Genomic DNA, 269255 nt, shown 5'->3' with positions numbered 1-269255 from the left:
TCGTAGATATTGATTTGAAGGAGGTATCTCTTTGTGCATGAAGCATATAGAAAAGTAGTGATATCATATTTAGGATCCTTCCACGCCCTTTACTTCCTCCACACCTTTCTCACATACACAGCATTTGTAAACTAATATAAATGTTAATTTCTATATGCCGGCTAAAGTAGTATAAAAATAACTCAATGGAGTAGGATGCTCATCCTTATATTTTCTAAGAAGTCTCGGTATGCGTATAGGAGCCTTGTAAGCCACTAAGGTCCCAAGCAACATTGTAAAGAGCTTCGATCACCCTCAATAACTAACTACTTTAGTCTCAACATTTGAATCACATGTTAAATGATTAGATCGTCCTTGCCATTCCTCTTCAAATGAAAATCGGCCCCATCGGACTTTTCTTAATATGCACCCACTTCAAAATAGTGTATGAGATAATAGGTGGATAGTTATGTAATGCCTTTCGAGGGTAACAAGGCCTAGGTTGAAATCCTAAACATATGACCACTTTAAAAAATAAATTGAAGTGGGTCATGATAAGTAGAGCTCATTAATTATGTGGGATGCATACAATGAATATAAATGGTGTTCACCAATCCTTTTTGAGATTTTCTTTGCCATGCACATTATTAAAAATTTACAAAAATATCATGATTTGTAGGTTGAATTATGTGGGATTGTGCAAATGGTACTAACCTAAATATCTGTGTTTGTTTTTTTATTCTAGATGTATGCATGAATACATTTAATTACACAATGTAAAAAATTACATACAAAATTCAATTGTACATCTAAAATAAATAGAAATAATCATATTATTCTTTATCAAGAGAATTAATGCCATTAGCTAGTTCATTGTGAAGAAAACTAGTGTAGGTTGCTATTCCCATTAGCTACACCATGTGAATGATGTCTAGTGGTCAAAATTAAGAAAAAACTATTAATTAGGTTTAGTTTGTTTATTTTTTTGCTTCTTTTTTATTATTTTTTGCAATCCCAAGTGAATAATATTGGGTTTGCGTTGGTATTTCTTGGCATCTTGTCATGGGACTTTGGATTTGGTTTGAGTATATTTGCCAAATCTTTGTTCTTGGAACAAGACCTTGGGTGAACCGATGTAGAATCTTGCAAATTTTTGAAAATGGACAAATACACATGACAAGTTCAATGATGATTTGACGGTCCAATGTGTGATCCACATGTTATGAAGATGACCTTGATATTGACTCTTAAGTGATGGTAGTGTTTAGTCAACTGATATGTAACCTTTTTAGCCTTTTGTTTCATGCTTGCTAGCGTCTTGCTTCAGCACATGCTTTAATGCCCTCCAAAACTTGTGTTTTCCTATAAGTTACATAATAACATTTTTTGAATCAGATCGCCAAGGCAATTTCGAAATTACTAGTAAGCTAGGCGATTCTGTAAATAAATTTTTTGTATGCATATTTGTTTTGGTACTATTTTGGGTGTGTGAAGTTTGAATTCTTGTTTATCTAGTTTTGTAGTGTGTCCAACATTGTTAAATTCTAGTTCTCCATCAATCATGGATATGAATACATCAATAGGGGAGCTTTTGTAATGCCCCTTTTTGGGTACATTCCAACATTCTTGAAGAATGCTAACTTTCTAACACTTGGATGTGCACAAAAAAATTAAATAACTTAAATCGTCTTAAAGTAACTTTATATTATTTTCCTAAATTCAACTTACATTTATTTATATATTTTAAAGAATGGTGGCCAGTATGATGTATGTTGTTGATATTTAAAGCAACAAAATAGGGGTGTTGAGCCTATACAAAGATAGGCCAAAAAGGTCACAAAGAATTGGTCAAGAACAAACCTCTAATAACAAAGGCCAAAACAGACCACTTAGAGTATACTAGCAAAACAACTAGTAGATTACATCAAAGGTGAGTAGAAAAAACATCCACAACTCTGGGAAGAGTTTGGGGAGAGGGGGAAGAACGATCTTTCCTCTATCGATTAACAACAATCCAAGCAATACTATCATCTGGAACACCATCACAAGAGGGATCAAGAGGGGGGATCCACATAGTGAGACCGCTAGCACCAGGAGCAGAAAGCTGACTAGACAACAAAACCTCCATCAAAGGTTGGAATAGAATAGGAGCAACAAATGAAGAAGGACCATTCATGTTTACACCTCATGTTTGTGCTCCAAATTTAGCATGTCCTATCCTCATCCCCTCTCTAGGTCCATTTAGGCTTGATTATCCAACTTTGATATCATGTACACCCTTTTGTGGGTCCCATAGTGAGATACCCACCCACTTAGCTGCTTATATTGGTTCTCTTTGCAGAAGGACCAAGGCACACCAAAATGCCTTGGTTCCTCTCAAAGGGGCCCCAATTTGAAATGGGGTAGGAGCCATATCTCCCTGCCAACATTTGATCACTAACCTAATCGATAAATTACCTAGGGAGCCCTATATAAAGACATCCTATCAATTCATTTTAGATCTAAGTCTCCATACCCAACATTCATGTATCCGCGAAGCATTCATTATCAAGCATCTTCTGAGTTTCAAGGCTGCATATTTATCATCAACCATTGTCGAGCAAAATTACATCAATGTTCAAGCAAGCATGTGTGTGTGATTAGGGTTTGTCATGTCCATGTGTTTGTCATGCCATTACATTCAACATTTGCGATTACATTCAAAGAAAATTGTATCATCATCATCAATTGCAGATCTGAGGTATATTTCCTTCAATATTTATTTATTTTAGTATTTGCATTATTTCATTCATGATTAATTCTAAAATCAGGGTTTGACCTAAGGCAAACCCCTATTCCCAACATCTTTCCCTTTCTTTCTGTGTAAAGGAAATACGTGTAGAGCTGTACTTGAGAAATTTGATAGAGTCAACAATGATGAACAAGTGGGTTTTCGATGATGAAACATTTGGAGGACCATGGCAAATCTGTGCTACCTGGTTCCAAAAAATCTGGCCAAACTTCAGAGAACAAGACTTAAACATCTCATTTTGCTTAGATTCAAGTTGGTGGCTTTGTGGGACATTTGTAGCTTACTGTTTCCATTAGATCATTTCAACAATCCCTCATGTTACCCTAATTTCATAAACTACCTTACAATTCAACTAAGAAAGAAGGAGATTCACACCCTACAAAATTGGTAAATCTAACCTGTATCCTCAACCCCTTCACTATTAAAATTGTGGCTAGATCTATTGGATTTACCCCCTTCTTTCAATGTATGGTTAATTTGGTTAGTTAGTGGTTTTATTTATTGAAACCCTAATTTCAAATTTACATTATTACATTTTGGTGAACTCGACTCCTTGCATGCTTATTTCTGATTTGTGGTCTCAGATTTGATTTTTAGGTATTTAATTTTTTTTTTTGCACTCATGGATCATAATTACATTAGGTTAATTTCATTCAAACCCTAATTTATTTTGCTAATTTTGGCTTGTGGGTTGCATAATTTTTCACTTATATTTTCGAATTTGATTTTAAGCACTCATATTGGAAATTACTAAATCTGTTTGTTTTTGCTATTTCACATATGATTACATTTATTAAAATCATGTGTTGGATAATGGCTTCTTTCATTTCACATTGCTTCTTTTCACTCATGGTAATTTTGCATATTGCATTTTTAGGGTTTCTAAAATGTTTCCTACTTGTATCTCAAAGATTTTATCCATGTTATATGTTATTTTATGATAATGTTTTTAAGTACATGCATTAGATTTTATAGGTAATGATAATCCTAAAGTTAACACTTGTACCTGAATGAGGAAAAGTCAATACTCCTATCAACGGTCTCTCTAATGGAGAGCAAGCATTGAAGGGCAACATGACACCATCCTCCTCAAATAGGCATACCCTAGTGCAAGAGGGGCAAGATCAAAATATTGCTTTACCAATCCCACTAGATCCTCCTCATTCTCCTAGAGCTCATCTTAGTCATCAAAATATTTGCAGGGAAGATGACACTATGCATTTTATTCATGACCTATCTCCTCAAATAACATCATGCAAAGATGAAGCCTTAGATAATAAGGATCTTCACCCTCAACCTATCAAAAAGGATATGAGTAATGATGATAGAAAAGAGAAATTCCCTACAAAGGATATTCCTTCTTCATCTAATTCTCCCTTTGGTCCTTCCATGTGTCCTTACACTAAAATTTTTAAAGAAATTTGTGCTAATGGTCCTTCTTTTGCACAATTAAAAAGCTCTTATAGGAGTGGTTATACCATAATCTCAAAACAAGGTTATAGAGGACAAGGGCTTGGAGAATTTGAACAAGGAATCAAAGTCCCTATAAAATCTCCTTCTTAAGCTAGTATCAAAGGTCTAGGACATCCTAATCATTCACCTATGGATGAAATCATTAGGATACAAATTTTTAAGGAGTATCTTGCAAGACATAGAACTTATCGTCCATTTAAATGTGCTTCTTCTTCAAATAATCCTTCTTCCTCAAATCATCATGATAGTCCTAATTCTCAAAAGAGAATACAAGAACTCATTGATAATGAAACCGTCAAAATCAAAGAAGACAATCCTCCTCCTCCTAACAACCCTTGTCTTACATCTCAAGAGACAAGACCTCCTCTTATTGATGATAAAGATAAATTAGCTAATAGAAGATTGAAGCATGATAAGAATGTTTTTTTCCTTTCATTAGACTTAATCAAAATTATAAGCATAAGGAAGGTGATGAACATTGTCTTTTTCATCGTGGTTATTCTCATTCTCCTAGACATTGTAAATCTTTTAAAGCATTTGTTCAAGACCAATATGATCGAGTTCACATAGCTCTTACAACCCGATCTTGCACTTTTTCTTGGTAAACATGTAGCACCTTAGCACTATGTTCACCCTCCCATGTTGCTGCTCACCCTATGACACTAGTAGTTAACTTCTTGGGGGCTCTTTGTCATGAGTGGTGATGCTATTTCAATTACAAACATATTGGGGTGGCAACATGTCTTTTCCTTGTTTCTTCACTTGGGGGGCAAGGACAATTTACACATCTATTTCTCTCTTGCTCTTTGAAGATTACCTCCTCTTTAGAGTTGCATTTTGCATATTTTGATGTCTTTTCTTGCATTGAATATTCCTTCATGCGCCTACATTTGTGTTCCTTATTTAGGACCTTTCTTTGCTTGAAGTAATGCATTTTCTTATGTATAGTCTCTCCTTATAGGTTGTGCAATCCTTCTCATTGTTCCTACACTTGGGGGGGCATTGATCATTCCTACCCTTTCCAAGGATCCATTTTTCCTTTGTTGAGTGGTCTTTGCTTACAATGTGATGTCATTCCTTGTGTTAAGTTGTTTCCTCAAGGATTCTCTCTTATGCAAGAGGTGTGCATCCTTGACTACAACCTCTTTTACACTTGGCAATGTATATCTATTCTAAATAAACCCTTCACTTTGGGTCAAAAGTGTGTCATCCTTCATCAAGAATCCCTTTCACTTAGCAATAAGGGGAAGCTATGCATTCTTTTTCTCCTTCCTCTCTTTTGACTAATGATGTTATTTTTGTTCAAGGAACTACTCTTGGAGGTAGATGCCTTTTGAGAAAAGATCTCTTCCCCTCCAAGAATTCTCTTTACACTTATTTCAAGATATCTCTTTTTCAACTACTTTATCCTTGCTCATAAGAGTATTGCTTCTTTAGCTTGAATTTATGAACATTGTTGCCTTAAAGGATATCTCCTTGGTGTTGAAGGTGTGTATCCTTGTTCCTAGCTTCCTTAAGACATCAAAATAGGGATATGTTGACATCTTAAGGGGGGCATTACATATTGCCCTCTTTGTACTATATTGTACTATATTCTTGCATGTCTTAAATGGGGTGTTCATTCTTGGAACTAGACAAAACAGTCTTACATGAGACGTTCTCGAAACCAGACATATATTTGTCTTACACAGGGTGTTCATTCTCAAACCAAACAAAACAAAGTCTTACACGAGATGCTTCACACCCAAAACCAGATACATTTGCATTTTCATTTCATGTCTTAATCAAGTTGTTGCCTGCTCCAAACTAGACAAAACAAAGTCTTATACGAGATGCTTAACTCTTGAAACCAGACAATTGCATATGTAGGATGAGTGAAACTAGCAAAACACAACTAGACTATTTCGAATCTCCTCCCCAACATGGATCACCTAGCAAAACTCAGCTAGCCTTTGGTATCCATGTCCTCTCTTTCCCTTCCTCTCATGGATCACCTAGTATAGCACAACTTGCTAGCCCATGCCATCCATGTTTCCCCTTTCTTCTCCCCATGAGCTCATAGCTTTGCTATTGATGGTCCATGGTTTGATGCATCTCTTTCTCTTTTTATGTGATCGCTTGTGTCCTTGTGATGACATTTCAAGAATGATATTAGTGGTTGAGACATTTTGATTATTGAGGTCTATTTGGCTAGTTGATTTGAGGTCTTGTTTTAGTTTAGCTTTTGTGTTGTGTGTCTTTTGGATTTTGTTTTTGTTTGTCTTTGTTTGCCTTTTTGTATTTGTCTTGTTTTGTGTATCCTCGCATGAGATTGTGCGAGTTAAGATCTTAAGATTGGGGGCTTGGTTCCTCGAAATTAGTGACTTCTTATCTCCTTATAGTTTAGCTCCTAATCGCTCCTCTCTCTCTCTCATCTTTCTATTTTACCGCGAATATTTGCATAGGCCAATACACCTATTAAAGTGGGGGCTAAATGTAGTATCGTAATTTTTCACTAGTCCAATATACACCTCATGTTTGTGCTCCCACTTTAGCGTGTGCTATCCTTATCCCCATTCTAGGTCCATTCAAGCCAGATTATCCAAATTTGATGTCATGTATACCCTTTTGTGGGTCTCACGGTGAGATACCCACCCCCTTAGCTAGTTATCTTGGTCCTCTTTGTAGGACCAAGGCGTGGAACGCTCTGGTATAGACAAGGGCACCCCAAAATGCCTTGGTCCTTCTTAAAGGGTACCCAATTTGAAATGGGGTAGGAGCCATATCTCCTCGCCAACATTTGATCCCTGAGGTTACACATGATCATTGGAGATCAACCTAATCAATAAATTACCTATAGATTCCTATATAAATACATCCTATCAATTCATTTTAGATCTAAGTCTCCATACCCAACACTCATGGACTCATGAAGCATTCATTATCAAGCATCTTCTGAGTTTCAAGGCTGCATACTTATCATCAAACATTTTGGAGCAAAGTTATATCAATGTCCATGCAAGCCTGTGTGTGTGATTAGGGTTTGTCATTTCCATGTGTTTTCCATGCCATTACATTAAACATTTGTGATTACATTCAAAGAGCATTGCATCATCATCATCAATTGCAGAAGTATATTTCCTTAAACATTTATTTCAGTATTTTCATTATTTCAATCATGGCTATTTTTCAAAACTGGGGTTTGACCCAAAGTAAACCCTTGTTCCCAACATCTTTCCCTTTATTTCTGTGTGCAAGAAACAAGTGCAAAATTGCACTTGGAAAATACAACAGAGTCAACAATGACGAACATGAGGGCTTTCGACAATAAAAAATTCAGAGGACCAGGGAAAATCTGTGCTACTCGGTCCTGAAAAATTAGGTCGAACTTTGGAGGATAGGTTTTAGACATCTCATTTTGCTTAGATCTAGGTTGGTGGCTTTGTGGGACATCTGTAGCTTACTGTTTCTATCAGATCACTTCAATAATCCCTCATTTTACCCTAATTTCATAAATTACCTTACAATTCAATTAAGAAAGAAGACTTACACCCCGCAAAATTGGTAAATTTGATCAGTATTGTCAGTATTTGCATTATTTCATTCATGGTTATTTTTCAAAACTGGGGTTTGACCCAAGGCAAACCCTTGTTCCCAATATCTTTCCCTTTATTTATGCGTGCAAGAAACACATGCAAAGTTGTACTCGAGAAATCTAGAAGAGTCAACAGTGACGAACATGAGGGCTTTCGACAACGAAAAATTGAGAGGACTAGGGCGAATCTATGGTACTTGGTCCTGAAAAATTAGGTTGAACTTTGGAGGATAGGTTTCATTCATCTCATTTTGCTCAGATCCAAGTTGGTGGCTTTGTGGGACATCTATAGCTTACTGTTTTTGTCAGATCACTTCAATAATCCCTCATTTTACCCTAATTTCATAAATTACTTACAATTCAATTAAGAAAGGACACTTACACCCCACAAAATTGGTAAATTTGATTAGTATTGTCAACCCCTTTACTAATCAAATCCTGGTTAGATCTATTGGATTTACCCCCTTCTTTCAATGTATGGTTAATTTGGTTAGTAAGCGGTTTTATTTATTGAAACCCTAATTCTAAATTTACCCCATTACAACCACTTTGTTCACTTGAACTTGAATATGCATCATGACATTATTACAAATAGTGGATTTAGTACAAAGCGAAACATAAGTATCAATGGAAATGTGAGAAAAAATAACAACATTTATATCATTTTGTAAAGTGAAAAGGATCTCCACCCTAAGAGCATGCCAAATTTAGGTATATTTGAAAGGTATGTGTGTCTAATCCCCCAAAAGAACCATATGCCAAGAAAAGGGTTTTGATGGAAGGGGTAGAAAAAAGCATGAATCCAGCTCCACAATTGTTTGGCACAACAACAAAACCAAGAAAGATGTTTGAACATCTTTGGTTGGCCACATAATGGGCATCGCTGATCCAAAACCCCCATATGTCTAAGACGCAAGACCACAAGCAAGCCTTGGAAAAGAATACACAAAGCAAAATAGGCAAGATTCTATTAAGTGACTATCAACTAGATAGTGTTTAAATGCCTCTAACACAGAAGTTAAGGTGACTACAAATGTCACCACAAATTAAGAGATAGGACCATAAGAAGGTGAGGAGAAAGCTAGTGATACAAAAAGCTATGTTGGGATGCTAGTGCCAATCCTTGCATCAGGGCTTGGCATTAAGGTGAGGAGAAAGCTAGTGATACAAAAAGCTATGTTGGGATGCTAGTGCCAATCCTTGCACTAGGGCTTGACAAAATGAATGCCAAGCTTGTGTAGCATATTTAGAGGTAGAGACAACACAATCATGTCAAATGTCTATTGATTTGGCCATATGAGATGGTACTAGACTCTTAAATATTTCCAAGTGTGAAGATTCATAGTAGCTTTGGAAAACAAGTCCTCGAGAGTGTGGATGCCCTTGTTATGAAAGTGCAGTGCATAGACCCAAGGTAGATGAGCCAAGGGGAGGCCTTGAATACGAATGAGAGGAGACCACCAGAGGTTATGCTGATTGAAAGATAACCCATCTCGAAAGCTAGAGCCAACCCACCAAAGCCAGGGCTTAACAACTTCCTAGACATGCCATATACTTTTGGCAACAAAAGTGCCTTCAATTTGAACAACTTTTGGCATAACAAGATGGGTTTGAAAGCCAATCCCCTTCCAGGCTAACCTGTGAGCCAGGAAATAAAAGGAAATGCAATGTCTAAGAAGAATCTTCTAGGACTTGTTCCCATAAATGACATGAACAATATGTTTAGCACATAGGGCTAAAGCTTGTCTCTGGTTAGAGACAAGACCAAGCCCACCAAAATCTCGTGGGAGACAAAAAAACTCCCAAGCCACTCAATGAAAACCTTTGTGGTCCTTAGAAAAGGCCCATACGAAATCACGAAGAAGCTTCTCAAGTTTCAGATATGAAGCATTGAAAGGAGGCCAACCTGAATAATAATACATATGGGTAGCTACCAAGATTTTGGAACAAAAGTAGAATTTACCAACTAAAGAAATAGGCTTATTAATCCAATATGAGAGCTTCTACTCAATTCTGGCAAGAACAACATTCCAAATGTCAACAAGAGATGCTTAAAAGCTAAAGGGAATGCCTAGGAAGCAAAATATTTCCCTATGGCCAAGCCACTTCCACCCATACTCAAGAAGCCAGGAAGGCATGGGAAGGAAAGACTAGTGATAGCACATAGTTTTATGCCACTAAATAGTAAAACTAGAAGCCAGGCAAAAAGTGTTAACAAATTGAAGATCCTCTTTGATATTTTGATCCTCCTCGATAAGAGTGAGAAAAGAGTCATCCACAAAGTTCCCATCAACCAATTGATTAGATAACTTAGGAAGGGAAATTCCTCGAACTCTCCTAGCTGAGATAACGTTTACCAATAAGTAACCAAAACCTTCTGAAGAAAGAACATACAATGAGGGAACAAGAGGGTAACCTTGGCTGATGGATTGATGGAGCCCTAAAACAAAACAATGGCAACCATTAATGGTGATGCACATAGATGCATCCCCAAAAAGGATTTGTACAAATTGAATGAAGCGATGGCCAAAACTAAGAGCTCCCAACATAGTGATGAAAACATTCTTGACTAACAGAGGACATGAACTTAGGATGACAATACTATTACAGAATAATAATAGGAAGTTCAAAATTTAAATAAGGCTTCCAATTACAAATACATTTGCAATAATATATGATAGGAACTAAAACGGTTTGGGGCAATGCGTGATAGAGAAAACACACATTAATACAATTTATCATAACAATCTAGACTTTCAGAAAGATCAACTCTCAACTCAGAGAAATTGAATAGGAAATCTTACTCATTTTTCTCTAAGTTTGAAATTACAAAAGGAATTCGATCCTTTTAGGATCGGGATTCTATCTTCTAGCAAATCCATTTTCCTACTCTCTGAATTATTTTGCCATGCCCTAGTCTCCAATTCTCCACTGTCAACCCCAAAAGGTTTTGCTTTATTCTACTCTCCAATCCGCTTGCTACACGCTGCTTCCACAAGCCAGACCTTTCCTTTCATGATCGTCGAACCTCATGATACTACATTCCTCCCCCTTTTATTCATCGAGCTCTGTAACTGATCGGTTATGATCGGTCTATAATTGTCGACCAACGAGTTCAGGAACCAATTGCCTGCCTTCGTTCCCGCGTGGAGACAAGAAATTTGTTCCATGCTTAACACCAAGGTTAAAATCACACTCTCATTATGGAAATTAAGTGACAACAAACTAAGATTAACTAATTAACTTCAAACCTAAATTAAAAGCTTGCTTAACGAAAAAAAATAACAAGTTAAACCAATGTTTTAGGAAGAGCAATGCTCCCAAATTAGGGTCTTTTGGCATAAAAGGTTTCATGAGCTCCTACTCACGACTTTGACAATAAAATGGTCCATCTTTATGTGTTCATAGATGAATTTTGATGTATTGACCGCCGAATTGTCGGGTAAGGCCTGTTCCTCCACCCACTTGGTCAAGTATTCTGTTGCCACTACAATGTATCTGCATCATCGAGCTCTACTTGGTTTCAATGGTCCGACGAAATCCAATCCCCATCTCTCAAACAGTTCCTGGGCATTCGATGGGTTGAGGGGCATAAAATCCCTTTTTAATGGTCGTTCGGCCCGTTGGCATGTATCATAGCTTGTTACCCACTCCCTGGCGTCATTATGTAGTGTCAACCACCACAGTCTTGCCAACAGGACTTTCCTCGCCGTGGTGTCGGGCCCCATGTGTCCACTTGCGGGCCCTTCATTTGCTTCCCTTAAGACGCCCGAAATTTCCTCTTCTAGGACGCATCGCCGTAGGATTTGATCGGGCCCCATTTTATACAATAGGCCATTAATGAGTTGGAATGTCCTGCTCCTTAGTACCAGTTTCTTTCTTTCTCTTGGTGGCATCTCCCTCGGGAACTGTGATGTCGACAAATATTCCCCCACGCTTACATACCAGGCGGGGAGAACCGCCATGCGAAATAAGTGAGCGTCTGGAAAATCTTCGTTCACTCCTTCGGCTGGTTCTCCTGACTGGATTCTCGACAGCTGGTCAGCTATCACATGGCTCTTCCCAGGTCTTACTATAATGTTGAATGTAAATTCCTGTACCAATAGCAGCCATCGGCTGATTCGTCCTTAGATAATTGGCTTGTTTACCAGATACATTAAAGCCTGGTGGTCCACGTAAAATGTGAACGGGGTGGCGGGTAAGTAATGTTGAAATTTCTGGATGGAGTACACCATCCCGAGGGCTTCCCTTTCTGTGGTGCTATAATTTTTCTCTACCTTCGACAGGAGTCTGCTTGCAAAGTAGACCAGGTGATCTAGCCCATGGTCGCCAACCTGCGCCAGTGTGGCCCCTATGGCAAAGTTGGATGCGTCAACGTGTACATGGAACTCTTTGTCCCAATCAGGATATGTTAGGATTGGCGCACCCACCAACCGTGACTTCAGTTCTTGGAAGGCCTCCTCTTGAGCCGTCCCCCATATATACCGTTCACCTTTCCTTGTCAGCTTGTCCAAAGGGCAGGATACTCGAGCAAATTTTTTGATAAATCGCTTGTAATACCCTATGTGTCCTAGGAGGGATTTGACTCCCGTGACATCTGTGGGTGCCTCCATTTCCACTATCACTCGAATCTTGTCTGGGTCAATCTTGAGTCCAGCCTTACACACTATGTGTCCTAGCAGCTTCCCTTGAGGCACCATGAATCTGCATTTTTGGGGGTTGAGTGCTAGTTGAGCTCGCCTGCATCTCTCCATGCATTCGCCCAGTGTGGCCAAATGTGTATCTTGGTTACTGTAGATGGACCAGTCATCCAGGAATGCCCTGAAGTTCCCTACTGACATCTTTTCAAATATGTGAAGGATTATCCATTGAAAGGTCGCTGGTGCGTTGCATAATCTGAACGACATTCGATTGTACACGTACACGCCATCCTCCACTATGAAGGTGGTTTTTAATTTGTCTTCTTCGGCGATGGATATCTGGTTATACCCAGAAAATCCATCCATGAATGAATAAATTTCGTGACCAGCCACTTCTTCCAAGATGCTATCTGTAAATGGTATTGGAAACAGGTCTTTTATGGTGACCGCGTTAAGGCATCTGAAATCCACGCAGATTCGTATCTGGTTTGCCTCCTTTTTAAGGGATATCACTATGGGCGACACCCACTCGCTGGTTTGCACTTTAAAAATAATCCCAGCTTCGATCATACGTTCAATTTCATCATTCACTCTTGCCGCATAGTTTTTATTCATTCTGTATGGCCTCTTCCATACAGGTACGGCCCCAGGTACGAGTGAAATTTTGTGTATGCACAATTCTGGCAGCACCCCTTTGAGGTCCTTATATGTCCAAGTGAATACATCCTTGTATTCCATGAATATTTTAAACGTAGCGACTTTCAGGACTGGGTTCCAATCATCGCCAACTAGGATGTTTCTCGGCTCTGCTTCCGTGCCGAGGTTTGTAGGTTTTACGGATTCTTCGTACCAGATTGGTTTTGTCATGTCAAACCTGTGTGCTGGTACTTCGTTGACTGGGGCATCCCCTTCGGTGTATTCCCCATACGCTGGCAGAAATTTGTTCTCGTCCCGATCCTCGTCTACCTGCAACATGTTACACCCATACAGCAACTCGTAGTCCTCCATTTGACAGTGGAAAAGTCCATTAAGGGAATCGGTCTCGTCCTCAGAACATCCTTGGATTCCGAGAACGCCTTCCTCGTTCGGTTCCCTTCCGTACTTTCCTCCGTCAACTCCGCCTTCGCCATCTGATTCCGACTTTGACGCGAGTTCTTCGCTCACAAATTGTGTTTTCAGGTCGATAATAAATTTTCTCCCGACTTTCTCCATTGACAATGTGTTATGCTTCCAATTGTGATTCACCCTAGCTGCCACCAACCACCCTCTGCCCAGAATGGCGTCGTATCCTTTCTTGGCTAGCGGAATCACCACGAAGTCAAGGACAAATGGTTGTGTCCCGATGGTCACTTGTTGTGCCATGAGCGTTCCAAGGGGTTTGATACCATGTTGATCCGCTCCCCGTAAGTTAAAGGTTGACGACCATAGTGCTGGTTTGCCGAGCTGCTTCAGGTTTCTTCTGGAAGCACATTCACTCCGAACCCGCCGTCGACGATAATGTCAGTCAGAATGGTTCCCAATATTCCCATTTCTACCACCGCTGGGTGTTGGCCACTGTATAGTGTCAGGACCAATGGGTCTATAGGTGTTCTACCAGTACCATCTATATTCCGGGTTGCTTGACTGTGCGGGGTTACTTGGACCGTACGTAGGAGTGTCGTACGTAATTGCGGCATTGTTTCCAGGAGGTCCTTCATTTTTACCGGCACTTCAATCTGCAGCATTTGCTTTAGGATAATATCCTCCGCCTCAGATCGGGAGGTACTTATCACTTCCTGGGTGCTCCTTTGTGCCAACATTTCCTTCGCCACTTCTGCCTTGGCCTCCAGCACCCACTGCTTCTCTGTGCGAGGGTCCGGGTATGTGGCCTTCTTTGCCTGCGACCGTGTGATTGCCAATACCCGTTCCTTTGTCCTGTCGATGTTGAGCAGGTTCACTCCAGACTTTGGGCACGTTCCATCATCGTGGTCTCTAGGCCCACACCATTTGCATAATTTTTGTGGAGTTTCTTCTGAGGTGCATTCTCTAGCAAAGTGTCCCCATTGATTGCAGGCTCGACACTGGATCATTGGCCATCCCTTTGCATCATATTGGATTTGGCTCCTATTATTATTATTGGTCCTCCCCCCTCGCCGGTTGTTCCGATATCCGCCAGATGATGCATTATTGTTGGCGGTTTGCAAAGTTCCAACGGCTGGCTGCTCTTGCGCGAAGAGAACTTGTTGGTTCCTGGTTTTCATATTGTAGGGACATTCCTTTGTCAAATGTCCCGCAATCTGGCAAATGTCGCAGAAAGCCTTTTTGGGACAGGACCCCTTGGTGTGTCTGTCACTCCTACAGTCGGTACACCACACTTCATTTTCTTCCGTCTTACTTGTACTCCCTTTCATGGCATTGAATTCTTTCAGCATTCGTTCCATGTCCTTTTGGAGTGCGTGTACCTTTTTACTCGATTCGCCACCGCTATTACTTTCCCCGTCAGAATCTTCATCATCCTCAGATGAATATTTATTACTTTTCTTCTTCCTTGATGTTTTGTATTCACTCTCTAGGTCCATCGCCCTATTATAGGCATCGTCATATGACGTAGGGGGTACAATTTTCATTTTTTTCCGTAGGGAGGATTTCAATCCTTCCACAAACCATTGTTTTTTCAAGCCCTCAGCCAGTTGGCTCTCCATTTTACCCAACAATTCCTTTAGTCTCCTACTGTATGCCCGTACTGTCTCCTTGGTACCTTGTTTGGTACTGTATACCTTTGTTATAATTTTGTTGTCATCACAGAGCAACCAAAACTCCTCCGTGAATTCCTTCTGTAGGTTGGCCCACGTGGCCACTTTTTGCTTATCTACATCGAAGTACCAATCTATGGCGACTCCATGTAACATGGCTGGGAACTGCTGTACCCAGTCATTCTGGTCTGTCACTCCATTGGCAGACCAAATGGTTTCACATGTACGGCAGTGCCGTAAGGGGTCTTCCTTGCCGTCCCCTATGAACTTTGGTAATTTTTGTTTACTCGCCATCCCGGGTCGTCTTCCTGGGGGCGGTTTTGTCTATGTCTGTGGCCCCGTGCTGCTTCCTCTGGTGGCGTTGGTGGTGTGTCTTGCGTAGGCGACTGGAGGTACGGTGTTTTGCCTATCGTGTGTGGCACCTACACCCGTATGGTTACCCTCCCCTTTGCTCTCACATGCGCCCACTCCTAGTTCCCGTTGGTGATCTCTACTTCGTGGTGTAAGGGATAAGTTTCTGAATTGATCCCGGGTCTCTTTGACTAGATTTCACCGTAACCTTGTTTCTTCCAGAAACTCTTCGTGGCTCCGCATCCTACGATGATCTGGCGACGCGTAGAAATTTTCATCGGCCTCTGCACCCTCCGTGACACCTCCTTGGTTCCCCTCGGGCCCCCCTTCGGCAGGTCGTCCTTCGGCAAGTTGCCTTAGCCTCTGTCTACGTTTTACTTGCTGCTCCAGAATCAAGGCCCTTTGCGCGGCCTCCCACTCGTCTATTTTTGCTTTTTTATTTCTATCCTTATTCAGTAGGTTTGGCATTAATTGTCGCACATTTCCATAACTCACAATTCATAAATCAAAACATGTCTTTATTAATTCATCTACTCAAGTACAACTCGTGTCAATGACACTTTTATTTGAAAATAAGAAGTTCAAGGTTCAATTCCCTCCTGGCCTGGCCCCATCTCGTTCCGTTTCTCATCGGCTGTTCTCTTCGTAGCATTGTAGGATTTGTTGTCGTCGCTCTTCCTGGGCAATCTCCTCTAGGCGGGCTTGTTGTGCTAGCGATGCCTGTGCAAGCAACCGGGAGAGGTGGTTCATCAACCAGTTTACTGCTAGGCTAACCTCCAGCGCTATCCACACAACACTTGGTGGGATTTCTGCCTCCCCCGCCTCTCGTCAGACGTAGGTCTGAATGGCTACCTAGAGCAAAATTGAAAATTCTCGCGTTGTCGTGTCTTCTCCTGTGTAAAGTTCTGTTCGCGCGTCGTCGCCCTCTGGGTTTGTTTTACCAACGGGTAGGCCCATTGTGTCTGTGCGCCATCCGGTGCCAAATGTTTGCCCTCTCGGGTGAATACTTAAACCATGAAGTACGTAATGCAGAACAATGCCATAGATATTAGACAAGTATCAACTATGTTATTCCATTCCTAATTCCGTGTCTTTACAAGTTACAATGAGGAGTATATAAAGATACCGAGGGGGTGTAAGAGCCAACCGCCGCATCGCAACTGCCACCCCTCGGGTGCCAACTAACAAACCCAATTACGACTTAATTAACTATTCATATTCCCATATACAATAATGCGGCTAACATCATCCCCCCCAAAAAGAAAAGTCATCTCCAGGCGACTTACAACAAAATGGAGAATACATGGAGCTCGTAAAATCCAAAAGAAGAAAAAAACTAATGGAGTGCAGAAGGTGTCCCTGATGAAGAAGGTGCCGGTGGTGGTGTAGTAGTGGATGCCAAGCACCCACAGAGCTCATACACCTGCTCCGTCCTCCTCTTGAGATCCCGTTCTGTGACCATCTACCGCTCCATAGCAGTCTTTACCATGTAGGCTGCCTCAAGCACCTCCTTATCCTTCTTGTCCACATTTTCCAAGGCACTGACCAACCGAGTCTCCAACAGCTCCCTCGAAGCCCTCTCCTCCTCCAACTGTATCAGCAAGGCAGACTTCTTGGCTACTAAATTGTCCACCACTGCCTAGTTCTGTGCCATGGTAGCCTCTAGCTCGTGAAACCTGGTAGCCAGCTCCTCCCGAGCTATGACTGCTGCCACCCTCAAAGCCTCAACTGTAGTTGCCATCTATTGTGACCTCCGAAGCTCCAGATAACCTTCACGGAAGGCCTGCTCTACCTCTCTCACTAACGACTGCATCTAGGTCTCACCAACCCTCTCAGTGAGGTGCCAAGCCTCCAGCATCGCCAGGCTCTCCGTGTCCAGCCACCCGACACGCTCAAAACACCTCTCAAACTCAACTCGACATCCCGTGAGGGCAAAGGTCAACAACCCTTCCATCAGCTCAACCATGGTCGCATCGGCCTAGAGCGTGGCAGATGACACAAGCCGCTGTGCTCCTAGAGTCATCTCCGTAATAAACTGCTCCAACTCTGCACCCTGCTGACTTCCTACGGGCACCTCCTCTGCTCTATACGAACTGGTTACTACCACCGCAAGGGGTGAAGCAACCCTCTGAACTGCCCTGTTGCTTGGGGAACTCCCTTCCTCGAGATCAATGACATCCAAGGAATACGTGGTCCGCCCTGGGGATAGAGTGGCCTCTCCTGGTGCCACGAGTGCCATCTGGTAATGGCTCAACCAACTAGTGAGGTCATCATGAAGAGTGCCTACTGTCGTCATTGCCTCCTGCATATATCCTGGTAACCCTGACACATTCTGTCCTGTTACATCCAACACCTTGTGCACCATGGAAGCCTCTGCACTCTCCAAGGTCTCCACCCGTGGTGGTGTCATGGCTATCGTCGCCCGAGGTTGCCCGAAACTAGGAACTGGTACTGTGGTAACTACACTCACTGTACCGAAGGACTGCGACACCGCCAACTGACAAGTCTCTGATAAGCGGTCTGGTGTAAAGTGGACCTGCACCTCTGATGCTACCGTAGATCCTACTGTACCTGCAGACTCCATTACCCCTTCTTCAGGAAACTGGTCTCCCCTTCTCCTTGTCAGTCGGAAACTCCCTTCACTTACTTGGGAGGTGTCTAGTGGTTCCTCCCTGCCACTGTCTGCATCCTCAGCCTCAGACTCTTCCGTGTCGGACTCCGTATCGGACATGGTGGCCTTCTTTCGTTTTGTGCCCAAACGTGCCTTCGTGCCATGTGCCAAGACGTCTAAGTGTGACCAATAGAATATGGGCGGCTGGTCTGGTGCAACATGACCCTATGGCTCCAATGGCTGTGAGCCCGGGGTGATCTGTGTGCGGACTGCGTCCAGGAATAATCCAATGGCGTGATGTGGCATGTAGAACTTCTTGTATTGCAGCATCATGAACTCATCCATCCTATCCACCAATAGTGACGCCCAATCGTATACCACTCCATTGTGCAACCCGTTCATCAGTACTATCTGTGCAATGGCTATGTCCAACGCGCGGGTGGCACCTGTGAGGCGAGTCTTCACCATCGACAACAGGCATCGCCATACTCCCTTGGCAAAAAATTGTTTCTTCACTCCCTGACTCTTGCCTGCACTCTTGAGGCTATCTTTCTCGGCTTGGGTAAGGTTATCGCGCAACATCAGCTGGAGCAGTGTAGCACGATTCTCAGGGGATATTTTTTGGGAGGTGTCTATTTTCTTTCCTTTTATCCCTGGTATGCCAAATACTGTAGTGAACTCGTCTACCGTGAATGACATTGTTATCCTCTGATGTTGATAATCAAATACCGACTGGTGGCGATGTTTGTCATAGGTGCCAATCATGGCACGCAAAACCACCTCAAAGTCCTTTATCGAAAAAACTGGCATCTGGACCGCCCAGTGTACTTGTGCTTGGCGAAGGCTTTTCTTTATTAAATCATCCTGAGGTGTTTTTGCCCACCAGTTTCGACAGTCGATTCCATTCAAACCCTCGAACATAACATTGTCTGCCGTTATTTCATCTCTGTCCTTTGTCGCCAAGGGTTTGGGACGATGCTTCTTGCTTTTTTGACTAGTGTGTCGCTTGTCATACGACCGTACAATTTTTTTTTCAATTTTTTGACCGTACGGTCAAAAAAATTATTAAAAAAAGGAACAGACCACTGTACGGTGGGACCACCAGCGGTGGTAACCACCGTCGTGCAGTGGCACCTGCAACTACAAAGCCCGCACAGCCCCGCGTAGCACCACACAACTCGGAACAATCCCGCACCACGCAACCCACGCAAAGGAAGAAAAAGAGGCTAACGGAAAAAAAAAAAGATGCAGCCGCTTCGTCATCAGTGGTCACTGTACAGTTGAACTGCATTGGGCGTGTGGAAGAAGGACTGTACGGTGTGCACAGTTGAGCATGTTGTCCGTACGCTGGAGGTGTGTCCATACGGTAAGGAGGGTGTCGACCACACGGGAAGGTGGCCGCACGATTGGAGGTGTCAGTGTTGTTGTTGACCGTACGGGGAGGTTGTAAAAAAAAAACGATGACGACCTGATTGAAAAATGATTCGATGACATTTAGAGCCTAGACACTGAAAATATTGGAGTGTAGAAGAAGGGTTTTGACCTCATAAAATATCACAGAAATGATGCTTGCCATGGACTTTCGTGGGGTTCTGAAGGTTGTAAATTGGTATTGGCGGCGGGGGCGCTGCCCCTCGACCTCGCCCTGTACTGTGAGCACCTGGGGTGCTGCCCCTCGACCCCGTTGGGGTGCTGCCCCAGACCCCGTTGGGGCGCTGCCCCTCGACCCCCAGTTTATTTTTGAGCTACAGAATACCACGGGAAGTGTTGTGGTTGTCCGTACTGTGAGAAAGAAGCCTGCAGCTAAGCTTTGGCGGGAAGCCATAAGCCATAGAGGGAGACGAATTTGGAGGTTGCGAACAAACAGAGTTTGGGGGAAGACATTGCAGGTCTGCGCGACACCAGGGAGTTATTCAGTTCAGTTATCAGCTCGTAGCCTTTGTGCCAGCGGGTTGTGGCCACCTCCAGGCAGGAATGGTATGCTTTGAGGAACTTGGAGTATGTCTCGGCTGGACGTGCGGTTGCCTTGGTGGATGCACAGAGGGCTTGGGAGGAGCTGACCACCAGGTTGGAGGCAGTACTAGCGTGAGACTTAGTTCAGCGTACCCAGGAGTTGGATGCCGAGAGGGCAACACGAGTGACTATCAAGGACAAATTGGCTAGGGAGACAGTATCATTTGAGTAGCAGTTGGTGGAGGCTAAGACTGAAAAGCATGTCTTGCAGACAAGTTTGGTTTGGGCACAGGAGGATTGTGATGTCAAAGGAAGCACTAATGGTGAAATCCGCACTTGAACATAGGATGGTAGCAGAAAAGGGTTTTTAAGCGAGGACGCAACAGGTGTATAAGTTCTGGGCTCGACTGGCGTCAGCAGTTCTGTTTAATGTCATTTCTATTTTGTATTAAGTCGTCCGGAGATGACTTCTTTTCTTGGGGGGGGGATGATGTTGCCAGGAATAATCATTATGTTATGTTGTCATATTATGTTTATGTTGTCGTCGGTAATAATGAGTTACGACGATCAGTTAGTTAGCCAACGGGTAGGTAGTTGGAGTCGCGACGGTTGTGTCGCACCCCTTCGGTTGTTATATATTGCACTACCTTTCCTTCTTAGAGAATCATCATGATAGTCGTGTGAAATGTAATGTTATAAGCACGTGATGTACATGAACTGTTGAATTAATACAGAGACTGGTTATTTAATGTATTTCCATTATGTTCTGTGCATTTACTTTCTGCATTTAACTGTTTACCCGAGAGGGCAAACAACCATATACCAAAAATATTCTTGCTTGTGGGTCTTCTTCAACAACTGTCTATCAAGCATGCATTCAATATCTAGTGGAGCTATTTGGACCATTTGCGGATCCTCACAAATATTGGATTATACCTCTATTACATCTTCATTTTCAACACCTTTGTAAGGATATAAATCCACAACATTAAAAATAAGAGAAATACCCATGCCTAAAGGAAGGGACACCCCTTACGCATTGGCATAAAACTTCATTTTTCAGTTTATTGTATTCACCCTAAGAAAATCTTTCTTTCCTAAGGTTAGCCAACACAAGATCACCTACCTGAAAATGCATTTCTCTTCGCTTCTTCTCGACATACTATTTGTAGTGTTGATTGTTTTCCTCCATGTTCATCTTAACCTCCTCATGAAGGTCATGAATGACTTTAGCAAAGTTTTCTCCATCTGCACTTCTCTTCTATATATCACCAAGATTTCTAAGTTCAAAGACACCCCTTGGATGCATGCCATATACAATATAAAAAGGATTGAAACTAGTATTCCTATTTGAGGAATCATTATAGGCAAAATCAACTTGTGCTAATACAAATCCCAATTTTTGAGTGTATTCCCAACAAGGCACCTCAACATATTTCCCAAAATCTTGTTAACAACCTCAGTTTGGCCATTTGATTGGGGGTGATAGGCTAAACTAAAACTAAGTTGAGTTCCCAACTTCTTCCAAAGAGCCCTCAAAAAATGTCCCACAAACTTGGCGTCTCTGTCAGATATGATACTACTTATTTAATAACATGCAATCTTACCACTTCCTTGAAAATTAAGTTAGCAATATTGGTAGCATCACTAGTCATCTTACATGGAATGAAATGAACCATTTTAAATAACCTATACAAAACTATGGATATAAAATAATTTCCCCTTCGAGTTTGAAGTAAACCCAAAACAAAATTCATACTTATAGAATCCCACGGTCTAGATGGAATTGGTAATGGTTGATACAAACCAATATTTTGGCTCCTTCCTTTTGCATGTTGACAAACTCTACATATTTTGACATACTGACATTTGTTTGCATCTTTGGCCAATAGTAATGGGTGCTCAACTGCTAATAAGTTTTATCTTGCCCAAAATGTCTGACTAGGCTACCACAATGCTTCTCCTTCAATAGAATGTCTCTCATGGATCCTTTAGGTATACATAATTTGGTTCCTTTGAATAACAACCCTTCCTATCGTGTAAAATCAGTCCAAGGGCCTCTATCTCGGGTGATAGGACTATTGCACACTTCATATGCACCTTTAAATTTGTATCATCTACATACAACTCTTTCAAATTATCAAATCCCACACTATTAGCCCGATTTTCATGAAACAACAAGTTCCTTCTACTTAAAACATTAAAAACCTTATTTGTTTGTCCACTCTTATGCTTCAATACAAGACTAAAGGTTTGAAGATACTTTACCAATTTAGCATGCCTCTGATTTAACTTATGTTGGTTGTTTATAAACTGCAAAGCATGATTATCTGTATAAACAATGCATTCCTCAAGAAGCAAGTAATGCCTCCATTTCTTCAATGATTGAACTAATGCATAAAACTCAAGATCATAGGCAAAATATTTCTTCTTAGTATGATTCAATTTTTCACTAAAATATGCCATTGGCTTACCTTCTAAACTAAGAACAACCCCTATTGACAATCTACTAGCATCACACTCAACTTGAAATACTTTATTGAAATTGAGCAACGTAAGAATAGGCTGCTCACTCACCTTTTTGTTTGAGAAACTGGAAATTCTTTCAACCTCTAATGTCTATTCAAATTTCTTCTTAGACCCCTTAATTGTTTCAAGCATGGGTGTAACTGCATGAATGAAATTTTTAAGAAACTTTATGTAGAGACTAGCAAGACCATAAAAAACTTCATACCTCCAATGCACTTTTTGGTGTTGGCCAATCAATAATGGCCTAAACATTTTCCTCATCCATCTTCAATCCATCCTTGGACACTACAAAGCCCAAATAGATCAACTCGGTTTGCAAAAACATGAATTTCTTTAAATTAATCTACAACTTCTCCTCATGCAACCTTGTCATCACCATCCTCAAATGCTCTTTATTTGACTTGCTAAACACCAAAATATCATCAAGATGTACAATGACAAACTTTCCTAAGAATGGTTTTGAAACCTCATTCATAAGCCTCATGAATGTACTAGGGGCATTAGAAAGTCCAAAGGGAACACCATTAGTTTTAAATGTTGTTTTCCACTCATCTCCGAGTCTAATCCTAATATGATAATAACCAGTTGTCAAATCTATCTCCGAAAAATACATTGAACCACTTAAACAATAAATCTTCAATTCTTGGAATTGGAAATCTATATCTAACAATTATCTTATTGATGGCTCTAGAATCCATACACATTCTCCATTCACCACCTTTCTTAGGAACTAGAACTGTAGGCATAAAACAAGGGCTAAGACTCTCCCTTATCAACCCCTTCTTGATCAATTCTTGTACTTGCTATCTAATCTCCCCATTCTCTTTCAGAGTCAATCTAAATGCAGCCTTGTTTGGAAGGCTAGCACCTGAAATTAAATCCATATGATGGACAATGCTCCTCATAGGAGGCAACTCATCAAATAACTCTACTGTAACAATGTCTTTATGCTCCTCTAAGATCACTTGTAACTCCTTAAGTATTTCATTCAACTTTGTTAATGTAAGAACAACTTTGGGCTTGAATACCAAAACAAATCTAATTCCTTCTCTTCATCCTTGATGGTGTGTAAAAACTCCTTCCCACTCACCAAAATTATTGTATTGTTGTTTCTACTGCTACTGTCCCCTTCTTTTTCTTGCACAGGCAACAAGGAATGCTCAAAGTAATTGAGGAATAAAAACCAACAAGAATTTTTTTTCTCTTCTGCCTTGATGGAAAATTGGTACAAGCCTCTTCAAGAGCTCTAGGGGATACAAGACTCAACTTATCCTGCAAACTATACTTCAAACCATTCATATACCTTGGTACTTTCTCCATGTCGCCTTCACTATGCACTGATCGAAACACCAACTTGTAAAACTCTTTGGTATAACCTTTTATCGTCATATTCTTTTGCTTTAGGTTCTACAATCTTTTGGAAAAATTGTTGAACACACCACATGATTGAGAGATGGGTGAATTAGTTTGAATCAATCCTTTTCATATCTATATAACAATCAATCTTACACTACAATTGCAAAACATGAAAGCACAAGGCACATTCAACACATGAACACCATATTTACGTGGAAAACCCTATAAGGAAAAAACACAATGAGAATCACAATCACAATATAATAAAACTGAATACAAGGTTTTAGCCTCACTACCAAGAAGCAATATGCACTCGATGGATTTGCAATTCTAAGACACACAACCTTAGGGAAAGATACAAAGAGACTAGTAGCACTAAGATGCATTATCAAGGCAAGATATAGAAGTCTACCAACACACTCACTGTCTACCGACAGACCAAAGTCATAGCTGAAATTAAAATGAGTAGAATCTCTTGATCATGAAATTGACCTTGAATCTTGGTGTCAACTGACCAATATCATGGGAAGCACATCTGATCACAAATATTGTCGCTGATCACTATCGCTTTGAATATATTACTATCCAAGCACTTCTCAACTGACTTTCACACATCACCAACGCCAAATCTACTTGAATATTATCCTCATCCACTTCAAAATGATTCACACTCATTCATACCTCAACATATACAACCATACATTCTTATACAAATTTTACCTCAATTAGGTCGTCCAAAGAAGAAATAAGTAATATTACATAAATTAGGCCATTTGAACCTAAAAAAATTACTTCGGTCCTTTGTAGGAGATAAAGGGAATTCAAACACATCATAATATATTCATTAAAGTAGATTCCAATGAACCACACATGCTACAACTCCAAGATCAACAACAAATGAAGCGTGTAGAAAGATAATGAAACACATCAACTAGTCAGCCCAAAAATGTAAATTACTAAGTGTGGACCACCACATGCCATGGTGAGATCCATACCAACACTCTAACTCATCCTACAAATATTATCTAGACCAAAAGAGGATAATCCAAACAAGATAGATCAACTAGAACAACTAAGACTCAACACAATTGAGCATGTAAAGCACATACCAACATAACTAACTTGTGGAACAAAAATAACACTTGAAAGTTGAACTGGAATGCTGCACAAACCAAATGAACATGTCCTCCAAACCACAACCCTTCAATCCTCATATTTGAAAGCCTCCAAGTAATTTTCAAACTAGTCTAACATACAATCTCACTATGAGAAAACACTAGCAACTAACTTTAACATCTGAGCAATCAAAGGACCTGCACACTTGATAGTACATCATTCACAAAATATAAAAATTATATCCAAATCCACACATCATGATCTTCACAATCTGGAAGGATGCAAAACATTCTTCCACTAGAACATTAAATACTCTTTCCTACATATTGAGACTTCCTATATTGTATCTTCTGAAACCAACTTATGTATGCAAAACATCAGTACTAGGCAGCCTGAAAACATCCACCAAGAATGACAACTTTGACAAAAGTCTAGAAATCTTTCTAAAAGATATTCCCAAACTTTTCCATGTTGAGGACATCTCAACACCCCAAAAATGAGGGGGACACACAAGATTTACACTCAACTCCCCCCTCAAATAATGCACCTCCAATTGGTTTCCAGAAGAAGAATCAACTCCAACAAAGGGTATAGATCTGACTTTAATATTTCCTTCAACAATCTCATGTGCTTTCTTTACCCAAGTCATCTCCATCTTATGTCTTTCTTTATTCAAGTCAATCTTCCTAATTGGACTGGTTTATTCATTCTTTCCTCTGCAAAATTTGGCAATGTATGATGATTTGTTGCAATTATAGCATGTTGGAGCTTGTTGTTGTCCATTTTTGCTCATCCCATTGCCTCTAATGCTTCCATTCCTTCTTGTGTTAATCTTGCACTTAGTAGCCTTATGCCCAAATATGTTGCATGCATGACAATATCCATTGAAAGACCAAACATTTCTACTATGAATTTTGTTTTCATATTTATTTCTTTTCATCCTACTACAACATTTGTGTTGTGTCCAAACTTATTAAAATTGTAGCACTATCCATTAAAGAATTTTGATATGATTTGACTTCTGCAATCACTAGCTTTATGTTCAAACTTATTGTAGCAAAAACAGTTCTCATTGAAAGTTGAATACCGATTTGAGTAGTGGAAGAACTTCTAATATTCTTTTTGTTCTAGACTAGAGTGAAGACTTGCTAATCTTTACTGGAGTCACTCAATTCAACCTTCACCTTTTTATTCTCTTCATTCAACTAGATTTCTATTAGGGTGGACATTAGTTCCATTGTCCTACTATCTTCTGATTGATTCATCTCTTCTTCCATTATGCTTATCCAACTATTATCTTTTTGGGTAACCATTTCTTCAGTTTTAGGTTCACATACAATTTTAGTTTGGTACTGTTCTTCAAAACTTGCGGTAGTAGGCAATTGCCATCAATGTTTTCCTTCACACAATAGACATTTCCCTCAACTCTTATTCAATTTGCAACAAGTTTTTCAAAACTTCCTTTTTTTATTTCACATTTGGTCTCTTTAAATGTAACCTCATACCCTTTATTTCATATCTGACTCACACTTAGTAAATTATGTCTTAGACCTTTAACATAATAGACATCATCTATCTTATGCATACCATCAATTGTAATGCTTCTTTTTCCACAAATAGGAGCTACCTCTTCTCCTACAAATTTAACTAATCTACCATCATACTTCTCAAAGTTAATAAACTTCCATCTATCACTTGTCATATGATTTGAGCATTCAAAGTCAATAATCCAAGCCTTTGGCTTAATTTGAGCACACAAAGCAGTTCTTTCTTTTACTAGGTTTCCACCATTCAATCTTTTGGATCTTCCTTTATCCTTATCCTTTATAGTCAAAAATAAAAACTCTTAATTTGCATCATCACCATCTTCATCCTCAAATGAATATGCATCCATTGAGAAAAAACCCCTTTTGTCTTTATCTCTATCATCTAGCTTCTTGACTTTGTCATTTTTTTTGTATCTATCATTCTTCTCACCATCATCTAATCTCTTGTAGTATTCCTTATATATACATCTAAAATTATAATGACCAATTCTTCCACAATTAAGCATTTCAAGGGTAACCTACCTTTTGTACCTTTTGGTTCCTCTCTTCAATCTCTTCACAAAGTTTGCTTCAATCTCATCCACATCTTCACTTACTTCTAGTTGATCTTTAAGCTTATTTGACACATTCAATACAATCTCATTCTTTTCCCTTTTGATATCATTTATTTTAGCAATCTCATAGGCAAAAAGTGAACTAAGGAGCTAGTCCATTGTTTGTATATCCAAATTATGACTTTCTTTCCTAACACATCTCTTACGTTTGTAGGGTTACATAGAGTTAACAACACTTTTCTCACAACATCACTTTCTTCCATTTTTCCATTGACACCCTTAATAGCATTTACTATTTCATTTACTCCGTGTATATAGTCTTCAATGTTCTCATCATCAAATATTATCATGCTCTCAAACTTGTGATTTAGGTTCATTAGCTTGGCTTGCTCTGTGTTTGGATCTCCTTCATATGCATAGCATAGTTTCTCCCAAATATCTTTGGCAATTTTATATCCTATAACTTTAGCAAATATTGTATCACTTATACAATTGATATTTGCAATCCTAGCCTTCACATTGTTCTCATGATTCTTAACCTCATCCTAGAGCATGGGGACCATTCACTGGAATGGTACAACCATCTTAAAAAAATTCCAGATACCATTTGGAAAAGTTTCCAAATAACATTCTATCCTCTCCTTCCAATAAGAGTAGTTTGTGCCATCAAACTTTGGTGTTTTGTAGTTGGGCTCCTACGTCATTTTAAATCTACCTCAAGTGGTTAATCTTCTCTAAGAGGACCTTGCTCTGATACCAATTGTTGATCACACCACAAGATTGATAGGGGAGTAAATCAATTCAGATGAATTCTTTTCATATCTATAAAATAATTAATCTTATACTACAATTGAAAAACATGAAAGCAAAAAGCACATTCAACGCATGAACACCACATTTACATGGAAAACCCTATAAGGGAAAAACCCTGGTGAGAATCACACAATATAACAAAACTGATTACAAGGCTTTAGGCCTGCTACTAAGGAACAATATGCACCCAATGGAATTGCAATGCTAAGGCACATAACCTTAAGGAAAGATACAAAGAGACTTGCAAAACTGAGATGCACTATCTTAGAGCAAGATACATAAATAAGTCTGCCAACAGACTCACTATCTACTGATAGACCAGAGGAATAAGGTGAACTAGAATGAGTAGGATCCCCTGATCATGAAATTGATCTTGAATCTTAAATTCAAGTAACCAATATCATGGCAAGCACATCTTATCACGAAATATTGTCTCTGATCACTGTCGCTTTGAAGATATTACTATCAAAACACTTCTCAATTGACTTTCACACATCACCAACAACAAAGATGCTTGAATATTATTCTCTTCCACTTCACAATGATTCACACTCAATCCATATCTCAACACATATGACCAACACTCAATCCATATCTCAACACATATAACCATATAGTTTTATATAGAAAGTTTTTCATCTAAACTCTCAATTAGGTCGATCGAAGGTAAAATAAGCAATATTACATAAATTAGGCCATTCAGACTTAAAACAATCACTCTGGTTCTCTCCAGGAGAAAAAGGGGACCCATACACACCATAGTACATTCATTCAAGTAGGTTTCAATGAACCACACATGCTACTAGAATCTCCAAAATCAACACCAAATGAAGTGTGTAGAAAGATCAACTCATCAACTGAAACTCATCAACTGAACATTAGACAAATTATCAACTAGATCTAAAACTTGACAACCACCAGACATGTAAACCATATTCAACATCTATGAAATTGGTAATCTACATCAACTGATTTGACAAATACCAGACAAGTTTGACATCAATGAAAACACAATAGAGAATTATTGAAGTTTCCAACAAAGATTAGTTTGATAGTCTCCTGGAAGGAACTTAACTTTCAACTTCGCAACCATTCGATCGGAAGAAGTAATTTGGTCTTTATTCTTCTTCTTCCTTTCTGATTGAACATAATCCCATCACATAGTAGTGTGGCCTTTCATTTTGGTACATGCAAACCTGACCTTCCTTTCTTCTACAACTCCATATTCAAAATATGTCTTAAAATCATTGACCTAATCAATGAGTTCTTCACCATCCAAACTCCCCGAATATGTAGGGACCTCAAATTTTGGCTTGGATCCCACTCCCATTATTGTTCTCAATAATATTTCTTCAAATCCCTCTAGTTCTACTGTAATTTCTTCACCAGTAGCCTAAGGTTCATCTTCATCTTTAACCTCACTAACATCATTAACTGCTACTCCTCTTTTTTGGGCTTGTTACATGGCATCCATCCTTGATGCCAAGTTTTACAATATCTCTAGAATTCCTTCTTCATGCTCTCTTCAGCCTCTTCTAACACCTCCTCGTCTCATTCTTTTCGATGGCATTCTGCCCACACCTCAATCACCAATCACTTACTTCTTTGATACCAATATGATGGTAGCCATTCTGACTAACAAAGGACAATAACTTGGGATGACAATACTGTGACAAAGTAATGATAGGAAGTTTATAATTAAATCAAGGCTTTCAATTACAAACACATTTACAATAATATATAATATGATCTAGAATGGTTTGGGGAAATGTGTGACAAAAAAAATACAAATAAATATGATTTATCATAAATACAATTTAATATGATCACAGGCCTTGGCAAAATCAATCTTTAAAAATAAGGCTTTTTCTTTGGAATGTTGATCTCATTCCATACCTTCCCAAGCAACAATAATATTATCTAGAATAAACTTGGATTTGATGAAACCCGTTTGTTTAGGGCAACCAATTTGACAGAGTAAATGATGGATTTTCAAAGCCAAGGCCTTGGCTATGATCTTGTTAGAGACATTGAGAAGAGTGATCGACCGCTAATTGCAAATATCTTTTGCATTGACAAGTTTAGGTATGCCTTTGATATTGCCTTTATTGATTAGCTTACCTAAATAGTAGTTATAAAAAGCCTCCAAGTAAACCATGTGGAGATCAAAACCAACACAGGGACAAAGGGATTTATAAAACTCACATGGGAAATCATCATAACTAAGAGCTTTGTCATTTGTCATGGAGCTAACAACCTCTTTTAGGTCCTCCAGAGTGGGCAATTTCTCACAAAAGTTAAACTTGGCCTTAAAGAGTAGACATGTCCCTCCTTGGCTTGACTTGACTTGAATTTTATTTCATGCATGATAGACTTATCTAGACTCTTTATGATGTTTTAGATTATGATTATACATGTGTTTCACTTACTTATTATGATACTAGACATTATTTGGACATATGTTATTTTCATGATTTATATGGATGATGACACTATCATGTGATTTGATGGATATATGTGTTTGATGGATCATATATGCTTGGTGGATTCTATATGCATTACTATGTTGATGGATTATTGATAGTTCATATTGATCATGGATTTGATGCTATTATGATTACACTAACCCTATTTCACGATTACATATGATGAGTTGATTATGCGATGTGTTTGATTATTCTATGATTGTCTTTGTGAGAGAGACGATGTCACATCACTCATTGCGAGCGGGATGTGCCATTGCGATTCCCTATCACTTTCCTATTATGATATATATGCATATGCATATCGTTGTTTTGTGGTTGTACGATTTGCAGGTACCAGACACCGATTCCACCTCGCTCCATAGGTCTAAGTGTGTCTTTAAATCTCAATGGTATATGTGGTTCGGAGTTGACACAAGTTCTCCTCACATACTCTAGGTCTAAGATGTTCACTGTGAGTCGTCGGCGTCTTGACGTAATTCGCCATGTCAGTCAGTGAGTTGGTCTCTCAGTGTTGTGAGTATGTTAGTAGTTGTCGATTTAATTAATTATGCGATTATTTATGATGAGATTAATTATTTGGTTAATTGATGAGTGATTTAATAGTTGATAATGTTTATTTTAATTATTTGATTAGTGGCGATTTGATTATTTGGCTATTTGATTAATGGCATTTTGATTATTGGATATTTAATATTTGTTTGATTATTATTTATTTATTTATTTTTACTATAGTTTAATAATTTATTTAGTGTTTAATATTTTATTTGGGTATTTAATTATTTTATGAGCTTAGATTTATTTAATTATTAATTCCCCTTTTGATTTTTTAAATTAAATGATTATCGTCTATGGTTTGGTTATTTATATAGCTCGTTTAATAATAATTTGGGGTGTATAAAATACTTTAGCTTATAAAAATGATATGCCCCCACTCATGTAATTGTAATATGTTTATATTTCTTTATACCTACCTTTTATTCCCATTGGTGGAATTCGAATGGGAAATAATATTTTAAACTATGTTGGGTAGGTCAAATATTTTCCAAGATAAAATATTTTGATCGGTCAAGAATGTGGCTAGGGTTTTTGGTTTTTCATGACTTTTTATTTTCAAGCCTATGATTGTTCACAGGTTACTCTCTTTGGCTTTCTCTGCAAAATTTGGTTTTGGCATTTTGGATTTGGGGAATTTTGTTGTTGGAGCTTGTTGGAGCGTGTGGGCTCTTCTTCAGCTTCCTTCCATCACACAGGGTGCAGGTTGGAGCTTCTTTTCCCTTTATTTTTTATTTATCATGGTTGTATGCTCCATGTCTACAATTGTTTGGGAAGCTTGGGGATGAAATCTATTTCCATTTCATATAGTTTATGGGAGAAAATTTATGGGTGATATTTCTGGGTATTGACGTGAATGCATGGCCTCTATATTCATTCCTTCTTTTGGGTTTGGTTGTTCTGCAAATGTTTATGAATTGTGTCTTACAGTTTTTGAGATTGAATCTCTTTGTTTGAGGTTACATTGTGCATTTTAGGATCTGGGTGAGTTTGAGCTTCCTATGTGCATGCCAGTCTAACATTGTCGTAAGGGAGACTCACAAAACCTCTCCTCCCCATGATTGTTTAATGTAATGCTTATCGAATGAAGTTTTGAGCTTGTATGGTAGTCTAGTAGCTTATGTGAAGATTTAATGCAAACTATTTGAGTGGTATTGATCTTTTGAGAGTTCTGAGAGTAGTCTTGACTCCATGGTTGTGTAAGGTTTTTTGGTAAGTTCTTTTGCCTTGATTTATATTGTTTCGAATTGTTTTCACCTCTTGAATGGTATTTTCTGGGTGTCATTTCCTTGTTTGGTTTCGATATTTAGTTATTTTTTTGTGATTTTTATTCTGAAATCGTATTTCTGGCTTTTTTGTGCTTTTTTCTGAGTTTTTTGTATTTGCGACAGGAGCTTGGGAACTTCTTGTCGCAAATTTGAGTTTTCTATATTTGCGACAGGAGCTTGGGAACTTCTTGTCGCAAATCTGGGTCTTTTGTATGTGCGACAGGAGCTTGGGAACTTTCTGTCGCTATTTTGTGTTCTGCTCAATTTGCTTGCTTGTGATGTACTTTCTAGATCTATTCTTGTACCAGAGGCATTTTTGAGGACTTACTGATGATTTTTAGTGTTGGATGGAATATTTTTGATGTCCTCTTATAGTTTCCTTTATGTTTTGATATCATTTACACTTATTGCTATTGAATAAACTCTCTTTCATGTTGACGTGCCATGCTAGGAGGTGCTAGTATTATTGTTCTTAAACCAACAAGTGAGTAGGCCTTGTTGTGGTTTTATTTATTGTTTCATACAGATTTGATGGCTGTATGGTGGGCCTTGATGTATTGCTATGCCAAGAGGCTCATTTTGCTTTAATTCTTGTTGTGGCCATTTGTATGTTCTTGCACATGAGTAAAGGTTATTGGCGGCATGACAATTGATTATGATTTTAGATTTGAATATGGATTTAGAGCCTCTTGTTGCTATTTATTGTTGGGTCCATGTTAGGGTAAGTGGGCTTCCTTGTGATGGTCGGGGTCATGAGAGATAGACTTGCATGAGGTTCTTGTAAGGATGCATGAAGTCTAGATCGTCAAGGGCATATTGGAGGTTTACCATGTTTTGTAAACAAGTGATAAGATAATAATGAAATCATGGGATGGGTAGTTAGTTTCATTAATCAAGATAATTAATTGATGTGAGCCTCATGGCTTGATCCTAGGGAGGATGTTTTAGGATAAGCACGAGAAGGTCATTGTGATGACAAGTCAATCTCCCTTGATCTCTCACAGGTTGAGATGGCTCTTCATGCCCATCAGGCTAGTTCCTTGTGTTATTGTATATGTTATGAGGATGGCATGTGATGACACTCCACCCCTACATGTGTCCCCTTGTTGATTTTTAATTAGATATTGTTGTTTTTATAAGCCAAGCTGAGAGTTTCTTATTGTGATTTCTTATGATTGGTTCATGCTTGAGAGTCCTTGTAATGTTTTGTCTCTTTGATTGTTAAGTGTCAACTTAGGTCTAGAGTGTGTGTTGGGACCTTGTGTCATCTCCTAGCATGAGGGGTGGTTCCTTTGGTTCCACATGGTCGGGTGGTTGGTGCTTTTCAACCATTGGGATATTCTCTTGGATTATTCAAGCATGGATGTGGATTCTTCTCTTTGTAGCACCTTATGGATGTTTCTTGTAGTAGATTTATGTAATGGATATCTTGGCTTCATGTAATGCATTATCATGTAAAGATGTAGATGTATTAGGAAGAGCCATGCTCATGATGTATTATTCATATGATTGTAATTGTAATTGTATTGTAGTTGGTATCTTAGGATTAAGACATGATTTGCAATAATGAGACTATGAGATGTATGGTGATGATCTTGCATAATGAAAGTAAACAATTTCATGTACTTAGATGTTTGTAATGGAATTATGCTTGAAATAGAATGGATTCATGTGATGGATTATTTGTATTAGTTTAGATTCCATGGTTATCATCTAGGATTTAGATTACTATATGATAGAACCTAAAGTGAATGGAAAGAAGGCAATATAAGAAGTGTGGTTCTTAATTAATACCATATTAGGTAAAGACGTCATTCATGTGATTACACTGGAAGGATAGGAAATTATGCATGATATGTATATAAGGAAAGCATTGAGATTCTTGCATTATGCACTTAGGATTAATGTTAAAGGAAATGATCATGCTAGGAATATAGATGCATGAGTGGCATGGATAAGATGATTACGTTTATGCATTAAGTATTGCATTATCAATAGAGATGGATAGAGAGCATGAAGATAGGAAATGGTTAAGGGTTTAAGCATATTTGGATTTGGTTTATATAATGAACTTAAGAAAAATGGATTCGTCTTGCATTGAAAGAGTAAGCATATCATGTTAGTTAGATGATAGAGTAGAGTGCATCTCATAATGGTTAAATAAACAAGTAGATTGCATATTGTAACAAAAGGAAGTATATAAGTTGCATTTGTTTAAGATTAAGGATTAATTGATGACAAGTGTGGTAATCAAGAGAGCAGAATGTTATCGCTTATGTTAGTTATAATAAGTAATGACGTTAAGGTACCCTAGAGAGATAGTAGTTATGATTGTGATGTTTTTCCGCTTGCGTAGTTAGTTATTATGTTTATAATTCATGTTCATAATAATCAATGTTAATGGATGCAAGTGTAGATGATGTTAACCGTTGCATTTGTTGTAAATAATTTTTTTTCCTCCATTTAGTATGTTAGAAGCTCAATTTCTCTAGGGTATTTTGGTGGGCATTATGTGGCACAACTTTGAGACAATCCTAGATATCTCGATCTTGCTCTAGAGAAGCATCCTGAGCAGTGAAAGCTTTCTCGTAATGGAAAACAAATGCCTAAAGAATGTATGGTAGCTTAGAGAGAACAATCTATCCTTCTCTACATCTTTAAATACTCGGTGATGAGAGACAAGCTTGAAGAGCCAATAAAAACTCTTTAGAAGCTCGGTCACCAACTTTTAACCAGTGGATTCTAGCCTTTATTAGGGCACCTTTGGTGGAATGGGCATAAAACATTTGCTCCTACTAATGCAAATGGGCCACCTATACTTGTAGAGTAGGCAAGAAGGGATTGACAAAAAAAGCTTTGGTGGAATGTTGGAGATCCGAGGTAGTAGCCTCGTAGGAACACTGACAAAAACTAACAAGTTGATGCCAATAAATGTGAAGGAAGCATTATGTGCATTGAATAGGATGGTTCCATTATGAAATCCACCTAGATTGTTGAGTTGGATGACATTGAAGATTCCAAACCCACTATATTAGGGCCAATGTGGTCTTGTAACTTAACAAAGAAGTATTTAAGAAAAACTATGTCTTAGAAGGATGTGTTGAGCCCACACACCATTCAATCCTAAACTTAATGGGATAGTGGTCTAACAAAGTAACCTTAGGGTGAGGTAAAAGAAGCAAAGCTTGATAGGGCACAAATGAAAAGAAAGATTGAGTTGTAATCATGGCACGATCAAGCCATTTAAGGACTGTCATTTCCCACCTAAAAATTGCTCCACTTATGCCATATAATGTGAGGATGCTTGCAATAAGAATTGGGATCATAAAACCCCAATTTATTATGGATATAAAACCACACCTCCCTCTCTCCAACTGTCCAACAAAAAGGCACTAAGCCTTCTTTGTCAATTGCCACCTCAACCATATTAAAATCCCTAAACAAAATCCTAGTGGCAGAGGGCATTGAATCTACAATCCACCACCAAACGGTAGATCTTTCAACATAATTGGGAGCATAAACATGAATGATCTTAAAAGAATGGTTTTCTATTGATACGAGGATCCACACTACCCGATGAGTAGGATTAGACTCATCGTCAACAATGTATGAATACCACCATGGTGCAAGGAGAGTAACAACCCCTCAATGACCAACATTGTGATTGGAAGCAAAAAATAGGCCAACTGGCCAAATAATTTGACATGCACTAGAAAGTGTGAAGGAAGCAATCTTGATTTCCTAAAGACAACACATTAGTACTAAGATATTTTTGCAACGTATCTTGCACAAAATAATTTCTAATGAGGTCACTGAGATCTCTTACATTCTTGGTAGGTTATATGACAGGTATAGGGAGACACCGATCATAGCAAAACGTTCATTTTCCTCTCATGCGAGCCAGTTGTCATTGTTTCAACCTCGGTCTCTGACTAAGGGAGTAAAGCAGGAACACACAAACATATCCCCCTAAAATTATATGGACCTGGAGGATACTACATATAGTTATGAGCCACCCTTTACGTATTAATGAGCACAACCAATGAAATTATTAAGTGAGTTTATTCCCCATCTCTACCGGTCGTAGAGGAAATGGAGGTGTACAAATGAATATGGGTTGTTTTCTCCCCATTCCCCTGTGACACCTGATAAATGAGGGTGTTCATCATAATTGCTTGACCGAGGCATCCGTCGCTTCTTGAGTGTCTACCTCTTCCTGCCGAAACCATGATACCGCTAGGTCCTACATCTGATTATTCCAGTATTTTAGTGTTCCTATCAAGGGCTATAAACACTTAGAATGCTTAAATTCTCTATTTTGAACCCATTATTTATTACTTACACTAATATAAACCACATGCCTTAAGTGATAGAGATGCGATAAGTTGGACCAATGCCCTACACTGGGAACCATACTAAAGCAATAGAAGTGAAACTAGGAAGAGGATTGGGAAAGTACCAGGAGAAAATTCATGTAATATATTCTTGCATGTCACTATTGTCCTCAAGTGAGGAGAACTGGTTGTGCAAGAAGATTGAGGATAACTAGTGTAGCATCCTAAATTGTACTCGCCTACACTTTTGTCCTCACTTTGGTGTTCATCTTCTAGGACCTAACTGAAGCACTTATTCTTCTCACACTAACTATCAAACACAACTTTTCACTGTCTACACTATCTCCCCTTGATCCAAGAGTCTTGATTTCCAGGACTATGGTGCTGGGTGCCATGGTCCTCTCAAAAAAGAGCTCATTTTGGGGCCTCATAATGGTTACCTAATTTTGGCGGGGACCTAGATCCCATGTTGGCTTGTGTCAGAAATTCAATTTATTTTTCGACGAACAAGTATAAAAGGAGGTCTACCCCTGTCATTTTAATCGTAATCAATCACCTAGCAAATTCAAGTGAGCAAGCAATCAGTCTTCTATCAAGCATTGGAGAAAAAGTGAAGTCAAGATTCAAGCATTGAAGATGACATTCATAATCTATGTTTTATGAAGACTATCTACATGAAACCCTAATTCCTCGTGAGGACAAACAGAACTTCATTAAAGGAACAAGTATAAAGTTGCCTTCGGGATGCTCAATAGGATTTGCAGAGATGAACAAATTCATCTTTCGACGATGATAAATTTGAAGGACCAGGGTGAGGAGAAGCATAGTCCCGAAAAAATCAAGCCAAACTTTTGGGAACAAATCCGAATCATCCTCTTCTGCTTAGATCTAAGTTGGTGGCTTCGTACGACACTTGTAGCTCACCGTTTCTATCAAATTGCTTCAATAATTCACTATTTTTCCCTAATCTTTAATAATTCAAAATTTAATTCAATTTAGGGAAGAAAGAGTCCCATTTACGAGGCCTCAAATCTGATCACAATTTTGGTCTATCAAGCCTAGATCTATCAAATTCCATCTCCTCTAATGTAATGGTAAATTAGGTCATTTAGTAGTTTTATTATCTTAATTCAACCCTAACCCTAATTTTCTCACCATTACAATTGGAACCTAGGAAACCACTTCTCTATTTTTCTGGAACAATCTCACCTTCCTCCATATGCCCATAAGGGCTACGAGAGCAACATAACTAGTTAGATTGAGCTGAAAGCACCAAGGATGGTTGAGGAGTTCGTACCAGAGGCTGATGAACTAAGGCATCAACATTATTAGAAATAATACTTTCTTTCCCCTTCTCTGAAGGATTTGAAATCAGAGGTGGCAAATGAGAAATTGTGGGTTATTGAAGCTTGGTAGATGTAGTTTTGAATGAGGTGGCCTTGCCCTTATGCATCACCGTCATCCATTTTTCTTTAGATTTGGTCATCTCCTAAGAGGTGTGTAGAGGCTTTGCAACCCTAAGGGGGATTTGAGCTCTCAGAGGTGCCAAAGGGAAATCCTTGATATTGTGCTCAACAAATTGGCAATGAAAACATGTGTTGGGTATATTCAGATAGACCACATGCTAGGTGTGACAAATACCTTCTTTCTGAATATCAATCATGTCCTTAAGGTCACAAGACAAGTCAACTTTGACACAAAACTTTTTTTGGGGTTGACATGATAGAATCGGTTTGACACAAACAACCTTCCCATCGTGGCTATAAAAAACCTAGAAAGCCCCATAGTAAATAAGGTATGATGCAATACAAACACAAAAAAATTGGTAAGAGAAAAAAACAAGGAACCCTAGTACAATGGAAAACCATCACAAAGCCTTCTTGTACCTATAAAATGATTTTTATTATCGAGGAAAAAAGTGAAATAAAAGAGACTATTTTAGTTTCCCTAAAAGTGCCTATTAAAGGAGGAGTTTTTTTACAAGAGAGCATTCTTGGCATTTTTTCACACCTCAAGAATGAGATGGAGTAATTGTTCATTCTTTTTCTACCCTGGGACAAAAAACCTTTGAACAAAGAATGGTTTTGAGGACAAAAACTATCTTATCCATTAGAGAGAGTTCATCCAGAATTCACCTATGTTGAATGCTATAAGTGTTTGCAAAGATTTTGAAGACTTCTAATTTTTGGAGTTGGCGATAATAATTCATACTATTGCTATATTATTTCATATGGTTTCTACAATGTCATTCTACAATTCTATGCTAATTTCGGTTGGGCTGGAAGGTTATTAAGAAGGTTTTAGTATTCAAGGTTTAACATTCTTACTCATAGTTATTATGTGCATATTTTGTCTTACTTCTTTGAGGTTATATAGTCTAGCATCCCTGATTTTGATGGTTTATGCCCTCATTTCCAAACTATACCTCCTTATATACATAGGTTGAGAATATCAAGGAAGTGTGTAGGGTTTCAAAGGGAGTCACTACTAAAAGAAACTCCTTATCTACAACTTTCTCCACTCCCAATTCAACCACTTTAAGTTGTGACAAATCTGCAAAAAGCATTTTGTTTTGGGTTATAAGGAATGAATCTTTGTGATTTTGGGTGTCTGAAATGTTCTAAACAACTTCTTAATGTTTTCCATCATAACCTTAGTGTTATAAACTTAGTCTTCACACCAAAGCAAGGGTTTCATGGCCGCCTAACTTTAGAGGCAAGTTTAGAAGACATATGGATAGTTTGTAACCTTGGCATAGTCACTAAATAGACATCACATCCACCATATCAATCCATTATCAGGGTTTGTAACAACAAAGTTCTAATGTTATACCCATATACACTGTAAGGAAGATCTTCTGAATAAGGGTATCAAGGTGTGAAGAGGTGATGTAGGAGTCGATTGGGATTATGGGAGTTGTTTCTTCAATCAAATAGTCTACATAAATTAAAGAAAGTGTCACAACCTTGGGAAACTGTTTTATTCCCAAATAAAGTCACAATAGGTATTGAAAGATGTTGACAAATGAAATAATTAATAGTCCTATGTCAAAATTCACGAAGCCTCAATATCACCAAGTCGCTAAATTTTAATGAGGGTTTGACAGACACTAAAGTAAGGACAATCATAAGTTGGAATTTCATAGAGGTTGTTGTGATATAGAGCCATAATAAATAATCTAAAATTTTGGAGATGATTAGCATCTATATTGGTGAAGACTTGAAGTTGAAATTTTCCCCATATATTGTCATGAATTCAAAGATTAGAAATTTATATTTCGCCCTAATTCAACAAAACTATGTTGCCAAACATTTAGAGTTGATTAATAGTAATTTTGCCATAAATCTATAATTTTTATCGTAATCTTATTTACTTTTGCAATAGACATTTTTCTCTTACAACGTTCTTGCAAATGTAAGTTCTATATACAATGATATACCAAATAGTTATTCAGTCAAATACTTTGTTAAAATTTCAAAAAAAAATTACTTGGGACTTTATAGTGGTATCAAAGTTGGTTTTCTTGCTATCATGTGGGGTTAGCAATGATCATTTTTCATATTTCTTCCCATACAAACACTTATATATATTTAGTTTATAGTAGTTTAGGTTAGTAATCAACAATTATGGTTTATTGTTTCGTGATTTTAATTCAAATTCAATAGAGATTTGGTCGACATTTATCATTGGAATCATGCAAGATAGAAAAAGAGCATATGATTTGCTTGAATCTCTTGGAAAAGGTTGGAATGAATTGGAAATAACATTTCAAAAGGTGTTTGGGGTAAGTTTAAATGAGAACAAGATTCTTGGAAAAATGAATTTGTGAACCACTCTTTGAAAACTAAATCAGAAATACTGAGAGGGGGGAGGGACTGAATAAATGTCTATGCAAGAAACACAAAATTTATCTCGTGGAAAACCCTTTTGGGTAAAAAACCATGATATTCTAAGATTTAATTATATCAAATGAGCACCAACCCAAATACAAAAGTGAGCAACAAATCACATAAATAGCATCAACTCTGAACAAAAGAGGCACCAACCTCAAGAAGAGCACCAACTCTTACCATAGCACAGAGTCTTCAACCTCTCCATTGAAGAAGAAACACTAAACAAACAATCTCTTAAGACTTCTTACATCAAATTTCAAATTTTACATTAGAATATAAAAACTTCTTTGTATTGAAATCATCCCCTTTTATACCCTTCATTATCTTTATCACTATGTATGACTTTTAGCAACCCCTAAAAGAAAGTTAAACTCTCAATACACTTCAGATGGACAAAAAGACTATCCTTTTCATCTTTTAAAGAAAAATCTTCATTATAGCATTTGTTTTAAAAACAATATTCATCTTTCAGATCTTCCTAAAAATTTGTTCTTCAAAACAATAAAAGTCAACTCCAACTGAGTAAAAAGAAACTTTTCTTGTACATTCTGCGATTCTAAAACTCAACAATCATGCTTTCTAATCGTATCATTAAAACCACAGTCCTTTTTCAAACAAAACAACTTCACGCCTCGTCACATTTTAAAAAATCAAATATATGAGTACCATACATGAACTTTAATCCTTCATTGAATTCACCACTCAAAAAAAAAAAGAATCATCCCACTCAAGTCTTTTACATTGACACTTTGAAAGAAAATATCTAGCACTGCATCACAACTCTTTTAGATTCTCCGCCACAAATCTATAGAAGACGCACAACAACAAAGTCGTAGTTCTGACAAAAACATATCTATTGACAGTGAACCAACACCCAAAGAAAAACATGAGTGTTGTTTTTTGATTTGGAATATTATAAAAATATTTCTATTGCAACTCATCATACAAAATAAAAAGAAACACCCCCTGTCATACAAAAAATGACACATACCAATAATCATCCAAAAAAGCATTTTAAAGACTTCAAAATTTTTTAAAACTCTCGAAACAACCTGATAATCTCCACTCACCAAAACAAGGCAAAAAATTGTTTGCAAACTTCAAATTTTTTTAAAAACTCTCGAAACAACCTGATAATCTCCACTCACCAAAACAAGGCAAAAAACTGCTTGATTAAACATCAACCTTCATGAATAGTCGAATAAAAATAATGACACCAATACTTAACATATTAGGAAGCAAAACACTCCAAAGAGAACAAACCTGCTTTCAATCCAGCACATGCATGTATCGGGCACCAAATACCTCCATAAATCATAGAGAGACAACTTGCAAGAATGCCATCACCTTATTTAAAACTGTCCAGACAAGACAAAGGGGAAAATGTAGATAAACAATATTGACACTTGCCGCCAATAATTAAGAAGTTGATTCCGAACACAATATCAACAAAGCAGACAAATAAACATTCCACAAAACACATGGCAAAAACCTTGCATAAGCAACTATGCAAATAAAAATCTCCAAAGTTCAATAGTTGGCCAAAACTTTTTAGAGCATCTAGAAAGAAAACTTACACATGTAGCCATCCAAACTTAGAAGAACAACTTACACCTATAGCCGTCCAAACTTAGTTTCAAACAAATATCTGTTGAACTTCTGTAGCCTTCAATATATGATATGACTAAAAAAAGTGACAGCAATGACAATATATAGAACAATCTCCCCTTTTGTATTGATGGCAACCAAATTGAAACAATGTTGCGCCCCCCTGTCTCACTACTCCCCTTTTGACATCAATGATTGAACCAAAATTGAATAGATGAAACTAAATGATGTACCTGATCTAGGGCATGAAGTGTATCATTATGAACTCCCCCTAAATCTATCCCGTGAATCAATGTTGGAGTGAAATCACTGTTGGCATTTGGCATAACTAATGCAGATCAGGTCATATAGTTGAAGTTGGATGACTGCACCGATAAAGGATAGAAGTCTATTTGTGATAAAGAGATTGTGATTCTATGAATAGATGACATGATCGATTATTTGTGTTGTCGTTGCTGGCAATTGATGTTCCCAATGTTCTTGAAGTGATTTGGTTTACCGGATGACAGGGTTCACCGACAGTGATTTAAAGTCTGTGAATTAGGGCTTTAACTGCTAAAGCTGAATTGTTTTGATTGGATCGGTTGATGGGAAATGATTGGTGATTTGTGGTTTGGATGGTGAACTTGTATGATGAAAAGATGTATGTGACCGGAACTGGAACTTGTGACGATTATCGAAAGGCGTGTTTCAATTTATGATAAAGTTTTGCTACGATTTTAGTAGGGTTTAAGGACCGGTGATGAAATCTTCAAACCGCATATGATTTTGATAACTCAATGATGAACCACTAGTACCAAACTGGTACTGGGAGGGGGGGGTGAATCAATATAAACACAAATACAGTCCAAGACCGGTTTGAAAGCAAACACTCCAAACGACTGGCAAACAGGAATACCTATTCAACACAAACTGCAACCGGTAAAGCCAAGTGTCTGAAACAAGCATTGACTGGTTGAACACTTAGCTTTTCATTTAACTCAAAACAACACTACCATTTCACCCTCATGCATGAACAGGTAAACTATTCTCTGATCATCACAACAATTAGTTCAGTATGCTTTATAGACAGGCATAAAACACAGAACCATTATATGCTCAATAGGTAATAACAAAGCATCACAAGATAAAAGCATCACACATGACACACATATTTTTCACGTGGAAACCCAACTGGGAAAAACCACGGTGGGAATGAATACCCACAAGTTGCTTTTGAACTCTTTTGAAGTCCGCTCTGTTAGGAGCCTTGTCCGGTTAAAGACATTACAATAGGTTCTGCTAGGAACCGATCCTATTAGGGATCACCCGATTAAGGGATAGCTATAATGCCTGGTTAAGGGTTAAACCCGGTAGGGTCACCTTGTTAGAGGATTTCAAGAACTCAATAGCTAAAGGATCTCCAGAGCTCTATAGCTTCTCAGAACTCATTAACCTTGAGTTACCCAGTTAAAGGATTTGAATCAAGCCTGTTAAGACCATCCTATTAGGGGATTTTGCATCAAGCCAGTTAAGGCTACCCTGTTAGGGGATTTTACAACTGTTGAAGTGGTTAGAGATCAACAGGAATTACAATGATTTGTTAACAACACTCAATGCTAATGCAGATCCATTTAGGCTCCTCTTCTCCTTCTGCACATTCACTTTGCAGGTATCTCTTCTCTCCTTTGGTCTAGCAAGAATCACATATCACTTCCCTTGGATACACATTCACAACTTTTGCCAACAACCCTAGAAAGAAACACAACATCGACCTTATAGGAAACAGACAGGTCGATAGCAAAAACCCTAAACCCTAAACTTGTAAGGTTAAGCAATTCAAGCGGTTCAATCCTGACTGTTGAGACATACTGCATTAAATGCAACAGCCTTGAATCGATCTCAAGACATTCTCCATCGTCCATTTTCCACCGATTTCATGGCGGCTGATAACCCATCACGCGTTATCATCGTTTGATAGACTTCGCACATTCCCGAGGTAGATAGGAATAGTCTTCTTCATGCTAGATCCTTCATGCACACAGAGATTACGTGGCAACATGATTTGTTTTTCATTATACTACTAACTCATCACACGAAGATCACCGATTGAGTCACACAGGCTTGAGGTGCTCCAACCGGAAATTCTGAAGTGTAAACTACCTACCAACCAATAGTAACACAATGCTTCCATGTACCAGTTCCCGTAACTGCATGTCGGTTCATCTTGAACAAATATGCCGCTTCACTTTGGCATATAAACCGGTTCATACATATGCCGGTTCCTCTCTCTTTTCACCTATCACATGTGCCGGTTCACACCATGTCTCATATTGGCATCAATGACAACATACAATATCATTATGTCTTCATGCCAGTTCACATAATGCCAACAGATTTACGTTACGATGGTGATCGACAACGAGTCTACTTAAAGTTGGTAATGCGACACAACCCGTGTGAAAGATTTAATAGATGTTTTAATGCGATTCAAGGAAGATTTTCTTGGAAACCAGTGAAATGCTTTGGAGAGTGTTTTGAGGGTACAGATCGGATTTTTGTGATGAGTTATGATCAATCAACGATTGATATTGCATTGTAATTTGTTGTTATGATCTCGATAGCGATCTACGATGATCTTTTGAGATCTTATTGTAAAATCTTGATGTAATTAGGTTGTGTGGGTGACCTAGTTAAGATGGGTATTTATGTAGACACAATTGATGTTTATTGAGTCGGTGGTCTTAGAGAATTTGTTAAGCTATCCAAGTGAAGTGTGTAATCTTCCTGAGAGTTGCAGAGTGATGTGTATAACTGGATCTGATCAAGCAAGCAAAGAAGTGCAAGAAAACATATCATTTTCCTACTGTTGTTCCCTAACAGTTGCAGCAGATTAAATCCCTTGATCGGGAAGGTTCTAACATGCCTTAATCATTTAAGTCCCCTAACATGACAACTTTGAAAAGAGTGATAAATCCTCTCATGAAGTTGATCCTAACAGATCATCAAGCTCCTAATCAAGTTGAAAGGCAAATTCCCTAACCAAGTAACTCTTGACAGGGTTTTCTCTTAACTGAGCGTATTGTAAGCTTCTAACAAGGCTAAGCTCCTAACAAGGCATACTTCAAAAGAGTACAAATATTTGTGGGTGCCAACTCCCACCGTGGTTTTTTACCTATTTGGGTTTCCACGTCAAAAACTTATGGTGTTCATGTGATATTCTTGTTTATATATCATTTCATGCATTAAGTCTGAGAAACCGATTATGATGTTTTATTAGAAGTTTATCAGAGGTTACCGATACTGATAAGAAGTTGTTTGAGAAAGTTTTTGATCTTATTGATAAGGTTAATTAATTGGTAATTGATCAAGTTTATGTGATTACTTTGGTGGTGAAAGTATTGGTAAATGATTTGATTAATGAGTTAAGAAAATCTGGTAAAGAGGTTATTAGATTTGATTACAAAAGTTGAGATATTTTTAGATCTGAGATAAGCTGAAATAAGTTTGATTTCGAGTTTAAAATTGGTCTTAATACTGATTCACCTCCCCCCCCTCTCAGTATTAACCGGATCCTCATAGGATTAACAATCACTTCTAGTTTCCACATTAGAAATTCAAATGTCTCTTTTGGTAGTGGCTCGGTAAACACATCAGCAACCTGTTCTTTAGAAGGCACATATTCCAACTTAACAACCTGATTAGTAACCTGCTCTCTTAAAAATGATATTTAATTGGAATATGTTTAGTTCTAGAGTGCAAAACTTGATTTTTCAAAACATTAATCACACTCGTATTGTCACAGAAAATAGAAATAGGATGAACATACTCATCATTAAAGTCCTACAAGGTGTGTTTCATCCAAATAACCTGTGTACAACATGACACAACTGCAATGTATTTTGCTTCAGTTGTAGACAAAGAGATAGCTTGTTTTTTTCTAAGCTAAGAAACAAGACAACCACCAAGAAAGAATGCACCACCACTTGTGCTCTTTCTATCATCTACTGAACCTCCCCAATCTGCACTACTATAGGTTGTTAGTGTAAAATCTTGATATTTAGGATACCATAAGCAAAAATTCAATGTATCCTTGATATTTAAAAATCCTCTTTACTACTTGCACATGGGTGTTTTTAGGTGTAGCCTGAAACCTTGCAACATATCCAATTGTTTGCATAATGTAAAGTCAAGTAGTTGCAACATAAAGCAAACTGCCTACCATAGACCCGTAATATGTTTGATTTACATTAGGAGACTCATCATTTTTACTAAGTTTACATCCTGTCACCATAGGTGTACTTACAAGATGACAATCTTCCATTTTGAATCTTTTTAGCATCTCTCTAATGTACTTAGTTTGAGAGATAAAGATACTTTCTTGAGATTGCTGAATTTGTAGTCCTAAAAAATAGGATAGCTCTCCCAGCATAGACATTTCAAACTCATTCTTCATATTAGTAGCAAAATTTTCACACATACCTACATAATCACTACCAAAGATTAGATCATCTACATACACCACTAAACCAAAATATTTTTACCTTCCCCTTTCACATAAAGATTGTTGTTCGCTACTCTTTTTTTGAAGCCTTGTTGTTGTAAGTATTTATCCAACCTGTCATACCAAGCACGTGGGGCTTGCTTAAGGCCATAAAATGTCTTTTTCAACTTATAAACATATTCAAGCTTCTCTTACAAGACAAATCCATCAGGTTGTTCAACATATACATCTTCATTTAAATTTTCATTAAGAAAGACATATATTACATCCTTTAGAAATACTTTAAAGCCTTTAAAGGAAGCAAAAGCAATAAATAATCTAATTGCTTCAAGACGTGCTACAGGAGCAAAAGTCTCATCATAATCTATACCTTCCACCTACGCATACCCTTTGCACACTAATCATGCTTTATTTCTCACAACTTGACCACCTTCATTTAAATTATTCCTGAAAACTCATTCTGTGCCTATTGCATTCTTGTCCTTGGGTCTAGGCACAAGTTCCCATGCCTCTTTTAAATTTGATCGAGCTCTTCTTTCATGGCTGTTATCCAATGCTTATCTTTAGCTGCTTCTTCAACACACTTAGGTTCAAACATAAACAACAAGGAAACATCTTCATCTTCAAAATAATTAACATTACTTCTAGTAGCTCTAGTTCTATTTTCAAGTAAGATTTGATTAGCAGGGTGATTTCTTTGCACAAACTTAGGAGTCTTAAAAGAGTTTTACCATGATCATTTTCTGATTCATTTTCAAAATGTATATCTACTATCCCAAACTGCAAACTAGAAGGAGAAGTGCTTGTTACCTCTGATTGAACATTTTTAGAGTTGTTCTGAACATTATTACTTGTTGTTCCATCTTGTTTATTTGAAGAAGAATGTTGGGCAACATCTTTTGCTTCTTCCTTTTGAGCACTATTTTCACCATTTCCATCCTCAATACAAGTGTTAGTAATCTTATGAACTTTAATAGTAACACTTCTTACAATTTTATGCAATCTTTTATTAAAGAATTTGTAAGCTTTACTTTTAGAAGAGTAGCCCAAAAAGATACCTTCACCAGATCTAGGATCAAACCTACCTAGATTATCATAATCTCTTTATATAAAACAGGGACTACCAAAAATTCTGAAATACTTAATTGTAGTTAGCTTACCTTTCGAAAGCTCATAAGGAGTTTTGTTATGCTTTGCTCTCAATAAACCTCTGTTCTGAATATAAATTGTTGTATGAACAACCTCTCTCCAGAAAGTGTCACTAACTTTAGCCTCATTCATCATGCTTCTGGTCATTTCTTGAACAATTCTATTTTTCCTCTCAACAACTCCATTCTGTTGAGGTGTTCTGGGTGCTGAAACCTGTCTCTTAATCCCATTTTTTCTCACAAAAACTAACAAACTCATTAGACATAAATTCACCTCCATTATATGAATGTAAACACTTAATTTTCAGTTTTATTTTATTCTCAACTAAAGCTTTGAATGCTTTTTCAGAGCTTCAAATTTTTCTTTCAAAAAGGTCTCTAGAGTCATGCGAGAAAAATCATCTAACAACTTGCTCTAGTTTGCTGTCAATCGTTACATACAATATCTCCTAGTTTCACAAGCCGTGGCAAGTCTCTAACAACTTTTTTCTTCTTGATTTGAACCAAACTATCAAAATTCATATGCCCAAGTCTCCTATGCCACAACTGGGTTTTATCAAGCCGACTCAAGCAACACTTCTCACCATTAGTATCATCAAGAATATATAAATTGTTTGTTGCTCTACTTGCATCAACAACATGTTTTCCACATTTACTAATGATACAACAGTTCGAATTGAAAACTAGATCATACCCTTGATCACATAACTGACTAACACTCAAAAGATTGTGTTTCAAACTTTTAACATATAAGACATTTTCAACCTTTTCTCCATCATTTAAAACAAAAGTACCTTTACCTGCAACTCTTGTTGAACAATTACCTCCAAATCTGACTTTGCCTCCATCCATTCTTTTAAGAGTAAAAAATTTGCTCTTATCACCAGTCATATGCCTGAAACAACCATTGTCAACATACCATATATCTTTCTCGTTTTGTGCAAGAAATGCAGTTTGCACAACTAAGGACATTTATGTACTTAGCTTCTAGTTCTTCCTACATACTTTAGTGTTCTATTTCACTTTTCTTTTTGTTTCATCTGTACCAATATCTATCAAGCCACTTTTACACACTCTTGTCGTATGGCCAAAGTTATTGCATTTATAACAAATAACATTATAGTTATTCAGAGGTGCAAATTAATTTTTATTCATAAAATTAAAACCTCTATCAAACATTCTGCAATTTATGGCATTATGACCAGAATAGTTACATGTAAACCAATAGCCATCAAAGTAGGAATGATTAAACTTGCCCATATGAGTGTGTCCAACAATAGGGATTTTTTCAAGGTATAACTAATGCTTTTAGAGTTTGAATTTCTCATATTACCTGCATCTAGCTTCTACTGTTTTGAGCATTCACCTTCTTCATCGCCAACACCGCTTTTATCAAGAGATTGTTTCTGAGAGTTTAGCAAACCATCCAATGACATAGTACTCTCTTCATATGTGTTTTCTTGATTTAGCAGCCTTGAAGATTTATCCATCTTTCTCAAAGAAACAACCTCGGCTTCGACCTTTTCACAATTTTGTTCTTTATCTTTAAGTTGTCTTCTAAGATCTTCAATTTTCATAGCTTCAACAATTTGAATTTTCAAATCCGAAACAATTTATTTAGCAGCTTCTAGTGCAAGAGATTTCTTAGCTATTTTATTACTTTCTTCCTGGATTTTTCTTTCTAAACTTTTTGAGCTCATTAAGAGCACTAATAAGCTCTTGTTCTAGATCAACTTCAACCTCTTCTTCATCAAAATAATGTTCTTCTTGATTTTCAGTCACAGTCTCTTCCAATGCCATGAATACAATTTCATCATTCAAAAATTCTTCTCTACTTTCAACTAAAGAACAACTCTCCTCTTTGGAATATAATCTTTTCTTGAAATTACCAGACTTCGTTCCTCTCTTTACAAACTTTTTATTCTTGTATTTAAACTCCTTCTCACTGTTGTTGTCTTCTTCTTTCTCATATAAAAATTTTGGTGCAAAGTGTCCTATTTTTCCAAAGTTGAAGCATTTTAAGGGTAGATTACCCTTATATTTACCAGTGTCTCTTTTTTGCTTTCTCACAAAGTGAGTTGCTTCACAATCTAATTCCTCTTTTGTTCTATCACTAGATACATGCCCCCTGTCTTTGTTCAAGAAGCTTTGAATGCAGTTTCTTTCTTTGATGAAGATTCACCATTTGTCTGTATTTCATATGCTGTAAGGATACCATGCAGTTTATCAACTGTCACCTTATCCAGATCAACCATCTCTTCTATAGCTAAAACTTTAGCATCAAACCTCCAAAGAAGAGATCTAAGTATTTTTGGAATAATTGTATGGTCATCAATATTTTCTCCTAAGCCCTTTAGAGAGTTTACAGCTTCATTAACTCCTAGCTGCAATACTTTCCTCCTCACACATTTTAAGACTTTCAAACAACATTTTGTGAGTTAGAAGCTTTGCATTCTTAACTTTTTCATCTCCTTCGTATGCATTTTGAAATTTCTCCCACATAGCTTGTGCTGATTCACACTGCATGACTTTGACAAACTTAGATTCAGATAAGCCACACAATATAGCATTCATGGCTTTGGCATTACTTTCGAAGGCTCTCTTTCCATCAGCATATGTAGGTGGATTAGAAGGTGTGTAGCCATTAACTACACTCATCCAGACATCAAACCCAAGAGACATTATATAAGTCTTCATACGAACACACCAAAAAACAAAATTAGACCCATCAAACATAGGAGCTCTATTGGTTGCAAGACCTTCAAGGGCACTCATCTTAGACTACTAGGATTTTACCTTCATGCTTTAAAGCTTAAAAAGGTGTCTGGCTCTGATACCAATTGAAAACTAAATCAGAAATACTGAGAGTGGTGGGGGGGAGGTGGGTGAATTAGTATTTCAAATAAAAATTAGACACATTGTCCCAAATAAAAAGAGCTGAATAAATGACTATGCAAGAAACATAAAAATTAAATTATCTCGTGGAAAACCCTTTCGAGTAAAAAAACGCAGCATTCTAAGATTTCATTATATCAAATGAGCACTAACCCAAACACAACTGTGAGTTGCAACTCACGTAAAGAGCATCAAATCTGAACAAAAGAGGCACCAACTCTTACAGTAGCATAGAGGCTTCAACCACTTAACTGAAGAAGAAACACTGAACAAACAATCTCTTAGACTTTTTACATCAAATTTGAAAGTTTACATCAGAATATACAAACTTCTTTGTATTGAAATCATCCTCTTTTATACCCTTCATTATCTTTGTCACCGTATATGACTTTTAGCAACCCCTGAAAGAAAGTTAAACTCTCGATACACTTCAGATGAACAAAAAGACTCTATCTTTTTCACCTTTTAAAGAAAAATCTTCATTATAGCATTTGTTTTAAAAACAATATTCATCTTTTAGACCTCCATATAAATTTGTTATTCGAAGCAGTAAAAGTTAACTCCAACTAAGTAAAAAGAAACTTTTCTTGTACATTCAGCGATTCTAAAACTCAACAATCATACTTCCTAGTCGTATCATTACACAGTCCTTTTTAAAACAGAATAGCTTCACACCTCGTCACATATTTAAAAAACAAATATATATGAGTACCATACATGAACTCTAATCCTTCATTGAATTCACTACTAAAAAAAAAACCGAATCATCCCACTCAAGTCTTTTACATTGACACTTAGAAAGAAAACATCCAATGCTACATCACGACTCTTTTAGATTCTCTGCCACAAATTTGTAGAACCCGCACAACAACAAAGTCCTAGTTCTAACAAAAATGTCTCTACACACAATGAACCAATACCCAAAGAAAAACATGAGTGTTGTTTTTATATTTGCAATAGTATACAAACATTTTTGTTGCAACTCATCATACAAAATAAAAAGAAACGCTTGTCATACAAAAATTGATGCATACCAATAATCATTCAAAAAAGCATTTTAAAGACTTCGAAATTTTTTTAAAACTCTCGAAACAACCTGATAATCTCCACTCACCAAAACAAGGCAAAAAATTGTACTCTTTATCATTAAATGTCGATCTTCAAGAATAATCAAATAAAAAAAATTACAATAATACTTTACATATTAGGAATTAAAATAGTCCAAAAAGAATAACCCTGCCTTTAATCCAACACATGCATGCATCGAGCACCAAATACCTCCATCAATCGTAGAGAGACAACTAGCAAGAATGACATTACCTTGTTTAGAACCGTTCAAACAAGTCAAAAAAGAAAACACGAATACAAAATATTAACACTTGCCACCAATAATTAAGAAGTTGATTTTAAACATGATATCCACAGAGCAGACAAATAAATGTTTCACAAAACACATGACAAAAACCTTGCATAAACAACCATGCAAATAAAAATCTCCAAAGTTCAATAGCTGACCAAAAAATTTCAGCGCATCCAAAAAAAAACACTTATACTTGTAGCCATCCAAACTTAGAAGAACAACTTACACCTATAGCCATCCAAACTTAGTTGCAAACAAATATCCATTGAACACCTATAGCCTTCAATATACGATATGATTGAAAAAGTGACACCAATGACAATATATACAACACTCTTATCAATCGTATTGGCTAACATGTAGACTTTATCAATTGTGTAGGTTATAGTTGAGATTGTTTTTGATATTAAAATCAACAGGACAAGGGTGTTAACCCTTAATACAACGCCAAACATGAAAGCCTGTCAAATAAAAAACAACCCCGAACCAACTCAAGGAGAGTTACAGACACCCAAGCCTTGACAAGGAGGGGTTTGAACAAGGGGGGGGTTATAATCGAGATTGTTATTAAACAACGTAAACAAAAATTTAAGCCATACATGACACTTAACTGCTAGTGATCCATAGATTATAGGCACTTTTAATATAAGTAGAATCTTTGTTTCACTTGCAAATAATTGCAAGCATCAAGCCACAAATGTGCGAGCAATGAAGATAAGACACCATCATAAATTGTTGAAGTTACTAAAGACGAGTTTGAGTTTGTTGCAAATTCTAGATTAACATATAATATTGAGAGCTTAGATTAATCCAATAAAACTAATGTAGAAAAGTCGTGGTATATGCAACAAACCTATCAGAGTGATTTCTAGAGTGATCCCATTGAAGGGTATTGTTGACGTGTTTTTTATGACTACGTCAAACACAAAATAAAGTTACCAATGGTTACCTTAATCTCTCTTGATCAAAGTGTGATTGCATGCTAAGATTGCAGGAAGTTCAAACAATCGACTCCAAGGCTCCTTCATGCTACGAACGTGACTCAGTTGGTTGATGTGATTAATGGTAATCCAAGGGGCCTTATGTTTGGATTGTTCTTTCACTTCATTGCTATGGCGTGGAACTTCATCATCAGATATGGAAATTTTGCGATGCTTCTGCTTCAAACGGATTGAATTGGAATGGATTGAAATTAAAGGGGAAAGGGTTTAGGAAAGCTAAATCTACTCCTAAAGGCAGTGGTATCAATAGACAGTGCTTTAGTGGACAAATTCCAAATAAACCAATGCTTTGCTTCGCCAAGTTTAACTACAACTCTGCAAGAACCAATGCAATCTTCTGAGGATGTTGAAGGATTTTCACATTGAGAAAATGCACTTGAATACCCAACACGGCACAATCCAAGTGACTATCACAATTGAACTTAGCACAAATTTGGGGGTTTAGGCTAACTTTACACTGCAACTTACAATCAGTAAGATGCAAAAGCATGAACCATGGAAATTCATCAAACACCATTACATTCTCTATTGAAATCAAAGCACTTTGTCTAACAACCGAGGAAACAAAATTCTACTCTAAGTGAGGAAGGTGAAACCATACAAGTCTTGAAAAAATAACTTAAGTGGACACCATCAGAGTACAATGTTTCATTGTTATTATCTCAAAAACTTATTGCAACAATTTCATACAAGTCTCCCTCTTTTACAAATGAGGGGGTCACCCCTTTATATAGGCTTCATGCCTTGAGGACACATGCAAGCCCTAATTAGGGTTTTCCCAAAAAAATTCCCCCAATATGATGCAACAAGGTAGGAATCAGCAATTAATGACCCATCATGCCCATATACAATTAATTTTACATGCCCAAAATGGCATCCATTGTGCATTAAATGTGTTTGCGTGAAATCTAGAATCTGCATCTGCAACACAAACACTCAATAGATCATTACATGCATGGTTAGTTGATCAAAATCAATAAATGTAAAACCATGACAAATCGACCTATTGCCTCCTAAAATATGCGTGTATAGATTTGCTTTCAAATTTGTCTAAGCAATAGCAGTGACTTTACTACACCAAGACGAAAGATTTAATCTATAAGAATGCAAACAAGATGAATGCAAGATTAACAAATTAAGCTAGATTAATCCAAAATGACATGAGATACATGATTGTATGCATGATTAATCTAAGATGCTAATTATGCTAGATGATTGAAATAAAAAATGACTATAGTAATGATGCTAAAATCTAGGATGCAAGGGATCTTTATTGCTCCAAAATGAGGGGTATTTATAGGAATTTCAGGGCCAAAGCTGAGGTGGCAGGAATCGATGGTCCAGATTTGATTTGAAGATATCAAGGGCTAAGATTGGAGAAGTTGGAGAAGAGGTTGGAGGAAGGGACACTTGTCATCTCTGTGGTGACAAGTGTCAAGGAACCTTGCTCATGAGAGGGCAAGTGTCCAAGGGAGGAGACATGTGGCAAAAGTGCCATGTGTCTCAAGGGGAGAATATCCAACCCATAAGAGGTTAGGATGTGCAAGATAGGATAGGGTTAGTTAAACCCAAGATTAGATAGAATGAGTTAGGTTAGAGTGTGGTTAGGAGTTAGGAGCCATGTGCTCATATTTGAATTTAGAAATTCAAATATTAGGAAAAGATAATTAATTTCAACAAATCATGATTTGATTTGTTTTAACTAATTATGAAATTAAAAGAATGAATTTAAAATGGGGGGAGGATTAATTAATTAATCAAAGGAGAATTATTGAAATGAACTTAATGAATAAATCCTTAGATTTATTTATAAGTAGACTAAATGGGGAAATTAATCAAATTATATGCAAATTCAATTAATTGGGACGAATTATTAATTAAATAACTACGTATTTAATTAATTATCTTCATACCATTTTTAGGTGTATACAAAATGCACCATTTCTTTCAAATTCGCCCAATGTGTACTAAATGCTCCATCATCTCCTAAATGTGATAGTTACATGCGGAAGATGCTCCACCATTGCAGTAAGTACGATGGTTGCCATGCAATGAATTGGCCGCCACCATGGTCAAATATTCCAGCAATGAATGTGCCACCATGCCTTCATGTGATGACTGCATGCAAAAAGATGCTCCATTGACTTAACATGCATTGATCTGACTCCCACTTGGCAGGAAACCTTTGGAGAGAGAAAACTTTAGGAAATAAAAAAATGATCTATGAAGATTTTTCTTGAAGTTTCTCGAACTTTCCTTGCTTTGGAGGACATTTTTAATGATTTTCCACCATCTCCTATTTTTTAGGAACTTTCTAAAAATAGGGTTCCACGTCCAGTATAAAGAAAATTCTCTCACGAATCCAAATCCATCAACATTTTAAAATTCAGATGATTTTTTATGCCCGAAAATGGATTTTAATTTTTTTTTTCTGTTCGGTTCATCCTTGACCTTCAATTTCCATGCCTTAGAATTTTTTCTTCAACCTTGGGCACATTTCTTCCCCGAGGAAGAAATTTTTTCAATCCTTAGCCAAATTTCACATTTTCCAAGAATTCGGTCTCGAAGGAAGGAATTTCCAACACTTAGTCATTTTTTCACACTTTCTTAGAATTTTGTCATGAAGGAAGGAATTTCCAACACTGAGTCAATTTTTCTCTTCCTAGAATTCTGTCCTGAAGGAAGGAATTTCCTTGAGAGCATTTCTTCCTCGAGGAAGGATTTTTTTTGAATTCTTGAAGGTTCCTTTTTTAACCTTGATTTTCACGTTCTGCTTCCAACCTTAGGCACATTTCAGAATTGGAGAAGAAATTTTGAAAATTTGTTCCTCAAGGAAGGATTTTTTGTGCTTTTTTGAGTTCATCTTGTCCCGAGGAGACTTTTTCATCAATTTGCCACATTTCCTATATTTCAGGAATTTTCCAAAAATTTATGACTTGGGTCCAAGAGAGAGAATTCTCTCATGAGTCCAAATCTGCAAAAATTTTCATATTCTGATGAGATTTAGTGCCTAAAAATGGAAATTTTAAAAATTTTCCCGAGGGGATTTCTTGCTTTTTCTTTCTAGTCCTAACCCTCATTTTCTCTTTTGCCTTGGAGAGTTCCATCTTTGGGTGTGGAATCCACTGAGTGGTGGAATTTCAACATTTTGCAATCTTCCTTTAGTCATGGAATTCACAACTTTTCATCTTTCCATGACCCTGTCATTTCAACACCCTCCTTGGCTGTTTGAGTGTGATTTTGCCTAAGTCATGCAATTAACTTTTTGAAGTTTTCCTTAGCTCTCTCCATTTGGCACCCCTCCAAGACTTTGGGTGGATTTTTACCTTGGCCAAGGAGAGATGAATTTTGGACCTTTTCCATGCATCATCCATTTCAGCGCCCCATCCAAGACTAGGGCACTATTTGCTTGTGGTGAAGGAATTAGTTGAATTTGGAACTTTCCATGACCTTTCTCTTTTAGTGCCCTTCCAACTCCTAGGGTGGAATTTTGTAGTTGTCAAGGATTTTGAACATCTTCAATTTTTCTATGCTACTCCCTATTTGGCGCCCTATGGCTCTCTTGGGCGAAATTTTGCATAAGGCATGTAATTTCATGTTTTGGAGTTTTCCTTGATACCTCCACCGTGGCACCCATTTGACTCTTAGGGTGCTATTCTTTGTTAGAGTAAAAGGTATTAGTTTACTTAATTAATATAATCATATTGATTTAATAATTAAGTCACCTTTTCCCTATTTCACTTAAGCTAAATTTAGGAAGCTAAACTTAAGAATATTAATAATTAATTCATTATTAATTATTAATTATTAATTGCTTTTTAGGGTTTATGTTTTTAGGTTTTGATCTCCTTTTATAAGGATTGATCCCTTTGTAATCCTTACCAATCTAATTATTATTATTGCATATTCTTGCTCTAGGTTTTCAAAGCAATCTTTGTGTTTTGTGTGAATCTTGCATTGTTGTGACAGGTTATTCACATACAAGTGTTCACTGGGTTTTGTGAGATTGTATTCCTCAACTTTAACATGGTATCAAAGCTTCAGACCTAAGGCTTTCATGTTCTTCAAATTGGGAGATTCTACCTATAACAGGTGTTTTGTGCGATTTGGGTTGATTTGGACCTCACAATTGAATCCGACACGTGTCAAATAGTCAAGATTGACCTTTTGTTTGTCAATTTTTGATTCACGGGGCCAGATCAATGAGGCTTTGAAAATTCAGTTTTTTTTGTGATCCAAGGGGGCACCTATTTCTTGGAGCAATGTGGACCCAAAAGGACCTCAATAATTTGGCTTCAGGACGTTGATCCCACGAATTTTGATATATAATTCAACTACTTTGGGCATCGTTGACCTCTGAGGTAAAAAAAAAATTGCTTGTACGGTCGTACGACCATACCACCTGCACGCACTTCGAAAAAACCTTTAGGTATTTTAAAATTTCTCTTTCTAGTTTTCAATTTTTTTTAAAAAATCATAAAACAAAAAAAAAGTTCATGAAAAAGTTTTTGTTTTTTTCAAAACACCTTTTGAGAGAGGAGGCGGGACCTTGCAGGTCCGTACAGACTGCAAGCCCACACCACCTCCCTTTCCGGCGACGCCCAGGGCCCCGCCACTTTTTTGTGGCCCGCCATCTTTCTGACAACCCTCGTGTAGCCTCAACCGGCCCCTGCCACATGTTGTCGTCCAACACTTTTCCGACCCTTTTTTTTTTTTTCCCAGTAGATAGATTATTTTTTCGGTAGCTATGTTTATTTTCCCAACAAGGAGGATATTTTTTTCAGGTGCAGGGGGATATTATCATAATATTTTGTTGATGTCAGCATGATGTCATGTTGACATCAGTAGTACGGACTGCTATATGGCCCCTTTTGACCCTCTTCGTGCCCTAAAAGAGGTGTTTTTTTTTTTCTTTTGGCCATAACTTGGGCATACAATATCATTTTTTGGCGAACGAGATATTGTCGGAAAGTTGGTTTCGTCTACTTTCAAGATTTGTGGGTTTCATCACTTGATTTTGCTGCTGGTACATTCTACAACCATTCGAAGTCAAAGGTGTTGTTTTCAATCCCGAGCTCATAACTTTTCACCAATTTCTCTGTTTTTCACGATTCTAAAGACGTTGGGACGGTCTTTCAGAGCTCTTCACAACCATCCATGCATTTTTTCATGATTTTACTCCAAGTACATTTTATTTATTTTGTTGTGTTTTTACACTGGTGAATTACTTGGACATATGAGATCGTGGAAACTTCTCGTTTGCGTGGGATGGCTTGTTTTTTGTTGTTCTTCATGTATTTCCAGTCTTATGTCTTTTTTTTTTGACATTTTGAGCTTTCATTGTAAGCACTTATGATTTTGTAAATGCACTGAGGTGCCTTTGTATCGCACATGTATTATGGGATCTTGCACATCAGTTTTGTGCCTTATTATACTTGCACTATGATATAAAGTGCCTTGGAAGTTTGATGTTTGACTTTGTTTGCCTTCATACCTTTCTCATGCGTGTGTGTCTTGGTTTGCAGACCCTTTGTATTTGCTTGTACTTTCATGTCTACATGGTCAGATGTTCTTGGTTCTTCTTCATGCACTACATTATGGCTTTCAGTGTACCTATCATACCTCTCCCTTGTCAGCATTATGGGGGGGTTTCTACTGTTGGTACTAATGCTTCCTTGGATTCGCATTGGAGGGAGCTATGTATTCAATATTTGTTCCTATGTACTAGGCAAATGCAACGGCTAGTTACCCATGCATTTCTATGAGATGGATTGCATACCATATGGACACTCTTGCATTCCTATTTTTTGGAGGCGACCTTCCATTTTTCATTTGATCAATTCTTTAGACTATTGGTACTTGTGCCATCTGTATCTTCAGGTTCCAGATGTTTTGCCTATGTTTCCCATTTGTTTCAGATTCGAGTAGTGTCATTGAGGGCACTCATGCAGATTCATGTCTTCTTGATCCTGATTATCTTTTGTTTCAGAGGAGGTTCTTATTTTCAGCATCTTAGCAATCTTTCTACGAGAGTTTGCAGCTTCATCATGCTTCAGTGATTCTTCATGCTCATCTTTTGTTCCTATCTTTTGAAACATTCTTGTTTGGAGGCTTCTTAGTCCTTCACTTGAGCTTTCATCTCTTTTTGGAGAGAAGTTTTGTTCCCACAAGGTTTTCTCTTTTTTCTCCACTTTACAAAGATTTCATTGTACTTGGGTACCTCATCAGGCCTTGTTGTTGGGACCCATTTTTAGCTTTCTAGCATCTAATCCTTAGTTTTTTTAGCTTCTCCCTAACTTCATCTTAAGGGGGGGGGGGGTGTTAGAGTAAAAGGAATTAGTTTACTTAATTAATTAAATCATATTGATTTAATAATTAAGTCACCTTTTCTCTATTTCACTTAAGCTAAAATTAGGAAGCTAAACTTATGAATATTAATAATTAATTATTAATTGCTTTTTAGGGTTTATGTTTTTATGTTTTTATCTCCTTTTATAAGGATTGATCCCTTTGTAATCTTTACCAATCTTATTATTATTATTATTGCATATTCTTGCTCTGGGTTTTCAAAGCAATCTTTGTGTTTTGTGTGAATCTTCCATTGTTGTGACAGGTTATTTGCATATAGGTGTTCACTGGGTTCTGTGAGGTTGTATTTCTCAACTTTAACATTCTTCACAAGGCATAGAATTGAATTTTTCAAACTTTCCATGAGGTAGTCACTTTAATACCTAACCTCCTGCTTGGTCGCATTTTGCATGTAGGGAAGGATTTTGACATTTTTGATGAGTTCCATGATGACCTTGATTTGGCGCCCATATTGATCTTGGGCGCCAAAATCACTTTGCCTTGGAATTTGATCCTTTTTCATTGAGACTTAGTCGATTCTTGCCATTTCCATATCAAGATGCCATTTGTGAATTTAAAGTGATTTCCCGGACTTAAATGATTTCTCGAGCTTTTCATTTCTGGACTGATTACCCACACTTAGCTAAATTTTTGCTCACTCTGTCTACTTTTCAAATCTTCTAGATTTAGAAATGATCATGCATATATGGTCTTCATTGTTTGTCTACGGGGACTTGTCACAAATGGACTTTCCAAAAATAGAAACTATTTTAAAATGTTAGGGTTAGAGCAAAATAGGATGCAAGGACACTTACTAAAAATAGAAACTAAGTTTGATTTTCGGTGAAATGAAGACATTCCAGGAGGCAGTGAAATCCCTAAAAAATAGGAACTTTCTAAAAATTAAAAAGTTACTCAAAATTCGCTCAAATTTCACGTGTTGGATCCTTAGAAGATCTTCACTCCATTACAACTTTCAGTTTTCAAAAAACCTAAAATCTAGGATTGAAGAAAAACCCTAAAACTGACAAAATGAGCCCTAGACTTAAGCCAAAATTGCTCAAACGAAAAGCATACTTGATCAAATTGGACCCACTTACTTGCAAAGCAAGGAGATTGACGAGACTATCGCGAACAGACATGACAAACCAAAGCGAAAAGACCAAGAAGACCTAAAAAGTAGGGGGTCCCCATTTGCAATGGGGCGATGTGTGAAAACATCACAATAGGTATGATGAGAACGTTGTTTCTTACATTGATTCTAATTATAGCTTATCATCATTGCATGACTCTCGATTTCATGATGAATATTGGAAGAAACACTTATTGGTGACAAATGAGAATGAAGGGCAAGTCTTGACAAGGACAGATAACATGAAATAATTTCTTGAAGCTTTAATGCAAAATGTGAAGAGAGAACAACTTGAGCATACCATCACTTTTGCAAATTTACAAGCAAGCAAGAGTGGAATACAAAAAATGAAATCTAATTATTTGTATCTAATTAAGGTTAACATTGTTGTAGCATGTACAACAAAACTCATAAATCTACATACATAAGTGCTTTCTAAGGTCTCATGATCTCATACAATAGTACAAGCATTCACAAGAGTACCTTAGATCATTATCATTTGTAAACCTTTGTAGTTATAGTCTAAGGTCAAAGATTAAATTATTATTCTTTCTATTGAGTCATCATCATCCTAGGAGCAATCATTAGAAGAAGACCCAAAAGCTTAGACAGTCAAGTGATAACCATTAGCGTCCTTCCATGGAGTAACAATGCCTTTACCGCATGAGAGAGCACAATCTGCGGCCAAATGACCAGTTGAGAAGTAATGACGACATCAAAAAGGGAGGCCCTCACAATCTAGTGACTAAGTCCACAACTTATCCCCCACCATTAGAACCACATCCCCGTGAAGGGGTTTGGAGGTGTCAATATCAACCAAAATCAAAGCAAAAGTAGAATGCCCCATGAGCAAAGTGGAATCATCAACCTTAAAGAAGCAGCTAATAGAGTTGTCAATGGCTTCATAATAAGACCACAACTTGTTCATCACCAAATGACAACGCTAGTAGAAATTCTTATCGTCCACCACATCTTGGCCACACACCACAATAGGGGAGGTTTTGGCACAAGGAAAAAGGTGAGGTTTTCCCCTGGGAGGGTAAACAACAACAACATTGGTAACAAAAGAAAACCTTCTTTCACCAGTAGCAAAGATATGCTTCCTAGGGGCGCACCACCACTAGCAACCCTCACAAGACCAAGAGCAAAACACACTTCAAGGCCCATAAGGCTAGGAGCAAAATGCATTTCAAGGACCACAAGACCAAACCCATGCATGACTGGGGAGATGTGAGCACCCACCCGCAACATCATAAGCCCCAACAACGTAGTAGAGTTAGCCTCCAAAGGCATGACAAGAGGAGGAGTGCCTCACAAATCATTGGTGATGGCATGGGTTTGAAGTAGAAGTGTGCATGAGAGTTGTTGCACGAAACATCTTCTTGTCGACGTGTGGATTATAAATAATTGACAAGGACAAAATTTTCTCCTGGGAGAGTGAATAGTAGCAGCACTAGCAACAAGAAAAGCTTCTTTCACTAGTAGCAAAGAAAAGCTTCTTATGAGTGGCACCACTACTAGCAATCCCCACAAGACTAGGAGTAGAACACACTTCAAGGCCCACAAGACAAGGAGCAAAATGCACTTTAGGGCCCACAAGACCAAAGCCATCCATGACCAAGTGGAGGTCAACACCCACCCCCAATAGGGAAGGTCTTAATGGCATAAACAGAGGCCCCAACGTTGCAGCAGAGTTGGCCACCAAAGGCACGGTAGGAGTAGTGCCCAACAGATCATTGGCAACAGAAAGGTTTGAAGTAGTAGAGCACGGGAGAGCCATTGCATGAGACATCTTCTTGTTGGTGAGTGTAAGGAGATATTTTGTTGTGTTAGAGGTTGGTGCCTCATATTAATGAGATTGATGTCTCTTATTGAGTTGCCATTCAATTGTGGGGATTGGTCTCTTGCTGGGTTTGTGCTTAGTTGTGGGGATTGTTGTCTCTCGTGGGGTGGTGTCTTTAAATCATTGAGAGGAAATTGGTGTCTCCTATGGGTTTATGCCTACAAAGTGTATAAGAAAAGTATTTATATAAACAATATTTTCCCATGGTTTTCTACTAAAAGGGTTTCCAAATAAATCTTGTGTTCTTGTGTTGCATAATTGTTAGATCTTGTGTGATTGATATTTATTGTTAAGTTATGAAAAAGAATAGTAACATTGCACTAACAAATAGGAAGGCCTAATTAACCTCAAGATTAAGATGAAAGCTAGTATAGCACATTTTATACGTGGAGATTTTTCCTACTTCTTTGGAATCATGTATGTGTGAAGTTGGTGTCTTAGTAGGATAGCTCACCTTTTATTAGAGAAGGTCAATATCAATTTAGGATTTTGGCCTTGCTTCTTGTTGCATTGTAATCGTTGTTACTTGTAATGTGCTAATAATTTGGAATATAAATTAAGTATTACCATCCAATTTGTTCGTTCACTTCCACATCATTGTGTCATATTATTTGCTACTTGGTTAGAAATCCCTTGGGTTTTCCAACCTTGTTACTATATTCACATTAGAGATGAGAATTTAGGATAATAAGATCAAAAGGGATGATTGACCAAAGAACCTTTTTAATTTTAAGATAAATATTGATACAATTTGGATTAAAACCATTATATTTGGCAGGGGCTCCTCAATATTATTTGATTACATTTAAATTGGGTAACAATAAAGAAGAAAAGCATGATTGCCAAATTGTTTGTTACCTTTTTGAGGGTACATGGGATATGCGTGGCTGAGCATTCATCAAAAACTTGAAAATGGTGCCAAATGCTAACCATATAGTTCCCAATTTCCGGTGGAATTGCCATGCATTTTGTTGTCCTATTATATTGATCAATCCAGAATCAGTATCATTTTCAAGCCTGGAAAAATAAAAGTTCCGTACAATTCAGAGCCCCACCTTTATCACATGAAGTTCTACCAATCTGTCTAGTTGTTCCCAATGTATTTGTTGTAGGAGTGCTTATGAATTCCACAATGATCACAGATGACCCCACCAATATAGGCTTCCCCATGACTGCATCAGGAAACACCATCTAAGTTCAATTTTATAAAACCATGTTTGGGAGCCCTCTCAATTTGTTTCAGCAATCTAGTGAGCAATCTAGTGAGTTTATGGTATATGAAGCAGACGCCAGCACACCAATCCTTGGCAATTACGAAATCCAGCGTACTACTGCAAAAGGTAGGAGATTTGAATATTTTATCAAACATGATTGTTTCTCAAATGTTCTAACCAACCTAGTTTAAAATGTGGCCTAGAGAACGGTGTACATTCTCAAAGACCCTAGCATTTCCCTTCTTCCAATTATTTCAGAAGACAAGGAACTGTGTCACAGCAATGTGGCCATGAAAGTGGTGCAAATCAAGATATTTAGCCAGCTTAATAGAATTTTTTACTACTTGACTTGCTATGGTTTCTATCTTGATTTGCTGCTTGACGAATTTGACAGTATGCAACAAATTTGAGAGTAGTGAATGTGCAAGGAAAAGACGGTGTGTGTTTTGTTGATTTTGAAGGCATAAGGTAACACACAGCATCCTATTCAACCTCATCTTTTCAGTGTTGTGGTTGTGAGAGTTTACCATTAAGTAAAATGTCACAGAAACAGAGGAGCCTTTGGATGAAGTGCAATTCTAAATGTTGCCCCATTTTGGATCACAGCTGGAGGAGAGATCTGTTAATGGCCTATATAACGAAGCTACGCAAAGTCCACCCTTCGATGTTAATAGGATTAGTATCTACTTGTTCAATGGATTCTGTAGGCTTCTATAGGTTGAATTTTGCCATATGTCACCTTCAATAATATGTCATTGGCTTTGGCCATATTTAATTTGGCTGAAACAAAAAAGTTGCTCATGTAAATGTTAAATCATTCGCAAGAATAAATTTTGAAGCCCCAACTTTTATCTATGACTAAGAGTAAAGTTTTAAGTCACATTTATGTGTATAACCTATGGAGTAAAATTTGAAGCCCCATTTATGTGCAGCTAAAAGAGTAAATTTTGAAGCCCCAAATCATCCAAGTAATGCATAATCCAAATATCAAACAACCAAAAAAATCATTAATACATAATTATCATTTAAGCTTTCAACCGCACAGCTTAAGTTTTCAAAATCTTGCTACTCCAAAAGCAGAAACCCTATTATAGCATGAATTCAGTATTGTCCTCCAATAATTTTGACAGTTAAATGCAAGAAACTGCCTATTGTATGTCTGTTAAACCAGTAAACCTTCAGCATGACCTTGCCTACATATTCAGGGATCATGTTCAGCACAAAGATGATGAAATGAAGGTTGCAAAACTAAAAGTAGAAAAAAATCCGTAGTTTAGATGATCCAGATACCATCACAAAACACATGGCATTTTAAATTCCTTCAAAATATGCCTACACCATGCATGGAGGAGCTAATACAAGGTTTGACTGTTGCCCTTGGATTAATGGGTTAAGTTTCCTTGCTTAATTTATGACCAACAAAATGTAGGGCTCACTTCAATCATTCTCTTGGAGAAATGTAGTTGCACTTACAAATAAATTGCATATTGATAGGTTTCCCAAGTCTTTGTAAGAGAAGATTGAGTTAACATTCAATATCATAATTCAATCATTAACTTTGCAAATATTAGAGAATTGCTGAATCGCATTGTGGTATTGAGTGCCCTGAAAATCCACACATTTTTATCAAATCAGTTCACAATTCAGGAAATTTGATCCCAATTTATCTATAAAAACAAGTGGGAATATCCTCTTGTCAATCATAAATGATGTTTGTGTATCTCCAATAAACATTAGTATAAAACATCACTAGCTAATTAACAAAGACAAACTTCAACACAAAGAACCATGCTGTTTGTTTTCATGATTACTTACATGAATAATTACAAGTTATATGTTTTCCACGGACTAAAATACATAATAAGTGCATTTGGATTTGTTAGGATAACTATACAATGCATAGGACATTTGATTCCGCATTCAAGATGAGTTTTCTTCACTAAATTAGCAGACATGGCCTCGGGCCTTGGCCAATAGCTAGCTGATAGCCATGGTTTTCCAAAGCATACACACATACCCCTCAACTAACATATATTGTCTAGAAAGTGGATGGACCATAATAAAATTTGCAATGGCGTAAATAATCATAGCCAGGAATTCTTCTGTGGTGATATTCTCATGTCATGAACAAAATGATGTAAAAAAAGTCTCTTAAAAAATAGGCAATCAAGAAAACCTCTTTTAGAGGACAAGAAGAAGATTGCCCCAATTAACAAAACCAAGAATGGAGTGTGTTTCTAGTTAATGAATTATTTATGAATGAAGCCATCTCTCTCCTACACATGCCCATCATTATCATTTCCAAGTCTATCTTCTTGAGAAGTGTTTGTGCAAACTACTGGAAGGGACACTAAACCAATACATATTTGAAAATTTTGTGCTATCTAGGCTCTTTTAAAGTTATGAACAGTGATTCCTTTCAGCAAAGAGTTTCTATTTGAAAATATTTATGTGTGCACCAAAACTATCTATATTCAGAACCTGTCCTCCTGCTGAAGCATTATATAATAAATTTTGAGTAAGCTATCTTCTTAGCAGCATAATGGAATAACTCTTGCCATTACTTATATGCAAAGCACATATGAATCTCATATCCTATTTTCAAACCCTAAATAACGATTAAAGGAGTAACTAATACCACCACAGATAAATTTAAGCATCTGAGAATCTTATATCCTATTTAATCCCTGACAATTGATTTTCTATCAAGGAGTTATCTAAAAAAACTCTAGTTCAAGGATTATGTTCAAATCCTCTTCAATCTTGAGTATACCTAGAATGTATAGGAAATAATTGCAACCTTTAGATATAGTCACTTAAAGGGTTTCATTATTACCCTTACTAGATCTAACACCATTAGGCTTTTTGCAACCAAGGCCCTAGATCTAGTCTTCTTGAGGGCTTCTACCCCTTACCCTCCACTAGATCTACTTTTTTCATTACTTCAGAGTTGGGTAGTTATTTCAATGTGTCCGTCAAATCAGCATCGCAATCACTTATTAGGTAGTAGTTTTTACTGAAATGTGTTATTTTATGCCACATCCCTTATTGTCATAGCATTGTTGAAAAACTTCAACAAGTGACTGAAGCATTCTTCAATGAACTTTGAACTCAACTCCAAGGGTCAAAGACAACATCAAAGCCAATAACCAACAAAAAGCATAGTGATCCTTAAGAAACCTAGAATTAAAACATTACACATTGATATCCAAATAAACGATTTAATATTTGACTATGAAAATCTTAAATCTTTAAAAACTTTCAACTATGAAGGTGTAGGATCTTCAAATGATGTGGACACCATCAAGCATGCAGTTTACAAATTAGTGCTTGTGGAGGCCAAAGTGTTGATAGTGAAATTTGCAATGTTTTTCTCATGAGGTGTGAAAAGTGTAGGCTGGGAACTTAGAGGAATATTCCCTTGCATGATTCACAATGGACGATGTGAGAACTGCAAATTAGGCTCTAAGAATTGTGAATTTGCCTTGGAGAGACTTGAACCAAACCTGAAGGTGCTTATGTTTGAATTATCATTATAATAAGAAGAAATGTTCCATGAGAACATGCCCTCCCTGCCTACCACCAAACACCAAGCTTCAGGGACAGGGACATCCCTAAAACGAGAGTATAGGAACAAAACATCTGCCCACCACCACAGAAGCCGGGCTGTCCCTGAGACTACCTACAGAAGTTAGGGGCATTCTAGAGGCATCTCCTATTTGGGGCACTAGGGGATGCCTTGATGTCCCCAGAATAGTCATGGGATGCATCCCTAAAATACCCCTGCAAAAGAAAGGGAATCTATTGGGGACATTGTAGGCCACTAATAAGTTCCCATGTCTTGCCAACATATAAAAAGTTCCCATGATGATAGATAAGAACCATTCTAAGATTAATATTATGAGAGGATGATGCCACTAAGTTAGTAGGTGGTGTGTCATGTTCATCGCTGCTACCAAATAAATTTTGTATCTCTCCCCTCTTTTTCAATGATATTTTTTAATGTCTCATCACCCTTGCTACAGATCAAAAGATGTGACGGAGATGCATAAATTGCTAGATTTGTTTGTTTGTATCTTGCTCACAAACTGTTTTAGAGGGGCTTTCTTATTGAAGGGGCTCTTTGCAAAGCCTTCCTACACTTGGAAGGGCAACTGAAAGAAGAAGCACTCCCCATTGAACTAGCTTCGTCATCTCCCATTCATGTATGTTCTTAGTTTGACTTTGCATTTCAATGTTAGGGTTCTCAGCCTACTCTCTAATGCTATTAAACTCATAGTGACATTGCAAGAAATAACTAACTTCATTGTGTAAACTTAATTGCAAATGCAAGGACCCAAGACAAAAGGATTCTCCTTTTATTTTTCTTAATTTAGGTCACACAAAGCATAGAAGTAGATGATATACAGAAATTGGAATCCTTGTTCATTAATTAAACCTTTATCAAACAAGGATTTCATTTTAGCTTTTCTTACTTTAGGTCCAACAAAATCTAGAAGCAAAGAATGCATAAAAGATGCAATCCTAATTTGACAATTACTCTATCCGAGTAACAAAACTCAACGAGCTATCAACCATTCATAGACATGGAGATAGATATACACAAGTGGCCCTTACCTCCTTAAAGCTATCAACCATTCAAGACACGACAAGGATGTGAAGTTCCAATTCCACAACCTCAAAGATGGTATTGAGGAGGTTGGCCCTCAAAATGTGTTATATGTCATGATAGATGCTGCCCATGTGTACGATGCAATGAAAAAGTTGGTTGAAGCAGCCTACAAACATATATATTGGATCCATTGTGTGCATGACATGAAAAATGCACTCAAATACAAGGGTAAAATCGAATGGATAAAATTAGTAATTGATACAAGAGATATGAAGATGTTTAGCTAAAATTACTACACAACATGCAATATCCCAAACCTTCTCAAAGAGAATTTTTCTCAAACCTATTGAAATTGAATATGCCTCCTACTTCATTCTCTTGGAGAAGATGGTTCAGCATGGAAGGCATGTCTGCTCTAGAAGCGTTGGGACTTGTAGGTTGGGTTTCGTATGAAGCAAGGTGATCAATCCCGATTACAATTAGCCATCCCTTTGAGCTCTACGATGACACTCTTTGCCCCCTCTCTAGCATCTTATCCTTGTGCCTTGGTGTGTGGCCTATGATTGTGTATTATTTGTGCCATTGGTGATTGAGCCCAATGAGGATTTTATGTTTGTGCCCAATGATGATTTCTTATTTGTGCCTTTGTGATTCAGCCCAATGAGGATATTATATTTGTGCCCAATGAACATTGTATTTTGTGATCCATCTTGTGATGTCGATTGAGTGATTTTGCAAGATGTGTTGCATGTATGCTTTGCATATGGTGTGTGTAGTGCTTGGTGTGAGTGTGCTTGGTGTGCGTGTTACTATCTCCTAGCACGACAAGAGTAGACCTAAGGGTTCCATGTGGTTGGGTGGCATGTAAACCACTATTGGGATTTGGGGACCTTGAGAAGAGCTCTAGGATCGTGATTCAATTGGTAAAAAATTCTATTTCGTTTATTCCATTATTGCAAGCTGTAAAAAGTATTTGAGGGAAATTTGAGTCCACTTTTGTGATTGTAATATGGTATTGGACCTCCTTAAGTTGATAGATTGTATCAGCATGATGTATGCTTTTACATATTCAACATTGGAGTTGAACATACATGTCGTTTTGTATGTTCTTCCAATTTATTGCAATGTGGGTAAATGAACTTAGAGAACATATGGATTTAAATTTGAAATGAACTTAATGTGTTTGAAAACATTCTATCTTTGGCTTGGTTCTTATGTTAGTTGTCTCCCATGTTTGCAATAGTGTGTCATTGAGAAACGCCTCGTTGCAGGGTTTTTTAAGGTTCTTCGAGTGGTCTTGGCGAGGTCGGGAGGTGTGACACCTTTCCCTTTCACCCCTAGTGTTGTTGACCTTGTTTAAAAGCCTCTTATAGTCTCCCCTGCCCTTGGGAGTGATCTCCTTAGTGGGATAGTGTGAAGCTAGATTGGATATTTAGGACCTTCTTGGTTCCACAATCATTTTCATCATTTTGGAGTTTGTTTATCGTCAGGGATCCTTCCTTTTATTCTTGAGTGTTTGGTAGGTCTTGGGGACAAAACCCTAGCTCGTATTTGCTCGTTGGCTAAGATTCCAACACTAGAACAAGACTACAATGCCTAGGAAGGACTATAGTGCCTAGCAAGGACTCCGGAGGCACACATGGACTCCAATGTTGGACCAAACTCCAACACTAGATCTAGACACCTAGACATTCACACTAGTGTCCTCTCTGGGCATTAGTGTCCTCTAGTGCCTTGTTTCATCATTTCATTGTCTATTTTCTTAGGGAAACTTTGTTTACAAAATTTGATCCCTTTGGTCTAGAGAGTCTTCCCATGTTTTATTGACAAGTGTCATGCCTTAAATTTTAAGGCACCTCATTGCTTTAGGAAGTGTCATTAGCTAGAAGCAACCTGTCATCATTTCGATTGGTGGAGAGTTTGTACTTCTTAGTAAGGCAACCTGTAGTGAAGGTTTGCCCTTATGTTCTTGTGTCATTTAAGGTTGTTGAGTGGATTGGAGGTGAATGTGCCCTCATCCTACTCCTTGTTTCAAAAAATCAATAGTTGTATCATCTAATGGAGGTATATTAGCTCCTAGTCATTTTCGTCATTTAAGAGTTCGTTTATCATCGAGGATCCTTCCTTATAGTTCTTGAGTGTTTGACAGGTCTTGGGGACCAAACTGTAGCTTGGATTTGCTTGTTAGCTAGGATTCCAACACTAGAACAAGACTACAACTCCTAGGAAGGACCATAGTGCTTGGCAAGGACACTAGCGCTAGAACGAGACTCTAATGCTAGACCAAAACTCCAGCGCTAGACCTAGTCACCCAAGCATTCACGCTAGCATCCTCTCTGGCCATTGGTGTCCTCTAGTGCCTTGTTTCGTCATTTCATCTAGTTGTGTCTTCTAACCATTTCTCAGGGAAACTTTGTTTACAAAGTTGATCCCCTTGGCCTAGAGAGTTTTCCCATGTTTTATCGACAAGTATCATACCTTAAGTTTTATGGCACCTCGTTGCTTTGGGAAGCATGTCATTGCCTAGAAGCAACTTGCCATCATTCCAATTGGTTGAGAGTTTGTACCTCTTAGTAAGGTAACTCCTAGTGAAGGTTTGCCCTTATGTTTTTGTGTCATTTAAGGTTGTTGTTGAGAAGATTGGAGATGAATGTGCCCCTCATCCTACTCCTTCTTTCAGAAATTGATGGTTGCATCATCTAATGGAGGTATGTTAGCTCCTAGTCATTCCACCATCTAGGTGGGTTTCCATGTGTTGTAAGAGTTCCTAAGTGTGTCTTGGAGTAGATTCAAGGTTGATGATTCTCTCATCCTACCCTTGTGTGGCGTTGCGAGAGAACGTCATCGTGGACTAGTACCCAATTGTCATTTGGTGTAGTTCTCCCTTCTCACGAGTTCATCAAGGTAGATTTTCCCTGTGATTGGTAAGTCTTCCATTGGTTCCATCCTGCTTGTAGCAATGGTGAGATCGTTTGTGTTGTTGTCCTTGTTTCATTGTGTTTCACATGACACTTGTGTTGACTTGTTGTGTTGTGCAGCATGTTGCATCTTGGTTGTTTTCCAAAAAAAAATGCTTGATCAGTTTTGATGAAGCCAGGTCAAAAGCGTGCACGAGAACAAGGAAAGAGATGTATCAAATGAAATGAGGAGATGCCAAAGAAACTACAAATGATGCACAAGAGTTCATAAGCACTTGAAAGAGATTGCAATCACGCATCATAGGGGACTTTAAGAAAAGAAAGTGATGAATTAAGATCAAAAGCATGCACATGAGTTTAGCAACCACACAAAAACAAGGAAAGAGACGCATCAAATGAAATGAACGCATGCCAAAGCAACTATGGATGATGAACAAGAGTTCATAAGCACTTGAAAGAGATCACAGACGTGCATCATAAAGGAGAAATTGATTTTGAAAACAAATACATCCAAACCAATCGTGTGTGCCAAAGGCTATTGATGCATGAATAGAAAGGTATAATTTTTTCTTAATATTTGTCTTGTGAAGAAGTACATGCTAAGAAGCTACCATGCACCAATACAAAAGATCAATCTACAAAGAGCTAAACATTTGAGGAAAGGCTTTTTTGGAAATGCACATGAATAGACTAAAAGCTCATTTTTAAGATGAAAAGGGTCAAAAAATTCACAATGTATAAATGTGACAATACAAAGAGGGCCAAATTTTAAAAATCTGAAAATCTGGTGTAATGGTGCATGCCTAAGTAGTGGTGCACACTTGAACAAGCTTCACTATTTATGTGTGCTTGAAAGCAAATAAATGTGCCGGATCAAAGGGGCTGCTTGCATCTTTGTGAGTGCATTCTCCAAACTCGTCTAAGATGGTGCACAAACTTACCAACATTAAAAGCTCATTTTAATCAAATTTTCTATTCAAGGGAAAATAAGATGATGCATCAAGTTGAGAACTTGAATTCAGTATATAGGTGTGCGACAAGGATTAATTGTGCGATTCAAAAAAGAATATCATTTTGTGTACCACCAAAGGAATATTCGTCAACGCAAGAAGGAATAAAATGCAATTTCACAATGGAGTCAAATATTGAAATAATTGCCTCCAATATATTGGCACACAGCAATACAAAGAAAATCTCACTCAAAAAGTTAAAAACATTTTTAAAGTGTATTGACCCATGCCAATAGACAAAGGTGGTGCATTTTTTAAAATTTCAAATGTAATCTATGTTACCCCGAGTTTCCAGGACGGGGACAGTAGGGGACGACGGAACGAGTTTCCAGGATGGCAAATTTTTTTGCCAATTTTGGGGAAGGCAGGGGGACGGCAAAGGGGACGACTATATAAAATATGGGGAAAATTTAAAATATATAGGGAAATTTGAATTTTCATATGAAAAATAGATAAAGCATGTATATATACATTATATTCATATGAAAACATGGATAAAGCAGCTATATGTACATTATAGAACCTTAAAATGCCACATTTGTGTTCAGAATTCATTGTCAATACTCTATATACATTCATAATTCATAATTCATTGTCAATACTCAATATGCATTCATAATTGAAAATTCATTGTCAATATGCCAGCACTTGTTTGATTTGCTGAAAATTTGATTGCTTTGCTTAAACAATTATCGCCGGAAATATTTATTTTTATCGCCCATATCGCATATCCTTCCCTTTTAAATATATGAATATCATATGGTAAGAGATGAAATATTTATATCGTTCCCTTTTAAAGTTTTAAATATATCATATAGTCAAACATGAAATATGGCAACGATATTATGAGTTATCACATAGTCAAGACTTATATTCATAATTTAATATTGTTGCCTTCTAAATTTTTAATAATGTTGGTATATGGAGCCTAATCAGACTTGGAAGTTAAATTTTCCCCCCTTTTATTGGCGCAATTTCCCCCCAAATTATTCAACGGGGGTTTGCGGGCAGCACCCCTAGCATGCATTAGGAAAAATAAATAATTTAGGGCCCACATTAGGAAAAAAAATAATTTAAAAATATGACATTTTTTTAATGTTTTTAACTAACCCCAACCGTGGGGGACGTCCAGCCGTCCCCGAGATGGATTGGGGACGTCCCAACCATCCCCCTCCGTCCCTGGGACGTTATGTACGTCCCCCATGGCTGGGGCAAACGGCCCCCCATTTCCAGGACGTCCCCAGCAAATTCCCACATTTTGGGGACGGAGGGGAAACGTCCCCTGGACTGGGACGGGGGTTTTCAAGCCGGGGGATGCATCCCTGGGTTACGTAGAATGTAATGTAATATAGGCATGCACCTATAGAATGGTGTGCACCAGCACAAAGGAGGAAATTTTAATGTCATTTTGCCTAGAAGCATGTATCTAAGCTCAAGCATGCACCAAGGCAAAATATTTTTTATCTCAGCCCATATTCAAGCACGCCTAATAGAAATATGGTATACCTATACAAAGGAGACATGAATGAGTAGATTTTCAAGTTTTTTCAAAGGTTAGCCATGATCAGAGGAAAACTAGCAAGATCATCAAAGTCATCTAAAGCCACCTAATAAAAATTGTGATATTTTTAGGTATCATCATTTTCAAAGAGGAGCACATCTCAGGATTTGTTATTTTTAGCAATCTCTATTTCTATTGCAAGGAGCCCATGCTATGTTTAGCGTTCATTATTTATATTTTTAGCAATCTCTATTTTTATCACAAGGAACCCATGCTATGTTAATGTTCACTATTTGAGCTCAAAGTAAGCTATTTTTAGATCTACCTCATCATGATGCAGGAGATGAAAGCCTTTGAGGGCTGATAAAAATATTTTTGACCAGCAACAGAGCTAACTATAAAAGTATAACTTTGTGATCAATCACAATTAATCGCGAATAATCGTGGATCGTTGTGGATGGGAATTTTTTCCCTACGAAAATTGTGAATCAGGTCATTGACCATCAGCCACAATCTTTTGCTAATTAACTGCAATTGTAACCTCCCAAGAAATGTTAAGCAAAAATTGCAATAAAAATAGACGAAAACCTTAAAAAAGAACTACAAAAAAGACAAATTCTATAAGCAGCGCCATTCATAGAAGAAACATAGGGTTTGTGGTTCACGTGAGGTAGAGGATCCGCCATGTGAACCCAGAGGTCTATGTGTCATCTGCATGCGGAAGAACTGTAGGAAGCTACACTTGGTAATTATTTAAATTTGTTAACTTCTATATGTACTAGATTAAAATCATAAAAATAAAATAATATTATATTGACTTTAAATAAATTATAATAAGTTAAAAAACATATTTATACTATTTAATTTGTAAAATTGTATATATTAAATTAAATTTATTAAAAATAAAACAATATTATAGTAAATTTAGATAATTTATAATAAATTTAGAAACTAATTTCATAAGTTAAAAATTCAATATAAATAATTTTTTTTTTTAATATATTATACCTTTATAATTTAAAATCTAATTAAACTATTTTAAAATATTAAACTGTTTTAATTTATTAAATATTAACATTAAAAAATAACTTTAAGTAAAACAATAAAATAATATAATATTAAACTTAAATATATTTAATATTAATATTTTTATAAAAATTCAATTTAACTAAAATAATACTTAATATTAAAAAAAGTTTATTATTAAAAAATATAAAATTAATCATACTACATTTTATAAAAAGACAATAAATTTTAAAAAATCATAAATACAAAAAGAACCTAAATTTTAAAGGAAAAAAAAGTTAAAAGCCCTAATATCTGTAAATGTTGTTCAATTTGCAATTCAATATGCAAGATGTATTCTAATTTATATTCTCTATATTTATGTATTATCTATCTCTATTATAAATCTGACTATCTTCTTTGTTTGGCAGGTGAGAGGAGTATTTATCGATTTCAAATATCCTCTTCACAAATATCAATTGATATATCTATGCAAGAGGGGAGGATCAAGGAGTGCCTTGACCGATCATGTCTTATGGACATGACCGATCAACACACTAATTGATTGCACCCTTTGATATATACTATCAATCGGTGTTTATTTAATTACCAGCCTGATACTAATTGGGGTCCACATAACTTAGTGTACATGCCAATCGATATTCACGATGTATGCCAAACGGTGTTTGCGTGGCATATTAACCGATGTAAATCGGTGTCTATGTTAATCGACTAACTAGTGGTTATATATGTTAAGCGGTGCATACTTTGCCACCCGATAGCAACTCGATAATCATTATTAGTTTATTGCTGGGAACACATCCGATATAAATTGGGATACATGGTTAACTCGATAACCATAGGTGATCACCGATATGCCATACTATAATATGATTATCGATATTGATCGACTGAGTAGATTTGATATATGAATGCGGAATAATTATCAAATGAAATAGCTTGAAGTTTTCTGAATGGTTTATCGATAGGATAAATGATTGAATGAGAGACTTCATTTATCTCTCATTCAATCATTTATCTTACCGAAGCTACCATGCATTAACACTCCCTCTTAGCTAGGTAAGATAAATGAGAGCAGTGTATCAAGCATCACAATTCAAATGATAGTTAACATTCTTTACATAATCTAACTTTCTAGGAAATCATATCACCTAATCACATGATATGAAGTATCACCTAAACACGTGATACAAAATGTTCATCACATTAATCTTGTGATGACAAGATATCACCTTAGCATGTGATATCAGTATTGCCTAAGCACGCAATACTTGAGGATAATCATATGAGAAAATATTCAATTCTCATCTTTATCCAAGTTGTGTTAGGTGCACTAACATCTCATATAAATGTTTTACCACAACACAATCATGGCTCATCCATGACACACCAGAGATACAACATGATAACTGGTTTGGACATTATAAGATCGTCACCTTATAATGTCTCCATACAAGTGTTCATTATCTTGAGAGATCGTCACCTCTTAGATATGAACCTAGGGGATAAAATCCAAAATGTCCTATCATGACAAAGAAGTTTACAAATTAAACATCTTATTGATATGTAAATACAAATTACAAAGCAAATTACCTTTCTATCATACCTAAACCTTTTCTGAAGTGATCAACCTTCACTCTGGAAAGAGGTTTGGTCAGAATATCTGCCGTTTGATCTCCTGTACAAACATATTCTAATTGAATCACATTTATGTCTACCATATCTCGCACATAGTGGTATGGGATCTCAATATGCTTGGATCTGTCAAGGAACATTGGATTAACTGAAAATTTTATGCAGCTCTGATTGTCACAATGTATAATAGTGGGTTTCATAGGTTCTCCAAACAACCCCACAAGCAACTTCCTAAGCCATACTGCCTCTCAAACAGCCATAGAAGCTGCAATGTATTCTGCCTGGGTGGAGCTTTGAGCTACAGAGGACTGCTTCCTACTGATCCAAGATATCATGGCTGAACCTAGACTGAAGCAACATCCTGAAGTGCTTTTTCTGTCAGTTACACTTCCAGCCCAATCTGAATCTGTAAATCCATGTAGGTCTATATCAACTTTCTCATATTTGAGACCAAGGTTTAGGGTACCTTGTAGGTATCTCATGATGTGCTTTACTGCAACCAGGTGTATCTCCTTAGGTTCACACACGAACTGACTTAAAGCATTAACTGCATAACAGATATCTGGCCTTGTATTCACCAAGTACATCAGGGACCCAATCATCTGTCTGTATTGAGTAGAGTCAGTGGGTTGTGACTCTCTTGCTGCTTCTTTAAGTTTATGTAAATTGGTTTCCATAGGAGAGGTCATGGGCCTACGGTTTAGCATTCTGAATATCTTCAGAATATCCAAGGTATACTTTCCTTGGTTTAGTATAATGTTGTCAGAATTCTGCCATACTTCCAATCCTAGGAAGTAATGAAGGAGTCCTAAGTCCTTCATATCAAATTCTTTGGATAGATCTTTCTTGCATTGATCTATAAGATGATCATTTCCTGTGATTAATAAGTCATCAACATATAAAATCAAACATTAGCATATCACCTTTATTTCTTTTGTAGTAGAGATTAGGATTTGCATCATTTTTAGAGAAGCCTAGTCCTGAGAGATAGGTGTCAATTCTTTCATACCAGGCCCTGGGAGCCTGTTTAAGCCCATAGAGAGCTTTCTTGAGTCTACACACATGAGACTCTGCATTATAAATTTCAAACCCTTCAGGTTGCTCTAGGTAGACTTCTTCTAAGATCTCACCATTTAGAAATGTTGTCTTAACATCCATCTAGTGTACCTTCCATCCCTTAGCTGCTGCAATAGCTAATACAGCTCTTACTGATGTATATCTGGCAACGGGTGCAAAAGTTTCTTCATAATCTATTCCTTCCCTTTGTGAGAAACCTCTAGCAACAAATCTAGCCTTGTGTTTTTAAATACTACCGTCTGCAGCATGTTTGATCTTTAAAAACCATTTAGATGAAACAACAAATTTCTTAGTTGGCCTAGGAACAAACTCCCAAACATCATTTTTCATAATAGACTAATACTCTTCAGACATGGCATCATTCCATACTTGATGTTCAAGAGCCTCTGATACATTTTTTGGTTCGGCTTTAGAGAAATCATTCATAAGGGCAACATAGCTAGTGAATTTGTTAGGCCTTTTGCTTTCCCTGAAGGAGCAACAAACTTCTGAGCTTCTGCTATAGTCTTGGTGGCCCATAGTGGTCTTTTCTTGAGGTTTTCTCTAGGTGGACTTTGAGTTTCACTTATAGTTTCCTCAGGATTCTCCCTCTGAAACTCAAGAGTAGGATCTCTATCTATGCTAGGGGTGGGGATATAGACTTCAGGGTCTAGAGAGCTTTGGGCTCTTTTGAATGCTAAGTCTTCTTCAAAGATCACATCCCTGCTTAGTTCAATATTCTTTTGACCAGGTATATAGATCCTGTAAGCTTTGGAGGTTTCACTATATCCTACAAAGATTCCCCTTTTTCGAGAAGGCTCTAATTTTAATCTTTTCTCCTTAGGTACATGAATATAGACAGGACATCCATGTTGTTTGTAATTAGGGATGGCAGATTCCAATTGCCTTGGGCAACATTGGAATCCGCCTAAGGGGGCCAGCCCCTTCTCCAAAGTGTAGGGCTAGGCCCTATACCTCTCGGCTTCTCCTAAAAGGTTTCCACGCTACACTCAAACCCAACACACCATCTTGATAGGGCCAACCCTATCCATTTCGCATTAAATAAATTAATTAAATTAAAAGGTTCAATCTACAAGGCAAGCCAACATGTTAGAGGTATTGCTCCTCATATAAATAAGCACATACCTCTCATAACAATTCAATTCATTCAGTTTTCAAAGGCATGCGAAATATATACATTGAGGTAGTGATTGCTTCTATCATCTTCATGTTCAACGAAATACACATAGAAGGCAACAGATCATCATTAGAAGATAGCGCACTCCATTGAAGGCTCAACAAACCCCATAGAAGAATTGCGAACCAGTTGAAGGTGTTGTGAACCCTTGTTTATGCACAGCAAATCAGTTTGGAAGGACTACAAATCATGATCTCTGTCAATGAGCTAATCTTGTAGACTGTTATGCCATCTTTCTTGTGACAGCAACATCTGTACTCCAGATAAGTGTGTAATCATCATATGAATCCAAACCATAATCAGATCTGAGGATCTTTTCTGGCTGGGTTTTTCCTCCTAGGAGGTTTTCCCAAGGTAACTGTGTCTTGTCTTTATTTCATTCTCTTTCTTTACTATGCTTAAATCTGAAAACTATAAATTTCTAATCTAATTAATCTAATTAGTAAACAAATTCTGATTTTCTGAGTTTTAGTTAATTTGAAAGTGTTAAAATCAACAATCCAAATATCCTAAGGTGGCTAATATCAGGTTTTGATTTAGTAAAGACTTCCTCTTGATGCCTTGTACGAACAAGACATCACTCAAATGAAGAGGGATGCCAGAATCTAGATGAAGAGAGGTGGCTCCAGCACCTTTCACTGAATAGCAAGCATCATCTCCAATTATCACTTTCAAGTTGGTTTCTCTTTCTACCAAGTCAAAAAGATGCCCTCGATATCTTGTAATATGACATGAAGCACCACTATCAATCAACCAAGTGTTACTGTCGGTTGGGACATTGCTTGAAAGAGCAGAAATGAATAGAAATCCTTCTGAGTTGTCTCTAGGTTCCCTTTGAGGTGACACTTCATCTATGTCAGCCAAAGAAGCATGTTGTTTTGGTCTTGTTGGACAATCTCGAGCATAGTGACCATACTTGTCATATCTAAAGCATTGGATGTGAGAGAGATCCTTCTTCTTTGGTTCAGGAGCAAAATCTGATTTTCTATCTCTATTCCTCTTGAAATTTCCTTTTCTTCTGGAAGTTTGAGCAGCAAGTAAATGAGCATCTTCATTGTGAGAGCTTCGTCCAATCCCTCTTGCAGCCAATCTGGATTCCTCTTGAATACAATCAACTCTACGGCGATCAAACTTTAGTAGCTTAGATCTTCCATTGATACCTTGGATAAAAGGTTCCCAAGATTGAGGAAGACCGTTAAGTGCCAACATGAATAAGTCTTTGTCTTCAACTATATCTCCAATGGCATATAGTTGATCCTTTAATTCAATAATCTTCATGGAGAAGGAGATGATTGAATCTCCTTTAGCCATCTTGATGTGGTGAAGTTGTTGCCTTAAAGCAAGGGCTCTACTAGTGTTATTGATCTCATACAATCCCTCCAAGGTCTTGAAGATAATAGGCACAAGGTGATCCTTCACAGAATCAATCTTCATCTTGGAGATAATAGGCACAAGGTGATCCTTCACGGAATCAATCAAGATCTTCTTGGCCTTTGTGCCATTCTTCCTCCATTGAGTTTTCTCAGTCTCATCATCAGGCTGGGGCACCTCCCTTTCCACGAATTCGAGAATATCATTCTCTTCTAGTGTAATTAGAACTCTAAACTTCCAAGAGGTGAAGTTAGAGGCACCATCAAGTCTATCTTCAACCTTGAGTCTGTTCACCATTTTTTATGCTAAGATAGACACTCTAAAAAGAGAAGAATGTTTCGCAGCTTAAACAAATCTGATCACAATCTTGCTTAAACCCGATCTGATACCATGTTATTTTTATGATCAGAATTCAGTTAAGCAGAAAATACAGAAATAATGAATGATATATTCCTTAATCACAATCTGCCTTATGAAGAGATGTCGATCTGCTGCTCAATATCGATCTCCTTATAATAGTATGCAATTGTGATGTCCCTTACTAAGTATAAAATTACATTGGAGTTTAGCTTGAATCGTCCTTGCTGTGTTAATTCCAGCGTATTGGTGTTACCTGCTTTTCTTTCTTCGTATCACCCCCTGTGAGAAGATCCAACGCTAGATATATGTGTTCTGGGTGATCGGTTGATGGTCACATCTCTTTAGATGAGACGTGACTTATTTTCTCACTCACGTCATTCTGCTCGGGTCGTGTCTACTCGAAGGAATGCATACCGAGTGCAACGGTTCTTGAAGTTAACCAATTAAATTCAATAGTTATTAACTATTGTTCATTTAATAATATTTAACTTCAATTAAAATTAATAGAATACTAGCTACTTAGCACATCATTGATTCATATTAATATTCAATAATTAAGGATGATGCCCAAAGCTATATCATCAACATATTCTACAATGTTTTACATTTTTTTTTAATCCAATTTTTTCCCGATTTTCTCAAAAAATAATACTTTTGGTTTGCCGATTTTTTCCCCAAACAATTTTTGCTGCTATGGAACCAACAATCGCATGATTGTAATTATAGAATAAGTGGATTAGATAATTTGTAACAAAACTTGCACATCTTGCAAGCAATTGTAAATAGTGTAGAAGTGTAGTTTAATTTATTTATTTTCAAGCAATTGTTTGTAAATAATATAAATAAAGAACTTCTTGCACTTAGAAAAGGAAAGTGATGAATGGTCACCCTCATTTCTATATATTGATGAAATTGATATTCAATGTTATTGTCAATCCAAAATTTGTTACTTGTTCAACAGAATTTATTAAGCCTCTCTTTTTAAAATTACTATTGAATGAATTTGTCATGTGTTGAAATATATTAAATTTCTTCTACCAAATTTGCAAGCTTTGTATTGAAGACCTATTCGAAACTACAAATTGTGGCTTTGTACCAAGCAAAAATCTCCATCAACTTAAGCAAGGCATAAAACACCACTTAGGCATCCTTAAGGCCTCAAGCAAACCTTTGCCACTGTTTAGATCTGGAGTGGATCTTTTCAGTGGTTGCAGCATGCCGAGTGCATGCCTCAAGGCCCTCCCTCTTCCTCTCCATCCCATCCTCCCTCCATCAATCTAGCTACCTTGCTTATTTTTTAAGGATTTCCCTAGTGAAGATGTGTATATTATTGAATAGCATGCTTTACTTGAAACATACTCAAACTAGACTATAACAATAAAAAATTATGATCCTTGGATGTTATTGCTAATTGTATATAAGATTTTTTCCACATCAACGAAGAATCAAAACAAAAATCAAGAATGGAGAAAATACAATCTAGGAATGATCTGGAAAGTGGGGAAAACAAGCATTGCAGATTAGTGATTACAAGGAAAAGGTGAAAAGGCAAGTAATTTATTAAAAAAACATTTTTCAAAGAGTTGCATACCTCCCAATATATTTGTTGGCAGTCTGCACATTGCCAAAACTCTAAATCAAGATCTATCAAACACTCTGGAATCACTTGTTCAGATGTGGCAGCTTCTATAGCTTCATTTCTTGTGAGTGACTTTTCAATGAACTTTCCATTGCATTTGATACATCTAGACATAAGTTGGTACTCAGTTATTTGCAGATTGAATATTTCAATGACCTGTGTACAAAATGAAACAAATAAAAATGCTGCATAAGTTATCAATCTGAACCTAATACGTATAGAAGCAAACGGAAACAATCATACCAAACATTCCCAAGCTATTCCCAAGCTAGTAGCCAAATAAGGTAATTTTCAGTATGTCCTTTATCCATTTGCACAAGTATTGATTTGAAAAGTTAAAAGAAAAATATTTCTCCTTCTATCATGTTGATTATCTGAAAAGTTGCTAACTATTTGATCAAGATACATAGTAGAAGATCCAAGATACAGAAAGAAAAAGAAATTGGGCAGACAGGGATTGCTGGTCTCTTCTTCGTGGTCCCTTTGTGCTTATCCGATTTGCTGGTTATCCGTGGGTCCCATAGGCTGTTTGGCCTCATGGATGTCTTTAAACCCTTCAAGTTGCTCTAGGTATACTTCTTCAGATATCTCTCCATTAAGAAAAGTTGTCTTTACATCCATTTGATGTACCTTCCATCCCTTTGTTGCTGCAATGGCTAGTACAGCCCTTACTGAGGTATATCTAGCTACAGGAGCAAATGTTTCTTCATAGCCTATTCCTTCCTTTTGAGAAAATCCTCTGGCTACAAATCTTGCCTTATATTTTTCAATGCTGCCATCTGCTGCATGTTTGATCTTGAAGAGCCATTTAGAAGAAACAACGGACTTCTTAGTTGGCCTAGGAACAATTTCCCATACATCATTTTTCATTATGGATTGATACTCTTCAGACATAGCATCCTTCCATACTTGATGTTTAAGGGCATCTGTTACATTGTCAGGTTCGTTTTTAGATAGATCATTCATAAGAGCAACATAGCTAGTAAATTTATTAGGTCTTTTGCTTTCTCTGAAGGTTCCAGAAGGAGCAGCAACCCTCTGAGCTTCTTCTACTGTTTTGGTGGCCCATAGTGGTATTTTCTTGAGATTTCTAGGTGAGTTTTCATTTTCATTTTCAGTTTCATCTAGATTCTCCCTCTGAAACTCAGGGGCAGGATTTTCATCTAAGTTACAAGTAGGTACATAGATTTCAGGTTCTATGAAGTTTTGAGTTCTTTTGAAAGCCAGGTCCTCTTCAAATATTACATCCCTACTTAGTTCAATATTTCTTTGACCAGGTACATAGATTTTGTAGGCTTTGGAGGTTTCACTATATCCTACAAGCAATCCTCTTTTTCCAGAAGGCTCTAGTTTTAGACTCTTTTCTTTAGGTATATGGATATAGACAGGACATCCAAATATCCTAAGGTGGCTAATATCAGGCTTAATCTTAGTGAATACTTCCTCAGGAGTTTTGTTCTCAAGATAGGAGTGAGGGCACCTGTTCTGTATATATACAGCGGTGCTAGATGCTTCAGCACAGAGATTTGTGTTAAGGTTTTGATCTAGGATCATGGCCTTGGCAACTTCAACTATAGTCCTATTTTTCCTTTCCGCTACCCCATTTTGTTGGGGGTTATAAGGTATAGTAAGCTCCCTCTTAATCCCATTATCTCTACAAAATTCTTTAAATGAATCTGATGTGTATTCCCCCCCATTGTCGGTTCTCAAGGTTTTAACTTTGTTTCCTGAGTGGTTTTCGGTTAGTGATTTAAATTCTTTAAACATAGAGAGGATCTCTTCTGATTCTTTACTTTTCATAAAGTAGATCCAAGTCTTCCTAGAGTAGTCATCAACAAATATTACATAATACAGGAATCCCCCTAGAGAGGATACAGACATAGGTCCGCATACATTAGAATGAACTAATTCTAGAATTTTGCTAGTTTTCCTAGTACTATTTTGGAATGCACCTTTGGTATTCTTACCTAGGGCACATCTGTAATGTCCCCTACTAGGAATTGGCCTATTTTAACCATAATTAACGCATCTCAACAAGCTTATGACCTAACTAGATTGATAAAATAATAATTCTATCTTGACATGAATCAAATCACTGGTATTCCATAGTTCAATTGATTTATCAATTATTAAATTGTTCATTCACTATACTAGGTAATTAGTGTAATCATTCATAATGCTAAATGTGAATGTCCTTTTATCACTGCTTTAGCTTTAAAGACAAAGAGGATTGTCTTTGTTATTAACGAGCTTGGATACCAATCAAATAGGTTCCCTCACGATTTACAGGTTGCTGATTCTCACCCTATCTTGGGACTTAACTTCTTAAACACTGACAGTATTAACAAGAATTAAATATAAACATATTCTTCTTACTGTTTATTATCTTATGAACTCTTTTTTTTATTTACAATAATATATGATTCTTATTCTGATTTAATCATATAAATCAATAAATAAATAAGTTAAACAATTTTATCAATTATTTATATATTTGCTAATAACCTATTATTAATACTACCAGTGCTTAGTACATTATTAGTTATGAGTATATTTAGTGGCTGTAATGGCAGACAGATCTGACGCATGTCAGATCTGGTCTGCCACTGTCATGAAATTATATATTACTATAATACATATTTTCAGACTATGTTAATACTATTATTGAAATTCTTCATTAAGACATTATCGGGTTTCATATACCAAGCAAACAAATTAAGCACATCACCATGCATACCATTAGGAACAAGGATGTTCCACCTGTAATTTAATAATAGTTCTGATCTGATCCAATCCTCCCTCCTATTCTCTGCCGTACATCTCCTTATCTGAGCTTTTTCCCTATTTCCATTACTACGTCTGACTAATAAGGTTCCCCCCGATGCTTCCTGGGATGATTGTGAATGATTTCTTATATCTTCGTGGGACTGATAAGTTATGCTGCCAAGAGACATGTCTTATGTTAACACACCACTTCATTACTAATTTGGTTATCGATTGCCTTTGACCAATCTTAATCTTATGATAGGCACATGGGTTATCTTATTCAATCTAACTTGGTAGTGGTTGCTTGTGATTATGGTCACTACCTTTAGCCACCCCGATTCTTGTGTCTTCCAGTAGATATTGATTAGTGTATTATTTTGACTTGCTTATGATAATGTGATCGGTGTCATTATTACAAGTCATTGATGCTTGGCTTCAATTTATCTATAATGTAATATTATCCTTCATGATATCCTTACTCCTTTTGATCTATATCGCATATGATAACTCGTCTCTTCAAGGTAATTGTTATGTCTTAGATATTATTTTCTTCTGGTTTGTATAGTTCCGATACTAACGTTATTAACATTGATGCTCATGAACGTCTTCATGGGAAGACTAACCCTTATTCAATGCTTCACTATTGACTCTCCATATGTAACATTAACCTCCACTTAATAACACTTAGGAATTTATCCTAATCATTCTTGCTTCCTCTATACTCGTCCCTTGGTTGGATGCTGTTTGTCGATATGAGGATAATCGCTGATATACAACGGTGACCCCTCACAATTCATTCATAATTCCAATCATTAATAACATAATCATTGTTATCGACCAATGTTTGGTCAATGTCGTGTTCTTCATGTGTTATCGACTGGTTTTGTGATATTGGTTAATAGCATGTTGGCTATCCCTTGCAGTTGTTGACCAATCGGTTTACCAATGGCGATCTATAAGATTTATGCCTATTTATATTTTTTAAGGGCATCTTCAGCCGTTGTTTACTTCTTGATAGTATCAATAATTGTAAAATTTATATTATTATTAATTTAAATATTCCAAGAATATTATTATTAATTAATATTAATTAAATAATAATATTTAATAAATAAATAATTATTTGTTGGTAATTAATATAATAATAGTTGGTTCATTTTGGATATATATATAACGATCAAGGAGGGGATATGACATAATTAATAGTCAAACACTTCCGATAATTGATTTATCGGTATTTATAATGATTCCCGTGTTTACCTGTTCTCATCACGGTAAACATTAAAGTTTGGCTTCAAGAGATATTTTCGATTTTGCTAATGGGTTCTCAATCTATTCCAACGCTTATTGCATTATAATTGTTTGATAGTTACTATATAAATAATAATCATATATAACAATAACAATAATTAATAATCATACCAAATAATAATAAACATTAATAATTATATATTAGAGGAAAATCGTGAAGTCTCATAAATGAGACGATTTCCCAATATCATTAAATGTTAATTAATAAATGTTTAATTATCGTATTTATTTAATCCAATGTCCAAAGAGGGGTTATGACAACATCCTTTGCATGCCCCTGAATGATCTTGCTTTAACTTGGGTAGACCTGTGACAAGGTTTCCCAATGAAGATAAAGCCCTGAAATTCAGATGGCCTAATCTTCTATGCCAAACTTCATTTGCATTAGTGGCTTCATGGATTAGGGCTAGATTGGGTTCCGTGCACAGCTCATACAAATAGCCCTGTCTCTGTCCAATGGTCTTTGCCTTCTTGATGGAGGAGTTCCTTGGCAAAGCCAATACTTCGTTGTCCATGAATGTCACTCTGTATCCGTTATCTTCCAATGTCGATATAGAGACTAGATTTCTTTTGATGCCGAGGACATATAGTACTCCTTCAAGCCGCAAGGTTATGCCTGTCTTCAATTTGATGGTGCAGGTTCCTACTCCTTTGACTGGATGTGTGGAGTCATCTCCGATGGTTATGTCCTCATCACTCTCCTCTGTCATGGAATCAAGTACTTCTCTAAATCCAGTGATGTGCCTCGATGAACCACTGTCAATCACCCATGAGTTGATTTTGTTAGAAGCTTGACTTGTGAGTGCTGAGTAGAATACGTATTTCCCGAAGTCATCTTCCCCTTTAGTCTTTCCTGCTTTGACAAATGTAGCATGTTTCTTGGTTCTTTCCGGACATTTTGCAACGAAGTGTCCGAACTAATCACATCTGTAACATTGAATGTGAGATAAGTCCTCCTTTGAAGTATTCTTGCCTTGACAACCTTTTCTCTTTCTAAACTGCCTTTTCTTGTTTTGTTTGGTGGAGTTGGTGTTTAGAACTTGCAGGTCTTCATCTATATTCTTGTGTTTCATTCCCATCTTGTTCAATCTTGATTCTTCTTGGAGACAATCATCCCTTAATCTTTCAAACTTGGGATATTTGGACCTTGCACTGATGCCTTGGACGAATGTGCTCCATCCACTAGGCAACCCATCTAAAGCAATGAGTGTTAACTCTTTGCTTTGGATCTCGTAGTCCAGAGTTGCAAGTTCATCTTTTAGAACTGATATCCACATAAAGTAGGCGTTGATTGTCTCCCCTTTGCTCATGGTGATATGATTTATTTCTCGTTTTAATGCTAGAGTTCGACTTGCATTTGATATCTCAAATGTGCTTTCAAGAGCTTTGAACATTTTATAGGCTGTCTAATGTTTTCTTATGATGGGCATTATGTTGTTTCTCACCCCATCAACTATTATTTTTATTGCCTTTTCATTTCCCTCAATCCATGTTGTTTTGTCAGGTTCATTTTCGGGTTGAGCATTTTTAGTTTGAACAAACGAATCCACTTTGTTCTCCTTTAAAATCATTTGAATTCTGAATTTCCAGGCTGAAAAATCATCGCCACCTCCAAGTCTGTCTTCGAATCTGATAGCACTGGCCATTTGAAGAAATGTGATGTAGTATATAAACTTGTTCTTAAATTTGTTTCACGAAATTAAATAGCCTCAAGTTCAATCAACTTGGTTCTGATATCATGTAAATGTATTGTAATTTCCAATTTAATGGACAAGTTATATGCAGGATGGTGTATTTTAATTTTGATATTATGCCTATGACACTAATATTGCTATCTTTCTTTTACAGCAGGTAAGGAGGATGAACATGTATCGATTTCAATGTCATCTCCTTTGATTGGAATGATGTATAAATAGTAGGATGGCCATGATCAAGTGGCACCTTGATCGGACATGCCTTTTAGACATGTCCGACCAAGATGTCACTTGGTCGTGACCCTTACTAACATCAACCAATCCATAACTAATCGGTGCTATAAACATAACCAATAATGAATCGGTATCATTTAATGATAACAGTGCTTATAAACATGCCCGATAATGAATCGATATCATTGTTAATGGTAACGGTGCTTTATAAACATATCCGATCATGAATCGGTATCATTTGTTAATTGTTACAGATATAAAGCATACCCGATAATGAATCGGTATCAAAGCATATAATAATGGATTAATATAACGTAAACAATAACAATAGCTGTTAGCATTATATGCTATCGAGTTAATACCCGATAGCATTTAGATTGACACTTAACATAGTTAAGCAGGTCGTCAATCTAATCTATCATTATCCAATATCAATATCATAATTATGACCAATGTTATAGTCTGATAAACATAAAGCATGAATGACTAAACTAATAACAGAATAGAGGAGATTAATGAGTTAGGAGAGTCTAATCTTGCAGAAGCTACTAATGCATTAACATGTACAACCTGCTTAAAGAAATATGACTGCAAAAAATAGTTTTTGTGGTCAGTTATCTGTTTTGAGTCACATGCCAATTTTATTACATTGTTCAATTCCATCTCTTTGCCTCATGCTCCCCATAGCAGCAGCTGCTACAGAAATATTAAGGCTTTTGAGGAGGAATGAAACTACTGTCATATACAACTAATGGTTTCTCTTTAGAAAAGAAGCAATAGGAGATTTTTTGCAAATAGTTTCTGTTATCAGCAATTGTCTTTCCCATAAAAAAATAAGGGGAGACTAAAAAAATACGAGAAGATAGACATGAAGACTCCTGCAATCAACAGACTCGAACCAGAGTTGTAGCAAACTTAGAGCATATAGGAAGAAACCTGATATACACAATCTCAGACATCAAGGAAGACAAAGTCTCCTCACCTCCAATTTTCCCAGAAGTTAATAAGAGAAAACAAGCCAACATCCTACATGACAAATAGAACGGTTTACCAAGGCTTAGTTTATATGAAGCTTTACTTACGAATAAATTCACAGAAAAAATCCATCAAATATCAGCCCTAAGCCTTGAAGCATGTTGTAACCATGTGAATTTTCCATACTAAAAATTCTAATAATAAAACTCGTTTATCATTTGTCACTTGTAAGCTGTTTTTGTTTCTGTATCCTTGTTGCCAGCAATTGCCAATGTTATCATTGTCAATTCTATTCAGCACCTACGCAGCACCCACAAGAGAAGGTTTTCAAACAAGCCAAGCAAGGTGGACATTTCAGCTCGGGTACAAGGAAAAGCAGTGAAGTGCAAAAGTAGGCAAATTAACAGCAGAACTTCTGAGGCATGTTTTGATGAAGTAAAGGTACCTAGGGGTTATTTTATACTAAGGAAAAGAATACGACAATCCTGAGTGTGCCCCCTAGCAAATCTAGTATCATATTGCACGGCAAAAAATGATGGAGACGACTCTCACACATATCCACACAACTTGCACATTGTGGCTCACACCCACAAAGCAATGCTATGGTTTAAGACAATAACCAATTTCTACAGACTTTCTGTCAAAACAGTGATAGGAACTTGTCCAGCGAAATGACAGTTTCAGATAACACATTTTCAGATGTATGCAACAAGAACTATAGTGAATCAATAGATCAACAATAACTAGGAAAAAACATCGACGACCAATGAACAACAATCATTTATTTGTTTATTCAATCTTCCACAAATATGTTTACAAGTTTATAATCAACTACTTACACTACAGCGTCAACCTTCAACCCATTCGCCCAATCTACTCCTGTCATTTCTGTCACACTTCCACCTGTATTCATCATACCTCCTCACTCTTTCCACTCACCATTTCTATCTTCGAGCCACATCATCTCTCATTCTACGCGCTCCTTCCTTCTATCATTCAACGGCCTATCATGCAACGACCTTCCACTACCTCTTCTTCTCGCCTTCATGTTACAACCATTCTATAATGGTTTTCACTATTCTCAAACTGGTCCGTTTTCTCCATATTCGAATCAATCTTTCTTTCCCATCCAAGACCTTTCCCCATTGTTTGGCCTCTCGAACTCACCCTACTCCCTTTGTTATTCCATTCTCCTCTGTTTTACCGATACTGGCCTCTTTTGTTCTGCACCGGTTATCTTTACCAACCGCCAACTATCATTCTGCCCACCTTTTTCTTCAACCCTGCTAACCATCTTCCATTCATAACCGTTCCAAACTGGCCCAAACTAATTTCAAAGTGAATGTTAACCAAAAAATAAACAACTAAGACAAAATATGGTTTCGTGACGATGCTCCTACATCAGACTCCCCAGGAGACAAAAGAAAGCATGTGCTCCTGCACATGAGAGTAACAATCAACTCCTCATTCGCTTCATTCTTTCTTCCTCTTCTTCCAGCATCGCTCTAACTCATCTTCCACATTAATCTAATATTGCTGTCCACTTCTCCACTTTTCTCTTATGGAATTATCTCTAGTGTCTACCAACCTTCTCCAATCTCCTCGTATCCTTTCATCCACACACAAAACATCAAAAATGAATAAATGGAAATTATAGATTTCCATGTCGCTAAGACCACTCACCACATACCTTTGCATTACAATTTTAGAAATATTGTCTACCACTGCACTTACCATTTCATTTTCATACTCAACCTCCTCATCCAATATCTTTTCTAGCCACTCGGCCACCATGGCTAACTGCTGCAACAAAAAAATATTTCCAACTTCATGTTCCTTCTCATGAGTCTCAACATCCAAATGAAAATCTTCAAATACTATTCCACATCCTACCTTTATTGCTGCTACAACTTCATTATTTTCTATTTCAACCTTCTTTTACATATCCTTTTTTGGACTCTTGGACTGCATACCTTCCAGTTTGCCTATCCACTCTTCCTCTACAGCTGCAAATTGTTCCCACAAATCATCCATATTGTTATAGTTTACTGATCCTTCCACTTCTATCTTTGTCATGTCTTTCTCAAAAATTTGATTGCCTTCATTATTTATAATATCTGTTGCACTAACTTCTGCTGCTGCATTGTCATTTGCATCTTCTCCTCCAAGCATTCTTTTGACTTCTAATGCTACCCATATGGCTGCTCCATAAGGATCTGCTTCAATTACTATTACCTGCTTATCTGAATTTGTACTTTCATTCTGTGCATTACCTACTTCTGTTGTCTTCTTTTTCTGTTCAATCCTCAGTTCCGAATTCTTTTCTGCATGTTCCTCTTCATTTTTCATTTTGTTGTTAAACTCTTTGACAAACTTGCATCGGTGCTTTCTGAACTCTTCAATCTGCCTTTCTTTTCTTTTTTTCTTTTCCTTGTATCTTCCTCTTCTCATTTCTTTTTCATCTACAAGTCTCCACAACTTCATTTCATGTTCATACATGTCATCATCTTAAGTCACTTCTGCATCAATTCTGAAAGATCCCTAATGGATCCCCTTGCTGATCTGCTGTAATTTTTAAAATAATAAACTATATTTTCTTGTGATTTTTGTTGATGGTCTTACAGAATAGAGAGAAGTTGCAGAATGTTTGGTTTCTTTTTGTATTTTTTTTAATATATAAGCAAGTAATGAATAAAGAACAGCAAATAAGGAAGGAAACTGAAACAAGTAAGAACATTCAATTAAATCAGAATTGATACAAATCGTACCAGGCAGATTTCTGATTTATAATATCTAGATTATTCCCTGCGCAATGGGGATGTGCTTACATCCAATAATGGCGCCAACTGAAGGGTAGATGATGAACACAAACCAAGAACACTAGCTATGGCTGAATGAAAGTCTTCACCACTTCTAGCGTATAGTGTACCTACTGTAATGGAGGCATCAAGCTGAAACAATCACACCCCAGCTGGAAATTCAACCACCCTACTGAAACCCTCACCAAGCAATCTGAATCTCCACAAGGAATAGGGCATACACTCTGACCAATAATGCCAATGCCAAAAGAATCCACTGCCAATCAATAGCTAAGGGCTACGTCCCAGCCAATACCAATCATGGGGTTTGCGTCCTAGATTGAAGAATTGCTCTACCAGAGCAATATCACACCAAACAAGTTTTCAATATGTAAAAGATAATGAGAAATTAGGTTTCCTTCTCCTTACATCTCTTTCCTTCCAAATCGATCCCTAAAGATATATGAAAGTGTGCTTTAATATAAAGTCATATTTCCCAATATTGGGCGCCCAAGTATAGAGAAAACACCACTTTTTCAATATAAAATAACTTAAAGCGCCAAAAGGACCTTGGCAAGTGAAAATCATTTAGAGAAGTTCAAGACCTTTCCAACGAGCTATAATACATGGGCATACGAATCCAGATGAAGCCAAAAACCCCTTATTACTCTGAAATGGCTATAGACATAGCCTTATTTAAAATATTAAAACACTAACTTAAGAAATATTTAAATATATTAAAAATATAACCCAAATAGCTACAGAAAGCTCGAAACACACCAAAACCCTGAAACTGAACCTGTCACCTGTCTGTGACTGATGTCGGAAATCATGGATCAACTAGCGGTCTCATCCCTAAAATCTAGGGATGCTCCTAGAAACTAGGAAACACACCCAAATCTCCTGAAACTGAATCCAAGGAATGGTGTCATGGAACCCCAACCCTGGACGCTGTCACAACCTCCTAAAAGTAGGAATTGCCTCCTAAAATGTAGGAACTGCCTCCTAAAATCAAGAAACTGCTCCAAACTAGTTTACTACTACCAGAAACACCAAATCCAAACACTGAATATCCTGACTGAGTCTCTATCCACCATTGCTAGCCTACAAGACTCCATAATAGGCTAACTCACAGGTCTCTACTAGACAGAGCTAAAGAGGGGACATGACAAATTCCATCTTCATCAACAATTCTATTCAAAATTACAAAAGAATCATTATTGAAATCTTTTACTTTTACTTGCGTACTACTCACCTTGTACATGTTCTCCTCAAGCTTCTGCCAACCTGATGTTGCAGCTATCTCCATCTTCTCCTTCATTATTTCATCTGGCAGTACTCCGGTTGTTCCATCTTCATCTACATCTTCAATTTCAGTCACTATTACCCTTGTCTTCTCCTCTTCATTTGTTCCTTTCTTTCCCTTTGTAAGACATGTTCTGGTTGCAAATCCTTTCTCTTCTTCACCCACAAACTCAATCTTCTCTTCACATCTTCCATTCACTTGAAGTGTTTTTCAACAATCATATCCTACAACACCATTTTCAACTATCACACACTTGGCCACTAAAAGATGTCGAGTGTTGATTGAAGCAATCTGATATAATTTTCTAATTCTGATTTCTTTGGCCAGTGTTGTCGACATAAATTGCCTATTGTTATGTTTGATAATATTGGTTATCAGACAAGGTATTAATTAATTGTATTGAGTGGGTTGTCAGTCTCGGGTGGTTATGTGTCGGTTGGTTGATGGTTGTGTACCTCTCGGCAACCGTCAGGTCCTTTAAATATGTCGTGCACTGTCAAGGAAGGGGGATGGTATTGTCGGATCTATTGTAATCCTTGGCCGACCATCTTTGGTCTCTTCTCTGTAATAATTGAATGTGCGAAAAGAGATATATTTTACTAGCGTGTCTAGTATGCATTGTCATATACATTATTATTTCTTGTATTTAATTTACCAGTTGTAGTGGTAAACAACCAACGGTAGGAAGTTTGGTTTTTATATGCGTTTTTGGGTTTTATGCTTTTTTTGTGTTTTTTTGAGATATATGCTTTGGGAAATTGACAATGCAAATCAATAACAATGATAATACATAAACAATTGACTGGAAACTAAGTTTCAGATTTCTGATTTTTTTTTATCAGCAATAATAAATGAATGTAAATGATTTCCTTCAACAATCTAAGCCAACAATGGCCTACTAGGAGTCCAGTGCTGGGAATAGAGGGGGTCTTATTGGCATGAACTAGTGAACTGATGGAATGAAGCCACTTGTAATGTCCTGTTGATGTGTTTTTTATGCACATGACAATACAGAATAAATTACCAAAGTAATTTACCCTCTCTTGAACAAAATCACCTCAGATGCTAAGAATGAGATCAACTAAAATGATTCCAAGGTTTCTACATGTCAGGTCTTGATGAGTGGGTAAGTTCAGTGGTTGATGTGAATTGTTGTGTTTCACTTTGGGGACTTACGCAAATGTTTGGATTATCATGAATGATGCGGAATAGGTGTGCTGACAACTTAAGATTTATCAATAAGGCTCTGGATTTACTTCTTGCTAAAAAAGGGGGAAAAAGAATAGGGTTCAGAAAATCTATTCTAATCCTAGGAATGTAGGAAATGATGAATGGATCTAGTGGAATCAAACCAAGCAAGGTCTCACAATCAGGTATTGACACAAGCTTAGTGCAATCATCTAAGGTATACTTAATGATTTTCAGACTATTACCATCAAACGTAGACACCATCCAAGTTGATGCTTGTCAACGGACACATAATAGTTGAAGTTATGATTACTCAAATTCCAGTTGACCACACAAGGCACACTTATCAACGGCAAGAGGCTAGTGGGTATGGATTAAGGATTCCACACAAATAAATTCAACAAATCTTCCACTCAATCTAACATACATGGAAATAAATTCTAATCTAAATTCTAATCTAACTTGGAGGAATTGAGAACCATGAATGCAAACACAACATTTGAAGAGCAAAATCACCAACAATTGAACAATGATTAGGATTCAAATAGCTGCAGCATATACCAAAAATTCTACAAAAACTCTCTTACAAATGAGAGAAAAAGTGGCATATATAGAGTCTCTTACAAAATGGATGGCCAAGATTGATCTAAGATCAACGGTCGAGATCATGCCAACAAAACCCTAGAATTGCCCTAATTAGGGTTACATCAAAAATGGCGCCACCAACATATGGCCCAATGAAAAAATACTTAGTCATCAAATAGAGAATCTTCTAGAAGATTCCTTCTTGCATCTCTCTCTCTCCTAGCATACTCCAAGAATCTAGCCAATACTGAATCTAACTCCTCCATGGAAATGCTAGGCAAGGTATCCTGCTGTAAATCAATCACATCCAATGAATCCGAGCAAGCATTCAAAGTGTTCTCCCATTCAGGCATGAGCTTCTGCGAATTATGAACATGAATCAACAAAGAGACCAAGTCATCAATCTGACTCTTCTGCAAAGAGTCCAACTGGCAAAAATACATAAATTTCATCTTGTCTCTTAATTCGGCTAAGTGTAAACCACTAGCATCACTAACATCAACACCCAATAATTCCTCAATCGAGGCAAGGATTTTTATCTGAATGTCCTGAATTAATCCTTCCATCTCCATACAACTCGATTGGGTGTTCTCATAAGCTGATTTCTTCAAGGCTAGTGCACAATACCAGCCATGGAAATTATATATGTCTCCACTGTGCACAATGTTCTCGCTGACCAAGGTGGAATTAGGAACCTTCTTCAATGCCAAGAGGCGTGGAATAGTCTTCTCTTGGATAGGCCGGAATTCTTCCCAAACTCCCTCCAAATACTGGATTCTGAATACGAGCGTTGTTGTCTTATCATATGCTTGGGCAAATTGAGTAAGGAAATCATCTGCCTGCTTCCTTGTGCTTTCAATCCACTTTTCCACCTCTAAGTGTGTACCTCTCGCTACCTCGCAGTGTGAATGTATTCCACGGTCAACTGCAATAGGGGAAATAAGGGTGGGATCTCCACGCCTTGTCCCTGCAATATACTCTCTGAGTCTAATATTTTCTTCTCTGTACCTTTCATTCTCTGCAATCGTTGTGTCTAACTTTGCATTGATTGCTTGGAGGTTGTCACCAATCTCCTGGAATTCTTGCCTTGGGGTTGTATGACCAAGGACAACTGAAGTGATCTGGAAATCCATAGGAGTAGTAGTGTCCGCTGTCACGCCGGCTCTAGGAACAGCAATCTGCGCAATCCACATTCCTGTCTCATCTCTAGCTATGTGTGACAAAATCTCTGCTCTCTTGGGCTCCTTCTTCTTAGCACTCCTAGCTAGGTAGTCATCAATATCATCAATAAGCTATACTTCTATTATTTGTTTACTTTTTTCCATGCTTCTCCTCAGCCATTCAAGAATAGCGGCTATTTCCATACCATCATCAAGACATACTTCTCGATCCAGTCCTTTCAATGCCGAGATAACATCCTCATTATCATCAGGATTATCCTTAGTCCAATCATATACTTCATTTCCCAAGCTAACTTCCAAAAGGACAGTGGGGGATCTCGGCTAGTCATCATTCTCATCAAGAGGTGTAGATGTCGCTGTGGCATGGAACTCCTGAATATTCTCTGGTAGTATCACTGTGTTGGAACACTGCTGAGTCTCCTTATTCTGTTTTGTTACTTCAATCAATTCGATTGATGAGACACTGGGAGGGGGTGAAGGAATGATAGTCTTTTGTTTCTTCTTCACATCCTCAATCTTCTTCCCTCTAGCCTTGACCTCTCCAGGCATGTTCTTCCTTCTCTTGGGAGCTTGACTCTCTTCATCTGCATGAATCCTGACATCACTGACAGTCCTCTGATCATCCTCGGAAGCAGATTCTTCCGGCTTCATCCTTTCATAAGTGAAGGGAACACCCATGTCAACTAATCTGTTCATCTGCATATCTACCCATGTGCGGGAGAGATTCAAGACTTCTCTCATCAATACATTCAGGTCAGTCTCTTCTGACTCTGACCAATTTGGCAATAGGATTGCCTTCTTCATTTCATTCTCATAATGTGGGTGTGTATGATCTCTATCATCTAATACCTGATCAGGGATGAGGAAAAGTCCACACTTCCTCATGAAATCCACCGACATTCTGGACCACATTCTTCTCTTCACTACTTGTTCGTCCATTAAGTTAGCCCAATAATCCTCTATGTCAATTTTATGAGTGAACTTCTCTCCTCTGATCCTTCCGACCTTCTTGTCTGGATCGAATCTTTCTCTTTTCTTGTATGTTGCAAATCTGTAGAATGCAATCTCCTCACCTGCAGTGCTGGCAGCTATGGCGGATTGGCAGACCTCTGACGTCTTCCCAACTGAAATAGGGAATGTCATTCCTGTCCTGTGCTTCTCTCTCTGGATAACATCAAACTCTAGAAGTTGTCTTACCACTTCCAACAATATCATTCTGTCAGTTGGATACCTAGGAAGTCTGTAGGGTTCAGATTGAAACCCATGAATCCTGAGGTATGTGAAAGTGGGAAACTGTATATACCACAATCCATATTTCTCTATTAACTCTGTTGCCTCCTTGGACAATCTTCTGTGGATTCCGCCCTACAGCATCCATGTGATGTACATAGTGAATGCATCATTCACTCTCTTGTAGTCTTCAATTGTGTGCATACTCAGCTGGGGGTAGCATTCATAACTCTTAAATTGTCCTTGCCCATTCCCGACTTCACCTTTGCATATTAATCCTCTGTATGAAACAAATCGTGCAAGCAGGTACACCAGGTAGGAAGTCATACCAAATGACTTGGATCGCTCTACATTCCTCTACTAGAAATCCAGATTGTCACTTATGATCTTGGACCAATTCACTAGTGTTCCTCTAAGACAATCCTGGATGAAGTAGAACATCCATCCATGAAATATTGCTCCCTGTGGCATTCTCATCACTCTATTGAGTAGGAATATCAAATCACTATATTCCTCCTTAAAATCTATGCACATAAGTGTCTTGGGAGCCTTGGAATGATGATTCCTAGGTTCAATCATCCACTCTTTATTAATTAAATTCTTGCATACACCCATCTTCTTCGTGTATTTGTCTGCATAATCCTCCTTGGTCACATCCTTCATGTCTGTTCCGCGTGGAATTCCGAACACCTCAGCAATGGCATCCTCAGCAAGGTAGGCGATGACAACGCCCTTAGGACTCTTGATCATTCTTGTGAGCGGATCATAACATCGTGCACATTCCAGGATCAAGTCACTGGACTGTATGGATTGTGGAAACCCAACGGCATGGAAAATGCCACTCTTCATAATATTCGCATATTCTGGGGAAGGAACCTGATCTCTGGATTCGAACATCCGATGCTGCATCTGGTCGAAGTCCAGGAAATGCATGTTTGTATCAACGATCTCCTTCCATCTGGATGAAATCTTAAACTCTGGATAAAATCTAGTCTTTAGCAATGCTTTCCTTTCCTTGTATCCTGACTTTGACATCGCACCTGTACAAAGCTCGAAGTTAGACTTAGGAAAATATCCGTAATAAAATTCGTGACTTTCTAAAGATTCAGTTAATTCAGAGCATGGAGTCAGGAAAATAATCCATACACTTGGTAAATTTTAACAATTAAGTTCAATGTGTGACAACACTAAGGCATGGAAGCCTTCAATAAAAATTCATTTATACTTCCTTATGCTTAGAAAATATGCAAGCAAAGAATGCAAAGGAGTATACCGGATAAGTGGTGACTAAGGAAAAGGTGTGAAAGGTTGTGTTTTCACACAATGAATGTCTTAAGACACCTTCCGTAGTCAACAATGGAGGTCAAAATTCTGAAGACAACCTAAGAAATCAGACTTTCAAAAACATGTTGTAATCTTCAAAATGTGCACAAAATCAATAAAAATCAGTTTTATTGATGAAAACAATCATTTTCTAGAATGTAAGTATGGCTGATAAAATTTAGTTTTCTGAGGACAAGTCTGAAAATCGAACACTTCAGACTTACCAGCACCTTGCAAAGTGGCTTAAATCCCTGAAAATGATGAAAAATTGCTAAGGAAATAGCCCCAAGCAAATTCGCCAAAATTGGTTAGGTGGCTGGAAATGAAAATTTTTTAGGACAACCGCCTAACAATGGAGTTTCAGACCTGCAACAGCGATAAAATGGTCTAAAAAGTGCACAAAAAACTCCATAAAACACCTCCGAATGCTAAATGTTTAAGTTGGAATTGGTTGGGCAATAAAAACTTAAGTCTGAAAATTAATGGCAGCCATTAATGGAGGTCAAAATCTTAAACAAACCTCAGATCTGAAGCGAATCAGCAGGCTGGAAGTGATGGCAGCTACCAAACATGCATGAAAATCATCAAAATATGGCACCAAAACACCTTCCAAGCAAAATCGAATTTACCCCAAGTCTAGCGCCAAAATGGAATTCTGAAAATTTGATGTCAATGGCAACCTTGATCTGCAACAATGGTGGTCGGCAGCAATCTGGAAAAATCGCCCAAGTTGGGGTTGGATACCCCAAACACAAAAAAAAATTGCCTTCCTTAGTAAAAATCGAAAATTTCAAAATTTGGAAATTGTTGTTAATGGCAGCAATCTGCAGCAATGAATGTCTGAACAGCAACAAAAATGGTGGAGGAAAAATCGCCCAAGTCTCCAATCATGAATTTGCCAACTTTCACCAAAAAATGCTAAATTTGGAAAAAATCGACAAACTTAGCAAAATCGAAAATCTAAAACTGGTCTTTAATGGCAGCCAAGGAGGAATAGATCAGCAAGCGGGAAAAAATGGAGGAAAACAAATCCTCAATCCCACACTTCACAAAAACGCCTTGCTAAAAAATTCGCCCAACTTGGAGAAAAATCGCTTTCATGGAGACACCTGGCAGAAATAATAATAAAATAATGCTGAAGTTCCTCTCATATACTTGCTTTCACCTCCAACTTTCACCACACAAGCAATGTGAGATAAAAAAACACTTGTATAAATACTTGCTCGGTGAAACCCTAACTTGCTTCTAGAAGGTTCAAACATTTAATAATTATTGCAAGTTATTAAATTTGCTTTTAAATTTTAAATAATCATTCAATAATTATTTAAAAGCAATCAAAATGGGGCTTATTTATTAAAATATTGCAATTTAAATCCAAAATAAAGCCTCTAGGGGAAAATCGCTATCAATTGGGATTGAAAAATCCCTTCAAAAATCACTTAAGTGTCAAAATTTACCCCATACGGGAAATTCGACCCATGCTTGGACAAAAATCCATGCTCAATTTCATCAAAATACACATAAAAACCCCCCCAGGGGAAAATCGATGAGTTTGGACAAAAATCCAGACAAAAAACTCACTTAGCTTGGAAAAATACCTCCCTGGTGAGAAATCGACCTCAGTCTGGACAAAAATCCGGACTCAAAACTCTTCATAATGTTCCTAGTGGAAAATCGATCCCTGTCTAGATAAAAATCCAAACAAAAATGCTCAAGGGAAAATCGATCCCTGTTTGGATAAAAAAATCCGAACAAAAATCCTCAGTTGTCACAAAAATCCTGGTGGAAAATCGACCCAGGCATGGAATTATCCTTGCACTCCAGTCCACACTTCAGTCTGCACTCCCAAGGGAAATTCGATGGCAGTCTGGATAAATCCTGACACTTAGCCAAATTTTAGCATTTCCAGGGGAAAATCGCTCCAGGTGTGGATAAACAGTAGGGGAAATTAGTAGCCAGTATGGATTCCAGGGGAAACCCATGTGTATTATGGATTTTGAGTGGGGGAATGGGTTGGGTAATCTGGAATGTGAGGGGAAAATCACCTCTAGCATGGATTTTGACCCTTTGACCCTTGGAATAAGGATTTCCCTTAGGATTTTATCATTTTAACCACTCAAAATCACTTAGCGACTTTAAATTTGACTGGACTTATACTAATTTTCCAAAAATATGAGCGAGATGCTAGGAAAATATTGGAATAAAGTGTGAAACCAACTTAAATATAACCTTAGGAGTGAGAAAACAACTCCAAAAAGTCTGTGACTACCTTGGCACTTTAAAATCACTTGATGCGCGTGTTTAAAAACACGCTAACGTTCAATATGTCTACACTTAGCAAAACTTAGGATCATTAAAAATATCATCTTTTGCAACTTGATCCTAACACTTCAAAAACCCTAGATGGCACTAGGCATGATCAAAACTCCGAGAATCGAGCACGGGAAACGCAAAATTGCCCACTAAGCAACCAAAACCCTAACCTAACAATGCAGAAAATCGGCAAAGAGGGGGTCCCTGTTAGCAATGGGGCGATGTGTGAAAAGGTCACAACATGTCCCCAACTTGGTTCAAGATAGTTTTGACCGTAATTAATTGATTTCCAATATATTTATAACTTAACTAAATATATTTGGAGACAATTCCACCTTAACGTGCATCGAATCAGTGACATTCCGCAGCTCGATCAATTAACTATTAATAGATAAATTGTTAATCAATCATACATCCATAATAAATTTACAGATCCAAGCCCTTACCTATCTCAGGACCATGCCCTCAAGGTTTATGGGTTGTCGATCCCTACTTTGTCTTGGGATCAATCCTGTTAATTGGATTTAGACCGCCCCTCTTTGGAACATCTCAATTCCCAACCTTGTGAATATTGACAACAGTAGCAAGGATTATATCCAAACAATATTCTTCTTACTGTTTATTATCTTATGAGTTCTTTCTTATTTACAATCTAATATTTTTATGTCTGATTACGGCATTATATTACAAATTGATATTACATCTAATATTCTTCTTACTGTTTATTATCTTATGAGTTCTTTCTTATGTGTATATGTTTATGTATATATATATGCATACTTATTGATATTACATCATTCATATAGTATTATTACATCATATATATAAACAAATAAATACATTATATCGTATTATAAATCATTTATATATTTATGAATTACCAATTATTAATACATTTACTAATTACCTTTTTGTATAAATCACTAATACCACCACTGCCTAAAACATATATTGTTAGTATAAGGGTGGCTGTAAAAACAGACAGATCTGACATGCCTCAGATCTGGTCTGCCACTAAATATCTAATATGAGTGTCATACTTATTGCACTCTATATTAATATTACTATAAAATACTTATTGCACTCTATATTAATATTACTATAAATCACTAATACCACCACTGCCTAAAACATAAATTGTTAGTATAAGGGTGGCTGTAAAAACAGACAGATCTGACATGCGTCAGATCTGGTCTGCCACTAAATATCTAATATGAGTGTCATAGTTATTGCACTCTATATTAATATTACTATAAAATTCTGCATAGAGGCATTATAATATTAGGCAAATGTATTAAGCACATCCCCTATGCTTACCACCGAGAACAAAGATGCTACTGCCTGTAACTAAATAACAGTCCTGTTCTGATCCAATCCCCTCTTCATCTCAACTATATAAATCTTAAAGCCCAATTACTTTACGTAAACTGATCAATGTATATGATTTCACTCTTGAATATCATAGTGTTCGTTCTGCAACGTATGGGACATCCTAAGTAAATCGAATGTATTGTGCTGACAATGTGCAAGACAATTGCTAATGTAAGAAGATTGATCTGAATAAGCTGATACATTTTATCCAAACTTGCGGAAGTTATGAACTTGCATTGGCCAAATATCGAACAATATAAGCTTGATATAGTATATTGATTGAATATAGGAATGCACTGTTCCAAATATAAATATAAATATATATATATATATACGTTGTTGTTCCTAATATCTTCACCGACATGAGTGTGATATGAATTCCAATAATTCGAATTACATATTCTCATTATGCGTCGGACTCTACTTTATGTATATTCAAATGATATTGATACTGTTCTATATGTGTCTTCAGATTTTGTGCCTCCATACTTCACTATTTCAATTCTATTCTCTTAGGTGCTTCCCCCTTCGTGAATGATTGTAAATGTCTTCTTATATCATATCATTGGAATGATAAGTCATGATGCCAAAAGACATGTCTTAATGGCATCTTCTTTCCTTAATGCTAATTTCACCACTAATCGTTGCATTAGATCCTTTACGTTAATCACCTCCTTTCATTATGTTATCGATTAGCCTTCTTGCTAATCATGGTCTTCTTAAACAGATCGCTAACCAGAATATTGATATTATTACGTACTTTCTAATTATTGATTAGATAATATAGTTAAAGAATGTGGAATTGTAAACATCTAATGGTAATTGGTATTGTAAGTGTGTGGCAGCCATTAGAAGAGGTTGTCGTTGTTGATCTCATTAATATTCCCTTAATTCTGTATAGACAATCACTCTTTCCTTAAATTGATAGTCTTTATGACTAGTCAACGATATTCAATGCTAATCTTAACCACTCCTTAGTGATGCTCGAATCACTATAAGTGTCTTTCGTACCAATAATATTAATTTAGTGTTGCTTAATTCGAATTACTAATTTATTAATCTTAATTAATATCATTAATGATTATTTCCTCCTTAACATATCTTTGATGACTGTTGCCTTATTGCATTATAATTGTTTGATAGTTATTATATAAATAATAATAAATAATAATCATATATAACTATAATAATAACTAATAATCATAACAAGTAATAATAAACATTAATAATCATATATTAGAGGAAAATCGTGAAGTCTCATAAATGAGACGATTTTCCAATATTATTAAATGTTAATTAATAAATGTTTTAATTATTGTATTTATTTAATCCAACATCCAAGGAGGGGTTATGACACCCCTCCAGCAGCAGCCAATGACTCTTGAAAGCTTTATTCATCTACTAGATAATTATCAAAAACAATTTAGAGGAGAAATCCTTATCTCAGTGCAGTTTCTGAACTTTCCCCAAGAGAAATCCCAATTTGGTGTGTCTTCTACCCACTGTTTTACTCCTATAGCTCTAGTATGGATTGTTTTCACCAAATAACTATGGGGAATCTTCTAATTTGCTGCTAACAATGAATTTTGTATGAAAACCCTGCTGCAAAACCCCTTGCTTTTATTTTATGGCAATGGTACGGCTAGCTGGGAACAGTAAGGCTAGCTCCAAAATGTTAATGTAGATTAGATTTCTTAGTAGATAAAATAGAGGTATATTTTAATTTTATTGTCTCACCAATGATGATCTCGCTAACCTATGAATCTTGTAGGTTGCTGCAAGTATAAGGGAAGATAGTATGTCCACAAAGTATGTTGATTTCCTAAGTTTTGATAATGGTTCAAGTGCTGCTGATTATATCACAAATATCGTTGTGTTGAGGATGAGATCGATCTTCCAAGGCTTGCACTAATAGATTGCGGTACTACCTTCATCGATTTGTTTGTGAATTATATATATCTATATGGGCAGGCACATTGATGGATAGACATGTCTCCACACGTGTGGAGACATGTCTCTCCATCAATATGTTTGTCCATTTAAGATTGCAAATACCGATTCATAATCAGTGGCATTAACAAACCGTTTGTTATTACAAACAAATACCGATTCATAATCGATGGCATTAACAAACCATTTATTATTATAAACAAATACCGATTCACAATTGATAGTTAACTATTCAGTTAACACAACCGATTCACAATCGATATGTTAAACTGAATAATCAGTTAATTGATGTACATTATCGATTAAGGTAAATCGATACACATTATCGATTTATGGTAAATCGAAGAAGATAGTCGATACACTCTATCGACAAGGTATGGATCATGCATGATCACAGATTTACACTTGGAAGATGATGATCGATATATGATCAGCCATTAGATCATTTAATCAGATTTAATTTATTCATGGAAAGAATATGTATGTATATTAATAGTACTAATAAACTCAATGATTATTACTATGTATATTAGTAGACATATATGAATTATTCTAATGATGTTAGTCTCATTCGTGATCATATTTATCTGACTGAAGCTATCATCTTTAACACTCCCTCTTAGCTAGGGAGGATGAAATCTATCCAAGAGTATAACACAATAGATCCATTAATTGTGAAGGAAGATATGGTATAACCAAGAATATCAAGTCACATGATATTCATCATATCTCACAAATATCCATATTTATGGTGTGTGCACTTGACATCACCTCTCATGATACCTACCATAATGGATATCAGATCATGGCATATCCACGGATATTAAGACTCATAATATCCACCACGATGATCTCTTGTAGAGTTATTATGGTTTATTTAATGACATCAAGTCTCATGATATCTACCATGATGTCTAAGAGATATTAACTATCATGATATGTCCACGGATATCAAGTCACATGATATCCATCATGATAGTGAAATTGATCATTGTAAAGTCGTCACCTTACAATATCATTTAGATACAAGTGTTCATTATTGAAAAGTCGTCACCTTTCAACAATGTCCACAGGGGGCCCATGAAGTCATGGAGTCACACACATGACGATAAAAGAGTTTACACATTAAACATCTTTAAATAGTACTACAAATAAAAATAATTAGAGACTCAATCTCAAATTTAATTTACATTTTCAACCATACCAAGGTTATCTCGAAAATGTTCAACCTTTATCTTGGAGAGTGGCTTGGTGAGGATGTTTGTTGTCTAATCACTTGTACTAATATACTCCAACTGAATCACATTCCTTCCTACCATGTTTCTAACATAGTGATAAGGAATCTCAATGTGTTTTGATCTATCATGAAACACTAAATTCACTGAAAGTTTGATGCAACTTTGGTTGTCACAATGGATGACAATAGGATTCAAGGGTTGTCCAAACAGTCCTACAAGCAGTTTCCTAAGCCACACTGCTTCTCTTGCTCCCATGGAGGCTGCAATGTACTCAACTTCTGTAGAACTCTAAGCAATTGAGGATTGTTTTCTACCAATCCATGAGATCATTGTTGATCCTAAACTGAAGCAACATCCTGATGTGCTCTTTCTGTCAACCACACTTCCAGCCCAATCTGAGTCAGTGTATCCATGTAGATCTAGGTCTACATGTTTGTATGTAAGACCATATCCAATTGAGCCTTGAAGGTATCTCAGAATGTGTTTTGTTGCAGCAAGATGTATCTCCTTTGGTTCACACATAAACTGGTTAAGTGCATTCACTGCATAACAAATATCAGGTCTAGTGTTGACCAAATACATCAAGGATCCAATTATCTGTCTGTAGAGAGTGGGATTTGTAAATTCTAAGTCTATTGCTGCTTCCTTCAATTTGTGCAAATTTGTTTCCATGGGTGTAGACATGGGTCTGCACTCCATCATTCCAAACCTCTTCAGAATGTCAATAGTATACTTTCCTTGATTTAGAGTGATGCCATCTGCCTGTTGCCAAACTTATAATCCAAGGAAATAATGTAGGATACCCAAATCCTTCATATCAAATCCTGAAGCTAAGTCCTTATTACACTGTGTAATTAGGTGATCTTCTCCTGTGATTAACAGGTCATCAACATATAAAATAAGAATTAACATAACACCATCAATTACCTTAAAGTAGAGATTTGGATCTAAATCAATCTTGGAAAACCCTAATCCCAAGAGGTAGTGATCAATCCTTTCATACCAGGCTCTAGGGGCTTGTTTGAGTCCATACAAGGCCTTCTTCAATCTACAAACATGTGATTCAGCCTTATGTATAAAAAATCCTTCAAGTTGTTCTAGATAGACTTCCTCCTCAATTGTGCCATTGAGGAATGCAGTCTTCACATCCATTTGATGGATCTTCCATCCCTTTGATGTTGCAATAGCAATTACAGCTCTGACTGAAGTGTATCGGGAAACAAGGGCAAAAGTCTCTTCATAATCAATTCCTTCTTTCTAAGAAAAACCTCTGGCAACAAACCGAGCTTTGTGTTTTTCAATGCTACCTTCTGCAGCATGTTTGATCTTGAAGAGCCATTTTGATGATACAACAAATTTTTCTTTAGGCCTTGGTACGATGTCCCAGACATCATTTTTTACAATGGACTGATACTCTTCTAACATAGCATCTTTCCACACTTGATGATTGAGAGCTTCTTTAACACAAGATGGTTCTGAATTTATGATCTCACTCATCAAGGCAACATAACTAGAGAATTTGTGAGGTCTCTTGCTTTCCTTGAAGGTTCCCTTTGGTGCTGTATAATTCTTGGCTTCCTGAATCATCTCAAGAGCATGATCCTCTTCCATATTGTTAGGAGGATCTTGATCTTCTATCTCAAGAGAGCTTTTGGATTTCCTGAAAGCAATGTCTTCCTCAAAGATGACATCTCTGCTAAGTTCAATTAATCTTTGGCCAGGTATGTATATCATATAGGCTTTAGATGCTTCACTATAGCCTACAAACATTCATTTTCTGCCTGAGGGTTCTAACTTAGACCTCTTTTCTTTAGGTATATGTAAGTAGACCGGACAACCAAAGATTCTTAGATGACTTATATCATGTTTGATGCCAGTGAATGCTTCTTCAGGTGTTTTGTTATCTAGAAGAGAATGAGGGCATCTATTTTGGATGTAGACAGTTGTTCTAGAGGCTTTAGCCCAAAATGAAGTTTCTATGTTTTGATCATACATCATATAGCTCTAGCAGCTTCTACTATGGTCCTATTCTTTCTTTCTGCTACCCCAATTTCTTGGGAATTATAAGGTATAGTAAACTCCCTCCTAATCCCAGTATTTACACAAAACTCCTTTAAAATGTCTGAAGTATATTCCCCCCCATTGTTTGTCCTTAATGTTTTGATTTTCTTCCCTGACATGTTTTCTACAAGAGCTTTGAATTCCTTGAACCTCATAAGGATTTCTTCACACTCTTTACATTTAAGAAAATATATCCAAGCTTTCCTAGAGAAGTCATCTACAAATATTACATAGTACAAGAATCCTTCTATAGAGGTTACAGACATGGGTCCACATAAGTCAAAATGAATTAGTTCTAATACATTTTTAGATTTGCTATCACTATTGTGGAAAGTTCTTTTTGTATTCTTTTCTAGGGCACAACCCTTGCATGTTCCTTCATGATTTTGATTTAGCTTAGGCAAACCAATCACCATTTTCTCTATGGAGGGTAGAGCACAAAAATCAAGATGCCCTAATCTTTTGTGCCAAATCTCGTTTGAATTTGAAGTCTCATGAGTTAGGGCTTCAGTGGGAGTAGTGCATAGTTTGTAAAGGCATCCATGTCTTACTCCTATAGTATGAGCCTTATTGATTGTGGAGTTCTTTGGCCATGCTAGAACTTTGCCTTCCATATAGGTTATCCTATACCCTTTGTCTTCAAGTGCAGAAATCGAGACTAGATTTCTCTTTATCCCTGGCACAAATAATACTCCTGTGAGCTGAAGAGATATGCCTGATTTCAGATTTATGGTACAGGTTCCAATCCCTTTGACTGGGTAGTTAGAATCGTCCCCAATGGTTACATACTCATCAGAATTCTCCACCATAATGTCTAGGTGTTCTCTGAATCTAGTGATATGACGCGAGGCTCCACTATCAATTACCCAAGTGTTGAGGCTGGTTGAGACTTGGCTTGATAAGGCTGAATAGAAGACCAACTTCCCGGGTTCATTCTCCACGCTAGGCTTTTCAACTTCAACAATGGAGGCTTGTTGTTTTGGCCTATCCGAACACTTCATGGCATAATGTCCATACTTATCACATCTAAAACACTGCACTTGAGATATGTCCCTCATCTTCTTGGAAGAGCCTTTTCTATTGGTGCCCCTGTCCTTCTTCCTCTTGAAGTTCCTTTTCTTCCCTTTCTTGTGAGAGTGAGAGTTCAACACATGAATATCTTCATTAGTGGCATTTTGGTCAATCCCCCTGGTGATCAATCTGGATTCTTCTTGAATGCAATCCGTCTTCAAACGATCGAACTTGGGGAGCTTTGAATGTGCACTTATTCCTTGAATAAATGATTCCCATGATGTTGGGAGTCCACTTAGAGCCATCAACGTTAGCTCCTTGTTGTCAATTACATGACCTATTGTGGAAAGTTGGTCCCTCAATTCGGTGATCCTCGTAAAATATGATGTGACGGTTTCTCCCTTATTCATCTTCACATGATGGAGTTGTCTTTTCAATGTGAGAGCTCTGTTGGTATTGTTTATTTCATACATGTCTTCAAGTGATTTGAACATGTGGTATGTTGTGTCATACTTTGAAATAACTGGAACTATATGGTCTCTAACTGCATCCACGATCGCTTTCATGGCTTTTCCATTGTTCTTGTTCCATTGAATTTTCTCAACATCATCGTCTGGTTCAGGTATGTTTCCCTTTATAAATGAATCTAGTTCATTCTCCTTCAAGGTAAGCATGATCCTAAACTTCCATGATACAAAGTTGGACGCTCCTTCAAGACGATCTTCGAAACCAACTCCGCTTGCCATTATGAAGAAAGGAATGTGATTTTTCCTAAGAGCAAAATTCTAGTCTAGATAATCTACTATCTCAAATCTAATCGGATCTTCCTTGACCTTGCTCTGATACCATGTTAATGTAGATTAGATTTCTTAGTAGATAAAATAGAGGTATCTTTTAATTTTATTGTCTCACAAATGATGATCTCACTAACCTATGAATCTTGCAAGTTGTTGCAAGTATAAGGGAAGATAGTATGTCCACAAAGTATGTTGATTTACTAAGTTTTGATAATGCTTCAATTGTTGTTGATTATATTACAAATATCGCTGTGTTGAGGATGAGATCGATTTTCCAAGGCTTGCACTGATAGATTGTGGTACTACCTTCATCAATCTGTTTGTGAATTATATATATCTAAATGGGGAGGCACATCGATGGATAGACATGTCTCCACACGTGTCAATACATGTCTCTCCACCGATATGTCTGTCCATAAACCATTTGTTATTCCAAACAAATACCGATTCATAATTGGTGGCACTAACAAACCGTTTATTATTACAAACAAATACCGATTCACAATTGATAGTTAACTATTCAGTTAACACAACCGATTCACAATCGGTATGTTAAACTAAAGAATCAGTTAATCGATATACACTATCGATTAAGGTAAATCGATACACATTATCGATTTATGGTAAATCGAAGAAGATAGTCGATACACTCTATCAACAAAGTTGTTTACCTCACTGGGTAAACAAGAAGAATGCAGAAATCGAACAGCAATGTACAATGCAAATATAAAAGAAGTACCAGAATAAGCTTTCCATTAATGTCAAAGGATGTTCATATTATCTCCGTCGTCAACATTACATGTCCTCCAACATCTGGAGGTGGTACAATATATGACTGCCGAAGGGGTGCGACACAACCGTCGCGACTCCAACTACCTACCCGTCGGCTAACTAACTGACCGCCGTAACACATTATTACCGACGACAACATAAACATAACAACATAACATAATGATTATTCCCGACAACAAAAGTATGGATCATGCATGATCACAGATTTACACTTGGAAGATGATGATCGATATATGATCAGCCATTAGATCATTTAATCAGATTTAACTTATTCATGAAAAGAATATGTATGTATATTAATATACATAATGATAATAAACTCAATGATTATTACTATGTATATTGGTATACATGTATGAATTATTCTAATGATGTAAGTCTCATTCATGATCATATTTATTTCAACCTATCATCTTTAACACAAAATGGCACAATTATCAATGAAACCTTCCTTAATTCTGCCCAGATCTGAAAATCGGATTGAATTAATGTTGTTGCTGTCAAAATATCTCTGATTATGACCCTTATTGGCCAAATCAATGCATTCCAAGCACTCCAAATTGATTGGAAGTGAGAGGAGTTACGTCCTTTCACCAAGAAATGAAGGTTTTTGTCTCCAATTTCACTCTAGAACCCTGCAATATATGTTGCAGACCTACTAATGAAGAAAAGCTGCCAAAAGAATGAATAATAATAATGCCCAAAACTTCCAATGTATCTCCTTTTTAACTTCTCAACCCCACATCCAACTTAGGGCTTCAAAAATACTAAATTCCATTGGAATACTCCTCTAACTTGGGTGTCCATTTTGAGGGTCCAATTTGTCATGAATGGAACCATTTTTAATTTAAAGTTTATTTCTCACTTTTTACTAGAGAGGGGCACCCAAGGGGGTAACGTATAATTTATTATTAACTTTTCATTAATCCCCTTTTTATAAAGTTACTTTATAAAATTTTCTAATTATAGAAAAAGTAATTTCATAATGAATAATTATAAAGTCTATATAATTTAAGCTCACCAAGACCAAAAAGTGACTAAGTATAAGTCCCCCTTGGTTAGCCAATCATCTCCTAACCACTGAACTTGCCTGAGGAGATGGCATAAAGTGACATTTCATAATATTATTTTACCCCTTTTTGTTTTAGAATAATTAAATTAATTAATAATAAGTCATCCTTTAAAATAATATTTATTTTGGACAACTTAATAAGAATTAATTTAATTAATTGTCAATTTTAAAAATTGGGGACGAAAACTTCCATTGCTTGGTGAAAGGACGTAACCCCTTTCACTTCCAATCAATTTGGAGTGCTTGGAATGCATTTATTTGACCAATAAGGGTCATAATCAGAGATATTTTCACAGCAACAGCATTAATTCAATCTGATTTTCCGATCTGGGCAGAATTAAGGAAGGTTTCATTGATAATTGTGCCATTTTGGAGCCAGTCCTACAGTTCCCAGCTAGCCGTACCATTGCCATAAAATAAAAGTAAGGGGTTTTGTTGATGTGTCTTTTGTAAACATGTGAACACAGAACAAAATACCTAAAGGTACCTTATCCTCTCTTGAACAAAGTTCCCGACTACTAAAGATCTCGTTGAAGGATCAATCAAGGCAACTCCAAGGTTCTTGTATGTAGGTTCTCTACATGTGGATAAGCTCTTTGCAATACGATGTGATTTTGCTGGAATCACAAGGGGACTTACTTTCGATGACCTGAACGTCTGATTCGCTTTGGATATTACTAGAACGTGGAATTTCGCTCCTGACACTTCCAAAGGGTCCAAGGCGAAATCCATTATAGGTCCTGTCCCTGGCCATGATTTCTAGCGAAATTCTCTTTTCTGGTCATTTTGAAGTCAAACAAAGTGTTGCAAACATGGGAGAAGGATCCAAGGATAAGAGTCCAAGTATAGAAAGTGAAAAAGATAAACCTTGGTGAAAGAAAACAAGCAAATCATGAATTTCGCTCCTGACCCTTCCAAAGGGTCCAGGGCGAAATTCACCAAATGTCCTTTTTCTTCCAAATTTGTGCTAGACCAAGACAGTGATCAAGGTAGATTGGGCTTAAAGATTGCCACAAGCATGTCTTAGAGGGGGTTGTGAGTGAAAGAAGTGAGTGTTTTGTCCATGATCAAGAAATTCGCTCCTGACCCTTCCAAAGGGTCAAGGGAGAAATCCTCAATTTCACCTAACTTGCTCAGGATAAAGGTCAAAGCATGGATCCCTAGGCTTTGGAGGAAGGAAAGCTATCATATGTTTGCCTTGGGAGGAATTTTGGAGTAAACAAGTAATAGAATTATCCTAGAATGCAAAATTCGCTCGTGACCCTTCCAAAGGGTCCAGGGCGAAATCTTTTGAAACTCCTATTTTTCACCTTGTTTGGGCCAAGCGAAGAGCTAATTGTGAGATAATGTTGAAAAGAGGTCTAAATTGGGCAAAATAGAAAATTTTGCTCCTGATCCTTCCAAAGGGTCCAGGGCGAAATTCTTATAGGGCCTGTCCCTGGGAAGGATTTTGAGCGAACTTTATTTTGAAATCTTCTTGTTGATGATTTAAGGTGGAAAATGCTTTGTTGAAATGAACATGTCATATTTACTTAATCACCTTTTGGATTATTTTGCAGATGGAGAAAACCAGGGCAAGGACGACCTCTTCCAGTCCAACATCATCAAGGACGACCTCTTCCACTCTAGCATCATCAAGGACGACCAATTCCAATCCATCATCGTCAAGGACGTTCCACAGGCAAAAGGGAAGACTCAAGGTGATCAAGGAATTGCCAGCTACCTCCAGAATCTTCACTTTGCCACACTAAGGAACCACAAGATGACAATGAAAAGCATTGCCAGCATTTCAAGGAAAGGTACACCACCCATCCATCACGTCAAAGACAAAGGAGAATCAAATAAGGTCAGTGCAAGGATCCGTTGAAGAAGCAGATAGTCTTAGAGGAGTTAATCAAAGTTAGCTTCTCAACCTCATCAAATTGAACATCAACCAAGTTACAAGTGTCAGACAAGGTGGCATCCCAGTCATCATTCATCCAGTCGGATTGGTCCACCTAAGCGTGTCCAGATTCAATGTATCTGACTCATCGAGGATGGCACAAACTTCGAGGCACCTACCCTTGCTTCCTATTGGTCCTCACTCCTGGAATGTAATTTTCTAATTGGCTAAGGAAGTTTGTTGTAACAAACCCTAATTAGGGTTTCTATCTTGTAATCCTAGCCATTGATTCTAAATCAATCAGAGTCGTCTATTTGTACAGGGTTTCTCTATATAAGCCCTGGCTCCTCATTTGTAAAGGTTAATAGTTGGTTAGTAGTTAGTTGATAGAGAATAGATAATAGTGAATAGTCATAGAATAGGAAATAGTTAGAGTAGAGTAGAAAGAGAAGGCAAAGATTGTTGCCAAGATGTTGTTGTAGAGGACTTGTAAACTTCATTCAAGAAATGGTAAATTCTATGGGTCGATTCAACAATTTGCATGGTCTCTATACTTCTCAAATTTGATTTCATGTTATTAGATGAGTGGAAGAAATGTGTATGATTGATGGCGAAATTTGTATATCCATACTACTAGCAATTTGTTGATTGCAGATTTGCCTTGTGTAGTCAACTGGAATCATTCAGCTTAAGCTTAACTTCAATTGTCGCTTCTTCATTGATATGCATCAGCCTAATGTTGTCCATGCCTGTAGCGGTGATCTGAACATCATAAAGCTTTCCTCAAAAGATCGCACTAACCTTGTGGAGATGGTCCTGGGATGTCAAAGCAAGACTTAGTTAGAATTTCATCAAAGGTCGATCCCGTTCCAACCCTTATCCTTTTTTCTCTTTTTCAAAATCAAGGGCCGGTGAATTCCACGTTCCAGTAATATCCAAAGCAAATCAGACGTTCAGGTCGTTGAAATTAAGTCCCCTTGTGATTCCAGCAAAATCACATCGTACTGCAAAGAGCTTATCCACACGTAGAGAAACTACATACAAGAACCTTGGAGTTGCCTCGATTGATCCTTCGGCGAGATCTTCAGTAATCGGGAACTTTGTTCAAGAGAGGATAAGGTACCTTTAGGTATTTTATTCTGTGTTCGCATGTGTACAAAAGACACATCAACAGGTTTTCATACAAAATTCATTGTTAGTAGCAAATTAGAAGATTCCCCATAGTTATTTGGTGAAAACAATCCGTATTGGAGCTATAGGAGTAAAACAATGGGTAGAAGACACACCAAATTGGGATTTCTCCTGGGAAAGTTCAGAAAATGCACTGAAATAAGGATTTCTCCTCTAAATTGTTTTTGATAATTATCTAGTAGATGAATAAAGCTTTCAGAAGTCATTGGTTGCAACTGGAGGGGCTTCATTCAGTCATTTCACCAGTTCAGGCCAATAAGACCCCCTCTATTCCCAGCACTGGGCTCTTGGTAGGGCATTGTTGGCTTAGATTGTTGAAGGAAATCATTTACATTCATTTATTATTGCTGATAAATAAAAATCAGAAATCTGAAAATTAGTTTCCAGTCAATTGTTTATGTATTATCATTGTTATTCATTTGCATTGTCAATTTCCCAAAACATATATCTCAAAAAAACACAAAAAAAGCATAAAACTTCAAAAAACGCATATAAAAACCAAACTCCCTACCGCTGGCCAAAGAAATCAGAATCGGAAAATTATATCAAATTGCTTCAATTAGCACTCGGCATCTTTCAATGGTATCAGAGCATGATTCTGCCAACCTGAGGGTAGAAATCAGTGCTTCAGTTGCCAATTACGTCAATGGCCAGAATTGAAGGTGGAAGATTATTACCTACCTTGCTTCCTGTTTCACCAATGAAGCAAAAGGTACCTAGCCGTGAATTGCAGCATTTAGATATTGCACATTCAAGGAAAACAAAGGTTTCATCTCCATCAACAAGTACAAGTAAGAGGCCTCATGCCAGGGCATTGAATGATGCAGTTATGAGTAACTACCATAAGTATCATTCTCTTCCTAAGGAGATACAAGACATGCTCTCATACACACAATTTATGGGTATATCAGATGATTTGGTATCCACAAGTTCATATCAGCAGAAAGAAAAATAAGAAGATAGCAAGGAAAACATTGGGAGAGTAGAAGATATGAAGGCTACAATTGAGGTTTGCAAAAATCTATATGAAAAAATTGATAAACAGGCAGATTCAGGTTATGAGGTTGATATGGACAGTGAAAGTTTGGATTCATTTGTCACACTACCTCCTCTTCTCAACTCGGAAGACCATGAGGAAAATTGAAATTTAATGGTGTGCAGTGAATCCGAAGATAGTAGGGGAGAAAAGTCCCAAGTTCTGAATTTGGACAGCAGAGGTTCCTTTCCTCATTTCCATGAATCTAAAGATTTGTCACCAAGGTATGACCATAATTCTGAAGTTCAAAACAGCAGTGACTTAACTTCTCTTCCTCAAGATATGGCAGCCTTTGGTCAAGAAGAGAATAATGATTTGCATTCTAGACTTGAGGGTACACATGGTGCAATCATGGGTTATGATAATGTGAATAATACAATCCATCATAAATCAGATTTTGTGCATTTTGGGACAGCTGATATAGAGCAATCTCAGAGGATGAATGAAGGATGGTTGTGTTGAGCGTATAGCACACACACCCCATCATTGACAGGACCCCGTTTTGAGTCTGGTCTGCCTGTGTAGTAGGAGAGAAATGAAGGAAGCGTTCAATGCTTTGAAGTAAACCTCGCGTGAGTTGCCTTAGAAACCCAATTTCGCTTATAGCAAAATGAGCAAAAGGATAAAGTTTGAAAGTTTCATGCCCTCTGAAAATCTCGCAAAATAGTTAAATCCCTTGAAAATGACAAATGAACAAACTCGGAGAAAAGCCATTCAGGCCGAAAACCACTTCAAGCTCATAAATATGCTTTGGGGCCGGAAATGACCTTCTAACCTGAAAACGCAAAAATGAGAAGTAAAGGCGTTTTAACTAAAAGTTTGCAAAAAGGCCTTTTAGGTCAAAATCACTTAAAAGCAAGGTTGCATGGGTACGAGTACCCAACCCCTAGGTACGAGTACCGTAGACTCGAACGCGTATCCCACACCAGAAACTTGGTTGGAAACGTCTCCATAGAGAGGAGACTTCCTGCTAACGTATCCGCCCGTCTCCCACCATCTCCAAGCCAAACAAAAAAAAGGAATCCTTAAAATTTAAAAACAAAACAAAACACAGGCAACAAAATAATCAAAATGTAGTACAAACAGAAGAAAAAAAACAATGCTCAAAACAAATGTAGGTCACAAGGATTTCTTAAAACGTTGCAACAAGCATTACTAAATTATTATATTATATTTAATGTTCAATGTCATATTTTCAGAATTTCTATAAATTATTAAATTATATTTAAAAGAAATTGGCATCTCCAAGTACCCACGTCTCCTATTTTGAAAAAATAGTCGTACCAGTACCAGCACCAATCTCCAAAGTCTCCAAGTACCCCCGTACTCGTGCAACCTTGCTTAAAAGTTTGCAAAAAGGCCTTTTAGGCCGAAATCACTTTAAAGTTTGCAAAAAGGCCTTATAGGCCGAAATCACTTACAGTTTGCAAAAAGGCCTTTTAGGCTGAAATCACTTAAAAGTTAGAAAAAAAGGCCTTTTAGGCCGAAATCACTTAAAGTTTGCAAAAAGGCCTTTTAGGCTGAAATCACTTGAAAGCTGGAAAAAAAAGGCCTTTTAGGCCGAAATCACTTAAAGTTTGCAAAAAGGCCTTCTAGGCCAAAATCACTTCAAGTTTGCAAAAAGGCCTTCTAGGCCGAAATCACTTCAAGTTTGCAAAAAGGCCTTTTAGGCCGAAATCACTTATGAGTTTGCAAAAAGACCTTTTAGGCTGAAATCACTTAAAGTTTGCAAAAAGACCTTTTAGGCCGAAATCACTTAAAATTTGGGAAAAAGGCCTTTTAGGCCGAAATCACATAAAATTTGGCAAAAAGGCCTTTTAGGCCAAAATCACTTAAATTTGGCAAGAAGGCCTTTTAGGCTGAAATCACTTAAAATTTGGCAAAATGGCCTTTTAGGCCGAAATCGTGAAGATGTTAGAAGAGAGGCGTTTTAATAACTTTGCAAAAGGCCTTTTTGGTCGAAAATCTAATAAGTCGAAATCCTCATAGCCCAAAATTCAAAAAATGCTTAGGCATTTCAAATTGCCTAATATGCACAAAATTCCAAAGAGAGAGGCAAATGAGCATTTAAAATAAAATCTCACATTTCAGCTCTATCAAGCGAAAAACATTTAAAGATTCATCTCACAAAGAGCTTCTTGAGCCAAACGTTAAAATTTAACGTTTGTCAAATTAATTTTAATTTTTCAAATTGATTTATTAAAGTGAGATTGATTGTTTGCAGGTCGAAGGCATCGTCCCGAAGAACCAGGAGAAGGTCTGAAACGTCAAAGAGCCAAGCGCTGAAAGCTGAAGAAGAAGATGCAGGAGCGCGAGATCTGAACCGAGCATTGGGAAGCATGTTGAGATGCCACAGATGTGCCACCAGACCACAAAGCTGAAGTCCACCACCTTGACCAAAGACCGAAGAACACTTCAAATGCGGCAAGCCTATGCATTCTTGAGAAATACACAGCTGGATTTAATTTCAAAAGTTCAGTTTCTGAAAAACTGAAACTGTTTTATTGTAAAACTGCCTGTGGGCCCCACTCAAGATATTTTGAAACAAAGGGGAAACAGGGCAGTTGTGGATAGTTATGTCCAACTACTAGATAGACTCAAATTGAATCCAGACAATTGCAGGTAGTTGAGATAGTGGTTGGATAGATGATTGAGAGTTTAATGGGCATGGGTTAAGGCTGCCAACTTCTGGATGGCAGGTTGCAGCCCTTGGATGCAATCAATCCTGCCCTTCGATTCAAAATTGTAAATTCTATAAAGGCAAAGGCCTTTCTTTTGTAAAGGGTTAGAATTTTGTAGTTAGATATTAGAGTTAGAATAGGTTAGATTTTAGGCATAGCATAGAGATGTTGCAAAAAATGTTGTAATGGCAGCTGAAGCAAATATATGAACATTGAAATATGGTGTTTGTTGTCTTTGTTTTAGTCTGTTTGCATGGTTTCTTTCAACTGGTTAATTTTAGAGTGCAGGGATTTTAATGGTGAAGTGTGGAAGTGCATTTGATGCATTTCTGGTCATACCATTGGGGGTCTGTTGATTGTAGGTTACTGTGCATGGTTAGTCTGAACCCAAAATTGTGCTTAGCTCAACTGCAGGTGTTCGTCTTAAGGCTGCGCCAAAATTGGGTGCCTAAAACGAGTATCTCCGGTCTGAAAATCCTTCATCCCTTAGAGCTTGCACCGTTTTTGTCTTGTTGTGAGGGTATCTCTGGCGAAACAAGAACTGGTTTATCGAAATTTGTCTACCCGCTACATCAGTTGTTATCATCCTTGTCCTTAGGCTTCCTGAACCCTTCCCTTTCGATTTTATTTCGTAGTCTGAGAATCACAGCAGACCACCTTGTTGCAAAACGTAAGTCCCCTTGTGCCCCCAGCAAAACACATCAACTGCTAAGCTATCCCGCAGACAAGACCTGACAACCGAAACCTTGAGGTCATCCCCATTGATCAATTTAAAACAGAATTAGGGATTTCCTTATCTCAAGAGAGGATATGATACTTAGCATTCTATTCTGCGTTGGCCAGATGGAAGTCGCAGTTCCGCGATTTTAGCCACGTCAACAGGTTGTACTTTTGGCATCATAAAAAATGTTAAAATGTTTCTTTTTATTAAAAAATAACTTCCCCTAAGTGGTTTAACCCATTGAGGGTCTAATTCCTCATTAAAATTGACCATATTATTTGTTAAGTATATAGCCTCATTCGGATTAAATCAAACATATATATATATATATATTGATTAATAGTAACCGATTGCTTACGGTGGAATAAATCGAGGACTATCAAAGTCGATCTATATACATATAGTGACTATCGAAGTTGAAGTCAAAGCATCGTTAAACCCCGAGCATCGTTAAATGTTTTAAGGCATAACTAAAACGGTGACTCTTGCATACGAAGAGTCATGTTCACGTAGGGTCATGACTCTACATGGCATAACCCACGTAAAAGTCATGCCTCTACGTGGACATGACTTTTCACATTCATACATATACTCCAGCTTCGATACTTTCTGGTGATTGATATCAATTACAGTGGAAATTTCTTGACCCAGTAAGCAGTCAACAATACAAAAGATTAATTGACAGAATATATTCATATCGGTAATCTAGTGAGAGGCATGTAACAACAAAAAAAATTAACTACATCAAAACAAAAACAGAAAAACCATGCTTTGGTACCAATCTCCGTAGTCAACGTAGATATTCCACAACTTGATTTACCAATGTAGATCTTATTTATTGTGATCACAATTTGATTAATTATGATGTTGATTCCAATGTAAAATGTGCAAACAATAGTCCTAATTGTCTTCAAATTGCAGTTAAGTGCAAACATGCATAAGGAAGATTATATCAGCACAAAAAGGGAGCAAGAAAAGCACAACAATGGAGCATACACAATATTTGACTTGCAGAAATTCAGTTTGGAGGAAAATCTCTAGAAGAGTGAGGAATTTCCCTATCATGCAACTATCTCCACGCTGGTTTACAGATGTTTACTGCCTTCAGGGGCCTATGACACTTTCAAGAAAATGCCTACACACCTATACAGCAATGCAACTTCACCTTCCCAATTACATTCCAACATGCATGAAGCAACTTGCCTGATGTAACCAAGTACAATTACAATTAATTGCAGCTGCAAGGCATTCCTTTCCAATGTCATACAAAAATAATATTTCCCAAGAGTAACATGAGAAGCTTGGAAAGGCCAAACATATCAAAACATCAAAAGACAGAATTCCAAACACTCCAGCTCATTTGTGTAGAGGATCTGCCATATCGTCTCATCTGGGATGGTTTCTGCTGTGAATGAAACCACCCTGTCTACTACATCATCATCAAGGGCAATTTCTGTCACAGGTGAAACTGTAAGATGTTCTTGACTAGATTTGAAACTATCACCAGTGGTTATTTCTCATCATCTCTTCAATCTCCTAAGGGTCTAGATCACTCAGTTGACGTACTGTACTTGCTTTTACCCTCTGAGTTCTCAGTAACTCTACTTTTTATATCTTAGGATAATGAACCTTGTTTGTCTTGTCATTGAGATGTACTCAAGAAAGCATGCTAATGGTGATGTTAGCAAATAATTAATGACATGTTTGCTGCATTTTGGATCACAAAAGGCCTCTACTATCACCTAAATGAACTTTAAAACCTCATGAGTAAACACTATATTTTCTTATTGTAATGCTCGCAATGTACAATTAGATTCTAATTAACAATTTCACTTGCAGAAGAAAAGATTAAAATGATTCCTATTGAAGTGAATTAAATTAAATTAGTTAATTGCTCATCTAAAACTTGTTATAAATCCATGGAACTAAAATTCATTTATACAAATCTTTATCACTTCTCTCTTAATCTGTTGTGTTTTCTCTTTCAATATCAATTTCTAAAATACGAGAATCTTTGTTTGTTAAGTAGTTGAAATTCCCATAGTAACTTTCAATTAGAAATTTTAAATTTATGATTTTGTGGACCGTAATTAAAATTTAAGTATCTCAAATATATTTTATACCAGTTGATTAAATAGAAACAAAGTATTTTTGTATACCTCAAGTAGCTGTTCTTGCTTGGCAAGATTCTTCACTCTATATGCTTGGTTATTGGGTATAAGATTACGTCTCAAAAGTTTAGTGTCACGGGTCAAGAGCACCCTTTTCTCTGTGTGCGCTTGCTCTAGCAGTTGCCTGAAAGTACAAATGTCAGTCAAAAACAGTTCAAGAACAGCTAATCACCAAGAAGAATAAAGAAAATCCTCATCTTTTTTTTTCTCAGTATAAAAATAATTAGAGGCATGAAATATATGAAGGAAAGGTAGATAAGGATCCAATAGTTGATTCAATTTCTTTAACAAAATAATATTACTCGGCCATCAATGACAATGTTTTCACTCCTATTCTACCATATTTTCATGATTTCATCTGTAAAGCTTACCTTGGATCAGCCTTCTTGAAAGATGGAGTGGCAGCATCAATACCAACACAGCGAAGTTGCTTTGCCAGACCTTCAACCTGCATAACATTTACATGACCTCTTCCAAATTTTATATCACGTTCTCTAGAAAACAATTGAGATAATAAAGCTTCAAGACTGCCACCTATTGATGCATTTAACTGAAACCTAAGATCTCAAAGTAGTTAATTTAAATTGTATAAATTCCATGTTCAGCTAATCTAGTTGGACATGTTTTCTGAAGTAGGATTTAGCTCTCCTAGGGCAAACAGTTCTCAAAATTATGTTTGAATTGAAAATTATGATACAATTAATAACTCACCATAACATCACAAAGAAATCTAGGAATTCCATCACCACCAAGTGCTGGGTCCCATGGTGGAGGTCCTTTCCATTCACTATATCTCTCTATTGTTTCTGCATTGGTACTCTCACTTGTTCGAAATCTCCGACTTCTCCTCTTCCGGGTACTGAATCTTGCTTTGCTCTCACATTCACTCAACAATATTCTTTCCCCAATAATTTGTGCAATTTTTGAAATGGGCTTATAGAAAGGAATGATCTTTATTCTTTTATAATTCAAATAAGAAAGTGAAGCCATTGATAAGGATCCTTTCATAGTTTCCTTAACTATATCAGCTGCAAGTCCAAACTTTGCTCTCAAAATATGTTTATTTCCATTATGGCATGGAAAGGAAAGTAATTCTCTTAATCCAATAATTGTAGTGGAGACGCTTGAATCAGTGATCTCATCTTGAGCTGTACCTGCAAATTGAAGAAATGGGGTCATTATGCTCTTTCCTTCAATATGTTTATATTTAATCAGGTAGACCCTAATTTAAAATTATGAAAAACATAGAAATAACGATGTAGAATGCTTACTATATTTTATTTAAGTCATAAGTGTAACCCAGCATAAGTATAGTAAATATCATCGTAAGAGTGTTTAGACATAAAATTACCACTGCAATGTATCTGTTGTGCCAATAATCGTAACATACTTCTTTCAGTCTGTATCTGTTGTGCCAATATGAAAGTAGATTCATATTGGGGTGAGATAGTGCAGATGTAGTGCGAGGGGGCATTTTTTTAACCATTCCACAATGACCTTTTCATCCACAAATATAGTATTAGCAACCACTGCCCATAAACAGATGCACTTTTGCCCATGACCAGGAAATTTGAATCATAAAAAACAAAGCAGAAAAATTGTTCATTCCAAAAAATCCCAAATTGTGTTTCTTCTATTCCTAGCTTCTCACCAAGTACTACTATTGCTATTTTAAAAATAATATCTCATTAGCACATGCAATTCTTAACATTGTTTTCCAGCAAATAGAAATTTCCCTATTGAGGTCCTTACCCCATTTCCAAAAAAAAATGTTAAAGCTCATATCTTTATAGTATTGCACCCCATGAACCTCAATGTTTGTATTTAACCCGTTTGTTGTCACAATTGATCATTAGTAAGAGTAAAATACTAAAGGGTTGTAATGTCCCTACTAGTTAGGGATCACTGTCCTGCAAAAGAGATTGTTAGAATGCAACAAATATATATATAACTAATCTAATTTGCAATTAAACTTCAATTACTTAATTAAAAGTAGTCTCAATTCTTATTTAATAAAAAGGATACGAATGCAGTACTGGGACATGTCCTTAAGCGGTTGTAATGCCCGCCTTCTTGGAACCCATCATGGTTCCAAGCCTTACCAGGAAATCGATGGATAATTCAATTCCTGTCTTGGATGTAATATCTTACATCCAAGCCTACCAAGGAAGATCATCATATATGATCAATTCCTTGCCTTATTTGATACATCTTATCATCCAAGTCTACTAGAGAGGACCGGCCAGATCCGTCTCTTCTTGGGTGAGCTTTTGACACCCAAGCCTTAAAATATATGCATATGAATACTCAGTATATACTGCCTACCAGGGATTATCATAATCCCTGAATTAGGCTAAGGGAATTTCCTCCCAATAGCCTCTATCATATAGCCACATTATTGTTATTCATATAACATTCTATATTTCATTATCATTTTTCAATCTATAATTTATGCCTACATTTACATATTCCTTAATTCCTATTATTGATCCTATATACATATAAATATTCAGCATACATACATATATCTATTGCTACATATGAGACAATACTATTGTAAAACTATAACTCTGTCAAAGAGACAGATCCATTATAAACATATATGTGTGTGTGTGGCACACACATCCACACACATATATATTCCTTAGCGTAAGACTTAACCACTTACCTCCTCGCAGACTGTTGGCGCATCTTCTCTACCTCCACTCCTTATTCCTTGTGTCCTGCTCCTTGCTCTGCGGGTTGTCTTTGTTATATACCCGTGGAGGGGAAAGGTTGCGTCCCTCCACGGGGTCCCTTCTATGGGAAGGAGTGTGACAGTGGTCTCAGCCCAGGCTGCGACTACCGTCCCACCACTTCCCATGGGGGGGGGAGTACTCGTGGTGTTAACTCCTCCCCCTTTAAAATGCACGTAACTTATATTAACACTAAATTCCATTTAATATTTAAATATATTTAATTATTTAATAATTCATCTCTCCATCATTTAATATATTAACATCATTTTAATAATTGATTTTATCATTATTGGTGTATTTTATAAGATTTACATCAGGTGATACAGTAGAGGGTTATCACAAGCGTTTGAATTTGATACCACCCATACGGCATGCTCTACCTCTTATCATTGTAAGCCTCGGTCAGTCATTGATTGGCTTTGAAACTGGTGCTGCTATATCTCCAGCTGGAAGCTATACAACTGTCAGATCTGCTACTAGCTATCCTCACGGAGACGCTAGAACTAGCTCAAATGTTGTCTCTTACTATGGTTCTTGATCAACTTAATGACTTGCATAATCAACTTGCCAAACTAAACACCTCGCAAGTTTTTCAACCATTTACTCGCCGAGCTTGTGGCAATTCCTTACCGAATTTTCCATGAGAAATCACCAAAAACTTGGCAAATCTAATTTAAAAACTGACCCACGTTTACAAAAAAGGCCGCCAGGTCAAAAACAAGCATAAAACATCAAAATGCCTCTCCTTTCTTCTCTAAAAGGCAAGAAAACCCTCCCCAACAACAAACACACTATTTACAACATTTTTCCATCGAGGAGAAAAGATCGAATCAGAATGGCATTTTTGGTGAATTTTGAAGGCAGATTTGAAGCACAGGTCAGTACTTTGTTGTAATGACCTTGGTCAGACAAGGTTGGCGAGGTCCTCTATTTGCTTGTTTTAATTACATAAATAAATAAAATTATTAATGTGTAACTATCAAATAATTTTAAGGCCGACTTAACTTTTAGTTTATATTAGATAAATTATAATTTTATTAAGGCCAACTTGGATAGTGATATTAAATAATTTTCCTTTTTTGTGACGGTTTATTTCATGAGCCAACTTTGTAAAGATCAATATTTATAGGGCTCATTGAGATAGCTAGGGCAGCACAATTGGAAGAAATTTGCCTTTAGGAATGACTGTTCACTAGGGCAACAACTCCAAGGGATAATTTGCAGGTGGGACGAAACCCTCATCTGCACTCTCTAGTATTCATTACTATTGAAGCTTCAGGTTGCACTAAGAAGCCTCAGACCCAGCGCTAACTGTGGCAAGAGGAATCACGTCATTCAGCATCGGCTATCTCTATCAATAGACTATGTTTGGTATTGGCTTGGGCACATAAGGGTGGGAAAGTCTATATCATAATCAGCATTCATATTTGTTGTGGTATGCTTGCAAACAAATCGCCCCCACTGCTGATTCACAGTATCATATGTGAGAAGTAAGGGATCGGATGATATATCATAATAAGCATTCATATTTGTTCATGTTTGAATGTGGAATGATATATAAGACTGGTTGTACCTGCGTGTATAGGGCTTGTTTATTAATATATAAGAAACTAATTAAAGGATGAAGAAAGGACTATTATTAAGTATTTGCAATAATATTCTGAGTTGGTTATTTTAATTTATGGGAGTATTATTGTAAGTCTTTTGTTGTTGAGATTTGCAATATTGCTATTGTGAGTTTTCTTATTATTTTTTGCGCTGGTATATTTCATTTGTTTTTTGTTTTTTTGTTTTTTTAGAACATTTTACTTCATTTTGGCTCCAAAATGTTGCATCTAGGTTAAAAAATGCATCGTATGCTAAAACTTAGTATTTTTGCATTTACATTCCAACAAATAAGATTCACCACCATTTCTTGTTAAGATGCACAAAATTATATCATGGAAGCATAAATCGCTCAAATACCATCTTGCAAGCATTACTCATGTTTGATGCCAAGCTTTGTCCCAAAACCACCTAAGAGATAAAAAGAGAGATGAATGCCCTACTTTCAACCACAAAAGAGAAAAATTTACAAAAGAAGAGGACATGGGCAGCCATAATAGCATCCATAGTTGGTGGTCATGGTGCTCAAGTCCAACCAAAATCAGATGAACATATGGAATGACAGGGCATAGTGGGCTCTCTTCATGGTCCATGCATCCGACGCAAATCTACCTCCAATTCATCTACTTCAAATAGAGTGCCATTAGAAGCGCCTACAAATACATGCACGCCACATAGGTTTTCTATGCCCATAAACACGCCTAGAGCACAACCATCATTGGAAGCTACTAGGTGGAACAAGGAGGTGCATGAACATGCAGATATGGTATATGCTGATTTTTGGTACTTCCACAACATTCCTTTCAATGTGGCGAGAGATCCTTATTGGGACAATTTGGTAACTACATTGACAAATGCAAGAAAAGGATACAAGACACCTTCTCGCAAAGACTTGAGTGGGAAGTTAGTATAAATTTTATGCTAATTCATACTCATGGCAATTTATGTTGAATTTTAGGCTAAATTTATGTTCTTCAATTTATAGTAGTTTATGTTGAATTTAGGCATTTTTTTGTTTAGAAGTTTAAAAAAAATTATTTTCACTCTGTACTTGTAGGTTGCTCTTGAATGCAACTAAAAGGGCAAGGTTAGTAGTGGAAGCACAAAACAAGGAAAAAAAAAATATGGCTGCACTACTTTTTCCGATGGGTGGACGGATGAGAAAAATTGCACCATTATTAATTTTTTGATAGCTTCAAAAGGTGAGGTTATTTTTTTGAAATCGATGGATACATCCAACAGAATCGAAAATGCACAAAAAATTGTCTCTAATGTTGGAGGAAGTTGACATGGACGTGAGCATAGAAAATGTGGTGCAAATCATAACTGATAATGTAGTAGCATGTGTGGCAGCTAGGAGATTGCTCCAAAACAAACATAAGACTTTTTTTGTCACCTTGTGCTGTACATTGCCTTTAATGTTTTTGTATTTGTAACTTGTAAGAGTACAGCCGTTGCTTAGAGTTCTCCATTCGATAGACGGGGGTCAAAACCCAATGGGGTATATTTGTGAGTGTTTGAGGTCAATAACACATGTTAGTTTATAGTTGGTTTGGGTGTTTATGTTTTGTTGTGTATGAGTTGCCGAGAGGTTCCCGTGGGGTAGTTGGTAGTTAGTGACAGTTGGCAACTTGGCCAACCATCGAGTCTATATATGGTATGGATGGAACCTCGGCAGATTATGATTGTACTGGCATAATTGAGAATCCAATAAAGATATTATTATTCTGCCATAGCGGTTCTGTAATTGTTATTTATGCTTTAATATATGGTAATGTTATCGTGATATGAGTTGTTGGTACGTGTGGAATATCTCTGTTTATCCGTGAGTTTACCGACCTCACTCTAAGGACTAAACATTTTTGCGTCGTTGCCTGTACGAACCTAGAGATAACTATGGCTGCAAGCGGAAGGAATTAATGGGTCGGCCATTTAACCAGCAATTAACTGTCGTAGACAGTGACACACGAAGAAAGTACCGCGGAAGAGGCACGAGAGGATCAGTTGATGGCAGACTTGGTAGAGTTGTGGGACGTGTCGGTCACGGAGTATGTGCAGAGGGAGGCTCAAGAGAGAGCCATCCCTAAAGGCACGGTACGTGGTGAACTCACTATCAACACTCCCGTCTTTGATCTGCTCGGAGAGCCATCCCTGAAGGCACGGTACGTGGTGAACTCACTATCAACACTCCCGTCTTTGATCTGCTCGGAAGTATTCCAAGGTTTGCCAGAAATCTTATTGCACTCCACAACCGAAGAGAGGAAACTACACAGGAACTCTGTCGGCAACAAGTACTCCAAAGGTACGAAGAGCAGAACCGTAGGGAGGAAGAGGAAAGGGATACAAGTCAACGTCGTACCCCTGACACTTAATGCCCCTAGGGCCAAACAAAGACAGACGTACCACTACCACCAAGGGAGTAGACGAGGAAACCGTATAGAGATCCCTCAGCATAAAAGAACAGGCCAAGAGGAGACGACGGCTAAGGGAAGTTGCTGACTCAAGAAGCCCTGAGGAACGTAGCAGAAGTCGGAGTGTGAGTCGGAGTCGTAGTCGGGAGAGCCAAAGACCGTGTACGTGGAAGGAGTTGGAGGAGGTCGCCAGGAACCTACCACTTCCAAACGTAGCGGAGGAGGATCTCGCCGACCAGGCACCACACTCAACGTTGAGTGAAAAAGGCTCCGGAGCCGAGTCGCAGCGCAACCCGTCAGAGTATTCTGAACAAGGGGAGGAGGCGGTACGAGATCTGCACGAAGAGATCGCCAATAATTTTGAAACAACATTATCCCACATCAGGAATTTGTCCTTGACGGAGGAAACCAAAATAGGAGGGTCAGATCTAGAAACCCCAAGAAGGAGGGACTATAGGAGCGAGGGTGACCAAAGCCCAGCAAACAGGGGTCCAACCAGGTCAAACGCGTACAGTACCTTCCAGACACATAACACCTTCCGAGCATATAATAACTTCTAGCCGTTGCATAAAACCCTCTAGACAAAAACAATGGCACACACTCCAGAGAAACAGATGCTTCCGAAATTCATGGGCGACGAGTCGAAGGACCCCGTACGACATTGTAAGACATGCGTGACCATTTGGGAGGCAAATGGCCAAGACGACCAGGATTACTGGTTGAAGGCATTTCCGGCCACCCTACGAGGAATAGCAATTGACTGGTATATGGACCTGGATGCCCAGTATAAAACATCATGGAACAACCTGAAGAAGACTTTCCAAGAGGAGTTTAAACTCCTACGGGATGACAATGAAATCGTGGCGGAAATTTACAATACCAAGTAGGGAAAAAGTGAAACTGTGCAAGCCTGTAACAGAAGGCTGAGGGAACTGCTCAACAAAATGGACAACTAGTTGGCCGATGGCTTGAAGAGGAGATGGTTTGTTGAAGGACTGGTACCGTCCCTTAGACAGAAGATGAAGGTGGTCCCTCCGCCCTCGTATGACGAAGAATACAACCACGCGATGGATATTAAGAGTGAAAATAAGACATCCCGAGGGAAGCGTCGAGTGAGTGATGGTGATAGTACGGATGAAGACAGGGACGGGGAATCCAAGACCGTACAAGCACTCCGAAGGGATATGATGAGGATGATGAAAGAACTAAAGGCTTACAAAGAAAATGGCAAGGAAAGGAACTATGGTGCACGAACTGTAAGACAGAAGAGCACACTAAGGGGAGTTGCCCTCAAAAAGCCTTCTATGACATCTGCCAAGTAATGGGACACTCCATTAAGGAATGCACGTACAACTTGAAAGCACAGAGCACCCAAGTGCTCTACGCCCAACCCGAGCAAGTCACACCGCTAGCGACACCTCTGAAGCCGGCAGCAAACTCGGATTCCTCTCCTAGAGGGTATTGAAACAACCGACGAGGTAACAATAGATCCAACAATAACATGCCGAGGAGTAGAATTCAGTACAATGCAAAAGGACGACCCATGATCCAATGTCGGAAATGCAACGAATGGGGTCACTTTGCACAATAATGTCAAAATGGAGATAACGCAGGGAGTTTGCTGTGCAAATGGTGAGGTCTGAGAAATCACGACGACACAGACTGTCCAAAGCAAAAAGGGGTGAATATGCTGGAGGTAAAAGAACCGGAGGAAGGTGTACCGGCAATCACAACCTTACTTCGTAATCTTCGCCCTTGCTTCTCGTACTCATTCCATTTCTATGCGGGGTTCTGGGTAGAAGGCCATCTTTGCCTACGCCATCATAACCCCCAATACCTCTGCCTGAGTGGGTTAAAATGTTCAACAGATTGACTCTGGGTTTCGGGCAATTTGTATCCTCATGGCCCCTCGGTCCACACCATCGGCAGAGATACTGCTGGTTAGCCTCCTTTGTGCAATCTCGGGCGAAGTGCCCCCACTAACTGTAGGCCCTACACTGGATCATAGGTCAGCCCTTGGCATCATACTGGATACAACTTCGGTCATTGTTATTATTATAATTATTATTCCTTCTGCTGCGTCTATTGTCCCGGTACCCTCCAGAGGTTGCCGTTGTGTTGTTCTGTTGGGTCGTACCTGCTAGTGCGGATGTTGTGGCCTGCTCAGTGAATAGCACTTGTGCATTCCGTGTCTTCATGTTGTATGGGCACTCCTTGATGGAGTGTCCCGTCACTTGGCAAATCTCACAAAAGGCCTTCTTCGGACAGGTACCCTTCATATGTCCTTCCTCTTGGCACTCTGTGCACCATACATCCCCTTCGGTCTGACCCATGCTTCTCATTGCTTTAAATTCTCTCCTCATTCGCTCCATGTCTTTCTGTAGCGCTTGCACCTTTTTACTTGACTCCTTGCTGCTACCGCTCCCTTCGGAAGAGTCATCGTCCTTGTCTGATGAAGATTTATTAGTTTTCTTCTTTTTTGATGTTTTATGTTCACTTTCCAAGTCCATCGTCCTATTATAAGTGTCCTCATATGACGTTGGCGGAACAATTTTCATTTTTCTACGCAAGGAGGATCTCAATCCTTCCACAAACCACCATTTCTTCAATCCATCCGCTAGTTGGCTTTCAATCTTGCCCAACAATTCCTTTAGCCTTCGGCTACATGCGCGGACGATCTCCTTAGTACCTTGCTTGGTACCGTAGATTTCGGCTATTTCGTTATCATCTCTTAGCAACTGAAATTTTGTTTTAAATGCCTTCTCCAATTTATCCCATGTGTCAATCCTAGTTTTCTCCATATCAGAGTACCAATCAATGGCAACTCCTCTTAGCATGGTTGGGAACTGCTGCACCCAGTCATCATGATCGGTCACCCCATTGGCCGACCAAATTGTTTCACATGTACGGCAATGCCGTACGGCATCTTCCTTGCCATCGCCTATGAACTTTGGCAATTTTTGCTTACTTGCCATCCCACCACTGGGTCTCGCTCCTCCGATGCCTTGTGTGCTTGTACTTGGTGATCCTTCGCCTTCGCCTCCTGCACCTGATCCTCCACTCATGGGTCCTCCGGAGAAGGTTGCTGACCCCGAACCAAATAAATTGCCTCCCGTACGGTACCCTTGTGCTTCCCCGGCACCTTCAGCCGTACCATTACCTTCAGTCGTCTCCCTCAAGTTGGTTGTCTCCCTCCGATTGTCCTCTGAAATGGACAAGTTCTTTAGTAGGTCTCTGGTAGCGTTGATCAGGTTTAGACTTCGCCTTGTTTGTTCCACCAACTCTTCGCGACTTCTTCCCCTACGGTGGTATTCTGGGGAACTATAGAATTCTCCTTCGACACCCTCCGTGACTTCTTCTAGGTTCCCTTCGGGCAACCCTACGACAGTGTAGAGAGTGTAATTCTCTTGGTCTATCTCTGCCTCCGCAACCTTTGTGACACCTCTTGGGTTCCCTTCGAGCAACCCCTTGGTCGGTCATCTGTCGACAAGCTGCCTTGGCCTACGCCTTTGTTCTATCTGTTGTCTGAGATTCAACACTCTTTGTGCCACTTCCCATTCGTCACTTTGTATCTTTTTATTTTTGTCCTTGTTTAGTATATTGGGCATAAATCACTTCCGTACATAGCAAGCACACACCATGTACACAAAACCAAAAAAAAAAACTTTTATTATTTTCCCTTTCGGCCACAATTTATGTCAACATTGTGTCGGGATGATTATAGTATTGCTTTATTCCTCCCGGAGGTTCAGGGTTCAATTTCCCCTTCGCCTCTTGCCATCACGCTCTGCTTCCCAACGACGATTGTTTTCTTCATACGTCGGAGGACCTGTTGGCATCGCTCCTCACGGGCAATCTCCTCCAGGCAGGTTCGTTGTGCCAGTGACGCCTGAGCAAGCAACTGAGGGAGGTGGTTCATCAACCGATTCGTTGTGTGGCTAACTTCCAATGCGGTCCACACAGCACTTGTTGGGACTTCAGCCTCCGTGGCCTCTCTTCGGACGTAGGTCTCGATGGCCGCTTGAAGCGGGATTGAGAATTCCCTCGCTGCAGTGTCCTCTCTGTCGTAGAGTTCCGTTTGTGTGTCGTCGGCCTCTAGGTTAATCTCACCAATGGGTAGGCCCATCGTGTCCGTACGCCATCCGCTCCTTCCTTTCCCGATTATGTCTAGGCAACAACGCCAAATGTTTACCCAGTGGGATGTGTTATTAATATTGCATATCAACGATCAGATGATAACCATAGGATAGAATAGTAACCAAAAACACGGAGCATTGCTTTCATTAATGCCAAAATGTCTAGTACAATAATCATTCTCTGCATCAGTATATCCAACAAGTACAAGAGCATATATAAAGACACGGTCGAGGGTTGTGGTTACCACCCATGGGGAACCGTCGTGCAATGGACAACTACCCTTGACGACACTAACATACTTAACCAAGGTAGCTTAACAAGTAGTACAAAGCCCATTTTACGACCAACAGTGACATCACCGCCAACCAGGAACACTGAACGACGACAAAACCATCTAGTACGGCTCCAGTGACGAAACCTGGTACGGATGCCATAGATCCTATGCTGCTCACCGTAAGCATTGGACCGAAACTTGTCGTGGTAGAGATGGAGATAATGGGGCAGAAGCTCACAAACACCATTGTGGATGGCGGGTCTGGAGTCAACGTGCTACCGGAAGAAACTTGGAGGGGTCTTGGCAAGCCTACCCTCTGGCCACCAACATTCCACCTCATCAGTGCGGATCACCACGGCATCAAACCCCTTGAGACTCTCATGGCACAAAAGGTAGTGATCGGGACACAACGATTCCTTCTGGACTTCGTAGTCATTCCACTGGAGAGAAAAGCGTACGATGCCCTCCTCGGAAGGGGATGGCTGATCATGGCTAGAGCCAATCATAACTGGAAGAAGAATACACTCTCAATCGAGAGTGAAGGTCATAAGTATGTGATTGACTTGAGGAACCAGGCCATCAGTGAAGAGCCTGCGTCATCTGACTCTGACTCGGAGGACTCAAACAGATGGGAGTGGGGTTCCGAAGGAGACAGAAGAGGGAGGGTACCCAACGAGGAAGGAGTGGTGGAAATGGACGAATGCTCTGAAGATGGAACTAGTTCATCGGCTGGACTCTTCCATTGGCAGATGGAGGACTACGAGGTCTTCCACCCAGAGTGCCACATGCTGCAAATATGCGAGATTGGGGAATCAAGTGGCGGTATGGAAGAGCAGTCATTTCCACCGGAGTTCGGTAGGTACCTGGAAGGGATGGCACAGGTGGATGAAACACCAGCTCACCGGTTTGAACGAGACAAACCTATGATAGGGATCAACATGTTGGGGTACGCTACAAAAGGAAACTGGACCATCCGCCAGAGTAGGGAAGTGGAAGAAGACCCGGTGGTGAAAGCAGAGCCCTATCGAAGGGATGAAGATTGGGCTAAGCCACTTACATGCATGGAAGAACGGCTTATGCCGAAGCGAGTGGATGGTGTTTTGGTTCCCAGGATCCATAAACACCTGACAAATGCATATTTTGGGGACTCGGTTGTGTGGGTACGGATTTCAGGTCCTTGGAAGAAGCAGGCCCCATATGAGGGTCTTTGAGAGGGGTATGTCACTGTTGACGTGTATTTTGTACACAATCATACACAGAATAAAATACCGACAGGCATCTTATCCTCTCTTGAGAAAATAGTCTCTAACTGCTGAAGATCTGCAAAAAGGATCAGTTAGATGGACTCCAAGGTTCTTTTAGTGGGGTCTCCACGTGTGGACAAGCTTTTTTAGTGGTATGATGTGATTTGCTGTTTCCTTCAAGGCGTCTTACGGATTCAAAAGCTCGAAGATTTTACTAATCTAAAGGAACTTTCAAAAAAAACGAAAAAGATAGGGTTTAAGGAAGTCTAGTCTAACCCTATGAACGACTTAGCATGAATGAGATTTGGCAAGACTCAACTAACTTCAATTTTGCCATAAAGTAACAACTCAATTGAAATTAGTGCGATCTTCTAAGGTAATAATGGTATTCAATGCATCAAAGACCGAGGACACTACTATGAAAGTACATCTCCTAGATGCAAAATGCTTGCCGATGTAAGGGACCTCTCGGAACTTCTTCGTACTAAAGTTCCCCAAGTTTGTATCTCCAATGTTGCTCCACTTGGACACGATCTTGGTCTCCACTTCTTCAGTCTTCTGATCTTCTTTCATGAGAGCCGAGCGACTGGTGGATGCTCCCGCCTTTGGGGTCGCCATGCCTACACAACATTTCATTATGAGAAATAGATTTTTGCAATAAATAACGTAGATAAAAGAGATAAATTTTAGGAAACCTTATGATAAGTCTCTAGAGTTATCCTTTCCTAAAATACAACGACTGAGCCAAGAGAAATTCAAGATTCAAAATTTCAAAATTTGAAATATGACGATAAAGGAATAAAACAATAACAATTAAATCGCCATACCTCGATAGAGAGCTAACTCTAGAATGCAAAAAACAAAATTTGCCTAGGCAAAATTGAGGTATAAAGATAGTCTTCAATATGATCTCCTCAAAATTGACTTCGCCACCTCTGGATAGAATGTGATCTTCACTTATCGCCTTGGACGTGGTCTCAAACGGATCTTCAAGTTCGCACAAATAAATCTCCAAGTCTTTAGCAAATTCGCCTTAGGCGTGGTCTTGGATGGATCTTCAAATTCGCACCACCTTGGGAATGTCTACGCCACCTTTGGTTTGCAATCGCACCACCTTTGAATGTCTAAGCGCGCCACCCTTGGATGAATGAAACTCGCACCACCCTTGAACACACTTCGCACTATATTCGCCTCCCTTAATTCGCATGTAGAGAAGGTAAAATAATAATGTAGAAATGATAACTTTTACCCCCCTTATATAGCGCTTGCATCCTTTACCCCTTAGGCCGACTTAACAAAAATAAAACCATTTTAAACGATTTTTAAATGATTTGCAATGAAATAACAAGGCCGACCTCCACATATGAGCGCTCAAATCGATTTTTTATTAATTAATTAATTAATTATTTAATGCCTTGCGTTTTTTTAATTGAGGATTTCGATCTTAAATAAAGGCAAAATAATTAATAAGTGTCTAACGCCATATTAAATGCCAATTTAAATAAGATTTTCAATTTTTAAATCGATTTAGCATTTAAGGAAATTCGAATTGTTTAAATTTGGCGCCAAAGATATGAAAATAAAAGGACGTACCTCATCGCTTCTGGTCCCTTGGAGAGGGACAGGAGCGATCCATGATTTTGGTCTAGATTCTTGCGTTTTTAACGTTCAACTCCTTCATTTTCACCTCCCAAATCGATCATCTGGTGGTCCTTCGAATTTGAATGCCTCTCTTGTGCGAGCAAATGCATCTTATGATCATTATCGCCCTGGTCCCTTGGAGAGGGACAGGAGCGATCCTAAGTTTTTTGCTTGATCTTGGCGACTTTTAAACTTCGATCTCCTTTGCAATGTCTCCCCGACGATGTCCTTCGCATTTCCTATCCTCATTTCGCCTTGATCTTTGAAGGAACGTGAGTGTTTTGATAGGATCGCCTTGGTCCTTGTCCAAAGGACAGGAGCGATCTTGATTTTTTTACGTTCAATATGCATTTTTGACCTTCGATCCTTCATTGTGATGTTTTCCAAACGCCGTCCCTTGTCTTGCTTAACCTCGCCTTGGTTCGATTTTGGAGGAATATGAGCGCTTTTGATAGGATCGCCCTGGTCCTTGTCCAAAGGACAGGAGCGATATGAGCTTTTACCTTGATTAGCAATGTTTGGACGTTTAAAACTCTTGTATGTTATCATCAAATGATGGCTTGAACCTTGTTTATCCTTATGGAGTCTTGACTTAGCACGTACTTGAAGCAAAACGAAGGATCCAAAGCAAATCGCCCTGGTCCCTTGGAGAGGGACAGGAGCGATCTGGTCCCTAAGTCAATTTTGGTGATTATTTAACGTTTGAAATCTTCATGCATCACCCTTCTACCTTTCCGTGGACCCTCTAAGACCTTGCGAAATCTTGTCCTTACGTAAATCTTGCTCAAAATGATCAATACATCTAATATCGCTCTGGTCCCTTCCTGAAGGACAGGAGCGAAGTTCATTATTAGGTGCTTGTTCTTGTTTTTACCAACTTGCAATTATCTTCATTGCGTGGAATGATGTCCTTTCGACCCTCTTGGTAACTCGAAACTTTTTTGTCTTTTGAAATCTACGCCATTATGTAGGTATCGCTCTGGTCCCTTCCCAAAGGACAGGAGCGATCTGGGTTATAGAGTGCAAATCCTTCCATGTGATGACCTTTGCAACGTTGCGCTTGATGGAAATGCCTTGAGATGTCTTTGCCACCCTTCGTCTTGACTTGGATCGGCCTTGAACTTTGGAGGGACGTATCATCACCATTGTATCGCCCTGGTCCCTTGGAGAGGGACAGGAGCGATCCTCCCTTTGTGGCCTTCATCTTACTTTGCCAGGTTCCAAGTTTATATTCAACGGAGTCGTCCTTCTTCACTCTATCCGCCCATGCCTTTACATTGTTTGTAACTTTGCAAGAAAAGCAATTATATCAAAAATCGCTCTGGTCCCTTCCTGAGGGACAGGAGCGAACTAGGCATTTAACACTGTTATGGACGTCCCAAAAATCTTCAATTTATATTCAACGCATTCATCTCATGTTCTCCTTCGTTTTTGAACGTAAACTTGCCTTGACCCTTGTCTGGATTTTGCAAAATGGAGGAAATCGCTCTAGTCCCTGGGAGAGGGACGAGAGCTACAAGGTACCTCGCCCTGGTCCCTTGGAGAGGGACAGGAGCGATTTAGTCAATATAGGTCATTTTCCTTCGTTTTTGCATCTCAAATTATATTCATTTGGCAAAGCATCTTCCTTCGGGCGTCCTCAAATTGTTAAGTTATCAAAATCTTGCAAGGACAAAACGAAATTTGAATCGTAGCTCCGGTCCTTTACTGAGGGACAGGAGCGATTTTCTTCCTGGAGGCCTTTCTGTGCTCATGAAAATCTTCAATTTATATTCAATGGAAAGATCTTGTCGTTCTCTATCACTTCAAACGTAAAATTTGTCTGGACTCTGCAAGGATGATGAGATATTTGAAATTGAGCTCCCGTCCTTCACTGAGGGACAGGAGCGATTTTGCTCCTACAGGCCAAAATAACAAGATTTTTTCACATTTTAACACTTCACGAGGTGAAAACAAATCAATTCCAATGCCCAGGATCAAACTTCAAAAAAGTCAAAATTTGGTCAAAATATTCAGTCAGACAAAAATTCATATTGACGGTCATCATTTAGACAAGTTTAAGCTCTGCATGAACATTCCAATTGAAAATTAGACCATTTTGGCGAATTCATTGCATTCAAAAATTTGCATTCTCAAAAGCTCTCAAAAATGACTGGATTTTGGCTTGAAAAGGCAAAATTTAAAACCCTAAGGCTTGGCCCTAAATCCAGACAACCAACTAACTAACAAAACCCTAAAAACGAAAGCGAAAACGAACAAAAAAACAAGCAAAAAGAGGGGGTCCCCATTTGCGATGGGGCGATGTGTGAAATGATCACAACAGTCACATATAATATCAACGAAGAAGCCGAAGCCAAAAGGAAAGCCGAGAATGCAAATACAAAGGAGAAACCTGCAGACCTGGAGGAAGAACTTGACCTAGAAGAGTACGGGGCAACTCTAGGTCCCTGTTTAAAGATGGTGCTGAAAACAAAGGACTTGTTCATCATTGCCTCCCTGCCAGGTGAATTGGAAGCCGAACCAAACTCATTATACCAAGTGATCCCTAACCCCACAGGGCCCCCAAAGGTTAACGGAGAAAAAGTAACACAGTACCAACAATACGGAGGCCGCTACATTGACGGGCGATATAAGGGGATGGGACCTGCTCCCTTAGTTGACAAGATATGGGACCTGGAGTACGTTGGGACGTGTTGTACACAGGAATACTACAGGAGGATGCCGCACGTATGTATGTGGTTACACGATTCGGAGATAAAGTTAAGGTCTCAGGATGACCCCTCAGGAGTGAAGAGGAACATAGAAGATGAGGACACTGACCAAGGACCAAATAAAAGGTGGAAGGAAATCAAAACGAGTGGCAAGGGAAGCACAAGGAAGAAATCAAGTACCCATACAGCAAAGAGGAAACTAAGGGGGCGAAAAGATCATTCAAAAGTGTCCGCAAAGGCGATAAGCTACCCTGTAGATCACAAAGGGCGAATCGAACGACATACATTGATCCCGAGGCACCTTAGTAAATTGAAGGTACGAAAAGTTGCATTTATAAAATAATGTCAAGTGAAGATTTTAAAACAATTGTTAAGAAAGAGGGTATTAAAGTTGGAAAAGAGAAGTATATGGAAGAGAGAAAAAGGCCAGGGTTAACAAATATTAAAAACTTAAAGTGTAAAGCAAAAGTGATGGAAGTAAGTAGGGAAGAAACGCATTTAATAAAAAGGCACTTATTTTATACAAAATTAAAGAAGCATTTATGCCTAACCCTAACCCTGACAAAAGCAAGTGATTATAAAGACCCCCAAGAAGCCCATTTGTATACATCTCACAGAAGAAATCGAAGCAAAAGAAGCAGACTTGGCAGCAGGACGAAATCGAGAAGAAGACAAGGATCCGCACGGCCAGGCATAGAGGAGAGATTAAATTCGTATGACGTACGGACTGACCATACGGACGAGCGTGGGGAGGCGTGGAAGGAACCAATTATTAATCTGTACGGCGTATGGATTGCCCGAACAGAGGCGCGTGAAGACCAAGCATCTAATTCGTACGGTGTACGTAATGTGCGTAAGGACATGGCAGAAATTGAGGCGAGCAAGGCACAACGAAACACCCCGTACGGTGTACGACGACAATAGAACAATACATCGTGCGATGTACGGCGATCACACCTAACCCGTACGGTTTGTGCCGATCACAGCGAATCAGTTCGTACAACATACGGAATTCACAGCACAGCGTACGACAATCACAGTGAACCAGTTCGTACGACATACGGAATTCACAACGCAACGTACGACAATCACAGTGAACCAGTTCGTACGGGTACATTGCAAACTGTACGGCGAGTTGAGAAGTTTGTACAGCAGCGTATGGCTGCCGACACAGAGAAGGAGAAGACCGTACGGACATGAAGAAGAAGATTGTACGGTACCATAGGAGGGTCGACACAGGGAAGTACGTACACACAGGGAACAGGTACATATAAAAATTGAAAGCATTTGTTGGAAAATTTGTGCCATTCGTACAGAGTTATCTACAGAGTTTGCGAAAGTTGAAGAGTTTGTACGGTCATGAGAGGGAAGTGCACAGACCAATCCGTACAGTGGAGAGGCAGCAGCTAGTACAATGGTCCGTACAAATTGGCATGACAAAATTTCCAATAGTTATAATAATGGTCAAGGGCTTTACAAGAAAACAGACAGGAGTGCGAGGCAAAGAAATTACAGCACAATCATGACTGCTACAGACCCAACCAGCAACAGTAAGAAGGCGAAAATCAAACCAAAGGTATAGGACTCGAAAGGAGTTACTGCAGAAAATGTGGCCTGCGAGAGTGTGACCAATGGTGAATGTCGTACTTGGTGGGAGGAAACCCCTCCCGACCATGTGATAAAAGATTCTCTCAGAAAAGCACAAGTGGACCATGCCATTCAGATGCCAACATTCAATATCAAGGATTTTGAACCGGTGCTACGAACCATGGTGTCTAGATGCAACCACCAGGAAAGGACCTCCATCATTTAGTTCCAGGGCTGCACAGTACGGGTTTCCTTCAAGGCTGAGGACTTCAGAAGGGTATTTGGTATACCCGAGAAGGGAGCATCTGCAGCAAAACCGGCCAAGAAGCTCACCAAAGAGAAAAAGAAGTGGTTGTTGGACTTGGTGTACAAAGATGACCTGACAGAAGAACAATGGAAGAGCACCTGGTCTGACGGTAGGGGATTGAAGCGTGCCTTAATTGCACCAAGAGAGTGGAGGATGTTGATGGACTTGGTGAAAAGTCGACTCACAGGGGCTAGCCGTGCATCCGATATAGCCATCTGGATGATAGGGTTGATGAATGCATCAAGTGTGGCAAAGTGTACAACTGAGGACAGCTTTTAGCTGAAAGGATTCATGATTTCCTCAAACTGGAGCACAAAACATTTTATATGTGCCACCACACCATCAGTCTATTCCTGGATGCAGTACGCTTATAGGTACCTCCAGAGATGTGGGGTACTTTTGAACCACATGGTAGGGTGGAACCCAACAAACCATGCATGTACTATTATGCCCACCTGGACACTCTTGGTGATACCATGCAGCCAACAAAGAGGAGAAAGTTGGACGTAGCAGTCGCGGCTGAAGAGGATAGCAGCATGGAAGATTCCGATGAGGCCGAAGAAACTGAACAGGAGAGTGGAGATGAAGGATTCTGAATGGCACCACACTCGACCGGAGAAGAAGAAGAGGAAGCAGAATCACAACAACAAGAAGGGGAGGAAGAGGAAGAGCAGCATGGAGGACTGCGAGCACAGTGGAAAAGCACGTAGCTGAAATTTACACACCCCAAATTACCTCCTTCAGTGCACTTGGTACCTGTTGTGATGTATTCACACATCGCCCCATTGCAAATGGGGACCCCTACTTTTTTTGCTTTCTAGGGTTTGCTTTCTAGGTTTTTAGGGTTTGTCTATTAGCTTTTGCATGTTGAGTGTTACCAGAGGGATCACTAGGATGGCAGGCTCTGTTTGAGCCAGGGTGAATCCACGAGGCCCCAGAATTAGGGTTTCTTTGAGAGTCTTCCTTAGGGCCTGGTTTTGCTCTTGTTGCTAATTGTGTCTTGCTTGGTGAGTTAGTATCATCCTTGAAGGTCTGAGCTAGGTCAAGTTGGTGAGTGATGAACTCTGGAATGTCATCTTGATCTTCAAATGCCCTGCAATTTAGCTGTCTGGAATGTCTTCCTGATCCTGAAATTTGACCAAGTCTGGAAAACTGAAGAATCCTCCAAAAACTAGATTTTGCATTATAACTCCTAGAGGTCCGAAACCACTCTCAAACATACTGACAGTATATATGGAATATAACTTAAAGTATAAGTCTTATACTTAAATGTTATATTCCATACATGAATCCTGACGGGGAGACCAAAATGTAGAATTTCGCTCCTGACCCTTCCAAAGGGTCCAGAGCGAAAATTCACCAAGGACTCGGGATCTCGCCTAAGTCAAAGAGTGGTCGACCAAATTTGCAAGGATATGGAAGGAAATAGATCTAGGATCAAGTCTAAGACAAAGTCAAGTCAGTTTGAAGGTGAATTGAGCCTAGAATAGGAATTTCGCTCCTGACCCTTCAAAAGGATCCAGAGCGAATTCCTCTACAAGACACTCCACCTTGACCCAAACTATGAGCTAACCCATTCCTAGCCTTGAATGAAGGTAAAAGCACTTATTGGAATGAAGAAATGCGAAAAAATGAAGTCAGGATCATAGCCTAAGGTGAATTTCGCTCCTGACCCTTCCAAAGGGTCCAGAGCAAAATTCATATAAAACCTTATTTTCTTTCACAAAGTCTCTAAATGGATGCCAAGGTGAGCTTGATAGAGATCAAAGGAGGCCTAACAATTTATGTCCAAGCCAAGGAAAGGAGAAGGGAATCAAGAAATGAGCCTAAAATGAGAATTTCGCTCCTGACCCTTCCAAAGGGTTCAGAGCGAAATTCATATTTCTTCTATTTTGCTCTTTAGCATGACCAAATTTGTAACTTCTAAGACATGGTTTGGAGGCCTTGGACACATGTTTGCCTTGAAGAGGAGGTTTAAGGCTTTGAAATGATGAAAATCAACCTAGGAGGAGAATTTCGGTCCTGACCCTTCCAAAGGGTCCAGAGTGAAATCCTCCATTTAGCCTTCTTTTTGGCCTTAAGACCTAGTTTAACCTTGCCTGGTGCTAGTTGGATGGAGGATTGTCTTGATTGTGATGGGGGGAAGTTGATTTGATCAAGTTTGAAAGGGAATGAGATGAAAGAAAGTGAGAAACTAGCCAAGAGTGAGGATTTTGCTCCTGACCCTTCCAAAGGGTCCAGAGCGAAAATCCTTATGCACCTCAATTTCTTCTTTGTCCAAACCAATTTCCTAGTTTCTAAGGCATGTTTGGAGGTGTTTTTGAATGTTCTAGCCTTAGGGAGTGAGTAAAGGTGGAAAAGATGAAGGATTCTAGCGTAAAAGGTGAATTTCGCTCCTGACCCTTCCAAAGGGTCCAAAGCGAAATTCTTGAAAGCACTCATTTTTCCCTTAGCCAAAGTTAGGATCTTGGTGGAGATGCAAGAAGAATGATCTATGTTTGCCTCCCAAAGAGGATTCGAGTTGGAGAAATGAAGAATCAAGCCTAAAACATGATTTTCGCTCCCGACCCTTCCAAAGGGTCCAGAGCGAAAATCTTCATGGATCTCATTGTCTTCCTTGTTAGGCCAAGTTCTTAGTGTCCAAGGCATGTTGCAGGAAGGATAGACATATTCTTGCCTTGAGGAATGATGGAAAGCAATAAAAGATGAAATATCAAGCCTAGAATGAGATTTTCACTCCTGACCCTTCCAAAGGGTCCAGAACGAATTTTCTCAAAACCTCTCTTTTCTCTCAACTTTGAGCTAGATCAAGTGTGAGCTAAGGTAAATTCAAGAAGGAGATATCCCTAAGAATGACTTTGAGTTGCTAGTGATCTAGGAATTTGAAGGAATTGAGCAAAGTATGAATTTCGCTCCTGACCCTTCCAAAGGGTCCAGAGCGAAATTTCTAAAATCACCTATTTTCTCTGCAGGTCAAGTCAAACTTTGAGTTTTTATAGCTTGGATGGGTGTGAGGAGACATGTTCTTGCCCTTTTGAAGTAGATTGAGGTTGAAAGATGGAGGAATAAGCTCAAAACAAGATTTTCGCTCCTGACCCTTCCAAAGGGTCCAGAGCGAAAACCCTAGAACCCATCTTATCCTTCAAATTTTGTTCTAAGTCAGGACTAGACCAAGGTAAGAAAAGCCCTCTGGATTGCCTTTGAATGATTTTTGATCACCAAAAATGCAAGTTTGGAGCTAAAACATGAATTTCGCTCTTGACCCTTCCAAAGGGTCCAGAGCAAAATTCTTCAAACTACCTATTTCCTCCTTGTGTGAAGCAAAAAACTATGATTCCTATGGCATGGTTGAAGGTGGAGTGAGATATTCTTGCCTTGTAAGGTGAATTAGAATGAAGAAAATGAAGGATCAAGTCAAAATCAAGAATTTCGCTCATGACCCTTTCAGAGGGTCCAGGGCGAAATCCTCAATTTCAACTGACTTGCTCATGATAAAGATCAAAGCATGGATCCCTAGGCTTTGGAGGAAGGAAAACTATCATATGTTTGCCTTGGGAAGAGTTTTGGAGTAAACAAGTGATAGAATTATCCTGGAACGCAAAATTCGCTCCTGACCCTTCCAGAGGGTCCAGGGCGAAATCTTTTGAAACTCCTATTTTTCACCTTGTTTGGGCTAGGTGAAGAGCTAGTTGTGAGATAATGTTGAAAAGAGGTCTAAATTGGGCAAAATAGCAAAATTCGCTCCTGACCCTTCCAAAGGGTCCAGGGCGAAATTCTTATAGGGCCTGTCCCAGGGAAGGATTTTGAGCGAACTTTCTTTTAAAGTCTTCTTGTTGATGATTTAAGGTGGAAAATGCTTTGTTTAAATGAACATGTCATATGTACTTAATCACCTTTTGGTTTATTTTGCAGATGAAGAAAACTAGGCCAGGGCAAGGACGACCTCTTCCAGTCCAGCATCATCAAGGACGACCAATTCCAGTCAATCATTGTCAAGGACGTTCCACAAGCAAAAGGGAAGACTCAAGATGTTTAAAGAATTGCCATCTACCTCCAGAACCTTCACTTTGCCACACTAGGGAACCACAAGATGACAATGAAAGGCGTTGCTAGCATTTCAAGGAAAGGTACACCACCCATCCATCACGTCAAAGACAGAGGAGAATCAAATAAGGTCAGTGCAAGGGTCCCTTGAAGAAGCAGATAGTCTCAGAAGAGTTAATTAAAGTTAGCTTCTCAGCATCATCAAATTCAACATCAACCAAGTTACAAGTGTCAAACAAGGTGGCATCCCAGTCATCATTCCTCCAGTCAGATTGGTCCACTTCAGCGTGTCTAGATTCAATGTACCTAACTCATTGGGGACAACACAAACTTCAAGGCACCTACCCCTACTTCCTATTCGTTCTCACTCCTGGAATGTAATTTTCTAATTGGCTAAGGAAGTTTGTTGTAACAAACCCTAATTAGGGTTTCTATCTTGCAATCCTAGCCATTGATTCTAAATCAATCAGAGCCATCTGTTTGTAAAGGGTTCTCTATATAAAGCCCTGGCTCCTCATTTGTAAAGGATAATAGCTAGCTAATAGTTAATAGTTGGTTGATAGAGAATAGATAATAGTGAATAGTCAAAGAATAGGAAATAGTTAGAGTAGAGTAGAAAGAGAAGGCAAAGATTGTTGCCAAGATGTTGTTGTAAAGGACTTGTAAACTTCATTGAAGAAATGGTGAATTCTATGGGTCGATTCAACAATTTGCATGGTCTCTATACTTCTAAAATTTGGTTTCATGTTATTAGATGAGTGGAAGAAATGTGTATGATCGATGGTGAAATATGTATATCCATACTACTAGCAGTTTGTTGATTGCAGACTTGCCTTGTGTAGTCAACTGGAATCATTCAGCTTAAGCTTAATTTCAATTGTCGCTTCTTCATTGATATGCATCAGCCTGATGGTGTCCATGCCTGTAGCACAAAGCTTTCCTCAGAAGATAGCACAAACCTTGTGGAGATGGTCTTGGGATGTCAAAGCAAGACTTAGTTAGAATTTCATCAAAGATTATTCATTGCTCTTACATTCTTAGTATTAGAAATAGATCCCGTTTCAACCTTTCTCCTTTTTCCTTTTTTTTCAAAATCAACGGCCAATAAATTCTCACGTTCCAGCAATATCCAAAGCAAATCAGATGTTCAGGCAGTCAAACGTAATTCCCCTTGTGATTCCAGCAAAATCACATTGTACCGCAAAGAGCTTATCTAGACGTAGAGAACCTACATATCAGAACCTTGGAGTTACTCCGACTGATCCTTCCGCGAGATCTTCAGCAGTTGGGAAACTTTGTTCAAGAGAGGATAAGGTACCTTTAGGTATTTTATTCTGTGTTTGGTCGTGTACAAAAGACACATCAACAGTACTACAGGATGCACGCACGGTGGATAGCTCGGTAGGCGTCATAAGACCAATAGGAGTGTTGTTCAAGAGAGTTGATGAAGGGGAATCGCCAGCACAATGATGAGTGTCGCTGCCGCAAATCAACCTGGCCGTACTCGAATCACAAGTCGTACCAACAGCAAAGCGTACCATTAAGCCTGCAGACCGTAGCGTAGGAATGATGGACAGTACGGTGGCAGAGGAGGCCGTACAGCATAGTCTAGAGGTAGCAATACAAAAGGCAGTTGTACCAGAGGAAGCTGCGAAGACAGTCGTGCAGGAAGTAGCTGTACAAGAGATAGGTACTGGTACGACATGTACTAGCATGGAGGGGACCATAGCAATTGAGGGCAGTACGGTACTGTTGACGTGTATTTTGTACACAATCAAACACAGAATAAAATACCCAAGGGTAGCTTATCCTCTCTTGAATAAAGCCTCTGATTGCTGAAGATATCGCAAAAAAGGATCAATCAGGATGACTCCAAGGTTCTTTGATGTAGGGTCTCTACGTGTGGATAAGCACCAGTGGTCGTTGTGAATGCTGTTTCATCAAGGGGCCTTACGTTTTCCGAGTTGCAGGAACAAGATTTCCTAAAGCTAACAAGTTCTAAAAAAGATCAAAAGGTAGGGTTTGCAAGGGATGAATTCTAATCTAATCCTAAGAATGACTCAATGCAGGCTAGACTTGGCAAAATTCTACCAATTTCAATATTGCCAAAACATAACAACTCAACTGAAATTGATGCGATCTTCTAAGGTGACTAATGATTTTTCAATTCATCAAGAATCATGGACACTACCATGAAGGTACATATCAATAGTTCAATGATGATTGAAGGTTTAAGTAATCCAAATATCTCCAGTTGACCACACAAGGCGTTCTTACAATCAGCAAGCAGCTAGTGGTTTGGAACGTGAATCTCACCAAAGATCAAGCCCAACACTTAGTCCTTCAAATTTAAATACTACTTCGACCAAGAATGATTCAAGAAAGTAAGCAACCATGAAAGTAGCCACAAGAATTGCAATAAAACACCATAACTTCAATATTTTATTGATCTCAAAGCCAAAATAGACAACAATTGCTTGAAATTCTCTCTTCAAAACTCAATCTTGCTACAAAATAACTTTCTTCTCTCCAAAAGGTCTAATTCTAATTCTAATATCTCATTTCTAATTTCTCATTTTCTAAATACAAAATGAAAATGAATGAGGGTATATATAGCATCCTCAATTACAATGAACGGCCCAGATCAAAAGATCAACGGCTGAGATTCTGACACCTAAACCCTAATTAGGGTTTATTACAAAAAGTTCCCCTTTTATTGAACAATATTAAATGCATAGCCAAATATTTAATTGGCACAAAAATCTAGGAAACATAGACCAATGATAATTAAGGTGCCACATCATCTATAACAACCTCTCTTCTAGAACCTTGTTCCCTTTCCAATGCTCCTTTTTAGCGTATGCAGTGAATCTGGACACAATTCCTTCAATCTCAGCAATAGGAATCTCAGGAAGATTCCTCATTCGTTCCTCCAAGTGGATGACCTGATTGAAAGCTTTGAGAAGAGCTACATCCCATCCAGGCTCGAGTTCTTTGACTTTCTCAATCAGGGGCATAGTAGCGAACATTTGATCCCTTTGCTCATCTGTGATAACATTCTCATCTTTGCAAAAGATGACCTTGACCTTCTCCTCCAACTCTTGAAGATTCACATCTGTCTCATCTTCAATCCTTTTGCCAAGAATAGAACATAACACCTCAAACACCTTGTCCTGAATTGGATGGATGACCTCCTCAACTTGATTGCATTTGGTACTAATGTCTTCGAAAAAAAATTCCTTCATCTGAAGTAGAGTTGACCACTGGAGTAAATTATGAGCTCCTCCATCCATTATCTTTTCTTGTGCTAAGATCTTCCTTGGTGTTTGCCTGATTACTTGCAGAACAGGAATGATAACATCTCTAGTGTGGGCAAAGGCGGCTACTGTTATCATTAGGTTGTGAATGATCTCAAGGACCTGGATAGCTTGATGGGTAGTCTGCATCATTCTTGTTGCGAACTCAATGGCAATGGTATGGGATTTGTCAATCCAAGAGCTCATAAGCTGGACCAAGCTCTTAACTCTTTCTGCCTCACCAACTGATTCAAGGGGAAGTGCTTGCACAAGAGATACTGCTGGATCCTGACGTCCCAAAGGCTGATTGAGATGGCTAAGTAGCCTCTCCAAGCACCGACCTCTCGCTCAAGCTTTCTATTCTTTTCCATTTCTTCTCTAAGCTTGTCTTTAAGTGCCTCAAATGAATCAGTTGCCTCATCCAGTGTCTGCTCGGCTGTGAGTGGACCAAGCTCAAATGTTTCTACATCATACTCTTCTGCAAGGATTTCACCTTCGTACTTGTCCACTGCCGGTGTAGCTATCTGCAACTTCCTGGTCCCTGTCTCATCTCTGATCATCTTGGACATCTTGGTGGCCTTCTTCCTTTCTGTTACTCCCTGAGAATTTCCTACAAGGCTCTCTAAGTCAATTACATTATCTTCATCTTCGATCACAATCACCCTTGTTAGCCTCTCCTTCAACCAATCTAGAATGGGGGATCTTGTCTCTCTAACTTGTATCTCTTTAGGCAATGGCTCTTCTTCTCGGAGAGGAGATGTCACTTCATCATTATTCTTGTCTTCATGTAGCTCATTAACTTGAGGAGATTGACTTGATGAACGTTGAGACGCCTGCCCTTCTTCGTGTGTATCATTCTGTACCATTGATTCCATAGATTCCTCAACTTCAGGTACCCTCTTCTCTTGTCCTACATTCTGACTTGTCTTTTTTTCATGTCGAGAAGATGTACCGGATGAGCGATCTCGATTGGCCTCTTGTTTCTTCTTAGAGGGCTCTCTTTTCTCAGGTCTTTCTTTCCTCTTCGCACCTCTAGGATGGGGATTGCCTTCACTTACGCTTCGAAGATTACCTTCACTTGTGCTTCTAGGATGAGGATTGCCTTCACTTACGCTTGCTCCTCCTTCCCCTGGTCTTTCCTCCAAAGTAAAAGTCATAGGTATGTTCTGTTCTCTCAACTTTTGATGTTGCACATCAACCCATCTGCGAGTACAAGACAAAACTGGAGCCATCAAAGCTTTTAAGTCAAAAACCTCAGGTTCATTCCAATCTATCTTCACTGCTTTGTCTTCTCGGTCATAAGATGATTGGAGATGTCTGCCACTGTCCTAAGCTTGATCAGCCACTCTGTAAACTTTGCATTTCCTGATGAAATCTAAAGGTAACCTGGAATGCATCTTTCTTTTCACCTCTAAATCATCTGAGAGATTCATCCAAAAGTCCTCTACCTGAAATTCGTGTTTGTACTTTCTACCAACTGTTTCTTCTATATATCCATAAGGATCAAAATTCTCTCTCAAGGCAAAGAATGAAAATGAATATAAGGCCAACTCTTTCTCCACATCATCCATGGCTAGAGCATTAGGACATACCTCAACTGAATTCCCTAGTATGATAGGCACAGGAATTCCATTTCCATGCCTGTGTCTGAAAGCCTTTGCATAAGCTGCCAACTGCCTAGTGACCGCAAGTAACACTATCCTGTCTGTCGGATATCTTGGCAACATATATGGAGGTGAAGGACACCCATGAACTCTAATATATGTAAACTTCTGGAATTGGATAAACCAAGCACCATACCTCTTCACAAGCTCCTGCGCATCTTGAGATAGCCGATTGTGAATCCCGCCTTGCAATGTCCTGGTGATGTTCATCGTGAAGGTATCATTAACTAACTTGTAGTTACTTCCAGGTGGATGATGCAAATGGACATAAGAATCACAAACTCTGACTTCTCCGGGCCCTCTTCCGATCACTCCTTTGTGAGGTAGTCCTGCATATTCAAAACTCCTGATCAAGGCATATATGATGTACGAGCTCATGTGGAATGATTTGGTAGCCTTCAGTCTTCTTAACTGCACATCCAAGCAATGGCTAATAATTCTAGCCCAATGAATTGTCCCTTTTCCTTGAACTATCACTTGGATGAAGTAGAACATCCACTTCTCAAAATAGAAGGCTTGAGGAGCTCCCGTAACTCGATTGAGTAAGGTTATCAAATCTCTGTACTCCTCCTGGAAGTCGATCCTATGTGGTGTGTTGGGAATCTTGCTCAGGCGAGGATGACTTTTGAGTAACCAATTCTTATTGATGATGCTCAAGCAAGTGTCTGGATCATCTTCGTACATGGACCTAGCTCCTTCTAAGCTTTTGTAAATCATATCTTTATGTTCTGGAAGATGGAGAGCTTCACTGATAGCCTCTTCTGAAAGGTAAGCCAAAGTGTTTCCTTCCTTGGACACGATCGATCTTGATTGTGGGTTATAATGGCGGGCGCACTCGATCATTAGCTCATGGCACTGGACTGCTGGAGGGAAACCGGCCGCCTTGATAATGCCACTTTCAATTATTCTCCTTGCGACAGGTGATGGCTTTCCAATGTAAGGGACCTCTCGAAACTTCTTCACACTGAAGTTTCCCAAGTTGGTATCTCCAATGTTGCTCCACTTTGGCCCAATCTTGGTCTCCAATTCTTCATTCCTTTGATCTTCCTTCATGAGAGCTAGACGACTAGTGGATGCTCCTGCCTTTGGGGTCGCCATCTTGACACCTACACAACATTTCATAATATATTTTGCAATTTAAACATTTAGGAAACTTCATGATAAATCGTTGAATTGTCATTTCCTAAATATAACTACGCAGTTTGAAATTCAAAATTTCAACATTTGAACAAGGGAGATCTCGCCATACCTCTTCTTGAGAACTAATTCTAAGAAATGATGCAAAATTAGGCAAGTTCGCTAGGCAAAATGTGGGTCGAAGTCTTCAAAATGCGCTTCCTTTATCAACTTCACCACCTCTAGCCTTCAATAAAATTCGCTCCTCTTAAATCAAATTTCGCACTCCTTCTTGTTCTTCCAAATCGCACTTTGAATGAATGGATGAATGATGGATTAACATCACTCAAAATACCCCTACTATATAGGCGCTCACCACCTCATTCCTTATAGGCCGACTTGGTGAAAAATAGACCAAAAATAAACAAAAATTTAATAAAAGAAGAGGCCGACTTTATAAAAAGTATTAAAATGATACCCCAAGCGCTCTATCTTTTATTTTAAATTAATAATAATTAATTTCAAAAGGCCTTAATAATAATAAAAAAATGATTTTCTAAGGCTTAAATTAATTATTAAATATCAACGCACCCTTATTAAATGCCAATTTAATTAAAATATTTCAAGGTTTTAGCAAATTTGGCATTTAATGCGAGTTGTTTGAAGTAAGTGCTCAAGCATGGGAAAATAATGGACTTCAATAACATCGCTCTGGTCCCTTGGAGAGGGACAGGAGCGATCATGCACTTTAGACCTTGCATTTCTCGTTTTTACGTTCAAAACCTCACCTTTGGCGTCCAAAATGGCATTTTCGTTTGGAATTTTGAGTTTAATCCATGTGATCTTTGGAAGGAGCTTGCCTTAAAGCATTTTCGCCCTGGTCCGTTGGAGAGGGACAGGAGCGATTTTTTGTCTTTTGTCCTTGATCTTTATCTTCCAAATTGCCAATTCATGTTGCGGGGCAATCAATGATCTTCATTGTTCGTTCTATGCATGTTCAACTCGCTTTCTCAAGACAAAATGAGCTCTTCCAAGGATTTTCGCCTTGGTCCTCCAGTGAAGGACAGGAGCGATTTTTGTTTTTGAGCCTAGGATTGTTGATTCTTGGGGGCAATTCCTTGTTCATCATCTTTCGAAAGGCATTTCCCATCTTGTATCACCTTGTCTTGGTGTGGCTTTGGAGGAAAATTGTTGGTTTTATAGAAATCGCCCTGGTCCTCCAATGAAGGACAGGAGCGCCTTTTAGTTTATTGCAAATCTCCTAACCACATCAATATCTAATCACCTTCAAGGCGTAAAACATCATTCCTTATTCCATCTTGAGTCTTGGAAACGAAAGTAGCATTCCAAAATGTTAGGCTATTAGGCAAATTTGAAGATTTCGCTCTGGTCCCTTGGTGAGGGACAGGAGCGCCCTAGCCATTTTTCATCGAATTTCGTGGTCTTTGCAACTTTATTCTTCCTTGAAGCACTTTAAATATCATTCCAACCTTGTGCCTTGGCCTGGATTCGTCCAAATTTGGAGGGGGAGGCTAGGTAATGTGTTTTTCGCCCTGGTCCCTTGGTGAGGGACAGGAGCGCCTTGGCAATTATGAGCTTACTTATGCTTTGCTAACTTTCAAAATTATCTTCAATGGATTGATTACGTCCTCCTTCATTCATCTCAAACATGAAACTTGCTTTTCCTTTGCCAGAAGTTTGCCTTGTGAGAAAATCGCTCTGGTCCCTTGGAGAGGGACAGGAGCGCCTATTGCAACTTGGGTTGATTCTCTCCTTTGTAGGCCACTCAAGTTATATTCAACGAATAAAACATACTTCTCTTGACCTCTTCAAATCACGAAATCACTTAAATCTTGTGAGGATAATGCAAATTCGGAATTCAAGCTCCGGTCCTTCAGTGAGGGACAGGAGCGATTTTTGTCCTCAAGGCCAAATCTTTTCACTTTTCATTTCAAATTTCCTTTGCTGGGGAAGATATCATCTTTTTACAATCCGTGAACGAGAGCCCAAATCAAAAAAGGGTCCAAGAAGGTGTGTACAAAGAAAATCGCTCTGGTCCCTTGGTGAGGGACAGGAGCACCTTCATCTTGCTAGACAAAAAGTTCAACCTTTCAATGCTTTTAACTAAGTCTGGATACTCCATTATGCTCATTTCATCTTTCATTGTGTCTTTAATGCTCCAATTTGATCAACCAAGGCCAAAAATGACCAAAACAAATCATTTCGCCCTAGTCCTTCAGTGGAGAACAGGAGCGATTTGTCTTAATCCTTCAAATTTCATCATTTTCAAATCTTCAAAATCCTTAAAATCTTCAATTCACGTCTGATCATCTCCCCTGAAGACCCTGCACAAAACAATTAAAGGAAGTTAATAACCAATATGCACCAAATAACATTTTCGCCTTGGTCCCTGGGAGAGGGACAGGAGCGATTTCACCTTTACAAGCCAAAATAACCACAATTTAGGTCTTCAATCACTTCACCAAGCAGGGTTAGGTCATCTTCAAGGCCAGGAACCAGTTACCAAGCCTTCAAAAATTTGGTCAAAATTTACCCAGACAAAAATGCACAATTCCATCATTAAAATGCTAACACTTAGACATAACTTGAATTTGCCCTCAAAATCCTGACTGGACCCATCCTGAGACATACCTGACTTTCTGACAGGCTCATCCTATTTCAAAATTTGCAATCTTCGGGAGGATGCTTAATAATCTTCAAAAATTTGATTGGACTCGGCTTGAAAATATCCAAAAGAAACCCCTAAGGCTTAACCCTAGTCCAGACAACTCATTCACTTACTCAAAAAACCCTAAAAGGAGAGAGAAGAACAGGCAAAACAAAAGCAAAAAGAGGGGGTCCCCATTTTAATGGGGCGATGTGTGAAATGGTCACAACAGGTACCAACAAGGGGAAATGAGTCTGGGGATGTATCGATGGCAAGAGGAGATGGTTTGGAGGAGTTGGCGATACTGGACACACTGGCTGACGAGGATATAGATGCATCTCTGGACTGGTGGCTGAGACAGTTTGCACTCACACCTCACCTTCCCACTTCGCCCTCACCGCACGCCATGGTAGTTGGACAAAGCTAGACACAGCATAGGACCACTCTTATCACAAATCAGGATGAGATGATGTCTACAGAGGAGCAGCATAGAGCAACTGGAGGTGATGGACATGGCTCGAAAATCATTGATGTCGAGGAGAGCGGGTCCGAAGGACCACCAACAAGTCTTCACCTCACCTCGCTAGACCCTAGCGATCCATCAGGCTCGCTCCAGCAGTTACTTGGGGACCTACAGGGGATCTCAGATATAGCACGAAGAATGGCATAGCTGGCTGGACGAATGGATGCCAGCAACTCAGCTAACGCTGAGAAATTGTTCTACTTCATGGCTTCAGGATGTACGAAGGAGTTTGCACGCCACTTTGAGCAGCAGGAGTGGCCAGACAGTAGTACGTCGGAGATGGTACAGGAGTGGACGCACATGCGACTGGTGGAGGGAGTGGGCACCTTGGGAGCCACCTTGCGCAGTATGGAGGGATTGTTCTGGAATGTCTACCTACAGATGCGACAGAGTCAAATAGAGCAACATACCCGGCGGTTGTACGTAGCAAAATTGGAGAAGGAAGGGGAGAAGCATGTGAAGTTAGCTGCAGTAGAGAAGAACCTAAGGATTGAGATGGAGACAAAGGTGACCACTTGTGAGTCCCATTGCAACATGCGGGAGGAGGCACGTGCGCTGGCAGCACAGGTGGCTGACCTTACAATGCAGATGGAGCAAAAGGACAAAAAACTATTGGACGTTGCACACATGGTCAAGAAGGCACAGGAGCGGCAGTTGATTGCAAAGAAGAACCTCAGACTCCACACAGGGTGACAACCTCCTTCTTCGACCATGACAGTGACGCCTCCTCCCCCTCCTCAGTCTTAGTCTTTTGTTTTGTTATTCCAGCTCCTATTGTCTTAGTCGTCTGGAAGACGACTACTTTTTGGGGGGGGGTGATGTTAGGGGTCAATAACACATGCTAGCTTATAATTGGTTTGGGTGTTTACGTTTTGTTATGTATGAGTTGCCGAGAGGTTCCCATGGGGTAGTTGGTAGTTAGTGACGGTTGGCAACTTGGCCAACCATCAAGTCTATATATGGTGTGGATGGAACCTCGGCAAATTATGATTGTACTGGCATAATTGAGAATCCAATAAAGATATTATTATTCTGCCATAGCTGTTCTGTAATTGTTATTTATGCTTTAATATATGTTAATGTTATTGTGATATGAATTGTTGGTACGTGTGGAATATCTTTGTTTATCCGTGAGTTTACCAACCTCACTGTAAGGACTAAACAGTGAGGCCATGCATAGATACAAAGAGACCATCAGAAATTATTACAAGGCGGCAGCCTCAAATTTGATCCCATATGGGAGATTAGTGATAGGAGGTGGAACAATCAACTCCAGTCCATCCATGCAACAAAGTACTTCCTCAACCCCCATTTTTTGTATTTGAATACCTTCTCAAATCCTAATGGAGAGGTTATAATGGGCCTCACAACATAGATTTAGAGGATGACACCTCAAATTGGGGTGAGAAACCTCATTGTCCATTAATTAGAAAGTTACAAGGAAGGGGTAGGCTATTGTCCTCAAAAATAGCTACCCAAGGAAAAACCACTCAAACAACAGGGAAGCTATAAACTATTGATAATTCGATAAAATATGTTTTGACTTTCCATTCTAACTCTTCAATATTTTATTTTGTAGAGTCTTGGTAGACAAATTGGGGTGCAAATACCCCAAACTTCTAAAAGTTTACCCTCCACATTTTATGTCAACCTTGTAGTGCATCCAGTTGTGTACACAATTGGAGCTTGTTTGAGGCCATCCAGGCGAAGAAGAGGAACAAATTAGCTCAAAAACGCCTCAATGACCTTGTCTTCCTACAGTACTGTGTAGGGGAAAAAGCGAGACTAGGCCAACATGCCCTAACCTCACTTTCAATCACACACTTGTGGAATACGAAAGACCCTAGAGGTATCACACAATTGGCTACTTCTTTTTGTGGAAGAGAGAGCCACGGGCTACCTATTAGGATTTCTATTCCTTTGTTGTAATTGAAAGATAAAATGATGCCAGTTCAATCCCTAACCCCAAAGTGCAAGTATGAACTAATAACAAGATTGCAGAATTGAACGTAAACAATGGAAAGCTGTAAACACAAGGACAAGACAAGAATGTAAATGCGTACCTGGTGTTAAAATCTGAGTGAAAATGTTCGGGACGGGGGCGTGAGCGCCACTGTCCTGATTCTGCCCCTGAAACTGCTTCTGAAACTGCTGTTTTGCAACCTGAAAAGCTGTCAAAAATGCTGAAACTTGCTGTCTGACAGAGGGACCAGGGCGCCCAGCGCCCCTGTCCTGGCAGGACCAGGGCGCCCCACGCCCCTGTCCTAGTCTTTTGCTCTGAAATTTGGTGTGTTGTTCAGTCTCCGTCTGCCTCTTCCGGATCTGCAACTTGCGACGTCGTCCGAATCCTGAAATCTGCACTTATATCTGAAAAGGTGTTTTGGGCGGCTATATAGGGTTTTGCCTTAGTCAAACCCCCGCTTTGGTGATTTCCACCTCCACGAATAGCCAAGTTGTATTGTAAAAGTGATGTGTGTGCAGACCTTGTGTGTGTGCAAGATCCTAAAATGCAAGTAAGCAAACTAGAGCAACCTAGAAAGTAAACCCTAATTGCTTGTAAATGATAATGTAAATGCTCCAAATCAAGATGTAAAGAGATCTAAAGCATGAATACAAGTGATATAATGAGGCTTATGCAAAGACATGAAAACAACATGAAATCATACCCAACCCCAAGGGAGGGGTACAAGCCAATCTTCAGTTGGTGATCCCTTATTGCTCTTCAATGTCTTCAAAGCCCTAAATGGATGAATGAAATTGATGAATGCTTGATGGATGGATGTTGAATGTTGTTGAAGTCTTCAAAGATCTGCTCTTTCGCTGCATAGAAGGTCCTTGAAACCAAAGTTCCGATCCCTTCAAATGAAGAAAGAGAGCTCTTATATATGAAACCCTAGGTCTTAATTTCAACTCTAGGCCGACTTAGAGATTGAATCTCCCGCCAATTTCTTGGGGTTAAGCTTTATTTTATGATTGGATCGCGCTCCTAAAATTTCGGGAAAAATGTCCGGGACCGTGTGCACTCCGGGCGCCATGGTCCCGACAACTTTTCACCAAATTTTCAGGACCGTCGGATATGATGATTTTAGAGAGAATCCCGAAGTTACAGGTGATTTCGAGATGTTTTGACCCCCGAAATCAAGCCCCCAAGTTCAAAATAGGACCTAATTAGGGTTTTTGATTAAATGATGTATTGGAAGAATAAAATGAAATGGGCACACTTTAATGAAAGGGCCCAACTTTATGATGTGGACGATGATGAAATAGAACCTTAGACCTAATTAATTTAATTAATTAAGTGCTAAAGGGGAAATGCAATGCAAAATGCAAAATGTGCCAAGGCGGGTGCTAAACTAGGTGTGAAATTGTACCACCCTAGCAAGTGCGTACAATTTACGACGCTACAAGTACAACCTTCATTGCGCACACAAAGGGTAGAGGAAAAATCAAATGATTACATTGATTTAGATGAGATAGATCTCGTCGGATGAGCAGCCTCCATTGTTTACTAAAGATGAGATTCTTGATTTTCAGAGGTAGGCATTGAAGGAGGTGGGTACAGTAGGAGATGTAGGGTTTGATGAAATTGAGGAAGTTGAGAAGTCATTGCCATTAACATCTACTACTAGGATGGAGGTTGAGCAACTGCCTTTCATGCCAAGTGTGGAACCACAGTAGACTCCAAGGACTAGACCCTTTACCTTTCCCCTAGTTTTTAGTAGATCATGGAAGAGGAAGATGTAAAATGTTGTGTTTAATTTTAGTTTTACTATTTTCATTTTGACAACTATCTATTGTATCAGACTATCAGCCATTAGGATTCCACATGAGGATGCGATTTTGTACTCAATTTCCATTCAAATCAATCAAATTTAATAGAGAACATTTTTGTACTCATTTATGGACTCATTGGATACATCTTGTCACTAATTTTTGCAAAAAAATGTGTTTCTAATGAAATTTAAGCTATTTAAGTTGCCAAGTTTCTACCAAGTCAAAAAATTTGGTTCTAGCAAGTTTTTGCCGAATCTGGGTTGATAAAATCACAAGCAAATCAAAATACAATGCATCAAGATGTAAACAAAGAAAAAGAAACATAATACTTGCAAGATATCATATAACTCAATGAATTGGTAGGTTGATATGATCAAGCTAATACCTCCTTGGTCCAAATCAAGAAGCTTTTGATGTACAACATCGAAAATCCTAATTAGGCAATATGCATCTGCAGCAGCATATGCTATTTGTTCATCCATTAGAGGCCTTTTCTCCCAATCACTGCATTGAAGATCCTGACAAACAAGTAGCCATAAGGAATACATATAAGAAGAATCCAAAATAGGTTTCAAAATCAAAAAATATATAGAAACTGAAAGTAAATAACTTAAATTCCTTTATACAATTGGATACTACTTGGCATATCATTAATTTAGAAAAAAAAATACATCTAAAGTCCCTTGCATAGAAGGAACTTTATATGTATCAATCATCTTTCACAGAATTCGTTTCTCTTACAACATCTCCAAGGGCATCAGTATCCCTGCCCTTGCTAGCCTTAATCCTCCATACATTTGTCTTCAAAAAGATTGCAAGGCAATAAAAAATACTACCCCACTCTCCTCCAAGCTGATCATGAGGTCGGACCCAGCACTTAACACCTCAATCAAGCAGATCCTCCTTAGCTATATCTCACCCGGTAGTCCCCTCCAAAAAATAATTTAGTAACCAGCCTCTGCTTATCCCCATCTAAAGAATGACCATCATTGTGATAAGTTGGATGCTCAAACTCAAGAAAACAGCCTACAACAACAACTCTTCATTCAGAACAGCCAGGATTGGTCGAAATTAACTGTAACCTTGAATAAAGACAAGGTGCCTCCCAGCCAAAAGATAGTTTGGGATGGTGGATGCCGAGCTGACTGCATTCGCCCTGGTCTTCAACCAACCAAGCATTCAGTGACAACATACAGTGAATCATACAGCTGCAGAAACGTTGACCTACATGTCACTAACCAAGAACAAGTGGACCCCACAAACATGTTTCAACAGTTCTGGCAGTCCAAATTGAAAAGAACTTCCTAAATCTCTTTCGCCTCTGACTAAGATAGTTTACTTCCATCCGCTCATGCGTTGTTACCATTATGACTAAGACAGTTTGTTTCCTCAAGTTCTTTAGTCATCGTATTGCATAGACCTTGCCTATCCATAGTTACAAATATTGTCAAAATATCATAATAAATTGGAAATCGCCCAGAAAAACAGTTTTGTGGACAGTTAATTCAAGGCTTTTAATAAATGGGGTTAACAGTTTTAACTGTAAGAATCACAATAAACTCAGAAAAAAAAATCAGCTCATGATTTTGGCAATTTTTTTACTATATATTGGCATTTTTTTCTTTATTTTGAAAACCCTAACCAAATTTTTTCCCAATTAAATTGCAATTTTTTGAAAAATTCAATTATCTTTTGGTTTGCCAATTTATTTTCTAAAAATACTTTTGCTACTATGATCCTATCTATCCTCTAGGGTTTCGTGACACTATGGCCACTTGTTTATTTCTCTGGTGGTTGGTGGTTAAATCCCTCTCTTTGGTCCAGATTCTTACAATCCATATTTTGTAGGGCATTATGACCATCTTTTTTTTTCCCTGCTCATAGATTTTGTTCCACTATTTGTCTTAGTTTTGACTTTATGGCAGGAATAGCTTCAGTACAGAAACAAATTTCAGCGGCACATATGATGCCTGGTTTTTGTAATTTTTCTTTGTAACTATTAATATAATTACTATTTTGTTCTGATATTCATAAAAAATATATGACACAATAGGTTTTTAATTCTGTCTTCTTAGAAATTAAACTATAAAGCTAAAAAAATAGGACAAAGGAAACAAAAATTTTCATAAAAGTTTTCTCTGAACTACACTAACTCGGTAAAAATCTTGAGAACGTGTTGTAAGTTCTACTTTTCAAATTCTTTTGAATTTTGCATTTGTAAAGGTTGGCCAAAAGATTCACATGGGAAAATATTGAAGTGGTGTATAATAGTTTCCCTAGAGAACCAATGACAATTGAATGGAAAAAATCAGAATCAAGCTATTCTCAGATTGACCTCAAGATTGTGTAAGCCCGCCCTGGAAAAATCTATGGACTTCTCTTCCAATGTAGACAGCAGCATCATTGTTAGGACTGGTTACGACATACAAACACCTTTCCTTGTTGAGATTAGCATCATTGTATCACATGTTGGGAGGTGTATCACAAAGATTAGCAACATTATGTTGGGAGGCTGCATTGGGATTTGTGTCGAATATTTCTCTAATCAGATTTTCAATCTAAAGCTGTCTCGTTGTTCATGCCTTCACAAGGTTAACTTGCTTTGACCTCGATGTACATGATGGCATTTTTGACCAACATAATGTTGGAACATAGTCAAAAGTTCAACGGCCGCAATTATAACATCTGGAATCAGCGCATGATGACAATTTTTGAGTATCAATGCCTTGGCAAGATTGTTTTGGGCAAGTCTACTTGTATTACAAACAATCAACTGCCTCAAGTACCCTCAGGCAAGATAGCTACCAAAATATGGGATCATTGAAGGACCTACATGAAACATCCAACAGGAGTTGCACGTTCTTTCTCAAGAACATGCTTTTCTCGATCATGATGAATGAAAAGATGTCTCTGCAGAAGCATCTCATAAAAATCAACGACATCTGTGATTAGTTCAAGGCAATTGGTCAAAATATTGAGGAAGAAGACATGGTAGTCATCACTCTGAAAAGTCTACCAAAATCTTATGAGCACTTTATTGAGACGCTTAACATTACCTCGACTAACGTAGACTTAAAGTTTCAAGATCTTTGCAACAAACTTTTGCAGCATGATGGTTGGAGCAAACAGTTTGGCAGTGAAGCTAGTTCGTCCTCCACTAAACAGGCCTTCACAGCAAAATCCTCTCAACAAAAAGGCACTGGTCAATCCCAGGACAGCTCTAAAGAGAAGAACATTCAGTGCAATTATTGCCAAGAGTATGGTCACATGAAGAAAGACTGTCAGCAATGCTTGGCTTCTGAACAAAAGAAGCAGGGAAGGTCTCAATCGAAGGCTATTGTTGCAGAGCACACTGAGCAAAAGGAATCTGCCTTTTATGCCTTTATGGCTAAAAGATCTGCAAATCATGTTAAGTCCTCTACCCAGTACATTGATTCAGGTGCTTCTCAACACTTCACTCATCGGAGGGATTGGTTCACAAAATACATGCCTTTTACCGAATTATAGATCTTTGGAGGAGGGGAAGAGCATACTATTGTCGGCAAGGGCAGCGTGTAGATTCAATCCGGTGGGAGGAATTTAATTTTCCTCAATGTATACTATGTTCCAGGCATGGAACTCAACCTTCTCTCAGTTAGTCAAATTATGAGACACTCTCCTCGGCTGGATGTGGTATTCAATTTGCCCAAATGCGATATTGTTGATTGGTAGAATGGCACTACAATTGTTGTGAGCATGGAGTATCATGGTCTTTATAGACTTGTTGACACTGGAGATTCTCAAGAGCATGTTATGGCTGCCAAAAGTTCTTCCATCAGTAATCTTTGGCATCAGCAGTATGGGCATCTAAACATTCGCTATCTCTCTCAACTAGTTCGGGAGGGTTTGGTTGTTAGCATACTAAAGATTCAGACTTCGAATCATGGAGTTTTGCAGAGCTTGTCAGGCTGGAAAGCAGCATGGGACTCCATTTTCAGATGGTGATACATGGCAAGATTCCAAGGTATTACAATTGGTTCATGATGATATTTGTGGACCAATGAAAACTCCTTCAATTACTGGGTCCATGTATTTTTTGTTATTTATTGATGATTTTAGTCACAAAGTGTGGGTGTATTTTCTTAAACAAAAATCAGACGTGTTTCACGTGTTTCAAAAGTTTAAGGCCTTAGTAGAAAAAGACTTTGGTCAGCAAATAATAACTCTTAGGTCAAACAAAGGGGGAAATTTTGTTCTTCTGATTTCTCCAACTTTTGTGCACATCAAGGCATCAAGCATTAGCTTACCACACCTTACACCCCTTAGCATAACGGTATTGTTGAGTGAAGAAACAGCACAATCAGCTAAATGGCACGGTCTATGTTGGAACATAGAAGTGTTCCAAAGAAATTTTGGGCGGAAGCAGTCTACACTGATGTCTATCTTCTGAACCGGTCTCCCACACAAGCCGTTAAGAAGACCCTAGAGGAAGCCTAGTCTGGCAGGAAGGCTAAAATCAGTCACCTAAAAGTCTTTGGATCTACAGCTTATGTTTGGATTCCAGATGCCAAGCGCTCAAAACTAGATTCCAAGAGCCAGAAACTCATGTTCACATGATATAGTGAAAACCACAAAGCATATCGGTTGATTGATGTAGACACCGATCGTCTCATATTCAATCAGGATGTTGTCTTTGATGAAGAACGGGGGCCTTTTCAACTCTCTTCTCTTGTTTTGATCACTGAGGATCAGCCTCTCAAGGCTAAGGATTTGGGCATTCGTCTTCCCTTAGATCCACCTGATGAGAGGGATTCAGCAGACTCTGACTTTAAAGTTGTGGAGTCTCTCGGGCATGTTATTGCACCACTTGACTTTCCTCAGGAAAATGTTGATCTACATCCTAATGAACTTGTTCCAGCCATCCCAAGTCCAATTGCTCCTCTTGAATCAGATGTTGGTACTTCTACTCTCCAGCCTAAATGGTGGGCCAAAACCATAGGTGATCTTCATGATGATGAGCTCATTGGGGGTACATCGTCCAGAAACAAGAGCAACCAACAGAATACAATAATTTTTGCTCTTATGGCCAACATTCAAAGTGTTTATGAGACTTAACCATATACAGAGGCTAAAGATATACCTGAGTGGGAACAAGCTATGGAAGTTGAACACCATAGTCTTCTGAAGAACAACACTCGGGTCCTATCTGATCTTCCTCCAGGGAAAAAGCCCATTGGTTGCAAACGGGTGTATGAAGTTGATGGAACTCTTGATAAGTACAAGGCTTGCTAGGGAGTTTTCACATAAACAGGGCATTGACTATGAGGAGACTTTTGCTCCCACAGCCAAAATGAGTACCATTCGGCTTGTCCTCGCCATTTCAGCCCAATTTGGATGGAAAGTCCATCAAATGGATGTCAAGAATGCATTCCTCTATGGTGAGTTGCAGGAAGAAGTCTATATGACACAGCCTCCTAGTTTCAAGGTTGCCAGTAAAGAACACCTGGTATGCAAACTAGTGAAAGCACTCTGTGGCCTGAAATAGGCCCCTCGAGCTTGGTATATAAAGATTAATAGGTACCTCAATGATCAAGGCTTTCGGAGGATTCCTTCTGATTCCAGTTTGTATGTCAAAACCATTGGTGGTGATATTCTTCAACTAGTCATCTATGTTGATGATCTGATTATTACTATTAGTTCGGCACTTTTGATTGAGCAAATCAAACAAAGTTTGTGCCAATCCTTTCACATGACAAACTCAGGATTTTTGCACTACTACTTACGTGTTGAGGTTTGGCAGAGAGATGGCAGTATCTTTATCACTTAGTCGAAGTATGCTAGGAGTCTACTAGATAAGTTTTGGATGCATGATTGCAAACCTGCATCTACACCTATCGAGAAAGGGCTGAAGCTGTCAGCCAAATCAGATTCACCTATGGTGGATGAATCAACGTTCAGGCAGCTAGTGGGTCGTCTCATCTATCTCACTACCACTAGACCTGACCTCAATTATGTTGTGAGCTACATCTCTCACTTCATGGCAGTCCCTAAAGTTGAATATTGGGTTGTCGCGAAGCGTGTGCTGAGATATGTTAAGGGCACTTTTGACTTTGGCATTCTGTATGGCAAAAGTAAAGATCCTAGACTCATTGGTTTCACAAACTCAGATTGAACAAGTTTTGTTGATGACAAGAAGTCTACATTTGGGTATGTCTTCAATCTGGGAACAAGTACAGTCACATTGACCAATAAGAAGCAACAGGCGGTAACTCTTTCCTCGATCAAAGCAGAATATCGGGGAATTGTTAAAGCAGTTTGTGAGGCAGTTTGGCTTCGAAGGATGCTTTCCAACATGCAAATGTCTCAAGTAGGTCTTTCACCCCTCTTTTGTAACAATCAAGGGGTGCTCAAATTGCCAAAAATCCAATCTTCCATGAACGAACCACAAATGTTGAGCTTCATTGTCATTTCATCCAACAACTTGTTGAAGACGAATGAGTTCAATTGTAGTATGTTCCAATTGAGGATCAGACTGCAAACATCCTCACCAAGTCTCTAAGCTTGGACAAGTTTGTAAAATTTAGAGGGCAACTTGGTGTAGTTGACAGATTGGCCATTCAGTGAAAGTATTAGTTAATATTTGCATATCTTATCATCAATGGTCAATAATGTATTTTTAGTTAGATTAGATTCTTTATAATTTAGTCTTCTGTTATCGATTGTTTCTTTAGGAAACATCGTCAATGTAATTGTCTATGTGTACATTCTCATTCATTAAATAAATCAAGCAATAACCATTGAAACAAATTATAGGTCTTGGTTTGTATATATTTTTGTATATCGTAAATTATTACATCAACTTATAATTATTTATTAGCGATTATGTGTCTATGTTACTTTTATTTTAAAGTAAAGAAAATCTCCTCTAACAACTTTAAAAAATGTGTTACATGAGTGTATGTTTTTATATGAATATCATATCCAGCCATATCCATATTAGAGATCTTCAAAAATGGTCATATCCATCTCCAATACCATATCCGTATTGTACTTGTATTTGTGTCCATGCAACTTTGGTGTATGGCAAATGCCTAGTGCAATATAAAGGTTATTAACCAATACAATGTTCTATAGAAACTACATAAGTCACTAATGTTTATGTCGAAGTGCTTAACAATGGAATTACATCATCTCATCAAAGCCTTGGTGTAGACAGGTTTAGCTCATCCCACTAGACACACAATTTGATTGAACATAAAAATACCACCAAAATATCAGTTGACCATACATACAAAGTATCACATAGTTTCATCCTCAAATACAAAAGCACAAACTTGACTTAACTAATTTTGGTTTATGTAACAAATTTTCTTAAGGTTTACAAAACTTTATTCTCCGCTACATCAACAAGAAACACACAAAATAAAGGAATTTCAAAGAATTGACGATTATAATTGACCCTAGAGAGTCTTATCCAAGTCTTAAAGATGTCACACCTCAATAAAGAAGAAAAATGAAGGAGCATGGTCTTACCTTTGAAAGTTTGAAACCAAGCACTTCCTCACATATTGACGATAAGCCTTTGCTTTGTTGAATCAGCATTTTATTCCTCCCTTTGTTTAGTGACCACAAATCATGATTTTGTAAATAATTGTAAATTTTCCCAATATCTATATAAGGATCTACCTGAAACATTAAAAACGTGAGTTTATTGGCACCCCAAATACAAAATTATTTCTTAAGAGACATGATATCACAACTCATACCTTTTAATTTTTGATAAAAAACTATAATTGTGCATAAGATGGAATGGCATTAAGGAATTTGCTGTTGAGCCAAGATCTACAAAAATGAATAAAGGTAAGTTTAAACTTCAGAACAAAATATATATTCTTTCTGCAAATTAGGTGTATGTTGCACTCAAACGAAAATTCCAGGGTCAAGAGTTATCCAAATGTTTTGTCTTGTTCGTTTATTAAAGTGTTGCATAGAGAAGCATCATGTCAAACTCCATGCATAGTCTTTTCACAGAAAGTTTCATTCTAAGAAATAGTTGCCGATCCCTAAGCTGTTTCATTTGTCTCTGAGACACAGATGAGCAGAAAAATAGTAGGGCAGACCTACTAGGATAAATGTGTAGGTACAACTTGCTTTAAGCTACTATCGTCGCTATATAAGTGTGATCTACGCACCATCTCCACATTTATCAGCTGATCAATATACCAGAGCTGATCAGTCTTCAAGTAGCAGCAGATTGAATAGGCACTTGGGGCAGTGTTCAGAGGCTGTTAAGTGGTGATTGGATTAGGCAAAATGGGCAACAAAGAATTGCCAAATTGCATAATTGTTAGGCTACTATTAATGCATGAATGGAAGGTTGTTGCCAACAAAGGTCATCAAGGTATGCAATAGAGGAAACAGAATATGGCAAAGAACAAAGAAATGCACAACTTGAACAGCTAAGGTGGTACAAAAGGGTGCAATTGGAGACTTCATGTTGGCAAAGAGCCAGCAAATCCACAATTAAAATTAAAATCCCATTAATCTTAAAGTCCCAGACACATTAAAATCCCAAAACAAATCCACAATTATAGTCTGAATGACAACCAATTTGAAGGATTGATCATTTGCAAACAAATGTTTAGGGTTCAAAACATCAAGTTTGTTTTGTTTCACGATAGTTAGAATCAGTCAAGTCACCAGATGGATTAGTGAAGTCTCATGGTGCTTCAGTATTCCAGTTTATTCAAATTCTTCAAATGTTGGGGGATTTTCAGATTACCTGTTTCTTGTTAAGTCTATTTTTTTATTGCATTCTAGTTTTGGGGGAAAATGAGAGCATATTTTGGGCTGTATATTTTATTAGTTATTTAGAATAGTTTTGTTTTAAGTTTATTTCTTTCCTATTTCTTTGTAGCTTGAAGCATTTGCACTTTAAAACAATGATTTTCTAGGATAAATAATTATTATTCTAAAATCCCAAAATGGATATATTCTTTGTAAACCTATAAATAAGTGTTTTGAGCACAAAAATTCCTAATGATGGTTCATGTTACAATTATGTTGCCAAAATTGTTATTCAAGTTGGTTAACATTGTATGTAATTTCATTAATTAAATTGTAATTGAATAACATTTTCAAGTTTTTTAATTGATGCCATGTGTTCATCTAAGTAGTAAACTTGCATAGGTGTTTTGGATTTACGAATTATGTGTTGTCTTGTGTTGCAGTTGTCTTTCCCTGTAAAATTCTGTTTGCATCAACCACTGATCTTTGTTTTAGCCAGCAAAAGTTTGCCTTGTTCATGCTTAGATTAATTGCTTTCATTCACAAGTCCACGAATCTCACTTGTCAAATGAGCTACTATCAATCTGATGCTCTTATCTTAGGCAAAAACAAGGTCAAGTAATCATTTCATTCATACAATATGCCCAAGAAGATATTTTATAATGTTGATATCAGTGTAGATTGGCTCTAGTTTGGTGTATAGAATCAATCTAGCTAAATCTCCAGGTTTAGTTTGGATATATTGCGGCTTCCCACACTATATGAAGAGAGGTTTATTCTCACACACTTTTTTTTCTGTTCTCTTGCGAAGGACAGATCAAATGCTGCTTCTATTATTCATTTTGACATATTTACCTAAGAATTTAGCATTGAATTATTTTTTCTTATCTTCTCCCTTCTCTCATATTATGAGATAAATTGGGCCATTTTCATAATGTCTACCAACTATTTGATCAGGTTGCTCGCCTTTTCTAGGTGAATACATGTTATAAAGTACAGAGTAAACACTTTCCCATTTGTTTTCTACAGTGATTCCTTACTGCTTTAGTGACATCAATGACAGCATGTTTCATGCACACCAATACACCCAAGTGTTTGCCACATACAGGTAAACGATTAAATGCAGAAAGTAAATGCACAGAACATAATGGAAATATATTAAAAAACCAGTCTCTGTATTAATTCAACAGTCCATGTACATCAAGTTCTTATAACATTAAACCCCAAATACCACTATCATGATGCCACCTCGAAGGAAAGGTACGCAATATATAATACCCGAAGGGGTGCGACCAACCGTCGCATCCAATTGCCCTTCGACGACTAACTAACTGACCGCCGTAACTCATTATTACCGACAACAACATAAACATAATATGACACCATAACATAATGATTATTCCCGGCAACACCAAGTACATAAATCTTCTTATTTATCCAAGAAACATATCCCTTTGAGGTTTCATAAATGATAAATCTTATTCCTAGCTGCTGTTGTGCATTTTGGTGTTGTTTTGTTTGTCTGTGCCTTTCTTATGCACTTTCTTATTGCTTGTATGGGGGGTTTGCACTTTGCAGACATTTGCATCTTCAATAACTACATTCCCCTTTATAACCTTGGAAAGAATAAGGATTCACCTTCTGCTCTGCATTTTCAAAGATTTCTGTGCACATACTTGGAGGTAGTCAGGTTAGAAAGACCTGTTTATCTGGTTGTTATAGCAGGAATGCAGAGATTTTCTCTGACCTTCATGCTGATGTCATTACTTGCTGCAAATTCATAAGCTGGTGGATTAATAAATTGAACGGGCTGAATCAAACAGTCATGTGGCTTGTTTTTGTGTCACTCCTTGAACATGTGGCTTTCTAAGTTGATAATCTAAAGATCAAAAAATCATATTTTCCATCAAGAGCTTCCCACCTACTTGTGAAAATCTGATTTATTCATTCCTGAAACTGAATGCTCATAACTGCTGTGATTTCCAATCCGGTGTGAATAACTGTGCTACACAAATCAGCTTGAGGGAAGGATTTGAGCCATATACTGAATATAGAGAGCGCATTTAATTTTAATGTTCTTCATTGTGTTGAAGATTGTTTTTATGGCCCTTGTTCTTCTCTGATGGAGGTATTAAAATATGTAACAAACTTTAATTCTATTAAAGCTGAACTAAACTCATGAAATACAATGTTCATTATAGGTTCTAAACTTCTAAGGAAATAATCTTCACTCCCTTAGGCTTCATATACCCTCTATATCTTTACATGAACCAAACTCATGAAAAACAATGTACATTATAGGTTCTAAGAACAGAATCTTCACTCCCCTAGCCTTCCTATACGCTCTACATCATGCACTTTAGTTAGTACTACATAAATATATTTTGTGAACATTTAATGTCCAAAAGAACGTTAAATTATTTCATTACTTCTCACATAATCCCTAATAGCATATAGTATGCATGTAACAAAATGATATTGATTTCCATATCCAATGCTTATTTATGTCTGCTTCTATAATAATTTGGTTTTTTAGATGTGTTCTTTATTTCACTCATATTCATTCATTTTTATAAGTTTCATATAAAAACACTCTAGCATATAAGGATTGTTCGAAAATCTGATGTCAAAAGGCACAGCCTAAGCAACTGAAGCGGAACACCAAAGCAGAATACCAATTTTGAAAATAAAATCAGAAAAGCAAAATACCGATTTCGAAAGTAAAATCGAAAGACTATAGCACAAGGACCAGCAGAACACAAAAAAGCAGGATGTAAAAGGAAGTAGAAAAGTGCTTATTAAGATAGGAATAGCAGACAAGTGGCGAAAATGAGAGCATAAAAATAATAAGATAAAAAAAATTGTGTTTCTAAAGCAAGGCTATGTTTAGAGTATTATTTCATTGTCACAAGGATGATTAAATCGTTGTTATAAGAAGGATGATTAGATTATTGCTATATGAAGGATGATTACATCATTGTTAGGATATATAAAGAAAAGATTTCAGGAGAAAGTAGATGATGGAGAAAGTTCAGTTTTTGTAAGCTCCGTATGGTGCTCAAGCAAAATAGGAGATAGAATATTATTTTAATTTAATAACAAAAGGATAAAACTGATTTAAAAAGTTTTTGAAAGGCTTTAATATCTAGTGGATAAAATTTATTATTTTATGGTTATGATTTCTGAAGGATTTAATACTCCCCCTATTCCATATGAAATTTACCAATAGTAGTAATAGAGCCATGTTTGTCAAACACAAGTGTTTATCAATGTAGATTGTTTGCTGTTATAGCTGATAAATTAAGTACAGGAAATAATAATACAAATGATAATGCATACCAAACACGGCAGTAAAATATATATTTATTCGCACATGCAATTATTACAGAGAAGAAGACCAGAGATGGTCGGCCAAGGATTACAATTCACCCGACTATATTGTACTACTTTCCTTGGCTGTACACAACACATTTAAAGAACCCAACGGTTGCCAAGAGGATCACAACCGTCAACCAACTGACACATTAACTATACGAGAGTGACAGCCCACTTATTACAAATAATTAATACATTGGCAGATAACAAATATTATCAAACATAATAGGCATTTTTTGTCGACTACATCATCCCCCCCCCCAAAAGAAAAAGTCGTCTTGAAAACGACAAGTAAACATCAAGTAATAATCGAGAAGACTAATGACAGACAATGACTTGGACTGGACAACCCCAACTTGTAGTGTACCTGCCAAATCAAAAGGGGGTGTGCCCCCAACGAGGGTCTGGGGGCAACGTCCCCGACAGGGTCAAGGGGCAACGACAATTTGATGAGTATGTGATGTCCCCAATATAATTAAATTATAAATTTAATTAATTTATTGTAAGGCCCCAAATTTAATAACAAATCTTTCAGGCCCTTTTATTTAATTTGATTAGGCAAGTCTTGGTTGGTCATGTAGCCCTGTTTGTAACCCTTCCCGAAGCCCATATATATGACCGAGTTAGTTTTTGTCAGAGGTAGGCGAATTTTGGTATTTTCTCTTGTTTGTGCGAATTCCAGTTGGAGTTCAGCTTGTCTGTCATTTCGGAGGTGAGAGATCCTCCCTACTTGGCATCCGCAGTTTCGGTGGGGTCCTCCTCACCCTAGTCTGCTTCTGTTCCGAGTATGTGTAATCTGTTGTGCGATCATTATCAATATCATTTCCTATGCATGTGCAAATATTCATTATCTACACCTAAGTCTCTTGTGCCTGTGATAATAATAATTCATTCCACTACAACTTCGAACTGACTAAGTACCTGAAGGGCTCGAGGGCGAAACTTGGCGAGCATACACCCACCGTACGGCCCACTACCGTACACCTCCATCCAACACCCATCGTACAGCCCACTACCGTACCCCCATCCAACTCCAACCGCACCTCTGCACCTTCACAGTACAGTCACACCATACTGCCATCCCTCCTCACACCACCGTACATCCTCTGCGTCATACAGTCTCCCTCACTCCACCATACGACATTCACACCATATTGCCACCCCTCACACCACCGTACAGTCTTCACTCCATCGCACAGCATTTGCACCGTACGACCCTCTCCTCATCCCACCGTACAGCCACTCCTCTCACCACCATACGGCCTTTTCCCTTGCCTCGCCAGCCACACTGTATAGTCAAGGAACATTACAGTGGTATCAGAGCTGGTGATCTTGCCAGCCTGTCGTGTAGTGGATGCAAGTGTACGCCAGAAGGAGGTACTGTTCGGCCAATCGAATGGGGGAACCACAGGATCCCGCAAGAAAAGTCATGGCACTATTAAGGGAGCTAACCAAAAGCCAAGCTCAGCTCAACGACACCATAATCAAAGGGGAGCAACGACAACAAATCATGGAGGAAACCTTACGACAATTAGCCTTGGGAAAAACGAATGAAGAACAGAATGGGCAGGGCGATGATTCGATCACGGGAAGGTCAAACGTCCAACGCTCACATTCATGGCCGTTGATGCCGACTTTTCCTCAAAAATCAAAAGCACCACGCGGGGAGCAAGAACCCACCTTTCAGGAGATGCAAGCACACTTGAACCAAGATTGGAGGGATGCAAATCTTGAGGGGGACATATCCTTCAAGGATTATGTTGAGCTCCAGATGAAATACTCGAGCGGCAGAAGTCGAGGCTATTATGGACACTATAACAATGACATCAGGCGAAAGGTTGGCAAGATCAACCTGTCATCCTTTGATGGGACCAGAGCAACCTCGGCATGAGCCTGGGTTCAAAAAGTGGATACCTACTTCCAACTCAACCCGATGCCTGAAAATGAAGCTATTAAGTCTGCAGCACTCCACTTGGAAGGGGTCGCGCATGAATGGTGGCATCATGGAATGGTCACTCTCAGCCATGACCAGATAACCTCCTATGTGGAGTTCAAAGAGAAGCTCATAGATCGATTTGACGGGAAGGATCCAGAACTCAATTTCAAGGAGCTGGCGCAACTAAAGCAGTTGGGACCTGTGGACAATTACATCACAGAATTCCAGAGACTATATGTGTTGGTAATAGATATCTCAGAGCGGAGATTGGTGGTCTTGTTTATGGACGGATTGATGGAACCACTGAAAGGTTGGGTGAAAGGGTTCAACCCCAGCACGCTCACAGAAGCAATCAAAAAGGCCCGTAACATGGCAACATCTTCCTCTTCCAGAAATTTTGCACATACCAAACCACCTTTCATTCCGAAGGAGAAGGATAATAAACCCTTTCCGAAGGGGTCATCACTCGATGAAGCCACAAGACAGGAACTCAAAAGCAAGAAGCTTTGTTTCACCTGCAAGGAGCCATGGGAACTAGGACACCGATGTTTGGGCAAAGGAAAGATTCACTATATTGAAGTGATGTCCAATGGAGAAGAGGAGCATGAGGAAGTGAACCACCAAAGGAAGAATCTGCCGAAGAAACCAGCCTGGCGGAGAGAATCTCCACATTGGTACGGAGGGGAGGCGTCATTGCAACACTAGCGGGTACCCCAAGGTGTAGTGTATTTAGAGTATGTGGTACACTCCAAGGGCAACGAGTCCTTGTTATGCTCAACAGTGGGGCCTCGCTCAACTTCATAAACTCATCACTCATCACCCAAAGGGGTTTGTGTACAAAGGAGCACGAAGGGTTCGATGTCAAGGTGGCAGGAGGCAATCTCCTATCATGCACTCACCTGGTCCCGCAACTAAGCATCACCATGGGAAATTACACGGTGACCGACAATTTCTTTGTAGTAGATCTGGATGACAGGATGGAGACCCTCGACCACAACACGCAGAGCTTCAAAAGGATGGAGTTCTCATTCGAGGTGGATGGCAAGAAGGTGGTTCTCAGGGGAATGTCGAATGGCAGCCCGAAGGAGATTTCCGCCAAACGGATGGAAGCCATCTTCAGACATGATGAAGTAGTCTGGGCAGCACATTGTCGACAAAACCTGTGGAAGAGCAACCGACTTACTACCAGGATGAGGAACTTCAGTCGGTTTTGGATAAGCATAGTTTGGTCTCCGCTGATATTCCACCTGGTATACCCCCACACCGAGGGTTTGAGCACACCATCAAGTTGGAGGAAGGAGCAAAACCCGTTATCACCACACCCTATCGCCAACCAAAGAAGTTCAAAGATGAGATAGAGAAAACAATCTAGGAACTCCTCGATAAAGGATGGATCCGGCCAGCTCTAGCCCCTTTGCGTCCTCAATGATACTAGTGAAGAAGAAGGACGGAACTCTTAGAATGTGTGTTGACTACCGTGCACTGAACAAAAAGACTATCAAGAATAGATACCCCATTCCCAGGATCGATGAGCTACTGGACGAACTACATGGCGTAGTCTATTTCTCCAAGATTGATCTCCGCTCCGACTACCATCTGATCCGTATGAGGGAGCAAGATGTGGAAAAGATAGCGTTTCGTTGCCATTACGGACACTATGAGTTCTTGGTCATGCCGTTTGGATTAACCAATGCTCCAGCCACTTTTCAGTCCTGCATGAACCACATCTTCAACAAGCAATTGTGTAAGTTCCTATTGGTATTCTTCCATGACATACTCATCTACAGCGAGACTTGGGAGGAACATGTGGGGCATTTGGATGAAGTATTGGGGATTATGGAATCACAATCACTGTATGCCAAAAGGTCCAAATGTGAATTTGGAATGACCAAGGTCCTGTACTTGGGTCACGTCATTAGCACCCAAGGGGTGCAAGTTCACCAGGAGAAAATTCAAGCAATTTTGGATTGGCCCCCACCCAAGACTCTCGGAGCTGCGTGGATTTTTCGAGTTGTGCAGTTATTATAGAAGGTTTGTGAAACGATTTTCACAGCTTGGTGCACCATTGACAAATTTGACAAAGAAATAAACCTTCCATTGGATTGCGCAGGCGCAACACACCTTCGATAAATTAAAAGAAGTTATGAGTACATGTCTGGTTTTGGCACTACCAGACTTCACTCTCCCTTTCATCCTGGAGTGCGATGCCTCGGGTGAAGGCATTGGAGCGATGTTGATGCAAGACCACCACCCCATTGCGTTCGAGAGTCGGAAGCTTTCGAGAGCTGAGCAGTTGTCCTCATGCACGCACTGACGAAGTTTCGACAGTACCTCGTCGGGGCAAAGTTTGTCGTACAGACATACCACAATAGCTTGCGATATTTCTTGGAGCAGAGGGATCTGAATGACAGCAACAGCAGTGGGTGAGCAAAGTCCAGGCATTTGATTTCGACATTGAATATGTGAAGGGCAAGAATAACGTGGTAGTTGATGCCCTATCAAGAAAGCCTGCCATATGTTCTTTATCACAGATTTCGGCGAACTAGAAGGAACACCTGTTGGTTGAATACTCCAAGAACACTTTTTCCTGCGAACTGATGGATGGTCAAGTACAGGATGACCGATACAAAGTGGTTGACGACATCATTTACTACAAGGACAGAATTTATCTGGTACCCGAGTCCAAGATGAAGGAAAAGATTCTGAAGGAAATGCACGACTCTCCCTTGGCTAGACACCCGGGATACTTGAAAACCTACAGACGAATTCGAGAAAGGTTTTCCTGGAAGGAGCTTAAGAACGACGTCCTGCAGTATGTACGAGAATGCTCCACCTGTCAGCAGAACAAATCTAAGCATACCCTACCGGCAGGACTGCTGCAACCACTACCAATCCCCGACCAGAAATGGGATAGCATCTTGATGGATTTCATTACTGGGCTCCCCAGAGTGCAAGGAAAGGATTGCATTTTCGTCATAGTTGACCACTTCACCAAGTATGCACATTTCTTTGCCATCCCCAAAGGATATCAAGCAATTCAAGTGGCCAAGTTGTTCTTCCGTGAGGTATTCCGCTTACATGGTTTACCGCGAAGCATAGTCAATGACAGGGATAGTCGTTTCCTGAGTACCTTCTGGATGGAGTTATTTCGGTCGGCAGGAACCGAGTTATCGCCCAGCACGAGCTACCATCCGCAGACAGGGACAGACCGAGATTGTGAACAAATGGTTGGAGGGTTATCTCAGGAACTACGTCTCAACTCAACAGAAGGCTTGGGTTCGCTGGTTACATTTGGCTGAACATTGTTACAACACCACTTATCACATGTCGATAGGCATGCCACCTTTCAAAGCACTGCACGATTATGAACCTTCTTCGTTTGTTGTTGACCTGGCATTGCGGGGCAGTCATGCACCAAGGGCCAAAGATTGGCTTCAGGAGAGTCTAGACATTCTATCATCTCTCAAAGATAACCTGCAGAGGGCTCAAAACCAGCAAAAGATGTATGTTGACCGACACCAGATTGAGCAAAATTTTGAGGTTGGCAATCTAGTATACTTCCGACTTCAACCGCACAAACAATCCTCCTTGAAGACAAGTGGTAAGGAGAAGCTACAGTCGCGTTTCTATGGAACCTACAGGGTGGTTTGAAGAGTGGGTGGAGTTGCCTACGAGTTGGAGCTTCCTGAGGGGAGTCGGATTCACAATGTTTTTCACGTCATGTCTGAAGAAGGCCGTCAGGCAACGCGTCACAGTATCCAAGGATCTGCCACCGATCGACGAAGAAGGGAAACTAATTCTGGAGCTAGTGGAGATCATCGATGTCAGAGAAAAGAGGTTGAGATCACGCACAGTCAAGGAGTTCCTTGTGCGCTGGAAGAATCTACTCATCGAGGATGCCACCTGGGAAGGTGGGCAAATTCTAGAGCATCCAAGCCTACAATTGCTTGAGGGCAAGAAATTTTTGGCCTGGAAGGACTGTGATGTCCCCGATATAATTAAATAATAAATTTAATTACTTTATTGTAAGGCCCCAAATTTAATAACAAATCTTTTGGGCCCTTCTATTTAATTTGATTAGGCAAGTCTTGGTTGGTCGTGTCGGCCCGTTTGTAACCCTTCCTGAAGCCCATATATATGACCGAGTTAGTTTTTGTCAGAGGTAGGCGAATTTTGGTATTTTCTCTTGTTTGTGCGAATTCCAGTTGGAGTTCAGCTTGTCTGTCATTTCGGAGGTGAGAGATCCTCCCTACTTGGCATCCGCAGTTTCGGTGGGGTCCTCCTCACCCTAGTCTGCTTCTGTTCCGAGTGTGTAATCTGTTGTGCGATCATTATCAATATCATTTCCTGTGCATGTACGAATATTCATTATCTACACCTAAGTCTCTTGTGCCTGTGATAATAATAATTCATTCCACTACAACTTTGAACTGACTAAGTATCTGAATGGCTCGAGGGCGGAACTTGGCGAGCATAAACCCACCATACAGCCCACTACCGTACACCTCCATCCAACACCCATCGTACGGCCCACTACCATACCCCCCATCCAACTCCAACCGCACCTCTATACCTTCACCATACGATCAGACCGTACTGCCATCCCTCCTCGCACCACTGTACATCCTCTACGTCGTACAGTCTCCCTCACTCCACCATACGACATTCACACCATACTGCCACCCCTCACACCACCGTATAGTCTTCACTCCAACGCATGACATTTGCACCATACGACCCTCTCCTCATCCCACCATACGGCCACTCCTCTCACCACCGTACGACCTTTTCCCTTGCCTTGCCAGCCACACCATACAGTCAAGGATCATTACAGAGCATCACAGCTTGTTGATTCCGCTCATCAAATTTGTCCTAATCTTTACCCGCTATTGTAAGACAAGTAGACTTGCCCCGAACAATCTGGTCAAAACACCGATAATCAAAAATTGTCATCATGTGCTACTTCCAAATGTTATAATTGCGGCCGTTGAACTTTTGATTGTGTTCCAACATTATGTTGGTCAAAGATGCCATCATGTGCATTGAGGTCAAAGCAAGTTAACCTTGTGAAGGCATGAACAACGAGACAGAGCTTCAGATTGAAAATCTAATTAGAGAAATATTTGAGACAAATCCCAAGGCAAAAAAACAGACTAAAAAATTGGCAGAGATTTCGAAGCACGAATCCTAATGTAGAGATGATTGCAAAAAAACCTCAGAAATAAAGATCTACAAACCCTAGCCGCAAAAAATTGTTTAGAAACCAAACAATTTTGTCAAAAATTGTGAAAACAATCTATAGAAAAGAACTTGAAACCTTGGTCGTGAAAAATTCTTGTTGTGCAAAAAAAAACACACAAGTCAAGAAGAGAGAATTGCAGCACAACCCTAGCCGTTGTACACATAGAAAACGTGGACAAACACGAGCAAAAACTTTGAACTGCAGAAAAAACTTTGTACTGAGAAAATTCACATCGCAACAAATCGGAGCAAATACAAACCCACGAACAACACAAGTTCGCAAAAAAAAATCCACAGGTTTCGCAAAGAATCAGACTCCCATTATAGGAGAAAATAGAGATTCTCATCGTAAAAGATAGAACCTTCAACCAGGAAAACCCATCATGGCAGGAGACAAAAAAATGGGTTACATAGGTGGCATGAAGGGCAGAGAAAACCCAGATGTGAGCTGCGAACATAGACGTGAAAACGAACACCATTCACACACGAACTCTCAAAAACACAAATAGAAAAATGTCGACGAGTCTCTGTAAAACCTTTGACAAAAATTGCAAGAGAACCAACAAATTAAGACCTTCAAAACCACACAAAACTCCATGGCACAAATGATTTTCATGATTTTTTAAGGCACCAAAAACATTGTTGATGAAGCCAAAAAATAGATATTTTGCAGTATTTAACCACAGCCCAACTAGCATTTCGACGTATGGCTTGCAACTTTAACTCACTTGCGGCCCTAACTCATTCTTCACGTACGAGCTTGACTAGTTTTCTTTGTACGGTTTAGTGTTTCCGTACGATATCTTTGAATTCGAGAATGGCTCCTCTGTATCGTACGACTTCTCCTCTGCCCCATACAGATGTGTCTTCTCTACTATCACATGCAGCTCCATGTACAGCCTCAACCCATGCATCCTCTTCTCCTCTCTATACGGTATATGAGTTGGTCCCACGTACAGTCTTTCATGTTCGTACGGCTTATTGTCTCCCCTTTTGTATGACATGTGGGTTTTCCTTATGTACGGCTTGTGTATGCTTTCCAAGGCTATAAAGGGGAATGTAATTATTGTGCATGAAACGTGTTGTCATCCATGTCACTAAAGCAGTAAGGAATCACTATAGAAAAGAAATGGGAATGTTTACTCTGTACTTTATAACATGTATTCACCTAGAAAAGGCGAGCAACCTGATCAAAAGGGGAGAACATAAACAAGCCATACAGAAGGAAAATCGTACAGCTGTCATTATAGTGACCAAACCAAGCTGAGATTTTCTCTTAAAGTATCGAGACCTAGAAATTTCCAAGGCTATAAAGGGAAATGTAGTTATTGAAGATGCAAATGTCTGCAAAGTGCAAACCCCCACATAAGCAATAAGAAAGGCACATACAAACAAAACAACACCAAAATACACAGCAGCAACTAGGAATAAGATTTATCATTTATGAAACTACAAAGGGATGTGTTTCTTGGATAAATAAGAAGATTTAAGTACTTGGGTGCATTGGTGTGCATGAAACATGCTATCATCCATGTCACTAAAGCAGTAACGAATCATCGTAGAAAAGAAATGGGAGAGTGTTTACTCTGTACTTTATAAAATGCATTCACCTATAAAAGGCTTGTTTATGTTCTCTCTGTGCAGGTTTTCCTTCCGTACAGCTTGTTTATTGTCTCCCCTTTATCTTCAATAACTGCATTACCCTTCACCAAAGTTATAGGTCTCGATACTTTAAGAGAAAATCTCAGCTTGGTTTGGTTGCTATAATGACAGCTAACAATGGCATTGTGTTAGCTCCATCATTTAAAGTTGAGAATATTGATTATTGGAGAAATTAATTCAAAAGAAAATTAATTTGGAAAGGAATATGAAGCATAGTAACAAATGGGTATGCTGAACCTCAAGAATCAAAACATTCAATGCAAACAATAAGATAGAAGAAAAAAGATGAGAAATACGGTGCTCGAGAATTTTTCTACATTCGAACTGCAATAAATTGATGCAAGAACATCTCAGGGTGTAAGAGGAATCTTGCATCACCCAATAATATATTCTTTTACTAAGTTTGTTTGTTTACAAGTTTTCAACAACATTCCAAACATTACAATCACCACAAATTATGTTGCAGTTCACCAAACTTGCATGATTCACCTCACGGTTGGAACACATGTTCTACATTGGGCCTACAATGTCACATCCAATTTTTAGAAGCTTGTGATCACCACAACGGCATAATTTAGTTCCTAACCAACTACCAGACATAACAAAACTAATATCCAATTTCACTAATTAAGACTTGCAATAACTTTCCAAACTGCATGGCAACAAAGAAAATGTTTCTAGATTCTTCGAACCTTGGAGAGCTTATAATGTGAATCACATTAGAAATCATTGATCTGTAATCACCACATTCACCCAAAAGATTCTCTCACACGTTTGGCATAGAGTTTGTCACCTCCTTGCGGCAGACTAAGATCACTCCTAGTGCTTGAAGATTTTACATAAACATTTCTCAAGATCATTCAAAGGCAAACAATTAAGGGGAAGCTTGGAATTTGCATTGTATTGCAATACCGTTCAAATTTTGTAATTCAAACATAGTTTTGCCAATATGTAATCAAATGGTTGTGACCAAGCATGTTGAAAGTCCATTGTAGCAAATTGTAATTCATTCATGACCGTAAATCATATAGATCACATTGTCGTTCTGCTTCATTCAAGTTATGCTATGTAATTGTTTATTGGTTGCATGGTTGGATTATCCTTCACTAGATGCTCCTCCGATGACTGCACCAAGTGGTATCAAAGTGTGGTTTTGAATATATTAGCAATTTGGGGAGAGTTAATGGAAGCTGCAAAAGATTATATATAGGCTAATATGTGTTTTCATTCTTAATTTTGTTCAACAAGAAATTACATATTTACAGGAGTTTTATCTCCTATATTATAGGAAAACTCCTATAATAACTCCCTTACATAAATAATCACGAGATAACAAATAATTATGGTTATGACCAAACTGTAATAAAAACTCTACAAAACCTAAACAAAATAACCAAGGTTGCCAGGAGACAATACTGATACTGGTACAGGTACTTGGTGATGCCAATTTCATTTTAATATAATTTAATAATTTATAGAAAATATCATGACATTGAACTTTCAAAACAAGAACAATAGTAAAATTTAATAAAGTTTAAATACACAAATGACAAAGAAATTATTGAATCAAGGCTTCCCTTGGTAGATTGGCCCATATTCCAAAAGGTCCTTTTCAAAACTATGTTTTGCATATCAGGGTTCTTAATTCTAAAAAAAGAACAAAAATCCTTAATTTTTCATCCAACATAGAGGCCACCCAATCATCAAAGAATTTCTTACAGGGGAGAGACTCATTTTTTTAAGTAAAAAATAAGCACTTCAACATTTTTAAGCCTTTCCTCTTCCTTTTAACCACATCAATCATTTCAAAATTAGGTGAATAGTTAGCAAGTTCTCAAGGCAAGGATGTCACTTACTATGTTCCTCTCTTCCTTTGGCAAATACTTCACGCTCATACAAGCCATAGATCTCTCCTCCATTGTAGCTTCTTGTAGAGAAATGTGTAGATTCCTATACCATTGTATAATCCACTACTCACAAAATTTACAGATTTCTTGAACCCTGACCTTTACCACCAATCTCTCTTTCCAAAGTCAAACCAGAAAATACTTAATACCATTCTTTCATCTCTTCCATTTAAAATTGCATTTACTATCAGTTCGTGTGCTTTGACTTTATACCATTCTTTCATCTCTTCCATTTATAATTGCATTTACTAATAGTTCATGTGCCAAGAGATTAAATAGGAGAATTGAAAGAATTACTAAGATATAAATCACAAAAAACACCAATTCCAAACAAGGATTGAGTCACATTCTCGAGGACAAGAAAGAACAAAGGAAATTCAAAACCTCACCTAACCAAAAGCCACCAAACAGGACATAAACATAGACTTTAAAAGTTCAAATTAAAATCATTATTACCTATCACTAAGACAAATTTGGAGAGACTACAACTAGGAGTTACCAAGATAACGAAAGTTGTCATATCCATTTCCTTTAAGCGGCAGGAGACATCTTGTTTATGACAGGAGATGTGAGGAGGCGTTGGGAGACTCCGGCTGAAAGTCCACAACAACCAGAGACATCTCAAGCAAGGTCTCCACTACCAGAGATGCATCCCGATCTCCAAGACATGTCCCAAGAGGTCGAAGACACATCTCCCAACTCGCAAAAAATAACAACCATAACTAAAACACCTAATGATGTAATATACTTAACAATCCCCATATTACATCATTCTCCAAATGGGAATAGGTGGACTAACAATACTTAATGACCAAATTTAGTGGTTCATCAAAAAACATGAGGTCAGAGCAAGGACATACACATTTACTCATGACAAGCAATAGTGGACCTTGCCTCACTACACTTCTTCAATAGGATTGACCTTATTGGACTTTTATCTCAAGGTAGGGACAAATACTTCTACCCATGGAACAAAGGATAGGGACAAACACTTCCACCCAAGGTCATACAACAAATTTGGATAGGGGATAGGAACAAAAACATCTATCCAGCAACAAATTTATGAACAAGGACACACACTTACAACTCACAACAGTTATGATTGAACACAAATGTAATGTCCCCTTCTCAGCAGTGATCAATTAAGTTGCCCGTTAGCCTATTCTGGAGGCCCGTAGGCTAGTCAGGAGCAATAATTAGGGTTTCCTATTGTCTTGGAGGATGCTTTGACAGTTTTGGTGTCTAGCATGTTGGAGTTTTACAGTTCTGAATCTAGATTCCTTGTGGGTTTCCACAGAGCTTTGCAATGGTGTGACATGCAAATGAATCTGAAGACTTTTCCGAACTTACTATTTTTAGTAAGTTGCAACGGCTACTCAAAATGTGGTTAAAATGCATTTGGATACACTTACTATTTTTTGCAATATGCTATTTTTAGCAAGTGCTATTTTTAGAAGTGCTATTTTAAGCAGTGCTATTTTTAGCACGGCTTCAGCAAGCCAGTTCATATGGCTATTTTTAGCAGGTCAGTTTGAGCAAATGGTCTTCGAGTATTCTTGGACTTATGTTGGTAGTTCAGAGCTTATGTTGGGCACTTCATTGTTAAGGTAAAATGTTTTATAAAGTGAAATATTATTTAAGGCATGATGGATGCCTAAGGAGGAATAAGTTGATTTTATAATATAATGCACTTTATTACCCTTTGGAAGCCACATTATATTTTATTGATATTTTTATAAAGTATATTTGACTCTTTCTGAAGGTCAATTTGGGGAAAAGGAGAAATGAAATGTAAATTTCAAAATAATGTGAAGTGAATGTGCATTTGGGTTTGGCGTCCATTTATAAAGTATATTTGACTCTTTCTGAAGGTCAATTTGGGGAAAAGGAGAAATGAAATGTAAATTTCAAAATAATGTGAAGTGAATGTGCATTTGGGTTTGGCGTCCATTTGGAGGGAATGTGAATTTGAATTAGGAGACACAAAGGCTATAAATAAGAGTGTTGGGCTCTTGTTTTGGACATCCATGAATATTTTGTAACGAAGTGCTACCGAAATTGAGATTGAGTCACTTCGAGGAATGCATACCTCCTAACTTGTTCTTGGCTTCTTGCTTGAGAGATAGCAAATAGTTGAGATTGTGAGGTTGTTCTTTACTCCGAAGAACAGATGGAGATCATTGTAAAGGTGTCTTTTGATGTTTTTTGATGTTTTGTGGGGTGTTTGTGAGTTTTTAGGTTGTTGGTTTACTGTGGAGTTGAAGCTAAAGGTGATTTTCAATCATAAGTCCAAGAGGGGATTTTTGTTGCTTCTAGGTAATCTCTCATTGATTTCCTATGGTCTAGGTGCCCCTTCCTGCTGATTTTCAGGTTCTAATTCGCAGATTTGAATTTTATATTGAAAATTGCCCCTTCCTCCCAGGCCATACCATGCCTATGGCTGTCTTGGGAAGCTTGCATTAATTGTTAGATCAGATTTGCAGCTAGGTTTGGGTCTTGTCTTGGTTGCCTCATCTCTAGGCTTCATTAGCATTTTCTTCCAAGTCAATCTGTTGCGTTTTGGAGGAGATAGGAGCATTTTGGTGTGACTTGTGCTGCTGATCTGTATTTCAGTTTGCTGGTTAAGTGTATCAGACTTTAGCATTGGAGTTTTGGGGTTGTTTCCTTAGTTGTGAGCCTCTTGAAATCTAGGAAAAAACATTGGATATCATTTGCAGCTGTTGGACAGCAATTATTACTTGATTTGCAATTCATGTTTCATATTGTAATGTTGGTTAGTAGTACTACCAGCAAACATCGTTCTAATTAGTTCCTTATTACCCACTTTATTACCCACTGCATAAGTGGAAGAGGTCGGTTTACCGCCAAACATCGTTCTAATTAGTTCCTTATTACCCACTTTATTACCCACTGCATAAGTGGAAGAGGTCGGTTTACCGCCTAGCTTAGTTATCTTATCTTTCCAGCATTTTGGTTATCAGCTAATAATGTATTGCTCCCACTACATAAGTGGTTGAGCCTTCCTTTTGAGTTGTAATTCTCCCACTGAATAAGTGGAAGTGGCAAGTTATACCGCCAAGTGGTTGTTTAATTTTCAATATTTTCTTATCTCGCTGTAAATGTGGAAGTAGCTGGTCTAACCGCCAATATGTAATGCTTTTCAATGATTCATCTTTGCTAACGCTAATGGGTGAAATTGTTGTGTTGAACTGGGGAAAAAACTAAGGGGGACATTTCAATGGTATCAAAGCTGGTTTCCCTGCCAGCCTCTGAGTTCAGTTGGCGAATCTCTCCATGACTGAAAGAGAAATCAGATATTACAACAAAGAGCAGAAGAGACAGCACTATCAGATTCCAGTAGTGTTCGTTAAAAAGACTTTTTCAAAGGTTCTTAGAAATAGAGAGGCGGCAGTTGAAACTATGGCAGAAAGAACTGCTGAACAAAACAACACTCCTAAAGCAAGACCGGAGAGAAAGTTTGACACCATGATGGACATGATGTCCCAATTGCTAGCCAAGCTTAATCAAAATCATAGTGGGACTCTTAATAATTCCACTAATGGACCCGAAGCTAGCACTTCCAACAACCGTGGTGGAAATGGAAACAACCATGGAGGAAATGGAAGCAACCATGGGAGTAACAATGGAAGTCCTAATGGAGGAACACCTAGAGGGACAGTCTCTAGACCCTTGCAACCTACCTTCCTGCCTAAGGAAGCACCACAAGCTAAAATTGAAATACCAATGGCTGATGAGGTGAGAAATAGTTACATTAAGTATTCTTCTCTTCCTATAGAGATTCGAGATATCCTCACCCTGGATAAGTATATGAATCAGAAGAAAAAGAGAGGTGGTGGAAGATATGAGAATTGCCCTTTTGCTCCAAGAGATTATCAACAAGCCCTTGGAAAAGTCACCTTAGCCCACTTTGATGGAAGTGACAAGTGCTCTGCTAGATCGTGGGTCCAGAAGTTGGACAACTACTTGTTCTTGAGGCCGATGCCTAAAGAAGATGCAATCAAATTCGCCACTTTGCATTTGGATGGGGTTTTTCATGAATGGTGGTATCATGGTTTGATCGCTCTTGGCCATAGTTCAATTGTCTCTTATAATGAGTTTACCAATAAACTCATTGAAAGATTTGACACCAAAGATCCGGAGGTGAAATTCCATGAATTGGCTCAACTCAAACAGCAAGGTTCCTTGGATTCCTACATTGCTGATTTTCAAAGACTCTCCGTGATGGTTTCCAGCATCTCTGAAAAAGGTTAGTGGTCCTTTTCACTGAAGGACTTGAAGAGCCCTTGAAAGGATGGGTTAAGGCCTTTGATCCACCCACCTTGACTAAAGCTATCAAAAAATCAAGAAGCATGGAGTTAGCTGCCCCTAAGTCGAAATTTCAGTCCAAGCCTTTTCCTTATAAGAAGGACAAGAAGAAGTTTTCAAATCAGACCAAGAAGTTCCCTTCTAAGATGGATGATGAGCTCCCAAGAAAGAATTTGTGCTACAGTTGCAAGGAACCTTGGGCCCCAGGTCATAAGTGCTATGGAAAAGGCAATGCACACTACATGGAAGATTATTCTGTTGATCAGTCAGAATCTGAAAATGTTGAACAGCAGACTGATATGGGGGAAAGTGAGTATGAAGAGGTTCCGAAAGAGGCTGAAGAAAACCAAGAAGGTGGGGGTGCAGTTGCCCAACTTTTCAATCTCCATAAAAATGAATCATTTAGAGTGAGTGGAGTGCTTGGAGAGCACCAAGTCATTGCTCTCATTGACACTAGAGCAACTCATAACTTCATAGACGAGAGAATTGTTGCAAAGAGAGGCCTTACAACCAATGAAGTTGAAGATTTCAGAGTAATGGTGGCTGACCGTTCTACTATCTCTTGCAACCGGATGGTCTCCAATATGTCTATGCGGTTGGAAAATTACAAAGTCAAGGATGACTTCTACGTTGTTAGCATCGGAGGCACTGATGATGCAGTACTTGGCATACAATGGCTACGATCTCTTAGAGAGATCACTCATAATCTGCAAACTATGGAATTGAAGTTCATGTCAGAAGCAAAGAAAGTAATGTTGAGAAGGATGTCTAATGGAGGCCCTCGTATTGTGGGGCCCAACAGGAGAGTCCTTGAAAGGATTTATTTAATTCTCCATTTTAGAGCGTGTGGAGCCCAAGATGAGAGTCCTTGAAAGAATTTATTTAATTCTCCATTTTAGAGTGTGTCGGGCCCAAGATGTGATGAGGCAGGGATGGATGAAGAAATGTGAGGTGTTGTGGGGGAAGGGATGAGTGGTAAGGGAAATGCCACGTGAGGAAGGGAAGGAGAAGATGTTGGGGAAAGGGAGACATAAGGGGTAATTGAAAGTGGATATGAGGTTATAAGAAGTGTTGCGGTGGGAGGTAGGAATTAGGATATGGGGAGTAAAGTGGAACAGGAGGTATAAGGGGTAGTGAAAAGGGTAAGAGGTGTGAGATGTAAGGGGGTTGGGATAGGGATAGGATAGGGGTAGGCTAGAATGAGGGTAGATGGTAAAGTGGAAAGGTGTGGGTAGGAAGACGGTAATTAGGAATAAAGGTGGGAAATAGGAATAATTAAGTAGGTAGGGAGGTTAGGATGTGGTAGGCTAAGGGGTATAGAGATAGGAGGGTGGAAAATGTAGGTGTGGGCAAGGTAGGTGTAAATGTAGATGAAGGGTAGTGGATAAGTATACTAGGATGGGGAGAGGGTTAGGTAGGTAAAGGTATAGGTTAGAAGATGGGATGTAAGGTAAGGGACATGGAAGTGGTAGGTTAGGATAGGGATAGGAAGGAGGTTAAGGCATGGGGTATGAAAGGTGGATGGAAGATAGAGGTTAGGAAGGTGAGGGTGTAAGATGGAAGGGTAGGTTTAAGTTAAGTGAAGGGAGGTTTAGGATGGGATGGAGGTTAAGGGGTGTAGTGGTAGGAGTAAATGTAGGTGAAGGGTAGGAAAGGGGAAGTGGAAAGCCGTCAAGATGGATGGTTATGGAATGAAGAGAGACGAAAAGGATGGAAGGGTGGAATGGTGATGGCGAAGGTGAGGAATGGAAATGAGAGTGATCGGGCCTGGGCACTCACGGACAGTGTTTAGAGAAGTGGAAGTGATAAAATCTTAGCTGGGCAAAGGAAGTGTCGCACCTCAGTACATCTTAGAGAGACAAACTTGATCAACTTTTGACCTCTTGACCCACTATACCTTTTCAATGCAAAGGTTCATAGCGAAAGACTCAACACTAATCAGAACTAAGCTAAGAGGACTAATCCTAGAAAGTGAAAAGTACGGGTCCCCATTTGCAATGGGGCGATGTATGAATACGTCACAACATCTAGCACCACCTCGAATAAATGTTCCTAACATTTCAGAGATAAAGACTCAATTGACACTTATAACCTCCGCAAAATTCAACCCAACTTATCAAGAGACTAGAAAATGTACTCAAAGTGGAAGGAGGATCCTGACTCGGATCAAGATATTGAGTCTTTGATTACCTACATGTGTGCAAGTGTATTAATTCGTCTCAACAAGACAACTATGATCTTCAAGTTCCCCTATGATTGGCTACGTAGTGTATCTAAACTTGATAAGCATCCTGGATAGAGCCTCATTGTCAGTCGGACGTCTATAGCCCCGACGAGGTTATCACCACAATCTCACGAATATTGCTCCGTTGCCAGTCGGGCGTCTATAGCCCCGATGGAGTTACTCGCATGTTCCCATTAGCCAATTTTTTGATATCTTTTTTCGTTCATTTTCTTTTCAAATTTTTCTCTTTCATTTTTTTATTTTTCTCTTTTGATATTGCTTTTTTGTTATGTCAATTCCTTTGGCTCGTAAGAAGCGAAGCTTACTAGAGTTTGAGGATTGCGGTGGCACTGAAGCCAGATTTTAGATTTTTCACTAATCACAGTTTCGCCTGAAAGCCATGTTGACTCAGAGTTTATTAATGTGTAAAGATATAGTAATCAAAAGATGTCGACATCAAGACACAGAAAGTGATTCCCTTCCAAGCCAAATACAAGTCCAGATTCGATGATAAAGCTGGAGAGGAATATCCTCGTATTCAAAAGTACTTCATGAATAGATATCTAAGAAATGAGTCTAACATAAGATCCAAGATGTTGCCAGTGTATGAGCAAACAACACAGACGCCTTCCTCACAAATGGAGGCTCCTACTCAGGACACCTAAACTAAACAAACCAACTGACAGACTAACTCAAAGCAAACTAAAATAAAGCAAACCAAAAGCCAACGAACTAAACCACCTGAGCCACTAAAGAATCACGAGTCAAATGACTCAAGGCAAATTAAGAACAAGGCTCAAAAGAACTCTAAGCTAAAACACACGAAAGGAAAACCTACTCTAAAACTATATACAAGACTCCCAGACTTGACACGACTCACAGAAACGAAGTATGTACATGTCTTTAAATGACTTCTTAGGTTGTGCAACAGAAGCATGGCAAAGGTGATGGTTCTCAATTGAGCAAATTCATCTTTGAATGCGGAAAAGCAAGCTCTCACCATGCATCTCTCATATTCAAGCAAGGTTTCATGTAAGATAATCAGTTGAGGTAACTCATTAGGACCATGATCTATCCAAATGCAAGTTGTTTTCCCAAAACCCCCATAATCAAAATCGTAATAACTTTGAAAACTAGGATTAAGGAAAGAGGCAACCTGGCATATTTCAGGCTCCGACGGAAGTGCTTGCTTGAATGGAAGCATTTGCTCATAATTCAATGCATTGTCAGAAGTGAGGTCGTCAGCTGCTTCAGGAGGTCGCCATTGGTGATATACTATTCCACAAGCATTCACAGCATGTTGATCCTGACTTACAAGCTCCCCTTGAAACAAGCTTAGCGCCCCTTCGAATAGCCCAACATTCTTTTCTTTCATAGTGACATCTTGCATAAACCATGCATCTTCATGAAATTTTGTAAGCATATCTTCAAAAACCAGGGATCCCTTCATAAATTGATCTTCAAACATCTCTAGATAATCGAATTCAATCTCTGGTGGCCTTTTATCTTCAAGCATAGTCTCGGGAGGCCGAAGTTGATGATGAATCACATCACTCACCATAACTTGTTTGTCTTGAAAAAATTTTGGCAGTGATTCCATTTGTGTTTCCTCTATAAGATCCTTCAACGCCCCCTCAAATAACATGAGAGTGAGGACGTCTCTGAGCGCCCCCTCAAATTGTTCTTCATACCTGGCCTCACTTATGATGATTTGTAGCTCTTCGTTCAACATCTCAACTTGATTGTCCTTTTCAAGGATGCTACTTGAAACTTCCTGCAATTCATTCTCAATAATCTCTTTTTGTAGCATGAATAAAAATTCATCAAGGAATGATTCATCTTCTCCTTTGATTGTTTGCTTGACATTTTGATCTTCCCTTACTATTGCTTGAGCATTCTCAATTGCTTCTTCATCTTGCATTTCACAGCATTCTTCTTTAGGTGCTAGGCATAGTGAGCTATCCATTGTAATATATTGACCATCAGGTGCATTTGTATCATCGATGTGCAACTAGCTTCCTTCACAATCAGGTGGTGTAGTATTATCTTGTTCATATGTTCTTTTGAATTCAACTGCAAGATGTGCGCTCCACAATCTGTTCACAATGCAATCTTCTTCGGATAAGGCTGGCATTCTATTGACGTGTATTTTGTACACTATCAAACACAGAATAAAATACCCAAGGGTACCTTATCCTCTCTTGAGTAAAGCCTCTGAATGCTGAAGATATCGTGAAAAGGATCAATCAGGGTGACTTCAAGGTTCTTCGTTGTAGGATCTCTACATGTGGATAAGCACCAGTGGTCGTTGTAAATGTTGTTTCTTCAAGGGGTCTTACGCACTTTGAAAGCTGGTCCGTGTTGCTCTCACTCGACTGCAGGAACAGGATTTTTCCTAATACTAACAAATTCCAAAAAAGATCAAAAGATAGGGTTTTCAAGAGATGAATTCTAATCTAATCCTAAGAATGACTCAATGTAGGCTAGACTTGGTAAGATTCTACCAATTTCAATATTGCCAAGGGATTACAACTTTACTGGAATTGATGCGATCTTCTAAGGTGATTAGTGATTTTCAAATCATCAAAGACTATAGATAATATCATAAAGATACATATCAATATTTCAATAATGATTGAATGTTCAAGCAATCTCAATATCTCCAATTGACCACACAAGGCGTCCTTACAATCAGTAAGAAGCTAGTGGTTTGGATACGAATCTCACCAAAGATCAAGCACAACACTTAGTCCTTCAAACTTAAATACTACTTCAACTGAGAATGATTCAAGAAGATAAACAACCATGAAGATAGCCAAAAGTATTGCAATAAAACACCATAACTTCAATATTTTATTGATCTCAAAGCCAAATGGACAACAATTGTTCAAAATTCTTTCTTCACTACTCAATCTTGCTACACCATAACTTTCTCTCTAAGCTCTTCTAATCTCTCTCTAATATCTAGTATCTTCTTCTAATTTCTAATGACAAAATGAAAATGAGTAAGGGTATATATAGCATCCTCAATTACAATGAACGGCCCAGATCGAAAGAAGATCAATGGCTGAGATTTTGACACCTAAACCCTAATTAGGGTTTGTTACAAAAAGTTCCCTTTTTAGATGAACATTATTAAATGCATAGCCAAATATTTAATTGGCACAACAGTCGAGGAAACATAGACCAATGAGAATTAAGATGCCACATCATCCTATAACAACCTTTCTTCTAGAACCTTGTTCCCTTTCCTATGCTCTTTCTTAGCATATCCAACGAATCTAGACACAATTCCTTCAATCTCAGCAATAGGAATCTCCGGAAGATTCTTCATTCGTTCTTCCAAGTGAATGACCTGATCAAAAGCAGTGAGAAGAGTTGTTTCCCATCCAGGTTCAAGTTCTTTGATCTTCTCAATCAGGAGCATGGTAGTGAACATCAGGTCTCGTTGCTCATCTGCGATGACATTTTCCTCTTTGCAAAAGATGACCTTGACTCTATCCTCCAACTCTTGGATGTCCACATCTGTCTCAATCTCGATCCGTTGGCCAAGGATGGTACATAATACTTCAAACACTTTATCCTAAATTGGATGGATGACACCTTCAACTTGACTGCATTTGGCGCTGATGTCTTCAAAAAGGACCTCTTTCATCTAGAGCAGAACTGACCACTGTAGGAGGTTATGAGTTCCTCCATCCATTATCTTTTCTTGTGCCAGGATCCGTCTTGGTGTTTGTCTTATTACTTGCAAGACAGGAATGATAACATCTCTAGTGTGAGCAAAAGCGGCTACAGTTATCATTAGATTATGAATAATCTCAAGGACCTAGATAGCTCGATGAATTGTCTTCATCATTCTTGTTGCAAATTCAACGGCTACCGTGTGGGATTTATCAATCCAAGAATTCATAAGTTGAACCAAGCTTTTGACCCTTTCTGCTTCGCCAACCTATTCAAGAGGAAGTGCTTGTAAAGGAGATACCGCTGGATCCTGACATCCCAAGGGCTGATTGAGATGACTAAAGTAGCCTCTCCAAGCACCAACCTCTCTCTCAAGCTTCCTATTCTTTTCCACTTCTTCCTTGAGTTTGTCCTTAAGTGCTTCAAATGAATCGGTTGCCTCATCCATTGCCTGTTCAGTAGTGAGTGGACCAAGCTCAAATGTTTCTACGTCATACTCATCTGCAAGAATTTCACCTTCATATTTGTCCACCACTGGTGTAGCTATTTGCAATTTCCTAGATCCTGCTTCATCTCTTATCACCTTGGACATTTTGGTGGCCTTCTTCTTTTCCGTTATTTCTTGAGAATTTCCTATAAGGCTCTCCAAATCAATTACATTTTCTTCTTCTTCAATCACAATCACCGTTGTCAGTCTCTCTTTCAACCAATCCGGGATGGCGGATCTTGTTTCTCTAACTTGTATTTCCTTCGGCAGTGGTTCATCCTCTCGGAGGGGAGATGTCACTTCATCATCATTTCCCTGATCTTCCTGTAGCTCATTAATTCGGGGAGATTGACTTGATGAATGCTGAGGTGTCTGTCCCTTGTCTGGCTTATCATTTTGCACCATGGATTCTATAGATTCATCAACCTCAGGTACCATCTTCTCTTGACCTTCAGCTTGACTTGCCTTCTTTCCATGTCGAGAAGATGCGCTTGATGGGTGATCTCGATTGGCCTCTTGCTTCTTCTTGGAAGATTCTCTTTTCTCAGGTCTTTCTTTCCTCTTTGCCCCTCTAGGATGAGAAGTGTCCTCACTTACGCTTGCTTCTCCTTCTTCTGGTCTTGCCTCCAAAGTAAAAGTCATTGGTACGTTCTGATCTCTCAACTTCTGATGTTGTACATCCACCCATCTGCGAGTACATGATAAAACCGGAGCCATCAAAGCTCTCAAGTCAAAAATCTCAGGCTCGCTCCAATCTATCTTCACTCTTTTATCTTCTTTGTCATAGGACGACTGGAGGTATCTGCCATTGTCCTGGGCTTGATCAGCTACTCTGTAAACTTTGCATTTCCTGATGAAATCTAAAGGTAATCTGGAATGCATCTTTCTTTTAACTTCTAAATCACTTGAGAGATTCATCCAAAAGTCTTCTACCCGAAACTCATGTTCGTACTTCCTAGCAACTGTCTCCTCCATATAACCATAAGGATCAAAATTCTCCCGCGGGGCAAAGAAGATGAATGAATACAAGGCTAATTCCTTCTCTACATCCTCCGAAGCTTGAGTATTAGGACATACCTCAACTGAATTCCCCAATATGATAGGTACGGGAACTCCATTTCCATGCTTGTGTCTGGATACCTTTGCACAAGCTGCCAACTGCCCGATTACCTCAAGTAGCACTATCCTGTCTGTCAAATATCTCGGCAACATGTAGGGAGGTGAAGGACACCCATGAACTCTAATGTATGTAAACTTCTAAAACTGGATGAACCACGCACCACACTTCTTCACAAGTTCTTGTGCATCCAGAGATAGTCGATTGTGAATCCCGCCTTGCAATATCCTAGTGATGTTCATCGTGAAGGTGTCATTGACTAACTTGTAGTCACTTCTAGGCAGATGATGTAGATGAACATAGGAGTCACAAACTCTCACTTCTCCGGGTCCTCTTCCGATCACTCCTCTGTGAGGTAGCCCTGCATACTCGAAACTCCTGATCAAGGCATATATAACATATGAGCTCATATAGAATGATTTGGTAGGCCTTAGTCTTCTCAACTGCACATCCAGACTATTGCTAATAATTTTGGCCCAATGAAGCGTTCCTTTTCCTTGGACTATCACTTGAATGAAAAAGAACATCCACTTTTCGAAGTAGAAGGCTTGAGGAGCCCCTGTGACTCGATTGAGTAAAGTTATCAAATCTCTGTACTCTTCCTGGAAGTCGATCCTATGTGGTGTGTTGGGAATCTTGTTCAGGCGAGGATGACTTTTGAGCAACCAATTCTTGTTGATGAGGTTCAGACAGGTGTCAGGATCATCTTCATACATTGACTTGGCTCCTTCTAGACTTTTGTAAATCATATCTTTATGCTCTGGAAGATGAAGAGCCTCACTTATAGCCTCCTCTGAAAGGTAAGCTAAGGTGTTCCCTTCCTTGGATACGATCGATCTTGATTGTGAGTCATAGTGGCGAGCACACTCGATCATCAGCTCATGACACTTGACTGCTGGAGGGAAACCTGCCGCCTTGATGATGCCACTTTCAGTTATCTTCTTCGCAACAAGCGATGGCTTGCCAATGTAGGGGACCTCTCGAAACTTCTTCATATTGAAGTTTCCCAGGTTGGTATCTCCGATATTGCTCCATTTGAACACGATCCTGGTCTCCAATTCGTCGTTCTTTTGATCTTCTTTGATGAGAGCCAGGCGACTAGTAGATGCTCCTGCCTTTGGAGTCACCATCTTGACACCTACACAACATTTCACAATTAGTAATATATCTTGAAGTGTAGAAATCTAGACTTAAAAGGAAGATTTAAGATTATAATTTAGGAAACTTCATGATAAATCTTGAGTTATCATTTCCTAATTAACCATGCAATACTTAGATTTTTCAAAACAAATGTCCAAAAATAAAATCTTCAACAAAGATGTTAAGATGATTTCGCCATACCTCCTCTTGAGTATTAAACTCTAAGAAATGATGTAAAAATAGATTTCGCTAGGCAAAGTGTAGATCAAAGCCTTCTCTTGAATGAATTGCGCCACCTCTAGCTTGGAAAAGAATAAACTCCACTTGCTTCTAGCCTTCAACACTTGAAAGAAATTCGCTTCAAACCAGCTCTATTTCGCACCTCCAATTAGCTCTCCAATTTCGCACTTAAGGCAATGATTGAATGATTTGAAATGTGAAAAAACTCCTCCAATATATAGAGCGCTCACCCCTTTGCTTCCTCTAGGTCGACTTGGCAAAATAAAATCAAAATAGTGCCTTGAGCGCTTTATATTCAATTTTAATTTAATAAAAATTAATTTTAAATGCCTCCAAAATAAAAGTTCGATTTTCTAAGGCTTAAAATCAATTTATTAAATGCCAACATGCCTTTAATTTAATGCTAATTTAATTTTAATTTTCCAAATGCCTCAAAATTAGCAATTTTGGCGATCTAATGCAAATTGGAGAGTTTTAATTTTTAAAACAAGGCTTGATTGAACTCCATGATGATTTCACCCTGGACCCTCTCTGAGGGTTAGGAGTGATTTTGCAATTTTAGCCTTGAATACTTCACATCTTGACTTGAAAATCTCTTGGAGGGTAAATTGATATCCAATTAAAGCGTTGCACTTCAAATTTTGACATTTTTCATGAGGAAAATAGGTGGAAATGTCAATTTCGCCCTGGACCCTCTCTGAGGGTCAGGAGTGATTTTTCAATTTTAAGCTGGAATCCACCTTAACTTGATTGTTGACCCTTCAATGTCACTCTGAAAATCCATTTCCTCATACTACCAAGTTAATTCATCAACAATTTTGGAGGAAATAATGTCCTTAAAGGCAATTTCGCCTTGGACCCTCAGCAAGGGTCAGGAGCGATTTTCCATTTTTTGCTCAAAATTAGCATTTCTCAACGTTCAAAATCTCTTCAAGACATTTCAAATAGGCTCCCTCATTGACTTCCAGACTTTGCTCCATCCAATTTGAGAGAAAAAGTGCAAGTTTGATGTTTTTCGCCTTGGACCCTCAACAAGGGTCAGGAGCGATTTTTTAATTTTGACTACAAATCTTCACTTCCTCACCAAAACACTTTCTCACCAAGCTAGACCACGCTTAGGCCTCCAAAATAAGCAAGAAAATCATCCTTCCAAATTTTTCGCCCTGGACCCTCAGCAAGGGTCTGGCGCGATTTTTGCAAATTAAGCTTAATTCTCCATCATTTTTCATTAAACCTTATTCACCACTAGGCAATGATCTTGCTTTAACCACTCCATCCAAATTTTCTTCGTTGTTGTAAGGAAAAATGAGAATTTTCAACATTTTCACTTTGGACCCTCTCTGAGGGTCAGGAGCGATTTTTCATTTTGTGACCAAAATCATCAATTTTCAAAGGCAAAACATCATTCATCATGCACTTGGAGGTCTCTTCACCCTAGCCTAACCTTGCCTTAGCACAATTTTGAAGAAAACATGCAGTTTTTGTGATTCTCGCCCTGGGCCCTCAGCAAGGGTCAGGAGCGATTTTTTGGTTTTAAGCATACTTCTTCACTCTTTGGATTTTAAATCACCTCTAAGGCACAAAACATCACATCCTCTTCCTATCCACACAAGATCTTGTCTCAATTCCACAAACAAAGGAGAGAATCATGAAAATTCGCTCTGGATCCTTGGCAAGGATCAGGAGCGATTTTTTGGTTTTAAGCATACTTCTTCATTCTTTGGATTTCAAATCACTTCAAGGCAAATTAAACATCATTTCGAGCTCATGCCTAGCCATGGCTTTTCTCAAACTTGGATGAAAAGATCCTATATTAGGTTTTTCGCCCTGGGCCCTCTCTGAGGGTCAGGAGCGATTTTCCAATTTTGGCTTGATTGCCTCTTCTATTGATCATCCAAATTATATTCAACGGGTAAAACATGCTTTCCTTCATCCATTCCAATCATCAAAATTACTTTGACCTTGTAAGAAAAATGCACATTTGAAAATTTCGCTCTAGACCCTCTTTGAGGGTCAGGAGTGATTTTTCATTTTCTGGGCAAAACTCCTTCAATTCATCATCTTCAATCAAGTCTGGATACTTTATCATGCTCACTTCATCCTCCACCATGCCGTTGACATCTCAAATCGATCAAATAAGGCTAAAAATGACCTCTATAAGATTTTTCGCCCTGGGCCCTCTCTAAGGGTCAGGAGCAATTTTTCAATTTTCAACAAGGTCCTCCATCATTTCAAGTCAAAACTTCTTCAGGTGGGTGGAGAAAGTCATTCCTTTTCCATTCATGCTCAAAGCTTGGTCTCTTTCCACTGCAAAATGAAGGAAATCAAAATTTCGCCCTGGGCCCTCTCTGAGGGTCAGGAGCGATTTTTCCTTTAGTCTCCAAAAATCATCACTTTTCCTGTCTTCAACCTTCAAAAAGCATCAAGTCACGTCCAATCATCCTCCCGAGAGACCCTGCACAAAATAAATTAGAAAAGTCAGTGACAAATATGACTTAAACAATATTTTCACCCTGGACCCTCTCTGAGGGTCAGGAGCGAAATTACCCTTTTAGGCCAGACTGCTTCAAACTTAAGTCTCACACCACTTCACTAGGCAAAGTTAGGTCACTTTCAAGGCGAGGAACCAGTTAGCAAGTCCATCAAAAACAAGAAATTGCACTCAGGATAAAATTCGCCCTGGACCCTCAGCAAGGGTCAAGAGCGATTTCTCTGCTTCAGGCATCATCTCACTTTCCAAAAATTGATCAAAACTTTCCCAAGCAAGAACACACAATTCCCCTTCAAAATGCTAACAGTTAGTCAAAATTGGATTTTACCCTAAAAACCCTTATTAGACCTAACCTAAGACCTATTTGACTCCCCTGAAAGGCTTACCTCATTTCAATCATCTCAATTCTTCAGGGGGACACTTAACAATTCTTCAAAATTTAGCTGGACTCAGCCTGAATGATATCAAAAGAAACCCCTAAGGTTTAGCCCTATCCCAGACAGACAACTCACTCACTCAAAACCCTAAAACAGAGAGAAGAACAAGCAGAGAGAAAGCAAAAACAAAAGCGAAAAGAGGGGGGTCCCCATTCTAATGGGGCGATGTGTGAAATGGTCACAACACATTCCAAATTGATACTTAACTTGGTTGATGGCCATTTCACACAATGAGCAAGTAAATTCAGAGTGAGGTGCATTGTGAATCCTACACCATAATGGTAGCAATATGCCTTCTAAACGCATTTCACCCTTCAAAATAAGTTGACTCTCAATCATCCATAAGAAGCTTGAAAGAGGATCTTTGTTTTCTGGAACGCTGAAACTGCCTTCTTCTGCTTCTGGCCTAGGAACATCCCAAAAGAAGATTTTTCCCTGCGCTACCGATTCCATCCTTGATAAGTATTTCAAGCAATGCATTTCATCATGTTCATCTGTCTCATGGATTCGACACTGCCCTGACCTTGCAAACTCGAACAATCTCCGCGGTAATAGTTGTGTTCAACCTCCACCAAAGCTGAGGAATATCAACTTGTTGTTCATAATGATACTGTTGTTGCTCCATTGAGAAATCTTTCTTCTTTTTTTTTTTTTTTTTTGGATTTTCTGCTTTTCACTTTTTTGGGATTTTTACTTCTTTTTTTTTTTTTTGGAATAAGAGAGATCTTGAATATCTCAGATTCAACTTGATAGATCAACTGGTTCCAGCTTGCTTCCTTAATAAGATCCTTCGCAAGTCCAACCGATGACCCAGCGATCACCTCCTTTCTTTGTACCACTTCTGTTGAGCGTTGAGAAAAGGCTCTCCACTGATCTTCCTTGGATTCAAGAGTTCGCATTCGCCTTCATGTCATTCTAATCCTATTGAGCGTGAAGGAGAGGGTATAAGTTTTGGATAACTCCTCCAAATATGACTTGATAAAATCTAGATTTCAGTTGCTCAAGTGTTCATCGCAATCATGCCCTCCTTCTAGCGCCAATTTTGTTGATGTGTTTTTCATGCACATGAGAACACAGAATAAAATACCAAGGTATCTTATCCTCTCTTGAACAAAGTTATTTCGATTTGCCTAAGGATCAATCGAAATAACTCCAAGGTTCTGGTATGTAGGGTCTCTACGTGTGGATAAGCTCTTGTGGTATGATGTGATTATGCTGGAATCACAAGGGGACTTACAATTGAATGCCTGAATGTTTGATTGTTGGAACTTGATCATCTGATATTTCTATTGGGCGATGCTCTTTGTCCTAGACTAACTTGAATTGAAAAAATGTCAAAGGACGAAGGGTTGAGAGATTCTATTCTAATCCTAAGAATGTAGGAAGATAAGTGAATGATTAGATGGAATCCTACTGAGCGAGGTCTCACCATAAAAATGAACAATTTGACACAAGCTCAGTGCAATCTTCTAAAGACGTTTCAAAGATGTTCGAACCATTACCACCGAATATTGATCACCATTCAAGTTAATGCATAAACAATGAGTGTAGGATGATTCGAGGTTAGGCTCATATCAATCCAGTTGACCACACAAGGCACGCTCACAATCAGTAAGAGGCTAGTGGTTTGGACTAGGCGGATTCCATGCGAGTGCATTCAGTAACTTCATTCAATCTAATCATTTACCATCTAAAATGAAGATTCAACAAGAAACCATGCATATTGCAAAGAAACAACACACTTCACCATAACTTCAATGAAAATGAAGTTCATTTACAATCAAGGCAACAATTTCTTGCCTTCTCTTCCTATTCTACTCTAATTGCTATCTAAGCTTCTATTCTAGCTACTAACTCTTGACTATTAGCTATTCTCTTATTATTCACTATTAACTAACTATTAACCTTTACAAATGAAGAACTAGAACTTTATATAGAGAGCTCTTTACATTTCAATGGCTCTGATTGATTTACAATCAATGGCTAGGATTACAAGATGAAAACCTAATTAGGTTTTGTTACAACAAACTCCTTTAGCCAATGAGAAAATTACATTTCATAAGTGTGGACCAATAGGAAATAGGGGTAGGTGCCTCGAAGTTTGTGCCATCATTGGTGAGTCAGGTACATTGAATCTGGACATGCTGATGTGGACCTATCTGACTGGAAGAACAATGACTGGGATGCCACCTTGTTTGGTACTTGCTCTGTGATGACCTTGGTGACCTTGGTACATGCCTCCATCGTCCTTGATATACTTGATGAACAATGTACCCTTCCTCTTGAAGAGGTCTTCCTTTGACCTTGATGTCGAAATATCCTTCTTGAGATCCTCATTCCGATCTTCCCTCCAACCTGGTCCTTCTGATTTCTTTCTTTTCCTTGATGAACTTCAGCTTGTGGAGATTGTTGTCTTGTAATTGACAAATCTGGAATTCACTCCTTTAACTGTTGATGGATCTTGTCTTTAAGTTCACTTTTTTGAAACAGGTCTAAGCTAGAGACATGTTGATCCTTTCTTGAGGATTCGCCTCTTGACTGCTGAAGTTCACTCTTCAAATCTGATCTTGAATTCGCCTTTTAGGAAGATAAGATGTCTTGAAATGAATGATGGATAAATAAAAATCGACCTCCTTTAAATAGGCGCCTTCACCTCTTTCTCTAAAAGCCGGCTTTGCTTTGTATAAATAAATTTAATTGCATCTCCCTTAAACTAGCCGACTTTCACATTGTAAATTCAAATTAGTCTTTGGCACCAAAAGGTGAAATTGGTTTTGTTATTGCATTAATGCTCATAGGCCGACTTGCTTGCTTTTAGTCTTCTCTCCAGCCGGTCTTCCAATGCAAAGCACTTGCTCTTCACCTGATTTCGCTCTTGTACCTTCAAGAGGTACAGGTCCCTAATAAAATTTCGCCTTGGTACCTTAGAAGGGGACGTGAGCGAATTGAGAAAATGATGAAGTTTTTACCATTATTTGATTGAGGCATGTTTAATTCTTATGATTTTTAGGACGTTTGGCCACTTGAAATTACCTTGAAGAAATCCTTTAACACGCCTTTATTAGCAAATCATTCACCATTAATGCATTTCGCTTTGGTACCTGAGAGAGGGACACAAGTGAATTTTGTTCCAGCTGAATTCACACTCAATTCCTCCTTTATCTTGCCTTAGACTTGATTTCTTAATTCCTTCTCGCCATCATCGAGTCAATTCACCTCCATCTTAGCTTAAAACAAGATCTTCTTAGTGCATTAAGTGAGATAGGGGGTCCTTCTAAGAAGTTCGCTCCTGTACCATTGGAAGGGTCAGGAGCGAACTTCTTCTTTTTATTCAAACACTTCATATTCCTTCAATTTTGCTCTTAAACTTAGTTTTTGAGTCCTTCTTCCACCTTGATCAAGTCCATCTGCCCTCAACCTAGCTCATAATAGGATCCATTTAATTGTTTGAGTGAGCAATTAAGACCATTTTTGAGTCCTTCTTCCACCTTGATCAAGTCCATCTGCCCTCAACCTAGCTCATAATAGGATCCATTTAATTGTTTGAGTGAGCAATTAAGACCATTTGAGGATTTCGCTCCTGTACCCTTAGAAGGGTCAGGAGCGAATTTGAGGTATTAGGCTCAATTCATGCTTCAACTTGTTCTCATTGCCTTGATCTTTGATTTTCAATTCCTCTCCTATGAAAGCATCATCAATTAAAACATCATCAATTAATCCTCAAAAGGCTCAAAGATAAGAATTCGCTCAAGACCATGGGCAAGGTACAGGGCTCATGGAGAATTCCCTTGATCTTTGATTTTCAATTCCTCCCCTATGAAAACATCATCAATTAATCCTCAAAAGGCTCAAAGATAAGAATTCGCTCAAGACCATGGGCAAGGTACAGGGCTCATGCAGAATTCGCTCATGTCCCTCTGAGAGGTACATGGGCAAGGTACAGGGCTCATGGAGAATTCGCTCATGTCCCTCTGAGAGGTACATTCACTTATTGCCTTCTTTTCATCATTTTAGGCTTAGATTCCAATTCTTCCATATGAAAATATCATCATTTTGACCCCAGGAAGGCCTAGAATAGATTTCGCTTGGGTACCTTTGGAAGGTACATGACCTCAAAGAAAATTCGCTCCTATACCTTTGGAAGGGTCGGGAGCGAATTTGTCAAGTTTGCACAAATTCTTTGCTTTTTCATCGCTCAATTTTGAATTCACTTACTTCAAGGGAATGTATAAGTCAATTCCTTCTCTTTGTCCATTCTTTCTCCAATCCTGTCTTCTTGATCTTAGCAAAGTAAATGAGCTTGAATAACTTCGCTCATGTCCCTTTGGAAGGTACAGGAGCAAATCAGGAAATTCACTCAAGTGTTCAAATGAAGTTGAAATCCAAACTTGAAATTTAATACATCCTTTGCCCACTCCTTTCATTTCATCCATTCAAGAGCCTACATCGCTCCCGACTATGAGCAATGGAAGAAGATTTTACTCCAATCAGGAAGCACTTCCTTTCAACCTGCTTCTCAATGTAAGTGTGATCAGATCTCTTGAATGGTGGAGGAAGTTATTTCTGAATAATTATCTTCCAGATTGATGTTGTCGTGACTTGTCCTCCATGCTTCCTTGGGTGCTCATCTCTCTCTTTTCTTCTATCTTCATATCAAACATCAAATCAGAACCTTGGAAAATGATCTGGAATTCCTTTGAAATCTGCCCCTTTGCCTTTGTATCAAACTCAAATTCTGTTTAAGGTGTTGAATATCCTGGATTCAGCTCTGTAGGTGCATAGTAATGGTCTGATCCATCTTCTTCAAGTGATTGAATTTTGATATTGTCTCTTTTCAAATGTGAATATTGATGTGCGAGTCCTTGAATTCAATTTGCCTGAGTGTAGTCTGAAACAATCTCTTTATCAGCTTCCGATCCTCCTATCAAAACCTGAAAGACATATAATGAATCAAGAAACATGCAAACAAAACAATTCTCCACACCCTTAATGCATCATTAATTCAAATCTGGGATATACCAATCAGAAATTTGGGAAATAACAATCAGTTCTGATCTGAATTTTGATCAATTCTGATCTGAATTTTGATCCTCAAATTTGTAGCTCTGCCTTTCTGTCTGCTGCAACTTGCCTTAAACTCAAATTTGTTCCAATTCTCCTTGTCAACGTATGTTTGATCAATGAAATGATCAATCATTTTATCCAGAGCAGATTGTATAAATTGCTTTGATCGATGCCTTAGAATGAGGATGAGTGTCTTATATAGCCGGTGGATGTTAAAGGGTCTGTTTTCTTCTATCTTCACTAAAGTGACACATCTTCATTAAGGGCCACCTCCTTATTTTGTGTTACCACACCTTGCAAAGACTGATGAGGTGGATACTTTTTTTTTTAGAATTCTTTTATTTCAAAATTTTGGTGGGACCAAATCAAAGCTACGTGGTAAAGGAAATCAAAGGAAATATTATGTCTTGAAACAAGCTTTCCAAATCTCCATTTCAGATTATGTGGGGCCCAGCAGGAGAGTCCTTGAAAGAATTTATTTAATTCTCCATTTTAGAGTGTGTGGGGCCCAAGATGAGAGTCCTTGAAAGAATTTATTTAATTCTCCATTTTACAGTGTGTGGGGCCCAAGATGTGATGAGGCAGGGATTGATGAAGAAATGTGAGGTGTTGTGGGGGAAGGGAGGAGTGGTAAGGGAAATGCCACGTGAGGAAGGGAAGGAGAAGATGCTGGGGAAAGGGAGACATAAGGGGTAATTGAAAGTGGATACGGGGTTATAAGAAGTGCTGCGGTGGGAGGTAGGAGTTAGGATATGGGGAGTAAAGTGGAACGGGAGGTATAAGGGGTAGTGAAAAGGGTAAGGGGTGTGAGATGAAAGGGGGTTGGGATAGGGATAGGATAAGGGTAGGCTAGGATGAAGGTAGATGGTAAAATGGAAAGGTGTGGGTAGGAAGAAGGTAATTAGGAATAAAAGTTGGAAATGGGAATAATTAAGTAGGTAGGGAGGTTAGGATGTGGTAGGCTAAGGGGTATAGAGATAGGAGGGTGGAAGATGTAGGTGTGGGCAAGGTAGGTGTAAATGTAGATGAAGGGTAGTGGATGAGTATACTAGGATGGGGAGAGGGTTAGGTAGGTAAAGGTATAGGTTAGAAGATGGGATGTAAGGTAAGGGACATGGAAGTGGTAGGTTAGGATGGGGAGAGGGTTAGGTAGGTAAAGGTATAGGTTAGAAGATGGGATGTAAGGTAAGGGACGTGGAAGTGGTAGGTTAGGATAGGGATAGGAAGAAGGTTAAGGCATGGGGTATGAAAGGTGGATGGAGGATAGAGGATAGGAAGGTGAGAGTGTAAGATGGAAGGGTAGGTTTAAGTTAAGTGAAGGGAGGTTTAGGATGGGATGGAAGTTAAGGGGTGTAGTGGTAGGAGTAAATGTAGGTGAAGGGTAGGAAAGGGGAAGTCGAAAGCCGTCAAGATGGATGGTTATGGAATGAAGAGAGAGACGAAAAGGATGGAAGGGTGGAATGGTGATGGCAAAGGTGAGGAATGGAAATGAGAGTGATCGGACCTGGGCACCCACGAGCAGTGTTGGGAGAAGTGGAAGTGATAAAATCTTGGCTGGGCAAAGGAAGTGTCGAGCCTCGGTACATCTTAGAGAGACAAACTTCATCAACTTCTGACCTCTTGACCCACTATACCTTTTCAATGCAAAGGTTCATAGCGAAAGACTTGATCAACACTAACCAGAACTAAGCTAAGAGGACCAATCCTAGAAAGCGAAAAGTAGGGGTCCCCATTTGCAATGGGGCGATGTGTGAATACGTCACAACAGTCATCAAGGATATTTCAAGACCTATAAGCAGATTCGTGAAAGGTTCTCTTGGAAGGGGTTGAAAAATGATGTTTTGAGCTATATTAAGGAGTGTCACACTTGTCAAATGAACAAAAATGAGCATACTCTTCCAGCTGGTTTGTTGCAGCCTCTACCAATTCCCAATAAAAAATGGGAAGTAAATCGATGGACTTCATCACGAGGTTGACAAGAGCTCAAGGCAAGGATTGTATCTATGTTGTGGTGGATAGATTGATCAAGTTTGCTCACTTTTTTGCAATCACTAGCTCATTTACAACAACTCAAGTTGCAAATGTATTCTTTCATGAGGTGCTTAGACTACATGGGTTGCCAAAAAACATTGTGGGTGATAGGGATAGCAAGTTCCTAAGCAACTTTTGGCAAGAGGTTTTCAGATTGTGTGGTACAATGCTCACTCCAAGCACAAGTTATTACCCACAAACTAATGGGCAAACGGAGATTGTAAACAAGTGGTTGGAGGGCTATCTCAAGAATTATTTCTCGGAGCAACAAAGAGCTTGGGTGAGATGGCTTCTTTTAGGGGAGTATTGCTACAATTCATCCTACCACGTCCATTAGGAATGTCTCCCTTCGTGGCACTCTACGGATATGAGGCCCCTAGCTTTGATGATTTGATGTTTAGTGATAGCAAAGCCCCACAAGCAAAGGATATGGTGCAGCAGTGTCAAGATATTCTGAAGTCTTTGAAGAATAATCTCCAGTTTGCACAGAATCAGTAGAAGTTGTACGCTGACCAGCAGCATATAGAGGGCACATTTGAGGTGGGAGACATGGTCTATCTTAGACTTCAGCCTTTCAGATAGTCTACTCTCAAGAGGAGTGGAGCGAAAAAACTAAAGCCACATTTCTATGGGTCGTTTAGAGTCATCGGGAGAGTTGGTGCAATGGCTTATGAGTTGGAGTTACCTGCGAGTAGCAAAGTTCACAATGTCTTCCACGTGTCTCGCCTCAAGAAGCCACTTGGACACAATGTAGTTGTCTCTCCTGATTTGCCTCCTTTGGAAGAGGAAGGACAGTCGGTGTTGGTTCCTAAAGAGATCATCGATTTCAGAGAGCGCTCTTTGAGAAGGACAATCAAGGAGTATTTGGTGAAGTGGAAGAATTTGCCTATGGAGGATGCTACTTGGGAGAGTGAGGAGATTTTGAAGCATCCAGGCTTGAGATTGGGAGGGCGGACTGTAATGTACTCTTCTCAGCAGTGATCAATTCAGTTGGTCGTTAGCCTATTCCGGAGGCCCGTATGCTAGTCGAGAGCAATAATTAGAGTTTCCTATTTTCTTGGAGGATGCTTTGGTAGTTTTGGTGGCTAGCATGTTGGAGTTTTACAGTTCTGAATTTGAATTCCTTATGGGTTTTCAGAGAGCTTCGTGATGGTGTGACATACAAATGAATCTAAAGACTTTTCGGACTTACCATTTTTAGTAAGTTGTAACGGTTGCTCAAAATGTGGTTAAAATGCATTTGGACACACTATTTTTAGCAGTATGCTATTTTTAGTAAATGCTACTTTTAGCAAGGTTTCAGCAAGCCAGTTCAAATGGCTATTTCTAGCAAGTTAGTTTGAGCATATGGTCTTCCAACATTCTTGTAGTTATTTTTGGCAGTTCAAAGCTTACGTTGGGCGCTTCATTGTTGAGGTAAAATGTTTTATAAAGTGATAATATTTAAGGCATGATGGACGCCTAAGGAGGAGTACGTTGATTTTATAATATAATGCATTTTATTACCTTTGGACACCACATTATACTTTATTGATATTTTTATAAAGTATATTTGACTCTTTGTCAAGGTCGATTTGGGGAAAAGGAGAAATGAAATGTAAATTTCAAATAATTTGAGTGAATGTGCATTTGGGTTTGGTGTCCATTTGGAGGGAATGTGAATTTGAATTTGGAGACACAAAGGCTATAAATAAGAGTGTTTGGCTCTTGTTTTGGACATCCATGAATATTTTGTGATTAAGTACTGCTGAAATTGAGATTGAGTTGCTTCGAGGAATGCATACCTCCTAGCTTGTTCTTGTGGCTTTTTGCTTGAGAGATAGCAACTAGTTGAGATTGTGAGGTTGTTCTTTACTCTGAAGAACAGATGGAGATCATTGTAAAGGTGTCTTTTGATGTTTTCCGATGTTTTGTGGGATGTTTGTGAGTTTCCAGGTTGCTGGTTTAATGTGGAGTTGAAGATGATTTTCAATCATAAGTCCAAGAGGGTTTTTTTGTTGCTTCTGGGTAATCTCTCATTGTTTTCCTATGGTCTAGGCGCCCCTTTCTTCTGATTTTCAGGTTCTAATTTGCAGATTTGAATTTTATATTGAAAATCGCCCCTTCCTCCAAGGTCGTACCATGCCTGTGGCTGTCTTGGGAAGCATGCATTAATTGTTAGATCAGATTTGCAACTGGGTTTGGGTCTTGTCTTGGTCGCCTCATCTCTAGGCTTCATTAGCATTTTATTCCAAGTCAATCAGTTGTGTTTTGGAGGTGAGAGGAGCATTTTGGTGTGACTTGTGTTGCTGGTCTGTATTTTCAATTTGCTGGTTAAGTGTATCAGACTTTAGCGTTGGAGTTTTGGGGTTGTTTCCTTGGTTGTGAGCCTCTTGAAATCTGGGTTGGAGTTTTGGGGTTGTTTCCTTGGTTGTGAGCCTCTTGAAATCTGGGAAAAAACATTGGGTATCATTTGCAGCTGTTGGACAGCAATTATTACTTGATTTGCAATTCATGTTTCATATTGTAATGTTGGTTAGTACTACTAACAACAAACATCATTCTGATTAGTTCCTTATTACCCACTGCAAAAGTGGAAGAGGTTGGTTTATTGCCTAGCTTAGTTATCTTATCTTTCCAGCATTTTGGTTATCGGCTAATAATGTATTGCTCCCACTCATAAGAGGTTGAGTGTAATGTCCCCTATTGGAGAATGCCCTATTTAGCCCTAAATTGTAATGTCCCCTTTTGGGATTTACCTAATTTAATCTTGAAATAACAATTCTAACTTAAAGTGAGAGTTATAATGTATTAATAAATATAATTTTATCAAAACAGAATACTATTCATTATAATATTTAACTTAAGATTCTAAGACTAGTTTGGAAGATAGAGCTTATGTTAATAACTTCCTCTGATTTGTATACTTGACATATATGCCTCAATATTATAAATTGTTGCTACATATGATCTTCTTATAGATTAGTCTTCAGTCTAGTGTATAGATTTTATATATATATTATCTGATTTATTCCACTGTCTTCATATAATTCTCTTCTTATATCATATTCAGTTCTATTATATAAATTATTAAAAACCATCCATTATATTCATAATAATATGTATATTTATAATTCATAATTTTCTAAATATATAAATATAATCTTATTGATATTATGTCAAATATGTATATCAAGCCAATATAAATCTTGCTAACATCAATATCATATATAAATCTATTATCCTATTCTAATTTGAATATAAATAAATAAATGAATTATATTATATTATCAAATATTTATGTATTTCCTAATTACCTATTATATAAATTATTAATACCCCATTGCCTAAAAGCATTAATTATATTTAGTGGCTGTAAGGGCAGACAGATCTGACATATGTATTGCCACTGCATATGATATTAAGAATGACTGTCATATGTATTGCAGTCTATACTAATATTACTATTAAATTCTGCATTAAGACATTATCAGACTTCATATATTAAGCATACGTATTAAGCCATCCCCATGCATACCACCAAGAACAAGGATGTTACTGCCTGTAACCTAATAACAGTTCTGATATGATCTGATCGATTTCCTTCTTTCCCTTTACTATCTTCCTTATCCCCCCATGTTCGATGTCCTCCCAAAATGATTGGGAGCCTTCTTATACTAGTATTTGCAAAGGACGTATTCCTTCCTATCCAACCAATGTCTCCTTTCATTGGTATGTTGCATGACTTAAACAGATTTGGGTTATTACAGATCGTCTTTTGCTAAGATCAGATTATTAATACGTAATTAATGTTAGTTGCTAATCAGATAATAATATTGTTGAATTAATATTACAATTATATAATCATAATGGATAAATAGTCATAACAGAAATCATCATAATAATCGTAATGGTAATGAGTGATTATAATCATAAATAATATTGCTTAATACAAATATGTATACTGTCATACAATGATTGAAGTGCATAGGAATTGATATTCATAGTATAAAGGAATTAATACGTCTGATTAAAGGATCGTGGCATGACAAATGGACAGTATCATATGGATATCATTAATAAACAAGAATATTAACAAGGATATTAATAATGAATATTGATAAACAAGGATATTAATAATAATAAAAAATGTATAATCTTATTAATTGCAAGTAATATTTAGATAATTGTAAATTGTGGATAATTTTTTATAGTAATTTGGGAATACTAATAATCCTTTTAATAATAAGAATATACTGAAATGATTAAAGTAATAATGAGCATATATATAAATATATGAATGAAATAGTATAAGGGTCATTACACTTAGTTAAATCCTATTTAAAAATGGGGACATTACATTGAGCCTTCCTTTTGAGTTGTAATTCTCCCACTGAATAAGTGGAAGTGGCAGGTTATACCGTCAAGTTGTTGTTTAATTTTCAATATTTTCTTATCCCGCTGTAAAAGTGGAAGTGGCTGGTCTAACCGCCAACATGTAATGCTTTTCAATGATTCATCTTTGCTTTTGCTAATAGGTGAAATTGTTGTGTTGAACTTGGGAAAAAACTAAGAGGGACATTTCAACAAACACACCCAAACATACTCACCAACTTTGAATGGAAGCAAACAAATCCAATCATTATCACTCAACAAATATGACTAGGGACAAACACATCCAATCACAAACAACTAAAAATTGTGATTAGAGACAAACACATTTAATCACAACATCAAAAAATTGAGAACTAATGTCTTGTTGCCACTAATGTAGCCATCGTTATAGATTTCTACCACTTTGATAACAATGACATGAGATTGTCATTGCTGACACCTGGAAACCAATCTTTGCTTTAGTCATTTTGGCACAAATAGTTTTCCCTCTAATACAATTCCACGGCTTAATCACTAGTGTTTGACAAGAGGACGCTACTTACCCTCCAACCTCCTATGCCTCCAACCTATACTTAGAAAATTTGGCTATTAGGCTTAGTTCAAGAATGGCTCCCCTTGATGTGAACTTCATCTTGTTTCTAGTTACAAACCATGGTTTCTATCTCTTAACAAATCCATCACTAGTCCAATACTTGTAAAATGCTAATCCTTTTTTGAGTTGGAGGCCAAGGAATCGGTGAACTGGTTGATAAGCAATTGTATTAAGGAGGAATGGTGCAGGGGTTTTGAGAGACTTGCGGGGATGGCAATGCCTGATGAAGGGTTTGTTTGCTCGGGCAAAAGCTGGCTTCATGTGAGTGAGTTCACTCCCCCTCTGAGGCCTTTCCTCCTTTGGAGTGCCAATTGCAACAAGGAGGTGTGCAGGGCGTCAGCTCAAATTGGAATGAATGGAATAAAGGACTTCTTGAGAACAAGAAACGCACAGGCCATCAAGGCTGAGCTTGCAAAATGGGGGCCATATGTCGAACAACCACCATCAGTGGCTGAAGTCTCTCCAAAACATAGGCGTGAAAGACGGAAGGGGTCAACCAAGACAAAGTCGATTCAAGCCTTGGTGAAGGGCGAGTCTTCATGCCACAATATTGTTGCAAAAAGGATCGATTCGTTGGATATTCGAGCGGATCTATTTGATGTCAAAGGGAAATCCGTTAGGGAGGCAAGTTAATATGTGTTAGTCGTTTAAGAAGAAATGTGTAGTCATGTGCTCTGTTTTTTGCAAGTTTTTTGGGTGGTGTAGGATGGTTCGATTACTGTGAATGATATAGTAGAATTGGGTAATATGTTTTTTGGTATTGGTGGACATTTTACTGATATTTGCAGACAATGTAATACCTTTTCATAATTTCTACAAAGAAATATTTACTGATCAAAAAAAAATGCTAATCCTTTTTTAATGGCATTCCTCTGTCTGATTGTTTCTTGTTGACATTGCACCAAAATTGTATGAGCTGTGAAGAAACCAAAAGATGCCCGCCGAAAATCTTCAAATGATGAAAAAATCATGCTTACCCATAAAATATTTTAGTGCATCAACTCCAATTTCTTCTACTCATTCTACAAGCTCCTACCAAGCAACTTTGTTATACTCCATAATTGAAGCAATGAGAATCCTATTGAGATATTCTTTCTTCGACTGTTTAAACTCTTTCAACATGATTTCTAATGGGTAGCCACTACTAAGCTCAATATTTTTCCATCAATGACTTATCCTTTGGATAATCCATTAGAAATTACTCGTAGACGAGCATACTGTAGTGTCACATTGATGACTTCACTTGAAACTAAAGACATTATTTCATGATGCTGTAATTTGTATCAGATGACCCAGAGCCACTAACGAAGGGATTTGGCAAGCATAGGACATTGACATTATGACTCAGATCGAACTCGTTATTACCTTGTCCCCCTATTCCACTCAATCCGCTTACACAAACCCACAAACAAGCTACATCTATATAGAACAAAAAATAGCCACAAGCACTACATCTTTGAAACAACTACACACCACATAAAGCATTGGTTATTTAGGGGAAGGGCCATCCATAGACAATGTTATCATACTACAAGGGGAAGGTCAAGCATTGATTCACCATTATATATTCCCATCTAACTCCGCCATAGGGGACAACAAATAGCTGATCCTTTGGTTGAAGAGGAAGAAGAAAAAGGCAAAATGGAATCCGTGACAACCAAAGATGTATTGAAATACTCATGAACTTCCATAGTCATCCCATTCTCCACACTCTAGACGTGTAGAGAGATTCACTCAAATGACCTTCTACAATCACCTTGTTGCCAATTGTGGTTTACATTTGAAAACAAAATGAGAGGCGGTTGTGGCGGTTCAATGAGCAAGCGAATCAAATACTCACACTCAAGAGGACCATGAAACTACCACTCCAAATTAGAGGCCAAAATACTTTGCACTACTCATGCATTGCTTGAGCTTAGCGCATTGTATAGTTGACTTATCGCCTCCTTGTTCTAGCTCTCCAAGGATGAGTCTGAACTCGTTGGATCTTAAATGGACTTCAAACCAAAAACCAAACCATAGTGGAGTGACTTTCTGATGCAGATGAAGATGCCTCGTTCTATAGAAAATATTTAGCTACATTCATATCCACTCTGATAAAATATTAGCAGTTTAGGGAGAGTTTAAAGAAGTTGCAAAAGATGGAAGAGATGTTTCAAATGACGGAAATGAAGATCCGAATGGATGCTTTTGAAGAAGACCACAAAAAAAGCCCTGACCATAGAGTTGATGAGCAATGAAAAACAAGAAGCTAGCCCTATCAAGCAAAGAAGACAAGGAAGAAAGTATGTTGAAACTTGAAAGTTATATCAAGCACTAGTAAAAAGACTAGAGAAGATATCCCCAATTATTCTGGTAGATAATTTTTTGATGCGTCTAGGCCTTTTTTTACACAGCCGAATTTTTGCCACAGACTCCCTAAGTTTTTGTAAAAAACTTTCAAAAACTAAGCGATTTTTTCTGTGAGTTTTTAGCTGGAAAGCTTGGCGCCCAAAAAAACCGTGCAAGATTTTCATGACTTACCTAGTTTTTGCCAAGTCTACCAACTATAGTTCTATCATCTATTCCAAACTGTTGTTAGATGTTTGATGCAGTAGCATCCTAGGATAAAAAGCAATCCTGCATCACAAAAAAAAATGTGATAGATAGGTTGTTACGTTTCTTAATGTTTTAGTTTGTTAAATACTCATTTTCATATAAATAAGCTTTGAATCAGGAGGTTCAAAACTTTAGAAAAATGGGAGAATGATGCAAACCGACTCCTGAGAATCAAGAGGTTGACCACCAACTAATTCCTCAGAAGTAAGAGGCGATTGTCACTAAATATAGAGAGTTAGAGTTAGAGTTCTGTTAGGAACTTAGTGACTTAGTCTTTTAGGAACTGTTGCAACATGGTCACTGAATATAGAGAGTTAGAGTTCTGTTAGGAGTGAGGGGCCTTATGTGCAAAGAGAGGATATATTAAACTGAATATTTGTAATGATTTAGAGGGAATAGATAGGCAAATTTGTTAAAATATTTTCTGAGTTAATGGAAGGTTGTAAACATATCTTCTGTATTCTCTTTGCTGTTTCTAAACACTATTATCTGTGCTCCGTTATCCCTTTGCGAATAACTTTGTTGATAAAGTGAAGCCCAACCGTTTTCCCTCCAACGGTGGCTTTTGGCTTTCTGTTTGAAGGCTTTTTCTTTGTGTATATATTTCCAGCTACGGCTGCTCGTTGTATATTTTTTTTACAGAGAATAATTAAAGATTCCCCTGCTCTTGAATGTGGATGTAGGCAATTTGCCGAACCACTATAAATATCGTGTCATTCTTCTGTGTGTGTGTTTTTCTTTCTGCATTTGTCTTCTGTTTTAATCTTCCGCAATTCTCTTCAATTGATATCAGAGCTCCGGTGAAGCTGATTGGAATTCGTTAAAGAATTTCCGGATCAATGGAGGAAGCGAAGATAGAGAAATTTGCAGGGCAGAATTTCAGTCTGTGGAAAGTGCAGATGGAGTCGCTGTTAATTAAACAAGATCTTTCCCTTGCACTGGAAGGGAAAGCCAAGAAACCGAATTCGATGACGGATGAAGAGTGGGAAAAGATGGACAAGAAAGCAAGGGCGACAATTTTTCTTGCGCTCTCCAGTAATGTTCTCTTCAAACTTTACCTGTCAACCATGTATGTTTTCTAATGTAACTGTTTGCTGCGAGTGAGTCAAAAGAATCTTGAATGTTCCTATATGGAATTGGCGCTGCATTAGATTTTGTGAGTATGCAACTATCTATCTACAGCTAATTTTTGGTTTATCTCTTAAAAAACACTCCTCTAGTATAGCGAGGAAAACGCTATGCCTTTTAGTGAGCTGAAGATAGACAGGGATCAAACTATGACCCGTGCTTATTAAAAATAAGAGTACAAGCTCAATTTTGTGCTTAATTGCAGGGAGAATTGCCCCCATTTTACAAACAGTAAACTCCCAAGTGTACTTAGCCAACACGAGTCTTTGCCCACCCAATCGTGTATTGTTCAAACAGCAAAAAACGGGCGTGAAAGAAAAATTCAAAAAACAAACAAAAGCAAATTACCATGGAAAAGAAAGAATAAGCCTCTTCTGAGGAGAAAGTCCCAGCCAAATACATCAAATCTTGTTTAAACTTGAAACCCAACTTGAGTGTGTCCACTGAAATAAGAACAGATCTTAACGTCTTCCCAAATGACGAAAGTGGGAGCACCAGCAAGTCCAACAAAAAAATCAATTCCTGTACTCTGCGATCGTCGCCATTGCCGAATTCTCCGAACAACTTTCTTCTCCATTTGGCCTCTTCAATTGTTGGCACGAAATTTTGCACATCTCTCGAGACATCAAAGCCCTCAGTAAACCCATCAAAGCGCTCTTCCACTGAAACCCTAACCTCTTTACTCTGACCATCGGCTTCTGAAATGTGCTCATCATAATCATATATTCGACAAGCAATTTGGAAAATAGAGACTCTAGGCGTCCTGCTTGACTTCGAAAGAAAGGATGCCTTCCACTCGCTGTCCATTCCAACAATAAAGGCTCGTTCCATCGCCCAACAAAAGAGACGAAATTCTTCTGAATCCACTGAGTCAATGAAAAATATTCTCTCTTTACTCACCGGATTTTTCCAGAAGCTCTCCACATCGTGCCCTGCGTCGTCTGACATTGTCTGGATTCGAAGTAGTTGTGTTTTGAGAATAGAACAATATTCAATTCAGCTTAGCTGTTTTGCCCTTTCTTTTAAAGATTGAAACTATTCCATGTATTGATTTGATTTGTATTTGCGAAAAAATTCTCCTGTTACTCGTCGTAGACATCTGAATTTGATGCATTCGCTCCTTTGGAGATTGCAGAGATCAGAATTCCAATCGCCTTGGTGGAGCTGCTTGTCGATCAAGATTATTTGCTTCGGGAGGAATGCGACAAACAAATTTTCAAAATGAATTGCCCAACGTCATTATTTAAGTTTGACCGATAATGAAATCTCTTGAATGTCGGCGCCATTTTTTATGTTTTCCTGTACGTCTTTGACGAGTGGCGCGTTTAAGTTTTGTTTTTGGTAGTAGTTTGATTTTTATTTTGAATATTAAAATATTATATATAATATTCTTTTAAGAAGAAAATTAAATACATATTTTTAAGATGTTTTTATTGTTGTATAAAAATAATGTTCGACTTCTGTTTATATTGATATCAACCCAAAAAAAATTCAGGAGGACTAAATTTAATATAAATTAGAAAAGTTAAAGAACAAAAGCATATTTTAATTGAGAAATATAAAAAAATTCAATTATAGATTTTGGACATAGATCAAGGAAAGATTAAATTTTTTCAAAGTTTCAATCAATCTTTTCATACAACTTTGATTCAAGTGATTTATTTGAAGAAAGAGAATGTCTTTCTAATTGGTTTCTTATCCATATTTTTCTATTATTGATTTGGTGAACTATGAATGGAATCTATGGCCATATCACAAAGTTGTTTCCAATCATCCATTGTGCACTTTCATTCGAGAAGTCTCTCCTAATTACTACATTGTTCATAATAAATCTAATCCTTCAAGAATTTATATTTTAACCAAAGCATCTATCATCCTGCAAGTCTCTTTTTTTCTCAATGCTTGAATTTGAGAGAACCCTAACCAAGATGAATAAGATATATGCATTTACCATGTATGTGTGCTCTACCTAAAGGAATTCCACTTCCAATGGTTATTAGACAATAAAAATAGTAATGTTTTTTCAATTATACCACCATCCTTTAATGCTCCGCATTCACCCAACCATCAAAGGGTATTTGCCTCTCCTTAAAGAGGAGACAAATATTGGCATTCATCCTACAGATGTGAACTACTAGAAAAGTTGAGGATTCAATCCTAAAAGATGGTCTTAACGTGTACTCAAGACAACATGTGCATTGTACCCGTGTTTTTGGAATTAATTGAATTACACTTGCTCTTATGGAAAAAGCTAGAGATGCAAGGGAGAATCTAATGGGCTACTCTCCTCGCAGAGAACCTACGGTTCTTATGAGTGACGATAGTATTATTCTATTGAATGGGAGTTGCACCAATTGGTTCACTTGCTTCACAAGGAGTACACGATGTTAGACTGCAATCTTTATCCATGGAATTGAAGTTGGAACAATAAAAGTGTACAAGTGGTTTCTTGTGAACCTCTAAAGAAGAGTGGTTGTTATGATTCTATTTGGCCAAGCAAATTATTGACACTAATTTGATTTGGTTTGTTTTGGGTGAAAGGCAAAATATATTAAGCCTTCATTTCTTTAATTCGATGAGTTTTTCCAAGAGGATTGTTGGCAAGAGAAGGAGCATAAACCAAATATATATGTGCATGCTTTTCAAACTATAATTTAACCTAAAGGTAAAGGTGTGAGAAGAAGACTAGAACCCATGTGATGGATTACAATAAAGTGTGGTGGAATACAAAATAAATAAATCAAAATATGCACAAAACTATTCATTGCATTCATATAACAACTAGTATAAATCTTCATATACTCAAATTGTTATTTATACTTGTGGTACATTAACATCAATATCTCAACCTGTGTTTTCCTCTCATCTATATCATTCTCACTTTATCTTATTTATACATGTTATTACATATGGGGATGTGTCTCTTTTATTTGTTATGTCTTGGTCTTTGCACAAGTTAGTTGTAAGTAGCATATTTGACTTGTGATGAATTTGTCCTCGGTACTCTTTTTCAAAAAGTGTTCCTTCTCATTGCTAGCCTCAAGTGCCCTTCAAATTTCACCCTTGGGCTCCACTAGGCTGCACAAGTTAGTTGTAAGTGACATATTTGACTTGTGATGGATTTATTCTTGGTAATCTTGTTTAGGAAGTGTTCCTTTTTGTTGCTAACCTCAAGTGCCCTTCAAATTTCACCTTGGCCTCCACTAGGATGCCCTTTTAAGTTTTGTGATTTGGGCTTTCTTATTTGTATCTATTATCTATTATAGTTCATATGTATTCATTGTTATCATTTGTATTTGTTGTGTATTGTAGTATTTCTTATCGGTTTTAATTTCTTTAATTTTCTCTTGCCCCCACCTCACTCTTGTTCCTCGTGTTACGTGCCAATCCTAACTAACCTCTTCCCTTTTTGTAGTCTTTGTCTACTATCCGTTTCTTCATTTTTCCTCACCCTGATGATGGATTGTTGAGTGCAATCCAAAAGGTCAATTCAAAAGCATACATAATATTTTCATGGAAATCTAGAAATGTGGAATGCTTACCAATGCTAAGGAAATAAAATAAATCATCAAGGACACTTAAACACAAGGATTAAACCTTCACAAGAGGCTACACCACTAGGAAGTACTAGCCTTTCAACCATTGAATTAACAACACTTCATATTGATGTAAAATATAATAGTTTTTTCATAAAAGGGTCATCTAGGAAGACTTTTCAAACCAAAGGAAAATTTTTGTATATAAAGTTTCCAAAAAAAATGTCGAAAATATTCATTGTTTAATGATACAACTACAACACGCAAGAATGACACTAGTGCATAAAAAAAATATTAGTGCACCAACACTAAAAATGCATTGAAGTTCTCACAAATCATAGAAGTCTACAAATTATGTTAAAATTCAAAAACTACACTATAATCCTAAGAAAGTATTGTAGACTTGACTAGAGGCTTAATAGATAACTATTATAATTCTCACACAAAGAACTCAAAAAAATAATATATCAACTTAGAAAAACTCCAAGATAGTGAAAAACAATTAGGAGACCTAGGAGAATGACCACATCTAATCTCGAACACATAAAAAAAGGCGATGCTTCGAGCACATACTTAGAGGTCTAGAAGGCACTCTAAAAAAATGACAACTTATGAGGAGACCAAGGCAAATGACCACATTTGTTCTCAAACACACGATGAAATAAAGGATACACTTACCACATAATAGGAGGCTACAGGGGACTCCAAAACAAGTCCAAGGACATGAGAGATGAGGAGGAATGTTCTCAACATACTTGGGCACTTATTCGCCAACCATGAGGAGGACCAAAACAACATCTTTCCATGGTGATTCTTACACTCAAAGCAAGACTAAGAAATATAAATATAATATACATCCCTACATGATAATTATATGTTCTCTACCATATTACATGCATTTTAAGTCAAAAACTAAAGGTTTTCTAGAGTTCATTTTTACCAACATGGAGATAATGATAAAATCATATAAAATGGCATGTACATTTGACACCAACATCAAAATGTGGTAAAAATAATAATTGAACTTGTCACCACTTATGTGGGTGGACTATGATCCATCTAATAAGGAGCTTTTAAAGTAGTATTACGAATACATAAAAGGACATGAAGGTCCCAAATAGTACATACAACATATAAAATCATGAGAAAAATATAGCACTATAGAAATCCCACCAGCACACCGTCCAAAGCTATTCCAAGATTTTTCAAGTCCCCAATGGCATTTTTGTGACACCCAACCACAAGGTACCTAAAACTCCACCTCGTCGTGCTAAGTGTTAGTCACTTGATCACAAGCACACACAAACTTAAACAAAACAAGGAAGTGTGGCTCACACACACTCCAATCAGTGTGAATAGCCAACATATCATCTATATGATTAAAATTAAGGTAAGACACAATAGATTACATGTCAACAAGTATGATCAACCAAACACAACACAACATGATCGAGGAGAAAACATCAACCATAATAAGCATACAAAATAGACATAAACATGAATATAATCAAGGTTTGATCCAATCACGTGCATGGTCGGAGGCACGTCTTGAGTCTAATGTAAAATCTAATGACAACAAGGATGAAAATCGTAGAAGAAAGCAAGGAAATACACCATAATAGCTTGAAGGGACGACTTTGTGGACCTAAGTATGAATCATTGTCACAAAGCAAGGGGAGCATCCAAATGACATCCACCATTATACCTCGAGTGTGGCATGTCCTTGATGTATGCATATCAAGCTTATGCAAGAAATCTAATTACGACACTAACTTAAAATTTATTTATTTTCTAATGAATTTCCTTAATTATCACATAATTAAATATTTATCAATCATTGTAGCCATCAACGTCACTTCTAAACTCGAGCAACATCGAAAACCACTCCTTCCTAACTTTATACCCCAATCTTAGGTTCCTTATGCACCAAATTGCTAATTGGGTGTGGTATGAAAATAAATACACATACAAGTGATAATAATATGGACATGGTCCCAAAAGATTCTAGATAAAAAATAAGATGGATTATTGTTTCCTCGCAGTCTAATTCATCTAAGATCAACCCTAATTTTAATTATAAATTATTTTTCAATACAAAATTATGAAATTTCCAATCCAATGTTGATGAATGCTCAAAAATTTATAACTTTTTAACTACCATTTTTTTCTTAAACAAAACAAACCCTTTTGATTCAAGTGTGAACAAAACACTCATAATTAAATTCTTGTTTTCTAATTTCTTGTAAATTTTTTCATAAACATGACAAAAAAATATATTTCAAAATAAAAATATATAATGTAAGTAAATGCTAATGCAATTAAATAAATCTACAATGAAAATCATATGCTACCGAAGTTAAGCATTTGAAACATGAATTAAGTGAACATAAACACAAGCAAAATGGAGTAGAATACATTAATTTTGAAGCTCACAAGTAAATCATTTTTCTTCAATTCACTCAAAATTCACACAAATCCATCACCCTTGCAATTCAAATGCAAGCCCAAGTAATGCACAAGAATGAATAATAATAATGTTTCCCTTTTGCAAATATTTCTCTCCTTTTTATATATTATATGTTTCTTTAGTTTACTTTTCACAAAATACATCTAGCAATCAACTTAAAATGCTTGAGACATTTTTTCCTTTCCAAATGCAAATAGAGTAATTTGAATTAATTATTTGGGCAATTTAAATAATTTAATTGATTTTTTCAAATGATGAATATTTTCCAATCAAAAAAAACAAACAAATAAATATATTCCAATCACAATTAAATTAATTATAATAATTATACTTTATAATACATTTAATTTAGTATTTTTATTTTTCTAATTTTTCCACTTTATAATGCATGTCATATCATTAAAATATAAGAATTTAATATTTGAATTGTAATTGAATGTAAATGTGAAGTTAAACAAACACAACCATGATAACGTACTTGCAAGTTTTCTACAACATGAAAATTCTTAAATTGTCATTGATTCGAATCTAAATTCATAGGAGAAAGCATGGCTTGAGTATGATAGAGGTTACCAAGCACACTGAACCAAAGTGACATCTTCAGTAGAACCATCATTGAAGAAGTAACCTGAATGTACATATTCAATGGAGAAATAACCCTATGTTTGTACACTTAATTCACACATCAAGTGTACCTACACCATATATACTATAACCAAACCAATTTAAAATCAACTGTTAGGTTTCAACATCACATAAATCATATAATTATCCCATCTAAAAAGCTTGATACCAATGTGCAACACCCAACACATTAAAATATGACAATCAACTAAATGCAAGATATTAAGATTAGTTAATAATCATGTTCATAATCTCAATTGAACAATTGAATGAAGCATCGTGATAATCCAATCATGAAAGCATGATATATACATCTCAAGGTATACAACATTATCTTATTACCAAACACGACATAAATCTAACACCCAACATATAATCAAATATGTATTTAAAGTCTTCACAAAGAACTTCTCACGACACCATACATGCATCCCAATGCAAGTAATACGACAACAATTGATATGTGGAGGAGAATCATATCTAAAAATGTGGGTGGTCTAACACGTAGCATAAAACATGTAGTGTCATAAAATTGCGACCCTAGCAATTTTCGACAGCATTAGGGTCCTCACGCATGCGAATTCGAATCCTCTAGCCTGATCAAAGACCGGAGATTGCTCAGCTTGCGGAAACAACTTCTTCATTGGCCTCTCCATCACCTCATTCGCACTTTGCCTTGGAGAAAGGGGTTGGACATGGGCATGGTGCCACTGCCCCCCCCTTGGACAGGGGTGTGGCGCCCTTGTCCTCCCAGGACAAGGGCATGGCACCCTTGTCCTCCCAGGATAGGGGCATGGCACCCCTATCCTCCAAGGATAGGGGTGTGGTGCCCTTGTCCCTGTCCTATTTTGGGGCATGACCCTTCCTAGGGTTGCATTGTTGGTTGTGCATCAGGCGGAAAACTCCCCTAATGTTGACCCGTGATGAAAATCAAATCCACTAACATTTATTTAAGGGGCATTCGTCCTCTCGTTTGCATAAGTTGGATAGGTCGAAGTTGGATATGTTCAAGTTGCACAAGTGATCAAGCATTCAAGAATTCTTTTCCAGCATTGAGCATTCTCAAGTCTCCCTTCAAGGCTAGGTGTTGCATTCAAGTCAAGGATTCAACCATTGAAGAGGAGATTGATTTCAACATTCAATTCTACACGAGCATTTCTATCAACATTGCTACTACAACCTTCCTTGAGGTGATTTACAATTCAGTCTTTCATTTACATATACTTGCAAGTACTTTCTTTCATTACTTGGTTAATTCCAAAACTGGGGTTCGACCTAAAGGCAAACCCCCAATCCCAACCCATTTTCTTGTCTTTTATGTGTGTAGATTGCAGATGCACAGCTATACTTTCAGATTCGGGTTTCATTTGCAGAGGCGGAAAAACCCTTTTCGTTTCATGGATTTTTCGGAGGACCATGTACATTCCCCCCATGGTCCGAACAACTTTTTCCTCAAATTTGCAAAACGACTTCGTCACGACATTTTACTGTCAAATCCAGGTGCACAACTTCATCCCATATTCCAATCTAAAGTTATAATCAATTCTTTGTCACTTTAGCACTACATAATTCAATTGATTTCCTTTCCAAACCAAACAAGGAAGAGGGGATCAACTTATCATTCCCAATTCATTCATAATTGAATCTACCATCTTCATGTGGAGAGATTGAATCTAGTGAATTGTCCTCTCCTCTTTCTAATGTAACATGGTGAAAAGTGCTTGAATGGTAATCAATAGCGAAACTCTCATCTCTCTTTGAGGGAAAGGGTAGCTTGAGTTTCCTTCTTGATCTATCATTCACCATTTTACCACCATTGCAAATACACAGAGTAATTCATTTGGCAAACACACCCACCAAAGCATGAAATACAACAACATGATATCAAACCATCACATCTCTTGCAAATCATTTATGACTTGTTTGATGCAAGACATAAAAAGCATAATCAACAATCATAACCATAGACTTTTCTACAATAGTTGGTCCCTTGACTTTTAAAACCAGAAGTTTGTGACAATTGCTATTCATCGGTCTCAATATATGGTAGGACTCGCCTCTACCTGAAGACTAGCTTTAGCAACTTCGTTGTTTGACACGTATCACCGTCATGGAAGATTAAAATATCTTCACAAAGTTCTTTCGAAGAAGCTCCACAATCTCTCCATGTGTCCTACCTATGGACAGGCTTCGTCAAAGACTCGAAAGTATCACCCCAAACTCTAGTTATAAGACACGTGTGCTGACAACATCTCCACCACAAGCAAAAATGATGCTTGGCTATTAGGATACAATTGCCATGTAGGCTGAATGGAGAAAACAAACGAGGAGAAGATCATGTGTGCATGAATCGAAAAATTTTAGGCAAGTTTTGATAACAAAAATCATGAGGATATTGACGAGCAATTATCCCCTCAATTATGACCAAAGAACATATGCTTTCCATATTGAAGATCAAGGAAGGATTGATGATTCAAAATTTTCCAACACGAAAGTGGTTAGCAGCACCACTTTGGCCTCACCATCATAGGTTCTTGTCAACAGGCAATGATATCTTTTGGGAAAGGTTGTAATTGTGGAAAAAATAAAATGTAAAGGCGATCTTGATTTTGGAAGCATTAGATGCTATTATGAGATTTGTCTTTAGACCTCTGAAAGAGTCCAAGCTTCCAAGAATACAAAGTTTTTAGACACTTTAAGTCTTCTTTGAAAATGGTTATTCATCTTTGTTTTTTTGTGCATTTTGTGATCTATATTTGAAGCCTTCGTGTTATTGAATACATGACAAACTATGTCTATGTTACTTTTGTGTTATTATGAATAATATGTTGTGTATGTGGTGAATGCATGATCACTTTTTTTATGCTTTTCTCTAGTTCCCTTTTTATGAAGTTTTAATCATGTATTTCATCTACTCTTTCATGTTTCATAAATATAGGTTTTAGGTTATACCATTTTCACAGGAAATAAAGCGAGAAATAATTTCAGAGTTGTTATTTTTATTCAGCCTTTATGCACACCCCATATCTAGGATTTGAATATTATGCCTTACGCTTCTATCACTTTGAGTGCCTCGTTCTCTTTCTAAATGATAGATTAGTGGTAAACCGTGCCTAATCTGCAAAATGAATGGACTCCCAAGCATGCCATTTTGTGGAATATTTGAAGTGTTTTAAAAGCTCTGCATTTATTGAAGTTTCCATTTCAATCTTCCTCAAATCCTTTGGTTCTAATTATGATTGTTTCCTTCCCTTTTCCCTCCTTCTCAAAAATTGAAGAGTTGACTTCTAAAATCTTGGAGGTCGTTTCAAAGGTCGCACCCAGTCCCACACCTGTGGAACTTCCCAACTACCCTGTTCTTAAGGAAAAAGGTCTTATTGGGGATCAATAATAACAATATCTTTTAAATGAAATGGTAAAGTTGAAACATTGGTAAACACTCAAAGTAACATTTTAAAATATGACCCGTACATCCCATGACATATAGTCAAAAACACAATTACAATTACAAACATCTCAAGAAAATAAACATACAAGTATTACAACCATCACTTCCTTAGTCATTTTCATGTTTTACTTTGAGGCTAATGGGTTCATCTACATTGTCTTCAAAGACATGCCTTATGTAAGCGAGGATCTTTACAATAATTCAACAGTCATTATTGCTTCATTTTATTCTTTTTTATTCTAGGGGTTGATACCTAATGTTTCTCATATTATTTTCTTTTTGACGATTTTAAATTTTTCTCTTGTGTTACTTTTTATGTTTGGGGCTTGTGTTTTGAGTTTTTATTCTTCTTTATCTTCTTCCTCGGCCACATGTTAAGTATGTTTTCATTTACATTTTTATTTTGGTTTTTTTATTTGATGTGAAGACTCTAACTCCCCTTTCTTTTTTACGCATTTGTCTATAGTAGTATCATCGTTACTTGTCTAGCAAGTGATTTCTCTACACCTACTCTTTATTTTTCCTTTTGTACCCATATATTTGGCTAATTTTTGTTTGCTATTTCTAGTTCATTTAAGTCCTCTTTTAAAATTATCAACTCTTGTTGCCTTTTTTATGACATTTTATAAGTTTTTTTTTTACTTGCTACGCAAGCAATCTATTATGTCTCATTGGCTTCTGTAGACACCTAAAAGTTGCACAACAAATTAAGTAAATTTTATTCATTTAATCATCCCTATTCCTTCCAATGAATTAAATTATTATTTGATTAATATCTCTATTTTTCTAATTGGCCATTAATCAAATTTTTTAATTTGATTAATATTCCCCTTTTTCTATCTAGGCCATTTAATTAAATTCACATTTAATCAAATCCCCCTTTCTAAGCTATTTAATTAAATTTACATTTAATTAAAATCTCCCTCATAGTCGTTTAATTAAATTTACATTTAATGAAAATTCCCCTTCTAGCCATTTTTAATTAAATTCACATTTAATTAAAACCACCCACTTGCAAAATTAAAAATCACATTTAAATAAAACAATATTTATTTAAATCCTACAAATGCAAGTTGCAACCAAAATTAATTTTATTTTAATTAAATCCTTTTTTCTTCACCCGCTTGCAAAATCCTACATCTCCCACTTGCCTCCTAAACCTCTTCTAGAGCCTTCTAGATTCTTCTAAACCCTTTTAATTAGCCTAGTCCCTCTAATCATGTCCTTTCCCTGAATTTGAGGAGGTCACTTCTCAAATTTGGAGGAAAGTCTTCTAAAAGCAATAAAGGCTTTATCCATTAAACAAGCTAACTTGTTGATTTCCCCCAAATTTGGAAGGACTCTTACAAATTTGTCCCCAAAGTCTTCTTAACCATCAATGGTTAACTCAACCTTCCCCTCGTGGTTATAGACTTTCTCTCTAACTTAACCCTCATCTAACCCAAGGGTCTCATCACGCACTCATGGCTTTGACCCTAGTTATCCTATTAACCCTTGCACAAGAGTTTACCCCTTGGGTAAAAGCTTTATCCAATGGATAACTCTAACCTAACCTTAACCCTTACCTCCTAAGGTAACCTTCATGTCTTCTCAGGCATTTAATGCCTCTTACATCTCCTCTCAAGCCCTCTCAAGGTGACATTTGTCAACTTGAGATTGAATTGGATCCCTTGCATGGATTGATAACTTTCAATCCTAGCCCTTGTTGAGTTTATTCAATCTCAACCCTTCGTTGCCCTATTTTCCCTATACACAGAGCTCTCATTCTTCATTCTCAGATCAAGTCTTTTGGCATTTTAGTTTCATTTAGCTTAGATGCACATCTTTTCTTAGTTAATTAACACATCTAGTATCATCTTAGCTTTCAATTTGGAACTCATCTAAATCTTAATCATCTAGTTTTTCTTTTTATCTTCATTATCTCATATTAGCATTTCACTAAGATCTTAGTTGCATTTCCATTTAGATCTTAGAATCATCACGTATCCCTCGTTCTTTTGGTAGTCATCCTATAGATCAAGTGTTGTTCCAAGCTGAGAGCCACCTTGATTTGAAGGATCCTTGGAGATAGAGAACAATGAGACGTGCTTAAGATCTTTATGTCATTTGTTTATTCTAATAATTTTTCATCTCTAACATAATGTCCCATTGGTGTGTTTGTGTTGTTTGCCTCTCTCATGTAGGTACCACAATCTGAGCATACAGTTTCTGGTTGAATTCTATCTCTTCTCACCTTATTTTCCTCACATCACATTTTTGCTTCTAAAATCTTATCTCTCCATTTCATGATCCTTAGCTCGTTGACATATACATCTATTGACCACATCAGTGATGTTGGCTTGGAGCTATATGGTTCTTTTTTTTTTCTTGGTCCTCTTCATCCCTTTCTCCTTTTCTTACTAAGTGTGTTTCAACCTTTGTTTGTTTTGGTTCTATTTTTTTGGCTCAGTAATAATATTATTTTTATTATTCAAAGAGATAGAGAAAAGTCTAAAGTCCAATTTTCATCTTTCCAAAACAACTATAACTATCAACGGGATACATCCTCATCCAATACAACAAACCTATAAAGAACATGTTCTACATCAAAAACTACAAAATTCATGCCAAAATCTACCCCCCGACAAAACAATATAACGACCATAATAGAAATACTAAAACGGACAAAGACACCATCAACAAAACTCATTGGAAGTCAAAACAACTACATACTCCAGACTCAATGGAACTTACATTGTCCTCGTGACCATCTCACGAAAGGGATTATTGTGCCTCAATCCCTTGCCCTTCATACTCCACACCTTCACCAATATAAAATCCCTTCCTAGGTACCACCCATTCTAGAAAGGACTCTATTTCGCCCAAGTACTCATTTGGAACCAGAGCCTCCATTACCCATCTCACTGTTCCAGTGCCTTTGCCAACCTCCAAACCCCACGCCATAATCAAGGAATAAACATCTATCATCATCTCGTATCGATGCTTTATCCTATCAAAATCATTACCCACGATGGGATAAATACACGGCACAAGATGTTCATCCCAAAACTTGAAAAAACTCCACACTCTCTTCATTGTTAAATCCCCTTAAAAGGGGCATAATTGCTTTTGAATTTGAAGGGTGAAATTTGCTTCCATTTCACCACCCTGCGCACCACAACCACCTCCAAACCTTCACAGAACCTCCACTTCTGCAGAGCATTTCAACCACTCTTCTCCACCACCATTTCAAACTGAACATCGAACAATGAAAAGAGAAAGTGATCAGCAATTAAATTCAACTCCTCTCAACTCTCTCTCTTTTATTAATGAACCTACCCAACATTATTACCCACTGCCAAAAAAACAACACATCTTTGTTATTTGTACTCAAAGTGTACCAAACCGATACTAATCAATCTTCATTAGTTTCCAAAAAAAATTAAAACTCCTCAATGCTAATTTGTCAAAGGTCCTCGAATCTCAATTCACCTATCTCATTAGAGTTTAAAGCCCATTTAGAAAGAATGTCCACCTCCACATTTCTCAACCTTCCGACATGACTCACTTTGAAGTTTTCAAAGTTATTTAACTCTTCCACAATACTAAGAATTAAATTATGTAGATGTCATGCGTCAGTTTTACCCTTCATTATTGCCTCAACGATGATAAAAGAATATCCCTCTAGGTGCAACCTTCTAACACCTATCTTCCTACAAAATTTGACTGCAATCAATGCAGTTGAAGCTTCAACAACATTATTAGTTCCTAGGTCAAGTTTTTGAGCTCCCAAAGCCACCACATCCCTTTTCCAATCTCGGACAATGGATACCACACTAGATGGTCCAAGATTACCTTTAGAAGCACCATCAAAGTTAATCTTCCACCACCCCTTCGTAGGTCACTTCCAAATCTCCTTAGATTGAGAAGAAGTGTTAGATTGAAAACAACCACACTCATTAATGGACCTAAGCCAAATGTCCAACCATCGGACTTGAATGTTTTTATCTTCTAGAGTAAACGGGACCTTCGAGTTGAAATACTGAGATGCTACAGCTCCAACTGTTTTCTCTATGACGTGATTTATTATGTATTTCAATCTATCATGGGGGGCTCCATCTTATCCAAAAAGATGCATCGATTTCTCTCTTTCCATATTTTACAGATGACAAGAGACAAACTTATTTTCCATATACAAGATAGAGTCGATTTTTTAAACCCCTTCGACCAACTTTCCAGTTCCTACTTCAAAGTTACTTGAATTGGACTTTGCCACTCCAACAAATTTCTAACCATCTCCCAACATGAAGAAGCAACTTTGCAGTTTAGAAGTAAATGGTTTGTAGTTTCTTCTGCCTCTTCACATATTACACATTTAAAAGGCTCACAAAAACCCAACCTCTTTCTTCTCTCCCCTGTGAGAATACGTCCTCTATAGGCCAACCATGTAAAGGCTCCCGCTTTCGGCAACACTTCCTTCCCCCAAAACAAATCAATAGGCCAATATTCTCCCCTCACTCTGGCCTCCAAGAAATCGTACCCCAGTTTAACCGAATACTTACCTTCCATTGCCCCACACCAAACAACTCTGTCCTCCCAATTAACTTGTTGTATGTGCCTTGAACTGAAAATACCTTACACCAAACTTTTTTATTGATATAGTAATTCAATATCTTGTATAGATTTCCATGTCCAAGAGCCACCAAACCCCCCCCCCCCCCCCCCTTGATAAGAAAGGTAGTCACTAATCTTGTCACCCAAATGCTGAAGAAACCAAAGCCTTAAATTCTGCAACTTAGGATTGTCTTTAAGGGTCAGGAGACTGTTCCACGAGTCATCCCAAAATTTATCTTTCATTCCATTACCAACTTGCCAAGTGGTATGCTCCACAATTACTTTATGACAGGAGAATAAAATTCTAGATAGCAGACTCACGTGGAGTATTACGAATAGTAAAAATCCTGCTATCATCCTGCCAATCAAAATACTTAGCTTTTAAAATTCTAACCCAAAGTTGAGAGGGCTATGAAAAAATATTCCATACCAGTTATACTCTATTATACTCTGTTCTTTAGTGCTTTATTCACGATAATCCAATCCCTCAATCCTCCTCCCCTTCATCTTTTGCTAAACAAATCTTATCCTAAGAGAGCAAAGGAATATTATCATGCTAACTTGCACCATTCCAAAAAACCTTCCTCATACATTGACCAATCACCCTAATAATTTTTTTGGGGATCTTAAGGCATGTCATAGAAAAAATCAAAATAGCCGAAACAACTGATTTAACATAAGAATCCTCCCAGTCGAAGTTAACCATTTAGTTTTCCAACCATCAAATCTTTTTAAACAACTCTCCACTAAACCCTTCCATATAGCGGCTCTACAAGCACCACCAAAGAGTGGAATACCCAGATATTTCCCTGGAAGAATACCCCGTTTCATACCTAAAATTGAACAAATTTCCCTTTGCTTCTGAGAGCTAGTATTAAAGAAAAAAACCTCTAATTTTCTCCAATCGATACATTGACAAAAAATACAACTGTATCTATCCAATATCTCTTTCACAACCCTTGCTTCCCTAAAGGAAGCCTCCCCTAATAGGAGTGTGTAATTGACAAATTGTAAATGAGAAATATTATCAACACCATCTTTCACCTTCACTCCCTTCCACACCCCATCCTACCTCATATTCGAGATCAGTCTCCCTAGAGCCTCTGCCATGATGATGAAAAGAAAAGGGGAGATGGGATCACCTTGTATAAACCTTTTCTAGACTCAAAAAACCTTGGGGACTTCCATTTATTAGGATCGAGAAGCGTGGAGTTTTAATACAACTTTCCACCCAGTTCACCCAACCACTGCAAAAGCCAAAAATTTTTAGAACATCAAGAATAAAGTCTATATTTACTTCATCATATGCTTTTTTGATGTCAAGCTTTACCAACATTCTATCAGTTCGAGAGGTCCAAATATTATGAATAACCTTATGTGCAACTATTACACCCTAAAAAATAGAACAATTAGGGGAGAATCCACTATGCTCTATGGAGATAACCGAGTCCAATATCACCTTTAACTTGTTCGCCATGACATTAGATACAATTTTGTAAATAGTTTTACAAAGTGAGATTGGTCTAAAGTCACCGAAGGTTATAACTTCCTCCTTTTTGGGAATCGGGGCAATAAAGGTATTGTTAAAGTCCTTTAACATAAAACCCCTTGCCCTCGACTCTTCCACCACATCTAAAAGCTCATTTGCAAGCACTTCCCACATACATTGGAAGAAGAGAGTCGAGAAACCGTCTGGACCAAGTGCTTTATCAACACCCAAACTAAAGAGAGCAACTTTGACTTCCTCCAACAAAACTTTCCTTGTGAGAAATACACTATGTTCATCAGACACCAAGCCATGGATCACATTTAAAAGGTTCTCCCTTTGAGAATCATGCAAAGTATTATTAAAAGAGCCTGAGAAGAACCAAACAACCTCATTGTATATTTCTACCTTGTCAGTAAGAACATCACCATTTTTCATCTAAATGACAAATATTTTGTTGCTGGCTCTCCTCACCTTGACTGAATTGTGAAAAAAATTGTGTTTCAATCCCCTTCTTTCAGCCATGTTTCTCTAAATTTTTATCTCCAAAACACTTGTTCTCTTGCTAAAACCTCCGAGTACTCCTTATTCATGTCTTTTTCCTTCTAAAACTCCTTAGATCCTATTTCATTATCAATAACTTTTTGGTTTAGTTTCCCTAACACCTTTTCCAACCACAACTTCTCGGTAAATATATTTTTAAATACTTCCTCGTTCCACTATTTTAGCTTCTCCTTAATAAATTATAATTTTTTAAAGAAAATGAACGCTCTGTTTCCATACCTTTGAGGTGCATCGACCCACCATTCTTCTACATGATCCAAGAATCCGTCCTCAACCATATTTTTTCGAATTTAAATGGGCATTGTTTTGGAGTCGCATCCTCGTGAATCCTTACACATATTGAGTAATGATCTAAACCTGTGATGGGAAGGATTTCCACCTGCATAATCCACAGATTGTCCTCCCAATTCCCTCCAAGCAAAAATATATCCAATCTCTCAGCAATGTAAGAGAAGCCACATCGTCTATTTGTCCAAGTGAATTCACCACTTTTAAAGGCTGCATCAAACAAGCCATTAGAATTGACAAAGTCGCTAAATCTTTATGTTTTTTATTATTTCATCTTGTTCCTCCTCTTTTATTGGAGGGATTCAAAATAGAATTGAAGTCCCCCCCCAACAATTTTTTTTTTTCACCATTCCTTGATAGGACCTTTGAGATATCATCCCACACCCACTTTAGCTCAGCTACATTATTAGGACCATAAACATTGATAATTTTTTGGGGGATTGAAGTTGCTTTGACCAGACCTCAACCCATTGCTAGGATCTTTCTTCTCTAATTATTTGAACCTCCACAACCTCTTCTTTTCATAAAATACCTAGTCCACTCGAGGCTCCAACCAAATCCACTATTTTACTTTGCCAACCTTTAAAACTCCTGCAAAATTTATCAACCTCTTCCTTACTCAATTTCATCTCCTGTATAAGTACCATTTCAATTCTCATTTGATCAAAACAACACTTGATAAAAAAAAAATTGTCAGAGGCATTGCAACCCCTGACATTACACGATAGGACCCTCATGGCTCTCGAGAAAAGGCATAGATCTCAATTTTTTTGACCCGCTGCACTACTTGCCATCTCCAGCTTAACTCTTACAATCTTGGACCCCTCTTCTTTTTCTCACCTACTAAGGCCTTCATTTTTTTGGGTTCAAGTTTGATCCAATGATCTCCTTTCCATGATGCCTATGTCTGCATTCAGACCTAATTCATCTTTGTCTTTGACTTCTCCATCCGAGTGCATGTCTAAATCCATCTCCTCGGAATAATTATCATTCTCCTTAACTTCTTCCAGATAAATCTCTAAATTCCTTATCAGTGAGATTGTTATATCCTTAAAAAATATTTATGAATCCTCACCTCTTCCAGTTACCTAGTCATTAAACTCTAGTAGTTCCTGGTCTCGATCCATCCAACTTTCTGAATAATCCTCCTTAGGTTTCTGCCCCTAGTGGTAATATCTTGGGATTTGTTTATCAGGGGTAGGTTGCTTGACATGTTCCCTACTCCTTCACAACAGGTTTCCTAACTATTGCTTCCCAAAAAAACTTTCTCTGATTCCAATACTTAATCCTTTGAGATGAGGTTTACATAATTTACCATTGTTCTCCTTTGACCCATATCCAGGTTATCAGCATATTGAGGACCAGAATCTTCATAAAAAACCTTCTTCTCCCTCTCTACCTCCTAAGTTGAGCTTCCTTCCAAGGAGGTTGCTTTCATTGTTGGTGTACTTTCCTCAATCCCTATTGTCTGTTGGCAGTTAACCCCCATCATTGGATCCCATCTATGACCATAGACCTCATCTTTTTCCAACGACCATGAATCCAAGAAAGACGTGCATCAACCATAACATCCCTATCCATCTCAAAAGGCTTGTCAATTCTCCGTATCATAGTTTCCAAAAAACTTGAATCCTTGGTAGAAAAAGAGTCCTTGTTCGGTAGTAGATCTGTAAGAACTTCCTGTGCCAATCCCTTTCCTTTCTCCAGTTTCAAGAAAATTCCTTTTTTGGGTGTCCAATCCCTTTACAAATCTTACACATTTCAACGTGTTCCTCAACTTCTATCGATTGTTTCCAGACACCTTCTCCTAATCTTAGTTCCACCGTTTTAGGAAGCGGGTGTGTTGCATGCCAGAAAATACAAACACGAGCATACATGCTGTAGTCATTGCTTGTGATAGCCTCATCTTCTATACTAAAGGTGCCCAACTTATTTCCAATTTGAGCTAGGGTTTCACAATCCCAATACTCACGTGATAAGTTGTACAATCTAATCCACATTGGAACCTTTGTAATAGTTTCTTCCTTGGGATTGAAATTTAGAGTCCAATCCTTAATATAGAAACCCTCCCCCCCCCATCAGAAAGGAGCCACTATTAAAGAACCATTCCTTGTCCTTGGAGCTCAAACTTATCACTGATTAAAAGCCATTTGGTAACATTTTTAGCATAGTTGAAGTCCCCTAGTGTTCATTAACTCATCCTCTCACTCTTCTAAAAGTCAGCCAAGGACCACTCCATTTCATAAAGAAATCTTTCTCCTTGAGGTTTCTAACTGATTCATTCTAGGCTTGTCCTTCTATCAGTAAAGAAACGATTGCAGTGTGTTCTCGATTAGGGCTTAACTTTTCTTGCCGCTGTGAATCGGTGAGCGATTTCAACTTTCAAAATTTCTTCTATATTTTGCAGAAATCAAAGGGTCCATTCAGCCTCCAGTCAGCAAAACCCCATTTGTTTCTCTCTACTAACACCCATTTGAAGGTTTTCTTAGAGTCATTTCCTTCCAAATGCTCATGAAACATTCTTGGAGCCTTCCATGCTTTCTAAGGAGCCCGTCATGCCCTATTTTGATTTTGAGGATGGCTACCAAACCTCCCGTTTAAAGGCCAAGATCTTTGTCCACGACTCATCCAACGGTCCTGTGGTCTGTGAAACTCTAGCAGCTTCCTTCGCTCTGCCATTTCAATTTTTTTGGAATTTTTTTGGTTGTATTTTATCTCAAAGCAATGTGCTTAATTTCGCCCTCCCTTTATTCTATCCCTATATTTCTTACAAGTATGCCCTTCCCAAAATTGTTTTCCCAAGCAATACAAGTTTAAACGCTCCAAGATCTCTGGTCCTTGCCATGTATCATCTTTTGTAGGTAGATTAATGCAACATAAATACTATTTAATGTGTTTGTTTCTCAAAATTTTCACCCCCAATATTAATAATAGTAAGTATTGAAACAAGCTTCCTCTCATCATCCAACGATGGAAATTCCAATGATATTGTGATGTCTTGTCCAAATATATCTTAAAGAGTGCTTGAGAGATTTTAATTTTGGAAGGTAAAGGAAACATAAGAGTCACTTTTTTTTTCTTTTCTATCCATGCCTTAAGGTCTATGTGATTGAACTGCTAGTGTCTAGCCCTCACCTTGTTTGCTAAAATCAAACTTGAAATCTTTGTTATTTGTTTAACCAGCCATTGTTCTCCAAGTCGCCCAATCTCCATTCATTTTGAAATCTCCATCTTGATTGATATTTGTTGTTTTCTTGTTGTGCAATAATCTATATCTTCAGAACACTCAATATATCCACTTTCAAAATACATACTACCTCTTAATCATAGACAATATTACCACTTAAAAAACATGTGGATAGATGATGAGGATGGGCCTAAGACCTAGAACACACCTTCAAAAAGCAAATGAAGGCCACAAATCTCATTCGAACTACAATACTATCTTTTCCCATAATTAGAAAAACTTTTATTATCATGCAAATAGCTCATCAAATCCACAAGTGTTGGGAAAAATAGGTTGCACACCAAAGATTCTAAAGATATTTCTGTATCCAATAAACTAATCATAGGACGAGATACATGGCTTGGATAGCTACACCATGAAACCATAAAACTCATTTGCAAATATAAAAATTAAGTTGCCTTAATGTGGAAAACCAAAATTAGATCCTTCTCTTTATGATGCAAAAAATCAACCTATATATCGTGCTTAATCAACCTATCTCATGTGACTTGTACAACAACAATAAATAATGATTAGCATCAACATAAGGTGGCAACAATAAGGCATAATTCAACAACATAAGATCCACACATAACACAACATTTATGTGGAGAAACCCTTGTAGTAACAAACTCCACTAAGAAGACAGGGAAAACTTGCATTAACAACAAAAACGTGCTTACAATACAATCACTTCCATTATCCTCTTTGCCTCCACCATAACATCACCTACGTACATGTGAACAACCTCCTTATACGTCCCATCTGTCCTTTGTTCCTGCAAAGAAATCTGTATTCAACTATTTCCACATATATATACACCTAAAAGGCCGAATTCATAGAATTGCAAGAGCTCCAAAACCATCAATAAAGATGTACAAAGAAGCCTCTTCATTCCTCACAACCAAAACCCTCAGAATGCCTCCACAGAACTCCAAAAGACATCAATTTTGGCTCCAATACTTTCCCTCCAACTTAGGTGCACATTCTTGCAAGATAAAACATTACATTAAACGTAATAAACGATGAAACACCAATAGACACTTGTTGCTTCTTCCATGCTCCCACTTGGAGAAGCCCAAAGGTCACTCTTTTGCCCACTTCCTAAGTCATTAAATATTTTATTACAAACGTCCATAAGTGGGGAGAACAATATTAAATAATTGTGTTCACAACCCACTTTTATTGTTGGTGAGAATTAAATATTACAAATTATTTTTCTCAACACATCCTAAGTGGCTCAGGACACTTTCCAAGAATGTTGGAACCACGTCATAGGATTTACAAGCTAGATGACACCTTAACTAGTGGATAATTAGGCTTGATAATTACAAAATTATAAAAAAGACAACTCTAATAAGGTTCAAATTGTATTAACTAATTAATAATGACATATGTTTCAACCCAACATAGGGTAATCTAGAATTTGAACTTTATCAATTAATTAACAACAATCTAGTTGGACTCGAGTGATGCCAAATTACAAAAGAAGACTTAATTATGTCCAAGTTTCAATTCTCAAAATTGATTGAAAATGATGTATACCCCAACCCACTTAGGGTAACCTAAGGATAGCAAGTAATTGTTAAAGCAATTATTAAAATAAAATTTAATACCTAAATTTCACAATTAACTCTATATATATCAAGCAAATTTTTTATGACGATTATCCATCCAAAATTGGACTTCAAATGTTAAGATATATTATAATTTTAAAATTCATCATAAATTAGATATAAATATAATTACAATCCTATATATTTCACGGAAAAAACTGCTAGATACGGACATCAAATTTAGGCCTCTGTTCTAATATATTGTTCGAGGGCTTTTCAGAAAGCATTTTTTCCCGCGAAGGAAATAGCGCGCGAAACCTGAAAAATAGTTCAAAATTTTTGTGAGCTACATTTAAAGCATTTGCTGTGTTTTCTCTCGTTCTGTGTTTGTTAATGCCCGAATGCCTTGATTTTGATTTCACCCAGACATTAACAATGATGGCAGTGGCATCACTGGAAGAAAGTATCAACAAGAGGGTGAGAAAGCGTACACAGGCTCCCAGGCCTCACTCTCTCGATGATACTTTATGTCAAGAATGTGGGCGTGGTGATTGTGAATCTGAAATGCTTTTATGCGATAAATGTGACAAAGGGTATCACATGTACTGCCTTCGCCCTGTCGTGGTTCGGATCCCTGCAGATTCTTGGTTCTGCCCGTCTTGTAAGAGGTCTCCAATCAAAGGTATGGGGATCTTATTCAATACCCATTTCAATTTTTTTTTCATTACTGCTTCCCCACCTCTTCACTGTTTTCTCATCGGCAACCATGAAGAACTTGTTGGATTCTATTTTGCAGAGTTTCCTCTAGTGCAAACTAAAATCATCGATTTCTTTCGTATCAGAAGATCTTCCCAGGACCTTCATCCATTACATCAGGGTACGAGACATTTGACCTAAAGTTTGGATATATGAATGGAGTTTTCTTCTTTCGATTTGGGTATTTTAATGGTGCAATTAGTGGCCCAAATGGATATATCAATGCTCTGTTTTTTGTTTTTATTTGGTGTATTTTTGGTAGGCTAAGTGCTTTTAATTTTGGGTTTGAACAGAGTCGAGGAAGCGGAGACGGCGCTCTACGGCTGTGATTGTGTCCAAGAAGAAGAGAAGATTGCTGCCATTTGTCCCAACTAAAGACCTAAAAAGAAGATTGCAACAAATGGGATCGTTAGCTACTGCCCTTACTAGCTCAGGGGTGGAGTTCAGTAATGAGCTCACATATATGCCTGGCATGGCTCCCAGATCTGCCAATCAAGCTGCTTTGGAGAAAGGTGGCATGCAGGTATTGCCCTAAAAAATTCTGTTGCTTATTACAGAGGATAGTTTCTTTACAACCTTATCAAAAGCACAGCAATGCTTATGGATAAACTGAATCTTTATTTTTACCTGGGGCTTAGATCTGAAATGTTATTTTCGGATAAATTCATTTGTTCAGTTTAATGCCCTTTTGTTTCTTTCCATGAAATTGCTATTGTGTTTCATCACCACTCTCAAATCACGAGCAATGGGATTTCACATCCTCAGTCTCGTTTTAAAGATTATCAATATTATTCGTCTTTTCAAACTAATAGCTTCTATCAGTATTGTCACCTGCCACACAGTACCATGTTTAAAATTGCAAAATGCAGGGCAAACGATCCCTTTCATATCCAGGGTTCACTCGAGATTACCAAAACCAATATATTTTTCATTACGCTTTTTATCTCAATAAAGAGAATGCATTCATTTCTTTTCTCTAAATGCCAGATAAGTTGTATTTGTCACATTTTTTGTCCAAACTACTGCCACTGATGGATTTGCTGCCTGCTAAAAGAGATTATGTTAGCAAGCTAGATTTTTGTGTTAAAGGTCATTTGTACTTTTGAAGACTTGTGCCATTTCCTATTTATCTTATTTACAGATTATGCCTAGGGAAGACAAAGCTGCTCTGGAATTTTGCCAGGCTATGTATAAAAGGGGGGAATGGCCTCCATTAATGGTTGTTTATGATTCACTTGAAGGGTAACTACTAAAGCTTTCTCCCAGCTCTTACTCATATTTAAGCTGTTGTAAAGTAAGTGTACTATAAGAAAATCATGTCCCATTTCTGAATTTGCTTTGGTTTATGCCAGTTTTACAGTCGAGGCTGATCACTTCATAAAGGATTTGACCATAATCACTGAATATGTGGGTGACGTGGATCATTTAAGAAACAGAGAGAAGGATGAAGGAGATAGTATGATGACCCTGCTTTATACAAAAGACCAATCTGAAACCCTGGTTATTTGCCCTGATAAGCGCAGCAATATAGCTAGGTTCATCAATGGCATAAACAACTACACACCTGAGGGTAGAAAAAAGCAAAATCTGAAATGTGTGAGATTTAATGTGGATGGGGAGGCCAGAGTTCTCCTAATTGCAATTAGAGATATTTCCAAGGGAGAGAGATTGTATTATGATTACAACGGTTATGAGCAGGAGTATCCAACACACCATTTTGTTTGAATAACTGTCTTATGATTCCCAGGCAAAATAAGGCATAGGATGAAAGTGCTTCTATGCCAGAGGCGTAGTCCATTTTTTTTCTTCAGTTCTTTGGTATTTATAAAATTGATTGATGGGCTAAATTTGCTCATTATAGCGGCCTTTATGATCAAAAGAAGTCCGAAGTTCATTTGTTTGTCTGGGTAAATATCTTGAAATGTAACTCTTGAATTTATTAACACAGCAATTATTTCAAAGCTTGCTCAAATTTTGGAAATGCTGGCAAGTTCGGTTGAGCATGTTTTATGAGTTTTTAAGGGGCTTATTGTTTTTTTGACAGTTTGTTTACATTGGAAACCCTGCCGATTAATGGATGACAAGGGATGATTAAATTACTATTTTTTTATAAATAAATATATATATATATATATATATATATATTTTATAATAATATTGATAAAGTATTTATCATAGATGTTATAAAATTTTAATGCATAACATTAAACTCGAATTAAGGTGTCATATGGGAATTGACAAACAAATTAACTAAATAAAAATACTTTCATTGTTAATGTGTATATATATCATATAAGAATTATAACAAAATATCCAAATATTGTAAGTTTCTACTACAAAATCATATAAACATCGAAAATATAATTCTTTTTAATTAGCATATGTATTTGAATTGTATATCAAAATTGGAGTTTGAGTTTGTGAGGGGTTGCTCCAAGCAATGGAATCCTAGCCAATCCTTTCGTGTTTTCTCTTCATTTTATATAATATTGTCAAGATCAACAACTAAGCATGAGATTGGAGTTTGACAATGTTTAGCTATTTGTTGATCTTATAGTTGAAATACTATATATGACCACTATTAATAGAGGTAATGTTGTTTGTCTTGATTGATTAGATGAAGTTATAGTGGATCAATTCTTTTTTTATGATAAAAAATTTAAAACTTGTAAAAGGAGGCGAGTGACATTATTTTCAACTTACGTGCATCTTTGCCATACCACATCCATTGTTTCATAAGGTTGGTTTGAGTTCATGTGGTGTTATTTTGTTCTTGTCTTTAATTTGTTGAAGGTTGGGATTATGAAAATTGATAAATATAAAACATTGTTTGAATTAAAAAAGATTTAAGGGCCTTCATGAGTTTTTTTCATGTTTCAATGATGAGATGGAGAGAATATTTAAAGTTTAGCTACATACTATTTGAGATTTATAACATAGGTTGTCATATAAATTAGGGTGCCCATGGTGTTCCATTGTCACATCACAATGAATTTAAAGTATTCTTCATAAGTCTCAAGTGTGAGTTTTTTCTTCTTATAAATGACTTGCTTCATTTGTTCAAGCATGTTATCAAAGGTCTTGTAAATCTCTTCAATATTAGGAGAGTGTATTAGCATATTTTATGACTTGTACAATAGATTCAATGAAAGAAAATATATTTAAAATTGCAAACAAGTTAAAACAAGAATAAAAATATAAAGTTCAAAAGATAGAGTGAATGCTATTATGAAGAATTTTTTTTACGAGTGGAAATATTAATTTTTCTTTTTAAAATTTAATAATAAAACCAACAATTTTTTACCTCATTGTGGACCACTAATCATCATCAAAGATATATATATTTTTTACACTTGTGTTTCTATGTGTACTTGTTTATGGTCGTCTTTCACACTCTAACATAATCACCAATAATTGTAAAGCTTTTTGGACTTTAAGCAATTTTTCTAACTTTAGTATCTATACGTTTAAGGAATTTTTTTTATCAATTTTTTTTAGAAAACACAAATGAAATGTGATGGTTGCAATGAACTTTTGCACATCTCCCCTCTAATAGCACTGCCTCACCCAATATATATTCTTAATGTCCTCTAATGCATGAACACATGGGATCTAAAAAATGTGCATGTAAGCACCATCCATCATCAAATAGTTAATTTACACATCTAGTTGAATCGATCACCAAATTCAACCAGGTAAAAGAAGACATAAAAAAAGGATTTCCAAACTTTTAGGCATGACAATTATGCCAAGATGAAAAAACGACATGGAATAAGGCAATCCTTATGATAGTAAAGACAACTTAGATGCAGTAAAAAGGCAATGGTAAAATTATCAAGAAAATTTACCTTAAAGTTGTTGTTTAAGGACCTTGTGACAAAACATAAAACTCATAGTCATTAGATAGTAAGGACAACTATGAAGTTAAAGGATGACAATGCTATCAAGATATTCCATGATAGTGGTTGAAAAATAAAGATGACAGTAGTATCAAGAGCGAAATGGAGCAAGAGCCTTAGTTGACCTAGATGTAACTCTCAAGGAGGATAGTTTGGATATTATAAAAAGGACTGTCATGTAGAAGAGTGTTGATAACAATGGATAGGATGTAGAACACACCACATGACTAAGAGGGCAGGTGAATTAGTCTAGGCCTTTAGTAAAAACTTAGTTATAATCTTTTAAACTTCAAGATTCAATTAATTTAGATCTGCAACTATGAAACATGAAAGCATAAAGCACAATACACACAAGAAGACCAAATTTACATAAAAAAACATGAGGGAAAAACCACGGTGAGAATCGCACTCACAATATGAATAATTGATTGCAAATTTTTAGGCTCAAGGGCAAGGGGTTCACTGCACTTGATTGATGGGCGAGGTCGTTGTTGTCACAACTCGCATCATTTAGTCTCTTAATTATTGAACTGTGTGTGTCTTAGAGCTGTATGCGATAAGGATGTATTCAAGTTGGGGGATTTTGCATTGAAAATAATGATTCACACTTCGGTCATGCTCTGTTAGGAGCTCTTGAGAACCACTTCTTAAGACCAAGGTCTAAACTAACAGTGCTATTCTATTCTGACATAAATTGAAACTAAGATGTTTAACTTACCCTAAAAGAGACTTTGGTGATTTTAGTTCAATCTAGGCATAACTCAATTGGGATTAATTCATGGAATTTTACAACTATGTCAAAAGTTAAATTTAATCTACAACACACTTTCAAAACTCAAATTCTATCCTAATTTGCTGAAAAATAAATCTACTTTACGCTTGCAAGAAATTGAAATACTATTCTAAAGAACAATAACAATGAAACTAAATTTCATGAACCAACTCAATAAAGCTTCTGTCTAATCTCTATTTCCATCACCATTATCACTTGATGTCAAAGTCATAATCTAAATGCAATTACCAATTAAATTGTTTTAAAAATCTAATTTTGAACTAGATCTTAATAAAATGCCAATCTAAACATCCATGAATGAATTAACTAATTTAAATGCTACGAAACTAGAATCTACTTGCAAATTATAGCTACGGATTAGAAAATGTTTTTTGATTTTGTGTGATGAAAAATGTGCGTGCTAAACTAAGGGCTAAAAAGAAAGCTAATTAACCGAACAAACACAATACATAATACACCACAAGATTAGAATGATAAAATCAAAACAAGCATGAAAACAATAACACAAATGCAAACCAAATGTCTGCTTTGATTTGATTATTCCGCGATTGGATGTGTGCTCACGACGTGGCTTCAGATGCTCGATATTGCTCCATGATGATAGATGCAAATGATAATGGATTGATGGATGAAAATGATAAAGGATGGGTTGAGTGATAATTTCAGTAGAGTAACGGTATGATGTATGAAAAAGTGGATGATTTGGTCTAAAACGAGGGGGATTAAATATGAGATGAGAGGAAGGAGAGGGGAGGTGAAGAGTGGTGCAGGAGCACCCTTCTAAGGTCTTCCACCATTTGATTTTGTTGGGATTTTGCTTCTTTAAGAAGCCATGTAAATGTAATAAGAGCCAAGAGCTCATTGGTTTTGTTTAGGTCCTAGGTTCACAAGTCTAGGTTGAGTTTTCTCTTGGAGTTGAGGGCATGTGTGCCTATTGGTGAGTTTGGGGTCCTTTTAGCATGGTTGTGTCCATAGGATAGCCTAATGTAGGCCTAAAAGTCAAGAAAAGAAACATCGCAAAAGTTGCTCAAAAGTTGCAAAAAGTTGCATGACAACTTTTCAAAGTTGTCATGCAACTTTTCCACCAAATAGGTCATAACCTTAGCTTGGAATTGGGAACCCTAACCCTGGCACACAAACCGAGGCAAAGACATTATAAATTGGTGCAAACCCTAAAATGAGGGGTTGGATGTTAGAGTGTACGAAAAAAGGAAAAACTCCTTGACTGTGACTGTGTTTTGTTGCTAGTCGGCACAAATGGAGCAATGAAGGATTGTTAATGGATTGTTCTGGAACCTAAACCATGTTGGGAGTCTTTTTGAGTGTTGACACATTCATTTTGAGCATTTAGATTAAGTTTTTTTTGCAAGTTTTGGTGTGTTTGTAAATATTTTGTAAATTTCTTCCTTACTGTCCAGTTTTGGACTGTTTTGTGTAAATGGGTTGACAACTCCTATCCCAATTGTGGAAACACCATAAAACCATGGTGAATAGGAGTGTAGACCCTGTACAGTATCTCAGAGGAAGAAGGGCCCATGAAGATGCAGGCAACCCCTTCAAAGACCCACTCCTATGCGAGATTGGACTGTGCCCGGCTAGGAAGGGTCAAGGTTGTAGAGGTCCGTGAGAGCAAGGAAGGAAAAGGAAGGAGGCACCCTATGGAGGAGTTGTAGAGGGGTGTGTGGAGCATCATTGGTGAGAAGGAGGAGCTTCCACCAATCCAGACAAGGTGGTGAAGACAACAAACCATCACTGTGACCCTGGCAGGCCTAAAAACCCTTAAAAACCCTAAAAAAAACCCTTAAATTCACCTAGGGCAATGTACGGACACTTGGGGTCCCAAAACCAGGAAAATCCTTGAGCCTTTGGCAAATGAATAGCAGTCCCTTTGGGGATTTTCACGAGTTTTGGCATTGTTTGCAAGAGGAAGCCCTAAAAGTTTGGAATGGAGGCCTAATAGGGGCTCATTCCTTGTAGCCCTATTTTGTAGGAAAAAAGCAAAATTGTGAAATCGGTAACAAGAAGGAATGTCAAAACATCTTAGGGGCACATGAGTGGATGGAGAAACATGTCAAAAAGCTGTCCTATCCTTGCTAGGACCTGAGAAGGTGTAGGAAGAGTTAAACCCTTATTAGCCTATGTAAGGGTTTTTGAAGCTTGTGAGTAGATGAGAGCTTAGGAGAATAATCACATGTTGTTGGTGGGTGGATTAGGCAAGGTCAGGGGATTCCACAAGCAAGGGAAGTCCTAGAGACCCTAGGGTGTGGTTGGAACACCTGGTGATCCAAGGAAAGGATCAAAGAGCATAGACTAGGCTAGTCTATCTGAAGCCCATTCCCATCAGATTGGTATCAGAGCTAGTTAAAGATTTGGTGGACCGTGCATGTCTCTATATTCTGGTAAATCAGTAGGGGAGAACATAATGGTCACTAATGCAGAGCTGGCTAGGGAGGTAGAAGAACAAAAGGAGAAAAATAGACTCCTTGAAGATGCTATGAATGAGATAAGGAACAAGCTGCAAGAAGTGGTTGATCAAAGAGCACAAGAACTCTGGGGTGCAAACACCAATGACAGAGGCAAGAAAGCTATTGATATAGAAGACATCCTACCTGAACCAGACCCCTTAATCAATGAAGAACTTTTTGTAAAGGCCATTAAGGCTTTGAACACAAAATATTTTGAAGGATTGCCACTTTTAAGTGGAAGAATGGATATTGACACCGTCATGGAATGGATTGAGGGTATGGAGAACCATTTTGAGTGTGAAGGGGTGATAGAAGCCCAAAAGGTTAAGGTTGCCAAATCAAGACTAAGGGGAGCAGCCTTGACATGGTGGAAGTACTTGCAAGAGGATGGAATTAGCATGGGGAAGCTACCTATAGCAAACTGGAAGGCCATGGTGAGTAAGATCAAGGAGAACTACTTGCCAGAGGATTATGAAGTCCAACTTCATAAGAAGAGACAGGGATTGAAGCAGAAAGATCTTGATGTGGCCTCTTACACAGAGGAGTTTCAGAAGCTTTATCTTAGATCCAAAGTCCAAGAAGAGGAATCTATCAAGGTGGCTAGGTATCTAAGTGGCCTGAAGTGGAACATCCAAGAGGAGATAAGCCTATGGACTCCTACCACTGTCCAAAAATGTCATCAGCTTGCTGCTAAGGTGGAAGAGAGAAACAAAAGGAAGGGAGACTCCAACAACAGGAGTAGAGGTAGAGGTAGAGATCAAATGAGTCACCGAGGTGGTTACCAAAGCAAGGCAAGTGAGCAAAGGAATCAAGGAGAGTCCAGGTTGACTGAGCATAACAGTGAAACCACTCTCAGAGGAGGCCATTCTAGAGGAAGAGGTGCACAAGGGGGTCCAAATAGGGGCAGAGGTACCGGCAGGGGTAATTCCTACTTTGCAACCATGAAATGCTACAACTGTGGTCAATTGGGACACCCGACCTATAGATGCTCTGACAAGCCTACCTCATCAAACAGTGGAAAGAGGGTTGCTTATGCCCATGAAGCCACATCAAGCAACAAAACACCTGAGGTGGACCATATTGAATTAGAAATTGGAGAAAATCTGATGTTCAATAAGGTCTTGATAAGACAGCTGGTTAAGGATGAACCTAAGCATAAGAGAGCATTGTTTAGTGTGAGATGCAAAATCCTTGGTAAAGTTTGCAAGGTGATAGTTGATTCTAGGTCAACTGATAACATCATATCAGATGAGGCAGCCAAGAAGTTGAAACTCACAAGGATACCCCACACTAGTCCCTACAAGGTGACATGGTTGAATCAAGAGCAAAGTGTGCTTGTCAATGAACAGACTTGGGTAGAGTTTTCTATTGGAGGGTACAAGGACAAGATCCTTTGTGATGTGCTACCCATAGATGCTTGTCATCTGCTACTAGGTAGACCTTGGCAATTTGATAGGAAGGTGATCTATGATGGAGAGGAGAACTCCATTTCCTTCAAGAAGGACAACAAAACCTTTAAGATTCAATCTCTGACAGAGAATGATGAGGGAACCTCAAGAACACCTAGTGTCTTACTTAACATTGGTAAAGAGTTCTTACACCTGCTACATGAAGAGGAGATAGTGGGATGTGCCATCTTTGTGAAGCCAAAGGATGAGGAAGGTAAGTTGCAAATAGAGGTACCTAAGGAGGTAAAGCAAATGTTGCAAGAATATAAAGACATAGTGAGTGATGGAGCACCTGCAACACTTCCACCAAGAAGGTCTATAAGCCATCAAATAGACTTTGTACTCGGTGCATCCTTGCCCAATAAAGCAGCATATAAGCTCACACCTGATCAAAACAAGGAGGTGGCAAGGCAAGTGCAGGAGTTGTTGGATCAAGGACTGGTCAAGAAGAGCATCAACCCATGTGCAGTCCCGGTAGTACTAGCAACAAAGAAGGGAGGCAAGTGGAGACTTTGCACTAATTCAAGGGCAATAAATAGGATCACCATAAGGTACAGATTTCCTATTCCTAGAATAGAGGATTTGATGGACTGTTTAGGAGGTGCCATGTATTTTACTAAGTTGGACCTTAAAAGTGGTTATCATCAAATTAGAATTAAGGAGGGTGATGAGTGGAAGACCGCTTTTAAGACCACAAAAGGGTTGTATGAATGGCTTGTGATGCCATTTGGACTTACCAATGCCCCAAGCACCTTCATGAGGTTGATGAATGAGGTGTTGAAGGACTTCACAGGCAGATTTGTGGTGGTGTACTTAGATGACATACTCATCTATAGCAGAACCAAAGAGGAGCACCTTGAACATTTGAGGTTAGTCCTAGAGAGGTTGCATGAAGAGAAGTTGGCAATCAACTTAGAGAAGTGTGAATTCTTGAAGAAAGAGTTAGTCTACTTGGGATTTGTGGTGTCTAAGGGAACCTTGAAGATGGATCCAAGCAAAGTGGAGGCAATCTTGAATTGGCCTGCCCCTAAAATAGGGACTGAAGTTAGGAGTTTCCATGGTTTAACCCAATTCTATAGAAAGTTTGTGAGGAACTTCAGTGGCATATGTGCACCAGTACTTGACACTATAAAAGGAGGCCTTAAAACTAAGTTCAAATGGACTGAACAAGCTGATGAAGCATTCCAATTATTGAAGCAAGAAGTAGCCACAAAACCCATCCTACTCTTACCTACTTTTGACAAGCTATTCACATTGGAGTGTGATGCAAGTGGAATTGCAGTAGGGGGTGTATTGAGTCAAGAAGGAAGGCCTGTGGCATTTTTCAGTGAGAAGCTTAATGAGACAAAGAAGAGGTATTCAACATATGATCTAGAGTTGTATGCACTAGTTCAATCTCTCAAGAAGTGGAGGCATTACCTACTCCCAAAAGAATTTGTGGTTTTCATAGATAACCAGGCTTTGAGTTACATTAACACTCAAGAGAAGCTTAGCAATAGACATTTGAAGTGGATGGAGTACCTCCAATCCTTTACCTTTATTATCAAGCATAAAAAAGAGCAGCTCAACAAGGTGGCAGATGCTTTAAGCCAGAAGTTATTGACTATCCAAGAATTACAATTGCAGAGCATAGGGATAGAAGGTTTCAAGGATCTCTATGAAGAAGATGAAGACTTCTCATCAGTCTACAAGGTCTGCAAGGAGTTTGAGAATCATTTTCATGGTGAGTATGCATATTACACTCTTCAAAATGGTCTATTGTTCAAAGGCAATCCATTATGTGTGCCTAGAGGATCCATGAGAGAAAATCTCATACAAGAGAAACACAATGGAAGCCTAAGTGGACACTTTGGAATCAATAAAACTTTGGATCTAGTACATAGATACTACTATTGGCCTAGGTTGCTAAGGGATGTGAGAAGGTATGTGGAGCAATGTGGTGTGTGCCAAAGGGCAAAAGGAGGATCAAGCAATGCAGGCCTCTATCAGCCATTACCGGTCCCAAATAGGCCTTGGGAGTGTGTGAGCATGGACTTTGTGGTAGGACTCCACAAGACAAAGACAAGTATGGATAACATCTATGTGGTGGTAGACAAATTTTCTAAGATGAGCCATTTCATTCCATGTAGAACTACTCATGATGCTAGCTACATTGCACATCTTTTTTTTAAGGAGATTGTAAGGATTCATGGACTCCCATTAAGTATTGTTTCAGATAGGGATAGCAAGTTCATGGGCCATTTTTGGCAAACCTTATGGAGAAGACTAGGAACTAATCTATCATTCAACTCAGCTTACCATCCACAAATTGATGGTCAAACTGAAGTCATCAACAAGGTGTTGGGAAACTTGCTAAGGTGTCTAACCAAGGAGTATGGGCAGACCTGGGATCTAGTTATTCCACAAGCTGAGTATGCCTATAATGAAAGTGTAAATAGGACCATTGGAAGGAGTCCTTTTGAGGTTGTCTATGGCAGACATCCTAGAGGGGTGTGTGAACTAAGAGAACTTGGTTCCATGGAGATGAAGAGTGGGCAAGCAGAGGACTTCACTCAAACCATCAAGGAAGTCCAAGAACAGGTCAAGAGAGCCATCGTAGAGTCTACTAAAAAACTGAAAGCTAAAGTGGATGAAAAAACAAGAGAGGTTCAGTTCAAAGTGGGTGACTATGTGATGGTCCATTTAAGTAAAGCTAGAATACAAAGCGACAAGCCTACTAAGCTACAAATGAAGAGGGTAGGACCTTGTAAAATTCTATCCAAATATGGTGAGAACTCCTACAAGGTGGATCTTCCTTCAGGTTTAGCTATATCACCAGTCTTCAATGTTGTTGATCTGATATTGTACAAAGGTGAAACAACAGGACAAACTGAGAATCAAGCCAAGGTGTTGTAGGACTTGGATGTGAATGCCTTGCCTCAAGTGAAGCAAACCATAGCAGAGGAGATCTTGGAGTCAAGAGTGAAGAAGTCTACTAGACACCAGGTCTACATGGAACACTTGGTGAAGTGGGCAGGTCAACTTGATTCTGAAGCCACTTGGGTTGAAGAGGGCAGGTTCAAGAAACTTGGTATTGACCCGGCTCTCATCTCTCCCCTAGTTCCTTAATTTTGTGCAGAGGGGGAGTATGGTGCAGGAGCACCCTTCTAAGGTCTTCCACCATTTGATTTTGTTGGGATTTTGCTTCTTTAAGAAGCCATGTAAATGTAATAAGAGCTAAGAGCTCATTGGTTTTCTTTAGGTCCTAGTTTAGGTCCTAGGTTCACAAGTCTAGGTTGAGTTTTCTCTTGGAGTTGAGGGCATGTGTGCCTATTGGTGAGTTTGGGGTCCTTTTAGCATGGTTGTGTCCATAGGATAGCCTAATGTAGGCCTAAAAGTCAAGAAAAGAAACATCGCAAAAGTTGCTCAAAAGTTGCAAAAAGTTGCATGACAACTTTTCAAAGTTGTCATGCAACTTTTCCACCAAATAGGTCATAACCTTAGCTTGGAATTGGGAACCCTAACCCTGGCACACAAACCGAGGCAAAGACATTATAAATTGGTGCAAACCCTAAAATGAGGGGTTGGATGTTAGAGTGTACGAAAAAAGGAAAAACTCCTTGACTGTGACTGTGTTTTGTTGCTAGTCGGCACAAATGGAGCAATGAAGGATTGTTAATGGATTGTTCTGGAACCTAAACCATGTTGGGAGTCTTTTTGAGTGTTGACACATTCATTTTGAGCATTTAGATTAAGTTTTTTTTGCAAGTTTTGGTGTGTTTGTAAATATTTTGTAAATTTCTTTCTTACTGTCTAGTTTTGGACTGTTTTGTGTAAATGGGTTGACAACTCCTATCCCCATTGTGGAAACACCATAAAACCATGGGGAATAGGAGTGAAAAACCTATATAGTATCTCAAAGGAAGTAGGGCCCATGAAGATGCAGGCAACCCCTTCAAAGACCCACTCCTAGGCGAGACTGGACTGTGCCCGGCTAGGAAGGGTTAAGGTTGCAGAGGTCCATGAGAGCAAGGAAGGATAAGGAAGGAGGAAAACTATGGAGGAGTTGTAGAGGGGTGTGTGGAGAATCATTGGTGAGAAGGAGGAGCTTCCACCAATCCAGAAAAGGTGGTGAAGACAACAAACCATCACTGTGACCCTGGCAGGCCTAAAAACCCTTAAAAACCCTAAAAAAATCCCTTAAATTCACCTAGGGCAGTGTAAGGACACTTGGGGTCCCAAAAATAGGAAAATACTTGAGCCTTGGGCAAATGAATAGTAGTCCCTTTGGGGAGTTTCATGAGTGTTGGCATTGTTTGCAAGAGGAAGCCCTAAAAGTCCGGAATGGAGGCCTAATAGGGGCTTATTCCTTGTAGCCCTATTTTGTAGGAAAAAATCAAAATTGTGAAATTGGTAACAAGAAGGAATGTTAAAAACTCTTCGGGGCACATGAGTGGATGGAGAAACATGTCAAAAACCTATCCTATCCTTGCTAGGACCTGAGAAGGTGTAGGAAGAGTTAAACCCTTATTAGCCTATGTAAGGGTTTTTGAAGCTTGTGAGTAGATGAGAGCTTAGGAGAAGAATCACATGTTGTTGGTGGGTGGATTGGGAAAGGTTAGGGGATTCCACAAGCAAGGGAAGTCCTAGAGACCCTAGGGTGTGGTTGGAACACTTGGTGATCCAAGGAAAGGATCAAAGAGCATAGACTAGGCTAGTCTATCCCAAGCCCATTCCCATCAAAGAGGAGAAGGAAAAGTGGCTCAACTAGAAAGAAAATGAATGACATGTGGCCTTGAGGACACATGTCCATTTTGGGAAAATCCACCCATAAATAGGAAGAGTGACATGTGTCCCTGGGGACACATGTCTATTTTGGGCAAAGCCACCCAAAAATAGGTATTGGTTAGGATGTGCACACATGTGTGGGAGGTTAGAAGGGATAGGATAAGGTTGGTTAGGGAGGATAGGGTGTTGGAATTTTTGATGATTATGTTGTGATTGTTATTGATGGACACACACTTGCATTGAGATCATTTTTGTATGTATTAGTTAAAGCTCAACCGATACATGTTCCAACCGATATGATGCATTATAGTCCTTAGACTATTGGTGTTTTGCAGAAGGTGATTACTGATCTGAAGCAGTATGTTGACCCTAAGCGGTTCGAGGATCTCAAGCGGTACGAAGGATCAAAGCAACAAAACACATATTTCCCAGTCTTCATTTGTCAAACCGGCAACCGACATTTTGCTTGAACCGGTAATACTCTGTGATGAGTTACCAACCAACATTTTGTGATGAGTTACCATCCAGCGATTGTTTGACGGTGCCGACACTTTAACGGTGCTTTCTGTGTCGTGTTACCAGATACGTCTAGATGCATTGAACCTAGGAAATTGTATTGTAATCCTATTGGACCGACATGAAATCAGATTCCTTTATATGGACATCATGTCTAGGGTTTTAGGTTGTTGTGAAGGTTGATGTTGTTGCTAGGGTTTAAGGTGGTTGAGGAGTCAGAGAGAGTATGAATGTATAGAAGACTGAAGTAATGCTGGAATGCATTAGGAACGAGCTATCAAGGATCTAACCAAGCAATCTATGCTATTTGCTAGATCACTCACTTGTTGATTACTCACATCTTCGACAAGTCTGTAGCCCTTAACCGGGTAGGCCCAAAAGCCTTTTGTAAATCCTCTAACAAGGTGGTTCACATCTGTGGATCTAAAATCCTCTAGCAAGGTAGTCTTTAATCGGACTTATCTCCTAACAAAGATTGAGATTCCTAACAGGATTTGTTCTGGTAAAGAACATTGTAAGACCTTAACCAGTTTGACCTTAACCGGTCTGGTTCCTATTCTGCAGATAGTTACTTGTGAGTTCCATCTCACCGTGGTTTTTCCCATTTGGGTTTCCACGTGAAAATCTCTTGTGTTATGGTGTTTGTGCTTCTGTGGGTGAATGCATTATTTGCTATTTGGTTTGCATGTGTGCTAACCGGTTTGTCTGCCAAACTGTTTTACCGGTTTACTGTTAGTCTTGCAAAGTGTTTAAGTGCAAAGATTTTTGGCATACTAATTCACCCCCCCTCTTAGTATTCATCAATTGGTATCAGAGCCTACCTTTCTATATGTTTAACCACTTGGAAAGAGATATGGGGGAATACACATTGAGGGAACTTACTCATCGGCTCACTCAGTTTGAGCAAGCCTATGATGATCTTATGGTCAAATACAAGGCATCTCAAGCAAAAAGGAGAGAACATGCTGAAAAGTTGATGGAGCTATTTGAAAATAGTTCCTCTGATGAAGCGAACATGGAAGCCCTGATTCAAGAATTAGAAAAGCTGAATGAATCCAATTCCAACCTGAGAAAAGAATTGGAAGGACTGACTATCCGAATGTGCCAAGAGGTTGAGAATCGGAAGAAAGCTGAAGATCTGGTCAAAGACAAAGATCATGAAAACTCCAAGCTGAAGCAAGAGATTAGTGCCCTAACTTCTCAACTCCATGCGAGCAAAGTGGAAAAGGAAGACATGCAAGGAGAACTGAACATTACCATATCTGAGAATGAAAACTTGATGGAAACAAATAATGCTATTTCCAAAGAACTCTCTGAGTCAAAGAAAATACTTGCTAAGTTCCACAAGAGCACTGTTAAGCTAGAGCAAAAGCTTGAATCGGCTAAACCAGAAAAGAATACCAATGGACTTGGTTATTCCGGTCATGAGGAAGGTGAGACCTCTGGTACAAATGTTGGAACATCAAAGAATCAACCGACATCAAAGGATAAAGGTAAGCAAAAGTTTAAACCTGTTTGCTTTAACTGTCTTAAAGAAGGACATACTGCCAATGTGTGTAGGAGTAAGGCTTACAATAATTTTCCTTATTTCCTAAATAATAAGCCTAAATCCTATAGATTCAACGATAACTGTTATGAATGCAACAAGTTTGGGCATAAAGCATCTAAATGCAGGTCTGTTATGAATAACACTGGAAGATATCCTCAGAGGACCCAAGGAGTTGGTCCTGAACCTTTTGTGAACCAGAATCACAACCGGTTTAATGCCTTCAATCATCAGCCAAGAAGTGGTGGCTATCAAGCGGCAACCGGATGGAGAGAAAACTGTATGGTCTGTCATGGTCATGGTCACACTGCTGCAACATGCAAAAGGAAGAATGACAACATGAATAATGGACCTTGGAGAGCACCTGGATTGGTCTGCTATCACTGCAACAAACCGGGTCACATTGCCAGATTCTGTAGATCAAGAAAGATCATATTTGATGATATACCGGTCATTCCGGAAGGAAACATTAATGTTGAAACTGTTAAAGTGAATATGAACAAGACCTGGAAGAAGAAACCAACAATGTTGCAAGAGGAACCGGTTTGTGCACCTAGTGTGGAAATCACAAAATCGACAAACTAAGCTTCAGAAAAGCTTAGGGGGAGCAAATGGAGAAGTGTTTCGAACCCCTGGTTTACACCGATAAAAGACCTTAACCGGTATACGATACCTGTCATCTGGTAGAAGACCGGAAACGGTAAAAAGCAAATTAGGGTTTACGCCCTAATTGTGGAGCATTTATTATGGTAGGTGAGCAATATGTTTAAAAGGATTTTTCAAATCATTTCTCACTATCAGTTTTCGAAGCGAAGAAGGTTTTCAAGTGTAGAGCGACAACAAAGTGATTTGTGCTGCGATTCAGAGAAATTTTAGAAACTTTGAAGGAGATTCAAAAGCAAATTGCAAACGGTCAAGTGAAGAATGCAAAGCGGTGATTCTGCAATCGACTAGAGTGTGAGGTGAAGAAGAATCTGAAAGCCCTAAATTCATGATTTCCGAAAGGTATTTTTTGAGTTTTCAGTTTCTATCATGGCTTCTGCATCCCATACTAGCTCTAGTGCATCTGTCAATTCAACAAGCTTTATTCAACGCAAGTCTAAATATAATGCCCTATCACAAGTTTCAGCTGGTGTGATAGTAGAAGAGGGAATCTCAGATTACATAGATTGTAAAATCAAAGACCTAGGGTCTCTAGCAATTCACTCGCAGCTAGGTTTATTTTGTGGACAAGATAAAAAGATCAAACCAGAGTATAGTATATTGGAGAAGAAGAAGCTCCACAATGCTATTTATTTCCTAGAGGATTTCACAGATGATCACATTAGGATCATTTTGAGCAGAGTTCATGGTGACAAGATGTACCTAGAAAGAACGCATGACATTACACCGCAAGCAATTCATGCCGTCACCGGTTTCTGCAATACAGGGGAAGTGCCAGCCCCAAGGATGGTAAGCAAGACTGAAATGTCCAAGCTCACTGGTTCAGTGAGCGACTCACGAGGAATGACTATTAATTCCATCAAGGATGACCTCATGAAATATGAGTGCATGGTGATTGGATACCGGACATTCTCAGCCAGCATAATTAACTCTGTATCTGCTACAGCAGTAAATGTCGCTTACCGGATGATCAAGGAAGATGCATCATTCGACCTCTGCATCGGTATGCAAAGGCAACTCCTGTTGAATCTTAAATGGATCAAACAGGACAATGCATTGAGGTTCAAGTTTGGACAACTACTGGTTGGGTTGTTCTTTTACTTCCAAGGCTACTTTCCAGGAGTAGGTGATGTCCAGTGGTCTGCTGACCAACCGGTAACCAAGCAAATCAAGGAAAGCCTTCAATTAGTTGGAACCGGTTACCCTGAAGTTCTGAATAGGTACTTTGATGAGTTCAGACACAAAATGAGTCAGAGGATGAGAATATCAGGTGATATTGTCAAGAAATATGAAGATGATATCTGTTTCACCATTAAAGTGGATCAATGCATAATGGAGGCTGTTGAGCCTAGACATGAGGAAGTGGAGCCTATGGGCTATGAGGTAATGAATGATATGCCTCTACCCTTATTGACTCACCACTTGATCCAAAGGCAAGGAGAACCGGTACCTACCTAGAAAGGATAACACCGGTTGAGGAACCCTCAACAAAGAAAGGAAAAGAACCTTCAGTGAAGAAGGCAAAAGCAGTGCCTTCAGCATCGACACCGGATACTACAACCAGTCCTATAGAGACCAAGCGGTCACCAGCTAAAAAGAAACCAGAAGCGGCACCTGCTAAAGTGTTCGAGAGAAAGAGGAAGACAAGGAATGCCTCACCAGACTCAGAAGAAACTGTGTCTGAGGAAAAACCTAAGAAGACACGACAAGCAAAGAAAAAGACAAAGAATGAACCGACATCATCGACACCGGTAAATATTGACATCTCCTCCTACAAACCTTTGACACATTGTCAAAGAACTATCAAAAACATTAGGAAAAAAGTGTTGAATGATTTGATTGATTGTTTTGATGACTTTAATGATGATGAAAAGGAAGCGGTTGAAAAAGAAATCATTTAGTATTTATGTGTTAATGACCTGTCGCCTTCAGAAATTAGATCTGAGACACCGGATTCTTTGTATAAGTCCTTAGACAATAAATGGTGCATTGCCATAGAGAAGGAACAAGAAATGAGAGAGAAAGTTTTTGCTGAACATTTTCTTGATGTATCAAATTCAGAACTGTTTGAAGTAATGAATAAATACAAAGGCCTCTTCTTCATGAGAAGAAGAAGACTCCTATTACTTGAAGGAAAGGCTCAAGAAGTGCTCAAGAATACACACACCCTTGCTCTAGAAGCTCTGAAGATGCATCGAGTGGCTGAAGCCAACAGGAAGGCTGAGCAAGAATCGACAATAACCAAACCGGATGAAGTGTTTGATGATGAAGGAAACCCGGTTATTGAACCTATTGAAACTATTGATGTCGATGCTTTGGATGGAGAAGATGTTGCTCAGGGTACACCATCGGAAGCAATAGGACAAGAGAAGCAGGCATAACAGGTAAATAAGCAAAAGGAAACAATGGACAAAAAGGAGGAAGCAAAGAAGCAAGCGGAGAAGAAGAAATCAGAAGAGGAGAAGAAGAAGAAGGATGAAGAGAAGAAGAAGAAGGATGAAGAGGAGAAGAAGAAGAAGGATGAAGAGGAGAAGAAGAAAAAGGAAGAAGATGAGGAGAAATGGAAACAAGAAGAAAAGAGAAAAGAAGAAGAGAAGAAAAGAAAAGAAGAGGAAGAAGAGAAAAAGAAACAAGAAGATGCAAGGAAGAAGAAAGAGGAAGAGGACGAGAAGAAGAGAAAGGAAGAGGAGAAGTGTAAGGAAGTAGAAAAGAAGAAGGAAGAGGAAGATAAGGTAGAGGAGAAGAGGAAGGAAGCATAAAAGAAGAAGGCAGAGGAGAACAAGGAAGCTGAAGCGACAAAGAGCACACAGATGGAGACTCCTAAGGCAACCAACAGTCAAGCCAAACCGGCTGACCTCAATAGTCCCATTGACCTCCAGTTTGCAAGTGAAATGGAGCTACTGTAGAGCATCAAGGTTGCTCAAGAACGCCTTGAAGTGATATGGAGGAAAAAGGAGCAAGATGTGATCCAAGCGGCAGTGGACACTCTTACTGGTTTGTTACTTGGTACAAACCTCCCCAGTACCGACTCATCATTGGCACAATTGAAGCTCCTATGCATAGTAGTAGATGATCAAGTGCAGAGCTTAGAAGAGGTAGCAGAGGCAAATGCTAAGAAAGAGCATCAAAAGGCTCTCAACATTGCCCTGGTAAAGAAGCTTAATGAGCTCCGGTCTGAACTGCAAAAAGCATAGAAGGATATAAGGAATACTCTGGATGAGGGGAATCTTCTACTCAGTAAGATTTGCCAACCACATCTGTTCTGTGATGATGTGCTTGCACAGAAGCAAAAGCTTCAAACTAACTTGCAGTTGTATATAAGTACCTTCAAGCTGCCATACAACTCTTTTACAACTTATGGGCAAACTATTCACCGATTTCACATCCAGTCTGCCAAATTAGAGTTGGAAATAAGCAACTGGACTCGAGATTTGTAGGAACTACAACTGGTTCTACTCCCACATTTGCAAATACTTCAGAAGTGCTATCTTAATCTGGATGCCTTAACGACGACACAGGAGATGAGCACATTAGATGCCATGGAAGAACAGGTCTCCCAGATGCAGACACAGAAAGAAGTGGCAACCTCCCTACTTGAGTCTTGGTCCTTATCTATGAAAATTTTTGTAGGACTTCCAATCTGTTTTTGACAAGTTTTATTCCTTATTGTCATAAACTCTTATTCTTTTAATCCTAATGACATAGGTGTTAATCTGTAATATTTTGTTGTCATTGTTGGCAAAGGGGGAGAAGTATAAATTTTGAATGTTTTGATGTATACTTTAATGTTATTTATGTTAAGAAGTAGTATACATTGTATTTTCTGTAAAAGGGATAGTGTATATGCTTAGGGGGAGTAATTTTGATTCTGGCATATTTTTGTTGTAAAACACTTAGATATCAAAATTTCCTAAGTGAATTTCCTAAGTGTTGCCATCGATGCCAAAGGGGGAGATTGTTGGCATTTTTGATGATTATGTTGTGATTGTCATTGATGGACACACACTTGCATTGAGATCATTTTTGTATGTATTAGTTAAAGCTCAATCGATACATGTTCCAACCGGTATGATGCATTATAGTCCTTAGACTATTGGTGTTTTGTAGAAAGTGATTACCGATCTGAAGTGGTATGTTGACCCCAAGCAGTTCAAGGATCTCAAGCGGTATGAAAGATCAAAGTGATAGAACACATATTTCCTAGTCTTCATTTTGTCAAATCGACAATCGGCATTTTGCTTGAACCGGTATTTTGTATGAACCGGTAATACTCTGTGATGAGTTACCAACCAGCATTTTGTGATGAGTTACCATCCACCGATTGTTTGACAGTGCCGACACTTTAATGGTGCTTTCTGTGTCGTGTTACCAGATACGTCTAGATGCATTGAACCTAGGAAATTTTATTGTAATCCTATTGGACTGACATGAAATCAGATTCCTTTATAATGACATCATGTCTAGGGTTTTAGGTTGTTGTGAAGGTTGATGTTGTTGCTAGGGTTTAAGGTGGTTGAGGAGTCAGAGAGAGTATGAATGTATAGAAGACTGAAGTAATGCTGAAATGCATTAGGAACGAGCTATCAAGGATCTAACCAAGCAATCTGTGCTATTTGCTAGATCACTCACTTGTTGATTACTCACATCTTCAACAAGTTTGTAGCCCTTAACCGGGTAGGCCCCAAAGCCTTTTGTAAATCCTCTAACAAGGTGGTTCACATCTGTGGATCTCAAATCCTCTAGCAAGGTAGTCTTTAATCGAACTTATCTCCTAACAGAGATTGAGATTCCTAACAGGATTTGTTCTGGTAAAGAACATTGTAAGACCTTAACCGGTCTGACCTTAGCCGGTCTGGTTCCTATTCTGCAGATAGTTACTTGTGAGTTCCATCTCACCATGGTTTTTCCCATTTGGGTTTCCACGTGAAAATCTCTTGTGTTATGGTGTTTGTGCTTCTGTGGGTGAATGCATTATTTGCTATTTGGTTTGCATGTGTGCTAACCAGTTTGTCTGCTAAACTGCTTTACCAGTTTACTGTTAGTCTTGCAAAGTGTTTAAGTGCAAAGATTTTTGGCATACTAATTCACCCCCGCCTCTTAGTATTCATCATAGGGTAGTTGGAACCCAAGGGTAAGGATAAGGGGTAGATTAGATGGAGGTCAGATTAGAAGTTGGTTAAATGGTAGGAGACATGTGCTCAAATAGGATTTGAGTCTAATTAATTAATTAATCCATGGGGTTTTTTGGGAAAAGGGACATTTAATTAATTAAAGGTAATTAATCAAATGGGATGGCAACAAGGGAATTAATTAACTAGGCTAATTAATTAGGAGGAAATGGGTTGGGGGTTAATTAATTAATTAGAAGGATACGATTAGTGATTAATTAATTGGAAGAACGAAATAGAAAAATTAATTAGTTAGATCAAAGGGATTTAAATTTGATTAAATTAATTAGTCAAATTTAGGTGTCTACATTTTTCCCCTCTTCATGGTGGCGCTAAAATAGCATCATGGCGAAGAAAAATAAAACACCTAAGAGTGAGGAAGCGAAAAAAAATGCCCCAAGCTCGACAGGGATGAGGGAAGGGGTGCCCCCTCAAGAGGGTGCATGGGAAAAAGGGGTCCAGTCGGTGTCTTGAAAAAGACATTGCTCCATCCAACAGAAAGAAAGGGGATGAAAAACTGAACCATCAGGCGAAAATGACACCTCAAAAGGAGGTCCAAGGAAGGAGATATGGTAAAAATAGTTTAGGAGGGCCCGAGACAATAAAAATGAGGCATACAAGCACCTTATAAGGTCAAAAAGTGCTTTTAGAATGTTCATTTATGCAATGCCCATTGTGAGAAAAGAGCTCTGGAGAAGAAAACCTGGTGAAGGCGAGATGGTTGAGTGGGTGAGACCGAGGCACCGAACGAACATGGTGCTGAGCGTGAGGTGGTGCAGGACACTAGATCGAGAGGTATGTCCTGAAAAATGAGCTCTTTTGTCAAATTTTTCATGAATTTTGATTTATTTTTCCTATTTAGAAAAAATCTAGGGTGGGGAGGGGGAAGGAACCGAGGGCTGGCGGGAGCATCGCCCCGTCGGAGTGAGGATGCTGCCTGTAAACACGGGGGTGCCACCTTGTTGGCGGGGTAGCAACTCTGCCCCCATGGGGGCGTAACCCTGCAAGAGCGAGGGGGAAACCCCACCGGCGCAGGGGCGTAGCCCCGCAAGCATGGGGGCACAACCTCACGGGACAACCGTCCCACAAGCTCAAAAGAAATGAAAGGAAAAAGGAAGAAAAGAAAAGAAAGGAGCGAGGAAAAAAAAGAGATACCCTATGAGAAGACGTGGTCTCGCAAAAGGGACTACTAGATGGAGCAACAAAAAACACCTATTCACTGAAGAAGGGAAAGCAGGTCGTCAAAAGGCAAACAAGGAATTGGGGAAAGGAAAGACAAAGGAATGATAAGCTACTATTTGCTTGACGTGCAGTGGAGTGTGGACATTCTTAGGAGTTGTGAGAGACATTACGGTCTCCTAAAGCTTGTGGTAGAGATGAGTGCCGCAAATTGGGCACAAATTGAGGGGATTGAGCTAGGCTATGTGGAGCAGATGCCACACATTCGATCACACATGTCGATGTTGACGATGTTGATCAAGAGATATATGAGAGAGACCTCTACTTTCCACTTGCTGATAGGAGAGATCACAATGACTCTCAAAGATGTGTATTGGATTCTCAAGTTACCAATACAAGGCGCATGATGCATAGCAAGAAGGGTTGAGTAGGAAGAGGCTGTGAGACTACTGGTTGGAGAAGATATGCCCCTTCATCATGGGAAACTATCCCTAGAGCAAGCACTGGCACTAGCAGCACCTGCGAGGTTTATATATTTCTTCGTGTGTGCACTAGTGAGCAACTACATCCTCTTGGATCACAGAGGTAGATCATTCCTACTGGGGATAATCCCAGTAGTGATGGAGGCAATGGATGACAGACAACCGATGGCCTGGGGGGCCTTGGTGTTGATGAAGCTATACAAGGAGCTCCACGATATCGTCTATCATCTAGGCTGAGGTTTTGGTTATGTCACATTGCTACAAGTGTGGGTGTGGGAGCACGTTGTTGTCACGCGACCAGTGGGTAGAGAGGAGAGGGATGCATCCGAGCCCATTGTATTCAGTTGACAAAGAGGGTTAAGATACGAGGTCATCGATAATATTGATCATTGGCGGGCGATGTTTGGCAGATTGACAACAGACATGATCACTTGGTGACCGTAAATGGGGATTCTAGCATGGCTAGAGGATCCTTGACACATTTCATACATGATGACCATAAGATACATCATTGGTAGGTGGGAGCATGTCATCGAGATGTACAGGCCAGACCGGGTGTAGAGATAGTTCGGTCAGGTACAAGATGTACTTGGGGCACCACACAAATTCTGATGGGTCACCAGAGAGAGCTTCGTTGAGTTTGGACCCCCTGCAGGATAGAGTAGGGATCATAGACGGATGGACTTAGTTAACTCCAGTACAGTGGGATCCACGAGGCAGACCCCCATGCTATAACAACCTACATGGATTGGTGGACAGCGGTTAGACCGAAGGTGGTCTGGAGAACAAGATTGGCACCTCTCAGTGAGAGGAGGATGCATGTGCAAGCCAAATGAGGTAGGATTGGATAGTATCAGTTGTTGAGACAGACAACTGAGACCGTGGCAGAGGCCATGACCCGGACAAGGTCCAGATCGACCGCAGTGTGACAGGCCCAGAGGGGATCAGAGGAGAGGATAGTGGGAGACAAAGGAGACGAGGCAATAGCCATGGACGTGGACTTATCACCATAGGCACAAACAAAGGGATAGGAAGAGGAGGGATAGGGTTGAGATAGGAGTACATTAAGACCGATTCCTGCCAGGAGAGTCTAGAGGAAGGAGAGAGGAGAGGGTTCCATAGCACCACCAGACTTGGCAAAATGAATTCGCTCCCTAGAGAAGGCTGCGGCTAGGGTAAAGAGCAGGCTACATACCATCACTACAAAGAGAGATAGCCCACATTGGGAGAGAGATACAGTAGAGGGTACTAGGGTACAACTGTAGGCAGAGAGGGATAGGCTCCTCCAGGAGAGAGATGTAGCGATTTTAGCCAGGGATGCTTTGGAGCATTCCAGACGAAGGACAGAGGAGACCGTGACCCTCTACCAAAGGGAGAGTGATGAGGGTCGGAGATAGGCAGGACCAAGCAACAGAGGAGCGGGGAGATAGTGGCAGAGATGCTAGAGAGACAGATGGTCGAGATAGAGGCTTTATCTCATCAGGTAGGATGATACAGGGCCAAGTATGAGTAAGCAATACCAAAAAATCAGAGGAAGTAGTATGTGCCACCTCTTAGGGCTAGGGAAGCTAGCTCCTCTCGTAGTGGAGGATCCAGCGAAGGGTCAGAGAGATTCAACTGCAATACAGGTGTATCAGGAAAGAGGATTTGGACAAAGGACACACTAGTGTCAAGATCAGGATTCACACAAGGATCCCCAGGACATGGAGAGGGGTAGAGACAAGGACTAGCCTAGTCGTCATAGAGTAGAGGATTATGTAGATGATGCAGATTTTGATATTTTTGGCACACCATAGAGCAGATACAAAGATGTTTATATATATGCCTTGTATTCATTTTTTGCACCTCATGTGTGTGTTATGAGCATGATAGGTGATCACTAGTCATTATGATAGCATATGTACTCGATTCATGTTTTGATCAGATACAACAGATGATGCACACATTGATATATGTGTTTATTTTGTATTGACATACATGTTGAGACCATGATGATATTTATGATATACTTTCTCTTTTGGTTCCACTATATGATGCTTTTTATGAGTTTTATGATGCACGTATGGATGCCACGACATATGATTATGGATGCATATTTATGATGTATGATATAATATGAAATGATCTAACATGTTGTCTACGTAGGATGTGATGAGCAATGCATGTGTAATTTCTATTATATGTCATGATATGAGATCATGCTATGTGATGTGATACGATATGGATTATGTGCTAACCCATATGTGATGCAAGATGAGATGAATTATGTAATGCATGTGATATGACATGATAGATATGGATTATGTGCTAACCCATATGTGATGCAAGATGAGATGAGATACTGCTCCCAGAGAACCAGGACGAACAAGCGAGGGAGGAAACAGACAAGGGAACGTGAAGACATTTGAAGAGGAAGGGAGGGAACAAATGCAAAAGGAGATGCAATGAAGATGAAGGAAAATCATGGAGTGCGAACATCCACGTAAAACAAGACGCAGTGTAGCGAGCACTTATTTTGATATAGCATTGTCTATGAGTAAACCAAGGTATAGAGAACCAGGGTGAAATTTCATAGCCAATGCATGGACTGACACGTATGCATAGACACGTAGGGCAATCAAGCATCACACAAAGTTACAGAGACCCTGCAGGAAACAATGCTAGAATGACCACAAGTAGAAGATATGCCCCAGTGTAACATGAAATGACAGAGACCTCATGAGGGAACAACAAAGGGACATACCAAAAAAAAAGACATGCCAGGAAAACCAAAGAGAGGCAAGATATCCTCCTTAGCCCTGTTATTCCTAACGTACCATGATATAAAAGATCATGGAGACCAAGAGGAAACATGATTCAAGGAGCTTTGAGAGATAAACAAAGATAAAAAAGAATCCAAAATTAAAACAAGGTGTCACATATGTCTTTTGTTGATAGATGAGGATTGATGATGCTGTTTGACTAGAGGTAGGATACATCCTACGCAGATTGATGATAGGTGTTGGTGAGAAGGATACATCTCGGAACAACAATAGGGTAGATGATGGGCGAACCAAGGACTGAAAAGCTAAGAGGAAAAGATCTTGCTGAGCGAGACAAGGAACCAACAAGCTATGTATAATGAAAACCCTATATACAAGGCAACCTATGAACAACGAAAGACTAGCTATGCACAAAAGGACCAAGAACGAGCAAGATAATTACAAGGATTATGTACAAGTGAAGAGAATGGAGGTGAATGGAGATGTGGGTATCATGGGATACCTCACCAAAAGGATACAGATGCGATGGAGATGGATGCGATGCAATGGAAATGGAATGTAGGTAACATGAGATATCGCACAGGGAAAGAGGGAGATGATGGTGGGTAGAAAGAGATACTGCGCCAAGAAAGATTAAAAGAAGAGCCAAAAGATAATGGAACTGCCCTGTGGTATATATGATGCCTGTGTCCAGGTTTTCACCACTAGAGGACGATTTTTTATTATTATTATAATTTTTTTGGTATTTTCTGATTTTTAAAACATGAGGTATGCTGTCACATACGAGGCATAGAATTTATTCAGATGCATGATGTTGAGGGGATTGCTGAGAGGTTCCCCTTCTGGAGTGGATAACTGGTATGCACCTGAACCATATTTTGTTGTAACCACATATGGACCAAGCCAGTTTGCTTCAAACTTTCCTTTCTTTTGTCAGTCTTGGCGATTCTATGGGTTTTCTCTTAGGACTAGATCACCCACTTCAAACTCACGGTGGTGGACTTTCATCTGATATTGCCTCTTAAGGCTAATCTAGTATATTTGTAGATGATCATAGGTTTTTTTATGCTTCTCGTTAAGAAGGTCAAGCGAAGCTAACCTTGCCACTCTATAGTCTTCATAAAAAACAAACTCCTTCAAAGATATGCGTAATGACGACAATTCAACCTTAATTGGTAAGATTTATTTGGCACCATATACAAGGGAATAGGGAGTGGCTCTGGTAGGAGTCTGAATGCTGGTTTGGTAAGACCAAAGGGCAGGATTAAGATCGAGGTGCCAGTCACGACCAATTTCATTGAGAAATTTCATGCGGATATGGAGCAGTGTTTTGTTAGTTGCCTTGGCTTGGCCGTTTCCCTAGGGGTAGTATGGTGTAGACCAAGGATGCTGGATGTGGAATGTAGAGCAGAGATCATGCATGTGTTGGCTCTTGAAAGGGATTCCATTGTCAGTAATGATGGTGGAGGGAATCCCATAATGGCAAATGATATGATACAAGATGAACTTGGACACTTGGACACTAGTAGTGAGGGTAAGGGGAATGGCTTCCACCCATTTGGTGAAGTATTTTGTTGCGGTAATGATAAAATTGTCTCCATCGAATGAAGGAGGGTGGATCTTACCAATGAGGTTGAGGCCCCATGTTGAAAATGCCCATTGTGTTGCAATAGGTTGCAAATTCTGCAGTGGAACATGAATCAAATCCCCGTGTTGCTGACAGGGTACACATTTATCGACAAAGTCACAACAATCATGTTCCATGGTGGGTCAGTAATATCCCACATGTAAGAGATGTTTGGTCAAACCATATCCACTCGTCTGAGCACCACAAGTACCAACGTGCACTTCTTGCATCGCAAGTCTAGCTTCATTCAAATCAAGACACCGAGAAAGTATGTCATGATAGCTGCGATGATATATATTGTCTCCTATAAGGGTGAATTAGGCACAACGACGGATAAGATTTTGGTAGTTATTATGAGATATATTTCCAGGGAGGGTACCATCTTTGAGATAGGCATGGATGTTGCGGTACTAGGGTGATTGAGGTCCAAAAATGTTGCACACCATGTTTGTGTGCGATGTCTCAAATGCTGGTTGCAGAAGCTATTCAACTAAGATTTCATATCTTGGACTATCTGATCTAATATCTAGGAGGGATCCAATGGTGGCCATTACATCAACTACCTTATTCTGATCTCGTGGAACCTAATCAAAGATGATATTCTAAAAATTACTCTTAAGGTCATCAAGCATCCTTTTGTAAGGTAGAAGCTTATCATCTTTAGTCTGGTATACATCATTAGTCAGTCAGATGAAAAGTTGTGAATCTCCATAAACCAAAAGATTTGATATATTCCATTGGATAGTTGTCTTTAATCCAGTGATTAAGGCTTCATACTCAGTAATATTATTAGTGCACGAGAACACCCAACTTGAAATATTTTGGAATCAGATCTCCCTGGGGTGTTACAAACAAGAATCCTACCCCAAATCCTCTTTGAGTATGTGAACCATCAAAAAATAATTTCTAAGGAGGTTGTGCACTGATTGTGCATATATATTCATCAGGGAATTTTGTTATGATTGGGTATGCATCAACCGCCCTTTGATAGCTTTTCAATCCACATATTGAATGTCAAACTTGCTGAGCAACATGAACCACTTGGCCATACATCATGTTGGAGTGGTTTTGGAAAGTAGATATTTAAGAGGATCAATTTTACAAATGAGCTTCACTGTGACTTAGCATGTAGTGTCGCAATTTATGAGAATAAAAGACGACAACCAGGAATTCTTTTTCATTGGAGAATAATTAAGCTCATATCCCACTAATGTGTGATTGATGTAATAAATTTCTCTCTCCTTGCCTTCATCATCAAGTTATGCAAGTAATTCCCCTACTGCTTTTGCAGTTATGGAAATGTATAAAATCAAAGGATGATCTAGAATGGGAGACATTAGGACTGGTGGATGGTCTAGATATTCTTTGATTTTATCAAGAGATTGTTAACACTGGATATCCCACTTAAACTCTGCACCTTTCTTGAGCAGATGAGTGAAAGGTTGACATTTATCTTCTAATTGTGTGATGAATCCCCTGACAGATTGAAATTTTCCTTGTAGACTACGCAAATTCGATAACATTCTGGGAGGAGGCATTTTCATTATTATTTTAACTTTCTTTGGATCAACTTCAATGCCATGCTTGGAAACGATGAATCGTAGAAGTTTCCCTGATGTAACCCCAAACACACACTTTTTAGGGTTGAGGCGCAACTTGTATTTAGCCAAACGTTCAAATATCTGCTCAAGGCTTGCTGGATGTTCTACTCTTATTTTGGATTTGCACAATATGTCATCCACATAATCCTCTATTACTTTGTGCATAAGGTCATGAAATATCACTGTCATAAGGTGTTGATAGGTGGCACCTGCATTCTTCAATCCAAAGGGCATGACTTGATAGCAAAATGTACCCCATGATGTGGTACAGGTTATTTTATGCTGATCTTCTTCTTCTATTCTTATCTGATTATACCTTGAGAAGCCATCCATTAGAGAGAGAATTTCATGTCCTACTATCAGATCAACAAGGATGTCAATGTTAGGAAGTGGAAAGTCATCTTTAAGACATGCTTTATTCAGGTTTCTGAAGTCATTATATACTCTAACATCGCCATTAGGATTTGAAATAGGGACCATATTTCAGATCCATTCCGAGTAATCAATTGGTTGGATAAAATTGACTTCTAACAAATTTTCTAATTCTGCTTTGACCAATAGAGCGATTGTTGGATGCATCTTTCGTAGCTTCTGTTTGACTGGTTTAGCATTGCAATCAACTGCGAGATGATGAAAAACTAACTCAGGATCAAGGCCAGGCATATCTGCATAGGACCATGTGAATTTGATAGGCCATCTATGAATAATATCTGAGAACACTTGAGCCTCGACATCAGATAGAGATGCTGCTACATGCGTAATATGTGGATTTTCTATGGTAACCAAATTTATCTCTTTCGTCAGATCTATTAGAATAGGTGAGCGCTTAGGGACATAATCATTGCCAAGGGGAAGAAGAGAATCCTCATCCTTTGGCACGTCAAAGAGGTTTTCATCAGAAGATACACCCTTTATTTTTATTATTTTTGAGTCAAGAAGTGCCTCTGAGAGGTTTTCACTATAGGACACTTGATTTTTTATTTCTTTTTCATTTTTGCGGTTAAGGATTCCTTCTTCCCCAAAGTAACCTTTAGAATCAAGCTTGTAAACTATATTCTGATTAGGATTGTGATATGGTGCACACTTAGTTGCCCTGAGGAATTGTAGGAGCATTATGTCATTTTGGAATGTATCTAGGTGTGCAACAGTTTGGGCCCAATCGATGAGTTCAGGGTGGCGAAGGGGAAGGTCAATAAGGAGGATGGAGTTTTCAAAGAGATCAGATGTACCAAAGGATGAGGATCTATCCATATCGTCGTACACGTATTTGACAACTTCAGGGATGTTTTGATATTGATCGAAGTTGTTTATGTTTTTCCCGAAGTGCCAGTCGAACTTGAGGCTTCACGAGAGGGACGTCCAAAACTAAGCCCTTGGTGATTCTTATTATCAATGGGATCAATAAGGGTTCTTATGCCTTGTTCTCCTTGACCTAGTCCACCACCTTGATAGTTCCATTTCTAAGTAGCCCACTTGTGTTGTTTTGGATATTTGTCCTTGAATCCTTGGAAACGGGTCTCATTATCTGTAGGGACATCCTTGTATAGCCACTGATTTATGTCTCCTTCTATGACCTCATGGTTAATCTCTCCTTGAGCTTGGAATATGGTGGAGCCATATTGTTTAATCATTGGTCCTTTCTTTTTATGTTCTTTAGTGGTCTTCCCATGGGAATGTGGATGTAAGGGCGAAGCGCCCACTATGAAAGTACCTTCCAGGGAGTATTCGCCATAGCCGACGTCATTGATCTTGAGTTGGGAAAGGGTTGAGGAGACATATGTCTTTTCTTTAGCAGTGACTAAGATGGTATTAGGATCAACGTATGAGGATGATGTGGCATTAGATGCATCATCACTATTGATGCCAGGGCAATGATGAGAATATGGGGATGAGGCCTCAAGTGCACGTCAATACTCAAAGGATTGAGCATCACCACAAATGGTAATTTTGCATCCCTGAAATGGAAATTTGAGGCATTGGTGATAGGTGGAAGGAACGAATTGCATGGCATGAATCCAGGAATGACCAAGAAGTATGTTGAATGGGAGATCAAGGTCAACGATGTGAGACCGTGTGTTTTGTGTTATCAGGCTCACCTGAAGTGGGATATTTATCATCCCCACTGAACTTCTTTCAGCATTATCATATGCCTTGATAGTGATACATTGGTTGTGCATATCTGCGACAGTATACCCCACTTGAGAGACAAATCTCAATATGCACAGATTCAGGGCAAAACCATTATCAACCAGAACTCATTTCACTCTATGATGTTTCACGATAGCTTCAATATTTAGAGGGCGAATATGGTTAGGATTTGAGACCATGGCATTGGATTGCATGAAACTAAGATGGTCTATGGAGGATAGATGAGCTACCATCACTTGGAATTGTGTGGGATCAATGTTACTAGGGATGTGAGCTTCTTTCAACGTACACGTGAGAATCTCTTGATGAGTGGGTGAAGCTTTGAGAAAATCCAGAATGGAGATTTGTGCAGGAGTTTTTCCTAAGTGCTCAAGGATATTGTACTGCGGTGATACAGACACAATAGGGGCAACATTTGATGTGGGTGCACCTAACACTGACATATGGACTCTCTTAGTGGTTACGACACATTGGGTATCGACCCCTTTCACCCAGATCATGTTAACATGATCATTGACCTGAGAAATACATCATAATGTAGGACCATAATCGAAGGGGACATTATTATAGTTGATATTATTGGTCGTACGACCTTGATTTGCATTATAATTACTTGCTCGCTCTTGATGCTTGGGAAGGGTGTCTTTATACATGCCAAGACTAGCATTAGGCAATTTTCCTGTGAGAGGATCAACGACAATATTTGATGCAGTCACCGGTTAGGAGGGACCTCAAATAGATCAATCCAGACCGTGCAACAAGAGTAAACACAACGAAAATAAGAGGATATGATGGAGGCAATGCAAAACTGAATGAACTATATCATAAAAATTGATTACAGATAACCAATAACATCCGGGATACAAGATTTGGCTCACTGGCCTGCTACATGCATGCTCAATTACATAATCGGTCAACTCCGGACCTCTAATTCTTAAGATATATCTTCTAACTTTTTTTGGAATTAAATTCTAATGTTCAATCATAATGATTTATATGATCCAGGGAGATCCGGTCGGCCCAAAAGGGATGAAATGCCGAAGAACAAGATCAAACGTGTAAAATCAACAGGTCGGCCTCCGCCAAAGAGATTCCTCCGAAAAATCCAAAGGATGAAGTGCGGATCAAAGGGAAGGTCGTCCACACTCCAAGGAATGTTGGAATTGATAAACTGGGGCCCCACAAGCTACAAAAAGGATCTGCAAGATTTTCCAATATAGGTCCAAGCGGTTTCGGTGTTCTAAGCCAGAAAACAGTCTGGGAATTCAAAATTGAAAACTTGTCGGAAAATGATCCAAATGATCCACGATTTAGGAATAAGGAAGATGATCATGTCATCAAGCAAAATCCAGCTCTGTAAGATCCAGTGAGCCAATGCAAAAAAATGCAGAAAGAAATGCTAAAACTGAAAAACAAAAAACAAACTGGAAAGGAAATGTTTTTGGTTGATGCAAGATTGCCAAGAACCAGGGATGCTCCTGTATCAATATTGCCCTCGTCAATAAGGTCTTTAACTAGGTGTTTCAACTTCATGCATTTGTTTGTATGATGACGTTTGACACAATGATAAGAGTAATATTCATTTTCCTTGTACCAATCAGGCTTAGGTTTTGAGTCATCCAACGGTTGTGTTTGAGGATACACAACCATGTTATGTTGTTCCATACGTTTGAAGATAACATCTAGCGGTTCAGCCATGGGCGTGAATTATCGTTGAGGGCCGTTGTTACCTAAGGATCATGGAGGAGCTTGAGAGATGGTAATATTGTTGGTCCTATTAGCCTGTGCATTTGATGGTTGCACTAGTGGTGGATTGACATACGACTGCAGTGGCAGATTGCTGCACATTTGTGGGGGTGGTGGATTTGTGGCCACGATCATTTGTACTATCTTAGAATCAACCCCCCATCACTCATGACATTTTTATTTTTCTTCCACTACCATTGTCTGTCATTACTAGGCTTATTAGAATACTTTTTATAGAGCTTTATGACTCCTTTGTCAATTAAATTTTGTTCGACGGAGGGTCCTTTAGACATGATATCCTTGAAAGTACTCGCACAGTTCAGTCGAATATGAAATGCAAGATTTGAATGAAGATTATGTTTGAAAATCATAACCAACTGAGTATCAGAGACCATACAAGGGAGACGACTCATGATCTCTCTCCATTGTTGAACATAATCAAGGAGGGTTTCCCCACCTTTCTGTTCAGCCTGACATAGATCGAGCATGGACATGTCATTTTGTATGTTATAATGATATTGGGCCACAAAATGTTCAGATAAATCAGCAAAAGTAGCGATGACGCCAAATGGCAATTTGGAGAACCATTCTAATGAGGAATCGCTGAGACTTTTGGGAAACAATCGTAGAAGATAATTATCACACCATGACACCTCTTGACAAGCCACAAATAATTCTTTGACATGGTGACGTGGATCTCCTTTCCCCTTGTATTTGTCGAATTTCAACATTTCAAAATGTTTGGGAAAGGGTATCACAGTGATGGACTTGCAGAAAGGGTAAGGACGGAGTTCTTCAAACTTGAAGACCCGTCCAAAGCTATTCTCTTGTAGCATTTTAAGAGTAGCTTTCATTTCCTCGCATTTGGTATTGATCGAGAAGGGATCAAGAGAGGGTGTAGCCGATTGATATCGAGGTATCTGATGTGACATTTGTTGAGACTAATGATAACCTTGTTGGTGTGGTGGATTCTGATAACTAGCAATGTTTTGATAACCCTAAATTTGTTATTGACCAAAAGATTGTTGTTGATATTGGTATATTTGCAAATGCGTTACCGCATTCTATTGAGGAGCACCAAGAGGTTGCTGATATTGCTGATTTTGAAATTGTTGGATCTGTGGCACACTACCTTGGGAATAATCACCCCCTGTATAATTGGGATACACATTAGATTGAGCATTTCCTGATGGGGGAGTTTGACTTGTGCCACTTTGCACATGATGTACATTTGTGACTACGTAGGAGACAGGGGATGCCTACAAGTAACTAAATCGCCGTTTAGAAACAAGTGGTTGGAAAGTTACTTGGGATTGATACTTGGTTGCACCGATAATTGGTGGCACTGATTGAATAGGTGGGGGTATGTATGATGACGATATTGTAGAAGGCATGCCCCCAGCCGAGATCTGCGTAGCGGATGTGAGAGGGTAGCCTGCCATCCCTATAGTGTTACCTATGAGTTGCAACATTGATTGAATAGGTGGGGGTATAGATGATGATGATGGAATCATGTAATTCATGTCCCTAGTCAAGACTTGTGTGGTAACAACGGGGGGATAACCTGGCATTCCAATGGTCCAGCATGGAATTTGTGCAGAAGGTACATTGATGGGTCGAGAGACTGGATTGGTAAAAGGTGTGACTTGCATCAGACTAGATGTTATGGGCGTGTACACCGTTAATGGTAGAGATGTGGTGAGTTATGTAGATAACACATTAACTAGTACATTATAAACACTGCTTCCTGCAGAGGCGACCCTTGCCACTTAGCATAAAATGGTTGGTAGTATCGTGCAAGGGGATCCATAGGCACTTGCATGTGGTATGGATATGTCACTCTATGACAATGCTAGTGAAGGTAACACGACTTGCTGATTAGCGGTTACAAGGACATTTAGTGATGCGATAGTCATGCCACTTGCAACCATGTTAGCGAGGATGAGGTCTTTACGAGCTTCAATGATCTCATCGACCATTTGGGCGTTATCAATGTTAGCTAAGAATTGATTGATGAGATTGATATGAGTATCTATATCATCATGTTGGTTTACCATGGCATCATATGAGATTATGGTTGGATTGAACATTTCGTGTGTGAGAGGAATATTTCCCACCATAGTGGGATTGACAACAAACTTCGGGTTTTGTTGTGGGTCTCTAATCCCATATGGGATGATTGTTCCATAGTTTGCCTAGATTTGGACCGAGTAGTTACGACCATGAACCACATGAAAGGACAGAGAGATGTTGCAAACTAAAGTGACAAGAGATTGCACTATCTAGGATGATCTAATTGGGTGGATGAGAGAATGAAAAACTAGACAAGGATAGAGTACTGTCTAATAAGGAACAATGTGACACTGAGATAGATTTGGAGGATACACAAAACCCAGTAAGGTAGCACACTGGAGATCAAACCTTTGGCTTGAGGTGATAAGATCACAATGTGATACATGAGAAACCTTGGGACATGATATAGTCCAAGGAGATGTGATAATTGTCGCCAAAAAGATACAGATTGACCTGATCAAAATCGAGACCGATGAAGAA

The 269255-nt window shown here is 38.4% G+C and overlaps 2 protein-coding genes across 5 annotated transcripts; one reads left to right on the top strand and one right to left on the bottom strand.

The window, feature by feature from the left end:
- Positions 1-53722: 53722 nt before the first annotated feature.
- Positions 53723-212627, bottom strand: LOC131038134 (uncharacterized). Of its 4 annotated transcripts, none has more exons than XM_057970461.2 (8): positions 211697-212625; positions 164041-164193; positions 156914-157046; positions 121500-121942; positions 121160-121236; positions 120777-120912; positions 81863-82066; positions 53723-53968 (listed from the first exon to the last, which is right to left on the bottom strand). In XM_057970461.2, the coding sequence occupies exons 1-8, from the start codon at positions 212294-212296 to the stop codon at positions 53774-53776; spliced, it is 1941 nt and encodes a 646-aa protein (XP_057826444.2). In that variant the 5' UTR covers positions 212297-212625; the 3' UTR covers positions 53723-53773. The 4 variants fall into 4 exon arrangements, with proteins under 4 accessions (XP_057826444.2, XP_057826446.2, XP_057826445.2 ...); XM_057970462.2 differs by lacking the exon at positions 53723-53968 and adding an exon at positions 64572-65189 and having other exon boundaries at positions 211697-212620; XM_057970463.2 differs by lacking the exon at positions 164041-164193 and having other exon boundaries at positions 211697-212627.
- Positions 212628-233433: 20806 nt separating this feature from the next.
- Positions 233434-235896, top strand: LOC131038089 (histone-lysine N-methyltransferase ATXR6). The gene is given in 6 exon segments (XM_059214301.1): positions 233434-233818; positions 233933-233985; positions 233988-234034; positions 234202-234415; positions 235034-235134; positions 235245-235896. Coding segments are annotated over 6 exon segments (1077 nt in total). The 5' UTR covers positions 233434-233529; the 3' UTR covers positions 235618-235896.
- Positions 235897-269255: the final 33359 nt, after the last annotated feature.

This window comes from Cryptomeria japonica, chromosome 11 (genome assembly GCF_030272615.1).
Source record: "Cryptomeria japonica chromosome 11, Sugi_1.0, whole genome shotgun sequence".
NCBI lineage: Eukaryota > Viridiplantae > Streptophyta > Pinopsida > Cupressales > Cupressaceae > Cryptomeria > Cryptomeria japonica.
The sequence above is the reverse complement of the archived record's forward strand: the minus strand, read 5'-3'. Positions and strand labels throughout refer to the sequence as shown.

What these genes read in the sequence shown, in the direction of transcription:
- LOC131038134 (XM_057970461.2), bottom strand. Translation starts at nt 212,296, where the DNA reads ATGTCAGACGACGCAGGGCACGATGTGGAGAGCTTCTGGAAAAATCCG. An exon ending in GATTTCTTTGTGATGTTATG is followed by an intron (nt 121,237 to 121,499) that starts GTGAGTTATTAA and finishes AATGTTATGCAG; the next exon opens with GTTGAAGGTCTGGCAAAGCA. An exon ending in AGCAAGAACAGCTACTTGAG is followed by an intron (nt 82,067 to 120,776) that starts GTATACAAAAAT and finishes TTTTGTACACAG; the next exon opens with GTCATTGAAATATTCAATCT.